We start from the raw sequence: 288,358 nt of genomic DNA, 5'->3' as shown, positions 1-288,358 counted from the left end.
GGAATTAGTTCTCATTGGGGCTAAGGTTCCCCGCCAGCGAGGTTTGAAATTGGCGCCAGCGGGAGAGTTCACAAGGGCGGGAACTTTTCGCGCCACTGCAGAGAAGAAGAAGGTAGGAAGAAGAAGTCCTTAGGCGCCATGTTGGGGTTTTTTCTCTGGGGCATGGCTACCGTTTATACTTTTCCCAACATTCCTCCCTTTTTGTTTTCTTAGGAATTGGGGCGTCGTTAGTCAGATCCGGCTGCTTCCTGCTGTGTGGGGGCGCCATAGGGCCTAGAAAGGGAAGTGGAGGAATGTTCGGGGGGCAGGTCTGGGGATATCATGGCAGCCAGAAATAAAACCCAGTGGCTATAGACAGCTACTTCCGTAGGGGTGAAGTCTATGAAAGTTCCCTGAAGCCACAAGTCGTCGATGGCATCGAACCAGTCCTGGATGGAGGAGATTGTTGGTATCAGCCATTGGTCCTGTAACAGTGACTCTAGGAAATACTGGAAGCGTTGCCTGGACATGTCGTCACCAGCACCTGAAGAAGATCAGAGCGAATAAAAACAGAATGAAGATAAAGATTAAAGCAAAGGTCAATTTTTGGCAGAAGTTCCATGTTGGGGGACTGACAGAGAAGAGGCCAAGGGCCATGAGGAGGCTTAAAAGGACATAAAGACTCATGAATCCAGGATGGCAGATTAAGAAGTTCTCCGAGCTCGTTGTCTCCCGCTGTCTGATGTCCGTTGCATTCCATCGTGCCTGGTAGGGAGCCTCAGCACCGAGTGAACTGTTCTCTTGGAGATGTTGGGGGTTCATCGGTCATCAGAGGCTGGTAGTGCCTAAGCAGAAGCTGGTTGAAAGTTTGATTAGAAATTTTCTGCAATTGGGTTTGAAGGAACTTCATTATGCAGGGCAAGAGAGCACAAAAAAGGAGCATCCCAATAAGGGGCCCCAAGATAGGTAGTAATTACGTGGCAAGAGAGGATTGGAAGAACCCCGTTATGGGATTAGAGGAGGTGGGTTTGAGCATTTGGGTTGATAATTACTGCAATTTAACAACATTTTTTTCTATTAGCCCAGACTCATTAACATAGTAGCAACATTCCTCTCTGAGGAACAGGCATGTACCCCCTTTTTCTGCAGTAAGAAGATCAATCGCTCTTCGGTTCTGTAAAGCCACTTGTGCCAATGAAGTAACCTGCCGCTGCAAGGAGCCCAGAGACTCAGCAGTGGTAGCAAGTGCTTCCTGCAGTTTTTGTTGCAGGTCATTGGATGCCCATAGAGCATGACCTATAGCTCCACCGGAGAGTCCGAGACTCGCCACTGAGGTTGTTAAAGTGAGGCCTACCAGAACCGGCAGAAAGACTGCCCTACGGGTGCGGGAAGGTAGGGCCAACTGTCGGAATTCGGTGGGAGTATACAAAGACAGCTGAGGGACTACAGTAACCAAGAAACAGGTGGCAGAGACATTGATTGTTGAGGTACTTAAAGACCCGTTACACCAGAGGAAATGTCCAAGTTGCATAAACGCAGGGCTCGATGGGGTGCTATAGCTCAAGGAACAAATGGGTAAAGGATTCATTGTTGGCGGGTGGAAACAGATGAAAGGAAATGAAGTATTGGTGGAATAACTTTCCCATAGTGGGATACGTGTCACGTGTAGGGGTTGTCCTTTCTTAGAGAAATTGTAGGTTTTTGCTGAAATATTTCCTGCTGCTAATGGGACCACTGCTAGAAGTGGACGACTAAGTGAAGCACAGAGAAAGCAATGAGAAGTAGGCACAGAAAGAGGGGTGGAACTTGAGGGAGCATGGCCGCCGAGGAGTAAGCAGCGACTCTAATGTCTCCGCACTAACGAGATCAAAAAGACCCTTTGGAACAGCGGCAGTCTTCACACTGAGGAACCTCTAGCAGAATTCCATGAAGAGGGGTCCTGCAGGGATCTGGGAGGTCTACTAGAAGTGTCGGTTTGTGGCCGCCGGGACTCGGGGCCTGGGGACTGCGGTACTTGCCGGAGTCAGGCCGTCGCCTCCCCGGCCCCGGGCGCCGCTGGAGCCGCGAGCCATAAAGACACGGACCGGGCCGCGGTGCGGCTAGAAGCCGGGAACGCCGGGGGCGGAGAGAGCGAACAGGGCAGCGCCTGCTGTAGAAACCGCGGCGGAGAGAGGCGTGGGAGCTCGAGGCAGAGACATACCGGACAGAGCGAGCCAGCACCCCGCCATCATCCCGAAATAGCGAGAGGAGAAAGATGGCGGCGGGAAGTGAGTAAGCCCCTCCATGGTCCGTGCCCCGCACCACCGCGTCTGAAAAGCTGAGACAGACAGCTGCGACTCAGCATTAAGCTATCCAGCTGAGGCGGCTGGTCAGCACTTCTCATTCCCCGGAGGTGGATGCCTGCCGGGCCTTCGTGGGTAGTGGCCGCAGGGTCCAGGCGGGGATTGGGTGACAGTGGGGACCCGCCCGTGGTGTTGGTCGCCCGGCAGGGGGAGGCGAACTGTAACCGTTTGCGGAGAACACCACTGAGGCGGAGGGCTGGCGTGGCAGGACTGCGGCGGAGGAGATAACTTCATTGAAGCCTGCTGCAGCAGGTGTGTGGTCTCCTGGTTCTCCCTCTCCACGCATCAGGGAAACCTTAAGAGCCCCTCCCAGCTCTCCCGAGAGTGCTATAGCCAGCCCGAGGGAGTCAGAGGTGGTGTGGGAGTGCCGCTCCCGCCAGGGCTGGCTGCTGAGGTCTCTTGCACCAGCTACAGGGGTGTGGCTACCGGAGGGCAAGCAAAATTTGCTGAGGATTCTCAGCACCAAGCTCTACAAGCTTAGGGTCTGAGGGAATGGCAATCTGGAGGAGTGAGCCCAGTCGTTCATGAAAACAGGGCTCCCGGGAGCAGCAGACCTGGCCTGTAGCCAGTATTGTGGTGAGAGGGGCCTGGCTAGAGGAAAAGTGGAAGTGTTTGGACACAAGAGGAGGCCCTAGGCACTCAGGATTGGAGACTCGCCCAGTCTGGGAGGAGCTGCTGCACAGTGATTGGTTCCCGCGTACTGATGGGAAAGACTTGACCTGGGGGGCACAGCGCCACCTAGTGGAAGAGAAGTTAATCAAACTCTAAGACGGCATTTATTAGTCTTTTTTATTGTTGTTGTTGTTTTTTTTTTGTTTTTGTTTTTTTGTTTTGTTTCTTTTTTTTTTCTGATTGGTGGTTTTTCTTTCATCTTCATTTTTATACCTTGTTTTTTCTTTCTTTTCTCTTTTTTTTCTTCTTTCTCTTCTAATCTCAATTTTAATTTTTTTAATTATTATTAATATTTTTTTAAATTTTTGTTCTTTTTTAGTTCCTATTTCTTTCTTCTTTTGTCTTTTCATTTTTCTTATCCCCCCTTCCTTGAATTCTACCTGCCTACTCTCATTCTCCTTAGTGACCTCTTCCCTTCCCTTCTAATACCTTTCCTCCCTAGCATCAAATAAATTTATAGGAATAAACAGTAACCCAGCAGTCAACCAGAACAAGAAGCAACATGAGCAGCTTCAAGAAGCGAGGAAGAAGAGGAGTACAAGCAATGCAGGACAGCCTAAATATTCAGGAGGACCTAGAGTCATCAGAAAAATGGTCATATAAAGACCTCAAGGAACACCTTAGACAGATGGAATGGAACCTCAAAGAGGATACAAGACAGCAAATTCAAGCAGCGAAAGAACACATTGAGAATGAGTTACATAAACAGCTAAAAGAAGAAGTCAAGCATCTTTATAAGGAGATAGAGATTATAAAAAATAATCAAACAATAATTCTAGAAATGAAGGAAACGATAAACCAAATTAAAAACTCAATTGAGAGTATCACTAACAGAGTGGAACAAGTAGAAACCAGAACGTCAGATAATGAAGACAAAATATACCATCTTGAAAAGAGTCTAGCCAACTCAGAAAGGCTGGTAAAAAATCACGAGAAAATCATCCAAGAGTTATGCGATAACATAAAGAAACCAAACTTACGAGTCATCGGGATAGAGGAAGGTACAGAGATTCACACCAAGGGAATGAGAAACCTACTGAATGAAATAATTACAGAAAACTTTCCAGAAATAAAAAAGGAAACAGATATACAAATTGAAGATGCATACAGGACACCGAGCACACAAAATCACAGTAGACCAACGCCAAGACACATTGTTATGAAGATATCCAATATACAGAACAAAGAGAAAATATTAAAAGCTACAAGAGAAAGGAGACAGATTACATTTAGGGGTAAACCAATACAGTTAACAACGGACTTTTCATCACAGACACTGAAAGCAAGAAGGTCATGGAACAATGTATTTCAAACACTGAAAGACAATGGATGCCAACCAAGAATTCTGTATCCAGCAAAATTAAGCTTCAGGTATGACAACAAAATAAAGATCTTTCATGATAAACAAAAGTTAAAAGAATTTGCAGCCAGAAAACCTGCATTGCAAAGCATTTTGAGCAAAACACTACACGAGGAAGAAATGAAAAACAATAACCAAAACCATCAGTGGGAAGTGCCTCAGTAAAGACAGAGGGTGAGGGGAAAGATAATCATGGAGAAACAAACTAAATATTAAAAAAAAAAAAAGGATAAGCATTCAAACATGGATGGAAGTTCAAACCATATATCAATAGTAACTCTGAATGTTAACAGCCTAAACTCTCCAATAGAGCGACATAGGCTGGTATCATGGATTAAAAAGACAAATCCAACAATATGCTGCCTCCAGGAGACACATCTGATTGGAAAAGACATACACAGGCTGAAGGTGAAAGGATGGGAAAAAATATACCACGCACACAGTTCTCGTAAGCAAGCAGGAGTGGCCATCCTCATATCGAATAAAATCGACTTCAAGACGAAGTTAATCAAAAGGGATAAAGAAGGTCATTATATACTGTTAAAAGGATCCATTCACCAACAAGACATAACAATTATCAATATTTATGCACCAAACAATGGTGCTGCGACATTCATAAAACAAACTCTCCTCAAGTTCAAGAATCAAATAGACCACAACACAATAATTATGGGTGACTTCAACACTCCTCTTTCACCGTTGCACAGATCCTCCAAACAAAAATTGAATAAAGAAACTATAGAACTCAATATCACAATCAACAACCTAGACTTAACTGACATATATAGAATATATCAACCATCATCAAACGGATATACCTTTTTCTCAGCAGCACATGGATCCTTCTCAAAAATAGACCATATATTATGCCATAGGGCAACCCTCAGTAAATATAAAGGGGTGGAGATAATACCATGCATTTTATCTGATCATAATGGAATGAAACTGGAAATCAATGATAAAAGAAGGAAGGAAAAATCCTACATCACATGGAAAATGAACAATATGTTACTGAATGATCAATGGGTTACAGAAGACATAAAGGAGGAAATTAAAAAATTCTTAGAGATAAATGAAAATACAGACACAACATATCGGAATCTATGGGACACAATTAAAGCAGTTTTAAGAGGAAAATTCATCGCCTGGTGGTCATCCCTCAAAAAAAGAAAAAACCAACAAATAAATGAGCTCACACTTCATCTCAAAGCCCTAGAAAAGGAAGAGCAAAACAACAGCAAATGTAGCAGAAGACTAGAAATAATTAAAATTAGAGCGGAAATCAATGAAATTGAAACAAAAGAAACTATTGAAAAAATTAACAAAACTAAAAGTTGGTTCTTCGAAAAAATAAATAAGATCGACAGACCTTTAGCCATGCTAACGAAGAGAAGAAGAGAGAGAACTCAAATTACTAACATACGGGATGAAAAAGGCAATATTACAACAGATCCTACAGAAATACAGAAGACAATTAGAAATTATTTTGAAAACCTATATTCCAACAAAATAGAAGATAGTGAAGACATCGATAAATTTCTTAAGTCATATGATTTGCCCAGACTGAGTCAGGAGGATACACACAATTTGAATAGACCAATATCAATGGATGAAATTGAAGAAGCCATCAAAAGACTACCAACCAAGAAAAGCCCAGGACCGGATGGATATACAGCGGAGTTTTACAAAACCTTTAAAGAAGAATTAAAACCAATACTTTTCAAGTTATTTCAGGAAATAGAAAAAGAGGGAGCTCTTCCAAATTCATTCTATGAGGCCAACATCACCCTGATTCCGAAACCAGACAAAGACGCCTCAAAGAAAGAAAACTACAGACCAATATCTCTAATGAACCTAGATGCAAAAATCCTCAATAAAATTCTGGCGAATCGAATACAAAAACACATCAAAAAAATTGTGCACCATGACCAAGTAGGATTCATCCCTGGGATGCAAGGATGGTTCAACATACGGAAATCAATAAATATTATTCACCACATCAATAGACTTAAAGATAAGAACCACATGATCATCTCGATAGATGCAGAGAAAGCATTTGACAAAGTACAGCATCCCTTTATGTTCAAAACATTAGAAAAATTAGGGATAACAGGAACCTACCTTGACATTGTAAAAGCTATATATGCTAAGCCTCAGGCTAGCATCATTCTGAATGGACAAAAGTTGAAGGCATTCCCTCTAAAATCCAGAACAAGACAGGGATGCCCTCTATCTCCACTTCTATTCAATATAGTTCTCGAAACACTGGCCAGAGCAATTAGACAGATGAAAGAAATTAAAGGCATAAAAATTGGAAAAGAAGAACTTAAATTATCACTATTTGCAGATGACATGATTCTATACCTAGAAGACCCAAAAGGGTCTACAAAGAAACTACTAGAACTAATAAATGAATTCAGCAAAGTGGCAGGATATAAAATCAACACGCATAAATCAAAGGCATTTCTGTATATCACCAACAAAACTTCTGAAACGGAAATGAGGAAAAACACCCCATTCACAATATCCTCAAAAAAAATAAAATACTTGGGAATCAACCTAACAAAAGAGGTGAAAGATTTATACAATGAAAACTACAGAACCCTAAAGAGAGAGATAGAAGAAGATTTTAGAAGATGGAAAAATATACCCTGTTCATGGATAGGCAGAACTAACATCATCAAAATGGCGATATTACCAAAAGTTCTCTATAGGTTTAATGCAATGCCAATCAAAATCCCAACGGCATATCTTGTAGAAATTGACAAAGCAATCATGAAATTCATATGGAAAAATAAAAGACCCAGAATAGCAAAAGCAATTCTAAACAGGAAGTGTGAATCAGGCGGTATAGCAATACCAGAGTTCAAACTGTACTACAAAGCAATAGTGACAAAAACAGCATGGTACTGGTACCAAAACAGGCGGATAGACCAATGGTTTAGAATAGAGGACACAGAGACTGATCCACAAAGTTACAACTATCTTATATTTGATAAAGGGGCTAAAAGCATGCAATGGAGGAAGGATAGCATCTTCAACAAATGGTGTTGGGAAAACTGGAAATCCGTATGCAACAAAATGAAACTGAACCCCTTTCTCTTGCCATGCACAAAATTTAACTCAAAATGGATCAAGGAACTTGATATCAAACCAGAGACTCTGCGTCTGATAGAAGACAAAGTTGGATCCGATCTACAAATTGTGGGGTCGGGCTCCAAATTCCTCAATAGGACACCCATAGCACAAGAGTTAACAAGAATCAACAAATGGGACTTAATTAAACTTAAAAGTTTTTTCTCAGCAAGAGAAACAATAAGAGAGGTAAACAGGGAGCCTACATCCTGGGAACAAATCTTTACTCCTCACACTTCAGATAGAGCCCTAATATCCAGAGTATACAAAGAACTCAAAAAATTAGACAATAAGATAACAAATAACCCAATCAACAAATGGGCCAAGGACCTGAACAGACACTTCTCAGAGGAGGATATACAATCAATCAATAAGTACATGAAAAAATGCTCACCATCTCTAGCAGTCAGAGAAATGCAAATCAAAACCACCCTAAGATTCCATTTCACTCCAGTAAGATTGGCAGCCACTATGAAGTCAAACAACAACAAGTGCTGGAGAGGTTGTGGAGAAAAGGGTACACTTGTACATTGCTGGTGGGACTGCAAATTGGTGAGGCCAATTTGGAAAGCAGTTTGGAGATTCCTGGGAAAGATGGGAATGGAACCACCATTTGACCCTGCTATTGCCCTTCTTGGACTATTCCCTGAAGACCTTAAAAGAGCATGCTACAGGGATACTGCCACATCGATGTTCATAGCAGCACAATTCACAATTGCTAGACTGTGGAACCAACCCAGATGCCCCTCAGTAGATGAATGGATAAAAAAAAATGTGGCATCTATACACAATGGAGTACTATGCAGCAATAAAAAATGACAAAATCATAGAATTTGCAGGGAAATGGATGGCACTAGAGCAGATTATGCTTAGTGAAGCTAGCCAATCCCTAAAAAACAAATACCAAATGTCTTCTTTGATATAATGAGAGCAACTATGAACAGAGCAGGGAGGAAGAGTAGGAAGAAAAGATTAACATTAAACAGAGACATGAGATGGGAGGGAAAGGGTGAGAAAAGGGAAATTGCATGGAAATGAAGGGAGACCCTCATTGCTATACAAAATTACATACAAGAGGTTGTGAGGGAATGGGAAAATAAACAAGGAGAGAAATGAATTACAGTAGATGGGGTAGAGAGAGAAGTTGGGAGGGGAGGGGAGGGGGGATAGTAGGGGATAGGAAAGGTAGCAGAATACAACAATGACCAATAGGACATTATGTAAAATTGTGGAAGTGTAACCGATGTGACTCTGCAATCTGCATTTGGGGTAAAATTGGGGGTTCATAACCCACTTCAGTCCAATGTATGAAGTATGTTATGTCAAGAGCTTTGTAATGTTGTGAACAACCAAAAAAAAAAAAAATAAAGTTCAGCTCAACTCTCAAAAAAAAAAAAAAAGAGAGGTGGAGTTTAATAATCAAAGAGTTTGGTGTAGCAAATTGAGCCATGTGGGAGGGAGGCCTGAGGGGGCTGAAGGCTCTGAATCCTCTTTGGATGGGCTATGGATAAGATCTTGAAGTTTTGATTCTGACTCCTTGATGTGCTCGACTACCTGGATGGTTGCCTTAGGTGGCGTAATCAGGGTGCGGCCAACAGTCATCCACTCTGTGGGTCTGGCTGAGGTTGTCCGAGCATAGACAGCAAACTCAACATAGTCCCAACGTTTGGCCTTGGGGTCAGGTATATCTAAAGTATACCATCCATGGTTATCGGATGAAGAGCCTTTATGCCATTTTAGGTAACTAGAAGTCCATCCTACAGGGTAACCAAGTGAGTGGTAAGAATAGCTACCACGTTCATCATGGAACCTGCACGACCAATAGGGGCACCCATTATATATCTCAGGCCACCAATGGCAATAGCCTTTGGTTTGATCAAAAAGGAAGCAAATGAAAGGCCAGTTCCAGCTACCAGGGATGAAGGTCCTGGAAGGTGACAATTTTAGGGAAATAGAGGTGCAGTTGTGGATGAAGCAAGTAGTTGCATCCACTTCGCGGACTTTCAGCATGCCATGTTCTGAGTATCGTTCCCGAAGAGTGAGTAGATACATGGTAGGAGAGGAGGGTAAAGACCGGTCCCGACAGAGCACAGAAAAGAAGCAGAGCACAAAAAACAAGCAGAGAGAGAAGACTGAGGTGTTGGGAAAGCTCATTGTGCCTTCTTTAAGAGGAATTGGGCTGCGGGGAACACCGTGTGAGCCGCAACTTAAAGGGGTGAGATGGGTGTGGAGAGCAGGAGTAAAGGGGAGGTTCAGGGGGTGATTCTTGGAGTTCCTCTGGGGTGGTCCTGTCGTCAGCAGGTGGGGCCTCCTGGTGATATGGCTTCAACCTAGAAATGTGAATCCAGGGAGTGAGACGGTTGTCTGGTAAGGAGAGTTTGGCGACGGTGGGGGTACAGAGAATGACAGGATAGGGGCCTTCCCGTTTTGGGGTAAGAGGCCCTTTCTCCTCTGGGGTATTATAGTAGACTAGACTTCCAGGTGTTAAGGGAGGAGTGTTTGGAGAGGAGACTGGGTCCGGAAGAAGCCAGTCTTGATATTTCCAGAGTTCCAAGCAGAGATGAAACAAGAGAGGCAAAGACAAATCTCGGGTGAGAGGTCCTTGTGAAACGACCAACCCAGGGGGTATAAGAGGTCTTCCATACATTATCTCAAAGGGAGACAGTAAAGATGGTTTCTTAGGGAGAGCTCTGATTCGAAGCAAAGCCAAGGGAAGGAGTTTGACCCAGTCTAAGTTTAATTCCATTGTCAATTTGGTAAGGACTTCCTTTAGAGTCTGATTTACCCTTTCCACTTTCCCTGAAGCCTGGGGGCGATATGGACAGTGGAAATGCCACTTGAAGGAGAGGGCTTGAGAGACCTTTTGTGTGATCTTAGAAATAAACTCAGGACCATTGTCAGATTGTAAGGAAGTGGGCATACCAAACCTAGGGATGATGTCTGTCAGTAAGATTGAAGCTACAGTGGAAGCCTTTTTATTGGAAGTGGGAAATGCCTCAACCCAACCAGAGAAGGTGTCCACAAAGACAAGGAGGTATTTAGTGCGCCATACTGTGGGCATGTTGGTGAAGTCTACCTGCCAGTCAGCAGCAGGAGTGTGTCCCCGAGCTTGGTGGGAGGGGAAAGGTTTAGGCCTTAAAGGAGTATGAGGGTTGGTCCGCTGACAGATCTGACAATTAGAGGCTATATTCTGTAGCATGGCTTTGTCAGAGGGGGTGAGGGAAAAGAAGCTTTGTAAAAAGAGGGTCAAAGACTGAGAGTTGGAATGGAATAGAGTATGAAGGAACTCGAAAAGATCCTTGTTCTTACTGGAAGAAGTAGGGGCTTCAGATGAGCTGTCTAAAGTGGCCATTATATGTCCCCCAGGGGGGCCATAATTGGAAGTGGTAGCAGCCATTCGTGCCACCTGGTCAGCCCTGGCGTTGCCCTCAGTGATAAGAGAGCCGTCCTTCTGATGGGACCTACAATGGACAACTCCCAACTGGGTGGGTAAGTGGGAGGCCTCTATCAGATTGGTTATAAGAGCCGAATTAGTGATCGCATTACCTTTGGTGGTAAGTAGGCCTCCCTCCTTCCATATTGCAGCATGGGATAATAGAATATGGAAGACATATTTTGAGTCAGTATAAAGGGTGAGGGATTTGCCTTGAGCTAGAAGGCAGGCACGAGTGGCTGCTATGAGTTCAGCCTGCTGGTTGGTAGTTCCTGAAGGCAGAGCTTTGGCCTCTATAATCTCAGTGGCTGAAACTACAGCGTATCCAGAGTAATGAGTTCCGTTCTGACTAAAGGAACTGCCATCAGTGAACCAGATAAGGTCAGGCTTGGTGAGTGGTCCCTCAGAAATGGAAGGATGACAGGGGAGTGCTAGGAGCCACAAGCAAATAATATGATGCATGGCACTTTCGGTTGTAAGGTGACACCAGCTAGCCACTGAGATGATATGATTATGTTAAGATTTACATTCATATGGAAATTGGACTCCTGCTGTTCACCTTGGCCTGCTACGGGACTCATGTTACGGGACTCCTGGAGAGTTCCCATTAGTTGGGGAAGGATAGTAGGAGGGAATTCCGGGGGAGGTGGGCCCCCCCCCCTTCCGGTAGGCACGCGTGGGTGGACCGGTTTTGGCTTGCTGGCGGCTTTTTCAAAAATAAAGTTTTGTTCCTGCTTGAGTGGCTCGTGATTCTGTGCCCAGCCAAGACATTGGCAGGGCAGGAAATCATCTAAGGTTTCCAAGCAATTATGAGTTGGTGTGTCAGACTTGGGAGTCGTTGGGAGCAGTGAGGCAGGGTTCAGTGGAGCAGGGGAGGAACGTAATATTAGGGTTTTCCAGAAAGGAAGTGAGGAGTGACAGAACTCTGGATGGAGGAAGGGTTTGAAGGCCCTTATAAGCTAAAAGATCCTTCAAGTGATGTGGGGAGTGGATAGTTAAAGGGGCCCCAAAAGTCAGCTTAGAGGCTTCTTTGTGTAAAATTTGTCCAGCAGCCAGAGCTCTTAAGCAAGGGGCCCACCCACAGAGGGTAGGGTCTAGTTGCTTGGACAAATATGCCACAGGTACAAATGTAGGCCCATAGTTTTGACCTAAGACCCCAAGTGCTTGCCCCCTTTTTTCATGGACATATAGATGAAATGGTCTTGAAAGATCAGGAAGGTGAAGGGCAGGTGCCTTTAAGAGGATTTGCTGAAGCCTGCGGGAGTGGTTTTTGGGGGAGGAGGCAAGAGATTCACTAGGGGGTCCCTTTGCTAGGTCATACAGGGGTTTGGCTAGAAGAGAATAATTTGGGATCCAGGCCCTAAAATAACCTGCTAGTCCTAGGAATGATAGTATTTCGGCTTTTGTATGGGGCACTGGAAGATTAGAGAGGAGTTGCCTCCTATCCAGTGTTATTTCCTTTTTCCCGGGTGTAAGGCGAAAACCAAGATAGGTGACAGAAGACTGGGAAACCTGGGCCTTGTGGGGAGACACCCTATATCCCTTGTCTGCTAGGAAATTAAGAAGCTGGGCGGTGTGGGATTGAGAGTGTTCCCAAGAGGGACTACATAGAAGAAGGTCATCGACATATTGAAGGAGAGTAGAGTCAGGACAGGTGGGGTGAAAGGATGTGAGGTCCTGGGCAAGAACTTGGCCAAAGAGATGGGGGCTATCCCTGAATCCCTGTGGGAGGACAGTCCAGGTAAGCTGACGAGAATCGCGGGTGTGAGGGTCAGTCCACGTAAAAGCAAAGATATCCTGAGATTCTGAGGACAAGGGAATAGAAAAGAATGCATCTTTCAAATCTAGGACCGAGAAGTGGGTAGTAGTGGCAGGGATCTGAGAGAGGAGGGTGTAAGGGTTGGGCACTAGTGGGTGGATGGGGACCACAGAGGAGTTGACAAGGCGAAGGTCTTGAACCAGCCTGTAGGACCCGTTAGGTTTTTTAACTGCCAGAATGGGGGTGTTGAAAGGAGAGTGTGTAGGCCTAAGATATCCCTTTCATAATAAATCTTGGATGATGGGTTCTAATCCGAGGAAGGCTGTGGTTGTGAGTGGATATTGTGGTTGACTAATATATCTTGAAGGGTCCCATAAGACAATATGAATAGGACTGCATTTAGCCATAGAGGGTGTAGTTGTGTCCCAAACCTCAGGGTTAACTGGTTTAGATAGTTGTGGAAGAGTGTGTGAAGGAGGTGTATCTGCCCCTAGGAACATCATGAGGAAATGAGAGGTAGGAGAGATGTGGGGTGATATGTGAATGGTGACTTTCAATAGTGAGAGTATGTCCCTTCCCAGAAGGGGAGTGGGGCAATGGCTCATAACGAGAAAGGAGTGTGTGAAGGACAAAAGGGATCCCTGCATATAACATGATAAGGGGGGGGGGTTCGAGGGAAAATCTGTTTATCTCCTACCACGACAATAGGAGTTTTTGAGGGTGTGGTAGGACCCCAATACTCCCTCAAGACCGAAAAAGCGGCACCAGTGTCTAAGAGGAAGGTAATGAAGCGTCCATCCACCAGGAAGGTGACCCTAAGCTCTTGCTTCTTGATGGTAATAGTCGGGAGGGAAGGCCCAGGGCTCCGTCAATCCTCCTCTGCCAAGCCCAGGAGAGGCTGGGGTTGCCGGGCGGCTGACCAACCTCCCTTCTGGGTTGTTGGGCAGTCCACCCCCCAGTGTCCCCTTTGGTGGCATTTTGGGCAGGGGGTGGAGGGTGTCCTCGGCGAAGGACAATCCTTGGCCCAATGTCCCTCCTTACCACATTTGAAGCAAGCTCCAGGGGGTGTCTTATTAGGACGGCGTGGTGATGACCTTCTCTGAATGACCTGGGCCAACATTTGGAACTTGGCATTTTTAGCCCTCTGCCTACGGCGTTCACTTTCATCCTCTCTACCATGAAAAACCTTGAAAGCGACAGCGAGGATTTCGGTCTGAGGAGTAGCAGGGCCCTGTTCAAGCTTTTTAAGCTTGGCTTTAATGTCAGGGTAGCTTTGGGCCAGAAAATATGTCATTAAGACATGACGGCCATCAGGGGTTTTTGGGTCGAGGTTTGTGTACTGTTGAAGGGCCTTGGTTAGTCTATCCAAGAATTCTGAAGGTGTTTCTTCCTTTCTTTGAATGACCTCCTGCGCCTTTTGAAAGTTAACAGCCTTGCGGGTGGCCTTTTTCAGGCCCGCCAAGAGGCAGGATGTAAAAAAGGTCACGAGACTGCAAGCCTTAAGGGGTGTTGTAATCCCATAGGGGATCCTGCTCTGGGACAGCATGAGGGCCCATGGGGTGGTTGGGATTGGTCCTATGATTTTCATCAGCATGGGCTTGGGCTAGCTCCCAGACCCATCGCCTTTCCTCGGGGAGAAGTGTATTGGCCAAGAGCATGTAGATGTCATGACGAGTGAGGCTATATGCTTGCAGGACCCATTGAAACTCCCGAATGTAAGTGGTGGGGTCAGTGGTGAATGAGCCTAGCTTCCTCTCTAGCTGAGTAATGTCCAACATGGAGAAGGGCATGTGGACTCTGATGACACCCTCGGGACCAGCTACCTCACAAAGGGGTGCAATTGTCTTGGGGGTGGGAAGGAGTCCCTTAGACCTGGTAAAAGGAGGACTGAAAGAGGCAGGCGGTGGACAGGAAGGAGAGGGAGGGGAAGGGGGTGTCTCTGCGGAGGAGGAGGTGGAGCAGGCAGAAGAGGGCGGAGGGGAGGGGGATGAAACGGAAGGCTGAGGATCAGTGGAACCAGGTGGAGGAAGAGGAGGGTATAGCGGGAGAGAAGGAGCAGATGGGGCTGGGAATAAGGTGGGGGTTCATCTGCTGGGTCGAATGAGGAAGAATCTGCGAAGTCAGGAGTAGAAGTAGGGGAAGGGAGGGGTTTGCAAGCAAGGAGGACTTGAGAAGGAGAGCAGGAGGAGCAGAGAGCAGGGTGCTGTGCGAGAAGGCTAAAACCTTCAACACAGGGAATCTCCCTTCACTTTTTCAGACACTGGCAGTAGTTAAAAAGATCTCGAAGGAGGTTTGGATCTAAGGAGCCTTCTGGAGGCCAATGATTGCCATTATCCAGTGGATATGTAGGCCAATCTTGGGTACAGAATTTGATTAGAAGTTTGGGCTTGATGTCTGGTGTGAGGGAGAGTGTGGCCAGATTTTTTATTAAACATTTGAGAGGTGAGGCTTCAGGTACAGACGAAGAGGTGCCCATAGTCACAGGGAGAGATGGAAGAGAGAAAGAGAGAATAAGCGTAAGCGAGAGAGACAAAGGGAAAACCCGGGCTGGAACGGCTTCCAGGAAGCCCAGGGCGAACGGGGGTCAGGTGGGCATCCCCAAAATGACCAGCCGTCTCCAGGAACTACAGAGGGCACTACCCGGTCGTCACCAGTGAAGTGCGATCTGTGAGACCAAATGGGGTTGGAGCTATGGGCAACCTGACGTCAGGAAAGTTTTCGACCACAGCAGAAAAAGTCAGTAATGAAAACAGAACTCTGGCTCTGGCGGAAGGTAGTTCTAGGCCGGGAGTTCAGTTTTCCCCGAGTAGAAAGGCAGCTTCAGCCAGACAGAGCAGCCCCGCAGGAAACAGCAACTCTAGCCGGCAGCAGTGGCAGCAGCAGCGGCAGCGGAGGAGGAAAAAAACCATAGAACCTCTCGTGTAAACTCAGAAGCCTCACGCCCCAAAGGGAAACGGATCACCAGAGGGTCCACTGCAACCAGTAAAGGTCTTAGTGGTGTGAATTCCCTCCCCCCACCGGGCGTCTGGAGTGTGCCGGACGATCACAGTCACAGCTCTAGCTTTTAGCCTGAAGGGAGTTGGCGAGCCAGGGTCAAGGGAAGCTTACCTACGGTTGGATCAATGGTGAGTGCAGGGAAGCTGGCGTCTGAAAAGAGCAGACCAGGGCGGAGTGTCTTCAGTGGAGCAGGGGACGGGGCTCTTGTTGGAAAGAGCTCACCCGTTTCCTCACACGGGGCACCAGAATGAAAGAATTCCCCACGCAAAGACACTTACTTCGCCGGGAGAATTCCAATTTTATTGCAAAAAGCTGTGTGCTTATATAGAACTAAAGGGGAGATGGTAGGGCTTAGATAAATGGCAGGCCACCCGTTTATTGGCAAGTTCTCAGAATGAAAGAATTCCCCACGCAAAGACACTTCGCTGGGAGAATTCCAATTTTATTGCAAAAAGCTGTGTGCTTATATAGAACTACAGGGGAGATGGTAGGGCTTAGATAAATGGCAGGCCACCCGTTTATTGGCAAGTTCTTCCAGATATCAGCTCCCGCGCCCAGGAATTAGTTCTCATGGGGACTAAGATTCCCCGCCAGCGAGATTTGAAATTGGCGCCGGCGGGAGAGTTCACAAGGGCGGGAACTTTTCGCACCACTGCAGAGAAGCAGAAGGTAGGAAGAAGAAGTTCTTAGGCGCCATGTTGGGGTTTTTTCTCTGGGGTACCGTTTATACTTTTCCCAACACAGCCCACTCTAAATCTTGTGCCAGTTGACAAAATACCAACCAGTAGTGTACAGGATGTCTGCAGCCTGGGTCCAGTTCAGAAAGAAACATGATAAAATCCTCTGATGCAGAGCTGGGGTTGCTGCTCAGTGGTAGCGTGCTTGCTTCGCATGTGTGAGGTATTGGATTTGATCCTTAGCACCACATAAAAATAATTAAATAAAGATATTGTATCCATCTACAACTAAAAAAAAAAACTTAAAAAATCCTCTGATGCAAAAATCAAGGTTAAGCAGTAGGAAAGTCCTCATGGAATTTCCTGGCAATTGCTTATTTTCTTCTATCAGAACTAATATTCCAACTAGAAGGAATGTTTCAGTAACCTTTTTTGTCTTTACCACAGAGATGCCACCACCTAGATTTCTAATGTTCTAGTTCTTTCTATTCCTTTTTGCTGTTTCACAAATTCCACAAAATTACTGAAATGGTGGAGATGAATTTTCAGGGTGCTCTGTCAGAAGTATTTTTTTTTTCTCTTTCTAAGGAGAAAGTTGCCAGTGAATTGCCTTGGAACTCAGAAAAATTACCCTCTCTCTTCCAAGGTCAAGGGAGAACTTACAGTGTGATCCCTGAAGAGTCTTCCCTAAGTGGCTCCCCAGTACTGAAATCATTAAGACAAATTTCTCATGGAAGGGAAGATTCTGGGGGAAGGGCCCTCTGTTGTTTTCAGAGAAAAGCGGCACTCCCTTGGAGAGAAATTTTTAGAGTAGTGGATAATTGGATTGCTCGGTTTGTTGCTGAACAGAAGTCAATACAAATGGTGAAATTGAAGACAGGAGGAGAGAATTAACAATAGGCAAGGTCAAGGTCTTACATTAGCAGCCAGGAAAAAGAAATTAAAGACATAGTTGGAGAATTAGCCTTTGAGTAGAAAAAGAAGAGTTCTTTCCTTTAAATTGAGGGAAGTGGGGAGAATAGTAGTTAGAAATACTGGGAAACATTAAAGTGACTGGAAAGACTATATTTAAATGCGAATGTCATCTGGTACATAGCCAATCAGCGTAGACAAAGACTGATGAGTGTAGTATTAATCTTCAGATTAGCTACTACGTGCAAAGTATAAGAAAATTGAAAGGCTGTAGCTAAACAACGTTATGAGACCAAAGAAGTTAATTTTCTTCCTGTTCTCACTTCCCCTTTCCTGCTGTAAGTGCATGGTTGTATTAGGGAATACAAATTCTTTTCAAGTAGACATGGACGTGTATGAAAATTGACCATGTATTTGTCCACAGAAAACTTTAAAGTTTTCAAAGAATGAGTACCAAATAGAAAACATTCACTGACATCAATAATTTTAAGTCAGAAATCAATAACAAAAAGCTGCGTTTAAAGTACTATACATTTGGAAATCAATCCACAATTTAAAGAAGAAATCATAATAGAAATTAATGATATTAAAGATTGTACAAGTAAATACTGTAGGAGGCAGCAGGGATACTACACAAGAGTTGTAGAAGGATGCTTGACTGTCATTTCTGGGTAGTATAGAACACATTGGCCAACAACCTGCAAAGCAACATGCCCAAGTTTTACTGTGACTATTGTAAGACCCACCTCACCCATGACTCTCTATCTGGAGAAAGACACCACAGTGGTAGGAAATACAAAAAGAATGTGAAAGACTACTATTAGAAATGGGTGGAAGACCAGGCTCAGAACCTGATGGACAAACAGACAGTGACTGCATTTCAGCAAGGAAAGATAGCTCCCCCTCCTGCTTGGCCAGTGATCCCATCTACCCCCAGTCTCCCAGGTCCTCCTCACCTTGATGATGTCATAACTTTTCCTGATGGCCCCTCCTCCTCCTGGGATGATGCCAGTGGAGCCTGCTCCTGGAATGAGCCACCCTTGGGAGGCCACATGCTAGTGATGCCAGGGCAGGATGAGTCTTGGAGCCTAATCCACAATGATGCCCATTAGACAAGGAATGATTTGAGCAGACAAGAACAGAGAGGAGGTCTCTTTTTTAAAAATTTATTTTATTTTAAATTGACATATAGTAAATGTGTATACAGTATACATATTTATAGGGTATGGTGCCACATTTCAATATGTGTGTACAATGTGTAATGAATGACCAGATTAGGGTAACTGGCCTAACTAGTGGAGAGGTTCTCCTCCTCCACTTCCTCCTCTCCAGTGATGCTGGGAATCAAGGGAGGCTTCCTCATATCAGTTTTATATTACTTATTCTACTTCACCAGGAGATCTAAGTGCTGTGACTCTGGGCATTTTCTAATTGCATGAAAAGGAAAACTTGCGCCTTCTTCCTATCAAAGAAAAAATAATTTTGGAACAGAGAAATGGGACCAAAAGTGTGTAGCTTTCATTTGTATTGTGAAATGTGAAAATAAAACTGTCAACCTTTTAGTTAAATAAAAAAGATTCTTGATCACATCATGGAAATGCAAGTGAAAATCTCAGTGAAATACCATATTACTGTCCCAGAGTTTGGCAAAAACTTTAAATCTGAAGTGTTGGCAAGAAAACAGAAGACTGGAATTCTCACGTACTGTTGGTAGAAATGTAAGTTAGTGTACCACTTTGGAGGGGAAGTTGATATTAATCAGCATACTTGAAGATGTACATATTCTACAATCCAAATGTCCTCTGCTTCAAGTATAACCTTTGGACTCCTGAATATGTGCTTCAAGATGTATATACAAAAATGTTGGGCTGGGGTTGTGGCTCAGAGGTAGAGCACTCGCCTGGCATGTGTGAGGTGCTGGGTTTGATCCTCAGCACCACATAAAGTAAAATAAAAACACTGTGTCCACCTATAATTAAAAATTAAATATTTTAAAAAAGATGTATATACAAGAATGTTTATAGGAATATTATTAGAAATACACTAAAAATTGCAAACAATTCAAATGTGCATAATGAGAAGAATGTCTGAAGAAAAGGTGGTCACTACTACATGAATATATACCAAAACAATTTTGAACTGAGAGGGCAAGTCACAAAGACATAATATACTTCATAAAATTTCAAAATGATAAAAATCTATACACTTAATTAATTAATTAATTAATTTTTAAAGAGAGAGAGAGAGAGAATTTTTTAATGTTTATTTTTTAGTTTTCGGCAGACACAATATCTTTCTTTGTATATGGTGCTGAGGATCGAACCCGGGCCGCAGGCACACCAGGCCAGCGCGCTACCGATTGAGCCAGATCCCCAACCCCCACTTAATTTATTGATTTCAAGATAATGAGGAATCTAACATACAGAAAAGTGATTAGTCTGGCGTGGAGAGAAGGAAGGAAGACAGGAATTTTGAAGAGATCACAAATAGGAAAGGAGGGAAAATAGAATAACATAGGTAGAAATAGTGTTAATTACGACTGTAACAAGCAGAAGAAGAGTGGAAGATGAAGATAGAAACAAAGAACAAGGGAAACAAATAGAAAACAGTAACAAATATGGTAGAAATTAATCCAAAATTATCAATGACTGCTTTTGAGTATCAGTGATCTAAATTCACCCATTAAAAGAAAGATCTAGACCAGGCAGAGATTCACAGCAGAGAGCTTAAAACAGAGAGGCAACTCAGGCTTGAGTTCTGGGGCTTTTATGGGGGAAGCTCAGGGATTAGAGCTAAGTGGGTCCTCAGGTGGGTGATTAAGGGTGGGGTTGATGATGGGGCTGGGGATGTGGCTCAAGCGGTAGCGCGCTCACCTGGCATGCGTGCGGCCCGGGTTCGATCCTCAGCACCACATACCAACAAAGATGTTGTGTCCGCCGAGAACTAAAAAATAAATATTAAAAATTCTAAAAAAAAAAAAAAGGGTGGGGTTGATGCACCCTTGAGTGGGAAAGAATGCAGTGGTTAAAGGTGGGGCTGTATGAGGGAGTGGTAATGTGCCCTTGGGCAGGAAAATGGTGGCTGTGATTTAGGATGGCCATCCAGAGGCTAAGCAAGCGCCTTACACCTTAAAATAGTTTTCACTTCTTACTGATTTCCTTATCAACTAATTGTAAGGTCCTTGCTTAGCATCAGGACGGCCATCTTAAATGATAGCCAGCATTTTAAGAAAAAGTTTTGCTTTCCCCACCCAATGGCCTTTCTGAGAAAGGCTCACCACTCCCTCATAAAAAAAAGTCAGATCTAAATTCACCTGTTAAAAGAGTGAATCAAAACCAATTTCCAGGTATATATTGTCTGCAAGAAACCCAATTATAAATATGAAGACACAGATTGAAAATACATGGATAGAGAAAGATACACCATGCTATTATTAAAAGAAAGCAGGAATAACTACATTAATTTCAGATGGAAGAGACTTCAAAGCAAGGAAAATTATCAGAGAAATAAAGAGGAGCATAATATAATGACAAAGGTGTCATTTATCAAAGACATACAAATGTCTTACATACAAATCCTTAATGTGTATACACCTAAAAACAGAACATTAAAACATGAGCAAAAAATGGGGGAAAAATAGGTTTCCCAAGGGCTGGTACTCATTTCCAAAGTCGTGTTCTATGACTTAAGCTGGGTGGTAGGCAAGGAAATATCCTATTTTATTATACAAAATGCACATGTAATTACTGTATGCCATTTGTATGTGCTACAGTCTGAATGTTGGCATCCCCCCAACAATTCATATGTTGAAACCTAATACCCACTGTGGGCAGAACATTCATGAATGGGTTTAGTGACCTTTTAAAAGAGGTTTGAGGGAAGGTAGTTCATTTTGTCCCACTATCATGAGAGGACAAAAAAGTAACCATCTGTGAGGAAGGGACCCTTACCAGACATTGAATATGATTTGTCCTTTTTCTTGAAAATTTAGCCTCCAGAACTCTGAGCAATACGTTTCTGTTGTTCATAAGTAACCCACCATAATTTGTGTTATAGCAGGCAGAACAGACTAAGACAGTCAGTACACTATATTTATATTATACACATATGCATCATATTTCTTAATATGTTCAACAACAAGAATAGAAAAGATTACTCTGGCAGTTATGTGAAAATGAGAGATTATAGTAGAGTCAGGGAGATAAGCAGATGCTGATACAATATTTAAATGGAAAAGGATAATAGTCACAAGATTTTTCAAATTGAATTTAAGACTTTCGAATTAACTAGATGAGTTAGGTGGAAGGAAAGGAAAACACTGAGGATTATTCAATTTTTTAGCTTGTAACATATTATACATATCTATATATTAATAGAAAATTTCTGGAAGGCTATTTAGAAATTAGCAACAATGTTGCCTTTGGTGGAGAACTGAATAGTCCTGTGTAGGAGAGAAAGGGATACACACTTTTTACAATCTCTTAAATTTTGAACCATATTCATGTATTATTCAAAATATGAAAAAAAAGAATAGAGATTTGTATTAGCTTAGATTGGACTGTTCTGACTTAATAAGGGAAAACGTTTTTAGTAGTATAGGATTGTAGTAATGGCTCCACCTAGTTTGGGATCCTATGCTGAATTGGCTAAATAGCAAATCTTGTGCATGTATCTTAGGCTAGCAAGGAACAGAGGGTTGACTGCCCTCTGGCTGACTGCTAACTCTTGCTGAGAGGAAGTGAGGCTGCTAGGGTTGTCCCTTCTTAAGTACGATATAAGTAGGCAATCACTATGATTGACATGCTGGGTATAACAACACAAAGAAATGATAAAATACTCTCTGGTTGATTTTTGTGGCTGCAGAAGTCTCATTTAAAAATTATATAGTGAGGTTCACCTTGCCAGTTTCTTACCTGCTCTTCCTGTATCTTTTCTTTTTTTTTTATTGATTATTCAAAATGTTACAGAGCTCATGATATATCATCTTTCATACATTAGACTAAATTGGGTTTTGAACTCCCATTTTTACCCCAAACACAGATTGCAGAATCACATCTGTTACATACTCACATTATTGCATAATGGCATATTAGTGACTGTTGTATTCTGCTACCTTTCCTATCCTCTACTATTCCCCCCTCCCCTCCCCTCCCCTCCCATCTTCCCTCTCTACCTCCTCTGTTGTTGTTCAATTCTCTCCCCCTTTTTCCCCCTCCCCCTTGCCCCTCATAACCTCTTATAATTTTGTGTATCATTGAAGGTCTCCTACAATTTCCATATGCTTTCCCTTCTCTCTCCCTTTCTCTCCCCCCATTCGTCTTTGCCATCAGTTTTTCTCCGTTTAGGATGATGCTAGCCTGAGGTTTAGCATATATAGCTTTTACAATGTTGAGGTAAGTTCCTGTTATCCCTAGTTTTTCTAGTGTTTTGAACATAAAGGGATGCTGTACTTTGTCAAATGCTTTTTCTGCATCTATCGAGATGATCATATGGTTCTTGTCTTTAAGTCTATTGATGTGGTGAATAGCATTTATTGATTTCCGTATATTGAACCAGCCTTGCATCCCAGGGATGAATCCTACTTGATCATGGTGCACAAGTTTTTTGATATGTTTTTGTATTCGATTCGCCAGAATTTTATTGAGAATTTTTGCATCCAAGTTCATTAGAGATATTGGTCTGTAGTTTTCTTTCTTTGAAGTGTCTTTGTCTGGTTTTGGGATCAGAGTGATGTTGGCCTCATAGAATGAATTTGGAAGAGCTCCTTCTTTTTCTATTTCTTGAAATAGCTTGAAAAGTATTGCTATTAATTCTTCTTTGAAGGTTTTGTAGAACTCCGCTGTATACCCATCCGGTCCAGGGCTTTTCTTGGCTGGTAGTCTTTTGATGGCTTCTTCTATTTCTTCCTTTGTTATTGGTCTGTTTAAATTGTGTGTGTCTTCCTGTCTCAATCTGGGCAGATCATATGCCTTAAGAAATTTATCAATATCTTCACTATCTTCTATTTTATTGGAATATAGGGTTTCAAAATACTTTCTAATTATCTTCTGTATTTCTGTACTGTCTGTTGTGATATTGCCTTTTTCATCCCGTATGTTGGTAATTTGAGTTCTCTCTCTTCTTCTCTTCGTTAGCATGGCTAAGGGCCTGTCTATCTTATTTATTTTTTCAAAGAACCAACTTTTAGTTTTATCAATTTTTTCAATGTTTTTTTTTTTGTTTCAATTTCGTTGATTTCTGCTCTAATTTTAATTATTTCTTGTCTTCTACTACATTTGCTGTTGTTTTGCTCTTCCTTTTCTAGGTTTTTGAGGTGTAGTGTGAGTTCATTTATTTGTTGGTTTTTCTTTTTTTGAGGAAAGAACTCCAAGAAATGAATTTCCCTCTTAAAACTGCTTTCATTGTGTCCCATAGATTCCGGTATGTTGTGTCTGTATTATCATTTGTCTCTAAGAATTTTTTCATCTCCTCCTTTATGTCTTCTGTAACCCATTGATCATTTAGTAACATATTGTTCATTTTCCATGTGATGTAGGATTTTTCCTTCCTTCTTTTATCATTGATTTCCAATTTTATTCCATTGTGATCAGATATGGTGCATGGTATTATCTCCACGCCTTTATATTTACTAAGAGTTGCCTTATGGCATAATGTATGGTCTATCTTTGAGTAGGATCCATGTGCTGCTGAGAAGAACGTGTATCCACTTGATGATGGTTGATATATTCTATATATGTCAGTTAAGTCTAGGTTATTGATTGTGCTGTTGAGTTCTATAGTTTCTTTATTCAGTTTTTGTCTAGAGGGTCTGTCTAATGGTGAGAGTGGTGTGTTGAAGTCACCCATAATTATTGTGTTGTGGTCTATTTGACTCTTGAACTTGAGGAGAGTTTGTTTCATGAACGTTGCAGCTCCATTGTTTGGTGCATACAAATTGATAATTGTTATGTCTTGTTGGTGGATGGTTCCTTTTAACAGTATATAGTGTCCTTCTTTATCCTTCTTGATTAACTTAGGTTTGAAGTTGATTTTATTCGATATGAGTATGCCACTCCTGCTTGCTTCCGAGGGCCATGTGAGTGGTATGATTTTTCCCAACCTTTTACCTTCAGCCTGTGTATGTCTTTTCCTATCATATGAGTCTCTTGAAGGCAGCATATTGTTGGATTTGTTTTTTGATCCATGTTACTAGCCTATGTCTCTCTTTTTTTTTTTAAAGAGAGAGTGAAAGAGAAGAGAGAGAGAGAATTTTTAAATATTTATTATTTTTTAGTTCTCAGCGGACACAACATCTTTATTGGTATGTGGTGCTGAGGATCGAACCCGGGCCGCACGCATGCCAGGCGAGTGCGCTACTGCTTGAGCCACATCCCCAGCCCTAGCCTATGTCTCTTGATTGGTGAGTTTAGGCCATTAACATTTAAGGTTACAATTGAGATATGATTTGTACTTCCAGTCATGCTTCTTTATTTATCTATTTTAGTTTGGCTGGTTTTACTTTTTGGTTATTTTCCTCCCCCTTTACTGAGATACCTCCTGCTGTTAGTTTTGGGTACTATTTTTCAATTCCTCTTCTTGGAGTATTTTGCTCAAAATGCTTTGCAGTGCTGGTTTTCTTGCTGCAAATTCTTTTAGCTTTTGTTTATTGTGAAAGATTTTAATTTCATTGTCAAATCTGAAGCTTAATTTTGCTGGATACAGTATTCTTGGTTGGAATCCATTATTTTTCAGCGTTTGAAATACATTGTTCCAGGATCTTCTCGCTTTCAAAGTCTGTGATGAGAAATCAGTCGTTAACCTAATTGGTTTACCCCTGAATGTAATCTGCCTCCTTTCTCTTGTAGCTTTTAATATTCTCTCCTTGTTCTGTACATTGGCTATCTTCATAATTATATGTCTTGGAGTTGATCTATTATGGTTTTGAATGTTTGGGGTCCTGTAGGCTTCCAGGATTTGGCAATCCATTTCATCTTTCATCTCTGGGAAGTTTTCTAGAATTATTTCATTTAATATGCTGTCCATCCCTTTGGTTTGATTCTCTGTGCCTTCTTCTATCCCGATGACCCTCAAGTTTGTTTTTTTATGACATCCCATATCTCTTGAATAGATTGCTCATGGGATTTAAGCATCTTTTCTGTGTTGACTATATTGTTTTCAAGTTGATAAACCTTGTCTTCATTATCTGATGTTCTGACTTCTACTTGATCAAGTCTATTTGTAATATTCTCGTTTGAGTTTTTAATTTGGTTTATATTTTCCTGCAATTCTAGGATTATTGTTTGATTTTTTTTAAGATCTCTATCTCCTGGTAGAGCTCGTTCTTTGCCATTTGAATTTGTTTGTTTAATTCATTTTCAAAATATACTTTTATTGCTTGGACTTGCTGTCTCATGTCTTCTCTAATATTCCTTTCCATTCGAGTTAGGTATGCCTTGAGTTCTTTCCCTATCCCTGCTTCTGATGTTTCTATGTCCTCCTGTAGAATTAAGTTGTCCTGCATTGTTTGTACTCCTTTTTTCCCTTGTTTTCTCATGTTGTCCACGTTACTTTCCAGCTCTATTTGATTGCCGTGTTTCTGCTCTCTTCTATAGATTTGTTTTGGTTCTGTATTACTCTGTTGTTTCTTCTTTGTGTTGTTAAACTGTGCCTGCTAACGTGGATTCTGCTGGGAAGGAATTCCGACGGCCGAGCTCCAGTGACGTCACTGCTCTGTTATGACGGGCCCCAGGCTCCTTGCTGGGGTGTCCTAATGGGGCTATGTGACTGGACTGTCTCTGTTTGGTTTCAGCTCCCGGTCGAGGCAGGTGGGCAGTCTCCAGCCGCCCAGTATCTCAGGCAGCGGGCGGGTGATCGGTCGCCGGCGGGGGGCGTGGACTCCAGCCACCCAGTCGCGTGGGCAGCGGTCCGGCTGTTGCCGGTGGGCAGGCGATCTCTAGACACCCAGTCCTGCGGTCGGTAGTCGGCGGGCGGGCGTTCTCCTACCGCCCAGTTATGCGGGCAGTGGGTGAACTGTCCCCGGCGGGCCTGCGGTTTCCAGCCGCCCAGTCGCAAGGGCCTGGCCTCTAGTCCCCTGGTTTCTCCTGCTAGTCTTGGTTTCTCCTGCTAGACCAGATTTCCCCTGAGTGATGGCTCTCGGCAGTTCAAACTGTACTCTGGGCCTGCCGTTTGTTGGGTGTGGAGGGTGTCTATTGGGAACCCCGGCACTCTATTGTTTTGTTTCCGTTGTGGGGGATAGAACTGTATCACTTCCTTCCCCGTCTGAAATCCCGTACTCAGCCCGGGGGTCAGTGCGGGCTCGGCCAGCGGGGTTCCACCGAATGGCAGCCACTTTTCTCCCTGCTTGCTAATTAATCGCTTCTCTGCGGCGCCCTGCCTTCTATGGCCGCGGGGCAGGCTGCGGGAATCAGTCAGCCTGGGTCTCCGGGGTCGCACAATTGCCTATTGGGATCCCCGGCACTCTATCGTTTTGTTTTTTTCTGCTTGCCCCTTCCCAGCACTGGCTAGACAGGTTTTGTTTTGGCTGCTGATGGGAGGGGGAGTTGAAGGTCAGGTGTCTCTAGTTTTCCCCTAGTCTTTATGCAGGCTCACTCTGATACTCCCTCCCCCGGAAAGCCTAGGAGAGATTTTATGCGAATTCCCCGATGTATGGGGGATGAGCTGAGTGACACACACCTGTTTTATTGTTGCAATCTGTCGGAGAGTGGCGGTGGATACTTCAGCTCTCCAAGATGGTGGCCGCTGATTGCCTTGGTGGAGTTTCCGTAGTGGGGGATAGGACTGTATCGCTTCCTTCCCCGTCTGAAATCCCGTACTCAGCCTGGGGGTCAGTGCGGGCTTGGCCAGCGGGGTTCCACCGAATGGCAGCCACTTTTCTCCCTGCTTGCTATATAATTGCTTCTCTGAGGCACCCTGCCTTCTGTGGCCGAGGGGCAGTCCGTGGGAATCAGTCAGCCCAGTGTATCTTTTCTTGATAGTATCCTAAGTGTAAAAATCCTATACATATAAGCTGATCCTTAGTAAGCAGCAAAGTAATAAAGCCTTCAATATTAACCCTCTAAGGGAGAGGAGGCGTTTATTAGAAATTCTCAAAATCAAAAAGGTCTCAAAAATCAAAATAGAAAAAAAAGGGGGGGGGGAGAATGTTATTGTAAACTTTCTAATTCTTATGTCTTTTTTTTTTTTTTTTTTTTTGCATTGAGGAGTGAATCCAGGACCTTGTACATGCTTGCCAAGCTCCCTACCACTGACCTAGACCCCTAGTCCTTGTGTTGTTTTTTTTAATTATACTCTTTGACTATTTCTAAGCTGATCCTGCCTTTTTTTAAAAAAAATCTATATATTTATTTATTTATACTGGGGATTAAACCCAGGGGTGCTTAATCACTGAGCCAAATCCCCAGTCCTTTTTTTTTTTTTTTTTTTTTTTGAGATAAGTTCTCACCAAGTTGCTTAGGACCTTGCTAAGTTGCTGAGTCTGAACCCAAATTTGCAATCCTCCTGCCTTAGCCTCCAGAGTCACTGGGAATAACAATGACACATCACCACGCCTGGCTTGATCACTGTTTTGTTTAATTTTTATTCATATCTTGCTTCATTTCACAAAGTAATTGGGGTGATTTATAATAAACACAGCTTATAAAACAGTAAGCTACAAATAAGGAATTTGGACTAGAGAAATAAAAACTAGAGTAGAAAGTCATGTCCAGGTGTAAAAGTAAAAAATGAACCACTATTGTTGTTTGTATTCTTAATAGCTGCCATTCTGATTGGAGTGAGATGAAATCTTAGAGTAGTTTTGATTTGTATTTCTCTAATTGCTAGAGATGTTGAACATTTTTCATATATTTGTTGATTAATTATATATCTTCTTCTGAGAAGTGTCTATTCAGTTCCTTGGCCCATTTATTGATTGGGTTATTTGTTTTTTGATGTTAAGATTTTTGGGTTCTTTATATATTTTAGAGATTAGTGCTCTATCTGACTTGCATGTGGTAAGAATTTGTTCCCAATTAGTAGGCTCTCTATTCATATCACTGATTGTTTCTTTCACATTGATTCTTGATATTAATTCTTGTGGTGGAGAATCCTTGGAAAACTGGGAATGGAACCACCATTTGACCCAGCTATCCCACTCCTCTGTCTGTATTCAAAGGACTTAAAAATAGCATACTACAGGGACACAGCCACATCAGTGTTTATAGCAGCACAATTCACAATAGCTAAACTGTGGAACCAACCTAGATGCCCTTCAGTAGATGAATGGATAAAGAAAATGTGGTATATATACACAATGGAATATTATTCAGCATTAAAAGAGAATAAAATCATGGCATTTGCAGGTAAATGAATGGAGCTGGAGAATATAATGCTAAGTGGAATTAGCCAATCCCCCCAAACCAAATGCTGAATGATTTCTCTGATTTAAGGATGCTGATCCATAATATGCTGTGGGGGGTGGGAGGGAGGGATGGGGGGATTAAATTAACTCTAGATAGGGCAAAGGGGAAAAGGTGCGGGAGGTAAAGGGAAGGGGCATAGAGTAGGAAAGATGATGGAATACAGTGGTCATCATTACCCTAAGTACATGTATGAAGACACAAAGGATGTGACTCTACTTTGTGTACAACCAGAGATATGCAAAATTGTGCTCTATATGTGTAATATGAATTGTAATGCATCTTGTTGTCATAAAACAAATTAAAAAATTTTAAAAAATAAACCACTAGAATTGAATTTCAAGTTTGGTCTAGGATTCCTGATGAAAGTGAAAAAGGAAGCTGTGGGAACCAGTGCAGGGAGAACTGCACACATGGCATAAGTCAAGGGTGTCTGAGGGGCAGGCCACTCCCTACGTGCTAGGCATGTGAGCCGCAAACCGCTTACCCAGTACACACAGCCCTGGGTGTGAGGCCATGTGTTGCAGTCCCTAAACTTGCTCCTCTGGCCTGCTCCTCGACTGGTTGCTGCAAGAACAGTTTGCTAGAAATTGCACTGGTAGCTGCCTGTAATCTGCTTAGCTACTACCTGAGTATATATACATGGTAACTGCGCAATAAAATCAGACCTGCTTCCTGCTTGGTCTCTGGAGGTCTTGATTTGTGACTCTGCAGCCACACTCTTCTCTACCCTGTTCTGTGGACCCCTTTCGTTGGATGAGAGAGCACACACAGAAAGCATATATTCCTAGTTATTCTCTTTGACTCTTTCATCCTCTAAAAAGCCTTCTTTTTTCTTAGGGAAAGTATATGACTTTTACTAATACCTGGCCAAAGAAGAAATGTCTCTCATATGGCTATAAGCTTTTATTATCACCACAACTCCACTCACTTTTGCAAAATAAATGGCACAAAATTAAAAAAAAGAAAATAATTTTTAATTGAATCAAAATTGAGTAAATGATTAATTTGTACACTGGGTATAAAGGAAACAGTGAATGTAACTGACATGACTTAGATTGCTGTGTATTTGTTTACCAACTTATATCTCAGGAGCAAATAACTAGGGATTTAAGAATCCTCATTTGTGTGCTTTGGAAATATCATGCAATCACCTGGTACAGTTGCATCATTTTTTTGGTTCATATGGAAATAGTAGAAGTGATGTTAACTTGATAATTCTGTTTGCCAAGCTTCCCGACTTGTGTGATATCTTGTAGTATATTTAAATTGTTCTCTACATAAGTAAATACCTTCATTGAATGGGCCATTGCTAAATAATAGTAATTTCTAAGAAAAAGTTTTGTCAGCATGTTTATCATTGACCCAGAGAAAAAGGGAGTATATTTATTAAAAGTAATAATGGACATAAAACTGAAAGGGTTAACTCAAAACAACAGATGACAGAATCTGGCTCTCATTCCCTCTTGACCATATTTTAAGTTGGCAGAAACAGCCAGAATTATATCTGCCTGCCTGTGGGATTTTTCCAGATCATTTCCTATTCTAAACCTCTGGTCCTTGCCCCACTCCACCCAGGTCCTTGTTCTGTTTCCTGGAGATGATCTGTGTGCAGCCTCGGGCTGAATGCCCTGAAGATCTGTGGAAAGGTGCTCTGCCTTCCCTTCCTATTGCAAACTTGATTCAGCTGGGCCAACTTGACATGTTTCCTCATGGTGTGTGAATGGGTTATGATCAGTCTTTATCTCCTTTGTGTTTAGATTGGAGTCAAAGAAAGAGAAAACCTAGGCGGGTGAGTTGGTGCAAGCCTGTAATCCCAGCAACATGGGAGGCTGAAGCAAAAGAAATGCAAGTTGGAGGCCAGCCTCAGTAAGTTAAGACCCTGTCTCAAAATAGAGAAATAAAAAGAACTGGGGATGTAACTTAATGGTTGAGAGCCTGTGAGTTCAATCCCCAGTACTGTGAAACAATGAAGAGGAAGCCTAAATGTTGCTCACAATTGTTTAACAAAATAAAAATGTTCCAAAGTGTATTCGTTCATTCATTCATTGTGTGCCTGGCACTGAGAATATGGAGGGAAACAGGAAAGATTATCTTGACAGAGTTTAATTAAGAACAAGGGAAGAAGTAATTTTAAGGCAGATTTTTTTGAGTGTGTAATTTATTATCATTTACATAGGACAATTAGGTAAGAATGATATAACAAAGATGATAAATCTTTAACAGCAGCTATTGGAACTCCACAATGGTTCTCAAACTGGGGTGATTTTGCCACTCCTTCCCCCGCCATCAGACCTTGGTGTTGATTGTCTACCTTGGCGTTGTCTAAGGAAATTTATGGATATCACATCTATGAAAGTGCTACAAGATGGTTAGATGTCAGGGATGCTGCTGAATGTCCTACAGTGTACAGAAGAATCCCCCATAATGAAGAATTATTGAGTCCAAGATGTCAGTAGAATCAAGGTTGAGAATCTCTGGCTAGAGTGTGTGTCAATCCAAATGCTTCTGAGAGAGCATCTATCAGAAAGGTTTCCTTTAGTACTTATTATTGCTAATAAAAGTATCCTGGCATTCACTGAGCCCTTACTATGTGGCAGACATTATGGTAACATTTTCAGTTGAATATCTCATTATTATTATTAGTTCTAATTTAGAGACCAATTAACAGGTTTGGTGGGGTTAAGAAACTTGTCTAGGGGTTGGGGTTGTGACTCAGTGGTAAAGTGCTTGCCTAGCATATATGAAGCCTGGGTTTAATTCTCAGCACCGCATACAAATAAATAAAATAAAGGTCCACTGACAAATTAAAAATATTTTTTTTAAAAAAAGAAACTTGTCTAGCTGGGTGTGGCAGCACACACCTGTAATCTCAACAGTTTGGGAGGTGGAGGCAGGAGGATTGTGAATTCAAAGCCAGCCTCAGCAACTTAACAAGATCTTGTCTTTATTTATTTATTTTTAGTTTTAATTAGTTATACATGACAATAGAATGCACTTATGCATTTACATCATACTTAGATGGATATAATTTCTCATTTTTCTGATTGTACATGTTGTAGAATCATTGGTCATGTAGTCACATACATACACAGTAATAATGTCTGTTTCATTCTACTATCTTTCCTATCCCCACAACACACACTCTCCCTCCCATCACTTTCCTCTACCTAATGAGATCCTGTCTTTAAATAAAATATTAAAAAAGGGTTGGAGCTGGTTAAATGTCCCTGGGTTCAATCTCTGGTACAAAAAAAAGGAGAAGGAGAAGGAGAAGGAGAAGAATAAGGGAAGAAGGAGAAGGAGAAATGTCCAAAGTCTGGGGATGTAGTTCAGGGACAGAGCACTTGCCTAGCATGTGTCAGGCCCTAGGTTCAATCCCTAGTACTGCAAAACAACAACAACAAAAGTAGTGCCTAAGATCTCATTGCCAATAAGTGGCAGAGCAGGGGTTCCTGTTGAACCCAGGAATTCTGACTCCTCTCTCCTTACCACCACAACCAGCATCCCTAGCTCAGATGTCAGGCCCTCCTTTTAGCTGTTCATTAGCTCATAAGAAATTGCTTATGATTTGTTGTGGGTCACAGGCTTCTGTTGGAAACCTGAAGGAAAAGACAGGTTGACATAATGGTGCACAATTCAACCCAAATTTGGGAAAACAGCATTTTACATTTTTAAAATATTAACATCTAGTTTATGTGATTAATTAATGGTTCTGTCACATAATTGTGCAGCTGGCATGTTAATCTGACCCAATTAAACAGAATCAACCAAAACTGTTAGTCATATCTAATTCAGCTATGGCTGTGTTGACACAAAGGGAACCCCACACAATACTATAAATAGCAGAAGAAAGCTAATAGGCTCGATGAAGTCAGCTTTCATTATTTTACATGTTATTAATTTGGTTTTACTTTTCATTATTTTATACTTCTGCTTTACTAAGAGCTTCTGGGCAGTTTCTGATAAAAAAAATTTTAGGATGTGTTGGCACTTTTCATTAAATTTTGTTTTTTTCTGAAAGCTGTGGTCCAGTGTCATCCATATCTTTACTTGCATTACTGTGCTTGAGACACCCAGACTGTAACTTGATCCAGTTCTTTAACCCCATATTCTAACTGATAGAAGGTAATCAAACACCACGTCTGCCCATGTGATAGGGCAGAATTCTTCTGTCTTCTCACCTGAGTACAACAGGCCTGTGCCACCCAGAAGAATGTACCGATAACTCAGAATATGTGGGGTCCTTACAGCCCAGGAGGATATCCTTACGAAGAAGAGGAAGTATGGGCCCCACAAATCACAGGTCAGTGTGAAGTGAGTGATCCCTGTAAGTTTCTGAAATAACTTGTTCATATATATGTATATTATCTCCAAGATGGGCTGTTTCTTTCTCTCTCTCTCTTTCTTTCTTTCTTTCCTTCTTTCTTTTTTGTTTTAGGTCTTGAGGTATGTGTGGATTTTGGCATTTTAAATGTGCCCCAAGACATTTTATTTCATTTACTTATTTTTGGTACTGGGGATTGGTACTGAGCTTTTTTTATTTCTTATATTGAGACAGGGTCTCACTAAGTTGCCAGGCTGGTCTCAGACTTTCGCTCTTCTTCATCCTCCTGAGTAGCTGGGGTTACAGGTATGAGCCACTGCACTTGGCCCCAAGGCATTTTTTGAAAGAATAATTTATAATATAATATCTAAAATTCATATCTGTTTGGCTGACAGTGAGTGAAGATACCTTTATATACTGGGCCAGTAATAGTTTTAGGAACAGTTGGTTAAATTCAAGGATGTTGATTATTTTTTTCTTTTTTAACTATTATCACCTGAAAGGGGGGGGGCTAGCTGGTAAAGATATTTTTGTGGGTAAGCATTCTTTTTTCTTGCATATTATTGAAATTAGTATATTACTTATTTCTCATATGATTCAGTAAGTTTCACAGACACTATTTCATTCATGATGTCTCTGAATCTTGGAGTGGAATATGGCTGCCTCTGTGTGTGTGTTTCATCTTTTAAAAGTCACAGAGAGGTTAAATATCTCAAAAATTCAAGGTCAGTCAGTAGTTTAGTAGTGTAGCTTTATATTTTAGAATCTTCAGAAAGTCTTGTAGGGGGGGGTCTTCTGTTATTCAATCTGCTTCCAGAAATGTCTTTTCATATTGCCTGCAAACCTTCTTGATAATTGAGGGACTTATAGTCAAACTGAATAAAAACATAGTGATAATAATAGCAGGGATCATTTATTGATTGCAATGTGCCAGATATAGAACTGACTGCATTAAATGCACTTTCACTTCATCTGCATAGCCACTTTGTTATTTTTCCCATTTTACAGAGGAGATAAGTGTATTTTCCATAAAGTTACACAGGTTGTTACATAAAGTTACATAAAGTTTTAGGTCTTGAGGTATGTGTGGGTTTTGGCATTTTAAATGTGCCCCAAGACATTTTATTTCATTTACTTATTTTTGGTACTGGGAGCTGGTACCAAACTACATATACAGCCTTTTTTATTTTCTATATTAAGACAGGGTCTCTCTAAGTTGCCAGGGTGGTCTCAGACTTCTTATCTTCTTCATCCTCCTGAGTAGCTGGGATTACAGGATGAGTCACACAGCTGATAAGAAATCAGCTAAACTGGGTTTGAATGCAGTCAAACTAGTACTCAGGTACATGTGATCAACTGCTCTTTCTCTTTGGTTTCAGGGTTCAGGTGAAAAGCTATGGTTCCTAGAGGCAGTGGAATAAGAAGAAGAGTGGAGGCCAGAGAGTAAAATCTCTTCCAAGAGTCTGGTTGTTTATCAATTTGTTTCTAATTGTTCTTAGTGACATCCTGGTTTTGTATTTCACAACAATTCTAAAAGTGGAAAATCAATGTCACTTTCCACCTATATAATAGAATATGTAGTTCGAATGTTTTTAAATTTATTTTTTAGTTGTAGTTGGACACAATACCTTTATTTTATTCATTTATTTTTATGTGGTGCTGAGGATCAAACTCAGGGTCTTGCATGTACAAGGCAAGCGTTCTACAGATGAGCCACAACCCCAGCCCATGTAGTTCGATTTTTAAGGACACACAGCTGAAAACATTTTCCTAGTGTTGTAGCTCTTAGGTTTATTTCAGATAAAATTTCCTATCCTGCCTTCTTCCCACTAAGATGCAAATAGAGGCTTAATTAAGCTAGTTCCTAATAATTTATTAGAGAGGTAATATGTCAAGTTATAATTTTTATCTGAAATTCTGTATTTCTTTCTTTCTTTCTTTTTTTTTTTTTTTGGTACCGGGATTGACCCCAGGGGTACTTTACCACAGATCTACATCCCCAGCCCTTTTCATTTTTAAAATATTTTTAGTTGTGTATGGATACAATACCTTTATTTTACTTAAGTCATTTTTAAGTGGAGCTGAGGATCGAACCCTGCTCTACAACTGAGCCACAATCCCAGCCTCCTTTTTATTTTTTTTAAGACAGGGTCTTACTAAGTTGCTTAGGGCCTCCCAAAATTGCTGAGACTGAATTTGAACTTGAACGTTCAATCCTTCTATCTCAGCTTCCCAAGTGGCTGGGATTACAAGTATGTACCACGAGGCCTGGCTGAAATTCTGAATTTCTTTAGAAGGGCATTTTATATTATTTAAGGGCATTTTATATTATTTAAGCTTTACAGTTCATACAGACCATAAACCTATAGGGAAAGATAGAAAATGTCACCTTCTTTTGATTCAGCTGTTATATCTGTAAAATTTTTACCTAATTCATCTTCAAAAGAAGGTTGTAGAGATGGTACCTAGATACTTTGTGGTAATGTATAGTTATTTAGCATTCAATTGTCTTGGCCATGTGCAAGATTGGGTATTTTATATTATATTATGTCATTTTAGCATCTCTACCCAATATGTAAAAGTAGTAATATCTCTATTTTGCATATGTTAGAATTGAGGTTTGAAAAGTAGCTTAAATTACAGTTAGTTACAGAGCCTAGACTTAAACAGGTCTGACTGGAAAGTCAGTATTTTAAATCTTGCCCCCAATAGTGTCTGACCTTTGGACAAATCAGGGGAAAATCTCTCTCTCTCTCTCTCTCTCTCTCTATATATATATATATATATATATATATATATATATATATATTTGTTGTTGTTTGTTTGTTTTGTTTTTGTTTTTGTTTTTCCTCTGCCACAAGTCTGAGTGCTCCATTTTTCAACCCCAACAGACTAATAGCTTTATAAAACGCTTTTAGACCTATTTACTACAGATGGAAGATCAGAGTTGGAGGCATAGATTTGTATTGCAACCCTGCAAATGCCTCAGGCTGGTGTGGGAAATGCTGTGAAGTTCCTTGTTTTAAATTCCTTTCTTGCATCCTTTGCTCCAACCGTGCTGGGTTACTCATTCTCCAGATATGTCTCACTTTTTCACTTAAAAAATATGTCAAGGGCTGGAATTATGGCTCAGAGGTAGAGCGCTCATCTAGCATGTGTGAGGCACTGGGTTCGATCCTCAGCACCACATAAAAATAAAATAAAGGTATTGTGTCCACTTACAATTAAAAAATAAAATGTTTAATAAAAAATGTGTCGAGGGTTTCATATGTGCAAGGTGGTGTATTTTGGGAAAATTTTAAAGAATAAACATTGCACAGCTGGTGGGGATGGCAGTCTGAAATGCTCTTATAGATTGCAGTACAATGAACACCAAAAGGGAGAAATACATAAAATTCTGGGTAAACACAGAAGAGGGAAATTTGGGGGGAATTCAGAAGAGGAAGGACCAAATGTGAAAAAAAAAAAGCACCTGAGCTGGGCACGCCTATAATCCCAGTGGCTCAGGAGGCTGAGGCAAGAGGATTGTGAGTTCAAAGCCAGCCTCAGCAAAAGTGAGGCCCTAAGCAACTCAGTGAGATCCTGTCTCTAAATAAAATACAAAATAGGGCTGGGAGTGTGGCTTAGTGGTTGAGTGCCCCTGAGTTCAATCCCCAGTACCAAAAAAAAAAAAAAAAGTAGCACATGAACTACTTGACTAAGAGGATTTTGGCATGAGAGATGGTGGAAAGGGCATTTCAGACTTCCCAGAGCTGTGGCATAGTGGAAGATGTTGAGCTGTAAAGGTCAGGATGTGGGGCTGGGGATGTGGCTCAAGCGGTAGCGAGCTCTCCTGTCATGCATGCGGCCCGCGTTCAATCCTCAGCACCACATACAAACAAAGATGTTGTATCCGCCGATAACTAAAAAATAAATATTAAAAAATTCTCTCTCTCTCTCTCTCTCTCTAAAAAAAAAAAAAAAAAAAGCAAGGCACTAAGCAACTCAGTGAGCTCCTGTCTAAATAAAAAAATACAAAATAGGGCTGGGTATGTGGCTCAGTGGTCGAGTGCCCCTGGGTTCAATCCCCAGTACTCAAAAAATAAACAATTAAAAAAATAAAGGTCAGGATGTGTCCAGGGAAGAAAGAGCCACTTGGTGTAGAAAAGGGCAGACAGGCTTACAAGGTGGTGGGTAGGGAGGCGATGGCCCTTGAGTTCCTGATAAGGAATGTGGATATTGTTGTACAGGTGTGGATACCATTAAAATCCAGAGTTTACCAAAGCCTATATCTTCTCTAAGACCCTACAGGTTCTACCTAGCTGTACTGCTTCCCTGTGCTCATTTCCAACCCTCTCCCCTTCATTTTCTCTGCTCTGTCCACCCTGACATTCTCTGAACACTCCAAGAATGTTCATATAGCACTTGACATTTCCTCTAGTTGGAAAAATCTTTTCCTGCATTCCTTTCTGTTGGTATTTCAGGGCTTGGGAGCTTAACTCATCATTGCACAAAACCCCTACCTAGTCTCATGTCTTCTCTCTTAGCAGAAACACTGACGATAATTTACAAAGAGAAGTAATAAGACAACTGTTCCATTTGTATCACTTGCCCATTCAGTTCACAAACTTAATTACACTGTGCGCCTTACCTCTTCCTGTCATGGATTTGGGGTTGATAAATTATAGCCCATGGGCATGCAACACGTTGTAAGTAAAATTTTACTAGGAAACAGCTATATTCATTTGTTGAAGTATTGACTATGGCTTCTTTTGAAATACAGTGGCAGAGATGAGTGGTCGGAACACAGATTGTGTGGCTTGTAGAGCTGGAAATACTTATTATCTGGACCTTTATGACAAGGTTTACCGATCCCTGACTTAGAACCTGAGGTGATCCTTGTTTTTGATATTGCCCTTTTCATTTTTTCAGGTCATTGGACTTTCTTTCTGCCCTCAGCCTTGAACTTCATTGGCCACCTCTTCTTCAACCCACTAGTGTTTTTAAAGATACCAGCCTTCAAATAAAACATTCCCTTTTTCCTTCAACACTTTCACAACCTGCCTAACTTCTCATCTAAGTATTATTTTTATTTTTCTTTTTTTGTGGTGGTGGGAATTGAACCCAGGCCTTGCTCATGCTATGTAAATGTGTACCATTAACTTACATCCCCAGCCCTCATTTAAGGTTTTTTTTTTTTTTTTTTTTTTTTTTTTTTTTTTTTTTTTTTTTTTTTTTAAGAGAGAGTGAGAGAGGAGGGAGGGAGAGAGAGAGAGAGAGAGAGAGAGAGAGAGAGAGAGAGAGAGAGAGAGAGAGAGAGAGAATTTTTTTAATATTTATTTTTTAGTTCTCGGCGGACACAACATCTTTGTTGGTATGTGGTGCTGAGGATCGAACCCGGGCTGCACGCATGCCAGGCGAGCGCGCTACCGCTTGAGCCACATCCCCAGCCCCCTCATTTAAGGTTCTTAAAAGTTTGCTTTCCCAATCAGTCTCACATTCCTCACCTTCCAGTTACATCCCAAATCACTTCAGTCTTACTTTTGTCCTATTTGCTGCTAGTTAGTTGATGAAATCAATCAGCTCAATTAACCACTAGATGCCACATTCTGTACTTGGCTTTGAGGACACAGCAGTGAACAAAGTCTGGCAGAAATTCTTGCTGAGTAGAACTTACAACCTAGTAGGGGATACAGATAATAAAATAAACAAGTGAAATTCTAATATTTTAGAAAGTGAAAAGAGCTATAGAGAAACATCCATCAAGGAGATTGAGAAAGCGTGTGGCAGAGTGGGGTTCTGAGTTTAGAAGGACAGTAAAGGAAGTCCTCACTGAAGAGGGGACACTTGAGAAAAGACCTACTGGGAGTGAGCCCTGGGCAGGGAGCATTCAGAGTAAGTACCCTGGGGTTCGGAGTGTCTGGAATGTTCAAGGAACCTCAAGGACCAATATGGCTGCAGTGAATAGGAATAAGGGGCGGAGTGATAGGAGGTGGGTTTGGAAGGGTCAAGAGGAACTGTTATTTAAAGCCTTATAAACAGTTCTAAAGATTTTACCTTTTATTCTGAATGATTTGAATACTATTAAGGGGTTTTGAGCTAAGAAAGGATGTGATCTGGCAGCATTCTAAAAGGATCCTTCTGACTGCTCTGAGGGAAGCCAGTTAGGAGATTGTGACAATTTTTCAGAGAATGGTGACTTGAATGTGGTGGTACTTCTTGGAGAACTGTTTCATTTCTGAATACATTTTGAAGTTAGAGGTGACAAGATAGATGTCGTGTGTGACATAAAGAGTGGAGTCAAGAATAAATCTCAGGGCTGGGGATGTGGCTCAAGCAGTAGCGTGCTCGCCTGGCATGCGTGCGCCCGGGTTCGATCCTCAGCACCACATACCAACGAAGATGCTGTGTCCGCCGAGAACTAAAAAATAAATATTAAAAATTCTCTCTCTCTCTCTCTCTCTCTCTCTCTCTCCCCCCCCCTCTCTCACTCTCTCTTAAAAAAAAAAAAAAAGAATAAATCTCAGGGCTGGGGTTTGTGGCACCGTCGAAGAGTGTTTGCCTAGTGTATGTGAGGCACGGGGTTTGATCCTCAGCACCACATAAAAATAAATAGATAAATAAAATAAAGTTTTTTTTAAAAAAAAGAACGAATCTCATGCTTGGGGCTGAAACCACTGTAAAGATGGAATTATCAATTTAGATGAGGAAGATTGTACAAGAAGCAAGTTTTTTTAAAAATATTTTTTAGTTGTAGTTGGACACAATACCTTTATTTTATTTATTTATTTTTATGTGGTGGGTTCTGAGGATTGAACCCAGAGTCTCACATGTACAAGGCAAGTGCTCTAGTGCTAAGCTACAACCTCAGCCTAATAAACAAGTTTTAGGGAAATATCAGGGATTTAGGAGGACACACTAAGTTTGAGATGCCTTTTTTAAAAAATTAGTTTTTTTAGTGGTTGATGGACCTTAATTTATTTATTTATATGCAATGCAGAGAATTGATCCCTGTGCCTCACACATGCCAGGCAAGTGCTGTCCTACTAGGCCACAATCCCAGTCCTTGAAATGCCTTTAGACATTCAAGTGAAAATGTCTAGTGTCAAGTTGGATGTATAAAATATAAATCAGGAAATAAGTGGAAAGACAGATTTGGTGATGAATACTTGTAAGAAGCATATAAATCATAGTTATGACTAAGTGAGGTCATAAAACAAGTGGATGAGATAGAGAAGTATTTAGGCTCTGAGCTCTGGGGCATGCAAATACAGATATATTTATTTATTTATTTATTTATTTTTTGGTACTGAAGATTTAATCCAGGGATGCTTTACCACTGAGCTACATCCCCAGCTCTTTTTGTTTTTTTGAGACAGGGTTTCACTAAGTTGCTTAGGGTCTTGCTAAATTGCTTAGGCTGGCCTTGAACTTGCTCTTGCCACAGCCTCCCAAATTGTGAGATTATAAGAGTGTACCCCTGCACCTGCTTGAGGTACACCAATTTTAAACAGTTGAAAAAATGAGAAGGAGCAGAGCACAAAAGCAGGAGTCAATGAAATAGAAGGGGAACCAGGAGACATAGTGTCATCAAGGCTAAGTGGGAAAAGTGATTAGGAGGAAGCAAACATGGAGTTAAATATCAAGTAAATTGACTATTGAACTTAGCATCTATGGGTCACTGGTGACTTTGAAAAAAACGTTTTGGTAGAATGTGCATACAGAAGCCTGATTGGGAACGTGTTCAAGAGAGAATGAGCTGAGGAGAACAGTGGATAGGGAAGACAAAAATGCCAAGGGGCTTTGCTATCCAAGACAGCAGAGAAACAGTGTTCCATTTAACAAATCCAAAGGCACGTCTCATTTCTGCCTTTATTTCTCTTTTATTTTTGTCACTGTATACTGTCCCTTCTCTTGATTTGTACAAGCTCCATCCATCAATATCTGATTTCTGTGCCTTAGGAGTTTTTTTAGTTTTCATTTTCATCTTGCAGGCACCAAAGAAAAGTGCAGGAAATTGGGTAGAGAGAGAAGATGGGAGGGGAGGGGAGGGGAGGGGGGATAGTAGAGGATAGGAAAGGTAGCAGAATACAACAGACACTAGTACGGCAGTATGTAAAAACATGGATGTGTAACCGATGTGATTCTGCAATCTGTATACGGGGTAAAAATGGGAGTTCATAATCCACTTGAATCAAATGTATGAAATATGATATGTCAAGAGCTTTGTAATGTTTTGAACAACTAATAATAAAAAAACCCCTAGTATCTAAAAAAAAAAAGCGCAGGAAATTAGTATGGAAGCAGCCCACAACCAATGGCTGGTGGGAGTTGGTAAATAAATATCACAGCCCTGAACCCTTTGTTTGTGTGTGCTTGAGGTGGGGGGTGGGTATAGGTACACCTGAGGCTAGTGGTTTTGCACCATTACTCAGTGTACCCATGGGAAAAAGTTTCAGATGCCCAGTGTTCAACAGGCTTGAAGACACATCCTATATTGACCGTCTTCCTTTCTTACCCCATTTCCCCACTCCCCAGATAATGTTCCCTGTATCTCCCCAAAACTTATTCCTTGAAACTTTGTTTCACGGTCTTCTTCTTGGGGAATCTAAACTAAGACACTGCATATTTAGAACATAATCTAAAACTTAATAAAACTCTCATGATCACATGTTACTCAATAAATACCATTTATAGTAAATGTTCTCAGGGCATAAATAAATGGAAAAATAAAGAAAACTTCATTTTGCAAATAATCCCTTGACTTATTTTTCTACCTGTGATAATGAGAAATATATATTTGGTCTTTGTCCCAGGGTCCTGAAACAGAACTTCTAAAACCCTTGGAATTTCCTGAAAGATAGGTGTGATAGCAGCATCTTTTATTTTCCTAAGTGCCTTTAAACCACACCTGAGCTTATGCTACTAAGGGGATTCTTAGTGGGTCCCTATAAAGCTTTGGGATGGTGGCTGGTTGTCAGAAGAACCAACCATGTGAAATTTTTAGCCTTACCCCTGCACCGGTGGAGAGTAGAGAGGGGCTGGAGATTGAGTCCAGTCACCAATGTCTGGTGAGCTATCAACCATGCCTATATACTGGAACTTCCAGAAAAACCCCTGCACAATGGGGTTCTGACAGCTTCCCAGTTGATGAACACATGGAGTTACTGGGAGGCTAATGTGCCCAGAGAGAGCTTGGAAGCTTTGTACTTTTCTTTAAACCTTGGGCTGGGGATGAAGCTCAGAGGTAGGGTGCTTGCTTACCTTGAATGCACATGCCCTGAGGACTGAAAACAAACAAAAACAAACAACAACAACAACAACAAAAAACTGTCTGGAGCATCTTCTCAGTCTCTTTCCAGAGTTCCTCTTTCTTGATTTTCACCTTAAAGTGTTGATAGTCTCCATGGCTGATTGATTCTTTACATTTAAAAAAATATTTTAATCTCTTGTTCCATACACTCTTTCTTGAAGAAAAAAGTTTCTTTTTTCTTTCTTTTTTACAATACTTATTAGTTTTTCATTTACTTAGTTATTTATTTTTTAGCAGTGCTGGGGATTGAACCCAGGGCCTCGTGCATGCGAGGCAAGCACTCTACCAACTGAGCTATATTTCCAGCCCCTTGAAGAAAATTTTTATTTGAAAGATCTGCATATCATGTTGATTATATGCTGTACAGTACTTTACAAGTAAAATGGTTTCATCTGGCTGGGCGTGGTGGTGCATGCCTGTAATACCAGCGGCTCTGGAGGCTGAGGCAGGAGGATCAAAAGTTCAAAGCCAGCCTCAGCAAAAGCAAGGTGTTAAGCAACTCAGTGAGATTCAGTCTCTAAATAAAATACAAAATAGGGTTAGGAATGTAGCTCAGTGTTCTAGTGCCCCTGAGTTCAATCCGAAGTACCCCCTCCCCACCAAAATGGTTTCATCTTCATGATGGAATGAGGTAGGTAACTTACTATTTCAATTTTATGGGTTAGAAAATAGACACAGAAAGGCTAGTAATTTGCTCAAGTTCCAACCAATAGTAAGTGGAGAGGCCAGGATGTAGATGCAGATGTTCTATTTCCAGAAGCCATGTTATTTATCACCTCATGATTTTCTGCAATGTAGACTGTTGTCTATATTTTGAAGAATCTCAAACCTGTCAGTCAAGCCCAACCACCTCTCCTGATATTCTATCGATACAGTTAAGTGCTTACTTAAATGTATTTCCATCTCATTGTCCAGCAAATATTTTATATTAAAGAGAACACAAACTGAGCTCACTTGCCTCCTCCTACCCCTGGGAACATCCTGTACCTCTTAATTTTAGAAAATGGAATCTCCTCATCCAGCCAGTGAAAGAGTCACAATTCTGGGAGTTATCTTTGGCTCCCCATTTTCTTCTCAACTTTTATTAACATTTGTTTTGCATATCCTGCCAATATCTTGCATGATTTTCCTAGTTATCATTTTGATTTTTGCAGAATACTCAATTTATTAAGTAAAAGTCCTTATTATTAAAAGTACCTCTTAACTTTTATTAACATTTGTTTTACGTATCCTACAGATGTCTTGAATTCGGCCCTTTATGCCTCTTGTCATTTACCTATGTCATTTCTTTCCTGAATTACTGAGTACAAGGAGTTCCAGTCTATGTATACACCAAGTCAATGTTTGTGATTCATACATGCTTGGGTATATCTGACAAACTTGTAGGGAGGGCTCCAAAGATCCACTTAGAAAAAGAAAAGTCAATGGAGAAGCCTGGAGAGAAGGAAAGTTCAAATTAAGGGAAAGAGGAAATGATGAGCTTGGCCAAGGAAGAAACCAAGGTTTCAAGTTTTTGAAGGAAATGTATTTGTTCAGCAATAGCATGATGTTTCTCACTTACATCTGTGACTTACCATCTGGTGCATTATACTATCATTGAAACTTTATATTGTTTTATTTATTTATTTTGTTCTAATTAGTTATACATGATAGTAGAATGCACTTGGACACATCATACATAAGTGGAATATAACTTCTCATTCTTCTGGTTGTATACGATGTAGAATCACGTCGGTCAGGCTGGAGATGTGGCCTGCGCAGGGCGCTGGGTTCAATCCTTAGCACCACATAAAAATAAAATAAAGATGCTGTTCCACTGAAAACTAAAAAATAAATATTAAAAAATTTTTCTTTCTCTCTCTAAAAGAAAAAGGGCAGAACACCTCGTTTCTTGGGATACCAGCTATGGCCCCTTTCTCCCTCCCAAAAGAAGTCTATGTTACCCCTTAAAAAAAATAAAGAATCACATCGGTCATGTAGTCATATATGCACATCGGGTAATAATGTCCAAATCATTCTTCTATCCTTCCTACCCCCAGACTCCTTTCCCTCCCTTCACTCCCTTTTGCTTAATCCTGAGTAACTCTATTCTTCCCTAGCCCCACATCCCCTCCATTGTGAATTCGTATCTGCATATCAGAGAAAACATTTGGCCTTTGTTTTTTGGGTTTGGCTTATTTCACTTAGCATGATTTTCTTCAGCTCCATCCATTTACTGGCAAATGCCATAATTTCATTCTTCTTTAAGGCTAAGTAATATTACATTGTGTATATACACCACATTTTCTTTACCCATTTATCTGATGAAGGGCATCTAAGTTGGTTTCATAGTTTAGCTATAGTGAATTGAGCTGCTATAAACATTGATGTGGCTGCATCACTATACTATGCTGATTTTAAGTTTTTGGATATAAACTGAGGTGTGGGATAGCTGGGTTAAATGGTGGTTCCATTCCAAGTTTTATGAGGAATCTCCATACAGCTTTCCAGAGTTTGCAGTGCCACCAGCAATGTATGAGTGTACCTTTTTTCCTACATCCTCGCCAACATTTATTGTTGCTCATGTTCTTTTTTTTTTATTGGTTGTTCAAAACATTACAAAGCTCTTGACATATCATATTTCATACATCAGATTCAAGTGGGTTATGAGCTCCCATTTTTACCCCAAATACAGATTGCAGAATCACATCGGTTACACATCCACATTTTAACATAATGCCCTATTAGTAACTGTTGTATTCTGCTACTTTTCTTATCCTCTACTATCCCCCCTCACCTCCCCTCCCATCTTCTCTCTCTACCCCATCTACTGTAATTCATTTCTCTCCTTGTTTATTTTCTCATTCCCCTCACAACCTCTTATATGTAATTTTGCATAACAATGAGGGTCTCCCTCCATTTCCATGCAATTTCCCTTTTCTCTCCCTTTCCCTCCCACCTCATGTCTCTGGTTAATGTTAATCTTTTCTTCCTACTCTTCCTCCCTGCTCTGTTCTTAGTTGCTTTCATTATATCAAAGAAGACATTTGGTATTTGTTTTTTAGGGATTGGCTAGCTTCACTAAGCATAATCTGCTCTAGTGCCATCCATTTCCCTGCAAATTCCATGATTTTGTCATTTTTTAGTACTGCGTAATACTCCATGGTGTATAAATGCCACATTTTTTTTTATCCATTCATCTATTGAAGGGCATCTGGGTTGATTCCACAGTCTAGCTATTGTGAATTGTGCTGTTATGAACATTGATGTGGCAGTATCCATGTAGTACGCTCTTTTAAGGTCTTCAGGGAATAGTCCAAGAAGGGCAATAGCTGGGTCAAATGGTGGTTCCATTCCCAGCTTTCCCAGGAATCTCCATACTGCTTTCCAAATTGGCCTCACCAATTTGCAGTCCCACCAGCAATGTACAAGTGTACCCTTTTCCCCACATCCTGGCCAGCACTTGTTGTTGTTTGCCTTCATAATGGCTGCCAATCTTACTGGAGTGAGATGGTATCTTAGAGTGGTTTTGATTTGCATTTCTCTGACTGCTAGAGATGGTGAGCATTTTTTCATGTACTTGTTGATTGATTGTATGTCCTCCTCTGAGAAGTGTCTGTTCAGGTCCTTGGCCCATTTGTTGATTGGGTTATTTGTTATCTTATTGTTAATTTTTTGAGTTCTTTGTATACTCTGGATATTAGGGCTCTATCTGAAGTGTGAGGAGTAAAAATTTGTTCCCATGATGTAGGCTCCCTATTTACCTCTCTTATTGTTTCTCTTGCTGAGAAAAAACTTTTTAGTTTAAGTAAGTCCCATTTGTTGATTCTTGTTATTAACTCTTGTGCTATGGGTGTCCTATTAAGGAATTTGGAGCCCGACCCAACAATATGTAGATCGGAGCCTACTTTTTCTTCTATCAGACACAGAGTCTCTGATTTGATATCAAGCTCCTTGATCCATTTTGAGTTAACTTTTGTGCATGGGGAGAGGAGGGGATTCAGTTTCATGTTGTTGCATATGGATTTCCAGTTTTCCCAGCACCATTTGTTGAAGATGCTATCCTTCCTCCATTGCATGCTTTTAGCCCCTTTATCAAATATAAGTTAGATGTAATTTTGTGGATTGGTCTCTGTGTCCTCTATTCTGTACCATTGGTCCACCTGCCTGTTTTGGTACCAGTACCATGCTGTTTTTGTTACTATTGCTCTGTAATATAGTTTGAAATCTGGTATCGCTATACCGCCTGATTCACACTTCCTGCTTAGAGTTGCTTTTGCTATTCTGGGTCTTTTATTTTTCCATATGAATTTCATGATTGCTTTATCTATTTCTACAAGAAATGACGTTGGGATTTTGATTGGCATTGCATTAAACCTATAGAGAACTTTTGGTAATATCGCCATTTTGATGATGTTAGTTCTGCCTATCCATGAACAGGGTATATTTTTCCATCTTCTAAGATCTTCTTCTATTTCTCTCTTTAGGGTTCTGTAGTTTTCATTGTATAGGTCTTTCACCTCTTTTGTTAGGTTGATTCCCAAGTATTTTATTTTTTTTGAGGATATTGTGAATGGGGTGTTTTTCCTCATTTCCGTTTCAGAAGTTTTGTTGGTGATATACAGGAATGCCTTTGATTTATGCGTGTTGATTTTATATCCTGCCACTTTGCTGAATTCATTTATTAGTTCTAATAGTTTTTTTGTAGACCCTTTTGGGTCTTCTAGGTATAGAATCATGTCATCCGCAAATAGTGATAATTTAAGTTCTTCTTTTCCTATTTTTATGCCTTTAATTTCTTTCGTCTAATTGCTCTGGCCAGTGTTTCGAGAACTATATTGAATAGAAGTGGTGATAGAGGGCATCCCTGTCTTGTAACAGATTTTAGAAGGAATGCCTTCAATTTTTCTCCATTCAGAATGATGCTAGCCTGAGGCTTAGCATAGATAGCTTTTACAATGTCAAGGTAAGTTCCTGTTATCCCTAGTTTTTCTAATGTTTTGAACATAAAGGGATGCTGTACTGTCGAATGCTTTTTCTGCGTCTATCGAGATGATCATATGGTTCTTATCTTTAAGTCTATTGATGTGGTGAATAACATTTATTGATTTCCGTATATTGAATCATCCTTGCATCCCAGGGATGAATCCTACTTGATCATGGTGCACAATTTTTTTGATGTGTTTTTGTATCCAATTCGCCAGAATTTTATTGAGGATTTTTGCATCTAGGTTCATTAGAGATATTGGTCTGTAGTTTTCTTTCTTTGAGGTGTCTTTGTCTGGTTTCGGAATCAGGGTGATGTTGGCCTCATAGAATGAATTTGGAAGAGCTCCCTCTTTTTCTATTTCCTGAAATAACTTGAAAATTATTGGTATTAATTCTCTTTTGAAGATTTTGTAAAACTCCGCTGTATACCCATCCATCCGGTCCAGGGCTTTTCTTGGTTGGTAGTCTTTTGATTGCCTCTTCTATTTCATCCATTGTTATTGGTCTGTTCAAATTGTGTGTATCCTCCTGACTCAGTCTGGGCAAATCATATGACTTAAGAAATTTATCGATGTCTTCACTATCTTTTATTTTATTGGAATATACGTTTTCAAAATAATTTCTAATTGTCTTCTGTATTTCTGAAGCGTCTGTTGTAATATTGCCTTTTTCATCCCGTATGTTAGTAATTTGAGTTCTGTCTCTTCTTCTCTTCATTAGCATGGCTAAGGGTCTGTCGATCTTATTTATTTTCTCAAAGAACCAACTTTTAGTTTTGTCAATTTTTTTCAATAGTTTCTTTTGTTTCCATTTCGTTGATTTCCGCTCTGATTTTAATTATTTCTTGCCTTCTGCTACATTTGCTGTTGTTTTGCTCTTCCTTTTCTAGGGCTTTGAGATGAAGTGAGAGCTCATTTATTTGTTGGTTTTTTGTTTTTTTGAGGAATGACCACCAGGCGATGAATTTCCCTCTTAAAACTGCTTTCATTGTGTCCCATAGATTCCTATATGTTGTGTCTGTAATTTCAATTATCTCTAAGAATTTTTTGATTTCCTCCTTTATGTCTTCTGTAACACAATGATCATTCAGTAACATATTGTTCATTTTCCATGTGATGTAGAATTTTTCCTTCCTTCTTTTATCATTGATTTCCAGTTTCATTCCATTATGATCAGATAAAATTCATGGTATTATCTCCACCCCTTTATATTTACTGAGGGTTGCCCTATGGCATAATATATGGTCTATTTTTGAGAAGGATCCATGTGCTGCTGAGAAAAAAGTACATCCACTTGATGATGGTTGATATATTCTATATATGTCAGTTAAGTCTAGGTTATTGATTGTGGTATTCAGTTCTATAGTTTCTTTATTCAACTTTTGTTTGGAGGATCTGTCCAGTGGTGAGAGAGGTGTGTTGAAGTCACCCATAATTATTGTGTTGTGGTCTATTTGATTCTTGAACTTGAGGAGAATTTGTTTTATGAATGTCGCAGCACCATTATTTGGTGCATAAATATTGATAATTGTTATGTCTTGTTGGTGAATGATTCCTTTTAACAGTATATAATGTCCTTCCTTATCCCTTTTGATTAACTTAGTCTTGAAGTCGATTTTATTCAATATGAGGATGGCCACCCCTGCTTGCTTATGAGGATCGTGTGCATGGTATATTTTTTCCCAACCTTTCACCTTGAGCCTGTGTATGTCTTTTCCAATCAGATGTGTCTCCTGGAGGCAGCATATTGTTGGATTTGTTTTTTTAATCCATGTTACCAGTCTATGTCGCTTTATTGGAGAGTTTAAGCCATTAACGTTTAGAATTACTATTGATATATGTTTTGTACTTCCAGCCATGTTTGATTATTTATCTTTTTTTTAAAATTTAGTTTGTTTCTCCATGATTATCTTTCCCCTCGCCCTCTGTCTTTACTGAGGCACTTCTCACTGATGGTTATTGTTTTTCATTTTTTCCTCGTGTAGTGTTTTGCTCAAGATGCTTTGCAATGCTGGTTTTCTGGATGCAAATTCTTTTAACTTTTGTTTATCATGAAAGATTTTTATTTCCTTGTCGTACCTGAAGCTTAGTTTTGCTGGATACAAAATTCTTGGTTGGCATTCATTGTCTTTCAGTGTTTGAAATATGTTGTTCCAGGATCTTCTTGATTTCAGCATCTGTGATGAAAAATCCATTGTTAACCTTATTGGTTTACCCCTGAATGTAATCTGCCTCCTTTCTCTTGTAGCTTTTAATATTTTATCTTTGTTCTGTATATTGGATATCTTCATAACAATTTGTCTTTGCGTTGGTCTACTGTGATTTTGTGTGCTCGGTGTCCTGTATGCATCTACAATTTGTATATCCGTTTCCTTTTTTATTTCTGGAAAGTTTTCTATAATTATTTCATTCAGCAGGTTGCTCATTCCCTTGGTTTGAACCTCTATACCTTCTTCTATCCCGATGACTCGTAAGTTTGGTTTTTTTATGTTATCCCATAACTCTTGGATGTTTTTCTCATGATTTTTTACCAGCCTTTTTGAGTTGGCTAGACTCTTTTCAAGATGATATATTTTGTCTTCATTATCTGACGTTCTGAATTCTACTTGCTCTACTCTGTTAGTGATACTCTCATTTGAGTTTTTAATTTGGTTATAGTTTCCTTCATTTCTAGAATTATTGTTTGATTTTTTATAATCTCTATCTCCTGATAAAGATGCTTAATTTCTTCTTTTATCTGTTTATGTAATTCATTTTCAATGTGTTCTTTCACTGTTTGAATTTGCTGTCTCATATCCTCTTTAAGGTTCCATTCCATCTGTCTAAGGTATTCCTTGAGTTCTTTATTTGACCATTTTTCTGATGCCTCTAGGCTGTCCTGCATTGTTTGTACTCCTTTTCTTCCTTGCTTTTTCATGCTGCTCATGTTACTTCTTTTTCTGTTTGACTGCTGAGTTACTGTTGCTCATGTTCTTGATAATTGCCATTTTGACAGGAGTGAGATGAAACTTAGAGTAGTTTTGATATTCATTTTCAAATTGCTAGAGATGTTGAACATTTTTTCATTTATTTGTTGACTGATGATATTTCTTCTTCTGTGAAGTGTCTGTTGAAATCCTTAGCCCATTTATTAATTGGGTTATTTTTTTTTTGATTGTTTTATAAATCCTGGAGATTAATGCTCTGGCTGAGGTGCATGTGGTAAAGATTTTCTCCCATTCTGTAGGCTCACTCTTTATGTTATTGATTGTTTCCTTTACTGAAAAGAAGCTTTTTAGTTTGACTCATACCATTATTGATTCTTGATTTTACTTCCTGTGCTTTAGGAGTCTTGTTAAGGAAGTCAGATCCTAAACTGACATGGTGAAGATTTGGGCCTACTTTTTCTTCTATTATGCGCATGATCTGTGTTCTAGTGCCTAAGTCTTTGATCCACTTTGAGTTTCATGCCTGGTGAGAAATAGGAGTTTAATTTCATTTGTTGCCTATGGATTTCCTATTTTCCTAGCACCATTTGTTGAATAGGCTATTTTTCTCCAGTGAATGTTTTTGGCACTTTTGTCTAGAGACAACCCCACATAACACCTTTTATTTTTTTAAAGTGATGTTACAAACAACTCTAAATAGAGGTCAAAAAGTAAAATATCCCAAAACTATTTGCCCCCAGAAAACAACCATTTCCATGGCTTGGTTAAATGAATTATTTTCAAGTGAAATGCATGATTTTATTATTATTATATTTAAATTCACAGTTCAGTTTATAAATAAAATGGGCATAAAGTTTATTTTAGTGTGTCATTAATTTTCAAGTTTTCAAGGAGGACCAAAGATAAACTGGATAATGTGCCAAGTTTTCTAAAACAAAGGCAGTGTTTTATAATTTTTTAAAAAAAATCATAAAACAATAAATGTTAAAATAGTGTATAAGTAAATCATCTGTAGTCCAACCCTTCTAATGCTATTGTTTCATTGTATTTTCTTTCAGTCTTCTTCCTGTTTTTGTTTCTTAGACAATAGCATTTTAAATATATGTAATGCTTATGATATCTTTTTCAAAAAAGCTTAACATAGAACTTAATGCAAAAAGCATCATAGGAGGACTGACGGTGCAGCTCAGTGGTAAAACGCTTGTCTAGCATGTGTCCTGGGTGTACGTACACACACACACACACACACAATATTAAACATTATAGTATCATATTAGGGGATGTCACATCTGGATTCCAATTCCAGATACACTACTTATGCAATTTGTGGTTCATTTGAACTTCTCTAAGCTTCAGTATTACCATCTGAAAATGATTATGCATGATTTAATATCAAGATAAGTGACAATGTGTGGGATGGGTTTATCATACTCTCTGGAACACAATAGGTAACAAAATAACATTATTACCAATCATCTTCTTTGCATATTCATTTGCATAATTTTCCTAGTTATCATTTTGACTTTTGCATAATGTTCAATTTATTAGATGACTTCTGACATTAAACAGATAACCATTCCCTTTTTTTGTAATATGATGTATTGAAAACATACCCCATTGTTTCAATTTCCATTTCTTTGATTTCTGAGATTATTTTAGCATGTTTGCTAGCTTAATTTACTCTTTTTTAAGTGGTAGCCTTAATCCAATACTTTATTTGATAGCTGTGATTTCTTATAGATTTCTTTATACTTTTTTACATGGTATGCAACTCATTATTATCTCAGTTCTGGAAAATATTTTCTCTTATTTGCTGCTTACATTTTTGTTTTAGTTTTTACATAGTTGAAACTGTTGATATTTTCTTTGCAATTTCTTCTGTTAGGTTTAAGCTTCCTGTTTCTGAAATGATTAAATAATATTATTTTCTATTATTTAATTTTTTGAATATTTAACTCTTTACTTACGCACCACTCTTTCTAGTATGGGAAAGAATTAATTGTTCCCTTTGCATTTCTAAGAACTCATCCTTATGGCATTTATTGAACAGTCCTCTCTTGTGTTTGAGAATTGCTTTCCATATTTTAAGTTTTCTGTTTGGTCATTTTAAAACCAACAATATTGTTCACTAAAGTCCTGTGATCTACTTTCATTACTATCTTATCTCAGATGTCCTAAATACTATCTTATCCTGTACTCTTTGAAACTCTGATTGTGTAATATACAATCTTTCATGTGAAGAAAATATCAGTGCCCCAAAGGCTTTAAGTTTAAGTAAGCACTTTTAAGTTGTTGAGACTGGCTTTGAGCTCACAATCATCTTGCCTTGGCCTCCTACCTCAGTCCTTGCCTTAGTCCATTGGATTACAGGTGTGCACTGCGGTTGGCTGAAGGAAGAACTTTTAATTTGCCTGCTTATCAATTAACTCCTTTCATTAACTTATTCATTGCTGACAGTCCATGCTTACTAATGAAAGGTAGGGACTTCTCTGAAATCCTTACTTGGAGCTCAGAACTAACAGTAGTTTCTTCTCTATTCCAGAGTTCTTATATCACCCAAATACAGAAAGATGTTCTGAACACACCTAATAATTACAGGTTTGGGCCTTATTACTAATATTTTAATTAACAAAAGTAATTTGGAATGTGTAAGGAGTTGATTTCTGAAGCACATTTAAAAAAATCTTTTAGGGACTGTAGGTGTAGAGTATATGATTGGTAGAGTATATGCCTGGTAGGTATGAATGCCCACAGACTGGGCATCCATACCCATGTTCTTCTTCAGGATTATCATTTTTTCATTTAAAATCTTTTCATCATTTTCTGTGTGTAGTACCAGAAACCATCTAGTTATGTGATTTCTCCTTTTAGAAACTTTCTGTGACTCTCATTACTTGAAGAATAAAAAGACCACATTCTTTTTTAGTGGCTAATAAGGCCATTCACAACCTGGCTCATATCTTGTTAGCAGCCTCAAGTGTACTTTCCTTGCCCAGCTACAGGGAGCTGTGTCCTGACCAAGCATCCCTGTTTGGGTTCACAAGGCTTCATCATACAGAGATGGGGAAGCGAGAGGTAAAGCAGAAGGGGCAGGTGGTCCTGACCATGACCCCATCCCAAAGATCAACTGTAGGCAGTGGACCCCTGGATAACTTCATAGGATTATGAAGGGAAGAGCTGATTAAAATAACCCTCCTCTCCCTCCCCCTCCTCTAAAGGACACAATCATAGAGGAATTTCAGTGGTATCACAGTCCTTGTGTCCTATCTACAGATCAAAGCATAGGTGAAAGTTTTGCAACTTTTGATTGCTGCAAAGATCTAGGGGAAAGAGTGACATTTGCCCTGGAGACACACACGGACGGATTCAGGATTCATTATGAGGGCAAGCAGGCGGGCCACATGCAGCCATTGGCTGAGGGGGTTAACTTAAAGATAACTCTTGTCTTGAGCAGCATGGTAGTATGTCTGGACCTGGGGAATTCTGGAGGAGGAGGAAGTATCAAGGTGGAAAAGTTCTGGCCAAGAGAGTTAAAATGCTGAGATAGCGTTGAAACAGCTTGGTAAATTAGGGGCCTCTGTCAAATTTTGTTTATGCTTGTGTGTGTGATTGCAGTAGGTGCATAAGCTAATACTCAGGCTAAAGATACTTCAGTAACTAAAATCACTTTCGGATGAATGCCATAAAGGCAAGGATGAGGCCAAGTCCTTTGGGAAAACTTGACTGGGCAGACTGTCGGAGAGCACCAAGGAAGGTTTCGCAATGTGTAGACAGGGCATGTGAGATAAGAATTCTGTCTGACAGTGAATGATTTTTCTCTTAAGAGGAGGTGGGGCAAGGATGGATGCTTTGGTTTTATTTTTCTTTTCTTTTCAAATCTTAAGGACAGTCAGCTTGCCCTCTAAGAAATCAAGTAATCATATCATTCATGCTATTATTATTTCTAAAACCTCATTCTTTTTCTTTATTCTTGTGCTAGAGAGTATATCTAGGACCAACACCTGCCAGGCATATACTCTACCAAGCATATACTCTACACCTACAGTCCCCAAAATATTTTATTTTAAAATGTGCTTCAGAAATTAACTCCTTACATATCCCAAATTACTTTTGTTAATTAAAATATTTTAATAAAGTATAATTCCTGTATTTTCTGTTTACCTAGAATCCTTTTATTAAAATTAGTCACAATTTAGAAGGAATGCATGTGGTTTTATGTACTTTTATTTCCTATACATGCAAGTTAAATTTCACAAATGTTAGATAACTCTTTATGCCATTAATTATGTTCTATAAAAATTGGCCAAGTTGTCTTTTGTCATTTTAATGCTCATAGGTAAAAAGAAAGAATGAAAGATCCTATTAAGTAGGTTTAGTCTAAATTCTTGATATAATTCTGCTTCTTTGGGGAATTAATGACTTGGCCTCCAATCCATTTACAAGTTTAAGGGTTCGATTGTAGATCAGTGGTAAAGCAGTTCCCTAGCATTCATGAGACCCCAGGTTCTATCCTCAGTACTATGGAGAGTTTTAACTCCCTACCCGACAAGACGTTTTCCTTTTAATATATTTCATATTGGTGTCCATTGCCCTTTGGTTAAGGTCCAAATTTTTAGCCTAACTCACCAAGATCCTTCTTCGTCTCCTTTCATTTTCTATATGTGCTGGAGTCAAATGGACCTACTTCAGATCCTGAACTAGCTTTTCTACTGTTTCCTAGCCCATGTGCCTAACTGTTTCTTCAGTTTGGACTCCCTCTTTATGTTTCTTTCCTCCCATCCTCCCCTGCCACCTTGCTCACTTAGCAACCTGACTACTTCCATCTGACTAACATCTATTCAACCTTCAAGTCTATACATGGATCCTTGAGGTTACCCTACTCACTCCTGGTACTGCTGAGCCTCACAAAATCTCCTTGATGCTTTGTACTCTACCGTATGGTGGATCTTGCTTCCAGAAACCGACTGCTCATCTGCAGTCCTTTCCAGAATGTAAATTCCTTAAGAACAGGAGCTCTGCCTTATTCTCCATTGTAATCCTTTCACCCAGCACAGTGCCAGGTGAATGGTAGACAAATATTTGCTGAATGAGAGGCGGGGGGTTGTGGCTCATTGGTAGAGCACTTGCCTGGCATGTGTGAGACACTTGGTTGGATCCTCAGCACCTTATAAAAATAAATGAATAAAATAAAGGTATTGTGTCATATACAATAAAAATTTTTAAAAAAATTTGCTGAATGAATGCATTGATGTAAACAAAATGTATATTGATGTTATGTTAAATTAAACAAGTCTGGAGAAATATTTCACCTAAAAATGCACATATAATGTATTTTAAGATAAGCAGAAGTTATTTTTTGCATGTCACATTATTAATTTGGCTGTTATTCTACATCAGCAAATAAAATTATACTTTAGGCATAATTGGAAGAATAACATAGACTTCTTACATGGGAGGCCTTGGTTTCCCAGAATGGGAGGCAAAGGTTTCCCAGAATGGGAATCAATATAATTATTGGTGTTGTTAATAACAAGAACTACCATCAGGAATCTGTTCAATAATAACATAGTATTTTTGATTGGAAAAGTGGAAACCAAAGGTCTCCTGTTAGTTTGTTAAAAATTTTGTTTTCTGTAAAAAGAAAAGAAATGGCAAATTTTTGTTACTATACCAGAAAATATAGTGTTCCAAAGGTGCATCAAGGGTCACCATGGAAACTTCGGGGAATAACATTTGTGTTCCAAGCTTCTGGAACAGAACAAGAGAAGGAACATAGCCAGAACAAGGGAATTTAGGAATCCACTGAGAATGCTTGAATGGGGTTTTTGGCCCCATTATATCTGAAGAACCCGTCAGAGGCAATCAGAAATGAAAGATGACATTAACTTATAACCTGTGGAGTTGTCTTCAGTTGATTAAAAAAACCTTCTCTGTGAGTATATATTATTGGACTTATTTTGTTAGCTAGGAGTAAGTTACTAATACCTAGATCCAAATAGGTGTATTCATTTGAGAATTGTGAAAATTAGATTTTGGAAATAGATTTGCATCTCTTAAATCTATGCTTTAATATTAATAACAAATATCAGTAATACTCTTGCATCTCAGTACCACACTATCATTAAATCCTGCTGTTATTCCTGTGAGTTAGAAATTGTTACAATCCCTATTTAATAACAGAGGAAGCTGAAAACCCCTGAAACTTGGGTTTGCACTTATAAATCCAGTTATCTTTCCCACGGCTCCAGGCTATAAAGGAAGTGATTTATGTATCCAGCTGATTCACATAAATTCAACTGATGTGTGAGAACTGAGATATAAGTTGCTGTGCTTGGTTTAAAAAACAACAACTATTAACTGTTATTATTTTCCTGTTATAAATATATAGAGATATGTATTATGGTGCATTTGGGACTGCATATTCAAACCTTGAGATTGCAATATGTATGTAACTCACTACTGATACTTCTTAGCAAGGTGATGGTGGTGGGGGTTGTCATAGTTGAGGAAATGGTGATGGTGGGTGAGGAGCAGTGCAGGATATTATTTTATATATTTTTGCAGAAAAAATTCCGCTCTTTATTTCTTCTGTAGAGAGAATAGGAAAGGCAAATAAACAGATACATAAATTGTATGGAATAAAAAAAATTCACTGAGTTGCTAGCCTATTTGAAAAAGGTAGCAAACTGGCTAATTATTGACTACTCTGGCCATGGGTGATCTGCTGGGTATGGAACCCAGGGCCTTGTGCATATGATTCAAATTTTTGTAGAAGCCAAATGACAATAATAGCAGTGGCAGATAATGCAGTATCCTCTGTTGTTTCACTTTGAGCTTAAATTATTTCAGTATATTCTCTAAATATTTTGAAGAAATATTTTTAGATATTAGGCTATGTGTTATTGTTTGAAATTTTATAACCTCAAAAATGTAAGAATTTATAGGCTAAATCATGTAATATAGAAAAATTAGGAAAAAAATAAGAAAAGATTGTCAGCAGTGATGTACATGCCCGTAATTCTGGCACTTGGGAGGTAAAGGCAGGTGGATCACTGGAGTCCAGGGGTTTGAGGTCAGCCTGAGCAATGTAGTGACATCCTATCTCAAACCCCCACACCCTATTAAAAAATACCAAAACCAAACCAAAATAACAACAAAAGAGATTGTTGGTATTAGAGCAAATCATAAATTATGGTCTTATTTCTACTATGAACTAGTTATGTGACTTTTTAACATTAATTACCTATTATGGACCTCAGTTTCTCTCCACCCCCCCTGCTTTTTCTTCTATTTTGCTACATAATCTTTCAAAATCCAATATTTCCTAGAAGTCCTGAGCACTCATCCATGGCCCTTCACCCATATGCTCAGGCCCAGCCACTGCTTAATCCCTTGGGTGCCATGGAGTCTGTTGAAATTTTAACCAGCTGATTTCCTGGTTCTGGAATTTTAAAACAGCATTAGTGTGATGTAGAGTTGGCTGGATTAGGTCAAGGTATTAGCATATGGGCAGCTCCTTTTTTAAAAAAATTTTAGATGTAGATAGACACAATACCTTTATTTTGTTTAGTTTTTTTTTTAATGTGCTGGGGATCGAATCCAGTGCCTCAGATGTGCTAGGCAAGTTCTCTACCACTGAGCCACAACCCCAGCCCATGGGCAGCTCTTTTATGACCCACGCAATCCATATATTTTCAGTATTCTGGTTCTACTGTAATAACACACACAGACACACACATATACATACATAAAATTTATGTTTGTGGTGCTGTGGATTGAACATATATCCTTACCCATGCTAAGGCAAGTATTCTATCACTGAGGGATATTCCCAGCCCCTGCCTGTATTTTACTAAAAGCTGCCTTAAATTTAGTTTTTGTATCAGACAAGGAATAAATTATCAAAATATTTAAACAACTTTAATTACACTCTTTCAAATTACTTAGCAGTATGAATTTCTACTGCTTCTTGTCATACTTAATATGAAATTAATCTCTAGAAAGAATTCAAATCACATATTTTGTATTTTCTTTTACTTGCTTAAACTTATCACTACTGAACAAGCATGTTTTAATGATGTATTCTAACAACAAATGATGATAATTTAAAAAGAAGAGAATGTGTAAATCTCCTCGGTGTCTAGGGCTTTGACTGTCCTGAGCTCATTTTTCCTTGCCCTCTTCCAGAAAGAGAGAATACATTTCTTTTTTTTTTCCTTATAGCTAAACTTTTTGTTAAACTTAGTTTATTGCTTTTGCCTCCATTCAAGTCTTCCATCAGTATGTTTTCTGATCTCAAAACTGGTCACACCAGGTCACCAGTGCCCTACATTCTGCTCTGGGACACCCTTTATAAGAAATTGAACAAATTGGAGAAGAGACTGGACTGGGAAGTGAGGAGGCTTGAAGTCATATGACATAAGGAAGGTTGAAGACCATGGGGGAAGTTAATCTGAGTATTTTAATGGAAAGGGTTAGTCAAGGGAGCCACATTGCATTTTTGAAAGGTTGTCTTGTGTAAGAGTAACTAGAACCCTTCAGGACAGCCTCAAGGGGAAGAATTAGGAGTTTGATAATTTGGAGCTGCTTCCTGTAGAGCTTCCTAAGGGGTTTGCAAGCACCCAAACATGGGCTACAGGATGTTCTAGCAGTACTGGAACAATGGTTGCATTAAACTTACATGTTGTTATTTTAAAACTCAAAAAACATTTTCTGTGCTTTCCTGCTAAATTTCTACATGTAACATTTCCTTCTTTTTCTGCAGTTGAGCAACATCTTAAATCTCTTAGTACTTATTTTACAAGTGATACATCTTATTGTAGCTTAAAATGAAACCCAGTTCCTTACATTTACATGAAGTTGGGTGGTTAGAAGTTTCTTCCATTATCTTTCTCCATAAGCTCTAAAAGCATGCCTTTATTATGAAACTACAACCAGTAGGAACTTTGACCTCATGATAATTGAGAGAATAATGTATTTTATGATCTCATTAGAACCTTGGCATGTATGTGTGCTGTGTGTGCACAATCTCATATTTTTCTTGTAGAATTTTTTTTTGTGTGTGTGCCACTTACATTGAGAAGATTTTGGTTTAGAGAGAATCTATCATACTGACATTTATTTTCCTTTAATGTAACATTAAAACAAATATTATTTATAGTGACTTGTTACTTTCAAAAATTTCATTATAATATTCATATTATAAATATGCAAAAGAAAAAAAAAACCCCAAGGATTTCATTTTAGTTTATTTTAAGGACTTCTATCTCATAGGTCTCAATTCATTCCTCATGACCAAAATTTCTAAGCAGGAAAATTATATGGAAGAAAATGCTTTCGGGGCTTGGGATGTGGCTCAAGTGGTAGTGCGCTCCCCTGGCATGCGTGAGGCACTGGGTTCGATCCTCAGCACCACATAAAAATATAAATAAATAAAGATATTGTGTCCACCTAAAACTAAAAAATAAATAAAATTAAAAAAAAAAGAAAGAAAATGCTTTCATAAATTCATTTAAAGAAATACCAAGAGAGTATTCAAACAGAATTGGCTTCTCTGGAAGTGTAGATTTGGCATTCTTTTCATGAGACTATTTATGATATTAAAAATTTATGCACTCAATGAGAACTCCAGCTTTTTTTTTTTTTTTTTTTTTTTTGTGTGTGTGTGTGTGTGTATGGAGTTGAAGATTGAACTTGAACCCAGGGCCTTGTGCGTGCCAGGCAAATGTTCTATCATTGAACTATACCCTGTCCCCAAATTCCATTTGTAATGCACTTTTCCTCAACACTCAGGTGAAAAATTCTTAGACAATTTAAGTGAATTTAGATTCTATAAGAATTTTAAATCAGCAACTTTGGAAATAGATTGCCATCACTGGATTTATTTAACTTTTTAAATAAAAAAAAGTTGTTTGATTCATACACTTTGTTTTTCAAGATTTTCAATTAGAATTTTGTCATTAAAATCATATGACTTGGCCAACATTATTGTTGACACTAAGAATTGAAAGAGTAAACATCAGGCAAAATATAACTAACTATTTGCACAACATGTTTGAGAGATGCTTTGTTCTTTAGAACTCTGGAGCCCGGGCTAGTTGATCGCACTTCAGCAGTCATTGCAAATCATTGCAAATCATCTTTTCAGGCCTTTCACACTTTTAAAAACTTTTGAGATGCTCTGGTGCTCTGGTGATTCTTTGGGTTTACCTGGTTCTGGGCTTAAAGATTTGAATATCAGGGTGGGTTCTGTTTTTATCTTACAAGGATATGTTTGATTAGAATTTCTGAGAGTGTCTGAATATTTTTTCTGAATATCAAAGTGTTTTTGTGCCTGTTTCTCTTTCGCAGACCAGCAAAGCATGGTAAGGGTCTGAGACCAGAGTTGAGCTTCACACTCTGGCCTCAGAGCTCTCCCTGTCAGTTGCTCTTCACTTCTGCGCCCCCTTCCTCTCCAGAGGTAAACAGCCTCTGCGCTGGAAAGGACTGGCACAAATTCCTTTCTGCTTCGGGAGAAAGCACTCAGAGCGCATGCTCTTCTGATAGTGAGTCTGTAGCGCCATTTTCGTATGAAAAGGACTGCCCACTAATTAGGCATGTTCATTGGATACCCAGCATTAAAGTTGTTCAAACAGTTTGAACAGCCTCGCAAGATCAAGTCAAGGGCGTCTTTGGGAGGAACCCTCCCCTCTCCGCAGCGCTTTAGCTGAGAATTTCTTTTGTGTTAATTTCTCTTGTGGACGAGTCCCTTTCCCCTCCTCTTTCTCCGCCCAGACTGGCCAAAGCTGTAATTCCTCTCCCCCTCCCGGACCAGAGCAATACAAAGATTTAGCTTTTGTGATGATTTTGTGCTCATAGTGGCGCCCCAAGTAAGAGGACGTGGAGAACCGGATGGGAATGTTCCCCCCCCCCCAGTGAGAACAAAGCACAAGTTATATCAAAGTCAAGTATGTGTAAAGGAAGCGCTAGGAGATAGGGCTTCTTTTTGATTTGCTTTTTTATAAAGACGCAGACCCCTCAGTGTTGTGGATGGGGGTTGGTCGGAAGGTCAGCTAGAGGTAAGGTGGATGGTAGAGAAGATCTGGGCTTTAAGTGTGTGTGTATGTGTGTGTGTAAGCGCGCGCATGCAGGAGTTTAAAAGAACATGGGCGAGGAAAAGGAGAATGAAAGAAACAGGAAAATCTGCAGTGGAGAAGACAGTAGGTGCAGAAAAGGATAGGAGGCCAAGTCATCCTTGCCTTGAGGCCGCAAAAGCGCCCTTGGTGACATCCACTCTCAAATCCCACCGTTTCATTCATAAGTTTCAGGCCTGGAGGCCCCGCCCTGCTCCCCTGAGCCGAGGGCTCAGTTTCCTGTACAGCAATTGGTGTACGGCAACAAAGCCTTAGCAACCGGCTCCTAGTGACCCGCAAGGCGCCTGGTAACAGGAGCGCAGGGCCGGCTCCAAGTAAGGAGCGGAGCTGTCTCTTTAAGGGATGGCCGCGGAGCCGTGAAAGTGGAGGGGGCTGAAGGAGGGCGGGGAGGAAGGTCTGGGGGCGGGCCGAGGGGGAGGAAGAGTTGCTGCTGAAAGGAGGTGGCAAAGGAGGAGCCGGAGCAGCTGCTGCCAGCCCGCGGGCACCGGAGTCCTGCCCGCTGCCGCACGAGTAGCCACGGGCGCGATCTTGGCCAGACGTCTCCTCCTCCATGATCACTTTGGGAGCCGGGGGAAGACTTTGCCCGGCCGTGAGAGCTGGTCTGCGTTTCCCAGGCGCGGCGGCGGAGCAGCAGCAGGAGCAGGATCCGAATCGGAGCGGCCACAGCCCGGGGCGTGTGCGCCCCGCGCGGAGCGGGCTCGGGTTCCCCACGGAATGTCCCCGGGGCGCCCGGCGCGCTGACCCCGCAGCCACCTCCGCTTTTGGCGCCTGCTGCCTCCCTCGGGCAGGCTCGGTGTTCGGGACTGGGAGCTTCCCGGCTCCTGGGCAGTGGGGAAGCCCCCGGGGGCGGGTGACCTCAGCTGGACACGACCCAGCCCTCCCCCGAGCGTGTCTCGCTTAAGATGGCAGCGGAGTCAGGGGAACTAATCGGGGCTTGCGAGTTCATGAAAGGTGAGGAGCAGCCGTCCCGCATCCTTCAACCCTTCCACCCCCACCCCCCCAACTCTTCACTTCTTGCTCCTTTGTCCCAACCCCTGTCCAGGGCTTCTCCCGGGCCCCTCAGTGCCCTGCAGCTGTTGCGCGCGCTATGGTCCCTGCTTGCTACTCTGCTTTCCCCGAGGACCCCTTGCTTCCGGCTTCTCTTTCTTGCGTCCCTCGTTCCCTCTGCAGCTCCCTGGTAATGGGACAGCGCCGGCTTCTGCCGGGTCTTTTCCACTTAGCAGCTGGTGGGGAACTTGCTCCTGTGAATCCTTTCGGTTGCCTTTACCGGGCCATGGCTGGCCTCCGTTTTCGGGACACCACCAACCACACCCCCGATCTCTCCTGTCTTCCTCTTCTTGAAGTGCAGAACTGCAGGGAAGAGGCTCGCTTCTCTTCCCCTTACGCAGCTGCTGAGGTCTGAAGATTTCGGAACCAAACTTGCATCTCCAGTTTTGCGGGTACCCGCAGCTCCTGTCTACACCCGCAGGCCTGAAATAAGGGGGGTGCGGCGCGCTCTGCCCCTAGCTGAGGTTCTCCATCAGGTCCTCTTCTTCCCTTTCTTAACTATTATGCTATTGGGTCTGTGTCTGCTTTCTGGGAGAGATCAGGTTTCTGCAAGAATCCCACGTGTTAATGGGGTCTTTAAATTATGTGTAGCAGTTGTTATTTTTGAACTTTTGTGTATTATCACCACCCTTCATCTCACTTTCTTACTTCTCATATATTTTCTTCTGTCTTTTAAACTTGTCTTTCAGATCGATTATATTTTGCTACTTTAAGGAATAGACCAAAAAGCACAGTAAATACCCACTATTTCTCCATCGATGAGGAGCTGGTCTATGAAAAGTAAGTTTCTATTGTTTTCCCCCACCTTTACCCCTTTCAACAGTTTAGCTTGTTGGCTCTTAGATAATGAGACACTATGCACATTTATGGCAGTTTTATTCACTTCTTCCCTAATGGTGCAGGTAACAATATCAGGGTTTTTCTTTTCTTTTTTTGGCTCAGGTCTTTGGGAAGAATTACAGGGAAAAGTAACATTATTTGAACTTGTTCACATCTCAGTTCTTTTTAGACTTCTGTGTATATTAATTCTTTCTACCCACACAACAAACAACCACTATAGATTCCTGACACTGCCCAGGTGGGACCAGAAAGTCACATACTCTATCCTTGACAGACTTTGTAATTGGCCTGTGAATCAGTTGCCAAGTATTTATGGGGCACCCACAGGGTACAGGGCAGTTTGCATATTGTGCTTAAGCTTTGCAGTTTACAAGGTTTCTGTGAACTGTAAGTGGTTTTGTTTGTGTAGCTTGTTTTCAGAAAGTGGGACAATATGAGCTGCAGGGAGTTGTATCCCAGTTCTATGAGATTTTACCTGTATGACGGATTACTGATTGAGTTATTTTACTTAGGTTCCCTGAACTTCATGGTATTATTTTCTTTGCCTTTGAGGAAGGTTGTATAGGAGTGTTCTTTTACTTTCTTTGGTTACTTTTCATCCGTGGGTTAGGATTTGAAGAGTATAAGAATAGGAAACTGTCTTCTGTGACCATTGGTCTACAGAAAAAGATATTTTAATGCTTTAGGCTTAGTAAAAAATTAATTGAAAGGAGATAAATATTCAATAAAAGCAGTAGGCAATAAGGAATAAGAAGGCTGAATTGACTTGGTTAGGTACTTTTATTAAAGGTATCAGTATATCATCAGAGGAGCCTATTGTATTCTAATTTAAACACTGAATTTCACTTTTTTGTTATCTTAACTGAATGTGCACTTGAATGAACATAGTTAAATGAGCCATAATAAGCTTCCAAGGACTTGTCTATTAAAAAAGATATTGGCAGTTCTGCCTCAGGATTTTTGGGTACCAGCAGAATGAGTGTTCTGGACCTTCAAGAGCTATCTTTTATTTGAGGGAAAACAGTCTTTAATTGTCACTTTGTCATAGGGGTTCTTGAAACTGATGTCTTCAGGACATTTCTCTTAGTGGTGCTGGGAGGAGGATGCTTCTTGAATGGCTGAAGTGAGAGTGGGAATGAAAGAGCCCTTTGCTATTGCTCATGAATGCCCAGAGTTGCTGAGGCAGAGAGGTCGAATCCCTGGTGTCAAATTACAGCTCTGCTCCTAGACAGCATGGAGTTCTGCACAGCCTTCTCCCTGACCCTGTGTACCTGGATGATGTCACTGCCAGCAATGTTTACTTAGTGGTCACTTTGTTGTTGGGCATTGTATAGCTTTTCTTTTGTGAGTTTAGGGGTTAGGGATCTCTGTGAATCTGAGGGTAGGGACTTTGTATGTTCCACTATGTTCAGTTCTGCAGTGACTAACGTGCCAGAGGTTGTTAATATGTCATTGAACAAGCTCCAGTCATTGAAGTCTGAGTCACTTCTCTTGGGATTGCTAGGCGGTGGATCTAGCAGAAAATTACACTTAGCCAACTAAATGCAATGTAAAATGCTTTTGGATTCTAATGTTGATAGATGAGGACAATTTTTTTTGTGATTTTAATGTTGGTGTTTTATAATAGGGCTAGCTACAAATTATATTCCTTTTTGTACCTATTTTACCTTTTTTTCTGGTATCTTGTAAGGAAAGACTTGCTAGAGAGGCTATTTGGTTTATTTTGTGAGTTTGGATATCATTTGAAATGATGAGGACCCAGTCTGACACAGTGTGTACTTGTCTGGATTTGCTCTCTCTTGTCATAGCAGTGGCTGTGGTTCTGATCATCCACAACCCATCTTTATCATTATCCCAACATATTATACTGTGCAAGGTGGTGCAGAGAGCAAAACAAGGATGAATGCACATGTTACCTTCAAGGAGCTCCAAGTCAAGAGGCGAGTAATAGGACTGCAGTTAGAGGTATAGGAAAGAAAACTGCCCTGAGAGAGATAACCCCCATGCTAGGAGGCACTCACAGGAAGGTGGGTGCATTTTGTGGAGGGGTTCAGAAAAGGCTTTATGGTGGAGTTAAGGCTGGCTTAGAGGACAGACAGTGTTTTAACAGGCAGGAACATGAGAAGAGAAAGAGGAGAGCATGCAAGGATGAGGAGGGAGACTCAGGTCGTGTGCTCTGGGGAACAGTCTGTCCTCCGCTTTGCCTGGTGTGTATACAGGTCACATGGGGAGATGTGGAATATGAAACTGAGAGGTCAATTGGGGACAGCTTGAATGTCTGGGTGAGGAACCCTGGTGGAATACCATGGGACTCTCCTAAGAATTTTGGGCAGGTATGGTGTAACTGGATTCGTAAATAATAGCAAACATTTACTGAGTTTTTAAAAGTGTGCCAGATGCTGTTTTAGGTGCTCCACAACTATTAATTCATTTTGTTTTCACAACAATTTTATGAGGCAGGTGCTGTTGCCATCCTATTGTACATTGATGAGAATAAAGGACAGAGAAGTTAGGTAACTTGCCCAAGGTTACAGAAGTAGCAGAGCTGGTATTTGAATCAAAACCATATAGTTCCAGAGGACACATCTTCTCTCAAACAATTGATATGACAGCATCATTTAAGATAGATTAGAGAGGGAGGAAGAGCCCACAAGGAAAAATTCTGGGATATCCAAGGTGAAGAACCATGTGACTTGGCAATAGATTTGGTGGGCAGATTGGTGGAAAGCTGAGGAAGAAGAGTCAAAGAAGTTTTTAAGAGCCTGGGTGGTGAGCCTGCAGGTGCCACTAACTGAAACAAGAAGTAGGACAGCTTTGGTGAGACAATCAAGCATTCCATCTTGGTCAGATGGAATTGAAGAAATTTTAAGGAATAATCACATCATTATTGAATATGGCGTACATTTGAAGTATTTAAATTTGGGAGTTTCAAACTTGAGATGATAAAATCGTAAGAATGATGCAGTTTCTGGGGAGGGAAGGAAGATATCAAGGTCTGTATTGCACAGGTAGAACAAGGGAAGGAACTGGAAATAAGCAGCCAAGAGAGGTGGAAAACTCTGAAGGAGAGAGGGAGAAAGGAGAGAGGTACCAACGCAGTGGAATCTATCCCTTAAGCTCTTCTCTATGGAAGTGAGGACTGGGAGAGACTGTAAGCCTCTGGAAGGACATGTAGCAACATGGGTTCTGTCTGTGGAGAAAGTTCTGTGGGGGAGAGAGGTCTTGGTGGTCACATCATGATGTGTGTGTCCCTAAGGTAAGGAGTCTGTTTATATGCACTAAAACACAGAGCCTTATATAGTTCTGTAAGTCTGTAATTATTTGCTGAATGTTTCAAGAAAAAAATGCTGCCTTTTTGGCTAAATTATCGTCTTAGAAACTATTAAGTGGGCTCTTTACATATTTAGGCTGCATTTGCTCTGGACATAGCTGTGTTTCCTGCAGATGTTTATTTAGTTATAAAGGAATGATAGCACTCTAATTGACATGGCAACCTTCTAAGAAGCCAGTAGAGTAACTAACAAAGCAGCCTCATGAGGAAAGGCTATTAGAATGAAAGTTTTAATTTTCTGCTTGATTTTAAACAGGATTTACCTCATTATTATAAAAGTTTTAATAGTTTTAATAAAATGTGGATAATAAAAAATCATATTTTGTCCCCAGGTTATGCTTTCACAAGTCAAAGTTAAAACAGTATAGGTTAACAAACTTTGATACAAAAATAGTTCCATAAAAAGAGACTCTTTCAAAGAAGATTTATCTGTGTTTGATTAAGCTACAAAAAATGCACAACTCTTCAGAAAGGCTAAATCTTTGGTGTTGGAATTGGGCCCTGTAATCCAAATACAGGCTTACTTTTAATAATGTGGCTCACTTTATTTTTTATTTTGGCCCAAGAATTATTGAAATTAAATATGTTAATTGTTACAACCTTTGTGTACCCCTCTTAATGGTCATCTCTGGTGTGGGGTAGGTGTTAATGTCATGGAAAGCCAGTTTGCTGTGAGGGTAGGGACTGGGGTCATCATTTTCAGCCTTGTCAATTTCATTTATTCTCTCTCTGGGTTTGCAAAGGAAAGGAATTCAAAGTGCAGAAAAGAACTCTTTATGGAGCTACTCTGGGAACTGGATTTTAATGAGTTTCTAAAGTGACTCCAAGAAATTCACCAAGTATTGTAGCATGTCAAGAATGAACAACTTCTAATGAGGACTAAATAGATAAATGAAAGATTTAAATAATCAGTTTTCATTTAAACTTTATTAAAGCAGTCTGGTATAACTACATCCAGAAATCTTTTTTTTTTTTTTTTGTAACAGTGATTGAACCCAGGGGTGCTTAACCACTGTTCCACATCCCCAGCCCTTTTAATATTTTATTTTGAGACAGGGTCTCTTGCCAAGTTGCTTAGGACCTTACTAAGTTGCTGAGGCTGGCCTTGAACTCGTGATTTTCCTGCTTCAATCTTCTGGGATTATAGGCATGCACCACTGTGCGTGGCCATCCAGAGATTTTGGATGAATAATTAATAAAAGAACAATTTCTTCCTTCCTTTCTTTTTCTTTTCTTTTTACTTTCTTTTCTTTTTGGTACCAGGGATTGAATCCATGGTCAATTAACACTGAGCCACAGTTTCAGCCCTTTTTATTTTTTTTAAATTTTGAGATAGGGTCTTGCGAGTTGCTTAGGGCATTGCTAAGTTGCTGAGGCTGGCTTTGAACTTGTGGTCATGCTACCTCAGCCTCCCGATCTGCTGGGATTATAAATTTGTGCCTCAGCACCTGGCTAAGAATGATTTCTTTTATCTCATCCGTTGCATAGGTTTGAGTTAAAATGTGATTATAAGGCATCTTTAAGTATAGGAAAACTTCTCTTGCCTGGAAATACTCATAGGAGTGAGTATTTAGGTTATATGTAAGTGAGAAGAAAACCGTCTGGTTTTTCCATTTTAATTTAAAGTTTAATAGGTAGCAGGACAATCTAATGGGAAGTAGGATGTCATTGAAGTTCATGCACACATACACATACATGATCTTATAGAGATATAGGATCATCATTTATTATTTCAGTTCTTATTATGAATTGCTGTGATATAGGAAGAAGGGGAGATTTGATTGGATTCAGGACAAATTTCACCATGGGTACTGTTTCAGCCAGGTACTGTTGTCATCGCCTCTTTACAAATGAGCAAACTGAGGCCCAGAGAGACTAAGTCTATTTTCCAATCACTGAGGTAGTAAGTGGCAGAGCTGGAGTTCAATCGACAGGATGACTGCCCTGCAGTTCATGTTCATAGGTTTCCAGCAAGTTCCCAGTTGTCCTGCTACCTTCCTTCCTTCCTTCCTTCCATCCTAACCTTCTAAAATTAACCAGGCTGAGGTAGCATGACTACAAGTTCAAAGCCAGCCTCAGCAACTTAGCAATGCCCTAAGCAATACCCTAGTTTGGGTGATGATAGCTTTAGAGAGAAGTGTCTCCCTGACAGCATGTGCACAAGCTATATCTCAGTCATTCCCAAGATGTATCTTGGTAATTAAAAGTTCTTTTTGTTTGTAATTCCTTTTTTGTACATATAATTTTGTTTATTTCTCCTTTCAGTGCACTGCCAAGAAGAGAGGGGAAAAAATTGAGTTAGTTATTATTGAATATTAGCAGAACATGTGAAAACAAAAGAAGCCCAGTTTTTATAAGCTTGTGAAATCTGCTTTTGTAGGCTGTCTGGTGATCTGTTCTTGCTTCTTAACTGGTGTAACTGAAGATATAAGGATTCCTCCTAAGAGTCTAGAAAACTGGTTTTTAAAAGATGGTAGGTTGTACTATCTTCCTTCCTTCCATCCTTACCTTATAAAATTAACCTAGTATTGTTCAGGCCTACTTTTTGTATCTTCTGTTCTTAACAACTGAGTTTTAGGCATATACCTATTTATATATTATGAGGAAGTAGTTATCTGTATACATCCACAATCATTTTTTCTCTTCATTCTGTTAGGGATCGAACCCAAGGTCTTGTGTATTTTAGGCAAGTACTCTACCACTGAACTATATCCCTAACCCTCAATTCTTTTTTCTTTTTTTTTTTTTTTGAATTTTTAATATTTATTTATTTATTTTTTTAGTTTTCAATGGACACAGCATTTTTTTTTTTTAATGTGGTGTTGAGGATCGAACCCAGTGTCCCACGCATGCCAGGCAAGCATGCTACCACTTGAGCCACACCCCCAGCCCCCCCTTTTTTTTAGTTGTTGATGGACCTTTATTTTATTTATTTTTATGTGGTGATGAGAATCGAAACCAGTGCCTTACACATGCTAGGCTATAACCCCAGCCCTCAATTCTTAATTCTATGATCCACTAGAGAGAAGTTTTGTTTTCTAGATATTGATTCATTTAAATATAATAATATTGATTTATTTTAATACTCTCTGTGTTGACCTCTTGGGCATTCATGATATGTAGCCAGTCTGTAATCTTCATAATGATAAATTGTTCAGTTTTTTCAGCCAGAGAGAGTGATCCAAGTGGGCTGCACCAGCCCAATGGGGAGCTGTCTGCCTCCAAGTGCTTTCTGTGCCAGGTCACCACAGGGCGGCTTCATTATTTTGTTTGAAGTAGATTCCTAAGACATCAGATGTTCTCATTTGTAACTTCATAAACACATTCCTAAGGCCAAAGTAAATGACTTTTACTTAGCCACAGCTCAAAACACCTTTGTGTTAAAAAAGGAAAAAAAGAAAAGACTCAACATATTTTTATGGGACAAATACAGCATTGAAACTTATGATTGAAAATTGGCATACACAAAACTAATATTTAGATGGGATAGATTTTCATGCAGAACAGTGTGCTAATGCTTTGGAGATGTACGTGTAAATAAAGCAGGAAGTAGACATGTAGACTGTAGAGCAATATATGCCCAGAGCTGTAGATATATATATGTTAGGAGTCCAAGAAAGGAAGACCTGGGCATTAAAGATTTCACAGAGTGGTGTTTGAATCAGTGGTTCAAGGGTGTGTAAAAAGCAAAGAGGACATTTTATGATCTCTGTGAGGACCAGTAGGACCAGTTTCTGCTCACTATTGTATCCATTTGCCTAGCACAGTGCTAACCATGAACGATGGTGCTCAAGAAATTCAAGTGAGTGAAGGATTATGAAAGGAAGGAAAGGAAAGAAGAGCTTTCAGGCAGAGTCATGAGAAAAGACATAAGAATGTGTGTTTGGAAATAGCAAGATTCTGTTAGGTGAGGTGTATTATTTAAATAGAGAGAAGTTGCAGGTTAAGGATGGGCTGGATCGAGGGGAAACCCTTTGGGTATCAGTCAGTTCTACTTACATGTGAGTGGCAGGGACTGATCAGGGCTCTGCATGGGACCAGTACTGCCATAGCTGGCAGGTGATTATCAGTGAGGCTGTGGCAGGATTGGAGTTTGGTTGTAGCAATAAGAACAGAAAGGCCACATGGGGAGAGAAGCTAGAAACCATAGATTGATTAGATTTAGGACTGACTAGATGAGGGTGGGAAGGAGGAAGTGGAGGTGAGTGTAAAGTTTCTGGCTTGTGTGCTGGGGAGAAAGTGACAGGTTTAAGTAGGTGAAGTATAAATCAGGAAGAGGAACTATACCTATTTGCTCTTCTGTTTTGTTGGATGGGAAACAGGAAGTCAAAAGTGGGGGTCATTATAATGAAGTCTTTATCTTTTGTAATTTTTTTTAAAGAGTATATTCTTTTTTTTTTATACAGTTTATTTTTTTAAAATATATTTTTATGTGGTGCTGAGGATCGAACCCAGGGCCTCACACGTGCAAGGTGAGTGCTCTGCCACTGAGCCACAACCCCAGCCCCTCTTTTGTGATCTTTAAGTAGCAAATAGACAATGCCTGCCTTGGATATTTAGATATTTACTTATTTAAAATCTGGGGAGGTAGATAGGATAGCTGACCTCAAGTTCCTTTCTGGCTTGTTGATTAATTGGGCTTTCTACACTTAATTGTGGAATCCATTTTTTTAAAAAAATTTTTTTGTAAGTTTTTAGTTTCAATTTACTTAAATAAAAAGTTTTTTTTTCTTTTGTTTAACCAAAACTTTCAGGACCACCAAAGAATTATATGTTGAATAAGATCCATCAAAAATATTGCTCTATTTGTAGAAATTATGTAATATTTCTAATCCTTGAGAATTTAGAAACATCTGTTAAATGTCCATATTTATTTATAAAGGGAATTCCTTTATAAGAAAAGTTTGTGTGAACTGTTTTTTAAATAAAATGGTTCTTTTTTATTAATTTATTAATTTTATCTTAACCATGTTCACATCCTATTGATGAATCAAAGAATTTGCATCCAAGAAATTTGCCAGTTTGGGCTTCTTTGGTTACTAATTTCCTTTTGGAACCAGAAAAGGTGATTTGTTTCAAATTTGGTCTTCTTGATCAATATGATCTAGTAAAACACTTATTTACCTTTGTCTGGAATGTGATTTCAGCAAGCCAACTTCTACAGATGGAATTGATATTACTTTTTTTTTTTTTTTTGGTGGTGTTGGGAATCAAACTTGGAGCCTCAGGAATGCTAAGGCAAGGGCTCTATCACTGAGCTCATACCCAGCCTTGAAAATTACATTTGAAGTTTGAGAGCTTTAGACCTTTCTAAAGTGAATATGTTTTTTTCCCCTTCCATTTAAAAAAAATTTTTTTGTAGTTGTATATGGACAGCAGGGCTTTATTTTATTTGTTTATATTTTTATGTGGTGCTGAGGATCGAACCCAGTGCCTCCTGCATGTTAGGCAAGTGATCTGCCATTGTGCTACAGCCCCAGCCCCTGTTTTATCCTTCTTAAAGAATTTACCTGTCATGATTTAGTTCTTTTCTGTAATATTCAAACTCTATCATTAAGAATACATTGACTGGGGCTGGGGATGTGGCTCAAGTGGTAGCGCGCTCACCTGGCATGCGTGTGGCCCGGGTTCGATCCTCAGCACCACATACCAACAAAGATGTTGTGTCCGCCGAGAACTAAAAAAAAAATAAATAAATATTAAAAAAAATTCTCTCTCTCTCTCTCTCTCTCTCTCTCTCACTCTCTCACTCTCTCTTTAAAAAAAAAAAAAAGAATACATTGACTAACCAATTTCATTGTAATTCAGTTTTAGGGGTTTCAAAGGAATAAAGGGCTCTTTGCTGTTGTGCCAGATGGCTCCAGTTTGCTAAATATCTTGTCTTTCTTAATGGTTTTAATCTATTTGGTCAATTTTTATTGATGATTTACTTTTATGAGTTCAGCACTTTCTTGGTGCTGCTTGCTGTTGAGTTAGATTTTTACATTGGTTTGAACATCCCAGCCACTATCCTCTGTTTCCACTCTGTGATCTGCTGATGATTCTCACACACCATAGGCGTAGAAACCAGATATCATTTTATTAACATTGGGTATGAAATAAGACTAAATACACTGAGACTGGCACTCGCTTAAAAACATAGCTAAAGGGCAAGTATGTTTGGTGTGGCTGGCTTTAGAGAAAACAATCCGACTTTGTTTTTGACCTACTTAGGATTCAAATTCACTTATATTTCAGATTAGTGAGATTTCTAAATTGGGATCCTTGAATAACTGATTTCTTATTTTATACATTTCTCCATGTTTTAAGGTACTATGGAATCAATACAGCATCTTCATTAGTCTCAGTAGTCAAATTATTTATTCTCAGCAGCAGAATTAATCAGAATTGTTAAAAATATTTTTAAGTGTTTTGGTAAGTGTGAGATAAAGAAGGAAGCATACAAGGTCTCTTCTGGGAAGCTGGGTGTGGTGGACTTGTGATGCAGTGCCTTCCCATTCTGCTGGACCCTTTCACTAGGGCCCTGCTGTGCATGTCCCACAGGCCCTACTGGCAGACTGTCTGCATCTCTAGAAAACCCAAAAACAAAGTCTTAAGGTGATTTGAGCTCAGTAAAACTCTTGGACATAATTGAAGGGACTCTTAAGAAAAATAGGAGTTGGGGGTGATGAATCATTGGGATGAGTCTTTCTGGATTGGGTTACTTTACTTTCTGCATCAGACCCCCTTTGGAACAAGCCAGCAATGAAGATGTGACTCCAGGGGGAGGCCTGGGGAGGTATCTAACTTTTCTGCATATGAGAGGGATGGATGATCTCGCTATTCTATTCTCAGCCCTTTACTGCCTCTTCCTGTTTAGGTCTTCTTTGAAGGTCACTTTTGGCTCTTTCATCTAGGTTTGTACCCAAAGTTTATAAAATGTGATATGTAATGCCCTTCCTCACACTAAACTGGTATACAGTTTCTTGCCGCAGTCTGGCTGGGCACAATTCAGGAACCACTTGTCAAAAGAAACTAACTTTATTTTTAGAACTACAAACACCAAACAAAACCGCTCCTCAGGAAAAAACCCTCAGAGCCCAACTGCCACCACCGGCTTCCATAAGCCTCTCACCCACACAAGCCTCACCACCTCCCACAATCCTCCTGCTCTTGAGGCCGATTGGCTGGGTTGTGTGGGCGGAGCCAAAGAAGTCCCTCAATGAGCAGCTCCGTGGTCTGAAAGGGCAGGGAAACAGCCCAATGAGCAGCTCGTGGAGGAGCCAATTAGCTAGATGTTGCTGGGGCCGCTGTGAGCCAATCATCAGCTGGCAGTCTGAAGGGTAGGGAAACAGCCCAATGAACATCACCGCAGAGGAGCCAATCAGCTAGATGTTGCTGGGGCCACTGTGAGCCAATCATCAGCTGGCAGCTGGAAGTTTGCTGGCAGCTGGAAGTTTGCTGGCAGCTGGAAGTTTGCTGGGGCCCCTTTGGCTGTGGCTCTCAACAGTTTCTAGCAATTAGAATGGAAGAAGGAAGTATTTTTACAAATGAACCAACCATGTCACAATCTTTCATTTTATTGACTCAGTCTTCTCTGTGCCAGGTGCTAGGGATAGGATGGTGAGCAAATTTTAACCCAGCCTCTTCTCATGGAGTTTATAAAAGTCCATAGGGAAGACATTAGTAAAATATCCTTCTATTCTTTGAAAGCCCACAACAAGGGACCCTGTGGGGTATGTGTGGAAGGGGAAAGGTCCAGGAGGAAGAGGGGATGGGATGGGGATCAGAAAAGCATTACCTTTTTTTTTTTTTAAAAATTTTTATTGTTGGTTGTTAAAACATTACATAGTTCTTGACATATCATATTTCACACATTTGATTCAAGTGGGTTATGAACTCCCATTTTTACCCTGTATACAGATTGCAGAATCACATCGGTTACACATCTACTGTTTTACATATTGCCAGAAAAATGCAGAAAAGCATTACTTGAGGAAGTGTGTTTGGGGCTGAGATCTGAAGGATGAGTAGGCACTAACTAGGCCAGGCATGTGCTAAAGGCCTGAGGGCAGGAACTAACAAGTAAATTCCCATGACTGAAGCTTACTAGGGACATAGTGTGAATTGAGGCCTCAAAGAGATATGGTAGGGACACCCAGGGGTCTAGAAGGCAAGGTCAAGTGTTTTGGTTTTAATTCCAAGTGCTTAGCGGGTAAGTCATTGCCACAGGTTTTAGAGTCAGTATTTCCCTTTCAGACCTTAACTGCTGTATGAAATGTGGGGATTAGCCTTTTATGTACTGGGGGTCAATCATCACTCTGTTTTCTGCCTGAGCAAAACATATATTGTCTGCAGAGCCCTCTTGCCTTCAGCACCTGCCTTTGAATAATCAGGTTACTTAACTCTGGTTGAGAATGTTCCTGTGGGAGTGAATATTAATCTTGCTGGTACATTCCTGAAGAAGTTCCTTCATTTACATTAATCTGAGTCTTGAAGGGGATTTTTATTAATTAACTTGCTCCAAATAGGGAAGTCACAGAATTACAGACCTGGATGTTGGAAGGTTCCTTGGTACCATCTGTTTTCTTGTTTGACTCCATGGCAGAGTGGCAGCATGCACCCATTTTACAGATGCAGCTGCTGAAGGCTTGCATGATCCTGCTGTGTCTGGGGGTAAGAAGGTGCTAAGTGGAGAGAGCCTCCTTACACTCAGGATCTTGTGCCTGGACCTTCCTAAAAACCTAGGTGGTGCATCAAGGAACAGGAGAGAGAGTCAATAAAGAGGTTCCTCTCCTTCCTTTATAATTTCAACAAATGTCAACATTAAGCAGCTGAGTACATACTGGTGATGTTACATTTCTAATATATAAGACTGCTTTCTATTCGATGGGTTTGTTCTCCCAGCTATCCAGAAAGCATGGTGAATTTCAGGGAGAAAGCTGTGTTCTCCCTTTCCCGGGGAGATATTCTGAGGGAAGTTCCTCCTCTACCCAGACCTAAAATATTGAGAGGGAAGATGGCATCAAATAGGGTGAGTAGCCTTGAGGACCATTGGAACTGTTGCATTTATTTCTCCTGAGTGGTAACTGCAGTGACAGAACCTCTCATACATACTTATACATAAATAAGCTAGAAGTATGATACATGGTATGACTTGAATAGTGGGAAGAGCTTTAGAAGCCATCTAATTCAGTGGTTACTAATTAATCTAATTCATCGATAGATGAGAACGTGGAGTCCCAGCAAGACTGAGACACAGCCAGGCACACAGGTTAACCACTTTGGGACTGGAACCCCGTGGCTCCCAGGGGTCTTTAGTTCTGTGTGCATTGGTGTGGGTGCTGGGAAGTTGGTTAGATGTTCACCCATCTTCCCGGGGTTGGTGGCATCAGTGTGATTGTGGGTGGTTATGCCACAGGACTTGAAAAAAACGCAAACTCAGGTTAGTGCTCACTATGCAACCTAGGACCTTTTCAAGTTGTTATCACTGAGTTTTAGCCACATATAGTAGCTTTATCATCTGACTGGAGAAGTACTGATAATATTCTAGTAATAAGATAGACTTTATTTGGTTTGTATAGCACAGTGGCAGTACTGATTAACTTTACCAAAACAAAATTTCTCTCTCTCTCTGTCTCACACACACACACACACACACACACACACACACACACATGTGATCTCAGTGTATTTTGGGGGATATTACTATTTTAGCAAATATCTCTCTGTAATAACATCTTTAACTTCGCAGTAGATCTTTAACTTTTTCAGTAGATGTTGAATGAGCATATGAATAGACAAAAAATGTCAGTAGTAATGGAAAAAAAATAAAGGATTGACATGGCTTATGATGATATTGTAGAATTTTTCATCCTAATTTTTTTTGATAGTACTATGGATTTGACCTAGGGTCTTACATGTACTAGGCAAGTACTATGTCACTGAGCTACATCCTCAGCCCTTTTAAGTTTATTTTGAGACAGGGTCTGCTAAATTTTCAGACTAGCCTTGAACTTATAATCCTTCTGCCTTAGCTTCCCAAGTGGTCACCCTATTTTTAAAGCAGTTTTTCTTTTTTGGCATCACAAGCATCCTTTGGTTAATGTTAACGTACAGTGTCTTGCTCAGAATAGATGGTCATAAATTTTATTGAATGAAAGGCTAATGCTTGGAATGTAGCTTATCTTTTTGCTGAGAAGTTGAATTTTTTTCACATAAAGCTTCTAATATGTAGAGTGGTATATGTAGCAGTGCTTCTAACAACAATTCCTCTGGGAAAGGGACTCACATAATTTATAGTTTATTAGGAAAAGAAACCAAAGACAAAATAATAATAATCCATAAACTTAACAAATTTTGTGAGAAGAGTTGGATGTGCTGGGCATACAGAGGCTTCTAGACTGAGCCTTTCTTTTCCCCAACAGCAGCAGGACCAGAACTGTGGGCAGTGGGTGAACCTGATAAATATGGGCTCTGGTGCTTGAGCTCCCCTTTCTCTGTCCTCCCCATTAAGAGGTGGCCCTCCTTCCTCTCCTTCTTCCTCCTTTTGCAGGACTCCAGATGTTCCGGTTCTTTGAATATCTTTGCTGTCAAAACAGGAAAGAATTTTATTTTAGTTGTTTATACTTATTAAATAAAAGACAGATTGACTTTCACTTACTACTTTCTGAATTTCATTCTAATTATTGGCTCATAATTTGTCAACCTTGTTGAAGGAAATATAGGTAGTTGAATTAATTTGTTCACTCATTCTTTCATTTGGAGATGAGGGTACCCTGAAATAATAAAACAACATATCCATGTTTTTCCTACCAAATGAGACCAGAATACCCCTCCCTTTCATCAAGACAAAGTAGAGTTCTTGATTGGCTGTGGCTTTTCCTGGGAGTTGGTGGAATGGAGAAGACACCATCTAGTGTCATGAACTAGGTTTATCTCTGCCATTTCTTCTCTGTCTTCACTGTCCCCAGGCTGATAACCTTCTCTGTCTCCTCTCCTACCCTGAATCCAACCTGTTCATTCTCCTGTCTTCATTCCAAGTTGTGTAAATTCTATATTTTTTTTTTGAGAGAGAGAGAGAGATTTTTTAAAATATTTATTTGTCAGTTTTTGGTGGACACAACATCTTTTTATTTTATGTGGTGCTGAGGATCGAACCTAGTGCCCCACGCAAGCCAGGCGAGCGTGCTACTGCTTGAGCCACATTCCTCAGCCCAACCTAAATTCATATTTGATACTCTAACATATTTGAATTATTTTAAATTAATTATCAATTGTTTTTTTTTAAATTTTGGTATTTCCTTCTGCTTAATGGTCTAGATTATCTATGTGTTTCTATTTTTCCCTACTCTGCTGAAGAGGATTCTTACAAAGAAGTATGTTATTGGAAGATGTCTCTTTGTTCATGGCATTTTATTATATTGAAGTTAGTGATAAACTAAGCCTGGTGTGAGCAGCTATCACAAGTTTTGCAATGACCATGGTATTTTCAGATGTGTATTTAGCTCTACAGAATTAATTCATAAAACTATATTATTATAAATACAATTTTTTTTTGTACTGGGGATTTAACCCAGGGGTGCTTTACCACTAAGCCACATCCCTAGCTCTTTATTATTTATTTTGAGACAGGGTCTCATTTAGTTACTTAGGGACTTTCTAGGTTTCTGATTCCAGCTTTGAACTTGCAATCCTCCTGTGTGAGCTTCCCAACATGCTGGGATTATAGGCATGTGCCAGTGTGCCTGGCTAAATATTCTTATGAAGAAAGAATATATCAAATAACCTTAAGATATAGTTTGTTCACTTTATATATTGTCTGTGACAATTCTGACTTTTGAAGACTTTCCTAACTTGCTCTTGGTTTTGCAAAGTTTCTGACTGAATTTCTTAATATGACTTGAAGCTTTTCTCCCTCTTTGTGGGATGTGAGGGCTAGTCCACACTTCTTGGGCTGTGGCCAACAAAGAGCTATGACATCTTTACTGCAGCTATCTTTGGATAACAACCTGTTCTTATATCAGCCTGCTCTTTGAGGGACAGCAGAAAGGGGACTAGATCTTCTCCCTTTTTTTCTATTATCTCCATTCTAGGTCCCAACCTGACTTTTTAGATATATGACATTTTTTGAACAAAAGGTGATAAAAATGACCAAGTCCCAGTCTTACTTTGGGAAGTATGTGAGCCCTTGAAGGGGAAATATATTGTCTTGAAACATTTGACCTATACCTTTTTCCTGGTATGTGGCAATTTCTTTAGTGTTCTGTAGTTATTTTTGTTCTTATCTTATCTTTTCATCTTTGTCAGTGTGATTCATTAGTGTTTCACATTGCCCAGGTCTGTAACCTTTAGCTCCATGTGGCTTTTGAACGCATTTTATTTTTTTCCATATTTTGTATTGGTACTTTATGGTTGTACGTAATGGTGGGATTTGTTGTTACATATTCACACATGTACACAATATAATGATATTGGCCAATATCATTCCCCAATATTTCCCCTTTCCTTCTCCTGGGTCCCTTTCCTGTACTAATTTCTCTTCAGTTTTTATGATATTACACCACACCCACCTTTCTTTTCATTTTTCTCTCCAACTTCCACATGAGAGAGAACATATGACCCTTGACCCTCCAGGTTTGACTTATTTTGCTTAACATAATGGTTTCAAGTTCTATCCATTTTCCTGCAAATGACATCATTTCATTTTTCTTTATGGCTGAATAAAACTCCATTGTGTACCTATACTACATTTTCTTTATTCATTCATCCATTGATGGACGTCTAGGCTGGTTCCATAGTTTGGCTATTGTGAATTGTGCTGCTATAAATATGGGTATGCTTGCATCACTATGGTATGATGACTTTAATTTTGTTTTTGTTTTTGTACCGGGGGTGCTTAATCACTGAGCCACATTCCCAGCCCTTTCTGATTTTTGTTTTGAGACAGGATCTGACTCAGTTGTTTAGGGCCTCCCTAAGGTGCTGAGGCAGACCTTGAATTTTTGATCTTTTGGCCCTAGCCTCCTAAACCACTGGGATTACAAGCATGTACTACTGCACCTGGCATGTCTTTAATTCTTTAGGATAAGTACAAAGGAATGGTATAGCTGAGTTTTTTGAGGAGCCTCCATACTGATTTCATTAGTGGTTATACTAATTCACAATCCCACCAATAGTGTAAAAGTGTTCCTTTCTCTACATCCTCTCCAGCATTTACTGTTTGTATTCTTGATGACTGGTGTGAGGTGAAATCCCAGTGTAGTTTTGCTTTGTTTTTCCCTAATTGTTAATGATGTTGAACATTTTTTTTTTCATATATTTGTTGGCCATTTGTATTTCTCCTTTTGAGAAGTATCTGTTTAGTTTATTGTCCATTTATTAACTGAGTTATTTGAGGGTTTTTTTGTATTATTTTTGAATTCTTCATATATTCTGGATATTAATCCTCTGTCAAGAGAGTAGCTAGTGAAGATTTTCTCCCATTCTGTAGTTTCTCTCTTCACATTCCTAATTGTTCCCTTTGCTGTGCAGAAGCTTTTTAATTTGGTGCCATCCCATTTATTAACTCTTGGCATTATTTCCTGAGCTTTAGAGGTCCTATTGAAAAAGTTGTTGCTTGTGCCTGTGTTGACCCTACATTTTCTTCTGGTCTAATTCCTAGGTCTTTAATCCATCTTGAATTGATTTTTGTGTGGGATGAGACACAGGGCCTAGTTTCATTCTTTCACATATGGATAACCAGTTTTCCCAGCACCATTTTTAAAAAGGCTATCTTTTTTTCCAGTACATGTTTTCAGCATCTTTTTCAAGGATTAGATGACTGTATCTGCGTGGGTTTGTCTCTGTGTCTTTTATTCTGTAGCCTTGGTCTGTGTGTCTGTTTTAATGCCTGTACCATGCAGGTTTTGTTACTATAGCTCTGTAGTATAGTTTGAAGTCAGTTATTGTGATGCTTCCAGCATTGTTGTTTGTTTGTTTGTTTTTGCTTAGAATTGCTTTGGCTATTTTTCAAATGATTTTTAGGACTGTTTTTTCTAATTCTGTGAAGAATGTCATTGGTCTTTTGAGGGGGATTATGTGTAATCTCTGTTTTACTTTTGGTAGTATGACCATTTTAACAATATTGATCTTGCCTGTCTATGAACATGGGAAGTCTTTCCATCTTCTTGTATCTTCTTCATTTTATTTCTTCAGTGTTCTTTAGTTTTCATTGAAGACTTTTTCATGTCCTTAGTTATTTCTACATTTTTTTTTTCCTGGATTTCTTTCTCAGCAGATTCATTATTGGTACATAGGAAAGTTGTTGATTTTGTAACCTTCTACTTTGCTGAGTTTGTTTATTAGCTCTAGCAGTCTTTTGATTGAACTTTTTGGATCTTCTAAGAATAGGATCATGTTATCTGAAAACAGTGATAATTTGATTTCTGCCTTTCCTATTTTTATCCCTTTGTTCCCTTCTCTTGCTGGATTGCTCTGGCTAGAATTCTTAGTACTATATTAAATAGGAGTGGTAAGAGTGAACATCTTTGTCTTATTGAACACATTTCAAGAGATGGCAAAAAAACCCCTGAAATTTTAATTTATTTAGCATTAGTTAATTTAAATTTAAATGACCACATTAGCTACCATGTTGGAGTATGTAGATCAATGTAAGAATGAGGACTGTATTTGATTTATTTTTCCCTTGTTATAAGAGTATATTAATTTATGTTGGCATTTGGTAAAAAATGTCTATTTATTAACCATATTGTTCATAAAAGCACATGCTTTTATGAACAATATGGTTAATATTGTTTATATTGTAATATTGTGTTTGAAATTGAAGTTGCCTTGTAATGGTTAATATGAAACTAGAATTTAGATAACTTGAATTTTTGTGCTTTTCTGAAGCTTGTTAAAAATGAGTTTAAAAAGCTGAAATAACAGAGCTAAAAATTCAAAATTTAATATAAAATTCTACAAGTATCAATATTCATGTTCAAGTAGAAATAAAACAAGGAATGTTAGTCAAAATTGTTGCTTTCAGTAGCCTAAGGACAAGAAAATCTCTGTTATAGAAACAGGGTAGCCTTAATCACTACTGGGCAGGTACATATTTATATATAGTTTTTTTTCTTTTCTTTCTTTCTTTTTTTTTTTTTTTTTTCTGGTGTTGGGATTGAGCCTAGAGCATCATAACACTGAACTTTACCTACAATCCTCATCTTGTTGTTTTTTGGGTGGGCTTTTGTTGACTGGTCTTAGACTTATCAGTGATTAGGCTATAGATCTAGTTCATTTTGGATTCCTTGGGTATTTTGTTTATATTCATAGCCAAGCACTATACTGGGAACTTTAGAAATAAGTTGAGAACTTTTATTTCCAATCTGTAAGTTTCCTTCTGCGTTGCTGTTCTCATGATGCCTGGATACTGAGACAGCTAATTTTGGTGCTACCTGGAATACAAGTTTCAAAATATTACCTACTTGCCTAACACACATAACATAAATACACAAGTTTAGTATTCTTTACTTACCTAAGGCAAATGGCTATTGGCAGTTTTGATATAATATAATGACATACTTATGATAGTGGAATCTGGGTGGCATAAAAACTTAAATGACTCCCCCCAAATAAGGGTGTTTTGGGGATGGAGTTTTGCAAACTTTTTGGAATTTAGTAAATGTGTGGTCTGAGCTAAATTGAATTTAGTGCATTAATAAGCAAACTATTCATTATGAAGACTCCCTTCTTGAAGTTTTGTATCACACGTAGAGCATTCTTCTAAGTATATAAGATAAAAAAGTTCAATCCTTGACAGAAAGTCTTATGTTGCAGTTGATCAGAGAGGGCTTGCATTTAAAATCCTTCACAATATGTGGTATCATGTATACTGGGCTGAAAGGATGAGGGCTTTGAGCAGAGGGTAGTTCATATTTCTTAGGGGAAATTGGAAAGGCTTTGTGAAGAAGGTTGGATTTGAGGGAGCTGGAGGATTGCAGAAAGAGAAAAGGACAGCATTCTAGGCAAGGAAACCAATGTGAACAGAGGCTTATATTAACAATATGCATGGAATATTTAGAAATAAGGAATGGATATGCATATTGAAATAAAGGTTCCATTCTAGAACCTGGAAGCTAGAGGCATGCTCTTTAGGACTTTGATTGGTGGGACAAATGATAATAATTATTATTGTTTTAAATATTTTTTTTGGTTGTAGATGGACACAATACATTTATTTATGTATTTATTGTGGTGCTGAGGATCGAACCCAGTACCTCACACTAGGCAGGCACTCTACTACTGAGCCACAACCTCAGCCCCCAAAGAATTTTTCTTAAGGTGGTAAGGAGTCAGTCAGCATTTTTGAATAGTGGGAGGATATGTGAGAAGTGAAATTTTTATAAAGATTGATTTCTGTGTGAAATACAGGATGATAGAGAGAGGGAGAGAGGATTGCAACAGTACAGTCATTAAGATGATCTGTTCTTCTGTTGCTAAAGTTGTTCTGACTTCTTCTTTCTTTTTGGTACTAGGGATTGAACCCAGGGGTGCTTTACCACTGAGCAACATTCCCCAGTCCTTTTAAAATTTTTTAAGAATTTGAAACAGGTTCTCACTAAGTTGCTGAGACTGTCCTCAAACTTGTCATTCTCCTGCCTCAGCCTCTTGAGTTGCTGAGAATGAATGCCTTGTGCCCAGCTTTATCTGACTTCAGTTATTGTGGGAACTGAAGGGAAGGGAGGAATTAGAGTAGTAACGTTTGCTTGATTCATAAGAATTAAATTAATATTTATTTTCTTGCCTTATGTGTTTGAGAGGTTTCATGCCTGAGTGACTGGGAGAAGCAAAATGTTTTTTAGTCTTCAGGGCTGTTTTAAAGGAAAGACGGGTTTTGGATATTCTGAGATTTAGATATTAGGAGGCCTGTAGATGGTAGGTCCAGCAGGAGGCTGAAGATGGAAAAAGATTGATGATGGAAAAAGATTGATGCTGATCTCAAATGGAAGAGATGCCTCTTTTCCTTTGAGTTACCAGATGGATTCACGATAATGCATAAGAGAAGTTCTACAGATTAAGTACTGTTTCCTGGGGATGTAAGGAGATGGAGAAAGAGAGAGGCGCCAGAGTGTCTTATAATAGAAAATTCAAGAAGAAAATGAAAACAGAAAACCATTGGATTTAAGATAACTGAGAATTGAAAGTGTTTAAATGGAATAGTTGGAATCAGAACCCAGAGTACACAAGCTTTATGGCAAAGTAGGTAATAAAGAAATAAAACCAGTATGTGTGTAGGCTGTGTGCATGTTGGCTATTTCCTTGACTGCATTTTAGTTATTTTACTTAGATGGCATAGCAGGAGGATAAAAGGAAGTGGAACTCAAAACTGTTGTACAAGTTTTCTGTTAAGAGACTTGTTAGAACAACTAGAGTAGGATAAAACCATTAGTTACCTGGATTATCATGAGTTAGATTAGTTACATAATGATCCTTATTCCTGAAGTTAATTGAAATCTGATTTGAAATTTAATAAAATTAAAAGTGAGTATTGATGTTACTGAAAATTATTCTAAATATATATATTTTATATCTCAGTTTCTATGCAGATTTTGGGCCTCTGAACTTGGCAATGGTGTACAGATACTGCTGTAAACTGAACAAGAAACTAAAAGTGAGTATCATAGTGGTAATTTATATTTTGATATTAAAATGTTTGAACCAGGAAATCTACCTGGTGGAATTGCTGCATACACATCATTTAGTTACGTAATTTGGGTCTTTGGAAATTTATGTGAGTAGTTCACCTCAAAGTTGAAATCGATCCTTTTGATTACACCACAAAGGACATGTTAACCTCTTTCATTTTTCAGGATGAGCTGCAATATGAGCTGGATTAAGTCATTGGAATAATGATCCAGGAAAGAAAGCACAAATCCTTTTTAGGTTGTTAATGAGTCTCTATCAAATTCCTTCCTAGGTTAATTTTTCTGAAACCTTTGGATCTGCTTTTGTAGACACTATTACCAGGTGATGAAGGGACTCATCATGATTGGACCTTTGGAACATGACCATTTTCTCTCTTGTTGAGGCTGAAATTTTTGTGTATTTCTGTAGAGTCAAGAGCCAAGTGAGGTGGATGAACTGGTAGTGAGAGAACATTACCTGATATGAGAACTTTACCTGATATGAGAGAATTCAAGCCAGACATTCTGTATTCACCTATAGTGGTTTTTTTTGTTGTTTTTTCAGTGCTGAGGATTGGACCCAGGGCCTCATGCACACTAGGCAAGTGCTCTACTACGGAGCTATATCCCCAGCTGTCATGTATTGTTTTGGTTTTACATGAGGATCTGGTTCATTTTTCTATACTTACATGTATCTGTTAGAAGGTAGCTTTTTGTTTTTTCTTACACTCTGAGCATATAAAGAAAAGTTATATATAATTTATAAGTATATATATATATATACTTATAAATAAATAAATATATATATATATATTTATAAATATAAATTTATATTCCTAGATTTGGTAAAGTTATCACATATAAAGCCATATTTATCTTTTTCTTCCAATTATTAAGTGAACATCTTAAATATTCATTTTGGGAGACAGAATATTACACAGCTTGATCTTAAGATAACCACAAAATTATAGTCCTCAGTCATTTTAGTGTTTCTGTTAGGTAAAATGTTGCTGTTACATGGTGCTGTGTCTTGTACATATTAACTACTCAGTAATTATCTTTCCATTTGTCTTTTTATTGAATTTAGGTATGAAATGCTGTCTGGTAGAGAATATCCTGTAGATTGTGTTCTGTATTTATGAATTCACAAATTTTTGCCATTGATCTTAAGGTGCTAAATGGTCATAGAATGATACCAAAGAGATATTTTTACAAGAAGTTAATAATTACATAACATGAAATCTATTATATGCAGCTCTTTCAGAAATTAACTTGTAAAGTAGTGTCTGACTTGAAAATGTATTTGTAAATGCCTTTAACTAAACTAGATCTGTGCTTTTCAGGAAAGAAGCTACTGTCTTCAGTTTAGAAAATAGAATATCAAATTTAGATTTTTGCAATCATCAAGGAAGTAAATAATATCCTTCTTACATAAAATGAACTTTTAATGGTTGAACCAATAGGGAAAGGGTAATTAATGAATAATTGAAGTTCATGCTTTTCTTTTAAGGACATAGTAATTTCTTGGCTTTCTTGATAAATCATGTTAAAATGTAGTTGGTATGAACCAGGTATTATAATCAACAACCTGGGACCCAAGTACTATCTGGAGATACCAATGAGAAAGAAATAATTGTTATGAAAATAAAACCATTGGTCTGATGTACTGGTCTCCTTATAGTAATTGTACAAGAATAGTGGGACTAAATTAAGTAGAGGGATTGATTATTATTTTTTTTCTACCACATTTATACATAAAGGTTTTTTTTTTTTTTTTTTTTTTTTTTTTTTTTTTTTGCATTGGGAATTGAACCTGGGGTGCTGCACCACTGAGCCATATCTCATTTTTAAAATTTTTTTTTATTTTTCATTTTGAGACAGGATTTCATTCAGTTGCATAGGGCCTCCCTAAATTGCTGAGGTAGACCTCGAACTTGAAATCCTTCTACCTTGGCCTCCCTGGCTTCTGGGATTACAGGTGTTCACCACCAATCCCAGTTTAAAGCTTGGTTTAATTTGCTTTCATTTACAAAGCTTTCTTCCAACACTATGAAAGTTTAGTGAGTCTAGATAGGCCCTTCAGTTCATTTCAGTGATTGGGTCATTGGCTGGTTGCCTGGAATGACATTTTTAGCTTTAGGACAATTAATGGGTAGCCTAGTACTTTCTGAACCAAATATTAGTAAGTCTTGGGTTTTCTCAGTGAACCAAATAGCCAAACAGAATCTTTGTAGTAAGAGAAAAAGATTTAGTTTACCAATCTAAAGTTATTGCTTCAGCCTTATGGAATCTCAGTTTCTTCATTGGTAAAATAGGAATTCTCTCACAGGATTATATTAGAGATACATGTGAAAGAGCTTTGTAAATTTTAAGACCAAGATCCTATACCAAATAAAGTCAGTAATATAACATTTGTGAATTCTTGTAGTAAATGCAATAAGTCGTTTCTTCCATGAAATTTAGGAAGACTCTCCTCTGATCCTTAAAGCCATCATTTCTAAATGGAAAAACTGGCCACTATAATTTTGGGAATTGAAATGACTGTTTAGTCAAGACTCAGAAAGGGAGTCCTAGGAGAGGTGTGTCAACTTGCCCAAAGCTGCAAGGTGAGGTCAGGGCTTGATTTTATGTCTCTTGACTACATACTTCACATTCTTCTTTCTGCCTTTTGGGCAGTCATAGCCTCTGATCTTCAATTTCACGTGCTCATTGGTCTTACTACTTTGCCTTGTGTTCTTCGAGGATCCTCTGTCTTTTCCTGTTTAGTGGCTGTTACTGCCATTCTGGCTGTTTCATTTCCAGGAACCCAGATTCCAGGCTCTCCCATTCGGAATGTACCCTTCTTGTTACATGCCTGGCTGACCTGTCTCTCACCTTGCTGGGAACTCTAGACCCTGTATCCTCTCAGTCCATAGATACCCTGCTGTTGTCTCTTGACAACAGCTCATGGTTCCTCAGTTTGGCAGACTCCAGGCACCTTGCCTCTGTACCTTTTGCCCTGTTTGCCTTTCCAGCTCCACCCTTGATGTCTTCCCAGCAGATGATTTCAGTCACTACATTAGCAATAACTATGGTACTCCTGCCACTCCCAGCTTTGTACTTTTCCTTGTACCACACAGTTGTTCCATGCATTTGTTTATGACGCCCTGTCTGACCAGAGTGCCCTTTCCCTCTGACTTGATAGCTTCTTGCTCCTTAAGACCTTGTTCAGGTGCCACCCTCTAGGAAGCATCTCCTTGCCCTCCTTGATTGGATTGGAGAAAGCTCCCTTGTGTTCCCATACTCCTCTGGGCAGACCTCATGATGTCTTACAATTATCTACCTCCACCTGTCTTTCTCACTAGGCTGTGAGTCCCTAGAAGATGAGGGCATGCCTTATATCTTTGTACCCAGTGCCCAGTATAGAGTTACTGGATTCACAGAAGTTTCTGTTGACTTTGTCATGATTTCCTTCGTTTGCAGAATGCCTGTTATCCTTTGGCCTGCGGAGGTCTCAGAATACCTTGTCCTCCTGTGTGCCTCCTCCCTATGCACTGATTTCTTAATCTTCTGCTATTTAGCTTCTCCCTTCCTACTCTACTGAGACTGCTCTATTTACTTCTTTTTAAAATTTATTTATTCTAATTTGTTATCTATGATAGCAGAATGCATTTCAATTCATATTACACATATAGAGCACAATTTTTCATGTCTCTGGTTGGACACCAAGTAGAGTCATACCATTCGTGTCTTCAGACATGTATTTAGGGTTCTATTTACATCTTAAACACAGAATCTGATGTAAATTGCTTGATCCTCAGACTTCTTTACTAAAATCTGAATAATCTGGCATTTTATTTTAGCCAATAACATTATCTTGGAATTTTTCTCCTATATGATTTTTCTAATTTCTTTTGGCACCTTTTATTTTCTACTTTGCACATTTTTATTCCTTCTGGTAAAACTGCTATGATTTTTCTCTTATTCAATGCCATATATAGGTAGGTATTATTTTGCTGTGAATTCTATTCCAAACTCAACTTTTTCATTTCTTAAATGTCAGAAGGTACGTTTTCGGGTTGAGGATTTGAGGGAGTGATTGTTGACTTTTTTTGAGGGGAGGAGTGTCAATGTGCATTACATTTCCACTGGCCTGAGTTGTAATTGGTTGATTGGAATGGAAAATTATCCATCAAACATCTGCTTAGATTAAAAATCCAAAAACAAAAACCATCATCACCAACAAAAAAATCTTGCTGCTTATTTTAAACTATACTTAAAAAAAATTGTTAGTACTCAGAGTTATGCAATAATAGGTTTCTTTTCTATTTGTAGTCAATAGTTACCATGATGAAGGAAGCAATCAAACGAGAGAAGATTTATTGAAATGAGAACAGTTTGTAAAACTGTTTATGTTATTTAGTGTAAAATGTCATTGATGATTGATAAGCTAGAACTGGAATTGTTAATCTGGTATTTCAAGGGATTCTTAAACCCTGAAATTACATGTACACTTTTGTGTGTGTTTACTTTTTTCTTCTGGGATGATTCATAGCTTTTTATCAGGTTCTCAAAGAAATCCTTGGCACAGACAATGCTAACACTGAGCCAGAATATAAGGGCTTTAAAAAGAGAAGGCTATACCAACAAGATAAAAATTATGGTATTTTAAAAAACAGAATACCTTCTCCACACTTAATCAGTTAAAAACATCTTACAGTTACTAATTTAATAATCTGAAAGTTTTATAACTATGTTACGATTGAACTGGCTTTTCCTAAAATAGTCAATACAATTTTAATTATTGATTTCACTTTTTCTCCGAGAATATAAAATCCCAGCTGAGGGGAAAATTTTTCTGAAAAAAGGGGACATTTTCTGATTGGGGTTTGTAGTTTAGTGTTAGAGCAAAAGTACTGGATTCAATACTCTGCACCACATAAAAATAAATAAATAAATAAAATAAAGTAATTGTGCCTATTTACAACTAAAAAAAATATATTTAAAAGAAAGAGAACATTTCTTAGGACAGTGATTTTTTTTTAATACTTGCTGTTGTGAGTAATCAGGACAATTACAGTAATCTTGACAACTATTTTAAAAAGGATTAAAAGAATATTCACAGAAATATAATTTTGAATTTACAAAACATCCCACATAACCCTTTCAGGGTGAAAAGGAAGGGGAGTGGGCATCATGAAATGAAGGATTGTATTGAAGCATTGAGGTACCCGGCAGATGGCGGGGCTCCAGGAATGTCCTTATTACTGAATGAATCAGTGCAGTAACTCTATCCTGGAAACCAAGCACCTGCCACTGTCTCAAGTGGTTGTACACAAGAACTCTTTTGATACGATTAGACCACCTTCTTTTTGTAACTACAAAAACATGTTGTGATTTCTTTATGCAGTTCTTTTTTGTTTCAGGTTCATGGGCTTTGGGGGAAGAAAAACAAGTTATATTTTTGGAGATATTTCTTATAGTTTAAAGAGATACTGGGACACTAAATCAGGAACTTATATGGGAATGGGTATATGCAGACTTTGCAAGGCCTGGACCTCTTATGCCCAGGCAGGAATCCTTAGTCCAGAAGAACTCTATTATAGAGAATTCTCTCATGCCTTCAACGATATGATCAACAAGCTCAAATAATCCTATGGAAAACTCTTCTGTGACATTTTGACTTCTACTTTAATCAAATGTGCCATTTAATTAATGGAATATGTTGGGTTTGGAACAAAATGGACTGTAGAGAGACATCTTTTTCTTTTTAAATAAACTATTCAACCTATTTTATCTTAGCTCTAAATGAAACCATAAACCATATTTTGTTTTGTGCAGCCAAAGAAAATTTTCAAGAATATCCCTTTCCTGAGAAAGTTGGAGGTAAAACATATAGAGGTCATGGCTGCTCACAGGAAGACCTGTTCATTTTATTGCTTTTGCAGTGAGATGACCACTGATTGCTATGGAGGTGCTGATTGCTGCGGCCATTACTGGGCTAGCCTAGTCACCTGTAAGAGAATGATGCCTGGGTCACCATGGTCCCTGTGCTATGATCTACTTATTGACTACTGTCATTGGCAGAGCTTGCTTGTTTAGAGAAGTGCATGGGCTCTATTTCATATTAAAGAGCATATTAATTATCCTGGCTGCACTAATATCTTCCTTAGCTTGACCAGACTGATTCATTTAGCTTAATTAAACACAGTGTTCTGACCAGATGACTTAAAGATTTTACTTTTAAGCATGGCAAACAACTTTATGGAAAGGCTGCTTAAAATCTGTATTTAAATGGACCATTAACTTTTATTTTTCTTTTGGTTTTGAGCTTAATCGCATCACCTTTTGTTGTTGAATGGTTAAGTAGTTTGTGGTCTCCCGACCCAAGCGGAATAAGTGCATGATTTGTGTATGTTGCACAATCCACGGATAGCCTGGGTGATTTGTTATTTGTGTAGCATGTCATCATTTTGTCTCTGAGTTGCTGTGGCTTATTTTCATTAGGAATGATTTTACAGACTGTGACCTTTTATGCGGCTTTCCTTTCTGAGGTAGAAAACGTGTGTGGGGTGGGGGTCAACACTCTCATCTTAGTTTGTATTATTCTCTGATAGCAGTCACTTTATTTTGGTTTGCAAGTATCATGGTATACCTTACTTACTGTGGTTTTCATAAAAGGGGTAAAACTTTGACACTCAGGTAAGCAATGCAGTTCTGGATATTTCTATAGGTTTGTTTGTTTTAATTGATAGGTATTCAACACTAAATCCCATCTTCTATCTACAATTTTGGACCTTGTTAAATGAGACAATTATTGTACCTACAACTAAGGTCATTTCATTGGGGCTGGTGTGTTGTGAATGTATCCCTATGCAGTTATTCTCTTGTGTTTGTAATAAGCATTGGCCTATATTTTGCATCAAATATTCATTAAATTGTGAGCACATGAGACTAGAGACTGGGGCTCTCCTCCCAGAGGGTTTGATGCACACAGCTGCTCCATTTATGCTGATGGAAACAATAGGACTTTTTCAGCCACGGTATCCTGGCACCCAGGTACAGCAAACTGGTTGCCTATGGTCTGTTTAGTCTGCAGGCATATTTTGTTGGGTATGAATGCTATCTTGAAAAATTAAAATTCATAATCAACATCTGTGACTTAGGAATATTTTCACATAATTCTGGATTTTGTACTTCTTTAAAATTTATAGTATCTGAAAATTGGGTGCTCAAATTCCTCCATGGGAGCAGCAGCGGATCCAAATTCTGGCTCCCTGGGAGCATCTGAGTTTGGATTCTATGGACTAACTCTGTTCAAGTCAGCTTAATTCCAGAATCACTAAGGCACTTGTTCCTAAGGTGTTGTCACCTGCAGTGCAGGGATTTACAAATTGTAATAAAGGTTTTTAAGGAATTTGGGGAAGGATGTTTATTTTAACATTCTTTTTTAAAGTTGTATGATGTGATTTGGAGCTCCTTTATAAGAGAATTTAAAGGTCTTTTGGGGTTCCTTGAGCAGCTAGACAGTGTTTTAGGATCTATAACATTTATGGGGGTGTGGCCATTTGCATTTGTCTGCAGCTATTCTTCAAAATTTTAGCAATATATTAAGAGTAGTGGATTTCAGCGTGCTGTTTCTGCCTCCTCACAGCATCAGCATCACTGGGTGGGGAATTTGTTATAAATGCAAATTCTCAGGGCCTGTTTCACTGAATGAGAAATTCTGGGAGTGGGACTTAGCAATCAGTGCTTTAATAAATTCTCCAGGTGATTGTGAAACAATCATTACCAGGATTAAATATAATACAATAATATAATAATAAATGTATGTTAGATTTAAATTTAGTTTTTCTTCTTCTTTTTTTTTTCCTGAGCTGGAGTCTCACTGTGTTGCCCAGGCTGGCCTTGAGCTCCTGGGCTCAAGCGAGCCTCCAGCCTTAGCCTCCTGAATTGCTGACACTGAAGTGTATGCCACTGCCCCTGACTTATTTTTTTTTTTTAAATTTCTGAAAAACTTTAGTACTGTTGACCAGTTCAACCTGAGAGTTATATAAATTGTGAACCACGGAATTTGTTATGGCCTCATAATTGAGATTTATACAGATTATCAAGCTCAGTGAAAGAGTTCAGAGTTTCTCCCATCTCCCACACATGTGTGAATGTTCACAGCAGGCCCTCTTTGGCTCCTGGTTTATGTTCTAGTAAAAGGCAGTATTCTCATTGTATTTCCACCTTGCCCAGGACCTCTGCCTTGGGCAACCCCCAAGGCAGTGCTCTGGTGAGCACTGTCATTATTGTTGCTGATGTCATTATAGACATTATAGAGGGCTGGCTGTGTCCCCTTAGGTTAAGAAACTTCAGGAAGCTATATACTCTAGTTTCAAGATAGAAATCTAAAATACAGGATGGATGGTGGCTGCAGGTGATGATTTGTAATGTCATGTGCATCTCACTGCCAAGCAGGCCAGAAGGCCAGAGGTCTTAGGATTCCTTCTGTGATATCCTCTCCTTCATATTTAAGATTGAATTCATTTAATTTAATCAGTTCCTAATTTTGCTTTGCTGTAGTATCTAGTGTTTTTTGTAATCTTTGAGCTTCTCATGTAAAGTAAAAACAATCTGTAATACAGGAGGTAGCTCACTAAAAGCTAGAGTTCATGGCATAACTTTGCAGGTGTCCTTCTTGAAGGGTAAGGGTCCTTTGCCAGAATGCAGAGGAGACAGACCACAGTGGGGAAGAGGCAGCTGTCCAGCAGGAGGGTATGATGTTTGCTTGTGATTAAGGCAGAATCTGAGAAAAATCTGTAGGGCCCATTAAGTGGAGGTCTGTTGTCTCCAAACTCTGCCTTCCTTTCCTTGCCCAGGAAGGGTTAATATCCTCTGAAGGCGCTTGGTCATCCAAGTCCCCCTGGATGGTATTGTTTCTCTTAAGGAGCTTTGATTATGTAATAGGTAGTTTTTTTTTTTTTTAAGGGAGGGGCATGTTAAATGCTGAAAAGAAAAAAAATATTGAAGGATTTTTGTTTATTAATTCAATCATGTAAATCATTAGCTAAATAATTTAAGAAATACTTTTTTATCCCTAAAAATTTTCATTGTGTACCAGAATATTTCCTCTGATGAACATGGCTGGTAGAAAGCTGTGGGGCAGGGTGACCTGTAGAGGGAAGCCTGGCTGTGGCAAGTAGGGAAATTAGGACAAGGCCAGCACACACAAGGTTTTTCTCTGTTATTCACTTTGAATTAGTTGTGATTCCTTGAGCCAGAACTCAACCCTCTGTGATCTGACCTAGGAGATACTGGCCAAGCTTCACTAAGCAGAAGATCATTTTTTGGCTGTAGTGCTTTTGAAACTTAGAAAATCTAATTCCAAAAACATTTGAGCAAGGTAAATGTTAGACACTTAAAAGTTTTTTTCCTATAAATCAGGCAGTAAGTTCTCAAAAAAAAAAAAATAGTTGTATTTTTTTCCTTTTGGCAGTAGTTTCCCGTAGGAAATATTTTAAAGTAATTAGAATTTCTAGGTAGTTTTTTATGGAGACCACTTTTTATGTGATGTAATTTTTGAAAGATTGAAAAGGTTAAGAAACTTCTGAAGTTGTAAAACATTTTAATTTGTGTTGTATTTACTTAAAAACTTTGATAGATATACAGTGAAAGGCAAGTCTCCCTCAGAATTCTGTCCTCCAGCTTCATTGTTCCATTCCAAGGTAGTCTCTGTATCCCAAATAATTTAGAACAAGGGAGAGAGAAAACAAACAAACAAGCCAACACAACAAATTCCAAAACAAAAGCTTGAAACAGACATACCCAAGAAATGGTCATTGGTGATAAAAGAGCAGCATTGTGCCCAGGAGATTTGTAAAATAAATAAAATTCCACATTATTAAACAATAACAGTAATTTGGCACAAAACCTAAATTTTTGTAGAAAAGAGCATCATAGCAGACAATCCAGACTTCAAGATAGATTGTTGACATTTTCTTCTCCATAGTGTTTTAGGGAACTAGGAAGTATAATTTGACAGAGGCCAGGAGGCAGAAGAGCTGCTGAGACCCGATGCTCACTCAGGCTGACGCCCGTTCCTGGGCAGCTGTCCTGGGCGAGGCAGTCTTTAGACATTTGCCATTCAGAGACGATAGGAGTACTTACATCTAAAGAACCTTCACTCCCTCTCCTTTTGTAAATCAGACATGACTTATTGATGGAGAATGACAAGTGGCAAAGCTAACCAACCAAGAAACAGTAAAATTAAATAGGAAAAGGAAATGTCCAGGCAGTGAATAGTTTCAAATTGAGAAAGCAAGCAGACAAGTGTTAACGTCATTGCTAGTGACCTTGAAGTCTTTAGGATAAAGTGTTCACCCAACTGAGATGAATTGAATAAAAGATTCTTCTTTTTTCCTCCTTATTTCATAGGAGTATTTTCAGAATCTGTCAGTAAATAAGGGCATTTATAATAGAGACTATCTTTGAGTCAAACATTAATTTTTAAAGTTTCAATTAAAAAAGGGCACTACCATTTTTAGAAAATGTGATTTTTGGTTATCAAAGAAATGCCTGAAGGGGTGATGAGAATTTCTTGTCTTATAGCTGGGATACATGCAGCTACGTTGTTGCATGCAAAAGCCAAAATAATGAAATATAATTCTCTTAGAATAGATTCCAGAGTTTCCTCTCCTTGCAGGAAAGAGCATGGTAAAGAAGTCTGTGGGGTATGTTCAATGTACAAGGAATAAAAAGCCACCTTTATGGTCAATATGAATTTACAGAGAATATTAAAATATATTCATGTACTTATATTTTGAAAACCATTCGTTAAAATACTATGTCTTGAAATATGAGGAAATTGAGTACATTTAATTGAGTTACATCTGTGTTCTCATTGTACTAGATTTATTTGAGTTTTGATTAATAATTTGCTTTTTTTCAACGAATCTTTTTATTCACCACTTCTTTTTATATTTAACATATATACAGCATACCGTGATGTTTATTTTGGGTTTAAATAGTTGAGCATGCAGCATAGTGCCTGACATATAGCAAGTGCTTAATTAATTGTTCGAACTCGTGAATTTAATATTTGGCTGGTGTACTAAGATGTTTGCAGGTATACTTTTGATGATTCACCTTTTCCCATTAACCACTTATTTTCAGTTAATTAAAAGGGAATTATTAGAGTACATCTTTGAGAGAAAATATTAATATTCATCTCTAAAAATAAAAAATTTAGAGAAGACTTCAGACTGGTTGACTCATTTAAAAACAAACTAAAATATGAAAAGTATGATAATTTATCATGGGAGGGACATGTAGGGAGTGAAAAAGAGTACATAGACTGTATGTAAGATCAGGAATAAGTCATCAGAAATGATTCTTATTAATAGAGATCTCCGTGATTTGTTATTTTCCATCACATTAGAGAAATGTTTGCTGTATTTTCAATTTTCACATCATGGTGGCTGCAGAAAAGTGAAATAGGAATCATTGTGATGGTGTTCAAATGCCACAAAAGTTACAATTGAAAGGTGTTAAATTTGTGGGTTGTAACACATCTTGGAAGTTAAGGGATGATGGCTACCTTCTGTATATTTTAACATTGTCTTTATTGTTATGCTAATTTTTAAACATTCCTCTTTCTAGTCATACAGCTTATCGAGAAAGAAAATAGTGCACTACACCTGTTTTGACCAACGGAAAAGAGCAAACGCAGCATTTTTGATAGGTGCTTATGCTGTAAGTACTTTCTTCATGATTATTTTCTATAATCAGGCCAGAGGAAAGCTGTCACTGTCAATAAACCCTAGCCACTTTTCCAGTGGGACTGAGAGAGGGAAGAAGATTATTAGCAGTTTGGGAACTGATCTGAAATGGAAAGTGTGGACTAGCCCTGATGAAGTGTTTTTTCTCTAGATTTTATTTCCTAGTAGCTACTAAGAGAATTTTGTAACCACAATATATAGCTTGGATTTCCACAGTTGTATACATGTTTTAATAGAAAGGAAACCTAGCCAAGGACATTTTCAGGGGAAAAAAAATTAGAGTGTGGGGTGTGTGTGTGTGTGTGTGTGTGTGTGTGTGATGAAATATAATATTAACAAATTTTTTAAAGCCTTTTAAGGTGTTCCTTTTTTATGGGAGAAGAGGAAAACTAGATTGCACAGTGGAGAATTATTATTACTATTATTTTTATCCAACCATTTATTCAGCCATACAAATATTTATAGTAGAAAACTTGAATATAAGTCATGCATATATTATAGCTTCCCTAGACATTTTAACAATAATTTGGAGTAGAAATTCTGTTCTCTGCAAGCACAAAAATATCAATGTGAATTCCATATGAACATACAGTTTCTGGAATTCTCTATGTGTACTGATATTGGGTAAAAACTTAGAAGGCAGGAGTGTTCAGGGTTGAAATGTACTTGCAACTTAGAATGGCTTTTGAGGTATATGTTTGATATCCACTTAGGAATATGTTGGTTTAAAAGCAGGGAGAGAGGTGTCATTTCCCCTCATCCTTGGGTACAGACAGTGCTTCTCTGAAGCCCAACCATACTGCTGCACAACATTTTGAGGGCCTCATCCTGAAGACCTTGACAGAAGGGGCACCAGCTAGTAGACATCAAACTTTGCCAGATCAAATGTAAACCTCTGGGGGACAGAACCCAGAGGTACTGTTGGGAAGGCTGTCAGCTGTTGCAGGGCACAGGATGAGAAGGCAGCAGGCTGACAGCCAGAGTGCTGGGTGCTTCTAGGTGTGAGGTGCCCAGCTCTGGCTGCCCTTCCTCCCAAAGCGGCTGTAGTAAGCCTTGGGCTATCCTTTGTGACCCCTTTTCTTTTTTGTTCTGTAGACAGCATGGTACAATACAAGGAATAGTGGCTAAGAATCAGACAGGCATGAGTTTTTCATGCTGAAGGGGCTTTGGTGATTGGTAAGCCACTTTATCTCTTTTAGCTTTGTTTAGTTTCCTTATCTGTAAAATGAGAGGGTTCGATGTAATGACCTCTAGATTTTCTTTCAATTCTTAGGACACTTAGCGCCAGCTAGGCTATTGCTTTTATTTTAAGAGTATACACAAAAGCTGGCTGATGGCAGGAAAATTCAGTGAAGGGCTGGTGAACTGAATGAAGCAGGCATGCTTATTTTTCAATTTACATTGATAATTACTACTCATTTGAAACTGATGATGGATGCTGTGATTAAAATATGGGGCGCCTGTCCTGATCTCTGGACTGAAGCCATGTAAACAAGTGTGTTTTTCCTGTGGGGTTTTGTGATGCTTTGTGAGCATGTAATTTGTGGCTCCTTTGTCATGAAGGATTGCCATCAAAAGTGGTCATCATCTGCTGATCCTCTTCTTTTTTTTCCCTGCTTTCTCTCCCTTGTCTTTTCTCGCTCTCTTTTTGTCTGTTTTTGTTTTTCTTTTCTTTCTGTTTTGTTCAGTGTGACCCTTCTTTTTAGTAGATACCTCCAGAATTTGGAAATGAAGTCTAGTTATAATAGGTGCATTGAGCTCATGATAAAATATGTCTTCTAATGCAAAAATTTCTGCCACTTTAAAGCAACCCAAAACAGTCACGGTGTGGTGGAGAAGTGCTGAGTACAGTGTGAGCTCATCTTACATGCTAGTTACAGTCCTGAGTGTAAAATGATTATTCTTGTATTGGTCATTTCCCAGTAGATTTTTCTTTCCTAATTTTGGAGCTGCATTCCCTAGAAAGCTGCATCACACAAACCCTTTATAAAAATGAAACTAGGAATTGCAGTCTTCAAAAATGTTTTATGCCTTTCTTCAAATCATCTGAATGCTCTTCATCGTTGACACACATTTTTAAAGAAGATAATAATGTGCATTGTATGTAGGTCTCAATTTTGTGAAACACAAATTTCACATGTTTCAAGTTGCTAGTTGGAGTAGTCTCAATCTTATGAAGGAATCTTCTCTGAATACAACCTTTAGAGCAGCCACAGAGTCTAGGTGTGTGTTTTATCAGAGAGAAGTCCTTAGCAGTGAATGTGTCCTTCTTTTTAAAATGAGGAGTCAGCCTTCTCCCAAGGAGTATTGACTAATAAAAATATTTTGTACTAGGACAAACCTTTTTCTCAGAACCTTAGTTTTTTTTTTTTCTTGGTAAAATTTGGATAATACCAGGGTTTCCCCTGTCTATCTCACAGAATTATTCTGAAGACCAAATATCCAACAGCCTGTTGGATAGTTCTGCATTATATATCTAAAGGATATTTCACAGTTATGATGGCAGAAGAGAACTTTTTATTCCTTCTGTTCCTAAACCTATTTATTTCCTAGTCACCTCCTTTCTAGATGTAGAGTAACTGCCATCACTGGCTAGCTATATCAAAAGATAGTGGTCATTTTGCTTCCTTTTCCCTCATTCTCCTTATGCTTGCTGGTAAGTTTGGTCTGCTGACCCTCCACGGCACGTGTGGAATCAGAACACCTCTTTTCATGGATTGCTGGTCCCAGCCATTGCCATTGTTCACGTGGATTACTACCACAGCTTTATACACTTCTCCTTTTTCATATTTTTATTTCCCTTTAAAGTAGTTGCCGTACAGTTGACAGAGTAGTCTTTAAAAAAATATAAGCTAGATCACATCGTTATCCTGTTTCAAATCCCATTGCTCCCTGTTCTTGGCATAAAATTTGCCCTTCATTAAGGTCCAGTGCAGTAGGATACTTTCTGATCTCAAGGGCTGACCTCTGTCAGGCTGTTCCCATCACATTGGCCTTCTAACCGTGAAGTTCTCATGCTCACTTCCATGAGAAAGTCTTGGTATTTGTGCTGTCTGGAATGTTCTTACTTCATTATAGTAATCATCTTTCTCTTAGCTTTTTGAAGAGCTGGGGATTGAACCCAGGGCATTGCTCATGCTAAGCAAGCTTTCCACCTCTGAGCTATATCCCCAGCCTTGGAACATGCTTACTTCAGACCTTTGCATGCCTGGTTTCTTCTAATGTTATCATTTTAGAGAGACTTGCTCTCAGATTATACCCAGCTCCTCCCTTAGTCACCATTGAGCCTTTACTCTTTTTATTTATTTTTTATAGCACTCTACTATTTGAAATTACCTTGTTTGTTTATTTATGCATTTACTTGTTTATTATCTCTATCCCAAACTAGAGGGTAGGGACCTTATCTGTTTTGTTTATCTCAGGCCCAAAGCAAGGGACCTAGCTGACCTTGTCCTGAAACTTCTGAAAATGAGAGCCAAAATAGATCTTCCTAAGTTGATTTTCTCAAGTATTTGTTACAGTGATTAAAAATAAATACAAACATTGAGTATCAACTTTAGAACTGTGCCAGGTACATAGTAGATGCTCTGTGAATATCTGTCAAATGAACAAATGATGGAGTGACAAAATAGGAAAGAAAAAAGGTAATTCATGGGCAACTCCTCTGAAAATGATCAAGTTGAACTTAAAGTGGTGTTTCAAAATTCTTCAGATGATGACTGAGCCACTTGTGGTCTCTAAAGATGCAGAATCAAAGCAAATTTTAAAAATAAGCTTTTATTTTTTCAGTTTTCTGTTGTGGTAAAATATATATAGCATAACCTTTACTAGCTGAACTATTTTTAATACGAGATTGTTTAGCTTAGAAAGTTAAGTTCCATGGTGTTAAGTATTTTCCTATTGTGTGCACCTATCTCTGCCTCTTGCTTTTGAGTGTGATGTCTTGTGGTGAACATGACGCACCCACAGAGTCAGGACTTTGTATGTGGTTTCTTAGTTGGAGGATGATTTCAGTTATGCCACAGAAGATTCTATGTTTCTATTTCCTTATCTCTAAATGGGCAGAGCCTTTTTATCCCTTCTCTCACAGAGTTATAAGCATCAAAAAGGAGATTGAGGCAAACCTGGGAAATTTAGCAAGACCCTGTCTCAAAATAAAAAGGGCTAAGGATGTGGCTCAGTAGAAGGATCTATAGAGAAGGAAACGAAATATGGGGTTTCTGGAGTGGTGTGGCTAGTGAGGATCACAGCACCACTTAACAAAGGTAGGCTTCCTTTCTCCTCACTTTCTAAGCTGTGATATTGCACTCCTTGAATTGGAGGTCTCTAACTTTAAGAAGAGATCAACTTTGCCAGAAAGATGTTCTCCTTCCAAGGCTAATGCAAGGTTTTCTTTCTTCCTTTCTTCCCTCCCCCACCCTTTCTTTCTTTCTCCACGGATTGAATCCAAGGGCACTTAATCACTCAGCTATGTCCCCAGCCCTTTTTATTTTCCATTTTGAGACAGGATCTCACTATGTTGCTTAGGGTCTCACTATGTTGCTGAGGCTGGCCTTGAACTTGCAATCCTCCTGTTTCAGCCTCCTGAGTCACTGGGAGTACAGATGTGCACCACTGTGCCCTGCTCTGATGTGAGTTTTGAGAAGATGGCTTTTCATCTTCTAGGAATGAATTAATTAGGTAGTTGCCATGTGCTTAAAGAGTAAGACCTTCACTCTATGTTAAAGTATGGTTTTCAGTTCACAGGCCTATGGCAACTAGGACAAGGAGAATTTCAATCAGGTTATAATGACTGAAGAAATGGAAAAACAATATGTATGAGAAGTTAAATGTGATTGTTTAGCTTAGAAAATTAAGTTCAGCATTTAAGAATCACATTTTTTTTTTCAATATGTGGAAGATGCTTAAATAGATGGTACCCACATTGTGCTTTCCTAACTCAGTTGTTAAATCCTAGCATTGCCAAATGAGGGGTCTACATTATGTGTTATCTGAGAATAGCCTGAATCAGATGTCATGTCTGGATTGGAAATGACAGGACTGAGGTTTGCAGACTTCCTAACCATGTCTGTGTCTGCTTTCTATTTTGCAGACTACACATAAGGCCTTACTAGTCAGATTCCACTACTGTGTCTACTGACTGATTTCAGACACTGTTCTCCATCTGGCTTAGTGGTGGGGAGCAAGGACTCTAGCACAGTTATAGACTCAGCTTTGAACCCACTTGTTAGTTTTGTGCCTTGAGCAAGTTATTTCATGTGACCAAACTCCTGTTTTTTTCTTCTTTTTGCATCTTTACAATAGGGACAATAATGTCCTGCTTAATAGAGCTGTGCTAAGGCCTGAAGGAGACGTGTGCACAAAGGTGATATCCATGTAGTTTGCAAGCACTTAAGGATGCTTGGTGGCTCTTGGCAGGGAGCTGTGTGGCCTTCCCAGTGTCCTGTCTTCTAGGACCTGTCATGTGCTGAGACTCTTAGACAAAAAGAGGCAAGTAACACTCAGATCTTCTTAGACTCTCAGCCTTCAAGATCTGATTGTTACTTACCTCTTGTTGTCCTCTTAGCTTCCCAGGATCCCCTGTTTTACACTTACATCCTTCCTTGGCTCAGCAAGACTCAGAGGGTTGTTAATATGATTATTGCTTAGTATAATTCACTGGAATGCGTGAATATGAGGTTTTTTATTCCCCCTTTTAGGATTTTATTTGCATTTTCAATGGAAGAATCTCTAAACCAAACAAATTTCTCATTTGTGAGATGTAGTCAGGTATTCGTTAATTCAGGAAATATTTATTTAGCTCCTATGAACCTTGCCTAGCGCTATGGCAGGCATCAGGTAATAATAATAATAATAATAATAATAATAATAAGACAAAATAAAACAAAGAATACCTATCTGCAATTGGGGACAGATGAGGCAATAAATAATTGTGAAAAGTGGGAATAGGTGCCAAGTTTGGATAAATGTGAATTCATTAAAAAAATGTTTTTGAGTGGTTATCATACAACAGGTGTTGTTCTAGGAATTGAAGGTTACTAAAGTCAGTGAATTCCTGCTTTCTGGTGTGGGTGTATGTGGACCAGGGGTTAAACCTGGAGAAAGGGAAGGATTAGGACGGACATGCCTGTGGGCCAAGTTGGTAAGGAAGGTATCAGACAGAGGGCCCAGCATGAAGGTAAAGATGCTTTTTTTGGGGGACCTGGGAGTAGGGATTAGAAGAAGATTAATTATATTTTGAATATATAGTTTGAAAAGGTGATAATTTAATGAGAAGATGAATTTTTTATGATTTATAAAAACGCTTACAAAATGGCATAACAACATTATAGAAGAAAAAAAGATTCTCCTTCAGTTTCATCAATCTAAACCTGAACTATTTACTTAGGTGCAATTGAAATTTAGTTTTGTGAACCCTTTTTTATTTAGCCTACATATTTTGCCATTTTGTCACTTGGATGACAAGTAACATTCCATTTAGAGGTTATACATTCTTGTTTTTTATATTTTTGATTCCTTCTAAACTTTTTACTAATGTGACAAACATCTTCTCACATTATAAATATTTCTACACTTGATCTTAGCTGATTACTATTTTTAATGGATTTTTATCTTTAAAATGCAGTTGATAGTTTTTTAAAAAATAGCATTTTAAGCTTCTTGAAGCATATTATTGTATTTAAGCCAGTTTTCACTAAATTTGGTATTTGGAATCTTTAGTTTTATGCATATTAGATATGAACTTTTAGAAGTTAAATTGGTGAGATTTACAATTTTAGAACTTTAATTGTTGGAAAATATTACCTTATTACTTTACTAATCATTTCTTAGATTATTAATGAGTCTTACTAACATGTGGTTTTAATTATAGTCCTATTCACTTTTTAAATTCTTTGTGTTTTTAAATTGTTTCATGTGTTTGAACCATTTAAAAGTTGGAAAGTGGCTATCAGTCTTTGAGGAAAGAAGTGTTTTCTTGTGTCTAAGTCGCATCAGGGCAAGAAACCACACCCATCAGTCCAAATATCTAAGAAATTAGGAAGTCCCTAGACCCTAAGTTCTATTACTCATCAAAATGTTGTATTAGTTAGTTCTTTTGTATGTGTACCTGAATACAAATGTGGTTAATTGGAATTGCAGATAATGGATCTATTGATTATTCAGCACTAAGCTATCTTTTGAATATATGCAGAAAATTATACTCAGAACAGTATTTGTTAAAAGTGATTAGAGAATATCCATGTTTACATCAGTGGAAGTAGATACTACCTGGCCAGTTAACTACGAACTGGTTTTTATTTTTAGTATTTGAATCAAGTGTGTTAGTTTCCTGAATCTCTAGCTCATAATTCATTTGTAAATTGTGGTTTCAGAGCTGCTTTAAATTGTCATAAAAAGTTATAAATTAAACAAAAATCAGGTAAAATATCCAGAAAAATGTTGGTTCAAATTAATAAAGGCAGACGAGATCGGGCGCCTTCAGGGTGGTATGGCCATAGACAAGGGAAATTGCATGGAAATGGAAGGAGACCCTCATGGTTATACAAAATTACATACAAGAGGAAGTGAGGGGAAAGGGGGAAAAAACAATGGGGAGAAATGAATTACAGCAGATGGGGTAGAGAGAGAAGATGGGAGGGGAGGGGATGGGGGGATAGTAGAGGATAGGAAAGGCAGCAGAATACAACAGACACTAGTATGGCAATATGTAAAACAGTGGATGTGTAACCGATGTGAGGCTGCAATCTGTATACGGGGTAAAAATGGGAGTTCATAATCCGCTTGAATCAAAGTGTGAAATATATGTCAAGAACTATGTAATGTTTTGAACAACCAACAATAGAAAAAAAAAAGAAAACAACTATAAAAAAAGCTGGGAAGGATAGGGTATAGGAGGATAAGAGAGGTAACATGACAAGTATTTAAGATGCAGTTAAACTGAAGGATTAATTGTGGTGTTCTATAACACAGTAGAATAACTATAGTCTACAGCAACTTATGATATATTACAAAATAACTCAGAGTTACCAACACATAGAAATGATGAATGTCTGAGGAAGTAGAAATGCTGATCCCTTTGATTTGATCATTATATATATGTGTATGTAGTGAAATATTGTTATGGATCCCATAAGCTTGTACAAATATTATGTGTCAATAAAACAAAAATAAAATTGTAAAAAAAATAATAAAGGCATTTACTTTAAATATTTATTAAAATAGTAATATAACAGATGTCAGCTACATGAGTTCTGTTATACTTTGTGGCTTTTTGGTCACTCTAACGGATAGCATCATGCTTTTGCTTACTGAAATTCATAGAGAGGAAGGGAGGGGTGGCACATGGCTGGGGCAGGGCGATTTCCTGTTTGCAGTTCCTTCCTTTTATAGATTGATAGGCAAGAACCCCTTTGTGATATTGCCTGGAAGTGGGCCAGACAATCTTTTATTTCTGTAAGCTTATATTTTTTGGTGGCTTTTAAACAAGTCAGGCTCCGGAAAATTATACAACATTTTAATTTCAGACTACTTGAGACTGGGAGTTCTGCTAGTTTTCTGTACCCAGGTAGTGCAATGCTATCTTAGCCAACTCTCCCTGTCGTTTTAACTATGGGCTGGAAAAATTAGCTGTTTGCTTTTCATTTATGGAAGGTTTGTTTCTCAAAAAGACACTGCATATATCATTTTAGTACCCTTTCCTTTTTTTCTTTTGGCATCCTGATGACAAGGGTTCTGTATGCTTAAAAGTAAGTTCTCAAATTTATATACACATGCACAGCTATACACCCACACACAAGCATGCACCCGTATTAAGCACTATATATTTAATATTCACATATTGTATGTGCTTATAGTAATTTACTCACACATTTATGAATTTTAGTAGCCTTGGAATGACATGCATTTTTTATGTGAAAAAGTTATGTCCATTTGTTTCATTTAATACTGAATCGAGAGGGTATACCTTTTTAGTGCTTGAAATTGCTTATTATCTTATTTATTTTCTCTCTAAGGGAAGGAACTTTGTCTTATTCTCCACCATAGCTGCAGCATCTGGAAAAGTGTCAGACACATCCTAAGTACTCAATAAGTGTTTGAAGAACAAATAACTAAATGTTTAATGGATAAATAAATCTTAGTTGGTTATCTTCCACTGTGTTAGAAGTTTAATATAGAGTGATTTAAAAGCTGGAATGCTTAATGATAAATTATGAAGTCAGTACTAATTGTAAAAATAACAGAATCATTGTGTTTGAGGCATTTATTTTTTTAGAAATTACTGAGTAAAATCTTATATAGAACTTAACTGGATTTGTTGATAATGCAACATTTGAGATTAGTATGACAAATGATAGTCTTTAAATTTTAGCCTCAGCATTGTTGTTTCTCAATAGGTGAAAATCCTTTTTCATACATATAAATAGTTGCTAACAAATCTCAGTAATTTTTTGAAGCTGTCTTTGAAACCTTAAGATAATTTTCAGTAAGAAGTAATTTAAATGTTCAAAAGTGGAATACTAGAAAAATTTTAATCAGAGTCAAGTCTTCAAAAATTTAACAGCATGCATTCATTATGGGGGAAAAAAAGGAAGGAAAGAGGTACTCGAGGCCCTGAAGTCATTTTCCATTATCAGAATGTGACTTTAAATGTATTTGCCATGCCTCAGATGAAATCATATCCTGTACATGTCTACCTGGTTTTCACCTGGCATTCACCTGTGTGTGAGCCTCTGCTGTTCAGTCTTATACGGAAACCTGGATGGAGCAGGCTCAGATTCTCTGCAGAGTTTCAGCATTCCTAATCAAGGAGATGTTCTACAATATATACAGATGTTGGAGATACTTTTTCCCAGTTTTATGCAAAATGAGGTTATTGACTGCCCAGTGATTATATATTGGTAAAATTTGTTACTGAATGCATTTGATTGTGCTTATTCTTTTAATTTACAGATAAATTTATGAGAATTGAATAAAATAGACCTACTTTTACAGAACTACTGAAATATCTCCACAGGAAACTCAGTAGGAAGAACCTTGCTCCAGTTTTGCTTTCTTGTGTTTCAGTTGGTGAATTTGTTCAAGGTCAAATCCAGTTAGTGATGAGAAAGAGTAGAACCCAGTTCCCAGGTTCATCCAGTAAAAGCACATAACTGAGCAAGGGCAATCTTGGGATAATACTCTGTGTTCAAACCATTAATAGTCTACAGAAGATTAAAAATAGAATGTAACATAGAAGGGTTGACTTTTCCAGTTTTAAAGCAGTACTGTAGTGTTTCAGATACCCTAGTGACAAAGTTTCTTTTCCAGGTAACATTGGAGCTTTGATTCTGGTTAGTGGGGCTCATACCCCAAATACCTTTGTGTATCAACTAGGTGCAATGGTAGCTCTTTTTGTGTTTGCTTTGGGGATGTTGGTAGATGTCTTAGGGTAGGTCTAAGTATAAGGAGTGATGGAGAAATAGGAGAATTAAGGACTGCCATGGAGTGGTTTGGGCTAGTAGTGTCTCAGGATAACTTTTTCCAAGATTTTTTCCCTTTATAATCTACCACGGGAAACATTTTGCATCACACCTCTGTACGCATGCCCTTTTCACATGTATAATTAAAAAAAAAAGGTTATAAGAAATTTTTTTCCTTTACAGTGTGTAAAGCATACTCATAATTCATCTTCTGTTGTATTTTATTTTTAAGTTGTCTTTATCCATTAAATTAATTTGGCTACTCACTAATGGATTATGACCTACACGTTACAAAACATAGTCATTGGATAATCTACTTACTGTGCTTAGATCTGAAAAGTATTTACATGTTATTTTTTGGCATTGATTTGAAAGGGTAAAGTTTCTAAGCTGCAAAGTCTGAGTTAAAATGTAAAGGACTAGGTATTGTAAAGTTTCTGAACTGCACACAGAACCTGAAATTCCTGAGGCAGTTAAGACAATGCCCGGTACTGACCATTTAGTTGTTAAATAACCTGGACCCTGTGTAGCTTGGCACGTAGGCATTCAGGGCCTAAACCAATCAGTTTGAATGTACCCCCCTCCTTAGGACTGACCTATCACTCCCGCCCGACCTGTTCCCGCCAATGAATGTACTAATCATGTTTAAGAATTGTTGTTTGATTTTCCCGCGGTGTATGGTGATTTGTTAAAGGGGACTGTGATGTATGTAAAGTCCCTGCCCTCCCTAAAAAAGTGTACTTAAGCACTGCTCAACCCCTGCTCGGGGCTCTGGGCTGCTCTCCCTTATTGAGTGAGCACGGAGCCCCAGCATGTTGGATCTGCAATAAACCCCTTTTACTGTTGCATGAGTCGGTCTCTTGGTGGTCTCTTCCTCCGACGTTCGCCGGACCCTTACAGATTTTGGTCCAGAATACTCAGGCAATTGTGTGACCCATCTAGGTTAGTCTATGATTAGTGCGATTAAGAAAAACTGAAACTGTTCTGAACTCCTCTGAGGCTCCTATCGCCAAATGTCAAAATGTGTAAATGGCTCCAGATGGTTTTTATTCAGTTGAGACTTGATTTTAAGGGCTCAAATAGTAGTATTTATCTTTTCATATCTCACTCTCATTTGAATCACTATGTTACACTAAAACTCTCATTGTTCTTCCCTTCTTCCTGACAGCCAAAAAAATCTGCATTTATTCAGTTGGGGAGAGACTTGAATTTTTAGATGAGAAAAACCTGTACATGGGTTAGCACTGAGTTCCTGAGGAGGCAGCCTGCGTCCGACTTACTGGGTCTCTCCTATTAGTGCCTCATTGGGCTCAATTTCTAAGTTTGTGCTAATAAATTACATAATACCCTATTCACTTTGCAACATCTCATTTTATACCTTAAGGTTTAAAAGTGGTTTTTGATTGCATAATTTGAATCTATGTCAATTTTATTTCAAGAAAGGTTTTTTTTTTCTGTTTGATATGGTGAGTAAAATCATATCTTTTCTCTCACTGTGGGAAGTGAACTAAATCATTAAAAAACCCCTCCAATGTACTTTCTGAAATTTTAAATAAAGGAGAAACAAATTGCAAATTCTGTTGACGTTGAAAATAGCATGTAGCATGGAAGGGTTGAGTTATGAACATGGAAGACATGTGTTCAGTTATTCCTAAGATTTGTAGTGTTCAAAATATGGTTGTCATGCTAATAAACTCACCCTGTGTGTCCATGTAAACTACTAGGCTCCCCTGCTAATGCCACTCTGTCTCTGAGTCTTTCTTAATTTTCTTTCTCATTGTGCCTCTGCCTTTGCTTTGCTTGCCTTGTGCCTATCTTCCCCAGGACCCCATGACAAATGCTGGTAGGGCTTTTGAATTTTCATTAAGGAAAAAGCCAGGGTTGTGGTTAGACTGCAAAGTCATGGTTAATAAAAGTAAATAGCAGGGCTGGGAAGGTATAACCTTGAAGAAATATTTAAGAGTCACTGCGTACCTCACAGAATTATTTAATAGGGAGTAACATTTGTGGTTATGGTTTCAAACTAATGAGCAGCTAGGCAAGGCTTTCCATGTGAATATACATACTGTAGGATGAATCAGGCATAATTTTTTTGAGAGTGGGTGTATGAGTCATTTAGTGGGCTGGCTTTGGGAAGTTTTATTCAATTAAGAAAAGTTATCCTCCTTTCAGGTAAACTTTTCTTGGTGTTTTCTATTTGCCTCACTTCTCCCCTCCAGATAGTCACTTTGTCATTTCCTTACTCCCTGACCCAGAACAAGGCTTGATTATAGCTTTTCTCACTTTGTCTTACAATTTACTGTGCATACTAGAATGCACTACAATGAACTCCTTGCAGTTACTTGCTTTGCAGTCTCTCCCCTACTAGAATAAGCTCCTTGAATAAAGATGACTCTTACTCATATTTGTATCCGTAGTCCCCAACATAGCATCTACCTCTGCTGTTTTAATGAATAAAGGAATGAATGAGATAGGAAATCTCCTTGGAGAGAATTTGGATTCGCAGTGATGACTGATCTTGTATTAATAGCATGTAAGAAGTGATGCATATGGACTCCAAGTTCAAAATCTTCATCATGCATGATTTTATCCATAATTTCTGAAGTTTAGTTACCCCCAGTTAATTGTGGTCTGAAACTATTAAGTGAAAAAATTCCAGAGATACAACATTCATAAGCTTTAAATTGCATTCCGTGCTAAGTAGTGTCATGAAATTTTGTACCAACTGGCTCCATCCCACCAGAGATGTGACTCATGCCTTTATATGGTGTATACACAGTGTATATGCTACTCTCCTGGTTGTTACTCATTAGCTGTCTTGGTTGTCAGATCCACTGTTGCTGTATCTCTGTGATTTTGTTTGTTTATGTAACCCTTACCTAGAAGCTTAATGCTGTGGCACAGTGTCTATACCATTCACCTCACTTCATCAATCACATAGGCTTTGTATGTTATGTAATCATAATAAGAAGGGTGGGTACAGTGTAATATTTTGAGAGGGAGGGAGTGTAGGAAAGAAAGAGAGAGAAAGTAAGGGGATACAGTCACATAAACTTTATTACAATATATAGTTATAATTATTCTATTTTATTATTGTTTTTTGTTATTAATCTTTTAAAAATTCTTTTTACCTTTATTTTATTTGTTTAGTTTTATGTGGTGCTGAGGATTGAACCCAGTACCTCATGCGTGCTAGGCGAGCACTCTACCACTGAGCTATTAAGCTATTAAGTTATGAATCTTATTGTATCTAATTCATAAATGCAACTTTTACCATAAGTATGTATAGGAAAAAAACAGTGTATGTAGTGTTCAATCCTGTCCATGGTTTCAGGCATCCCCTAGATGTCATAGAAAGTATTTCCTGTGTATAAGAGGGGACCTCTACTTTTATCCCAAGGTCTTGCCCTTGACCACTATCACCCAATCTTAGCTGCAATACTTTTGATTTGAAATCAGCTGCTTGATAAGCATGTGGGAATGCATCCATCCTGTATGCAGAATTTAGGCGTATGTTAATCGCATTGCAGGGTGTTGTCTGTTTTAGAATTGGGATACTTAAATCCCATTAGTTTGAATATGGAAAAGTATTTATGTCCCCTTCAGAAATGAATGAGTTTTTGAGAAAATTCCCAGTATCTGTAAGTGAGTTGTAGTTTTGGCAGCTACATGTTTTATCCACAGCCAACTTTTAAGTTTGTGGTTTTTTGTTTTTCCTAAAGACACATCTGTAAAATATAATGGAAACAGTGATGAAATGGGTTTAAAAATTTGAAAGCTTCTAAAATCACTCTCCCTCCTCATCTCAAAGCTGGATGTATAAATTTAAAAAAAAAGCTTTTAAGATATTGGTATTGGACTGGTGCCATGATTAGCACATAGTTAAAAAAATTAGATATTTACTGATGAAAATATCTTACTTATGAATTTAAGGAAGAGGAAACCAGATTTAACTTGTTTTAAGATCTATTACCATTAAAATTTTGAGATTTTTACCAAGAACATGGACTACAGGATTCCCTTTATTAACTCCATGTTATTCCTCACCCCTTTAAAAAAAAAAAAGCATTTGTCTACTTAGATCTGAGGTAAAGTACAATAACGAAGCTTTTGGAGCTTTGTCCCCTCTAGTATTCATATGTGGACCTATGAAAGTTATGTATAATTCATTCTACTGTCTTTCCTATTCCCATTTCCCCTCCCTTCCCTTCATTTCCCTTTGTCTAACCCAATGAACTTCTATTCTTCCTCCCCCGCCCTTTTTGTCTGTAGCATCTGCATACCAGAAAGAACATTTGGCCTTTGTTTTTATGGGATTGGCTTATTTCACTTAGCATGATAGTTTCCATTTCCATCCATTTACTGGCAAATGCCATGATTTCATTATTCTTTATGACTATTATGGCTGAGTAATATTCCATTGTGTATATATACCACATTTTCTTTATCCATTCATATGTTGAAGGGTATCTAGATTGGTTCCATAGCTTAACTATTGTGAATTGAGCTACTGTAAACATTGATGTGACTGTGTCACTGTTGCATGCTGATTTTTAAGTCCTTTGAGTATAAACCAAGGAGTAGGATAACTGGGTCAAATGGTGGTTTCAGAGGAATCTCCATACTGCTTTCCAGAGTGATTGCATCAATTTGCAGTCCCACCAGCAATGTATGAATGTACCCTTCCCTCCACATCTAATATTTATTATTATTTGTATTCTTGGTAACTATCATTCTGATTAGAGTGAGATGGAATCTCAGTGTAGTTTTGATTTGCATTTCTCTAATTGCTAGAGATGTTGAACATTTTTTCATATATTTGTTGACTGATTGTAATTCTTCTTCTGCAAAGTGCCTGTTCAGTTTCTTTGCTCATTTATTGATTGGGTTATTTGTGTTTTGGGTGTTAAGTTTTTTGAGTTCTTTAGATATCCTGCAGATTAATGCTCTATCTGAGGTGCAGGTGGCAAAGATAATTTTTCCCATTCTGTAGGCTCTCTCTTCACATTCTTGATTGTTTCCTTTGCTGTGAAGAAGCTTTTTAGTTTGATATTATCCATTTATTGATTCTTGATTTTACTTCTTGTGCTTTAGAAGTCTTGTTGAAAAAATTGATTCCAAAACCAACATGATAGAAAGTTGGACATACCTTTTTTTCTAATAGGCACAGGGTCTCTGGTCTAATGCATACATAGGTCCTTGGTCCACTTTGAATTGAGTTTTGTGCAGGGTGAGAGATAGGGGTTTAATTTCATTTTGCTACATATGGATTTCCAGTTTTTCCAGCACCATTTGTTGAAGAGGTTATCTTTTCTTCAATGTATGTTTATGGATCCTTTGTCTAATATGAGAAAACTGTATTTATGTGGGTTTGTCTCTGTGTCTTCTGTTCTCTTTCATTGGTCTTCATGTCTGTTTTGGTGTCAATAGCATGCCATTTTTTTTACTATAGCTTTGTAGTATAACTTAACGTCTGGTATTGTGATGCCTCCTGCTTCACTTTTCTTCCTAAGGATTCTTTGGCTATTTTTTTCCCAAACAAATTTTGTGACTGTTTTTTTCATGAAAAAAAAATCTATGATTTCTATGAAGAACATCATCATCACTAAAACTTAATAAGGAATTTCCCTAGGACCAGGAGACTCAGAATTTAAAACACTTGTCATAGGAGGCAGCACTGGGAGAGATAAACAGCCTGTATTGTTGGCATTCCTCTCCTTCTCACCCGCTGCCATAGCAGCCTTCAGCTTACTTACACACCCATGGTCCAAGCAAACACTGTGGTGTGAAATGACCATCACCTCTCTTCTCATCTGCCACTCCTTGTCATCTCTGTGTACCCCTCCCTCTCCGTTTGTGCCTACTGCTTCCTTCCACCACTTTTCTCCTCCTTCTCTTCTGACCACTTCTCCTATCGTCTTGTTTTTTTCTTTCTTCTTCCTCCTTCTTCATTAGATAACACATAGAATAACAGTATTATGATAACTGGAGTATTTTAATGGCTTGTAACTGTCTCTGAGTTACTCAAGCTTAAAATTTAATAGTGAGTTTTCTGATTAAGGTGGCTTAATCAGAAGGGAGAAGTAGGTGCTATAGCCTTCCCTCTTTCATGAAGCTCTTCATTCATTTTAGTGGGAAATTACCCTTCTCCTCTCCTGTCCGGTGTTCATTTGTTCATCCTTTCTTTGAATAAATATTTATTGAGCATCTGTGCCAGACACTCTTTGGGGCTTTAAGTATATAGCAGTGACCAAGAAAGGTAAAATCCCTGTCCTCTCAGAGTTTTGTAATTTGCTGGAAGCAAGCGAAGAAAGTAAGGGATGGTGACAGTGGCTAGTTGAGCTGTGCTGGTGACTGGTTGGCTACTGCAGATTCAGGGAAAAGGCCTCTTTGAGGTTTTGACAGGTAAGATGATAAAGAGGAACAAGGCTTTAGGGTACAATGAGTAGAGTGACTAAGGAACCAAGGTGAAGCCCAGGTAGCTGGAGCACAGAGTCAGAGGGTGGTGCAGGGAATGAGGGTTGAGGTGTCTGCTGGGCAGGTATGTGAGAGTTATTTAGATTCTATTCTCCATAACCCAGCAAGCCATTAGGGTTGGAATGACCTGACTTGTACTTAGAAAGACTTGTTAAACTTAACTTTTAGACCCCTGCTTAAGGCTGTCCATGATACAGTTACCTCCATGATTCATTTTTTTTTTTCTTGTGGTGTACTACAAAGTCTTGATGGTTTGATGATTATGTATTTATTTTATTGGGTGAGGTCTGGGAATTTCTTTCTTTCTTTCTTCCTTCCTTCCTTCCTTCCTTCCTTCCTTCCTTCCTTCCTTCCTTCCTTCCTTCCTTCCTTCCTTCCTTCCTCCCCCCCCCCCCTCCTGGAGATTAAACTCAGGGCCTTGTGCATGCAAGGCAAGCAAGCACTCTACCAACTGAGCTATATCCCCAGGCCTGTATTTATTTTATTGGTGGTTCGATTATTTAGATGGTCTGTTTTCCCTGTTGTCCTCATTTTTATGTCCCTAAAATATAACTCAATGTCTCTAAGTTGACACTTAACACAACTGGGGTTATAAAGGATGTCAGCAAAGCCTGTTTGACATTCTATTGGAATTTAATCAAGAGTATAGACCTTCCTTATATCAATTCTCTCTCTCCTTCTCTTATTTATTTATTTATTTTTCTGGTACTGGGGATTGAACCCAGGTCCACTTTACCACTGAGCTACATTCCCAGCTCTTTTTATTTTTATTTTTAGACAGAGTCTCACTAAGTTGCTGAGGCTGGCTTTGAACTTGTCATCCTCTTTCTTCAACCTGAGCTGCTGGGATTACAGGCTCGTACCACTGTGCCTGGCTCAACTTTCTCTCTCTCTCTCTCTCTCTCTTTTTGAACATTCAACACAACCATTATTCAACTGTTTCCTAAAGTTAAGGGAAGAATATTTCTTTATAGTTTTGTGATATTATTTAGCCTTCTCATTTATATAAGGATACACTGGTCCTCTACTATAATTATATTTCAGAAATATGCATAGACCAGACCTCATATTTGGTAAATTAGAATCTTAGGGAGGAGAGGTTAGGATATCTATATCTTAAAATGGGTTCAAAGGCTTTTCTGGAGAGTGCTTAGAATCAGGACCCCTGGGACGTTAAGAACATAATGATGTTGTTCTTGGTTTTATCCATGGTGTCTGGTATCAATAACTCTTTCAATGGAGAAATGAATTTTCTACACTAGAACTGTGGAAATTTCCCTGCTTTTCTTCTTCTGCTTTCTCCTTACCCTTCCTCATTTTCCTTGCTGCTAGTGAGCCTGCTGTACAAGACTTGCTGCTGATCAGAGGTGCAGGTGAGAAACTGCTGACCAGAGTCAAAGGGGTTTTGTTTTCTGGAAGGAGGGACGGTTACTCACAGTAGTGAACCAGAAGGGGAAGGAAATTCCTGGTGGCTGCAGGGGAGGGCATGGATGTTGTGTATGCAGTAGATCTGTTGGTGGGTTAAAGTGATTTCTATCTGAGTTGGAGTTGCTATCACTTGCTTCAGTTCTATTGTTTGTGGGAATTAGTAAGCTAAGGTATTCAGGGAACATGGTTACTTAAAAAAAATCTGCACATTTAAGAATGATTAATTCTGTTATCTTTCTGAAGGACAATCTTGTCAGATGGCATTTGTTTGAACAGTTCAGGCTAATGCACAGAAAAACCACCACAGAATACTTTCAGCAAATACCTGAACTGCTGGACAAAGCTCTTGTTTCTCCCGTATCCTCTAAGCAACAATTCTTTTGTAAATACTAGAAGAGAACAGCCAGTTCCTGTTTGTGCTTATTGCTAGTTTTCTGTTCTTGAGTAAGTTCAAAGAATAGGAGCTTACAAGTTACTTTGAGATTCCAGATCTGAGAGTTAGTTCACATGCTGTGTGGCTTGTTGAAGTTTGTGTAATATCTAACCTACGAACTTATAAATATTTCAGAAATCTTAAATAAGAAATATATTTGAAAGATTTTTTTTAAAAAAATCTTAATTTTTAAACAATTTTACTTAAAATCCCTCAGGGCATGCTCTCGTTAGTAGAATGAAAACATGAGGTTGCCTGGCCTGCCTCTGTCCCTCCACAAAGGACATTGCAGGGTGCCCTTAGTTGCCGTAGGTGAAGGGGACACAATCTGCCCTTGCTGGGTCCATCCCTGTTCAATAGTCTTCCTCTTCATAGGCCCAGAAAACTTTTCACCTTTCTCGTTCTCTCTCTCTCTTTTTTTTAATCATTATTTTCCTTAGGGCAAGAAAATCTTCTTTCTCCTATGTTTGGTTTGCCTCCCACTGCCTCAGATTTGAGATCATTCCTAATCATAATACCAAAAATTGAGGAAATTTTTGCATTTTGAAGTGGGATTAGCAATAATAAAGTATTTATCAAAGCATTTGAAATAGGGTCATTGAAAGCATATTCATTGATTTTCCCCCTGTTTTTCTACTCTAATCTTTCTTCAAGTATTAGCACTGAGGGGAGAGGTTTAAAAAAGACAACATACTTTAATTTTTTTAGTTTTAGTGTATAGTTTTAAAAATAATGTTTTCCACTGCATTTTATTTTAGATGACTAGCCTAGGAAATTAACAATCTTAAAATTTTCTGTTTTGGTAAAATATTTCCAGATTTTGAAATGATAACCCTACTAATATATGTTCCAACTACAATTCATTTGCAGGTTAAGGACTTTCATAATTGATAATAGATGTTAAGGAAATTTAAACATTATCTCCTGATTATAGTGGATCTCCACAGTTGTCATAAATAAAGTTATGTTTTTTTTTCTTTTTAAACGTGATTTAAATGTGATCAATTTCAAGTCTTGGTTTAAAAAACACATTTTTTTCTCACTTAAAGGAAGAACCTGAGGGGCTGGGGTTGTAGCTTAGTTGTGGAGCACTTGCGTAGCACATGTGAGGCACTGAGTTTGATCCTTAGCACCACATAAAAATAAATAAAGGCATTGTGTCCATCTACAACTAAAAAAAAAAAGAAAGAAAGAAAGAAAGAAAGAAAGAAAGAAAGAAAGAAAGAAAGAACGAACTTGATTTGAAAGTTTTTATGAACCAGAACTTCTACTTTTTCTAGAAGGAAACAGTGAAACTCAGCTGCAGGAGTTTTTAACATGAAGCGATCGAGTTTGAGAGTGTGTATTATTCAAGTGATATTCTAGAGCGAGTCCGTTTTTGTGTTTTATACAGAGACTACCTTCTGATGTTGAATGATAGGCTTCTGTTTACCTCCGTCTTTTAACATAGTAGCTTTGTGCTCACCTGTGTGAGATTAAGGACTCAGGTCTTGAGACCTTTTCTCCTTTGCCCTTTTAAGGGGTCCTTGTAGACTTCTGGGTGTTGAGACTACTGGCTTGTGTGTCTTTGATCTGCTTAATGAGGAGTTGACATGAAGCAGTCAGTCAGTGATATCTGTTGAACCTAAGCTCAACTCAGGCAGACGGAGGCCACAGTGTCACTGTGTCAACTAACAAGTGGTATGTATTTGTCTCATCTGTATGTGTCAGTTCTAGAAACACGTCTTTTCAGGTTTATTATGAAAATTCTAGTTCCCATCAATTAGATGGGAAGAGTCACATGGCTAATGTTTTCTGCAGTCCTTCTAACTTGCCCATCAAAGAGCTCCCACTGGTGTCACTCTGATTACGCTCAGGAGAGGCTGGAGAGCGTATTTCTATTCCCAATGAATTCTCAAACAGATAGAATAAAGTCAGGTGCTTGTCTGTTTATCAAATTACATCTTAAAATGTAAAGAGATGTCACATAAGAGTATTTCAGAGCAAACATTACCACAAACAAAAAGCATAGTCATTTCTAGACCTTGTTTTCAGAAGGATGACAGATTAAGTATTTTTAGCATAGAAATAAGTGATGGGTGAAGCTGAGGTCAGATTCTGTTGTACTTCTGTAACTAACCTTGCCACCATATTTGCTGAGCAGATACATTGGTTGCCTTATACTTTGCTGACCTCATAACTTGTGATTTATTACAGACTTGAAGGACAGGAAGAATGACTGACTTTCTTTTATAGTGTGTTCAACCAGAGTCTGTAAGGGACAAGAAATATTCATTCTTCTTTTTTTTTTAACTTTTTAATTTTTTTTTAGTTGTAGATGGACCCAATACCCTTATTTTATTTGTTTATTTTTATGTGGTGCTGAGTATTGAACCCAGTGCCTCACATGTGCTAGGCAAGTGCTCTGCCACTGAGCTACAACTCCAGCCCTCTTATTCTGTTTTTTTTCTTTTTTAATATTTTTTTTTAGTTGTAGATGGACAAAATACCTTTATTTATTTATTTCTATGTGGTGTTGAGGATCAAACCCAGTGCCTCACATGTGCTAGGTGAGCGCTCTACCACTGAGTCACAACCCCAGACCCTCTTATTCTATTTTAATGAAACTATTTAACATGGTTGATTTAAAGTAGACCGACTGGAATACAGTTGCATTTCTGATTTGTAACCAGATGAATTTGTAAGTGACTGTTCAACATTGAGTATTTCTGTTATGTAAGCAATTAGAACAAAAGTTGAATTGCTTGTACATTTCAGAAAGGTATGACTTTTCCCTATACTTTAAATTATAAAGTTGAATGCAGATATTGTTTTCTTAGTTACTGAATATAATGGGAGGAAGTGACTAAGAAGAAAATGTTGCTAAACATAAAAATATTAAACATTTTGTTTGTGCTTGTGTATGACAATTAAGACTTAATGCCATCCTCAGGAAGAAGCAGTTTATAAATTAAATGCCCTGACATTTAAGAAGTCTGAGAACCAAATCTTGGGAGCCAAGGAAGAGACTTTAGAAGCTTTGTTTTTCAGCTTCTTTGCAGGGTTTCTGCCTTACAGTATGTTTCCATGGACTTCTGTGGTTCATTCTTTGCAGGTAACTGGTAATTACTTTCCACTCTGAGCTTGGTAATCTTATTCTTTTGTTCATGAGAAGTTCAAATATGGAAAAAAAATGAGTACAGTTCTAGTAATATCAGCTCTCCACTGTTTACATGTACTTTACTGGGGAGACAAGGGCCACCTCAGGGATCTTCTGATATTTTGACAGTGGATTTGATAAGGCAAGGGCCAGTGCATTTATTTTATAGTTGTTGATACTAAGGCACCAAGAGACTTGAAGGCTGTTTGAAGAGGTGAAACTGAGAGTAGGATTAATGTCTGTACTTCAAAAATCAGAGGTTTTACAAAATGATGGTCTCTATATTTTGATTTTGCTATATAACAATCACGAGGGAAGTTTATCACCTCCCATTTCAATGGTGTGACAGTCTTTAGGGCTTAGGTGTGAGAAATATGTAAATCTAGATTCACATGGCTATAAGTGGTGAAAAGAAGAAAAAAATATTTTGGCACCAAAGTTTATCTCCTTTCTGTGTTCCGTTGCTGTAGAAGAGCAGGATACAGTTCTGAGGACTTGACATGTACAGTTGATTTATTTACTCTTCCCAATAAATGACCTTATGATGTAGTTGGTTTTAGTCCCACTTCACACATAAGGAAACGGACACATACAGAATTAACATCATGCCACTCAGAAGTAAAAAAGCTGCATTTGAATCCAGGCAGGTTGGCTTTAGACCTGGGTACCTAACCTTCACACTCTGCTGCCTCAGTCTTTGGATAGTTCATTAGTGTTCTCTGGACTATGTCAGGATTCTTCTCATAGAAGTGCCCCGCCACCCCAACCAACTATTTGAGCTATCACTTTTGAGTATATGTTGTGTCAGGTAGAGTGTTGAGTCCTTCAGATCTAGAGGAGATAGATTTAGCCTGGAGAGAGACTAAATCAAATAACCATAGAAACAAATAAGTAAGAATTTGAAGAGTGGCAGAGAGCTCTGAGAACATAGTACAGGGACCAATCTGCCTGCATCAGAGCCCTGGCTTCCTTTTGGGGTAGCCCAAGGAAGAGGAAGAGGTAACCATCTAAATGCTACCATGATACAAGGCAGGCTGAGGTCTAGTCTGGTCACTTCATGGCCCATTCCCAACGCCCCTGTAGAGCTCTTGCTGCCAATTTCTTTAACCTCCTTAATCAGGCTGCAAATTCTCCCTATGTTCTCTTATAGGTCTAGGTTCCTGTGCAAATAAGCATTAAGTAAATCAAATACATGTTGATTGAATTACTGTCATCTCTGGTGATTTGGTTCTGTTCTATTTCTTTTTGAATGCCTGTTGTCAGGTGTTGGGAGTGACCAAGGTTAGCTTTAGAACAGACACAAGAGGGAGAGTAAATAGCTGGATCAGAGACTATGCCTTGACTCTCTAAATACGACCTGTAAGCAAATACAAATCACATGAGCTAGAGCTTTCATTTTTTTATCAGTCTTTTATTGCTTTCTTTTTTAGCACACATCATTGGAGAATTGACTACCTAGTCTGATGCTCTCATACAACCGGACTCACAAAGTTAATTTTACTAAGTCCCTTGGGCAGTACCACTGAAGTGGCAGTGACACATTTTTAAAAATCTCATTCACTACCTATTAATTAAGCTGAATTGTCCCTCCTTAGTGGATACATTCTCAGTACCTTATAAGTGTAAAGCACTCATTCCCAAAACATGTATTTACTGAGCATGTCTTTGACAGGAAGTATTGAAAAAGCTTATCAAGGTGTGGGGAACTTGGTTACCAACTCCAGGGGCTTTTTAAGAATAAAGGACAATAATAACAACTGAGCTGAGGGGCTCATCAGGAAATAGTTATGAGAGTCTGTGAGGGAGAAAAACAGACACCACCATGGTCAATTGTGTGATCTTGAGCAGCTGATTCTTATGTGGTGCCTGGCACATAATATTTGCTGTTTAACTTTCTATTTTTATTATTGTCATTATTATTTCTGTTATCACTCTTATGGATGAGAGTCGTCTTCTCGAGTCTGAGGAATAAGGGCAGGGTTTCTGGGAAAGGAAAGGCCTTGTGGAGGTGGTAGTATTTGAGTTAGTGAACTAATAAAATGAAAACTAGAGAACTAGCTAATGAAATGGGAAGAATTTGAATAGGCAGAGATGGTAAGGAGAGTGTTCTAGGAAGAAGGCCTCAGATGCCAGAGGTATCAAGTATGTTTAGGGAGCGGTGACACATTCAGACTAGCAGGTAAGGTTCATTTAGGGAAAAACAACAAACTGACCTGGAAAGGTAGACTGAGGTGATGACTTGGCCAAGGGCTGGTGGTCTGGGTTGGGCTTTTTGAGCAGGACTGAGACTTGGAGAGCCCTCCTCTGGAATTGTATGCATCCCCTGGTATCCTCAGGGAATTAGTTCCAGTCCCAACCCCATATCAAAATCTTTGGATGCTCTTGTCTCATATATAAAATAGTGTAGTATGTGCATATAACCTAGGTGCATCCTCTCATATGCCATAAATCATCTCTACATTACTTATAATACATTTAATGTAAATGCTATGTAAATAGTTGTAGTGTTTTAAATTAAAAAAATTTATTATATATATTTTTTACTATTGTGCTACTATGTTGTACTGTTATTATTTCTTTTTTGAATGTGCTTGATCTACAGTAGCACAGGTGGATGCAGGGGGCTGATTGTACTGGAGTGGGCATGGGGAGGAGGCAGAGACTGGCGTTAGTCCTTGAGCCTGGAGATATGAGTTTGAAATAAAGAGTGGATAGTCATGAAAGAAGGGCCAGGTGGAAATTCACCTTGGAGCTCATGAAACCTATGAGTCAGGGACTTCACTAGCTCAGGCCCTCTCTTTGGAGGGTCCAGTGGCATTTTTGTAAAAATTGAAAAGATATTTGTATCTTCCTTCTCTCCTCAAATGGTATGTTTCAGGGTCCCAAACTTGGATCTCCTCCATAGTTAAAAGAGACTGAGGAGAGAGAACCCATCCTTTGAGTATTGATTTGATGTGTGTGTGTGGTACAGTGAAGGAGAGGCTGGAGTCAAAGATAAGGCTTGAAAGTTTGGGTCTGGCTGATTGGGAGGAATTACAGATGGGAAAGGGGATTTCAGATCAAGTGAGTGCGCTATACTGTTTCAGACAGGGAAAAAAAATGTTTTCTTCTTGTGTTTGCCCACTCCATCCTCAAGTGCCATCTTGAAGTATGATGATTTTAAGTTATATGGGCTAGCAATAGGGTGCAAATGTGACTGCTGATTAATGGACTAAAGCCCAAGGCACATGTCATAGTGCCATCTTGGTGATGCCCAATTTTAGTATTCTGTGTGTGCCAAACCTACTCTGAAAGTTTTAAAGAAAGGTTCTCCTTTTTGGTGTGTCCTCTATATTTGGAAAGTTCTACTTAGTTCTTCTCGACATCAAGTTGTAATATCTGTTTTCTGGAAACCTCCATTTGGAAGAACTTGACTCAGAAATGGTTAGGCTCTCATGTGGATTTCCAGTGGCAGTACCTAACCAGGAAGGACTTTTCTCAGCATTTGTTTCCTCTTTTTAAAACAAGTGTAATGTTAAGCAAATCACAGGAAATCAACTGTGAAAATTGAAGAATACTCACTCAGAAGGCCAAGTTGGACCTTTAAGAGTATTTTTATTTTCACAAAATATAAACATAATTAACACGGAGTGGGGGAGTAGATTTCTTTTTAAAATGTATTTAAGATATCAGTGTGTGTGTGTGTGTGTGTGTGTGTGTGTGTGTGTGTGTGTACACTTTGCTGTAAAGCTTTTTTTTTTGTGTGTGTGTGGGGGAATAATAGCAACTAAAAACAAAGTTAAAAGCATGGTAAAGTTTAAGGCACATGTCCCTAGGGAAAGACCACTAGTGAATTTATGACTAGAGTCTGATTTCAACTTCTATATTAAGCCATTTATATAAATTGTTGTTTTAAGAATCACTGCTTGCAGATCAGTGAGATTAAATTAGCTGAGTAAAGAAGTATAGTTGTCAATTCTAAGATGTCTCTGAAAATCTCATATATTATTTTTTAAAGGCTTTAAGGATTCAGTAGTGACCATAGGAGTTAGTTTTCAAAATGATTTAGAATTGCCAGGCGCAGTGGCATACACCTGTAATTCCAGGGGCTTGGGAGGCTGAGACAGAAGGATTGCCAGTTCAAAGCCAGCCTCAGCAACTTAGTGAGACCCTAAGCAACATAGTGAGACCCTGTTTCTAAATAAAATACAAAAATACAGGAAAAAAAGGGGGAAGGGAGTGGCTGGGGATGTGGCTTATTGCTAAGTCCCCCTGAGTTTGATCCCCGCTACCAAATGAATAAAGTTTATTTTTTAAAGTGGGAAAAATGATTTAGAAGTATTTGCAGATTAATTATTGGAAGATTTTATTTAATTTGCCATGTTGGTCTGATATTCCTTTATAAAATTAGTACAAGCTTGATATTTGATATATTGTTTCTCAGTGTGTGCTATATATACACAAACATTTAAAATTTTAAGTGTTATGTATTTGAGTATTCATTTATGTGTAGATTCAGTGACAGGTTTTCACTTATTGCAATGATATAAAACCCTTCATTAAATTGATTAAGTTAAAAGAGCATGTCTGTTTAGAGAGAAATGGTAGTACACGGTGGTATAGGTGATAGAAGCTGGGAAAGTTAATACATAATTAATTGAAGTTTGGGCAACATTAACTTATTGGTAAACAATCTAAATTATTCTGGCTTGAAGTACTGTAATTGTTTTTATGTTGTTAAATAAAAACTTTATATTGTTGATGATCCTGGCTCTTAGGAATCTTGTGTTTATGAAATGGAGTTATTTGCATCCTTGGTACCTGGCAGTAAAGTCTATTAAAAAGAAAAAAAAAAAACATTCACTTTAATTGGCTGACTCATGTTTAGTTAAAGATAAAAAAAATGTCTATGTTAAATGTTATTTTATGGAGGAGGTTTCTAGCCTTTCCTAACCAGGTAGATAGATTTTATAGAAGTGATGCATGTACTGCTTACTAACTTGGTGTGGCAAATCAAGCACTAGTTAGCTGTGCAGGTGGCTTTTGTCAAGTTGTATTGATCGAAAGTTTGGAAAAATTCTTCTCATTGGATTTATTTTTATTTTGTGGTACTGGAGATTGAATCTAAGGATGCTCTACTACTGAGTTACATCCTCAACCCTTTTTAATTTTTATTTTGGGACAGTCTTGCCAAGTTGCTCAGGCTGGACTTGAATTTGTGATTCTCCTGCATCAGCCTTCCAAGTATCTTGAATGATAGGTGTGTGTCACCACGCCTGGCTCTCCCACTGGGTTTATGTATACTAAGAGCAAGTGAGAGGAGTAGACAGTCTTACATAATTTCCCCCTTAGAAGGAGAAAAAGAAAAATCAGAATATTTAGAAGATACTTTGAAAATAGTATTATTCAGAAAATATTTTTAGAAATATTAGAATATCTAGTGACAACTTTTAAAGTATTAAATATAGATCTTATTTTTAGAAAAAGGGTATACTTAGCAGTTCATAATGGATTGAGTTGCTTTGCATTAAAAAACAAATTTGAACCTATCTGTACAAAATACAGTGATAGAGAATACAAAATAGAAAGTTTCCCTTTCTGGTACACTTGTACATTGCTGGTGGGACTGCAAATTGGTGCGGCCAATTTGGAAAGCAGTATGGAGATTCCTGAGAAAGCTGGGAATGGAACCACGTTTGACCCAGCTATTCCCGTTCTCGGACTATTCCCTAAAGACCTTAAAAGAGCGTACTATAGGGATACTGCTACATCGATGTTCATAGCAGTACAATTCACAATAGCTAGAATGTGGAACCAACCTAGATGCCCTTCAATAGATGAATGGATAAAAAAAATGTGGCATTTATACACAATGGAGAATTACTCAGCACTAAAAAATGACAAAATCATGGCGTTTGCAGGGAAATGGAAGGCATTAGAGCAGATTATGCTAAGTGAAGCTAGCCAATCCCTAAAAAACAAATGCAAAATGTCTTCTTTGATATAAGGAGAGCAACTGAGAACAGAGCAGGGAGGAAGAGCATGAGAAAAAGATTAACATTAAACAGAGACATGAGGTGGGAGGGAAAGGGAGAGAGAAGAGAAATTGCATGGAAATGGAAGGAGACCCTCATTATTATACAAAATTACATATAAGAGGAAGTGAGGGGAAAGGGAAAAAAAACAAGGGAGAGAAATGAATTACAGTAGATGGGGTAGAGAGAGAAGATGGGAGGGGAGGGAGGGGAAGGGGGATAGTAGAGGATAGGAAAGGCAGCAGAATACAACAGACACTAGTATGGAAGTATGTAAAAACGTGGATGTGTAACCAATGTGATCTGCAATCTGTATACAGGGTAAAAATGGGAGTTCATAACCCACTTGAGTCAAATGTATGAAATATGATATGTCAAGAGCTTTGTAATGTTTTGAACAACCAATAATAATAAAAAAAATAAAGTTAGAGCTCAGGAAAAAAAAAAGTTTTCCTTTCTACCTCAAACGCTTCCCTAGTCCTATTCCTCAGAGACAACAGTTAATAGTTTGAAGTCACCTAATTGTACAAATCAAGTGTAATGGCATTTAGGAACTTGGAAGCGTTCATTTTTCTTTCTTTTGAGTCAGATACATGTTCAAAAATTCTAACTCCACCATAGAGCAGCAGTGCAAGTTTGGAAAGGTAAACCTTTCTGAGCCCCAGATTCTCTGAATCTGGTAAATGTTACTTTCCTTTTGAGCTTTAATCAGGCCTGTGTTTGTTCTCTTTCTCTCTCTCCTTTCCTCCCTCTCTCTCCCCCTCCTTCTCTTTCTCCTAGAAGACATGTGTAAGAAGAGCTGGCATAGGAATACATGCCATATTTTCTTATGGAAAAATGGGAGTCTGTATTCTAATGACTAAGCATGCATTCATTCGGTAATGCCCTTGTGTATCAGGAAAACATTTTCCCACTCTCCCTAAGTACCTACATTCAGGCTGTAAAAGGTCAACCTGTAACAGATGCCCCGGGATTCTTCCTGGAATTTAAATGGCCTCCTTTGGGTTTCATTTTGCACTTATTAATAATTTAGCACCGGGATAAAAATAAAAACAAAGGCTCTCATCTTACAGTGTGAGAACATGGGTCATGTGTGCTAAGTCATGCAGGTAAGACGAGGAGCGAAACCCTGTGGGGTCACCAATGTAGGGGAAGCATTTCATGTGGGCCGGTGACTGCAGAACCTGCGGAACCACTGCCTCAAAATTAAAGGGAATTAACGTAATTGCTCCCGAGGAGGGAAATGTATTTTTGCTTTTCAAAGGTTGATGTATAAGCTTTAATTATCTAATCCAAACACAGAAGGTTTTCTACAAGCAGCTTTCCCTTCTAGCAGCCTAGTCAACTTTCAATTGCTGTAGCACTGCCTTACGACCAACACTGTTACATAACCTACCCGTTAGGGTGCAGTGAAATTATGTTGTAACATTGGTTCCTGCAAATGGTCGTGGAAGCTAGGGTTGACTGAAATGGATTTATAATTATTTGAGCTGGAACTAGAGTCGTGATTCTCTATTTGTGGAATCTGTGCCACTTGTCTAGATCAGTACTTTTAAGGTTAACTCATTTTCAGTGCTGTTTTTGTTTCATCCTCAATTCACTTAGGTTGGTGTATGGAGAAAGTCTAATAGACTTTCTCTTTATTTGCCAAATGAATATGGATCCTTGTTATTAAAGTTAGATGTACTTCTTTTTATCATTTATTTTAATTTTCTTTAGAGAATTCAGAATTAGAGTGCTTCCTATTCCTGAAATTGTTAATAAGTAAATACATGTGATATATTGTTAGTAGAGTAGCTTAAAGCTCAAAGAAGCTTATAAGTACAGAGAAAAAAACCCTACTTTTTAAGTAACTGGGACTCTGCCATTCTTGTAATAGAAATGCATACTGTTTTGATGTTGGGACACATTAAAGAAATAATGCCATTAATTTTTGGTAGAGAGGATTTGGGGAATTAAATTCAAACTATAAATGAGAAGGACCTATGCCCTTGGCCCAACATTAAGACATTAAATTACACTTGGAATAAAACCAAATCCCTCCATGGTTTGTGGTGTTTTTCACATTCTGGTCATTGCTTGGCTTGTCCTACAGGCCACCCCAGCCCTCCCAAGCTCACAAGCTCTTTCCCACCTCCATCAGCCTTGTCCTTGTCCTTTTCACTGCCTGGGAGATCCTTCCTCCTATCCCTTAGCTCTCCCCAAACCCTCTAGAGCTCCACCTGAGCGCCAGAGACCTCTCCCTGACCGCCATCCATCAACCCCCTCTTTTCTGTTCTCTCTCCAGAAACCTGCTTGCTTCTTTTTCAGCACTTAGATTGTTTTTATTTTTGTTAATTATTGTCTTTGCTCCACAATAATGTAAATTCTACTAATGGAAGAACCAGCGGCCAACACAGTGCCTGCATATGCTATGTAGGCGTACGTCAACTGGGTGGAGGTTGTTTACTGGTTGAAAGAGCTCCTTTTTGTTCCTCTCTTTGTTTAAGATTAATTTTCATGCTGTACAGAGGGATTAAGTATCCCTGGGATAAAGGGCCAAGCCACTAAGTTTTCTAACATGCTTAACAAATACCCCCCCCCCCATTTTATTGTGATGTTATTGAACATTTAGAGAGCAACACTGGCTTTCCTCAGAGCAGATAAGAGAACTCAGTAGATGTCTTATGGGTATAGTGCTCACTGTGAGATGTATTTCAAAATTTGCCAATCACTGAGTTAACTCATGAGAGATCTTCTATGGGAGACGCTAGAGGCCTGTTTTTGTCGTTGTTGAGCCCACGGTGTAACAATGGAGGTGTGGGTGTCCCCTACTATTGTGCCTTCTGGGTGTGCAGAGGTGAACTACCTCTTCCAGAATCTGCTCTCTGCAAAAAGGTCATTAATACGAAGAAGTAGGAATTTTAAATGCATCTCTCAAGAGGACAGATTAGATACCCTTTTCAGATTTGTACTCTATTCAGATTAATACTTTGTGTTTTCTCCTATCCATTTAATATGATAAAGATGTATGAAATACTAATTCCTGGGTGGTCCATACCACATCTCAAAATAATTAATTTTCTGAATCATTAAAAAAAAAAAAAGCCGGGAGCAGTGGCACATGCCTGTAATCCCCCGGGCTTGGGAGGCTGAGGCAGGAGGATCACCAGTTCAAAGCTAGCCTCAGAAATTTAGTGAGGCTGTAAGCAACTTAGTGAGACCTTGCATTAAAAAAATAAATAAATAAAGGGCTGAGGATGTGGCTCAGTGGTTAAGAGCCCCTGAGTTCAATCCCCAGTACCAAAACAAACCAACAAAAATAATCTGCCCTCTGTCTCTAACCTTTTACCCATCTTTGAGCCTCAGCTTCAAGCTGAAAAGGAAACTTGGGCACTTTGGTTGCTGTCTAAAGATCAACATATCATCATGAGGTTTTTCACTTTAAGTGGAAGAAGTGAAATGCAAATTTGGTGAGTAACTAGTTTTGTGTCATTCTTTGGTGTGGTATTCTAAATGTCACTATTTCTCTGTCTTAGGTGATCTATTTAAAGAAGACACCTGAAGAAGCCTACAGAGCACTGCTGTCTGGCTCAAATCCCCCCTATCTTCCATTCAGGTATGACCGCTCACAAGACTTGGCTAGACCTGACTAGGGAGCCGGCTGCTCTACAGTTAAATTGTCTAAGACTGACCAGGATGCTATATGGAAGGAAATGAGGTTGATGGTTGTTTTTTGTTTTTTTTTTTTCTCCCTCCTCTCTGAGGTCAGATGGTATTTTTATTATTTCTTTTTGCATAATTCCCACCCCCCTGTAGCTAGTAAGAATAAAATGGCTTGTTCCTTTTAGGAGTTTATCTTTTATTTTAATTTTTTTTCCTAGAACGCTCTCTATATTCTGACAGTTTTCTTGAAGCACAAAGAGAGCCTAATTTAGGAACTAATAACTGTGTCGAGCTTTGTTTGCTTTTAATAATCTACATCATTGATTCCTCCATTCTTTAATTCCATGAGCATCGATTGAGCTGTGACTCATGTCAGGTCCTGAGGATATGGAACAAGGACCTTCCAGGAGCATGGGTTTAGTGGGGACCCTAGATGCCCTGTTTAGTACACACATGGAGTTTACATCCTCCGGAAGTGTGTCTCTTGTTACAGTGTTGGAAAAGAAAGTTATGTAAGTATCACCTGAAGAAAATTAAAAAAAAATTTAGGGTAAACTTGACCTTGCTTAAAAAGTAGAAGGGGACTATGGGTATAGCTCAGTGGTAGACCTTGGCTCCCCAGGTCTGGGGTTGAATCTCTAGCATTGATTAAAAAAAACCCCAAAACCCAAATTTAACCAAAATACTACCAAAACAGCAATCTCTGATAGAACTGTGAATTTTAAAAATAATTTTCCCTTTTTGCTTATTTGTGTATTGAAACCTATAAGCATATGTACTGCTTTTTATTGTTACTGTTATCATAAGGAGGTATATTTGGGTACCCCAGGGGCCTCTGTGCTGTCTTCCCACTCTGCTGTACATTCAGAGGGTTCTTCTTGGTAAAGGTTTGAGAGAATAAGACACAATCCTTTAAGACCCAAGAGATTCCCACCCGTTTCTGAGACCACAGGAGAGAGAGGGACACAGTTGGGTATGAAGGCAGGAAGGGGGCACCTGGGAGGCAGCCGCAGAGTGCTGTAGGGAGGTCAAGGATGGGGTGCTGAGAGGAGCACACCCTCCAGCCTTTGGGAGAATGAGCCCTTAGCCATTGAAGGGAGTCAGGGTCACTCCAGTGAATTGGGCTGGCACGAACAAATCCTACAGGCATAGAAAGTACCTTTTTCTTGGGGTTCAGTGACGGCTCCTCTGCCCCAGCTCCCATGAGGGAGGCAAGAGAGGCTGGCAAAAGAAAGAGCACACCTGAAACCCTATTTATTGAGGGGAAGACACTCGAGAAAGTTCCACCCAAATGAAGCAAGGGATTGGGCTTCAGGGCAGTGTAGCCCAGTCCCATTGGGGGACACACACTCTCAGAGCTGTAATTCCTTGCCTAGTGAAGGTGAGGTCCACCTGCTTTCAGGCTGCAAGTGGACGCCAGTTCCACACCTCCATCACCCAAGGCTAAGGGTACCATGCTCAGCTCCTGTTCATGGCGACTCCTGACAGAAGGGCAGAGAAACCCGTGATGGCTTATGTACAGGAGAGTGTTAAGGAAACTTAGAGATTTTTTTCCCTCCTGTCATTTGAAAGCACTTTATGAAATAAAGTTCTATTTTGTCAGAAAAGAAAATAATGATAATACTAATAATTCTACTTCAGTTCTAAGCAAAGTAGTTAAGAATATATGCTTTGGAGGTAGGGAGGCTGGGTTTGAAGCTTCAGTTTACTTCTCATTATTTATAGTAAGTGTAAGTGGCTTGGGCAAATTGTCTTCTCTGAGACTTAGTTTCCTGATCTGTAAAATGGCTACTAGGCTATTCTAGGATTAAATGAACTAATGCATTATCCCTGTGCCTAGTGTAATACTCTGTGTGTGTGTGTGGGGGGGGTACTGGGGACTGAACCCAGGATATTTTACCACTGAACTACACCCCCAGTCCTCTTTATTTTTCATTTTGAGACAGGATCTTGCTAAGTTGCTGAGGCTGGCCTTAGTCTTATGATCCTCCTGTCTCAGCCTCCCAAGTCACTGTGATTACAGGCACCACACCTTGCTATTGCTTAAAATTGTTTAAAAAAGGGGATCTGAAGGCTTTTGAAGGTGTGGTTGGTATGTTCAGATGTACTATTTACTGCAATGCCTATGTACCCATTTGTGCTATAATTTTAGAGTCTTTTGATAAAGGCTATCATCAATATAAACAATGCTCTTCTTCAAGATTTATTTATTTCTCAGACATTTATTTGAGTAGTCACTTCTGTAAAGCCTTTCCTCATTTATCTGAAGAAGCTTGGCCGGTCCTTTACCTATAATTTCGTTTTATGTTTTATGTATTACAATACTACACATAATATTAAAGCCTACATTTTGTATCATAATTATTTGTTTGCATGGCTGACTCTACTCTCAATAGCTGGAATTGAGTTCTTTTCCATTTGTGTCCAAAGAGAATAAAATAAGTACATTATTCCTTCTATGCCAGCCACTGTGTTACTCCTATGGATCTAAAGATGACTAGGATACCTTCATACTTACTGCAGGGGAAGTCTGTATAGTTCGTAGAAAGTACGAGTATGCAAAACAATTACAGGGTTTTACTAGGGTTAGGAGATAGGTGTGATGGGTATACTGAAAAGTAAGGTGTAACTTTGGATCTGGGGGTTAGGACCCACAGAACACTTTCATGGAAATAAGCATAACCATTAGGTGCTATAACTTTTTGTTCATGTGGCATATGCTTTGCATAACCATCCAAGTGCTGATTTTGGGTGCTATAACTTTTTGTTCATAGGCATCATTTTTTTGTGGCATAGGCTTTTAAAAAATTAACGGTACACTAGATAGGATAGTAATAATGTGGTGCTTGTAGTATAGGTCCATCATTATAACCAAAAAGATGACCTGATTTTTTTTTCTATTTGGGTTTATATTTAAAATTTTTAAATTATAGCCTTCTATTAACCTAGTTAAAAATTCACTAGAAATGAGACAGATTTAGAAAAAGATTTGTGTAGCTTTACTGACTTCTTGATTAAATTAAGTACAAGTTGACTATAGAGATAGTTGAATTTCTGTCTCGTTGCGACACTCAGGAGTGTTGCAGTGTTACCGTTTGCGAGTCAGTCTTAGGGTGTTCCACTGAATTGTAAGGTGTTTGTGTCAAACTGTGCTTTTCTTTTGTAGTAAGAACAGTCAATGTGTTTATCAAGAGTGATTCTAGCTGAAAATTAGAGGGAGAGAGTATTTCCATCTCCTTGAATTCTTTTTTGTCCGCCCATCTCAGTGTGGGCCTGGCAGCCGGCCTTCAAGGATACAAGGGGCCTTTCAGTCCTGGGGGCAGAGTCAGCAGAGTTTAAATTGGCAAGCCTGAGATGAGTCTTTTAGAGGTTCCCTCCCTTCGGTATACTACCAGACTTAGTGTATATTCTGTGAGGTCATATTAATTGCCTCTTGTCTAAAGTTCCACAAGACCACGGGCCCCTAGTGGAGTCACACCTTGTTTTCATGGAGGTAATGGTGATGGCTTTCAGGTGTAGGCTCTTGGGCACTCATAAAACAGTGCTTGTGGGAGTTTCAAGTTTCACAAAACATTGAAAGTTAACTAATCTAAGTGGCACAACTCTTCTTTGAGGTATATATATTTTTCTGTGTTAAAATTCATTTGATACTAACTTCTTGGTTTATCGGTTTGTATGTATCAGCTTGACAAGTTTTTTGATGTTGGTGATGATTCCTAAACCTGCAAAATACCACAAATTTTCTATGGCATACAGACTCAAAGGGGAATAAAATTATGCTAACAATAAATTATGTCCAGGGACCCAGTTTTGAAGACCTATCTAGAAAGAATGGCATGAAAAATAATGATGAGGTGTGGAGGTGACGGAGGTGTCAGAGGTAGGGTGTTGTGCTAATGTCTAGTGGAATAAAGCTGGTTGAAGTAGGATGGCCTAACTCTAGTCATTAGTTTTTCTTTGTTTGTAATTTTGTGCAGCTTTTTTAAAAATTTTTTATTTTTTTTAGCTTGAAGAAGAGAATAGAATGTATAGTTCAGTTTTTTCCCAAAGATATGTTGGTTCTCAAGTTGGTTCTACAGATTTGAAACACTCTAAGGCATTTTTCCTGATCCACGTTTGTGCACACGGGGGAAGCTATAAAAACTATTGATGCCAGGGTTCCACCCCTAGAAATTCTAATGAGTTGACCTGGGGTGAAGTCTGGGTATTAGAGTTTTTAAAATATGCGGCTGATGTGAAAAACTGATCTTTAAGATATACCATGGCCCAAACAAAACAAAACAAAACAAATTCAATGATCAAATAAGTTTAGACTGCTCCATCTTGGAGACTTATAAAGTACGCTCCCATTTTAAAGATTCTGACTGGTTCTGAGTAATTTAACCCACAGCTTTCCAAAGTACTGATCCCCCCACCCCTGCGCCCATTTCTATGAACATCTGGCAGAGCTACAGATTTGAAACACTCTGAGGCATTTTTCCTGATCCACGTTTGTGTGGAACAAAAAAAATATCTCTTGGGATCAGATCTTGGAAATAGGTGGCTTATCCCAAATAGTGGTATTTCATCTAAGGTGAACAGGAATATTTAAGTTTTCTCTCAAAGCAGATGTGAGGCCACACCATCTTCCTTGACCTGAGGATCCACAAATCTCCCACTGGCAATCCTTTAATGACATTTATCATGAAAAATGGACTCATGCTGTTTGTGTTAAGGGAGGTGTTTGTTGTGTTTTGGGGATGACTCCTAGTGATACCATAGTTGCTGAGCTATGTAACTGAGTCTTAATGGGAAATCTCAAAAGCAATTATTCTAGATCTTCTGGGCATGCCAGCACTTGCAGGTCTTTTAACAAAGGCTCAGAAGGGTCAAACACTTAAATCTTGGCAGGAGGCTGCTTTCTTTCTTCTAAAGAAAAGTAAACATGAGCTGGTGTTATTTGTAATTATAAAATATGTCTCTTCACATAAAATATTGAACCAGATATTTCTTAGTTCAAATATAGCATTGTGATTTTTGTCAAAATGTGTTTAGTAATTGACTTTGTACTTTGAAGGATAAATTTTCCTTACCATGTTTTCTTTGAGTTTCAAAAATGTGGAAACTTTTTAAAGATATTTCTTTAATTCTCAACTACTTTTGCTACTTCTCAGTACTAATCTTTGGGGTCAGTTCTGCCCCATGGGTCTTATCTTAAACCCTTTTTGTTTTTTATTTTAAGACAGGGTCTCACTAAGTTGCTTAGGGCCTTGCTAAATTGTAGAGGCTGGCCTTGAACTTGTGATTCTCCTACCTTAGCCTCCCTGGTTGCTGGGATTATAGGCATACCGTATTTGGCAAACCTTTGATTTTGATGTGTGGTGTGATGGAAAAATTGACATTAGTTTTGAATAGTGAGGGTGTGCCAGTTTCCTGAGTGTTGAAAATAGATGGCTTATTCAGTCCAAACTGTTGAATCTATTCTCAGTGGCTGGGGTTTATTTTGAGTAACTTGGATCACAGTAAAAAACAGATTCTTTATCAGATTTTTTCTTGTTAAATTGGCAAATAAGCACCATTCTCCAGTGAAAACAGAAACAATTGTCAGGGTTTCTGTGACCCATTAAATACACATGTAGGTGAGTTACATCCATTCTTTTGTCACCTGGAACAAGACAGTGTAATGTGTCAGTGATTTGCACTGTAAGAATTGTCTCAAAGTCCTTTTTCAGTTATTCCTGAAAGCTTAGTGTTACCAAAGTTTCTGCGTAGGGTTAGTGCAGTTAGGGTTTTGGATACTTTATGTTATATTTCCATTGCCAATCTTAGTTGATAAAGAGTTTTGAACATGATTGCAAATGTTTATTTACCTTTATGACAATTTAAAGACAATTTGTCACTATTTTTATTTTTAAAGAAAAATTAATGCAGTTAAATAGGTGTCAGTCAGATATTGATCGAAGGCTCAGAGCACATCTTTTGGTATATTTTTTTTTATGGTTTTATTGCTAGTTCTATACAGATTCTATCCTGCTGAGTTTATGTGACCTTTTAAAGTAACGATTTAGAATTGAATTTTCACCTATTTCTTTAGAAAAGTGGTTAACATATAGCCCGAGGTTAAATATGAGAAGCAGGGAATTCTGTAACTTTTTTTTTTTTTTTGTTAGGTACTGGTTATGGTCAGCGTTTGGCCCTGCACTATGCAACCATTTGGTTTTGTTCTTTCCACTAGTTCTTATAAAAATACATTTTCATCTTATAGACCTAAAAGTTATAAACATTCAACTCTTTTTCTTGTGGCTAGTACATGCATACAAGGGATTTGTACAGAGGCTGGAAACTGGGGTATATTTTAGACAGTTGTGTCACTTGGGGGGCATTGTCTAGTTCTAATATAATTTCAGATAGTCTAGGGCTGAACTTACTAGTGTGATAGCTACTAGCTAACATGCTATTGAGCACCTGAAATCTGTCAAGTCCAACCTGAGATGGATTATAAATACTAAGTATAAATTGGGTTTCAAAGATTTAGTTTAAAAGAAGAATGTAAAAATACTTAAAATTATGTTGATTACATGCTCAAATGATAATATTCTGGGTATATTGGTTTAAACAAAATATATTATTAAAATGAATTATTTCTTTTTATTTTATTTTAGTGTGGCTTTGAAAAAATTATAATTGTATGCAGCTTTCTTTTGTGACTGGCATTATATTTCTATTAGATAGCAATGATTTAGAGCATGTTTTGTTACTTTACATAGTTTATAGTTAAAAATTTTTTAGCAGTGGCACATATTTGTAATCTTAGCTACTTGGGAGGCTAAGTCAGGAGGATTGCAAGTCTGAGGTTAGCCTGGGCTACCTGGTGAGACCTTGTCTCAGGGAAAAAAATAGAAAGGGCTGGGGGGTGTAGTTCAGTGGTAGTGTACCCTTAGGTTCAATCCCTAGTATCAGAAAAAATTTTTTTTTGAAAAATAAATTTTACTTTGAAAGATCAATAGTTCTCAGCCACTAGAGGTGTTCAACAAAGATAAATGAACTCCTGGTAATGATCATTTATTCATTCATCAGCAACTACAACATATTCATGCACCCAACACTGTATTATTCTCTGGGCACACAGACATAAAGAACACACATTTTCTATCTTCAGAAATTCACATTCTCGGAGTGAGTGTGAGGATGGGATTCAGTTCAGTGCTTTACAGGGTTCTGAGATGACTTTTGAGATCTTTTTCAACCCATTGCTCTGCAAATATTTGCATATCTCCTAGTTACTTGTTATTCTGAGAATTTATGAAGAATCATGACCCAAGACATTTAGGTCATAGTCATTCCCAGTATTTGTTATTCCATTTACCATCAGTTTTTTTTTTTTTTTTATTCTATAGTGTAGTCTCCACACTGTGGATACTGTGCCTTTTCTCCATTCTTCATTTCAAACAACTTCATTACCAGAAATACTTTCTTATTGTGCAGTGTAAATATGTTCTTTCATCTCTGATTTCATCTCCCCATTAGAAACATTTACAAGGTTGCTTCATTATGAGTGATTTCTTAGATTCGTAGATTATAAGCGGAGGTATATTGGTAAAGCATCTCAGTGAGTATAAAATGTTTGCTGGTTCTTGTGGTGCAAATATTACTATGACTGCTGACTTGGGCTCAGAAAGTTTCTATTTAACAACTGACTCTGAGAGGGCTATACAAGACAGCTCTAGGGCACCAGTGAATTAAGCCCTTTTGTTTAGTATCTCACTGTGGTTGTTGATTTTAGGTTTTTTAAATTTAATTTTTCTTTTGCTTTTCTGCAAAGTAAATGCTAAAACATAAACTAATGAAAAATCCAGTTGCTGCTTCTGTTCAAATATTCATTGATTTACTTTCATATTCAACAAGTATTTATTACACTTATTATAGTTCTATGGATTGTTATAATTGTTTAATCGTGGCTATGTGGTTTAGTTCACTGTTTTGCCAGAAGTCACATTTAGAAAGGTAGAATTGCTGGAATAGATGAAGGTTAGATGGTTAAGCATAAGGCTGAGCTAAATTTGCATCTGGATGTCTCTAGACAGTGGTTGACTGTAACATTAGTCTTCTGTATTGGGTTTAGAGACACATGATTTATTCTTCAGCTGAGATGAATGATAGAAGCCTTGGATGTTTAAGTATTACCATATCTCCTGAATGAAGAGTAGCCTTGTGTTGATGAGTTTAACAGAGTAATGCAATACATGGTCAAACTATTATGACAAATAAGGGAAAGAGTTGTAGTTTTCCTGAGCCACAGGGGTGTGCATACTTTCCTCTGTTTTATGGGGAGGTGGAAAAATACATGAGCTCTCATTCTTCTTAATAAATATTTGGTTCAACAAATATGAATGAATGAGTGTATATATGCATGAATGAATGAATGAATGAAAAAAGCAGATCAATAGTTAAGTAAACAGTTGGGAACTATAACTGCCAAAAAAACCCCTGTGAGAGTTGAAACTGTTTGGCACATTGGTACAGTGGTTTAAATCCTCAAAGCTCTTTCTGCCTCTCTGAAGCATGGGTTATTTATAAAGCCAGTGTGTTTAATACCACCTGACAAAGGAAGAGCAAACTACCTGGAGCATCACTGCTTTTAACTTTCTTTAATTAAATACTCTTTGGCAGAGAGAACAGAAGGAAATGACTTTAAATGGACAGAGGGATTTAAATGCAAGGAAAGTTCTTGCTACTGAGAATTAAGGCATTAGGCTACTTAAGTTAACAAAGTAATCATGAAATATTATAGAAAATTTTCTTGGGATGAGTCCTCAAGCTCCTTTACTTAATTTATACATTTATTTATAGACATTTACTGTCTTATTTTGTGCCAGGTACTGAGGAATCAGTGGTGAATGATAAACGTATAGATCTTACTTTCTCTGAAACTATCATAGAGCTAGAGGCAGAGCATCAAAATTAGTACACCAGGATATAATTTCAAATTGAGGTTAAAGCCAAAGAAGAAGAAAAAAAAATCTGGGAGACTTGATCTAGTCAGGATGGGGCTGGAGGGTCCTCCCTAAGTTTGGTGTAGTGTTTGAGCTGAGATCTGAAGGGTGGGGAAGGCAACCTAGGTGCCTAAGGGAGAGTCAGGAAGAACATGTGACTAGCAGAGGCAAAGGTCCTGTGGGAGAGCCAAGTGCTCAGAGCTTAGGGAGGTTCTCTGAAATTGGGACCAGAGAATTAGGTGAGCAGGAAGGAGGAAGCATGTGAGGCAGGCAGGACCAGCCACAGGGCCTTTCATCCCTGTTGAGGATTTGAACTTTACCTTGAAAGCATTGGGAACTTAGTGAAGAGTTACAGGTGAAGGGTGACCAGATCAGATTTGCTTCTTAAAAATACCACTTTGGTTCCAATGAAGAAAACTGATTAAAGACAGAGAGTAGATATAGAAAGACAGTGGTAGTGGAGTTGGAGGGTAAAATGCATTAAAAGGTACATATGAGGGAAAAGCATAGGAAGGATAGGACAAGGGGAAGAGAAAAAAGGAGAGGCTTCTGGAAGGGCTTCCAGCCTGGATGACTGTGGAAGCTGTATCATTTGTGTAGACCAGGAGGGCTAGAGGGCCAGATAGTTGTCACTGTTGGTTTCTGGGGAGGAGGAGGGATTTGAGAAATATTTCCTACACAATGAGTTTTAGGCACCCAAATGGAAATGTCACATAGGTGATTATTGGCTATACTATTTTGGAGTTCTAAGAAGGAGTTTGTGATCAAAACTACTGTAAGATTTCATCTCACTCCAGTCAGAATGGCAATTATCAAGAATACAAGCAACAATAAATATTGGTGAGGATGTGGGGGGAAAGGCACACTCGTACATTGCTGGTGGCACTGCAAATTGGCACAACCGCTCTGGAAAGCAGTCTGGAGATTCCTTAGAAAACTGGGAATGGAACCACCATTTGACCCAGCTACCCCACTTCTCCGTCTATACCCCAAAGATTTAAAATCAGCATACTGGAATAATAAAAGACCCAGAATAGCAAAAACAATGCTAAGCAGGAAGTGTGAATCAGGCGGTATAGCGATACCAGACTTCAAACTATACTACAGAGCAATAGTAACAAAAACATCATGGTACTGGTACCAAAACAGGCGAGTGGACCAATGGTACAGAATAGAAGACACAGTAACCAATCCGCAAAACTACAACTATCTTATATTTGATAAAGGGGCTAAAAGCATGCAATGGAGGAAGGATAGCATCTTCAACAAATGGTGCTGGGAAAACTGGAAATCCATTTGCATCAAAATGAAACTGAATCCCTTTCTCTCGCCATGCACAAAAGTTAACTCAAAATGGATCAAGGAGCTCGATATTAAATCAGAGACACGGCGTCTGATAGAAGAAAAAGTCGGCTATGATCTACATACTGTGGGGTCAGACCCCAAATTCCTCAATAGGACACCCATAGCGCAAGAGTTAACAACCAGAATCAACAAATGGGACTTACTCAAACTAAGAAGTTTTCTCTCAACAAAAGAAACAATAAGAGAGATAAACAGGGAGCCTACATCCTGGGAACAAATCTTTACCCCACACACTTCAGATAGAGCCCTAATATCCAGAGTATACAAAGAACTCAAAAAATTAGATAATAAGATAACAAATAACCCAATCAACAAATGGGCCAAGGACCTGAACAGACACTTCTCAGAGGAGGACATACAATCAATCAACAAGTACATGAAAAAATGCTCACCATCTCTAGCAGTCAGAGAAATGCAAATCAAAACCACCCTAAGATACCATCTCACTCCAGTAAGATTGGCAGCCATTAAGAAATCCAACAACAACAAGTGCTGGCGAGGATGCGGGGAAATGGGTACACTTGTTCATTGTTGGTGGGACTGCAAAATGGTGCAGCCAATTTGGAAAGCAGTATGGAGATTTCTTGGAAAGTTGGGAATGGAACCACCATTTGACCCAGCTATTCCCCTCCTCGGTCTATTCCCTAAAGACCTAACAAGAGCATGCTACAGGGACACTGCTATATCGATGTTCATAGCAGCACAATTCACGATAGCAAGATTGTGGAACCAACCTAGAAGCCCTTCAATAGATGAATGGATTAAAAAAATGTGGCATTTATACACAATGGAGTATTACTCTGCAATAAGAAATGACAAAATCATAGAATTTGGAGGAAAATGGATGGCATTAGAGCAGATTATGCTAAGTGAAGCTAGCCAATCCTTAAAAAACAAATGTCAAATGTCTTCTTTGATATAAGGGGAGTAACCAAGGACAGGGTAGAGACGAAGAGCTGGAGAAGAAGAATAACATTAAACAGGGATGATAGGCGGGAGGGAAAGTGAGAGTTAAGGGAAATTGCATGGAACTGGAAGGTGAGCCTCAGGGTTATACACAATTACATATAAGAGGAAAGGAGGAGTAGGAGAAAAATTATATAAGTGGAAGAAACGATTTATAGTAGAGGGGATGGAGAGAGAGTAGGGGAGGGGAGGGGAGGGGAGGGGTGAGGGGACAGTGGAGAATGGGATAGACAGCAGAATACATCAGTCACTAGAAAGGCAATTTGTAAATCAATGGAAATGTAACTGATGTGACACAGCAATCTGTATACGGGGTAAAAATGGGAGTTCATAACCCACTTGAATCAATCTGTGAAATATGGTATAATAAGAACTATGTAATGTTTTGAACAACCAACAATAAAATAATTAAAAAAAAATAAAATCAGCATACTATAGTAACAAAGCCACATCAATGTTTATAGCAGCTCCATTCACAATAGCTAAACTGTGGAACCAACCTAGATGCCCTTCAATAGATGGATGGATAAAGAAAGTGATCTATCTATCTATCTATCTACACACACACACACACACACACACACACATGAATATTACTCAGCATTAAAAGAGAATAAAATTATGGCATTTACAGGTAAATGAATGGAGTTGGAGAATATCATGCTACGCAAAGTAAGCCGATTCCAAAAAAGCAAAGGCTGAACATTTTCTCTGATGAGTGGATGCTGATCCACAATTGCCGGAGGGGACCTGGGAAGAATGGAGGAACTTTGGATTGGGCATGGGGGAGGGGTATAGGGGAGGGGACACGGGGGTAGGAAAGATGGTGGAATGAGAAGGACATCATTACCCTAGGTACATGTAATGATTGCACAAATGGTACCATTCTACAGCATATACAACCAGAGAAATGAAAAATTGTGCTCCCTTTGTGTACAGTGATACAAAATGCATTCAGCCATCATGTCTAACTAATTAGAAAAAATAAAATGTTAAAAAAAGGAGTTTGTGCTAGAGAGATGTATTTGAGTGTCATTGTAGATAGATAAGTAGATGAGATTGTCTAGGGCAAATGGTTTTCCAAATGTGTTTCCTCCTACTAGGAGCATCTGCACCACCTGGGAGCTTGTTAGAAATGCAAATTTTAGGCCCTGTCTTAGACCTGAGTCAGAAACTTGGGGTAGGCCCAGAAATCTATGTTTCAAGGAACTATCCAGGTGATGATGGTGCACACTGAAGTTTGAGAGCTCCTGGTCTAGGGAGAGAGAATGGAGTGAGAAGAATTTGGGCTGAAATTGCACCTTGTAGAGGTCTAACTTCTAAGGAGAAGGAAGTGAAGGGTAACTTTGCAAAGGAGATGGGAAGTAGTGATTGGACAGGTAGAAGGAAAATCCAGGGACCAAGAGAAAATAGTATTCAAAGAAGGAAGATACTCATGGTGACATGTTGAGTAAGATGGTGCTTGCCAAAGGGTCCTCAGACTAGATGAGAGATTGCAGGAGCCTGGGAGAAGGGAGAATGAGGAGTGACTGCAAATGATCATATAGTTTCTTTTTGGGGTGATAAAAGTGTTTGGGAATTAATGATGATGGGGTTGTAAAACATTCCTAGCATACTAAACCCCACCAAACTGTGCGTTTCAAGGAGGAAGTTGAGTAATTCTTTACAGGTGTATTCTGTTTTTGTTTATTTATTTATTAATTCATTTTGGTTGTGTTGTGGATCGAACTCAAGGCCTTGAACATGCTCAACAAGTGCTCTACCACTGAGCCAGGCCCTACCTTCCCCTAGAGAGTCTTCTTTTAAAGAGGGGGCACAAAAGAAGCTGATATCTGAAGCAAAATGGGGAGTCAACAGAGTTTGGATGACTTGTTCTTTTTAAAAAATGGTAGAGACCTAAAAGTGTTTAAATTCTTTTTGGAAGAATCCAGGAGAGAGCTATGGATCTGAAAAATAATATTGATAGTGTTAAATAATGATATAATTTCAGCAGAGGAAAGAACTTTTGAGACTAATAGAGCCTATTGTTTTCCTAACCCCTGAGATCCATTTCATGTTATAACATGGATGAGAAAAATTCCTACTCAAGTTTGAACATTGGGTGGGGCAGGTACCTCAATACCTTTCAGGACCAATCCATTTTATTTTCAAATGATTCTGAGGAGTCGATGAAAATCAACAAGGAGGACTGATTGATAAAATGAGTGATAATATTACTTTTATAGAATAAAATCTCTCAACTTTAATGGGCTTTCAAATCTTACTGATGGAATGTGCTTTACTCTGACTTCTAGAAGAACCCTGTCCTGTTGGTTACCCAGCCTTTGAGAATTATCTGGTATTAATTGTGTTAGTTCTGTTTTTGTTTCCCCATTGTCAGCTTGGTATTCAGTTTTCTTAGCCTTCAACTTTATTTACCACTTATTCATCTGATCTCCAGCTTTCAAAACTCTCTCTCTCTCTCTTTTTCCTTATTCTCCCTGTCCACATTGGATTGATTACACTAGGGTTGAAAAAGTATTTTGAAAGAGTTTCTGGGTTGGTGGTAGATTCCTGGGCTTAATTTTCCTCCTTGACTTTCTGCCCTGGGCCCCAGGGAATATATAACATGTTTTTGTGTCCTTTCACTGTATATTTACTCTCTTGTGTCTGTAAATGAGCCAGATGTTACTAATAAACCATTTCTCTCTTCCCTGGTGTGGGGGCAAGTTTGGAATCTGTTCCTTTCTGTTGCTGTCATGATGTATCTAAATTAGCTGGCATCCTAGGTGCTCAAAAGAGATGTGTCATCTCCTTCCTTCAGTCAGGAGGGTATTACTGAATTTCATGGCATTCCTTCTTATATATTTCAGTTTGTAAACTTTCGTGTTTCCAGTTTGCTGAGACTGCTCTGTATCCTTATTCTGTCCCGTGGCATATGAACTCATCTCTCCCAGCTTTGCCTCTGTGCAGATTTGACCACGAAGTCATCAGAGTGCATGCTCTCTTTCTTTGAAAACAATTTTATTTTATTTATATTATTTATTTAGAGTCTTGCTGTGTTACCTAGGCTAGCCTTGAGCTCCTGGGCTTAAGTGATCCTGCTTTAGCCTCCTGAGTAGCTGGCTCTACAGGTGTGCACCACTGTGCCCAGCTCAGAGCTGTCTTTTCAGTCCTTGGGAACAGTTATGGCTGTGACAGGACAAGAGATAGCAGGATAGTCTCAGCATAGTTTGCAGACATTAGGTCTATTTGTGAAATCATTTAGTCGAGGCTAGGGGTAGGAAGATATATTTAAAGGAATAGGAAGTACCTCCAATTCTTATAAATTTGTTTTTTACTCTTTTTGAATATAAAGGAATTTTCTTTGTAAAAAATTAAAGCAGTAGTTTTTGATCTACTTGAGTGCTAGTGAATTTAGGTGAGAAAAGAAAATTATCTTTATTTTCACTAAACTTATAATTTATAGTATTAAATTTAATTATAAAATTTAGAAGTGAACTATAGTGGCTTTAGCAACATATTTGACTTTGTCACTAGAAATCACAGGCATTTTTATATCACATTGCAGTTGTTAAATCTTAAAATATTATTTCTGGGGGCTGAGGCTGTAGCTCAGTGGTAAAGTGCTTGCCTCCTATGTGTGAGGCACTGGGTTCAATCCTCAGCACCACATAAAATAAATAAAGATATTGCGTGTTCATCTACAACTAAATAAACATTTTTAAAAAATCTAGAGACTAGTATCAACATTATAAAAAATATTATTTCTGCTCATTTCTTGCTGAAAAGTACAGTGGTTATCAGATCTGTCACTAGATTTTGTCATATATTAACTTAAAAAGTGTATTTTGAGGTATTATAAATTTTTTCTTTAATGTTTTGATAACCTTGTTTAAATTGGTTTTTCATTAATATTATATATTTTATTTTATTCATTTGAAAACATTAGATCATTAAAAAATGGGTCCATGGAACCTAGATTCTGAATCCTTGCCCCAAAGAGACAAGTATTTGCAAAGGAATGTGTAATTGTTTATAAAAACTAGTATTTAATCTTAGATCTCCAGCTATTCCTTTCTCTGGTATCAGTCATTAAAATTTGCTTCTTAGCAAGTGATTTATAGCTTTTAAAGATAGTTGAAAAGACATTTTATTTTTACTGAAATAAATTCAGATGGTATTTGAAAACAATAACAAAACAACAAAACTCCTCTTGAAATCAATTTAAATATCTGAACTGATCCTTCTAGTTACATAGGTTACTTTTGAAGTTTCAGGATTTAAGCACCATTTCTGTTAACCTTGGCTAACTCACTAGATTTGTATCAGGCTATCAGGACCCGAAACTCACTAAATTTCGGGTTACATTTTAATTCATGGCTTAGCAGCCACAGATTCTAAGTACGTTGGATGGCTAGTGATATAAAGCTTTGTTTTATGTTAATTATGTTGAAAGCCCTTAAAAATTGTGTTCTCCCATTGGACATCTTCTGGCTCTCTCCCAGGAGCTATCCTTATACTGGTGTTGCTTGGGTGGGACTTGACTTTGTCAGGGCAGGTGCCTGGCATGGGCTCCCTCCTTGGGTCAGCAGTGGGGGCTGGGCAGAGACCAAGAGACTTGAGGTCAAGTTTCTTGCCTCAGACACCTTGGAACATTGCTAGTGTTAAAGCTCCAGTGCCAGTTCTTGTTTAACTGACCTGAACTTGATACTTCAGTTTTATGTTGCCTGAAGTAGATCTGCTGAGTTGCTCTAAAAACTTAAATAAAGCATGAAGCCCTCAATTTTTGGTGCAGTAAGTTCCCACTCTTTGGACGGAGCACCCCAGGGTGCATAAGTAGCCATCATGGATCCCAGGAGGTTGTCTGTTGGGAAGTGTGACTGTATTTTCCTCAGCCCTCTCCCTGCTCCCTGTAGGGAGGAGAGATGGCTTTTAATTCATGAAAGTAACTACTAGGTTCTATTGACCTACATACAGTGTCCCCCTTACCTTTCTAATGCTGTGTTTATCACACTCCTGACAAGATTGGTCCCCTGCCAAAAGGCCTATTGTAATGATGAATGTTTTACTTAACCAAACAGCTCAATTCACTGTTAATAAGAGTGGTAATAACATTTAAGTGTTTTCTTTGTGCAAGGCACATTTGAAGGACTTTACCTATTTTTTTTAATGTAATCCAATATCAATCCTTATGAATGCTAGCTGCTGTCATTAACTTTGCTTCAACAGATGAAGAAACCAGGACTCCTAGAGGTAAAGTAACTTGCTCAAGTTCTTACCCAGTACATGGCAGAGTGGGAATTTGAACCAAAGCAGTCTGACTCTGGAGTTCAGACTTGAATCTGCTTTCTTATTAATTCTGCTTGTTGAATTAGAGCAATTTCAGAAGTGCTTCTGTGAAGTTACAGGAATAGTTAACCAGTAGGTTCTGACATGCTACGTAAGTTTTGTCATATTGACAACATGAAACTGAGCAAGCGCATCTCAAACTGCTTTAGGTATTTTACTTGAAAATTCTGAATGCAAGTTTTTAATGTTAAGTTTATTTATGTTTGTAGGGATGCTTCCTTTGGAAATTGCACTTACAATCTCACCATCCTCGACTGTTTACAGGGAATCAGAAAGGTAATAACAATTTTTTTTTTTTTGCTGTAGTTTGTACAGTAGTTTAAAAAAACAGAAAAGGAATAATTCCAACACTCTTGTTTGCCATTGGAGAAGAGAGAGGGGAGCTAGTGAGCTCTGAAGGGTTTTCGATTCCTGAATGATGATTGATTTGAAAAGTACAGCTGGCCCTCAGTATCTGTGGGTTCCTCCTCGATGATTCAGCCAACCTCAGATGGAAAATATTTGGGGAGTGTAAAAAAACCAGAACAAAAACAAAAAACCCGGCTTCTCTACTCTACATTATAGACTTCTCCTCCTTGCCATTATTTCTTAAACAATACAATATTATCTAGCATTTACATTGTATTTGGTATTATAAGTCATTTAGAGATGATTTAAAGTACATGGGAGGATGCATGTAGGTTATATGCAAATATTGCACCATTTAATAATAGGGGATTTGAGCATTTGCAGAATTTGGTTTCTGTGAAGGATACTGGAACCAACCCCTTTGGATATGGAGGGAGACTGCACAGACAATAGGTGTTCTGGACCAAATTGATCACTTCTACCTTGAAGCTGTGCCAGTGACATTTCTTTGTTACCCACTGAGCTTCATTATCAAGCTAAATCTTGGTGGGAGAGAGACAGGAAGTTATCTAAGCCACTGTTCTGTTAATTCACCCCTGCCCATGACTGACTGAGTCATAAACTCTGGGGGTGGGGCCCTTTGGTCTGTGTTTGAACAGCCCCTCCAGATAATTTGATACACTCTGAAGTTAGTTAGTTGTGTTTTATATTTTTATGATATGTTTAATTTATAATCTGAGAAGACATGCAAGCTATCCTGTGATTACTCTTAACGAGTTCTGAAAGTACACAATTCCATCTTGGACGTAAAGTTGTGATTTGTTATCAGTCAGAAATGTATGTGTTATGTAACCCATTGGTTATATAGTGTCAGTATATATATAGTGTCAATAGGATGCTAGCACAAGTTTCTTTTTTGTAATATAAAATTGGTTTTGATATGTTTGAATTGAGATAAACAGTATTATTATTATTATGCTGCTTGTTTTATGTATGCTTGTTTCTGACTTTGATATTTTATTTATTTTTTTCTGTGGTGCTGGGCATCAAGTTCAGGGTCTTGTGCATGCTAGATTAGTGCTCCATGACTGAGCTACCCTGTCCCCAGTCCTGATATTTTGTTTAAAAAATGATTTTAAAGCCTCTAAGATTTGAAAATAGTTTTCATAAATTTTTCTTCTCATAAAAGCTATAAGGATGCTTTATCCCACCCTTGCCAACAGTATAATGGAAATACACTTCCAGAAATACTAGTTAAAAGATTTTATGGAGATATTACCCAACACATAACCCATAATTATAGCATTTAGAGAAAATGCCTGAGAGGAAAAAGTGATTTACTTATTGTCATTATTATTGTTATTTAGCCTATCCTTCCATCTGGTAGGTGCTGCTTCTTTTACAACACAAAATTCAGAAAGAGTTCTCACTGGAATATCCCTGGCCGTTATTATGGTAACTGGTGTCTCAATATAGAAATTCATGACATGCTTCCTGTTGTACAGGAAAGGTGGACTTTAGTCATGAATACAGCCTTCTCTAAACTTATTGTTTTCTCAGATGGTGGGGTCTTCCCAAATATAGATGAGATTTTAAAGGATCTGATAGATGTTCTACACATCTTTAAGCAAGGGAGAAGTCTTGGCCTGTATATACTACCTTACGTGATGTGCCATGTTCTGGGCTGTTTTTATGGTGGGGAGAACCCTTGTGATAATGGGCACTCAAAGTGTGGCCACATTTTTGCCTTTTTAGGGAAGATATTTTTCTGGCTTTGATGTCTTAACATTGTCATAAGTGTAGGTCATGTGTTATGTGAACATACAGACACATCTGCAAGCATACACTTTAAAAATAAGGAGAAAGGAAGAAAAGTAGATTGTTTAGAACATATTTTTCTCACTGTTTTCTCTGGAATGGTGAGTATAAATGAATGAAGTTGCTTTTTAAAAGGTTTAACTTGTTCTTCTTTTTGGGAAGGAATTGTCTAAACCAGTATTATCAGAATTTAGAATTTATAAGAATCACCTAGGAAAGCATGTTAAAGTGCTGATTCTGTGCCCCATCTAGCAGTTCTGGGAAGGGGCCCAAGAATCTGTCTTTTTTTAAAAAAAAATATTTATTTAGTTGTAGATGAACACACAGTATCTTTATTTATTTTTATGTGATGCTGAGGATTGAACCCAGTCCCTCACACATGCAAGGCAAGCACTTTACCACTGAGCTACAGCCTCAGCCCAATAATCTGTCTTTTAACATAAACTACCTTAAGTGTTTTGATGCTGATGACCTGTGGCCTGTATTTTGAAAAAATACTCTAAAGGTTTTTCAAAGCTGGAAGTACTGGAGCTTAGCTTGTTAGTTTCTTTTTCTATTTTTAATGACTTGACCATATAATTTTTAAAGTACCTGTGGGTTTGTAATCTGTATCACTTCAGGTTTTATAAAATAGAAGACTATTTGTCTTCCTGAAAATATTAGATCTGAACAAGCTAAATAATTTTTAAAAGTTCTAAGTCATTAGTTAGAAAAATAAGTATGAAGCTTTTTTTTTGTTTTGTTAAAAATATCAGGTTTTTTTCCTTCTAACATTAGACTAACATCAGAAAACAGAATGTCTCAAAATAGAATTTTAGAAGTAAATTAGAAATTAAAAATTCCCTTTTTTGGTTAAATATTATTAAAGAAAACAAAACTTTCTAAGAATAACTGATTATTTTTCTATCTGGTAAGTTAATCACTCTAATATTTATTCTGTCATAGGTATAGTTCTCAGTAAGCTTTAATCATAAATTTGCTAATTTGTCCCATTTTATATGCATTATTAAGTAAAATTAATATAAATTAGCACCCAAGAGACATCCTGTGTGGGACCACTGTTATGAAATGATTTCTAGAGATGCATAAAATTAAGTTTCAAGCTCTTATTTTACTTTTTTTTTATTGGGAATTTCAGAAATGATGAGTGTATTCCATCAATTAAGTATAAAAACTAACTGAAATTCTTCTTCTTTTAGGGATTACAACATGGATTTTTTGACTTTGAGACATTTGATGTGGAGGAATATGAACATTATGAGGTTTGTATATTTAATATTTTTGCAAAATATAATTTCATATTGATTATTTTTTTCCCATATAACTGCTAAATAAAAGCATTCTTGAATCCCCCCACCAATTGTTTTGTTTTTTCAGCTTTGTTTATTATCGTTGAACCAAGGATCACCAAAATTTTAATTTAGGAAAACGTCATGTATCTCTATATATTCTCTTATCAAACTTTATTGACAATCACTTTGTACCTTTGGAAGAAAAAATAATTTTGAAGTATAGTTTGGTAAAATTATAAGCTACTTTTATTTGAAAATTCAGTTTTATTTAAAACAAAACTGGATGTATACCTTACAGTGCTCTTGAGGGTATGTATTCTATGTTGAAGCAGTGTTGAATGCACTTAGTTCTAAGAGTTCATTGAACTTTTTCTCATGTTATGAGGCTTTCAGGTGATGTCTTGTCTGTGCATTTGGGCAGTGGCTGTCCAGGCTGGGTCAGACCATAGCAGATGTTGAAGAAGGGCACTCTGTGAGCAGTGTAAGGAGTCCAGAAGTTTTTAACTTTTTCTGAAAGATGATAAGCCTGTGGAGTGTGAGGAGGCTTGACATTCTCTGAACGTGAGCTCATCTGCTTGGTGCCCGCAGGGAAGTAGGAAAATGTATCACTATTCTTTGAAAGACCAGGATGGCCTTCATGTTTTGGGCTCTAGTCCAGGCTATGTCTACTTGAATATCCTGCCTGCATGTTACATTTAACGATTCTAAACAAATCTTTCATCCAAACACCGTCTTTTGCTTTGTTCATCTGTGTTGATGGTGTCACCATCAACACAGGTTCAAGACTAGAAGCATCCGTATTTTCCCCTCCCTAATCTAGTGTTTGAATTCCTGTCACTGGTGCCACAGGATGTGTTCCTCTCTTCCTTCCTCTCTCTTCCCTCCCAGCCTAGGTCTCATATGGTCTCCTGTGGACTACTATTGCTGCTCTCTGCCTGAGTGCCGGCCTTCTCCTCCCAGGCTGCCTGAGTAATCCTAAAACTGAGCTCTCATCTTATTTTCTTCTTGGCCCCAAACTGGCTGTGGGTCCCATTGCCCTGCTGAAGGAGGATGCACTCTTCTGTCTGGAATTCTTGGCTCTGTTGAGCTCCACCTACCTCATGGCCTCATCTCCTGGTTCTGTACCATCTGCACTTTCTGTTCCAGCCCCTCTGAGCTGCAACCTTGCTGTTTCTCAAATCTCTGTGTCCCAGCTGAGCTTGCTTTCTCCTAGCTTTTCCCCTCCCTTAACTCTCCTCTTCTGACTGTACCTCTAGAGTATTCCCTTCCCATTACTTTCATGTTTTATAATTCGTGTTTTCCTTTTTTCTCACATCATGGCTATGTGCCCACAAGCTTTATTTTCTTTATTGGATCATAAATACCCTGTGGATGGGATTTGTCCAAGTGGAAAAACATACTGTTTTCTTCTTTAGAACATCTCAACATAATGAAATTGCTACTTCTCCCAAAATTAATAAATTTAGTGCAATCTATTAAAAGTTCACAGTTTCTAAAAAACTATAGAAGTATTTTTGTGGCATTTGTATAGTAGTGAAAGAATCCTTTCTTCAAAACAGACAGACTAGAAATGGAGGGATGTACACCTAATAAGGGAGATGGCTGGATTATTTGTGGTACATGTACATCATGGATGTGATATGAACATTTAAAAAAATGAATTCAATGATACTACCTAGGATGATTTCTATATTGTATTGTTGAAAAGACACAGAAGGGTGTTTATAATCCTTTTAAAATAAATAAAATATAACAAGACACTCCCATCTCATACATATTATATGTATGATGCTACATAATACATATTACATAGGCACAGAGCTGATATATTTTGAAGTTAATGAAGTTTAAATGTTGAGACCTCTTATTTGCATGGGTGCCTGTTAATGTTCTATACCAATTCTATGATAGTAATTTTTTTTTTTTGGTATTAGGGATTAACCCAGGGGTGTCTTTTTATTTTTTATTTGGAATTGATGAGGGCCTTGCTAGTTTGCTGAATCTGGCCTTAAACTTGTGATCCTCTTGTCTCAGCCTTCCAAGTCCCTGTGTGTGTGCCACCTGTAGGAATATGGAATAAAAATTCTGGATTTTTAAAGTGAGTCTCCAAATTAGATAAATTTTAGGTCCTCCTCCCCAGAATAATTCAGATCTGTACTCCATATATGTAAGCATGGAGAAAAACAGATGGCCAAACACTAAAGCAATTTTAATAAAAAGAGAGGTTGGTGAGGGATGCAGAAGGAAAGGAAGGAACAAACACTACAATAAAGAGGACAAGCTCACTGATGTTTTACTTATTCCTTCATCCACCTCTTCCTTTCTTTCACTCTGTCTTTTAACTTTGATGTCAATGTTCAAGGTGACTTGAAAGCACTGTTGAAAAACCTTAAGCACATAGTGCAATTCAGTTCTTACAACCAACCAAGCAACCAAGCAACCAACCAAACATCTGGTGGGAGTGAGCTTCATCCTCTGAGCTAACAACCACCATCCAGGGATTGGGAGGGAAGTAGTCGGTTTTGGTGAACATTTGAAAAGTTTACTGTCAAACATCTTCCGTTTTGAGAATGATGTATCTATTCCATCATAAAGCCCATAAAAGAGGAAAATCACAAATTGAAGTGTTTGGCATTTCATAAATGTTTGCTTTATGAATAAATGAGTAAAGAAAGGACTGTCTTTGCCAACACTTTGGGGCCCAGTCACTTCCTGCCAGAGCTTGGTGTCTTGCTGTCTGCCCTGCTCCGAGGGTGAGTCTGGACATTTGGCGAACTTATGAGGAGGAGCTGAATTTCTATACTTCATTAACTCCAGCAGAGTCAGCATTCCAATGAAGGCATTGTAATTTTCAAAGTAAAATTTTATCACCAACAGCAATTTGTGAGAATATCACCTTGATGACTAGGGGATATTCAGGATGAGACCTTTCAAAGACACTTCCTCACTAAAGTACATCCAATATATAATATGGCTCAAGAAAAAGCCTAAACCAACAAGACTTTGTCTCTGGGTGATATTAAAGGGGACTTTTATGATCAGAATGCTACTTACAAATGTAAACATTGAGGACAGCCGAACATGGGAGATATCTGTTGAATACAGTCTATATATAAACCTCTGCTCATTCTGCCAAAGGTTGTATCTGTCTTTATCCTGTAATTCAAAGATCTACAGCAGCACTGTCTACTAGAAATATTATGAGAGTCATATGTATTTTAAATATTCTAGTAGCTGCATTTAGAAAGGGTAAAAAAGAAAGAAAATTAATTTCAATTATAGATTTTACTTAATGTAATATATTTAAAATGTCATTTCAATGTGTAGCCAATACAAAATCATTAATGAGATATTTTACATTTTAAAAAAATTTGTTCTTTTTAGTTATTCATGACAGTATATTTTGATATATTTATACAAACATGGAGTATATTTTATTTTAATTAGGATCTCTGTCTTGTGGTTGTATATGATGTGGAGATTCACTGTGGTATATTCATATATGTACATAGGAAAGTTATGTCAGAGTGATTCAACTGTCTTTCCCGTTCTCATCCACACTCCATTCCCTTCATCTAATCAAATGAACTTCTATTCTTCCCCCTCCCTAGTTTGTTAGCATCCACATATCATTTGGCATTTGGTTTTTTGAGATAGGCTTATTTTGCTTAGTATTTTAGTCTCCAGATCCATCTATCCATTTACTAGCAAAAGACATAAAGTCATTTTTTATGTCTGAGTAATATTCCATTGTGTATATATACCACATTTTCTTTATCCATTCATCTGTTGAAGGGCACCTAGGTTGGTTCTATAGTTTAGCTATTGTGAATTGAGCTCCTTTAAACATTGATGTGTTACTAGAGTATGCTGATTTTAAGTCCTTAGTGAGAAAAGTGAAGCAGGAGGCATCACAATACCAGACCTTATACTGCAGAGCTATAGTAACAAAAACAGCATGGTATTGGCACCAAAACAGACATGAAGACCAACAGAACAGAATAGGAGATGCAGAGACAAACCCACATAAATATAGTTATCTCCTACTAAACAAAAGCACTAAAAATATACATTGGAGAAAGATACCTTCTTCAACAAATGGTGCTGGCAAAACTGGAAATCCATAGAGAGCAGAATGAAATTGAAGCCCTATCTCTCACTCTGCACAAAACTCAACTCAAAGTGGATCAAAGACCTAGGCATTAGTCATTTTACAGTTTTTAGGTGCTTTGAGATCTAGTGTGTGCTTTACACTGTGGCATACCTTAATTTGGTGTGGAAACATTAGTACATAGAAGCCACATGTAGCTAGAGTGCAGACTCTGCAAGAATGGCAGGCTGGCTAGGGTGCTAGCATAGTCCATCAGTGTGACAGGAAGCCTAGCAGAAGCAGAACAGGTTATATTTCTTGCTTTTTGTGATCTAATTGTTCACTGGAGAGTTCATTTCAAGGCCTTGTCATGTTCAGAAAGCTTGGGGTAAGATATCTCAGGCTCTTGCTTTATTTCCATGTGACTTGCAAATGGCGCATCACATTAAGTATTGATATAAGCAAGAGGGTTGGTTTCCATTTTGTGAAAGTCTTTCAAAACCTGGTCTTTCCAGGTCCTTTGCCAACCTCTTGTGGAATTCTGCAGTTCCTCACGTTTGCACTAATCAAACAGATACATTTCTGGCAGCTACGCAGGGAAAGTCCAGAAAAGGAACTGCAACTTTTGGTAATCCAAAGTTTCCTGTAGGAATCAGTGTCAGACATTCCTACCTTTTCCTACAGGCTTCTTAAGGTATTCTAAGGGAACTTGAAGACTAAGAGAGCAACCACGGCTTTGACGTCTAGCCATAGACCAGTTCAGAAATTAAAAAAAAAAAAACAAAAACCTTTTGTCCTAGGCAAAAACAATGAGGATGAAAGAGTTTGCATATTCTTCTAAATAATATATCTGTAGGTGTGTGAGAAACTCTACGCTCTCCAGTAGCAAAGTTAGAGGTTAATGCTTAGAAGACCTTCAGTGTGCCTTCAGTCAGCTTTCTTTTTGGGGGGAGGTTACTGTCCTTACCCAACATGCCTATGCCTGTATTCCACTGAACAGTCCTACACTTAAGCAGTCATTATTCATCAGAGAGAACCTGATGTCTTTGTGTGTTGTCCTAGTTGTCCTTAAAGAGGCATTTCAATGTTTACCAGAGACTTGCTGTTTTTGATGATGTCCTTATGTTATCCATACACAGAGGAACTCACAGAAAACCACAGAGGAAGTGTCATGCATGCTGTAGCAGTTCCCTGTCCTTAGTTGTGGGTGTGGGAAGAAATGCAGAGAAGCCGTGCTCCCATGACAGCCCATGGGGGGGTGGGGCTCCTCTGTAGCTTGCACTTATTATTTCCATCCAACATTTGGCCCCTGCAGTCTCCACGAGCTGCCTTTTGGAAATTAGATGGAGACTGAAGTTCAAGAACTACTACAAAGCTGAGAAATTATGTTGACGTCTTTCTTTGAGCTTTTGGTATCTGCCATTGTCCTCCTCCCACTACACACAAATCATTCTTTTTTTTTTTTTTTTTTTGGTAAAAATATTAAAAGCACTTCCTGTGAAGTAGTTCTGTCAGTACGAAAATATTGTCTAGAACATCAGGCTGTTTTCGACTTGATCCTGTGCTTCACACACTGACAAGCCCAGGCCACATCTTTACATTGGCTACTTCATGCAAGAGAGAGCTGCACTTGGCTACTGCTTCTCTGATGACAGAGGCACCAGTTACCGCTTACCTGGGAGTGGAGTCACTCACAGGGATTCCTTTTGTTTCTCATGATGCCACACAGAGAAAATGATAACACTTGCTCAATACCCTGGGACCATAACTCAGCTGTTGGCAACTGGCCTGGGTACTCTGGCTGTCCCAGTCCTTGCCCAAGCAACTCCATGGTGGTCACTCTGGTTAGGAAACTTTGTTTTACAAAAATAACAATGTACAAATAAACATTTGTTATAAGAGAGTCAAGAAGCCACCTTACTCTCTTCATGGCCTCAATCTAACAACTTTTCAGTTTGTTTATTGAACAGATATTAAGTGCCTCCTATTAGCTCACTATATTTGCTAGGTGAGCAAATATCACCTTAAGTCACAGCATCCGCCTTGCTCTGCAGAAGTTATCCTGTTTGATTCTGGCCACCAGCTGTCATCTCTGCTTCTCAAGTTAGTTGTCATGCAGAGTTTCTCACTGATCCAGAACAGGCTGAATGTGTAATGTTTGACTCCCGAGACATTTCAGCGATTCACAAGTCATCTGTATTGCCATCTTCCCTGGTAGGGTGCTCTTTGGGGGAGAAGAGCATTGCTGTTCTAGAGAGTAATGTCAGGTTATCTGGAGACTATTTGGGAGAAAGCACTGGTCTGTTTTAGAGGTCTGCTGTAGGTGTCTTTACCCTTGGGCCTTTGGGGCAACTCTTCACATTAGTATCAGAGTCGATGTTTTAAAAACAAAATCTGATTATATCATTCCCCTATTTTAAGTCCTTCATGGGTTCCGCACTGACAAACATCAGGGAAGAAATGTAAACTTTTTACTGTGGCACAAAAGCCTGCCTTGGCCTGGGCCTCCTTCCTCTCCACTCTTTCCTTTTCCATCCATGCAGCTGCCCAGATGCGCACTGCTTCACGCTCTTGTCCCTGTGGACATGCTTTTGCTTCCTACTCACGCCTGCGATCCCTTCTTTTCTCCCACGATCTTTACGTGGCTGACTGTGAAGTCATTCTCAGCCTGTGGAGTCTCATTCAAGCAGTGTTTTGTGATTGTTCTTCCACAGCTGCGTCTCCCCTGCACTGTGGGTGCTTGTGGGCAGGAACTAGGACCTATTTTTCTTTGTATGAATAAGTAACCTAGTAGCACGGTACATGCGTAGTGGGCAGTCTTTAAATGTTTCTGAAAAGAAAGAACTAAAGCGGTGAGTGAATGAATACTTAGAAAGGAGTACAGCACCATTTCAAGATATTTTGTGTGATCTATTTTCAGTAGAAAGTGACTAAGTGTTATTAATTAAAGATCCATTCTGATTTTATAGTAACATTCCAAGGAACAGATTTTACTCTGGTAGACAACTTCTTGAAATAGTGTTTCTTTCTTTCATTATCAACCAATCTGTGCTGCAATCTCTTCTTTAAAAAAAAAATCAGTTATTTCCAGCATCGAGTATTAGTTATTGCAATCTAAGATCAGGTCTGCATGTAATGTGCTGTTAGTTTTCTACATGACCAGGCACTGTCCCCAGACTGACTGTATCCTTCATGGACCAGGAGGTGTAGACTCCTCATTTTGTCCTTTATCATATCCCCTGGGAATGAGTAAAGTTTGTTAGATCTCCCATGTCAACAAGTCACCTCAGGTCAACAGCAAGAGTCAGTGCTGTTGAACACTTGAAAGGATGATGTTCAAAGCTTTGCTTTGGATTAAGAAGTTGTAAACTGGAAGTAATCTGGATGATGCTTGGTCTGCCATCTTCAGTTGTTCATAGATTGTGGATTGGGAAAAGGAGCTTTCCTGTCATAGGAACTGGGGTCAAGCAAGCCTCAGAGTGCAGGCATGTGGGCATGTCCTCACCACCAGGAGCAATTATAGAGGTGTTCCTCCCATGGTGATCGAACCATTAGAAGAACTATTAGAAGCATCCCCCTGGAGCCATCCTAGAGGATTGATTTCGTCACCCAAAGGCCACAAGATTACAGAACAAAAATTTCTTTCTGACTGTTGAATCTGTTGAAGTGGAGGTACCTGGTGTTTCCTCATCTGCTCATAAATCACACCCATTGCTAGTTAAAAATCATGTTGGTCAAGTCTATAAAATGTTTAGAGGCCTACCCTGTCCTAAGCAATTTCCCATGTTTTTTTTTTTTTCCCTTTCTCTTTAATTACTGGTCTTTGTCTTTTCTGTTACCTCCAAACTTCTTGAGAGAGCAGTCTGTATTCTACAACTAATTATGGTCTGGCTTATACCCTCATAACTCCACTACAACTGTTGCAACACAGAAGCGAGAAAAACAAATGGCGGCGCTTGGGTCTTCTTCCTGTTTGATTTGCCCTGTGGCCACTCTCTAATTCTGGAAACTTACCTTCCTACTCTAACTTCTGAGGTGCTGTCTCTTGCATTTCTCCCTCTGGTCTTCTTTCTTAACCTGTCTTGCCAGCCCTTTCTCTGCATTTGGTCACTCCAGTACTTTGCTCTCCTGGGGGCCTCATGATTTCTGGTGTACACACATTTCATGATTGAAAGAACCTGCGTTTGAGCTTCAGCAACCATATATATGTGTGCTGCTGTCCCCAGACCTTCATGTCTTGACAATGGCATCAGCAAACGTGCCCTGCAGTTTTGCTGCTGTTTTATCAGCGGAGGTGTTCACTGGTCTGGACTGTTGGAGCAACCCGCCAGCCCTGAAGCTGTCTCCCTCCTCCTGCCATGGCTAGCAGAGATGAAGTAATCATCCACACGGGACACTCCTCTTTCCCTCCACCACACCGTCTCTCTCAAAGTCAGATCTAAATTAATAAACTAAAGTTTATCACTTAAAGCCAAAGTGCATGGAAACTTAATTTAAACCAAACAACTCAAATATTTACTTGGCTTTAAGCTCATAAAGGGCCCATCTCGACAGCATATTCACCTTTATGTAGTACAACTACACTGTCAACACGAATTAATTGTTTTAGAAATTAGGTAAATATAAAGGGTGCACTTTCAAAATGAGTTTGAAAACAGACTTTGTAGTTCTCTCTTGATTTTTAAAAAGAGTCTTTGTGCCAACCTTATACCTCTTGTGTATTTCTGTGGTGACATTTATCAAAATTTAGTACAACTCTTCTTTAAAGGATAAAATGGTGGTGGTAATGCTATCTGCCTCATAGTGTTGCTGTGTAGAGTAAGTGAGTGGCACAGAGTCAGGTCTGTATGTGTTTGCTGCTGTTACTGTTACTTCCATTTGTCTTTGGACTCCTTAAAAGAACAGAGAAAATGCTTTTTATTAGACACTAAGTTGTAGTCCTTGATATTTAATAAAGACTCAGCAAACACTTTTTTATTATTATTTTTTAAATACACGACAGCAGTGGAAAGCATTACAATTCTTATTGCACATATAGGGCATAATTTTTCATATCTTTGTAATAAAGTATATTCACATCAATTTATGCCTTTATACACATACTTTGTTGTTTTTTTTTGCATTACAATTCTTAATATACATATATACCACAATTTTTGAATCTCTGTATATAAAGTATGTTGATACCCAATTCAAGTCTTCATACATGTACTTTGTATAATGATGTCTATTACATTCCACCATCCTTGCTAATCCCCTGCCCCCTTCCTTTCCCTCCCACCTATCTTCCCTATCTAGAATTCATCTATTCCTCCCATGCTTCCCCTCCCTACCCCACTATGAGTCAGCCTCCTTATATCAGAGAAAACATTCGGCATTTGTTTTTTTGGGATTGGCTAACTTCACTTAGCATTATCTTCTCCAACACCATCCATTTACCTGCAAATGCCATGATTTTGTTCTTTTTTAATGCTGAGTAAAATTCCACTGTGTATATATGCCACATTTTTTAATCCATTCATCCACCGAAGGACATCTAGTTTGGCTCCATAGTTTGGCTATTGTGAATTGTAGTGCTATAGACATTGATGTGGCTGTGTCCCTGTAGTATGCTGTTTTTAAGTCCTTTGGGAATAGCTGGGTCAAATGGTGGTTCCACTCCCAGATTTCCAAGGAATCCCCATACTGCTTTCCAAATTGGCTGCACCAATTTGCAATCCCATCAGCAATGTATGAGTGTACCTTTTTCCCCACATCCTCGCCAACACTTATTGTTGTTTGTCTTCATAATTGCTGTCATTCTGACTGGAGTGAGCTGATATCTTAGAGTAGTTTTGACTTGCATTTCTCTGATTGCTAGAGATGATTAGTATTTTTTCATATATTTGTTGATTGATTGTATATCCTCTTCTGAGAAGTATCTGTTCAGGTCCTTGGCTCATTTGTTGATTGTGTTATTGTTTTTTCAGTGTTTAGCTTTTTGAGTTCTTTATATACCCTAGAGATTAGTTCAGTAAATATTTGAGTGAATGTTTAATTGTGCTCAAAATTATTTATGTTTTCTGAGAAATCACATCAATAAAAGGAATCAGTCTCTTATTTGTCAACTTCAGGACTATTTTTTTTAAACTGCAGGCTTATAACAATGGCAAATAAGCCAAATCTTTTTAAATATTTAAGGGGAAAATATTTGTGACTGTTACAACAGAGGCACAGATGTATTTCTGAGAAGTTGTAAAAATCTGTGCTTTCAAAGCAAATTATATTTTAAGTGCACCAGGAGAGTTAGCTATTCAAAAGAAATCTGTTGAATCTTTTGTGGACTGAAAGCTCCTACAGTAAAGTTAATAATAGCACCTAAATGTATCAGTTTCAGGAATTCACATCGTGTTTTGGGGTTTTCTCATAGTGTAGAACATCTATAGATTTTCTACATAGTATTTGATAGGTGGTGACTTTATATTAGAAAAGGCTAAATCCTACTCTTACCTCATCCTTGCTTCAAAGTTTCTTTATAAAATGTGGTAGTGTTGGAAAGTACCTTGAGTTCCTGTCTGATCTAGGTTTCTTTGAAGTGGGTATGTGTGTTTGCTTGAAAAACCAACTTATATTATTTTAAACGTTCTATTATTGATACATATTAGCATTTGTATAATTCACTGTGAAAGGAGACACATATATTAATTTTGGAAGGTTACCCAGGTAAGCTTATGTTAGGTTAGCTAAAAGTTGTATCTTTCTTATTAATTTTTTTTAAGATCTAAAATCTTAATCTGTTACTTATTCTATCAACTTCATCCAGGCTGCTAAATATAGCCCAATATTATCTAATGTTTATCTTTTTGGATAGGAAAATTTGCAAACATAGTCTTTTGATTCTGAGAGGTTATGGCCTGTCTCCAATATGATTGATTATAAAAGGTTACTGTTTAACCAAACAGATGTCTGTAGTCCAAATAAACAGATATAGCACAATTTATTTATCTGCCTAGTTGGTGGCCAAGGACACAGAAATAGTGAATGTGGAAACTGGATTTCTTCTACTGTTCCTGAGAGCTAAGTTTAGACTTTTGATTAGAACATACCCTTACTCTTGAATTTTTAAAGTATGCTTTAGCCTTAATAATTGCTCAAAATGGATATTGGATCATTAATTTGAGACTTTTATTTAAACAAGAATTAATGTTTAATTATCATAAGAGTTGTATGTTTGATTCTTTATTCAAATGATTATAAATAGATAGCCATGCATATGTATTGTGACATTCATGGTGTTGCTAAGCTTTTACTTAGGGCATTAGAGAGATATTATGTTATTACAATTAGATTACTACAATGCTGACATAGCAGGATATCATGTAAAGGTTCATTTGTAACTTTGTATAATTGAAAAGGTACATCCTCATTTTAAAAATGAAAATGTATAGCCAACTTTTGATTTTCATGGAAGTGGTAATGTAATAGGTAATATAAGTAGTGGCACCAGATCTCCTTGATGATATTATTCTAATTTAGTTAACAAATATTTATTGAGTTTTTACAGTAGCATGCAGACTCTTACTTAGCCCAGGTTCCTATTACTGAGGTCATCTTCTCCAGCCTTTTATATAGATAGACACAGATGTGTGCCCCTTGAAGAGAACCATGCTATTTCCCTGTCCTGAGATTGGAGACTAGGGAGGTGGGGTGGGAGTGGAATGTAGAGAAGACAGCGAAGAGGCAGTACGATGGATTTCACAGTGTCTCCCAATTGCCTGCACTGTCCTGGGTAACCTTAGCCCTGTCCTGGTGTCCACGGGTTCAGAGGGAAGAAAAGAAAATGGAGGGGCTGATGGTATGGTAGAGGGTGGTTGGCCTCTCTCTTGGTCTTAACCTTTTCTGAGTATTCCTTAGAGTGTACAGCCTAGAGGATGCAACTGATGATCAGTCAGCCCATAGTATTTAAAAACCTAATTTAAAATAATCAACATTTTCCAGAGATCTGGGAGGTGAAGGCAGGAGGATCCAAGTTCAAGGGCAGTCTTGGCAATGTAGCAAGAGACCCTGTCTCAAAATTAAAAAAAATTAAAAAAGGTCTGGGGATGTAGCTCAGTGGTAGAGTGTCCCTAGGTTCAGTTACCAGTACTGCAAATATATAAAATAAAACGAAAATAAAAGTTACTATTTCAAAGGCAGATCTCACTTAAAAATAGGTTGGAAGGTTAGCCACACTCAAATTTCCTGCAGGGTGACTAATTAGGTTGAGTGGAGGAGCAGCCACTTTTATTGCTAACCCTTGTTTGGATTTGCAGCCCCTGCAAGAAACCTTGACTGACCCTGGCTTGTGGTGTACCTCTAGGATTTAATGAGTTTCTGTCCCTCCCTTCTGCCTCCTGCCATTTCATGGTCTTCAAATTAGAATCAACAACAGACATCAGCCCATAAAAATGTGTTCATCATAAACCTGACATTCATATTTTTTTCATTGTTTAAAGTCCGTTTATCATGTTCATGGAAATGCTTGTATCTCTCATTTTTTTTCTTACTTCTTTAATTTATTGCTAGGATAACAATGTTATTTTCATTTCATTTTATTTCAGAGTGACTAGGAGACAAACTTATTTAAAGCAAAGTACCACACCTTAAATAAACTAACTTTCCATACAGCCTAAACTGTTCATAGTCTAGATAGAAGAATTCCTCAAGTGAATGAAATTCATAAATAACATTTTGAGAATCAGATGTATGTTTTTAAATTTTATTACTTTGTTTTCATGTATGTCCAATTGGTCTAATACTAATAGTAGGAAAAGCAGTTTTATTTGTAAGGGTTTCCTAAATTGTATAAGAATTATAAAATATTTTTCTTCTCTTTTCTCACAAAATTCTGCCAGCGAGTTGAAAATGGTGACTTCAACTGGATTGTTCCAGGAAAATTTTTAGCATTTAGTGGACCACATCCTAAAAGCAAAATTGAAAATGGTAGGTTTTTCTTCCTTTTACCCTCCAAACATTTATTTTAATTACTCTTCTTTAATTTTTCAATTTCCTCAGATAACACTTTCTCTTGGTAATATTCTGCAGACTATTCAGGATGTATAAAATTGAATAGCAACCAGTGTGTTGAAGGTTAAACTTCCAGTAGGTGGAGCTATATCCACTCTTTTAAAACAAGCATGTTTTTTTAGGTTGCCATAAATAGAATGTTTTCTTTATCCAGTCATTAAAGAAGAATTTGAGAAACAAACTGGTTACACCACTAAACAGATTGCTGAATTCTATAAATGTTTTTTCATATTCATCTGGCTGTAGAGAATCCCCAAGGTATTCTTGGGGAGTGTCATGTTGGGTGATGATGGCGATTTTGTTTAGTGCTTACTGCATGATAGTTTCTAGCATCATCTCAGTTAATATCCAATAATTCTTAGATGTAGATTCTGTGATCCACACCTAAGGAGGAAGAAATAGCATCTTCTTGGTGGGGATTTGCCCAGGGTCACCTAGAAGTATGCAGAACTGGTACTCCAACTCAGAACTGGGCTCCTGAATATCACCACTGTACTATCTACTTAGTTTCTTTGAGACAAAGAGTACAGATTTTCTGATAGTAATTAAACTACTTATTTACAGCACTGGGCATATGTATTCAGTAAAATGAAAACAAAACAAAACATACCTCTTGAATGCAACATGATTAGCTATGTGAAATTTGCCATTAATACTTGTTTTCTACTTATATTTTTCCATGTCTTAACATCACTTAGGTGATATGTAATGATAGACACCAATGGTTTAAGATTAGTTCATAAGAGAAGTACATAAAATTGAAGGAAAAAATGTTATCCATGAACACAATAACTCCTATTTACTTTCTGGTCATAGGGGTAGAGTGTATCAGTTTTCCTTGGGAACCTAATTTGAAACCTCTTATCTAGATTTACTCTTCTTACATCATCATCATCATCATCATCATCATCATCATCACCACTTCTGAAATCTAGTTTCATTATTATTCATGTATTTAGATTTGATAGTAGTTTTTGATTCTACAAAGTATGTTCATCATTTCATATCTGTTACTACCTTGCAGGAAGTCCTGCGTGATTCATGGTTTTCCCCCCACTCTGTGGATAAGTAATCCAGGTTTAGAGTTAAACTAACAGGGATCTCTATAGAGAAGCCAAAATTAGATCTTCTGAGTCATGAATTGACTAAGGATTTTCATTTGGCTCTGTACATTGATTAATTAGCCAATGTCATGTTGGGTTGTTAGGAATAACACATGGAGTACCTGAGGAAAGTGCTTTATAACAACAGTTGGTTGTTCAAGACAGGGCTGATTAAACCTACTTCTGTGAAAAAGTATTAGATTCAGGCCCAGGAAACCTCAGTAGATGTTCTGTTTGAGTAGTGGCTTTGTTGTTGGGTATTTGGCAAAGTTGAAAGAATTTTGCCATTTGGGATTCATGTGTTTCAGTTTTTCTTACAGAGGAGTTGGGAGGTATAATTTAAAAAGTTCTTTTAAAGTATTTTTATAGAGCTAATACATGCTTATTTTAAAAAGAGTGGAGAAAATGCAGATTGACTAATAAGCATAAAAGTGACCTGTAATTCTACCCATGTTTACTAGTTTTACTAATTGGTAGTTGGAATTACAGTTGCTTTTTAATTTCTTCCATCTGCTTCTCTTAACTTACTTTCTCAGTGTAGATATACTTTGTATATGTCTATGCATAAACACACATTTATATTTTTTTTTTACCAAAATAGGATCATAATATAATTATCATCTCATAGCTAGCTTTTTTTCACTTAACAATCATGAATGTTTTCCATGGCAGTGTATATAGATCTGTGCTATCATTTTGGATGACTGCATTGTCTATTATTCCAGTCTATGACTGGGTCATAATTTTGTTAATTTATTTTAAATGAGATAAAAGTTGTTTAAAAAACTGTTATGGGGCTGGGGATATAGCTCAGTTGGTAGAGTGCTTGCCTAGCATGCACAAGGCTGTGGGTTCAATCCCCAGCACCTCCCCCCCAATAAAACAAAACAAAAACAAACAAAAAAACCCCAAAACCTGCTATGGTTGGTGTACCTATTCTTTCATATTTTATAGTTCTAGTTTCCCCTCTGAATTCTTAGAAATAGAACCACTGAATAAAAGAAGATGTATATTTTATGTAATTTTTTTGGTGCTGGGGATTGAGTATAATTCTTAATTTAAAAAATCTTAAAAAAACTTTTTTTTTGGTTCCATATTGTAATATGGGGAAAGAATAATGGCTGCCACTTGGTTATATGCCAGGAATGGTGCTAAGCCTCTTGTGCACATCATCTGTTCAGTGACCTACCATCTGTAGCAGGTGATGGTTAGTTTACGGAAGACAAGGAAACTTAAGAGAGTTACATATTGTCCGGGTTCATGCAGCCAATATCAGGCTGTGGGACGACTCAAATATAGGTCTTTTTAATTACAAATTCTGTGCTCTTTTAAATTTTATTACAGAGAATGTACATGTTTACTATACAATAGTTTAGCAATACAGATAAAGACTAAAACTCTTAAAACTATATAAGCAAGAAATAACTATTGTTAAGATATTGCTCTGTATACACCTTTTTTCCATATGTACCTGAGGAAAGTGCTTTATAGCAGTTGTGTCCTCTCATTGAGAAAAAGGTCTGACAGTGTTACTTTAATTTGTTGGTTTTTAAGATGCCTAGAACAATTTCATTTAAGATTGTCTTTGGTAAAATGCTGATATTTCACTGAAATCCCCATTTTAACATCTGGTGTTCATTAGAAGCTTCAACATTTTTTTGGTGAAGGATTTTAACTTTGTAAACACTTTTGAATTTAAAATAAGTCTGTGTGGGAATTAATAAAATTGATCCGATTACAGTTAGATCTTGGTACATTCCTTAGATTTTTTTTTCAATTAAAATTTTGAGAAACTCTGTATTTCTGAAGGTCATTTTAGGAGTTTGTTAGTAGAAAAGCTGAGATTTTTGAGGAATTAACAATCAAATAGCTGTTGCTAGGATGTAGCAAAAGGAAGCTCTAAGCTCTAGGGAAGGGCCAGAATGCATTTTAGGAGTGTTCAGGGTGTTTGTGTCAACAGAGGGAACTAGCAGGCTCACTCAGCCATCTTGGTTCACATTGTTTTCATAGTGGGGAAAGAAGAACGCTATTTTTTTTCTATTTAACAATTTTGAATTGATGAATGATAGCAGGAGAATGAAACAGATATTTTAGATTTCAGATTTACAAAGTCTTTTAAGTGGTAATGTCATTTAAATACACACCACACACACACACACACACACACACTCAGGGATGGGTAAGTGGTGTAGAGGTGGAATAAGAAGCAGAATCCGAGCAATCTGAAGTATCAGCTTGCTCTTTTAATGAGAGCAGACTGGTGTAAAGACCCTGGGCAGGTTGAAGCGTGGCTCCTTGATCCCTTATTGGCTGTGTGAACTTCAGTGAGATCCACAACTTCTGGAACCATCAGTTTCCTTATACATCACAATGAGTGAAGTTTGATCACATTCAGGGTGTTTGGTGAGGATTGGGAATATTATTTGAATGGTTTGACCATGTCAGGTACGCATTATGCTCTTATTAGTGCATTTCCATCTTTAACTCTTTTTTCCCATCATCCTGGATGTAGAATACTAATGAACACTTAAATTGAACCACAAATATACCACTCATGGGAATTATGAAATAATTATTGTTTTCAGAGGTCTATTCTTTTGAGAAAAGTAATGGGTGAATGATGAGAGCATTTGAAAAAAAATTCTATATACATATGAAAATATATAAAAGATATGTAAGCTCTATATTATACTTTCCAACCTGTTTTATGCACCTGTGTCAATTTTGTTGAAATATTTGCAGAATTGAACATTTGGGACTTCACTGGTTAATGAACCTCATCAGCATTTTATATTTTCTGACATCACCTTGTTCCTTTTGAAGTTTTTACTTTTAATAATGACTAGGTGGGCTGACTAGTCCACATTTGACTCTGCTGTTCTTAGTTTCACAACTTTAAAATGAGTGGCTGGAAAGAGGTGAATTTTAAAATCATCTTCAGCTCTGAAGTTGTTTCTGTGTTGTGTCAGCACCACTGCTGGGCTGAGCCTGTGCCTCACTGATGCCAGGGCACCACCTAGTGGCCAGATGCAGCCAGGGTTGGATGAACGCTCTAGCTTTCTGGGTGGGCTGCAGGACTCCCAGGGAGCATTTCACATTAAACATCCAAATACATTGATCACTCACACACCATTGCTGAGAGGTCATGGGATATCTTCATTATTAGTTGTCTGTAAGTAATTTGAAGCAGTTTTAAGAATTAAACAAAACCAAAACCAAAATCCTGCTCACCAACTCTAGGAAGTACAGCTCCTAATACTCATGTCATGTTCTCTGGTTTGGAGGTCTTACAGATAGAGTCAAGTTGAGTCTTACAAAAAAACCAGCTTCAGGACAGATGTTGAAATCTGTCTGCCAGGGTCCAAAATGCTATCTCTTACAACCTGTGTATGCATGGACCCAGTTAGCTTTCCAGGCACCAGTAATCTGAGTAATTGTAGGGTTTAGTGTGATAATTCACATGGAACACTCAGCATAGTGCCTGGCACATTATAAGTGCTCAATAAATAATAGGTGTGATTATGATTAGTATTTAAATGTCTGTTGTCATTTTTTATAGTTGCGTTTTGTGTCCATTTCTCAAAAGATATCCATCATTTCTTTTTCATAGTGTGTTTTTGATGTATTAGCTAAACCTTCATTTACTCCTGATAGAAATTCATGTAAGAAAAGAGATTCTTACATCTTGATTGTTCAGAGGAAGGGATGGGCATCAAGCCAGGAGGTTCCATCACAGAGGTAAAAGGAATTCCAGGAATAAGACAGGCTCCCATTGGCTTACCATACCTAGGAAAAACTCCCCAGGTGTTTGGAGTCCCTCTACTTCTCATTCCCTGCATGATAGAAAAGCTCTTGTTTCCTCATGCCAACCAGGGTTCTTCTCCCACTTAGTCTGTAAACTTGTTGCTAGGAAATAATTTGAGTAAATAAACCAACTAGGAAAACAGACTTGATTTTCCAAGTAGAAGAGCACGTGTTTTCTCTTCATGTGTGTGTGTACAAGTTGCTGTTTCTACACAGAAGATATTAAATGATCTCTGTTTCCTCTTTGTTCAATAACAGCATGGCCTATGAGAATCACGCATTTGAGTTAGGATTAGTTAGGCCTGGATTCCAATTCTGCCTCCATTTTTTGTGACCTTGGCAAAGTCTTCCAATTAGGGAACTTGGTTACAGACAGTAGAGTCAACTATGGTAAATTAAACTAAAAAGGCATTTATGGGTATATGTTGGGTAGCTCACTGACTCCAAGAGAAAGCTGGGAACTAAGTTTAGAAAATGCACAAGATCCTTGGGAGACGGTGTATCTGCAGGGTCTATGTAGGAAATGGGAACCACACTGGGTACTCCAAACAGAAGGAATTTAACTCCTGGAGTCTGTTACAAAGTAGTCTAAACAATAAAATAGGCAACATTGTAGAATCTAGATATTATGCAAAAGGCAGCTAGTACCTTGAAGGTTGGGACTGGGGGGAGAAAGTGGAACTACCGGAGCCTGGGAGCATTGAGGGAGGAGTCAGGTGACTGGAATTCAGACCCGTGGAGGTCCTGCTCCACAGTACTGTTTGGACTGGAGACTGAGGAGTAGAGACCAGAAGGCTGGGCTCTGGTCCTGAGGAGAGTGCAGCAGGCTAGTCCTGGGAGTGCCACAGTGGGTTGGGAGCTCTGGCTGCTCTCTTCTTTGGTTGCTGATGTGATGCTGATGGGAGAACGGGAAGAAGGCCCTTTCCTGGTTGCCCTTTAGTGCCTCCTATTTTTAGAATCAACAGAAGGCCATCTAGATAGGTAGTCTGGGAAAGACAATATGTGGGCCTGAGCCCCTGCCTCATGGTGCAGGGTATTAAAGGGTTGGCTTGGAGCTGAGAGAAAATGAAAAGGACAAGCACAAGATCCAAGGCAGCAGAAAATACAGCCAAAGAAACAGTGCAGAAGCCATCTGGCTTTGCAGGCTGCTCCTGCTGCTGCCTTGGAGCCCCATTTACAATGAAGTCATTTCACTTAGCTGGTGTGCCATGTGTCAGTGGGTCCTTGATGGGTTACAGATGTGGGAATCAGTGTGCTGGGGATTAGCCCTCTTAACCCTTAGGGCTGCTAGGCAAGGCCTGCAGTGGCCAAAGCCTTCACTGGTCACCTCGGCTGATTGGCCTTGACTAGGTCTGGTCTGTGACTCAGTTGCTTCTGTGGCTCCCAGGAATGCTTACATGGTGGTGAACATTGCCAGGGAGTTTGGAAATTTAGTATCTCAGGTGGCCCCCTCCCCAAACAGAAAATGTTCACCAAAGAGTTCCTCTTTTAGCTTCTTTTTTCAAGGTAAAAATTATTTATATTTTAAACTGACAAAATTTTGTGTATTTGTGATATGTAATATGATGTTTTAAAATAGTGTACATCAGCTAAGTCAAGTTTAATGTGTACATTGCCGCACGTATTTATCATTTTTTTGTGTGGCAATAACTCTTAAAATCTACCCTTAGTGACTTTAAAGTGTCCAGTACCTTGTTATTAACTATAGATACCATGTTGTACAATAGATCTCTTGGACTTATTCCTCCTGTTTAACTGAATTTTTGTATCCTCAGCTTTTAGTGTCTTAATCTGTTAAATGGGGTTAACCATCCTTTACAGGTTGTTTTTAGAATTAAAAGAGAAATTATATACAACTGTGGCTTGTATGTGGAAGGTGCTTTCTGATCACAGATCTATTCTGTGGAGGACTGTGCTCTATAGATTAAAGCTATACATCTGGCAAAAAAAAAGTTTTAGCTTGGGCTGGGGATGTGGCTCAAGTGGTAGCGTGCTGGCCTGGCATGCTGCGAGGCACTGGGTTTGATCCTCAGCACCACATAAAAATAAGTAAAGCTATTGTGTCCACCTAAAACTAAAAGATAAATATGTTTTAAAAAAGTTTTAGCGGAAGCTGAAATGGATTTGTTAAGTGAAAAATAACGTTTGAGGGGAAATAAAATCACCAAGAATCAACCCATCTCTTTTGTGCACATTTGAGTACTTCAAGAATGCCTTTGCTTTGGGGATGGGAGGAGTACATGTGTTCCCAGGATTGGAATCCTACTAGAGGTTGAGATTTTGAACTTTAATGAGTTGTCTCAATACTTAGAGAGGGTTTTTGTTTTAACCTCCTCTGATGTTTACAGTTACGCAGACGGCTTTTACGAGCTTCTGGAACCTTTTACACTCTCATGAAACATGCTTTCTTCTGTGCTCTATTGAGATTTCTGCACTTTGTTGTTGAGGGTGTGTGTCTGGGTTATGTAAGATGAAGTGCGTGCCTTCTGCTTACGGCTCCTTTTCCCTTTAGGTTACCCTCTTCATGCTCCTGAAGCCTACTTCCCTTATTTCAAAAAGCATAACGTAACTGCAGTTGTGAGGCTGAACAAAAAGATTTATGAGGCGAAGCGCTTCACAGACGCTGGCTTCGAGCACTATGACCTCTTCTTCATAGACGGCAGCACACCCAGCGACAACATCGTGAGAAGGTTCCTGAACATCTGTGAGAACACCGAAGGAGCGATTGCGGTTCACTGCAAAGGTGTGTGCGAGGGCTCCGTAGTCTTGGAGCTCATGGGAGCCGCTGACCGAAACCCAGAAAATAACGTAAAACAATTACCTAATGAGTAAGAAAACAATGGTTTTTAATTTTAGAAAACTGCATCATGAACCCATTTTAATAACCCCTTCCTAAAGAAAGAAAGGATTGCTTGGGCCTGGACAGTTGATGGTGGTGTGGCTTCTTGACAATGAAGGTTTTCTGACCTTAACCTTTCCAAGCCCCAGCTCATTGACACTGTATGTCTCAGGGGGAAATATCAGCAGTGATGTCCTTAGACTGGCAGGAACAGCTTTGACTAGAACAAATGGCCAAGAAGCAAGTGTCATTAGTTCTCCTTTCTCCTTTTCTTTTAGAATTGCTCATCTCTTCTCCATCTTTTTCTACCCATCTGACATTTGGCGTTTGTGCCTCCCTTTTGTTTTTGTTCCTTGTGCCTCCCTTTCCCTGTTTGTCTTTTGCATCATGGAGCTGAGTGTCTTCCTTGCCCCTTGCCAGGGGTAATCACCCTGCTCACTTGCCAATGATGGGGATTGCCTCTTAGAAAGAATGTGTAAATCAATCTCTGGTCTCTGGGGTGGCTACTTTGGGGGTAGGGATTGTTCAGAGTATAGGAGGCATAGGGTTGTCACATTTAGCAAATAAGAATACAGGATGCCCAATTTAATTTTAATATTATATAAACAGTGAATTTTTTTTTTTTTTTTTTAGTAAAAGTACATCCTAAATATTGCATGGAGTGCATATTGTTTTTTATTTGGCAACCTTATGTCATTTACCTAGAAAATATGAATGACATTTGATTATCTAAGCTTGGTTGTTAGACTCCTAGGAGGTCAACTTCTAGTTTAGAATTTTCAGTCTGGTGGAAGATATTTTACTGGGATCTTTGATTTTAAGGATGAGAAATCACGTTGGCCGCCTTGAGATGAGCCTCCAGTTTCTCACAAGCAGCGCTTCATTGTGCCGCTAGGTGGTGCTGTTCTCGTGGTTTTGAGTCTGCAAATAGGTTTGGCTAGTAGGAGTTGGGGATGGTACTGTTCTTTTCCTGTGCCTAGTGCTGCTGTAACTGCCTTATTCAGACGAGAGTGGCTTTGGTTCTGACAGAAATTAAAATACCATTTTGTAGGCCCTTGTTTCTATGTTTAAGATTTGAGTAGGTGGAGGTACTTCGCTGAATATGTGAGCAGCAACGGGAAGCTGCACTTTACCAGAGACTGGAAGAGATGGAAATGCACGTGGTCCCTGATTTAGATGAGGGCTCCTGAAGCAGGCTTCATCCTCCTGGACTAGCCCTACCTCCGCTGTCCCTATCAACACAGGACCCCTGATTGACAGGAGGTCCCCTCTGCCCGTGCGTTGCTGGGAAGGTGTTCCTTGCTCACTCCTTTGTAAGCACTGCTTCCTGGTTATAGCTGGATGGCTTGACCTGGGTGTTTTTCATTTACCCGTTAAGTTTGCCTTTCCATCCCTTTTTGTTAAAAGATTGTCCATGTCCAAGAAAATGCCTGCATTTCACATATTTCAAATATCAGCAGAACTGATAGGAATATAGCTGCAATCAACATTTAATAGGAGGTATTCATATCTTCTCTTCCAAACTCTAGTTTTTTGGGTGTGTTGATGCACGCCTGTAATCCCAGTGGGTTAGGAGGCCAAGACAGGAGGATTGCAAATTCATAGCCAGCCTCAGCAATTTAGCAAAGGCCATGTCTCAAAATGAAAAATAAAGAGGGCTGGGGATGTGGCTCAGTAGTTGAGTGCTCCAGGGTTCAATCCCTGGTACCAAACAAATGAACAAGCAAACAACAAAAAACCCCAAAACAAAAAAACACCAAAGTTTAGTTTTTATATTATTAAAAAAAATTAGTATTTTTTCTGAGATTAATTTGGCCTTTTTTTTTTCCTAGTCAGTTTTGTGACTGCTGGGTCATAGAATTTATTTGTGGGTTAACAATCCATATCTTGGATTGACAAATCTGAAAGAGAAGAAATGCAGAACTTTCATTAAAACTCAGCATCTTTCTTTATTGTATTCCTCATCCAAGAAACATGAAAATGAAACTCTCTGGTGTTAAAACATTGTTACAGGTATATTCTCTGTATAACCTTGACCTGTGAATGTTTACTTTTAAGATATATATGTATGATTTTATATATATATGCAGATATACATGCCATATATATATATATATATATATATATATATATATATATATATAATGTATCTACTTATAGCAGAGATTTTTTTTTAAAGAGAGAGAGAGAATTTTAATATTTATTATTTTTTAGTTTTCAGAGGACACAACAACTTTCTTTGTATATGGTGCTGAGGATCGAACCCGGGCCGCACACATGCCAGGCGAGTGCGCTACCGCTTGAGCCACATCCCCAGCCCTAGCAGAGATTTTTTAATTTTAATGTCTGAATCTTTAGGGGCTAGGGTTGTAGCTCAGTGGTAGAGTGCTTGCCTGGCATGTGTGAGGTGCTGGGTTTGACCCTCAGCACCACATAAAAATAAATAATTAAAATAAAGATATTGAGGGCTGGGGTTGTAGCTCAGTGGCTGAGTGTTTGCCTCGAATGTGGAAGGCACTGGGTTTCATCCTCAGCCCCACATAAAAATAAAAATTAAGGTATTGTGTCCATCTACAACTAAAAAAAATAAATATATTGTGTCATCTACAACTAAAAATATTTTTAAAAATGTGAAACTTTTAGCATTGAGGTGAGTTCTTATACAGAAAGTCAAGGTTATACTGGTGACACCTTTTTGACAGTGTTATTTCATTTACGTCTACTTGTACACACATGAAGAGTACTTTTATAAGGATTACATTTTCAGTTTAATTACAACTGTATTGCTTTTAATAGCACACTTATCTACTATAGGCCTGTTAATTATTTTGACATCTGCCCTAATTAAGTCAGCTTAATTTTTTGGGAATTCAAGCAGCACTCAGTATTTTAATTGAACTAAAAGGAAGAAGGGAGAGAGACTCTTATGTCAAATGAACTTTGGTAGCTACTAGAAAGGGAATGAAAATGTTATGCCTCACCATATAAAGCCTTGTATACAGAGACAAACTAGAAACGAATTTGCTGGGAATGTGTGAAACTTTACCTCGACTTAATATCTGCAGTTCACTCTGATGAAAGGAATGATGAAAGGAATGCTATGAATTCTTCAAATTTTCTAGCACAAATAATCATCGAACATACAGCAACATTGTGATATTCTAGTATGTGATTCTTGATGTTCTATAGGGATTTCAGAAAATGGCTGGAACTATAAAGCAATTGGAGTTTGACTTTGGTATAAATAGAACACTTTCAACCTCTTGTCATGCTGTGCCAGGGAGCCCTTTAATTATGAACGCTTTAAAATTTTTGTTAAAAGTTTTTATAGAAACTTAGTGAAGTGTTCCTATTCTGTTCACTTGTGGTAAGAGCTCCCAACTATTGAGTGCTAAGTAGGTTCTTTTTATAGATCTAAATTATAGACTCTTTTTAAAAGGGGGAAGCAACTTTAGTTTCAGAGAAATTTGAAAATTCTTTGTACCACCTTTTTGATTGTGAGTAGGACTAGGAGCCTAACTGAGGGCATCAGGCAGCTCCTTGCACAAAGCAGGGCACAGTCAGAGAGTGTGTCTCCATGAAGAGGCCACCGCTCTCCAGGCAGAGACCTGGCATGATGACCCTGGCAACTAGTGCTGACCCCCTGCTGCTGCTCCAGGACATTCAGCTGTGTTTTATCTGAGCAGTTGCCCAGTCAATTGTAGTCTTGTCTGATATCTAGGGAATTATCAGGTATGGGCTCCATCCGGGTGAAGCAGAAGGAAAGGCAAATGATTCTTACCTCTTACTATTAAAGAAAGAGCCCTTGGAGACCATAATCACACTTTAATTTTTTCTGAGGAATGTTGATGTTTGATCTGGGGCAAAAGGCACTTCAGTTAAAAACAGGATGTATTACACTTCATCTAATAAAACGGTGTATATATCCTTTAATATTTTTTTTTAAAGGAAGGGACTTCCAGACATCTATAGACATGAACTTGGATGTCATTTTATTTTCACTCTTGATGTGTATTCTCGACCCAGGCATTACAAGGCAAAACTGCTTTTTGGGGTGGGTGAAAAACCTTTTTCTGTATAAAGCACAGATGTATACATAATACATATATAGATATGTAGTGTACCTGTGTGGTAGTACAATTTTATGGGGAAAGATAAGGAAAAAAAACAAAATAAAATGTAAAGAGGCTTCTGGAGGAACAGTACATGTAAAAAAGTCATGAAATGCTGATTTAGAGACACGCTTTTTCACACCTTAACATTTCTGAAATTAGGATGGAGTTTTAAATTGATAGCATGTCGTGGTTTCATGTTTTATTGGTCAAACTTAAATAATAGTGTGTATTGCACAATGAAGATGGTATGGTGGTGTCTAAGATTTGCTGAAACACTGTGAATTTCTCAAACTACTGGGGAAGATTGGAGAAGAGTCTACAGTTTGATCAAGGGAAACAGTCAAAAGGATTCCTCAAAATCAAACAAATAAATAAGCAACCCCCACTCCCTGAAGATTTCTAAACATCAGCAACAGCCATTAACTTTTCCCTATTTCCTTTTTCTAACTAAAAGTTTTCATGGATGAAATCAACATTGTACCAGTTTCCTAGGTCAGAAACATCAGTCATTTTTAACTTTCCTTGTGACCCAATCAGAATTCTGATTCAGCTCTTGGTCCTTATTGCCACATCCCAGCCCCTCTCAAGCACGCTTCTCTTCTGCCCCACCCTTCCAATCTTGTCTCTCTGGCCCCTGTCTCTGTCCCTTCCTGTTCTAGCTGGTCCTTGGCTGCCAGATCCTTTTGCTTTCATCACTTTCTCCACCACCCCCATGTGACATTTTCACTTTGCCCTTTCCACTGGGTAGAGAGAAATACAGATTTCTACATGATAGCAAATTTGCATGTGTATCAGCTGCTAATGTTATCATTTACACTTGGGCCAGTGTGGTTTCTGATAGGGGTTTAATTTCAGTGTCTATGTGGATGCATTTGCTGTACTTTGTATTTCATCTGTGTTCCTCTCTTACAGCTGGCCTTGGAAGGACAGGGACATTGATAGCCTGTTATGTAATGAAGCACTACAGGTTTACACACGCTGAAATCATCGCTTGGATAAGAATTTGCCGGCCAGGTTCCATTATTGGGCCCCAGCAGCACTTCCTGGAAGAGTAAGTGTACCCCTCTGTGTTTTCATGGTACATCTTTGTTCCTGACCCTTTCTACTTCTTCTTCCCCAGGTTCTGGACAGTGTCAGGCTCACAGTTATAAAATGGCTGCATTGTTAGAGAAGTCTGTGCCTCTAATAGAATATTGTTGATTTGACAGCTGATGCATTCTCACTTTGTACCTTTTATATCTCTTAGATCAGGTGAGAGTGAGAAGAAAATCACAGAGCCATCTCTGCCTACCCCTTTTCTGTCATTTTTCTATGTGTGATCTGGCTACAGTGCAATTTTCTTATGTCATCCCACTTGGCACTTTTCATTCTTCTCTTTTGTTTGCATGTCTAAAAGCAGAATGAAGTAAAAAACACAACTAAGGTCAGTCAGTGATTTCACTAAGTTTGCTGCTCTCCTGACAACTAACTGAACTGCTGATGAGGCTGCACCTTCTGAATACACCCAAGAAGTTACCAAGGAAAGAAAACGGAGAACTGGGTTTTAGCCCTGGCCCCGCTACTTACCAGCTTTATGACCATCATTTAGACGAATGCTTATAAATTTTACGTTTATTCATTCACATATTCATTTGTTAACTTTTGGTGCAACCTCAGCCTACTGGGTAGAAAGATTTAACCTGTAAGGGGACAACCCTTTCTGGACCACCAGGCTTCTCCTTAAAATGCTACAGGTTACCTTCAATTTACCCATTAATACAGTGAGTAGATGAAATTAGTGCTAGTTGACCTAGGTCCAGCTGTAAGATGTTATCAGTTAATGACATACTGAAACTGCATTTTTTTCTTTTATGTTGGGAATGGCATTCTTTTCCATGTAATTATTTCTTTCTGATTTAAATCATTTTAGGTTGGTGAGAAACAAATGATCATGAATTTCATAGAAAGGTGCTGTAAATAAGCTCTTAGTGTCTGAAGTGATTAAGAAGATTTGAGCCTGCTGAGGAATGACTTCAGTTGGCAGTACTATAGGGAATAACTTATAAGAAAAAAATAAAATCTTAAAAAATGAGCAGTTATACCTTAGCTTAAGAGCAAGGCAAAAGGGTAATCACTTTTTAAGAAAAAATGTGCAAGAAGACAGAAACTTCAAGGGTTTTACCTGTGGGGTACAAATAAAATAATTCTGTTGTTAAAGTGCTTTGTTCTTGATCGTATTTCTTGGCCAGTGACTTCTTCTGTTTCCTCTCTTGTGCATTCTGTGCTCCTACAGTGTGGAGCTTTGTAGAATGAATCTTAAAGTGCTCATTCTACTAGTTACTTACCAAAGTTGAATAAATGGCCTAAGGGTTAAAAAACAAAATCCAAAATACTCCTCAGCCTAGTTCTTTGAGCCATTTAATCCATCTTAAAATTATAGGTTGGAAGAAGGTTCATTCAGTCGGTAGAACACTTGCACCAGGCCCCCGCACTGTGCAGCTCACGAGGCAGGGAGATGCAGTGGAGAATGCCCCTGGCCCAGGGTACCTGGTTTTCAGGTGTCAGATAGCACAGCCTGTGAACATCTTCACACCTCCCTATTGTGCCTCTGCTCTGCCACATCACAAGGTGATAGCAGAAGAAATTTGGGTTATAAGACACAGGCTCTTTAGGTTGAAGAAAGGTTTATTCCTTTGTGAGTACATAAGCTGTACAACTCTGGAAGTTTCCTAGGTTGTGAGTCATACTATAGTTTTCCAAGTATTTGTGAAAACTGAGGTGCAGGAATGATTCTCTTGTCTAACTCCCATATGAAAAAAAGCCATTGCAATCCCTAGGGTAGAGCCTCCTGAAGGCAGACATCTTTTTGTCTTAGGCAATGTATCTTTTATATCTTTTATATTTTGCAATGTTTCTTACAGAACTTGCATGGAAAAGTGCCTGTGGGGCTCATGGGCTCTCCCCCAGGCATTATTATATCTCTTCCCTCAGGGCTCTGGTCTCTGGCCTACTCTGCTAAATATTTGAGCTTGATTTTTACTCTTTTATTCTTTCCTCCTCTCATAGCTGCCTCCCCCCACGCCTGTGTCTTGACATACCCCAGGCACTGTTTAGTGTGCGAGTGGCATTCTTCGGTCCAGCAGATGGTAGTTGTGTGCACACCCTGAGTTGGGCAATGCTTTCTCCCAGATAAGGGAGAGTGAACGAGGCAGCCAGGGTTCTTGCTCTAGGGTGCATGCTTTTCTAATGGAAGGAACATGGAGTAAGCAAAAGTGTATTGTATGCAGGGTGATGGCTGGTGGTAAGTGCTCTGAAGAGGTGACAGAATTGGGGGAGGGGTGGCACACAGGAGTAGAGAGCTCTTGGAAAGCATGGAGGAATGCTGAGACCAAAAGGCAAGAAAGAGCAAGTCCTGTCAAAATTGAATTGTGTTCCATGCAGGGAGCCTGTGTGGTCCTGAGATGGCAGCAAGCTTAGTGTTTTAAAACTGAGAGAGCAGGTTCATGAGGATGGAATATAATAAGCTGGGTATGCCCAGTGAGTTTTGACAAAGCTGATCAACTGTGGAACCTTTCCAAGATCAAGAAGCAGAACATCACTAGCCTCCAGAGGCACCTCTTGGGTCTTTTTTATTCACTACCCAGTTCTTCCATCAAAAGAACAATTCCTGAGTTTTGCCTGTTTCTGAACCTTCTGTAGGGGGGAACCCCTGCAGTGTGTGTAGACATCTAGCTATTTTTCCTCCACATCATCTTTGCTGCTGTAGGTGGACACAGCTTGTTCATTTTCATTGCTATGATACCTTTAGTATATGACATTTTAGTTCTCTGTTGATGGATATTCAGTCTGTTCCCAGTTGTTGGCTGTTTTGTGTCTTTGGTGTGTGGTCTGGTGGATGTACACCTGTGGGTGGGCCAGTTGGGTGTGTGCATTCAGCTTTAGAAGATAGTAAACAGTTTCCCAAAGTAGTATGCCTGTTTATATTCTCATCAGCAGTGGCTTGTCTGTCTTAAATTTGTAGCCAATGGATTTTGTTACTTGTGGTTATTCACTTTGTAGTATTAATTTGCTTTTCTGTGATAACTAATGAAGTTGAACATGTTTTCATATTTATTGGCCATTCATATTTTCTCTTCTGTGAAGTATCTTTGTAAGTTTCTTGAATATTTTCTGTTAGATTGATTGTTTTTTTCTTGATTTGTAGGGATATTCTGAATACAAATACAGCCCATTAGATGTAATGGAATGCATTCTCCTACCTTGTGGTGCGTGTGCATTTCATTCCCACTTAGTGTGGTGTCTTTTGAAGAACAGAATTTTAAAGTATCAGTGCAGTCTAGTTTCACAATTTTTTTCCCCCTGTAGGTAATGCTTTCTGTGTACTATTTCAGATATCTTTGTTGCTGGGCATCCTGGCATATGCTTGTAGTTCAGTTACTTGGGAGGCTGAGGCTTGGAGGATCACTTGAGCTCAGAATTTTTTAAAAATTAATTTATTTTTTCTAATTTGTTATACATGACAGTGCAATGCATTTCAATCCATATTACTCATATATGGGGCTGGAGAATATTATGCTGAGCCCAGAAGTTTGAGATGAGCCTGGGCACCATACTGAGACCATGTCTAAAGGAAAAAAAAAAAAGATATCTTTGTCAACTACAGAGTATGAATATATTATGTTACCTTCCAAAAGCTTTACTGATTTTTTCCCCATTGCATTTAGTTCAACAGTTCATCAGGAATTGCTTTAAAGCATATATCATGAGATAAGAGTCAATGTTGTTTTCCCCCATATCAACATTCATGTGAACCAATACAATTTATTGAAAAGAACACTCTTTTCCCTTTGCTCTAAAGTCATCTTATCATAAATCAAGTGTCTTCATATGTCTGTTTCTGGACACTGTGTTTCATTCTGTTAGTTTGTATATCTTGACACCAATACCTTAGTTCAGAATCACTGCACTTTAAATGAGTCAATGTCTAGGAGTGTAAGTCCTTTGATCTTATTCAAGAATATCTTGATACTTTCATTTATTTAGATCTTTTTAAATCTTAATAATATAAAAAATGTCTTTAGTTTTCTGTGTAGAGGGGTTGGATATCTTTTACTTGAATTTATTGAATGTATTGTAGAGGCATCATGTTTTAGGTTTTATTTTCTAATTGTTTAAGGCTGGAGTATAGAATTAGAATTGATATAAAAATCTCACAATTGTACTTCTATATAACCACAAACCAAGACAAGATGTAGAACTTCCTGGAAAATCCTATCATGCCTCTTCTCAGTTTGCCCTGATACACCGAAAAAACATTTTCTTTTGGTTTCTGTCACTATAGACCAGTTTTGTCTATTCCTGGGCTATATTGACACACCATGTATTGTTTTGTGGCTGACTTTCTTTCCTTTCTTGCTTAAAATAATGTTTTTGAGATTGATTCATGCTGAGTATGTATGTAGTTTATTCTTTTTTTTTAATTGCCGAGTAGTTTTCCACTGTATATATTATGGTGTATTTATCCATATAATTGTTAATGGACATTTGGATGATTTCTAATTTTAAATTATTATGAATAGCCTGGTGTGGTGGTACATTCCTAAATCTGAGTGGCTGGGGAGGCTGACAGGAAGATCTCAAGTTCAAAGCCAGCTTTAATAAAAGTGAGGCGCTAAGCAACTCAGTGAGACCCTGTCTCTCAGTAAAATACAAAATAAGGCTGGGGATGTGGCTCAGTGGTTGAGTCCCTGAGTTCAATCCCCAGTATCTCTGCCTCAAATTATTATGAATAAAGCTGCCATGAATATTTTTGTCTGAGTCTATTTATTTCCTTTATTTAAAAAAACAGGGGTGAAATTTCTGGGTCATAAGGCTAGCTACAATTTAACTTTATGAAAAACCACCAATTTTTCCAAAAGGTTGCATTTTATGAACTACTGGTAATGAATGAGGGTTCTAGCTATGCCACATCAGTGTGAACATTTTATTTCATATATATTTTTTTCCCTCATTCTGGTTGGTTTGAAATAGTATCTCATTGTGATTTCTTTTTGTGTTTCTCTGATGACTAATGATGTTGAATACTTTTTCATTTTTCATATACATATATTATCTTTTGTGAGGTGTCTGACCAAATCTCTTGCCCATTTAAAAATATTGTTTTCTTTTAAAATCATTGCTTTGTAATATATATGTATAGATAAATGTTTTATTTGTCTACTGCATATATACTTCATATATTTTACATACAAGCTTTCATCAGGTACATGTACTCTGTCTTTTAGTGAGCAGAATCTTAAAATTTTGCTGAAATTGAGTTTTGAAAATTGACCTTACAACTTACAAACCTCGCTGATTTCACTTATTAGTTCTAGTAGTTCTCTTCTTTTTTCCTTATTGCTCTGGCTCCTTTGGAAGTGATGGTAAAAGTAGACATCTGTATTTTGTTCCTAATCTAAGAGAAAATATATCATTAAATATGATGTTGGCCATGGAATTTTAAAGACAACTTTTATCTGAATGAGGAAACTTCTATCTAGTTTGTTTTGAGTTTTTAATCTAAAAATGGTAGTAAACTTTGTCAGTTTTCCTGCATTTATTTAGATAATCATGCAATTTTTCTCTTTTTGATAATGAATTACACTGATTTTCAAATGTTGAGCCATAATAGTCATGATTTTTTTAAAATAAGACTGGATTTGATATGCTAATGTTTGTTGAGGATCTCTGTGTCTATGTTCATAAGTGATTTGATGTATACTTTTCTTGTACAGGTTGAGTATTCCTTATCTGAAATGCTTGAGACCTAAGGTATTTCAAATATTGGAGTTTTTGGCTTTAGGAATATCTGCAGAGACTTTACCAGTTGAACATCCCTCATCTGACATTCTGAAATCTGAACTATCCAAAATTCAAAACTTTGTTAGTTCTCAAAAAGTTTCAGGTTTGTGGACATTTTGATTTTGAATTTTTTAATTGGGGATGCTCAACCTATAAAGCTTTGTTAAGTTTTGTTGACAAGGTTGTGCTGACCTCATAAGATCTGTGTTCTGAAAAGAAGGTGTTATAAGATGCTATTGTGAGAATTTAAGAGTGAGATGGGAAACAAGGGGATGAAAAGTGTTGTGGAGATAGAGTTCGAGTTGGTATCAGATAACCTGGAAGAGCTGGTTGTATGGTGTGACAGTGGTAAACCAGGATGTGAGCCATGATGAGCTTGGGTCTGAAAGTCTCTCAGAGCCAGGCAGGTCATTTTCATGGAGGCTGAAGAATTTGGGTCAGTGGTAGTTTTCTATCCAGCAACTTTTGGGATAGGGTGGCTAAGGGGATGAGCAAGTCTCCTCTGTTTTGTCTTATTTTGCATGTGGTACTTGGTATTGAACCTAGGGCCTTGTGCTTACTAGGTAAGTACTTTACCCTGAGATGCATCCCCAGCCCCTCAAATCTCCTCTGATGCCATGTATTTTGGGAGTTGGGTTAGGGAGTGGAGTGTGAGGTATCCAGGTAATCTCGGCTCTACTGCAGGGTAGTACTGGGCCCTGTGGGGGAAGTATCAGATCAGAGGGGCCTGTATGCTGTGGTGGCTGAACACTTCTGTTCATTTCTTTCCCTGGCAATTTATAACCATTCTTCTGAGAAAATTAATTTTATATGCCTTACTCTAGCCATTTTAACCACAGTCACAAGCCTTCTCTTAAGCTATATTATATGCTAATAATGGTTTTCTTTTGCCCAGCCTATATTGCTATTGTGAGTTGATAAAAGTTTACTTTCTCTATTAAATGTAAACCACTTAGAAGGAAATTGTTTATTTCTTGTCTATTCTCCTTTCAACATGTATCTCTAAGCTACTAATGAAACAACTGTTAACAGTAACAAAATAACAATAATTATTTTCTGTCTCTGTTAGCTTTCTGTCATTGTAACAAATTCCTGAGATAAAGAAACTTCAAAAGAGGGAAGGTTTATTTTGGTTCAGGATTTCGGAAGTTTTACTCCATGGCTGGTTGGCCCTGTTACCTTTGGGCCTGTGGTTAGGAAGTACATCTTGTTGGAGAGTGCATGGTGGAGCTCACCTCAGAAACAAAGAGAAAAAGAGGAAGAGACAGAAGGAACCAGAATCCCAATATCTCCTTCAAAGGGTATGCCCCTAATGACCTATCTTCCTTCTACCAGACCCCTAAAGGTTTTACCACCTTCTAGTAGTACCATAGGCTAGGGATCAAACCTTCAACACTCATAGTCCAACTGTAGCATTTTCCATGTTGAATTTTTTTTAAAGTTTTTTTTTTTTTTTTTTTTAGTTGTGGATGGACACAACACTTTTATTTTATTTATTCATCTTTATGTGGTGCTGAGGATCGAATTCAGGGCCTTAGATGTGCTAGGCAAGCACTCTACCCTTGGGCTACAACCTCAGCCCTCCTTGTTGAATTTTATTGTTATAATGGTAGATTTCAGATCATTCCCAATGGCCTTTAATCCTGTCCATATCATTCTTGTGTACCTTTGATATCATCTCACAGGTGGCAGAGATTCCTTCTTTCCTTCCTACAAATATTTGTTGAAAGTTCCTAGGCATGAAACTGGGAAGTCACAGTAGAATTTAAAAGTTAATTTTTAACACTAGAGCTCATTTATTGGGCCAGGGCAGAAGCATTAATAGAAAAATGTATAAATTATGTAGTTTCTCTAATGGTGACAGGTGCTACCTAGAAAAACGGTAGAATAGAATAGAATAATGGAGTAGAAGGCAGTTTTAAATAAGTGGTGCAAAGGGAGCTCATTGAAAAGCATTTAAGGGCTGGGGATGTGGCTCAAGCGGTAGCGCGCTCGCCTGGTATGCGTGCGGCCTGGGTTCGATCCTCAGCACCACATACCAACAAAGATGTTGTGTCCGCCGAGAACTAAAAAATAAATATTAAAAATTCTTAAAAAAAAAAAAAGAAAAGAAAAGCATTTAAACAAAGTTCTTGAAGCAAGTGAGAGTATAAATTACAAGGATAATTACATTTTTTAAAAAGTACTTTTTCCTTTTGATTTAGTTTTTAAACTGACAAATAAAGATTGTATAAGTTTAAGGTATATAACATGATATTTTGAAATTTGTATATATTATTAGCATTCATTGCCTCACATACTTATCTGTTTCTGGTAAAAAAAAATAACTTGAAATCTACCCTTTTAGCTATTTTCAAGTATATAATACATTGTTTTTTAAAAACTATTTTTCATTGTTTTCTTAAAAAATATATTTTTATATTTATTTATTGTTATGTGGTGCTGAGGATCGAACCTAGTGCCTCACATGTGCTAGGCAAGTGCTTTACCACTGAGCCACAACCCCAGCCTGCCTATAATAATTGTTATTAACTATATTCACCATGTTGTACAGAAGATCTCTAGATTTCTGGAACTTATGTCTCTTAACTAAAATTTTGTATCTTTTGACCAATCTCTCTCCCCTACCCCCACTTCAACTCTTTGCTTTTACAAGTTTGACTTTTTTTGATTCACCATATGAATGAAATTATATGGTATTTACCTTTCTGTTCTTGACTTATTTCACTTAGTATAATATCCTCCAGGTTTACCTATGTTGATGAAAATGATGGGATTTCCCCCATTTTCTGTATCTGTACATTTATTGATGGACACTTGGGTTAATTTCATATCTTCATTATTGAGAATTATGCTGCAATGAACACAGAAATGCAGATATCTCTTAATTGGAGATTTTTGGTTGACCTTCTTTATCAAGAAATCTTTGAATTTCTATGCATACAATTATGTCATCCACAAATTGGGCAGTATTATTTCCTTTTCTTTTTTTAATATTTATTTTTTAATTGTATTTGGACATAATACCTTTATTTATTTATTTTTATGTGGTGCTGAGGATTGAACCCAGGGCCTTGCGCACGTGCTAGGCAGGTGCTCTGCTGCTGAGAAACAACCCTAGCCTGTTCCTTTTCAATCTATACTTTTTGTTTCTTTCCTTATTGAATAGGCTAACACTTCTAGCCTTGTGATGAGTAGGAGGGATTGGAGCGCATATCCTTGTCTTGCTCCTGGTCTTGAGGGGAAGGCATCCAGATAGTCATAGCTGATTTTTGAGGCAGTCTCCCTCCCCATTCTTGTGAATTGATGTTGAGTTTTGTCAAAGGCTTTTCCTGCATTGGTTGAGACAATCATGTGATTTTTCTTCTTTACCTTTTATTATGATAGATTCCATTGATTGTTTTTCATGTATTATCCTGGGAGAAGAGGTGTCCCTGGAAGAGAATCTTGAGTAATTCCTGGAGAAGGGGGAAACTTGAGTCCAGGACAGTTGGGGTCCTTGACAGACATGACAGAAAAGAATTTCAGCATGTGTCAGTAGAGGCACAGAGATTTATTTAGGAAAACAAAGAATACTCATTTAAGGGTGAATATGGCTCATCTCAAGAGTAAGAGATATATTTTGGGGTACCCTGCTCTCTTTTAAAGGAAATGTGGTGAGGGGCTGGGTTTGGGAAGGAGCCTGAGCATGACTTCAGTCAGGTCTTCACAAGATGGTTCACGGTGGTCTGGTTGTTCTCAGGATCCTCAGGCTGGTGTGGTCTCCCTTATCTGATCAATAATGCTGAAAAGTCCTCTAAATTATAGGGAACTGAAAATATATCTCTCTTTGCTTAATCTATTTATTGATGAGCTAATTAGCAGCACACAGGGGAGTTCTCATAAGTGAATGAGTTTATGGTTAATTTTAAGATTTACTGATTTTCCAGAAGTTTGGGAGTGGGAGGCCTGAGAGAGAAACTGGCTTAGGCAGTGACAGACCAAGAAAAGGATGTGGAGCCTCTGAGTAAAATTATGTTTCCTTGTCTTTCCTTTGTCATCTGTTTTATTTTATTTTATTCTCCCTCAGAATGAGTTTTTATCCCTGGAATAATCCCACCTGGTCATGGTATAGAATTCTTTTTATATAGTGCTGAATTCTGTTTGCTAATATTTTTGTTCAAGAGTTTTATGTCTGCATTCATAAATGGTATGATATTATAGGTCTTTTTTTTTTGGACTTCCTTTGTCTGGTTTTTGTATGAAAGTAATGTTAGCTTCATAAAATGAATTGGGAATTGTTCTCTCTCCTATTCCAGCAAAATATTGTGCAGATCTGGTGTTAATTCTTTAAATGCTTAGTAGAATTCTCCACTCTTTCAGATTTCAGATTTTGGAATATTTGTATAGACTGTACCAATTAAACATCCCTAATACTTCAATATCTAATGTGACAATCAAAAAGCTTCAGATTTTGGATTTCGGAGTTTTGGATTAGGAATGTAATTTCTGATATTTATAATTTGTGTCTTTTTTTCTTTTACACAAGTTTGTCAGTTTTATTGACTTTTTCAAAGAACCAGCTCTATATTTGATTGGTTTTCTCTCGATGCATTATATTTGTTTTTAATTTCATTGATCTATGTTTTTATCTTTATTAGTTCCTTCTGCTTATTTTGGGTTTAGTTTGCTCTTTTTCTAGATTCTTGAGGTGGGAGCTTAAATTATTGATATTTCAGTTCTTTACTAACATATGTGTTTGCACTATAAGCTTTTCTCTCTTAGCTTTGTTATATGAATTTTGACATGTATTTTTATTTTATTTTATCATATATTATGTAGCATTTTAATCAATTTGAGTGACATATAGAAATATTAACCCTGTTTATATTCTTTTATTCTTCCCATTTACAGTACAGTTTTCTCAAATATTTCATCACTTAGAAACCACAGCAGTATTATAATTTCGCCTCAATCATGGAACATTTAGAAACTTTAGAGGAGGAGAGACATTTATTTTGTTCCCCCCCCCTGCTGTTGCTTACTGTGATCTGTCTTCCTTCCTAATGTTCCTTCTAGCGTCATTTCCTTTCTGTGTAGGGAACTTCCTGTAGTGATTCTTCTAGATAGATCTACCAGCAACACATTTTCTTAGTTTTCTTTCATCTGAGAATATTTTGATTTCCTTTTCATTCTCGAGAGATAGTTTCTTTCATTGTTTGAAAACTGTTGTACCCCTTCTGTCTCTCTTCCATGGTTTCTGTTGAGAAAAATGCTGTCATTTGAAATATTTTCCCTGTATGGGTATGGTGTCATTTCTTTTTTTGCTGCTTTCAAGATTTTTATTTCTTTGTCTTTAGTTTTTAGGGTTTTTAAATTTTTTTTCAAGTATTTTTAGTTGTAGATGGACACCATAGCTTTATTTATTTATTTATTTATTTTGAGAGAGAGAGAGAGAGAGAGAGAGAGAGAGAGAGAGAGAGAGAGAGAGAATTTTAATATTTATTTTTAAATTATTGGCGGACACAACATTTTTGTTGGTATGTGGTGCTGAGGATCGAACCCGGGCCGCAGGCATGCCAGGCGAGCGCGCTACTGCTTGAGCCACATCCCCAGCCCCCTAGGGTTTTTATTGTTTATATCTTGGTGTGGATTTCTTTGGAGTTGTCCTTTTTGTAGGTCTGCTCAACTTCTTCAATGTTTTGATTTATTCCTTGTCAAATTTGAAAGATTTTCAGCTGTTATTTCTTCACTCTTTCAATCCTGTTCTCTTTTTCTTCTTCTGTTGACATCAGTGTTAAACCTTTTGTCATGGCCATCATTTTATTTTCTGATTGATATTCAGATTGGATGATTTCTATTGTTCTGTCTTCCAATTCACTAATTCTTCTTTTTTCTGCATTTTGCAGTTTAGCTTGACTACTGAGTTTTAAATTTTGGTTGTATGTTTTTCCCACTCTAAAATTTCCATTTGATTCTTCTTTATATTTTCTGTTTCTTTGCTGAGACTTTCTCTTTTTCATTTGGGTCTTGTGTCTTCGCAATAATTTTTTGAAGCAATTTTGTTATGGCTACTTTACAGCCTTTGTCAGAAAATTCTAACACCTTTGTCATTTGGTTCTTGGTATTTACTGATTATCTGTTTCTAGTCAGTCAACATCAATGTCTGAAAATGTCCACTTGAACATTTTCCTAGTATGTTAGAAGACCCTGGGTTTTACTTAAAGCCTCTGTTTTACCTGACCTCTTATACTGTTCCAGTAGAAAAAGTGATTTTCTGTCTTGCTATACTATCAGAGGCAGAATCCTGGAGTCCCAAGGGTATCAAGCCTCTCTTGATACTTAGTTTTGGGGGGTTTCTTGTTAATGCTGGGTGGATGTGGAAGTTCTAACTTCCCCATGTGGTCTTTTTCTGACACCATGATGGGATAGCTTGTTACTGAAGGGTGTAATTAAAGTCTTCCCTCTCCATTAGGCCTTCTCTAACACCATTCTGGCTGACATGGAAGGAGTGCCTATAACTGCCTGATTAGGGTGGGAGACAGACACTCCTGATAATAGGAGTGGGGCTTGGGGCGGGAGACCTCGTTACCTGCCCTTCTTTGATACCTCTCTGACCAGGGGAGGAGGGGCCTGGCATGTCTCTTGACAGCCTGGTAGGGATGAAAATCCCCTTTCAGCCTTTCCTGATTAGATGGGAAAGGACCAGAATTTTTTCCTGTGGTGTTTGACGAGATTGAGCAGTCATTGTCAAACATTTTTCTACCTTACCCAGGATGCTACTTTCCTGGTGTTGAACTATCGAGGGCAGGATTTTGTTGCTATTCTGTTGACATTTAAGGATTGCTCCTTTCTTTAGCTCCAAGACTGGGGTGTATATGACAAAAAGAAAACCCTGGGAACTTACGACATGTTATTACTTGGGCCTCAAGGTTCCTAACCAGTTTACATTCTTCTATTTTTTCAGGGTCTTCTTAGGTTTGTTTTATCTGTCATACAAAATAAATTTTATTTAATGGAAAGAATAGGAGAAAGAATGTCTACATGTCTTCTTGAAAGTGGTGTTATACCAAATGTTTTAATAGATAATTAAATAATGCTCAGCATAGAGTCTGCTATCGTAGGCTGCATGATGTTCCCCAGATATGTGCATGTTGTAATCCCTGGTACCTATAAAATTTACTTTATATGGAGAAAGAGACTTTGAAGAAGTGATTAAGTTAATAATCTTGAGAAGATTATCCTGTATTATTCAGGTGTGTCCTTAAACAGGGGCCACAGGAAGAGTCATTTAGAGGACACAGGAATGTGATGACAGAAGCAGAGACTGTACCAATGCACTTTGAAGCTGGAGGAAGGAGCCATGAGCCAAGGAACATGGCAGCCACCAGAAGCTGTTAAAGGCAAGAAAACAGATTCTCTCCTCAGAGACTCCAGAAGGAACCAACCCTGCCTATGCCTTGACTTTATCACAGCACAACTGATTTTAGATATTCAAACTCCAGAATTCTAAGAGATGTTGAATGTTTTTCATATGTTTGTTGATTGATTGTATGTCCTCTTCTGAGAAGTGTCTGTTCAGGTCCTTGGCCCATTTGTTGATTGTTTCTTTTGCTGAGAAGAAGTTTTTTAGTTTGAATCCATCCCATTTATTGATTCTTGGTTTTAATTTTTGCGCTACAGAAGTTTTATTAAGAAAGTTTGGGCCTAAACCGACATGATGGAGATTTGGACCTACTTTTTATTCCACTAGGTGCAACATCTCTGGCTTAATTCCTAGGTCCTTGATCCACTTTGAGTTGAGTTTTGCACATGGTGAGAGATAGAAGTTTAATTTCATTTTGTTACATGTGGATTTTCAGTTTCCCCAGCACCATTTGTTGAAGAGGCTATCTTTTCTCCAATGTACATTTTTGGCACCTTTGTCTAATATAAGGTAACTGAAGTTATGTGGGTTAGACTCTGTGTCCTCTATTCTGTACCATTGGTCTACAGGTCTATTTTGGTGCCAATACCATGCTGTTTTATTTATTAATGCTCTGCAGTGTTGTTTTAGGTCTGAAATAGAAATTCTACCAGCTTCTGTCTTATTGCTAAGGATTGCTTTGGCTATTCTGGGTCTCTTATTTTTCCAGATGAATTTCATGATTGCTTTTTCTATTTCTATAAGGAATGCCATTGGGATTTTGATTGGGATTGCATTTAGACATTCAAACTCTAGAATTCTAAGAAAGTAAATCTGTGTTTTTTTAAACCACTATGTTTGTGGTAGTCTTTTTGCAGTGGCCATAGGAAACTAATATGTCTTTGTTTCATCAGTAAATATGTAGAGCAGCATGTATAGATCCTAATGATGAACTGGGATATTCTAAACTTCTCTTTTTCATTGTACCTTCTATTTTGGAGTACTTGACGTATGGGAAGTCGTGTGACCCAAGTAATATTTAAGGAAGATTGGGCTGTAACTGTGTGAGATGAATCAGATGATGGGTGTCAAAATCAGAGAAGCTAAAAAGGAGACCACTGCCATCTGTCAGGGAGACAGGGCCTTTTCAAAAGGGCTAGACATTGCACCAAAGAGTTGGAGATGGGCTCCAAAAACATTTCAAGGAAAAAGAATACCAAGCTTTGAAGACTGACTAATGACAGAGGGACGATGAGGGTGAAGTCAGTGATGACGCAGAAGCATGAATAATTAACGTGTCCATTAAGACAGAAATAAGAAGGTGAAAAAGCTTTCATTAGGTTCTCATCTGTCACAAGTGACTGAACAAGTTAAAGGGGTTGTATTCTTTCTCTCAGAGGTGAAAAGCCAATCAGTGCTTTTTAGATAACTTTAATTCCAAATCTATGTCTGTAGAAGAGCTCATTTGTCATATCCTGCTCATCCTTGAAGATTAAAAATATGTCCAGGTGTTTCTGTGTCTCAAGTGAACATTCCCCTTATGTCACTGGCCGTGAGAGATGTTTGTTACTGTTCTTGCAAGTCACTGATAAATTTATGTATGGGTAGCTTCAGAACTATTCCTTTGTTATACAAAGTTTGTCAGTTTTATACAAGTTTTTTTTTTTTCCCTAGGATATAGAGGTCACGTTTACAAAAGCAACCATAGGTGTTTCTTTCTCCTACTTAAACCTGAAATTCTTAAGCTAGAATACCATTTTAAAATCCAAATGTTTTTTCTTCTAAACAACCTCAATTTTCTTAATGTTCTTCTCAAGATGTACTTTACAGCTCTTTTGTTATTGAGCCTTCTCATTACTCATCCTTCTCAGAGACAACCTGTAAAAGTATGAAGGTGGAGCCAGGCAGTGGTAAAATTTGGTTGATTCTATTTATTGAATTATGTTGACCTCTAGATCACAATCCATTAACACTTTCATCCAAGGATGCTTCAAGGGATCATTGAGGGACAGGTGCTGGGCTTTCATGGGGGATGTTTAGCAAAACTCATGTAATGAGTCGAAATCTGGACCCCGTGGAGAGTTCTCTCAGTGAAGCAGAGCTGCCCTTTTGAATTAAGTCATCTTTAAAAGGGAGCAGTTTTGTGGTTGAACCCTTTTTCATTCCTAAATCTAAAAGTATTTTTTTAGCATTTAGGTAGCTGTAAGGGTTTCCATTGTCTTTTGTGCTTCTCAGACTTTAGGGTAAGAGTCACTTAGGGGTCTTGTTAAGTACAGTGTCCAATCCAGCAGGTCTGGGTGGGGCTTGAGAATCTGCATTTCTGACAAGCTCCAAGGTAATGTGATGATGGGGTCCTTGAGCCAAATCCACAGCACATGTTTTTGGCTCATTCTTACTCTGTAGGTGTCAATTTGCACCACATCTCATTATGGTGCTTTGAACATTCGGTCAATTTCACAATTGAATTGAGCTGGATCAGAAATTAATAGTTTAGATATTGCTTTTGATTTTAGAAATTACCAAAAATGACATGAAGAAAACCTGTTTAGCAAATGGAAAAATGCTAGAAAAGTCTAATGGTGATGGTTTGAGTTTTAGTTGGGATTGACCCCTGCCATTTCCTGATAGGCTTTTCTTTTAGATATGTGCAATTAGGTCAAGTATTTAATAATAAATGTAAGGATTTAACATTTTGTTCTTAAATAAAGAAATTAAAATCTTAAATATAAAAAAATCAGAACTTAACAACAGAAGATAAGTTTGGTTCCTTTATTAGAATAAGGCATATCACAAAAGTTTTAGTTTGCACTATTTGTTAAAAGTGACCTTTTTTGCAATAATACTATTATAGGAGCTTCTGATTTTCTTTTCAGTATTTACTATTGTATTTTCTTTCCCTTTATTGACTGTTAATTGACATTGAAACTTTGCTATGCAAAAATAAAATACTAATATGAATTCAAGTTTTAATAATTGTCTATATCAGAATTTTATTTAGTTGTAGTGTCTGAAATTTATCTTGAAATATTCATTCCAATTGTTCCAGATAGAAAATTTAATTTTTAAATTAAATATTTGTGGTAAAACATGTACAACATAAAATTTTTTTCCATCTGAGTATAAATTCAATTAAAGTTTTATTTATTTATTTATTTATTTTTATTGGTTGTTCACAACATTACAAAGCTCTTGACATATCATATTTCATACATTAGAATCAAGTGGGTTATGAACTCCCATTTTTACCCCAAATACAGATTGCAGAATCACATCGGTTACACATCACATTTTTACATACTGCCATATTAGTGACTGTTGTATTCTGCTATCTTTCCTAACCTCTACTATCCCCCTTCCCCTCCCCTCCCATCTTCTCTCTCTACCCCATCTACTGTAATTCATTTCCCTCCATGTTTGTTATCCCATTCCCCCCATAACCTCTTATATGTAATTTTGTATAACAATGAGGGGCTCCCTCCATTTCCATGTGATTTCCCTTTTTTTCTCCCTTTCCCTCCCACCTCATGACTCTGTTTAATGTTAATCTTTTCTTCCTGCTCTTCCTCCCTGTTCTGTTCTTAGTTGCTCTCATTATATCAAAGAAGATATTTGGTATTTGTTTTTTAGGGATTGGCTAGCTTCACTAAGCATAATCTGCTCTAGTGCCATCCATTTTCCTGCAAATTCCGTGATTTTGTCATTTTTTAGTGCTGTGTAATACTCCATGGTGTATAAATGCCACTTTTTTTAATCCATTCATCTATTGAAGGGCATCTGGGTTGATTCCACAGTCTAGCAATTGTGAATTGTGCTGCTATGAACATCGATGTGGCAGTATCCCTGTAGTATGCTCTTTTAAGGTCTTCAGGAAATAGTCCGAGAAGGGCAATAGCTGGGTCAAATGGTGGTTCCATTCCCAGTTTTCCCAGGAATCTCCATACTGCTTTCCAAATTGGCCGCACCCATTTGCAGTCCCACCAGCAGTGTACAAGAGTACCCTTTTCCCCACATCCTCGCCAGCACTCGTTGTTTGACTTCATCATGGCTGCCAATCTTACTGGGGTGAGGTGGTATCTTAGGGTGGTTTTGATTTGCATTTCCTTGACTGCTAGAGATGGTGAGCATTTTTTCATGTACTTGTTGATTGATTGTATGTCCTCCTCTGTGAAGTGTTTGTTCATGTCCTTGGCCCATTTGTTGATTGGGTTATTTGTTTTCTTATTGTCTAATTTTTTGAGTTCTTTGTATACAATGGATATTAGGGCTGTATCTGAAGTGTGAGGAGTAAAAATATGTTCCCAGGATGTAGGCTCCCTATTTACCTCTCTTATTGTTTCTCTTGCTGAGAAAAAACTTTTCAGTTTAAGAAAGTCCCATTTGTTGATTCTTGTTATTAACTCTTGTGCTATGGGTGTCCTATTAAGGAATTTTGAGCCCGACCCCACAATCTGTAGATCGGAGCCAACTTATTCTTCTATCAGACGGAGAGTCTCTGATTTGATATCTAGCTCCTTGATCCACTTTGAGTTGACTTTTGTGCATGGCGAGAGGAGGGGATTCAGTTTCATTTTGTTGCATATGGATTTCCAGTTTTCCCAACACCATTTGTTGAAGATGCTATCCTTTCTCCATTGCATGTTTTTAGCTCCTTTATCAAATATAAGATAGCTGTAGCTTTGTGGATTAGTCTCTGTGTCTTCTATTCTGTACCATTGGTCCACCCGCCTGTTCTGGTACCAGTACCATGCTATTTTTATTACTATTGCTCTGTAATATAGTTTGACATCTGGTATCGCTATACCACCTGATTCACACTTCCTGCTTAGAATTGTTTTTGTCTTTTATTTTTCCATATGAATTTCACGATTGCTTTATCTATTTCTACAAGAAATGCCATTGGGATTTTGATTGGCATTGCATTAAACCTATAGAGAACTTTTGGTAATATCGCCATTTTGATGATGTTAGTTCTGCCTATCCATGAACAAGGTATATTTTTCCATCTTCTAAGATCCTCTTCTATTTCTCTCTTTAGGGTTCTGTAGTTTTCATTGTATAAATCTTTCACCTCTTTTGTTAGGTTGATTCCCAAGTATTTTAATTTTTTTGAGGATATTGTGAATGGAGTGTTTTTCCTCATTTCCGTTTCAGAAGTTTTGTCGCTGATATACAGAAATGCTTTGATTTATGTGTGTTGATTTTATATCCTGCCACTTTGCTGAATTCATTTGTTAGTTCTAGTAGTTTTTTTGTAGACCCTTTTGGGTCTTCTAGGTATAGAATCATGTCATCCGCAAATAGTGATAATTTAAGTTCTTCTTTTCCTATTTTTCTGCCTTTAATTTATTTCGTCTGTCTAATTGCTCTGGCCAGTGTTTCGAGAACTATATTGAATAGAAGTGGTGATAGGGGCCATCCCTGTCTTGTTCCAGATTTTAGAGGGAATGCCTTCAATTTTTCTCCATTCAGAATGATGCTAGCCTGAGGCTTAGCATAGATAGTTTTTACAATGTCGAGGTAAGTTCCTGTTATCCCTAGTTTTTCTAATGTTTTGAACATAAAGGGATGCTGTACTTTGTCAAATGCTTTTTCTGTGTCTATCGAGATGATCATATGGTTCTTATCTTTAAGTCTATTGATGTGGTGAATAACATTTATTGATTTCCATATATTGAACCATCCTTGCATCCCAGGGATGAATCCTACTTGATCATGGTGCACAATTTTTTTGATGTTCCTTTGTATCCGATTTGCCAGAATTTTATTGAGGATTTTTGCATCTAGGTTCATCAGAGATATTGGTCTGTAGTTTTCTTTCTTTGAGGTGTCTTTGTCTGGTTTGGGAATCAGGGTGATGTTGGCCTCATAGAATGAATTTGGAAGAGCTCCCTCTTTTTCTATTTCCTGAAATAACTTGAAAAGTATTGGTATTAATTCTTCTTTAAAGGTTTTGTAAAACTCCGCTGTATACCCATCCGGTCCTGGGCTTTTCTTGGTTGGAAGTCTTTTGATTGCTTCTTCTATTTCATCTATTGATATTGGTCTGTTTAAGTTGTGAGTATCCTCCTGACTCAGTCTGGGCAAATCATATGACTTAAGGAATTTATCGATGTCTTCACTATCTTCTATTTTATTGGAATATAGGTTTTCAAAATAATTTCTAATTGTCTTCTGTATTTCTGAAGCGTCTGTTGTAATATTGCCTTTTTCATCCCATATGTTAGTAATTTGAGTTCTCTCTCTTCTTCTCTTCGTTAACATGGCTAGGGGTCTGTCGATCTTATTTATTTTTACAAAGAACCAACTTTTTGTTTTGTTAATTTTTTCAATAGTTTCTTTTGTTTCAATTTCATTGATTTCCGCTCTGATTTTAATTAATTCTTGCCTTCTGCTACATTTGCTGTTGTTTTGCTCTTCCTTTTCTAGGGCTTTGAGATGAAGTGTGAGCTCATTTATTTGTTGGTTTTTCCTTTTTTTGAGGAATGACCACCAGGCGATGAATTTCCCTCTTAAAACTGCTTTCATTGTGTCCCATAGAGTCCGATATGTTGTGTCCGTATTTTCATTTATCTCTAAGAATTTTTTGATTTCCTCCTTTATGTCTTCTGTAACCCATTGATCATTCAGTAACGTTTTGTTCATTGTCCATGTGATGTAGGATTTTTCCTTCCTTCTTTTATCATTGATTTCCAGTTTCATTCCATTATGATCTGATAAAGTGCATGGTATTATCTCTACCCCTTTATATTTACTGAGGGTTGCCCTATGGCATAATATATGATCTATTTTTGAGAAGGTTCCATGTGCTGCTGAGAAAAAAGTATATCCACTTGATGATGGTTGATATATTCTATATATGTCAGTTAAGTCTAGGTTATTGATTGTGATATTGAGGTCAATAGTTTCTTTATTCAACTCTTGTTTGGAGGATCTGTCCAATGGTGAGAGAGGTGTGTTGAAGTCACCCATGATTATTGTGTTGTGGTCTATTTGATTCTTGAACTTGAGGAGAGTTTGTTTTATGAACGTCGCAGTGCCATTATTTGGTGCATAAATATTGATAATTGTTATGTCTTGTTGGTGAATGGTTCCTTTTAACAGTATATAATGTCCTTCCTTATCCCTTTTGATTAACTTAGTCTTGAAGTCGATTTTATTCAATATGAGAATGGCCACCCCTGCTTTCTTACAAGGACCGTGTGCGTGGTATATTTTTTCCCAACCTTTTACCTTGAGCCTGTGTATGTCTTTTCCAATCAAATGTGTCTCCTGGAGGCAGCATATTGTTGGATTTGTTTTTTTAATCCATGTTACCAGCCTATGTCGCTTTATTGGAGAGTTTAAGCCATTAACGTTTAGAGTTACTATTGATATATGGTTTGTACTTCCTGCCATGTTTGATTATTTATCTCTTGTTTTTTCTAATTTAGTTTGTTTCTCCATGATTAGCTTCCCCCCGTCCTCTGTCTTTACCGAGGCACTTCCCGCTGATGGTTTTGGTTACTGTTTTTCATTTCTTCCTCGTGTAGAGTTTTGCTCAAGATGCTTTGCAATGCTGGTTTTCTGGCTACAAATTCTTTTAGCTTTTGTTTATCATGAAAGATTTTTATTTCGTTGTCATATCTGAAGCTTAATTTTACTGGATACAGAATTCTTGGTTGGCATCCATTGTCTTTCAGTGTTTGAAATACGTTGTTCCAGGATCTTCTCGCTTTCAGCGTCTGTGATGAAAAATCTGTTGTTAACCTTATTGATTTACCCCTAAATGTAATCTGCCTCTTTTCTCTTGTAGCTTTTAATATTTTCTCTTTGTTCTGTATATTGGATATCTTCAGAACAATGTGTCTTGGCGTTGGTCTACTGTGATTTTGTGTGCTCGGTGTCCTGTATGCATCTACAATTTGTATATCTGTTTCCTTTTTTATTTCTGGAAAGTTTTCTGTAATTATTTCATTCAGCAAGTTACTCATTCCCTTGGCATGAATCTCTGTGACTTCCTCTATCCTGATGACTCGTAAGTTTGGTTTTTTTAAGTTATCCCAAATCTCTTGGATGTTTTTCTTGTGATTTTTTTACCAGCCTATCTGAGTTGGCTAGACTCTTTTCAAGATGATATATTTTGTCTTCATTATCTGACGTTCTGGCTTCTACTTGCTCCACTCTGTTAGAGATACTCTCGATTGAGTTTTTAATTTGGTTTATCGTTTCCTTCATTTCTAGAATTATTGTTTGATTTTTTTTATAATCTCTATCTCCTGATAAAGATGCTTAACTTCTTCTTTTATCTGTTTATGTAATTCATTTTCAATGTGATCTTTAAGGTTCCTTTCCATCTGTCTAAGGTGTTCCTTGAGTTCTTTATATGGCCATTTTTCTGATGACTCCAGGTCCTCCTGAATATTTAGGCTGTCCTGCATTGTTTGTACTCCTTTTCTTCCTTGGTTTTTTATGCTCATGATACTTCTTCTTCTGTTTGACTGCTGAGTTACTGTTTACTTTTATAAATTTATTTGATGCTTGGGAGGAGAGGTATTAGAAGGGAAGGGAAGAAGTCACTAAAGAGAGTGAGTGTAGGCAGGTAGAATTCAAGAGAGGGGGAATAAGAAAAATGAAAAGACAAAAGAAAAAAAGTGAAAGGAAAGAAAGAAAAAACGAAAAAATAAAAATTTAAAACCAAGAAAAAAAATTATAATGATAATAAACAAATGGAAATTAAAGTTTAAAAAATAATAGTAATAATAATAGAATAAACAGAATTAAAAAAAAATTGAAACCATTAATAAGAAAGTTGAAGAGCAGCAACAACATCAACAACAAAAAGTGAAAATAAAATAAAAAAATACCAATAATAATCATTAAAAAATAATAATAATAATAATATTAAATGCAGTCATAGAGCTCAATTAACTTCTCTTCCAGTAGGTGGGAACTGGGCCAGGCTTCTCTTCTTGATGGGTGGGAACCAATCACTGTTCCTCAGCTCTTCTTCCCAGACTGTGCGGGTCTCCAATCCTGAGTGCCTAGGGCCTTCTCTTGTGGTTCCTCAAGCCAGGCCCCGCTTACCTGTGAAGCTCGCCACAATACTGGCTACACGCGGGTCTGCTGCTCCTGGGAGCCCTGTTTCCATGGATGCCTGGGCACAACCTTTCTGTTTGCCTCCCTCAGACCCTACGTTTGTAGGGCTTGGGGCTGAGGACCCCCAGCGAATTTGTTTGCCCTCAGGTAGCAACTCCCCTGGTAGCTGGTGCAAGGGACCTCTGTTGTCAGCAGAGGGATACCCCCTGGGTCTGACTATCGTGCTCAGTTGGCTTTTACCTCTGTGAGTTCAGGTGGGCCGACTAGTTATTTCAGCGGGATCATTAGTGCTGAGTCACTAGAAGCAGGCGAACCAGAACTAGAATGCAGCCCAATCCGAGCTCGGTGTGTTCTGAGAGGGGCAGACTGTTCGCCCGGGATCCCCTTCAGCTCAACAGTGCCTAGTGGTCCTGAGCGAACAGTATTTTGACAGTTTACTTCTCCCTATGCTCGCGCAGCTGAAGGGGTTAGAGACTTGATCTCTCCGCGTCCGCCGCCATGTTGTTTCACTTAGATTTTAAATTGTCACTCATCTTATCAGCTGTTTCATTTAACTCAGCAGCTCACTCGCGCGGTGAAGAGTCTGCTCTATGGTGCTCCGCGGGAGGCGGCGGCGGCGTGGTGCCGGCTCAGCTGTGGCCTTCGGGACCCCCGGGGAGGGGGTGTGGGCTGGGGGAGGGGAGGCAGCGCCTCGGGCCGCGCGGGCCGGGTACCGGACATGCGGGAGAGCGGGCGGGGTGGGGGAAAGAAATTGAGATCTAGATTTAGGGACTGAGCGTGGGAGGAGAGACAGCTGGGGAGAAGCAAAGCAGAAAGGTGGAGAGGAGAAGGAGAAGGGGCCGAGGGAGCCGGGCAGCTCGGGCTGCAGCCTTACTGCTCTCGCTGAAGTCGTGATGGACTCCCTCCACCTTGGCTGGAGTCGTGGCGGGTTCACTCCACCTAGGCCCCTTTCTTGACACGGTGCTGGGTCTTTGTCGACAGATCTCCTTTAATGATCTTTACCTCATCTTTTCAGACGCGGCGGCGCGGAGCACGGAGCAGCTTACTCACTTCCCGCCGCCATCTTCCAAAGTTTTTTTTTTTTTTAATGTGGTAGTGGTTTTTCATTTCTGCTGCTAGTTGTTTCCAGGCAACCTGGGTCCAAGGTAGAAAAATCATGGAGAAGGGCATGGCAGAGGGAAACTCACCTCATGGCTGCCTTTCCATGTGCAAGAAGATATGGCCAAAGACTCATTCCCAAGCTGAGGACTATGGATGAGAGCCACCTCCTCCGCCTACAACATAAAATTTACCATTTTAACCCATTTTAGGTATACAATTCAGTGGTTTTAAGTACATTTATAATGTCATGCAGCCATTGCCACTATTTCCAGAACTTTTTCATCATCCCAAACAGAAACTAATAAATTTACCAATAAATCCTCATTATCCGGTCCCTCAGCTCCTGAGAAGCTATATTCTATCTACTGTTCCTTGAACTTGTCTATTCTAGGTACCTCATATAAGTCAAATCTTACAATATTTGTTCTTTGTATCTGGCTTATTTCACTTGGCATAACATTTTCAAGGTTCATTCATGTTGTAATTGATTGCACATGTCATAATTGTAGCATGTTGATTCTTGTAGTGTGTATCAGAATTTTATTCCTTTTGAAGGCTGAATAATTTTTCATTGGATATATGTACCATCTTTTGTTTATCCATTTGTTTGTTGACAGCTGTTTAGTTTTTCCTACTTCTTGGTCCTTGTGATTAATGCTGCATGAGCATTTGTTTAAGGTCTACTTTCAATTCTTTTGGGCATAGACCCAGAAGTGAACTTGCTGGATGGTGTGAAAATTCTGTTTAATTTTTTGAGGTATTGCCAAGCTCTTTTCCATAGCAGCTGTATCATTTTACATTTCTACCAAAAATGCAAGAGGGGTCCAGTTTCTCTATATCCTCCCTTTGAATGGTTTTGTTTTGTTGCCTGTGTTCTACATAAAAATATATGAAAAGGGCTAGAGATAGGAAGAAAAAATATTGAAAGCAGTAAAATGGTAGGTTTAGGTATAAAGTTTGTGTTTGGCCTCACATTCCAATGATCTAATACCTGATTGTGGGGGTTATACCTAAGCTAGATCTAGCTAGTTGAATATATCCAAGAATTCCCTATTCCTTTTTTTTTTTTTGCCTTCTAACATTGTTTCCTTATACTTTTCAAAATTAAGAGCATTCTCTTATGCCTTCAGAAATTCTCTTTCAAAATATCTTCCATTTATGGCTCAGTGTTTTTGTAGGACCCCTTCAATACCTGTCTCCTCATCTGCTGCCCATTGGTTGTAGCCTTTCATCTGTCTTCCTCTGACATCAAGCTAGAGCATTCATCAGCCCACTTCTTTAGCTGGGAACTACCTCTGTGTCTATAACAGCCCTGGGATGGTAGAGTGGGAGGTACAGATTATGATCTTAGTCACTGCTAGAGTAGGCCCAGGCCAAGCTAGAAAGTGCTAGGAAGTCTACATAAAATGACCAGATAGTGACTTTGAATGGACTTTGGAATCAGGATTGGGTCATCCTGGAAAAAATGTGTTCAGGATTGAAGGTGTACTGAAGATGAGGAGTTAGGATGGTGTAAAGGTAGGATCACCTTGATTTAAGGAAATGAGGGAGAAGAGTCAGCCACAAACAGGAATAGCTACTAAATGACATACATTGTTCTCTGGACTCAAAAAAACAGAAATATTTATAGCAGCACAACTGACTTGAGTTTCACTATAGGATTATAAAATGAGATATTTATTAAGAAATATGAAGTCTCTATGTCAGAATCAATTATAAATTGGCTCATAATGAAGCCAAGTTGTTTAGTTATTTTCTTAGTCCCTTTCTTGGCTAGGCTAAGTCTGACTAACCAAGGGGCAGGACACAGCCAAAAGCAATTACCCCAGCCTGTTACATCTCTCAACGTGTTCAGATCAAGACCAATCTCTTCCTATCATTGCAAAGCATGGATTCTGGTAGCAAGGACCAGTGGTTTCAAACTCTATGCACTGCATAATTGGAGGGTTTACTTCCAGCAGATGTGTTAGCTTCATAAAATTTGATTTTTAAATGTTAAATACAAAAATACATGTTTTACTTCTTTTGTTGGAGATGAGGCTTTTAAGGAGTAACAGACACCACAATAAAAGCTTGCGTGGTTTTCATTGTCAATAAAAAGGTATTTTCGTGAGCACTGCTTTTTTTTTTTTTCCAAGAAGCACTTGCGTACAGCATCGCTTAGCAACACTCAAATCATCTCTGACACCTTATTCATCTTTAATATTCAGGTTCAAATCAAGTCTTTCCAGAGATGGGACAGATTGAATCTTTTAAACCAAGCATGTGAAAGTTGTCACTTTGTAATTTTCATCTCTAGCAGCAGTATCAGATTTTCATTTTATAACTCATTTTAGAATTGGAGTTTTTTCCCCCCCAACTTAGCCTCTTAGGTTTTGTTCCTCTGCCTCTATACCCACTTTATGGTTTTTATTCCTAAAGACTGTTACAGGTCTTTGATTTATTTGCAGATTTATTTGATTTATTATGTCTTAGCATAGCATGCAGGACCCATCCTGAGCTGCTTCTCACCTACTTCTCTCATATCCTTAGCTTCAGCCAAATTAAACAACTCTGTTCCCCAAATATGCCGTGTTCTCTGATATCACTATTTCTGCAGCTTACACATTGTTTTCTTTGCTTTGGGGATGCTTTCTGCTGGCCAAGTCCTGCTTATGTATTTCCAGATAGAGTTGTGCATTGCCTTAGGACAGGGAGTTCTCAGATTTTTTTTTCCCCCTAAGGACAGTTGATTTTGTCATCCTGTGAATATGATAGTTGGACTTACACAAGCCTAGATGGTATAGGTCAATTGCTTCACCTGGCCTCTTGATGCAATGAAGAAATAGTAGCAAAAACAAGATGTGTGAGGCTGCTGCCTGTGACAAAGCATGGTGTTATATAGTAGACTTTATTTTTTTTAAACAAGTAGAAGGAGAACACTCTAAAATAATAATTAAAGTATAGTATAGTAAGTACATAGGTCCATAACAGTCATTTATTATCACTTCACTGTTGGGCATTATGTAGGATACATAATTGTATGTACTGTTCTTTTATATGACTGGCAGCACTGTGGATTTGCTTATACCAGCATCACCCTGAACATGTGAGGAGCGTGTCGCATGATGGCCTTGTTATGACTTTGATGTCACTAGGCAATAGGAAGTTTTCAGCTCCATTGTAATCTCATGGGACCACCTACATATACATGATCCACAGTTGATGGAAACATCCATTGTGCACCACAATGATGTACGTCTTGATTCTTTGGTAATTTCTCTCTGAGTCCCTCAGATTGTGTTGGGTCCCCTTCTCCTAGGGTTCTGTGTGAATCTTGGTCATAGAGCTTATAATACTGGTTTTCAGTTGCTTACTTTTCTCGTCCTAAACCAAGAACTTCTTAAGGCACAGGATTTGTTTTTTTATACTTAGGCTTATTCTTTTTTGGGTGTGTGTGTGTGTGTGTATTTAGTTGTAGGTGGACAGGATTTATTTATTTATTTATTTATTTATTTATTTATTTATTTATTTATGTGATGCTGAGGATTGAACCCAGTGCCTCACATAGGCTTTGGCGAGTGCTCTACTGCTGAGCCTCAATCCCAGCCTTTATGTTCTTATTCATTTGGTATTTTGTTGATCTGAATTTGTCATATTTGTGATAAAGCTGAATTCTGTCTCCCTTATTATAGTGGGAGTTTTAACCAGATACCCCAAACACTTTAATGAATTTAACAGTCATCTTTTGAACCATTCTTTCTCTGTCAAGAACTCTACTGTTTGTGCACTACTGTGTGGAGGTCATAAGGTTCAAGGATTGGATCAGAGGTTATGCTAGCTATTGGCATGCAGTAGTGAATTAGGAGGTAGAAAAAAAAGAAAGCAAGATTTTTTTTTTTAAGATGTGAAATGTGAGAGGTTATTCCCTGATTTTATTAAGATTTGAACTAAGGAAAGAAATGTTGACTTTGTTTTGAATCCATATTTTTACAGTTGATATATAGGATAAATTAACTGTGGTGCAGTGGTATGTTAATCTCATCAATGTACATATCCTAAGCTCAGAAAAGACATCTCAGAGGTTTGCTTCCAAAAATCAAGTTCCACCATGATAGAAGGCAGATCTTGCCTCATTCTCTAGTAAATTAATGTATGTAGATTTTTTGAATTTTAATTTTATTCCTATTTTTAAAAAACTCAGCAGTCTTTTAAAATACATTTGATCTATTCAGAAGTATACTAAACTTTGCTAAGACAATTCAAACTAGTTTTCAATTTGAGAACAATATAAGAAATGGTAGGTTAGTCCTATATGTGGACAACATATTTTATATCTATAACCTGTATATTTGCTATCTCAGAAATCAGATGTAAAGGTATTTCTTCCCCCTTTGTTTTACTTGGAATATATATATATATATATATATATATATATATATATATATAATTTTTTTTAAATAGGGAGGAAAAAGGAAAAATTACCTCATATTTGAAAGTAGGGTAGGATATTCTACTAAAAATAAAGTCCTCCACTCATCCAGTCCTACCCCATGCTGTTAACCTTTTTGCAGTTATTCTGCTAACTTCTAAAGGACCTTGTAAGTCGTGTTGTTAAGAATATACAGTGACGTGTTGTCTGTCATCTCTTATAACAACCTCAAAGATTCCTTTCCGTACTTATCTAGCTTTGTTCTGCTTTCATCGTTATTTTTATTTGGTTTTTTAGATCACTTTTTTCCCCCCAAAGTGATTGAGCCATATTGTTAAAAAGAAGTCAAGTAGTGTCGACATGATGTAGTAGAAAGTGAAAGTTTCCCTTATCACCCTTCTCAGGGTAACTGGTGAATATTTTGTGAGATTTTTTTTTTTAGGTAACTGAACTTTTCGTTAACATTACAACTTTTTTATTACCTTTAACACAAAAGGGACCTCACTTTCCATACTCTGCCACTTGTACTTTTTACTTATTAATACTTCATTTCATGGCCATTCTTTCCTGTTACCTCATGTGGGTCCATCACAGGCTTTATGCATCCATGAAATACTGCATAAAATGGGGCTAATGCAATCTAATGAGCTGGTTTTCCACCAGGGTGTTCCCAACAATTTTTTCTATTGCAAATAATACTTCAGTAATTTTTTTAATGTTATACACAGTGTTTATTTTGTAAGATAATATCTAAATGTGTGTTGGGGGATTACACATGTGCACTATAGCTGTGATCTACAGGTTAACCTATTCTTCCTGACATTCAATGGTGTTTGACCAAAAACAACAATAAAGAGAATAAACTTTATTTATAAGGGGAGATGGATTCTTTTGCAAGGGCCCACTGTAACATTGCTTTACTTCTTTTGTTAATAAACCTGAATTATGTGATATGTAGAAACTGTGAGAGAAAGGATTGCTTTCTTTGCCTGTTGCTTAAAAAAAAATCTGTTCTTATTGGTAGCATCACCCTGATAATGCTGTTATTCATTGACTGCTAATGTTCCTCATGATTAATTCCTCCCTGTAGAATGTGATATAGGATAAAATAAAACTATTCTATGGAATAACTTATCTTAAAATAAATGTATGAAGGTGACCTCACCAATAAAAATAGAAGCCCGTGATGATTATTTTGCTCATGTATTTAAGTTCTCTTCTGATAACCTTGAAAACAGTTGCATTTGTGCCTTCTGAATAAAAGAAAGCTTATGAATGAACCTCACATTTTCTTTTCCCAAAGGAAAAACTGATTGGGATTTTTAGGACTTGCTTTTAGATTTTAAGAGTGGGGTTTTAAAAGTTATGTGTTGAGGGTCCACAAAAGGAGGTGCTTAGTGCTTTGGGGGGTATAATCTCCACGTAACTTGAGTTCTTGCATCTGTTGTCAATCCAATTCATTCTGGTTGTTTTTATAACAGACAAATCAAACTACTACTTGAAAGATATCTTACAAACTTCGAGTTCATATTTGAAAGGCCAGAAACTTCTCAAGTCTTTATAATGAGGGCCTCAATAGTCAACCCATGCATAGTTACATGGACAAATGTTTGTGTTTAATATAGAATTTAAATTTATTTTGACTTTTGAAAGATATTTTATTTTTCTTTGTTCAAAATTTCATAATATGAATATCTTATTTCACAATCTGATTTTCATAGTCTGATTTGTAAATGTTGTCCTGCTAATATTTTCTCTTTTTAATTTTTAGGAAGAGATGGTAGTAGTTTATTTTAAAGATTGTTTTTGATTGCTCTCTTACAGAAAACAAGCATCATTGTGGGTACAAGGAGACATTTTCCGATCCAAACTGAAAAATAGACCATCCAGTGAAGGAAGTATTAATAAAATTCTTTCTAGCTTGGATGATATGTCTATTAGTGGAAGCTTATCAAAAATACAAAACATGGAAAGATTTGGAGAGGTGAGTTTCCCCCAGGAAGATTCTATCTCAATTAGATTAATTTTTATTTGTTTTCCAGTTGAACAGGTATGACATAGCAGTATCTTTTCTCTGAGATGCTGAGAGGACCAAATGTTTAGGTGTGGAGTTAACCACATGCAGGCAAGGAGCAGAGCAAAGAAACCAATTGCCCTTGAAAAGAAAGAAAAAAAAAGCTATAATTGAAGGAGTATAATTAGAAAGGAGGCTATTCAGATATGCAGAATATTCATAGGAAGGAGGTAGAAAAGCAAACTATTTGGAAATAGAAATTTTAATGTTACAATTGAATAAGTAGTCCATGTCAGAAGTGGTACTTTGAAAGACTTCAATTCATGTTGATTTGTAAAGTAAGTGCAGAGTGGAAAACACAATTAGGGAATACATTTTCTGAGGCTCTATTCAAAGCAAACATCTTTAATAGATGTTGTGTGTCATCTTGTTTAATCTTCATAACCACTTGGTGAGTTAGGTAATATTATTTCTTCTATAGTAAGGAAATTGTGTATCAGAGATGTTCTAACCTCAGTGTTAAAACCCATGCGTGTCAGATCCCAATCTGGTATTTTTCCCATTATTCCCTGCTAACTTTGATATGGCAGGAAGTGACTTAGTAAGAATTAGGATCATGAGCATTTTTTGAACTAGAAGCAACCTTACAATCAATTTTTCTAGTTCTTGTATGCATAATAAACCAGGGTCCCAGAAAATTTGTGACTTGCCCAAGGTCCCAGAATTATTTAAGAGTGGGACGGCTTTGAGATTGGACTTCTAGTTCCTAGTTTAGCTCCTTTCCATCATTATGCCTGAAGTGAAGTTAAGTACTTGGTTTATATTTTTATATCCCTAAAGAAGAAAAAAAATGTTTAAAAATATTTAAAGCATTCTATTGGAGGGCAATCCATTAGCCCCAGACCAGGGCCTTGATAAAACCCTGCAACTTAACACCTTTGAGCAACCCAAAATGGAAGGAGTGAATGATAGCTCTTTTAGGTCAACATTTGGCATCTTCTGAACATTTATTTTGGCAAGAAAGAGAACCAGAGTGCTTGGAGGTGGTGAGAGTGAGTTTTTTTTTTTGTTTTGTTTTGTTTTGTTTTTTAAGGACAAAGGATGGAGACTCCTAAAGGAACTGATTTTTTAAGCTCTGTGTATGTTCGGCAAGACAGCCACTGATGGAATGGCTAAGTTTACTTGTTTGAGTCATCTGTCCTGGTGGAATGCAAATGTTAGCCAAGGTCATGTTGATGTTCAGAGCCTTTGTTGATTTTTTCTTGTCTCTGGGTTGCAGTCTGGCCTATTAAAAACAAACAGAAAGGATGTGAAGGAGCATTTTAATGTGACAGTATTGCTAAGCAAGAACACTTTTCTTGCTCTGGTCAGCATTTCCTTCCTAGGTTGAATTCAAGTAAATAGGGCTTTGAGTTATGACCTTTGAAAAGACAAAAGACATTTATCCCTTTATCTGAGGAACACATTTAACTTCCAATAACAATTCTTTTTGTAGGATGCTATATTAAATTAATGTCCGGTACTTTGGACACTTGATTCTCATTTTTTAGATCCCATTTTGTTGAACTTAAAAATAATTAACGCTTATCACTAGAATAGCAAGGAATGCCATATGATTGAAATTTAAAATATGCTAGTTTTAAATATGGACTTATTTTTAGTTGCTGGCTGTTTCTATGACCCCTGCTGTGCCCCATTATATAGGTGGCTACAAGAAAATACCATAAACTGGGTGGCTAATAAATAATAGGAATTCATTTCTTATGATTCTGGAGGCTGTGGAGTCCATGTTTAAGTAGCTGGGAGATTCTGTGTCTGGTAGGGGCCTGCTTTCTGGGCCATAGCTGGTGCATTCTCCTGTGTTTTCACACAGAGGCTCCTTGGGGCCTCTTTTATAAGGGTAGTAATCCCATTTATGAGGGCTCTAATCACCTCTCAAAGGACCCACCTCTTCCTGCATCACCTGAGGGATTAGGATTTCAACATGTGAATCTTGGGGGTGGGGCACAAATTATGAATTGTGGTGGATATTATTGTATCCCACCAACTAATTATTTTAGCTTTAACCATTCATGAGTGCTGTTGTTTCTGCAGTTATAGGGTGCAAAAATAAAAGAATTCAGAAGTGCCAGAGGATGATGGTATGCTTAGTATTTTACACAGTGAACTCTTTTTTTTTCCCCCTACTTACCTAATGCCAGTCATGGAACACTAATAGGGGAATTGGTTTACTCAAAAATGGACTTAATAGAGAGTAGTATCTTTGTTCTTGTTAATTGAAAGTAGGGGAAAAAAGTCAAGAACACTAAGGATTTTGATGATTTCAAGTTTCAGGTTCAGGGTAGAAGCCTATGCAAGTTCTGGATTTATGTAGTTAGTTCTTTAGAGATTACCATTTAAATAATTAATAAAAGATTGAAAGGAGAGATTCTAAATTATTTTTGTTTTCTATGCCTACAAGAATTTTCTTGTGACTGGTTATTAGGATGCTCTGTAATGTCCTAATCTAGACAATTTACATATAGTTTTTTAGTGGTTAGTGGGTGGGAAAAAATACTAACCAGAGTGATGCAGATTATACTAATGGACAAGGCTGGGGCTTTAATAAATTTCTTAGTCCACTGAGAATTATTAGGAATCTTGAAAAATAGAGGCTTTACCTTTATTGAACCTGGTCTTTATTTCTGGGCTAAGCGCTCTGAAATACATACTGCCTGCTGATCTAATTTAGGGTCCTGCTCCATGCTCCTGGCTTGCTCTGTGCTTCTCCTCCAGGGCCTTTCTCTGTGCTGCCCTGCCAGGTGGTACATTTTATAACGGTAGGTTTTTTATCTCATCATGGTTCTATTCCTGGTCCACAGAGCCTTAATAGATGTTACTCAAGTGAATGAAGAAGGCTTACCGTTTCAGAGAAAAGAAAGAACAAGGACACAGATGTGGAATTGGCAATAATCCAACCTATATACAGACAATATATGCTCAAATACAAAAGTCCCAGCAATAAGTGTAAATTTTGACATTTAAGGGGTTGTAAGTGTTCATTATGGGTTGGGTTTAAAAAAAACAAAAGGCCTGGGTGTTGCTGGTTGGTAGAGCACTTGCCTAGCATGTGCCAGACCCTGGGTTTAATCCCCACCATTACGGAAAACATAAAAAAAAAAAAAAAAAAAAAAAAACAGAAAAAAGTAACCCGAAGAAGATGGAATTTAAAACACTTTATTTAAAAATTTAAAGTGTAGGGCTGGGGATGTGGCTCAAGCGGTAACGCGCTCACCTGGCATGCGTGCGGCCCGGGTTCGATCCTCAGCACCACATACCAACAAAGATGTTGTGTCCGCCGAGAACTAAAAAATAAATATTAAAAAATTCTCTCTCTCTCTCTCTCCTCTCTCACTCTCTCTTTAAAAAAAAAAATAAAAAAAAAATAAAAATTTAAAGTGTAAATATTTGAGTTAAACAAGGAACTTAGTATGACAACAGCCACCTAAAGAGCACCCAGTACATGACAGGGAACTCTTCTAAGCACTTTACGTTGGATTAACTCTTTAATCCTTACAGTAGCCCTATGTCATAACCATCAGCATGAGGCCCATTACAGAATACAGAACTGAAGTGAAGAAAGGTGAGGCACCTGTCCAAGATCACAAAGCATATGGTGGAGCTCTCATTAGAACCCAGGAATGCTGGCCCCATCTGTGTACTCAGTCACCTTACTGCGAGGTCACTCCATGAGGTTATCACTGTGGTTTTAGTACATTAATAAAGTAATTTTGAACAAAACCTTAGCTGCTTTTTAATAAATTTCTCTCAGAATCATAATATATAGAAATACGTTTCTAGTGAGTACCCCCACCCAATCCTATACATACTGGCTCTTTTGACGTGGTATATATTTAGGATCAATTCCCTTAAAAACATAGGACTTGAGTATATGCATGTTTCGTGTATTTTATTCAGTATTCCACAGGTCCAAAATCTTTTCCCCTTCAAGTTTTTAGTTTCTTTACTCTGTAAATTAATGTAAATGTGTTTTGAATAACATTGTGTAGTACTTGGGTTAAAGAGTTTGAAGGCAAATAATCAATTACTGACAATTTTGTAGTTTGTATGTTCTATATCTTTTAGTCCTAAAAATACCCTAAACTACATCCAGTAGCCACAGAAATAAATTGAGGGAAGATCACTTTAGACAAACGAACATAATTTGAATTTTAGTATGTTTTTTCAGATCTATATAATCTTGATCATTTCCCCCTCTTTTTCCCTCTTCCTCAAGTACAGACTTATAAGCAGTTTCTTTTTTTTTTAAGAGAGAGTGAGAGAGAGAGAGAGAGAGAGAGAGAGAATTTTTTTTTAAAGAGAGAGTGAGAGAGGAGAGAGGGAGAGAGAGAGAGAGAGAATTTTTTTAATATTTATTTTTTAGTTCTTGGCGGACACAACATCTTTGTTTGTATGTGGTGCTGAGGATCGAACCCGGGCCGCACGCACACCAGGCGAGCACGCTACCGCTTGAGCCACATCCCCAGCCCGAGAGAGAATTTTTTAATCTTTATTTTTTAGTTCTTGGCGGACACAACATCTTTGTTTGTAATGTGGTGCTGAGGATCGAACCCGGGCCGCACGCATGCCAGGCGAGCGCGCTACCACTTGAGCCACATCCCCAGCCCTATAAGCAGTTTCTTATAACCTAGTCCAACCCATCACCTCTCACCACACCCTGCAGTAGCCATTTAGCTGTCCTCTCCACGCCCAGACTTTGCTTTCTCCCCCTCATTCTCTTCAAAGTAGCAATTAGGAGGAAACTGAAAGATATAAAAATGAGAATGTTGTGTGTGTGTGTGTGTGTGTGTGTGTATCAATGTGAAGACACCATGCACCCAAATAAAGCAATATGGAAACCATCATAGCTGCTAAACATAAGAGATGTTCTGTTTCCCTAAAAATGAAAGAAGCATAAATTTAAATGAGATGCTGATTATACCTTTCAAACATTAAAGAAATCTATACAGTATTGGCAAGGGTTTAAGGGAATAATAAGGCTCTTAAACTTTGCTAGATGAAGTTTAAATGGTATGGCTGTGGTGGAGGGCAATTTGATAACATGTAGAAGACAACTTTAAAATGAACTTGGTGATTCCACTTCTATGAGTTTGTCTTATGGCAATAATAAGACAGTGCTAAATAACCATGTGTGTATAGGGGAATATTTGTGGAGTCTATTTATAGTGCAGAAAGACAGAGAACAGTGTATTCCAGGGTTTTTGTTAAATAATACAATTTGGCATTTCTAGACAATGGAATTGTATGGGACTATAAGATGATAATGTAGAGATCTTTTTTTATTTGTCCTGATAGCTTCCACAAAATGTATTTTTAATAGAAAAAACAAGTTACAAAGTAGTGTTTAAAACATAACCTCTTTTGATAAGGAAGAAGTATATCATGGGGATGTGTGTAGTACAGGAAAAATTGTGTGCCAAAATGTTAATGTGTTTAGATTTTGATGGTGAATATAAAGGTGGTTTCAATATTTTTTCATGCTTATTGTGCTTTATTTCTTGTGCCAAACAAATACAATATGATAATTCTTCTTTTTTTAAAAAAATATTTTTTAGTTGTTGATGGACCTTTATTTTTTTAATTTATTTATACATAGTGCTGAGAATCGAATCCAGTGCCTCACCCATGCTAGGCAAGTGCTCTACCACTGAGCCACAACCCCAGCCCTGATAATTCTTCTTAAAGAAGAGACATTATTTTCCTCTCTGGAGGTTGAGAGCTGGAACCATATATGTATTATAGTTTTCTTTCTTTTGGAAAGTGATGGTACTTAAGTAAACTTAAGAAAGTAAAAAATATGTTCAATCTAGTTAGTTAGGTAGATGCCAGTGTGCTTACATTTTTGTTGTTTTCTGTTTTTGAAATGTGGTATTATTTACAAAAAAGAATGAGAGAATAAAAATGTGTAATTATAATTTTAAATATATAGCTAATTTATAACTATATATTCTTTAAAATTAGCTTTTCTTTTTTAAAATATTTTTCTAGTTATTGACAGACCTTTATTTTATGTATTTATATGTGGTGCTGAGAATCCAACCCAGTTCCTCACACATGCCAGGCAAGTGCGCTACCACTCATCCCCAGCCCCAGCCCCAGCCTCAGCTTTTTTTTTTTTCAAGTGAGATATGACCACAGCTTTAAAAATATCAAAAGTATTGGGTTCTAACAATTAAAATACAGTTCCCTATCTCACCTTTCCATATCCGCAGACTGCTGAGCAAATTATACTAGTATTTTCACTGCCATATTTCCAACTACCTTGTTTATTGCTGTTTTTCTAAATAAATCTTAGATCTTTTCCTGTTGCCTCCTGCTGTGGTAGATAGGATTTACTTCTTTTATCTCATTATCACCTCTACTCCCCTTGAACTGGCATGTGAAAATACTAACATGGTACTTCTGTTTTTCAAACTACAAAACTTACTCAGAAGGAAACGTGCTTTCCCAGCTTAAGTGACACTGGTCCTTAAACTCCCGGAAAGGGCTGGAGTGCTTTTACTAGTGTTAAGTGATGTTAATGAGTTACTGTGCAGATATCTTCAGTTATTTTATCTTGCATTTTTGTAAACAAGCTATGGAATTTGCATTGATGGCTTCTGGTAGTATCTGAAAATATATTTGTTCTGTATCTCTTGAGTCAGACGGTATTAGGCTATTTTCCAAAGTATGATTGTGTTTGCATGAGGGATTCTTTGGTCCATTAAAACAAATAGCTCCTTTTCAATTCTACCACATCCATAACCAAAATTCTTTCATTTGGAATTTTACCAGTTATTTAAATGGCAAATAGTTAACCATTCTTTAGTGTATACTTGCATAATGATGAATTGAGAGTACATTCAACCTATATAATAATTTATATAGGAAGTATTTGTAAATACAGATAATCTATACTCTGTTACGAAATCTGCATAAAGTAAAATTGTTGATAATGACCTTTCTATGGAACATAATTTTTTCCAGAATAATTTAGAAGAGGATGAAGATGTGGAAATGAAAAATAATATAACCCAGGGAGACAAACTACGTGCCTTAAAAAGTCAGAGACAGCCACGCTCCTCACCGACCTGTGCATTTAGGTAGATATGCTTTAAACTTTAAAATTCCTGGTGTGCTTTCATTCATGGTTAAAAAACATTTAATCTTCTTTTTTGAATATCATCCCACAAATACCAAGTTTGGGTCAGGTGTTTTGATTTATTACAACTATATGTTGTCTATTTACTATGTATTTTATCACTGTTTGGTAGTAGCTAAATTTTCAAAGCTTATTGAAAGCAATTGCTACATCTCCGTCTCTGGAATTCTACGTGAAGCTGCTAAGTAGTTAGTTGTCTCTCGTACTCTGACCCAAATTCTATTTGGAATTCTACCTTTCTCCCATGTGTGTTTTCTATCTTATGGCAAATCCTTACTGGTGTGTCAAGGCTTTATTATTGAAGCCAGGTGTGCAGAAACGAATTTATGCAAGCTTTGGCTACTAATCCCTTGGCTTTACTTTATGTTGGTAAGAATTTAATAAGTGATTCTTATGTGTGCCTATAAAATTAAAAACATGTTGATTTTGAAGTCTGAAATTAATCATCAAAATCAATGGTGGAACTTGACTTCTGACTGCAGCATCTGAAACCTGCTTATAATTCAGAGTAGATAAAAAATTTACAATTAAAATAAAAGGTTTCAGACTCAATGTTGGTGCAAAATCTGAAAATATAGTCAAGATTCTTTGCAGCAATATGTAGGGTGACAAGGTCCCAGTCCACAAATGAAATGAATGTTGTGGGAAATGTCTTCTTTAATTTACAAGTGAAAGACAGGCATAGCAGGAAGAATTTTTTTTTGTCACTATGATAAATATCAAATGGATTGATGGGATTTAGTTTCATTGTTATAATGCTTAATTTATATTGAATCTTGGAGTACTGGTCTACTGATCTAAGAAATAAAGGTTCATGTTGAGGTTATGATTTTTCTATAGGATTTTCTATAGGATGGTGAGAAAATGGGGTAGCAAGCCTTGTTTTTAGGAACCACCAATGACCAGTAGCAGGTGGAGGAGAGGAGTTCCATTTACTGAGCATCTATTATGGACAAGGGGCCAGGTTAGGTCTTAGTTCAAATAAGAGGCTTAACAGAGTTAACACAAAGGTCTGCTCCATCATCCATGTTTGGATGGATCCACGTTAGGTCAAGTTGCTTCCCAGGGGATGGAGTTAGGAAGGAGCTAACATTCCAACCCAGGACTCTTCAAATCCCTGCTCTTTTCACTCTGTGTTTTCTTTCTAAGTCAGTGGAAGGTTCTTCAAGATCAGTGTACATTGTTGGCCTTTTTTATTCACCATCTTTGCTTGGAACTATAAGAAATAGCTTTATATTGATAAAAATAAATTTCAAAAAGCTTTATGTTTGATTTTTAGGACATCTTAAGGGAAAATGTACTTCCTGCTGGTTCTGGGATTTATTTTATAAAGTAGATGAATATTAATATTCACTCAAGGTTTTTCCCTCCAGACAGTTTAATATTTTTTACTGATCCAGTTCCATCCATATGGTGTGCCTTTTGGTCTTTGCCCACATGTATGAACATAGTAATGCTGGAGCATGTGTCTTTGATTTCTGCAGGTCTGATGATGCAAAAGGGCTCCCGAGAGCAGTAGTGTCCCAGCCTTTCAGGTACTGTTAACAGAATTTCTGGTAGCTTATAAATACATGCTATCTTTTAGATTTATTTTCTAACACTCAAACTGATGAAAGTAAACTGCACAGTTTTTTGTTTTTTAAAATTTTTCCCTGTCTGTCCTGGATTGTTACAAGTATTTTTTTTATTATTATTTGTTCTTTTTAGATATACAATCACAGTGGAGTGTATTTTGACATATTATAAATGAATAGGATCCCATTCTTTGTGGTTGTATATGATGTGGAGTTTCACTGGTGGTGCATTCCTATACCCCTCCTTCCCTTTGTTCCCTTTGTCTAATCCACTGAACTTCCACCCCTGCCCCCCTCACTTATTGTGGGTTAGCCTCCACATATCCAAGAAAACATTCTCTGCCATCAGCGTGGGCCCAGGTGGTCACAGGGGTGTACCCAGGGCTGGAGGCAGACTCCCTGTGGTGAGGGCATGACCACATCTTAAGAAGAGCTTGCAGGCTAGAAGGCCTTTCTATGGGTGCCTTTGGAAAATGGGGGATTTGAGGGAGATTGGCTTATTTCATTTGCCATGACAGTCTCCAGTTCCATACATTTACAGGCAAAAACCATAATTTTATTCTTTTTTCTTATTGAGTATTATTAGTCCAGTGTGTGTGTGTGTGTGTGTGTGTGTGTGTGTGTGTGTGTGTGTGTCACATTTTCTTTATTTATTCTTCTGTTCAAGGGCACTTAGGTTGGCTCCATAGCTTAGCTAGTATGAATTGTGCTGTTATGAACATTGATGACAGTACACTTTATTTATTTATTTTTTTATTGGTTGTTCACAACATTACAAAGCTCTTGACATATCATATTTCATACATTAGATTGAATACACTTTATTTTTAATGTTTGCTGTGAAAAGGAATTTTCCCTTCCAGATGTACCCCAGGGCTGTGTGGCCATCATGGTGGCCACAGTATATTTTGTGCTCCCAGCCCATTGTGGGGTCTCTCGTAAATACAGGTGCTCTACCATTGTCCTTTCAAGCAGTGGAAAGGGCAATTTTCATAAGAGAGTGAATTTTTAGTGGCTTTAAGATTGTGAGTGAAGATTTATAGACTTCACAGAAATTTAGGAGTGACAGGCCTGGGGGAGAGAAACTTTCGCATAAGGCTTTGAGTTAAAGGTATAGTCTCTTTCCTGTTTCCATTCTCTTCTTACCTAATTTTTTTATGGTACTGGACACTCGACCACTGAGCCTCATCCCCAGCCCTATTGTGTATTTTATTTGGAGATGGGGTTCTCACTGAGTCATTTAGAGCCTCGCCTTTGCTGAGGCTGGCTTTGAACTCTCAATCCTCCTGCCTCAGACTCCCAAGCCGCTGGGATTACAGGCATGCACCACTGAGTCCAGCTTCCTTCTTACCTATTTTTTTTTAATTTACCTATTCTCCCTCACTAACAATTGAGGCTAAGAGATAATGAGGGCTTACCTTGGCAGTTGTGGGCTGGAAAGGGAGGGATGGATCTGAGTGGGACCAAGGATCTGCTGCTGTATGAATGCAGTGGGAAGGTAGGGAAGTGACAGGGACAGCAGGATCATGAATTTGAATCCCAGCGTGGCACTTTGCCAACTGGGTGACTTGGAGGAAGAACCTTTCCTTTGGGCTCTGTCTCCTTTCTTGGTGGTGGGTAGTATAATCAGCTGCCTCCTGGGGTGGTGGTGAGCATGACATAATTAAGGTTCTTTAATTTATTGTCCTAGATCATTAGTGCATATTTAACATAAACATAAAACAGCTTTAGTGTGACACTCTGTCCATTTGTTTCCCACAAAGATTAAGTTCTTCCCCACAAGGATCTGTGTCTACTTTGAAGTCTTCAAAAGTGGCTTTGGCCCCTTCAGCAACGGCCAAAAGGATAAGCAGAGGTTCATCTTCAGGCACCAGCGTGAGAAGGTAATTTTTTCTGTCCCTTTCCGAGGTACTGGCTTGAGGTAAAAGGAGGTCTACAGCAGGTGATGGGTTTCCCTGTAGTTTTGCTAGAGGAGGGGACAAGGGAGAATGGGAGAACCCCCCAAAGACTCTGATCTCCTGGGGCTTCTGTTTCTATCTTGCTTGCAGGGTACAAGGTGATGGAGGGAATACTGTAGAGGGTCCCATCCATCTAGGGAATGTCAGTGAATGTCCAGCTTGCTTAGTATGATCTAGAAAATGGAGTTCAGTTGCACATACAGATGAGAAGTGGTATTATCATTTCTCACCTGATATATGTAAGCAGGTGAGAACGGACTAAAAGGGTTGGGGAGTTTGATGTAGCTGAGGGCTTAAGTATGCATGAGTTAAATAATATTCTAAGTCTGCTCTTAAATCTCCCCTTATATTTACTTTTCATTTATTTCCTGTGTCAGGACAAATAGAACCCCCAGTTGTATTCCAGGATCTCTAGTCAAAGTGTTAGCCCAGCTTCTTGGGTCTTAGTTAATAACTTTTAACCAAGGAACTTGACATGTGTAAGTGAAGGGCACATATTTTCATGTCCCTGAGGGGAATAAAAGAGGCCATGTGTCATCATTTGTACTGACCAGAATCCTCTCCATCATTTTCCCCTAATGTTCTGAACGTGTCCTAGAAGCACAAGCTCAGCGTGAGTACACATCGCTGCCTGAGTTTTTTTTCCCTCCTCATCATCTTTGTTTTCTATCCAGCTTTTCCATAAACTCCCGGCTAGCCAGTTCTCTAGGAAACTTGAATGCTGCAACAGATGATCCCGAGAACAAAAAGACCTCCTCATCCTCTAAGGCAGGTTTCACAGCCAGCCCGTTCACCAGCCTCTTGAATGGCACCTCCCAGCCACCTGCCAGAAATTACCCTGAGCTCAACAATAACCAGTACAACAGAAGCAACAGCAGCAGCAGCAGCAGTGGGGGCAACCTCAACAGCCACCTGGGTCCCCACAGCGCCAAGACCGAGGAGCATGCCACCATCCTCCGGCCCTCCTACACCGGGCTTTCTTCCTCTTCAGCGAGATTCTTGAGCCGTTCTATCCCTGTAAGTTTACAGACATCACCTCTTGGTCCTCAGAACCCTGAATGCAACTTTTGTGCCTTGCCTTCCCAGCCAAGGTTGCCATCAAAGAAATTTAATAGTGCCAATGAAGCCTTCTGATCATCGCCTGCCCTCTGTGCTTTGAAACCCTATGCACCACTTCTGCTGGCTCCTCTTCAAGTAAATGCCATGTTTCAACTGGGTTTTCTTCTTTCATTTTTCTCCCCCTTCCTCCTTTTTAAGTGCTTTCTTTTAAAGGGCAAACAGCTTTTATTCCATTCATCACGGATGCTATTGACTTAACTTGCTTTTCAGTTCAGTTTTCAAATCACTCTGAATATATGATAGAGAGGCTAGAGCTGAGCAATGCCATTGACGGCATTTGCTCGGGTTGTGGTGGTATTAGGAATTATGACTTGGAATATTGAAATGTGGAAAGTCCTGAACATACAGTGTTTTCTCAGAACTAAGCCTCAGGCCCTTGACTGGAACTGACCCAGAATTAATTGATTGCAAATGGAAGGTGTTTTATAAGAAAGGCTCATAGGTAGGTAGGTGATCAGTAAGCCCTGTTAGGACTAAGATGGAAGGAGTGCTAGATCCCACATTTCAAGGAAACGTGAAGCCTGGTGGGCACGACTGCACTCCGGGCCAGAGCAAACCTATAGCCTCACACCCCTGCACAGCTACCGAGGTTCCTCAGCCATCATTCAGGGAGAGGCTGCTTTCTACAGGACAAACAAAGGAGAAGGAGAAGTGCTGGTGGCTCTGCTGCTTGTGACCCATTCAGCAAAGCAGTAGTCCTGTGGCCAGTCCTTACTGGGACCCACTTCCATTTGCTGGTGTGTGTGTGTGTGTGTGTGTGTGTGTGTGTGTGAGTGTGTGTGTGTGTGTGTGTGTGTGTGTGTGTGAGAGAGAGAGAGAGAGAGAGAGAGAGAGAGAGAGAGAGAGAGAGAGATGTGTTGGACTCATTTCCACTCCCATCTCTACCTCAGGCCTCTTTTCAAAAATTTGTCCCCCACTCTCCACACTCACTCCTTTCCCTAAGAGAAGTGCCCGCATATAGAACTTTCCTCATCTGATTCTATTCCCAATGATGTTTTTCACCAATATTTTAGATTACTTGATAAACTAGAGCCCCTGGTAATGCCAGCCCATCTACTCCTTAATTTGCTTCTAATCCCGCTGTGTAATTAGTAGATATCTATCATTAAGACAGAAATCTATGAAACTGGGAATTAGGTGTAAAAGGATATTGTATTTAATTTTTCATAAAAATGTTTATAGATCACATACTTCATAGCAAGAATTGAGGTCCATTGGTAGTTTCATGTACTGATTAAGGGTCAGCCTCTTTTTTAGACCAGAATCAGATCTTTATATTTTCAGAAAAAAATGTTATAATTATACAGATACTTTGTGGATTTCAGAGCTAAAGGTTTTATGTCCCCTACATTTATAGCCCAAAGCCAGAAGCATTGGCATTTTTTTAAAAATATATTTTTAGTTGTTGATGGACTTTTACTTTATTCATTTATTTATATGCAGTGCTGAGAATCTAACCTAGTGCCTCACACATGTGAGGCAAGCATTCTACCACTGAGCCACAACCCCAGCCCCAGCATTGCCATCTCCATTTCCCCCTGGCTGATGAAAGTGTGGGGGCATTCTTAAAGTATTGACCTCCCATGTTTTTATAACTTTATTCTTATTACATATTTTGTGACTTCTTTTCTGCTTTCCTCCTCCTCCACATCCCTTTTGGCTGGAATGGGGTGATTTTCCAATAATTGAATATATAGTTATAATATGTGGGAGAAGTTGCTGCCCCCACCCTCCTGTCTCCTAAATATGTCATGTTACTGTAAAGAAAAGCACTGGTAAATTTAATTGCAAGCATCCCTCTCACTCTTCCCAGGAAGTAAGAAGCAGCAGCAGGTCTCTGTGGTAGACCCTTTCCATAGGGCAACTGCTGACTTCTGGTGGGAAGTCCAGAGTAACACGGAAATTCCCACTTGAGATGGAATAAAGGAGGAGGTTATGAGTTGTTTTTGTTTATGGTCCAGTGCAGCTTTTCTAATAGTTGTGGGTTTGTTGTCTAAATATGGCTGGTATTCTTTCCAGCGCTGCTGAATGTTTGAGACTTAGGGTCCTTGAGGAGCTAGGAATGAGTCACTCACCAAAAATGTTCTAAAATCCTTAGTTAAGAAAATGAAGTCTACATGGCAAATCCTCCCAGTACTTGAAGAAAGACCCAGAAACTCTTAGGGGAGAGGGTGACGGGTGTTTAGAGGGAGTCTAATATTTTAAAAGCTACAATTAGCATCTCTTTTGAAAGCTGCAATTGCTCTCACATTGTGCAGCAGTTCAGCCCCCAGAAAAATGTAAAAATGATTTCCTTGTTCTGTCATTAAATGCTCTAACACAGAAAACAGGAATAAATATAAAGGAATTCTTGTCGTTGTGACAGTATATTAAGAAACTGTTGGGTTTTATTTTTATTAATTTGGCCTCTTCCATTAGTCTTGTGGTCTCAATTGCCCAGTACAGTGCAAAAAGATTTCATTTTTGTTGACCCACTTACTGTAAAAGAAAAAAAAAAAACCACCAAAAAAAAACCAGTTTCATCCCTGACAGAGGAATTTTCAAATGCGTAAGAAATGAGGGCCATGTGATCAGGTGTGGGTGGGGTGGAAGTATTTTATTAAGTTGAAATTACTTGTGGTATCTGTCTTGAACATTTGCTATGTTATATTTTTATGACACTTTTCAGTGAATTGCTATTCATCTACATTGTCCTTATCTGACCCTCAAGTTCTGCACCCCACCTTGGTCCAATCACAATACTCTTCTCACTCTGGAGACTTGTTGTCCACTAGAATCTGAGCTCTGTGAGGGCAGAAATGTTGCCTGTGGGTTCCCATGGTTTTGTCTGCCTTGCACCTGGAGTGTAGTAGGCATTCAGTAAGTATTTGTGGATTGAATAAAAAGGATGGATGGATGTTTAAATGTCTGATTGTGGTAAGAATCATTACTTCGGTTTTAAAGATCAAAATGTTCAGTGTCAGAGAGGTTAAAGGTTTTGCCTAAAATTGTATAGCAAATATTTAGCCAGACCCATAATTTGATCCTAGGTCAGTTTGACTCCAAAGATATATTCTTTTGATGACATTATACCATATATGAACTATTATAAGTAGTTAAAAATAGAGGGATATCTAAGGATGTCTCAGTTTTGTCAAGAAAGATCGGTGAAAGCTGGGAAGACAGAGGCATGTTTTAGCTGGGCTTTGGAGGAGGAGTAGCAGCCTGCTAGGGATCTGGTGATGAAAGCAGGAAGGGGAGGAATGGCTATTCTTTGCAGTGCGAATAGCATGAACAGAGATACAGCCTTAGCACTCTGATTAAAGTTCTTAGCTTCTGAAGACAGGTAGACCTGGGTTTAAATGATACCTCTGCTACTTCCTTTGCAAGAGGAATTTGTTGATTTATTTAACTTCCATGATTATTACAAAATGGGAATTTTAATAACCAGAGGCCGATCTAGGGTTTCCTTTGTGTGCACCTTGACACTTATGCAAATTTGTAGGACCTGTTTAGCATAAAGAATACAAACTATTTATTTATTTATTTTTGTAAACTTTATACAAATATATGACCATGTACTTTGAAAGGCGTTGGTGCCCTATGGAGTGTTAAAGCCAATGTGATAACAACAGCAATGCTAATATCTATAGAATAAAATGGTTCCAAGGTTTGAGATCGTGTGAAGTATTTTGCACAGCACTCATTGATAGTGCTCAGTAATTGTTAGCTATTGTTGTTTCAAGAGTAATGAGTATTCCAGTGTATCTGAAGCCTGGGGTTACCTGAAGATGAGGCTGGAAAGTTAAGCTGAAGCCAGACTGGGAAGTACAGTGTGAGCCGGAAGAACCTCGTAGACAGAAGTGACTTGATAGACCTGATTGGAGGAAGCTAGTTCTGTTAGGCTGTGGATGGCAGCTCTTGGTGGAATTCCCTGAAAGCAGGGAGACTAGTTTGGATTCTCTTTACTGTCTTCAACCTCTACGTCAGCTGGTGTCATTGAATAAATGCTATGCTTAGGCAATGATTATTCTGGGTTTCAGCACACATTGTAGCATTGATACCCTTAAAAATCATGTATGACCAATAGCTCTAGCATAGTTTTATTATGAACTTAAATATTTATTTTATAAATGAAAACCTAACTGCCCTAAGAAAACTTAGAATTTGTAAATATATGTAATGATTAGCTCTCCTTTAATTAGACTCCTGTAGAAGCTGCTTTGGATATCACCTGTTCAAATCTTTTCTTGTGATTTTTAAAAAATTGTTAAGTACTAGTTATACATTAAACTTCTTTATTCAATCTCACAGCTTAATCTTCAAACACTTCCTGGAATATTTTCATGGTGAAGATTGGAGGTTGTGTCAATGATGTCAGTCCTTATTTCTTAGAACAGTCCCTTTCTGCTGCTGCTTCATCCCCTTTGGTTGCATTTTTGATAATTTTCCTAACTCGGTCTCTTCTTACATTTAATTCATATTATAAAGTTGGTGAACTTTTCTGCAAAGCGCAATATAGTAAATATTTTTGGCTTTGTGTCCCAATTGTTTAACTCAATCCATAAATGAATGTGTGGCTGTGTTCTTTAAAACTTCGTTAGCAAAAATATATGGTGGACTAAATTTGGACCCTTGGGCTACAGTTTGCTGGCCCTTGCTTTAAAGCATTGCTGATGTCCATGTTTTAGTCACCTGTTCACAGTGGCCAGGGATGACCTTACACTAGAGCAGTAGTCTTGCAGCAGAGGTTTGAGGCAACGCATCTGTCTATGCATGTGCATTTCCCTACTTGTCCCCAGACACTGTTTCCCTCATTCTCTTCCTGCATTGGTCTCACCTGCTCCTGGCCTTAGGAAGACCTTTCTTGGGAGGCCTCTGACCTCTTCACCAGTTTCTCATCTTTCATGACCTTCATTGCCTGTGTCTCCTCTGTGAAGCTCTTCCTGAAATTTAACCCACCCAATGTTTTCTTTTTTATCCTCTGTTGCTTTCCATGATGGATATTTAATATTATTGTTATCAGTATGTAGTAGTAATATTACATACATGAACGTGAATATCAATATTATTTATGTATTATCTATATACCAGATTGTCTACAAATTTTAAACCTCCGTTGTATAGACATTTCTTTAAGTTCTTTTGTATTTCATGGTTTCTGAATAAAAACTTAAAATATTTATTCAGTTCAAAGTTGAAAGGGAAATTGAAATTAAGTATCATGTACTTCCTGCTTTTCCTGCATCTTCTTGTACTGTGGTTGAATTTGGCTTCCACATAGTTCCCTTTGCCAGGGTAGTAGGCATTCTTACACTCAGTTCTTTAGGACTGTTCTTTGTGAGGACTCTGGTTGAGTTCTCTATCTCACATTCCACCAGTGTAGCAGCAATCTTGGTAACCTGCGAATAGGGTAATTTTTTCTGTGTATTAACATCAGGTAGAATATAGACATATTATTAGGGAATTTTTAGTGCTTGACATAGAACTTTGAAAAAGATGAAAATGTTGAATTCAAGCTTTGTAAAATAAACAGTTTGATGAAAATCTACCAAGGGATTGGCGTGTGCATTAAAGCATGCTTCACTGTTCCTTTGGAATAATGTCAGTGGTGACAATGATGAACTGTTATTGATTGTTTAAACATCTGTCCCCAATAAAATGCTACTGCTTGCTGGTAGCATGTAATACCATTTTCTAATTGAAACTTGATGCCTTTTCCCTCTGCCTATTTTTGGTTTTTAAAAACCGTCATCCTATCCTGATTTTAAATATGATATTTATTCATGTTTATTTATCAAATATTTGTGAATAAACAGTATTTGCTAAAATAATTTATTTTAAAATAAAATTTATTAAATCTTTGTGAATTAATATATTTGATGTTTGAATATTCAATATTACATTTAACAGTGAGGATTAGTGCTAGCTTTCTAACCTTTTGTTGTATATTTAATTTGCTGTTTTTCATCTTTTTGGTGACCTTGCCTTGGTTCTGGTTCAATTTTTCAGCTAGGGATATTAATAGAGTCAAGAACATGAGTTCAGTCTCAGTATTGAATCACATTTTTGTTCCCTTTTCAAGGGACCTGAAATTTTTACTTTACAATTAAAGCAAAAAATTATTTTGAGGTCATCATGGTTCAGATGATAGCTTTAAATTTGCATATAAGCTCCTTATGTGCACATAGAATGTGCAGATATAACTAACTATAATTTAAGATTCCAGTGTTAAAAAATGGTTCATGTGAGTTTTCTGTATCAAGCCTTTCATCTCTTTTTGTCTCTCTATTTGAAAAGACTCTCCAAACCCAAACTTGCTTTAAGTGGCAAGGTTGATCAAAAATACGTAATGGGGAAAAATTGGTTTATAGTCTCAAATGCTTTGTAGTTATTAATTGCCTTTATTATTCATCATAATTTTATACCTTCTTTCTTATGTAATATCAGTAATACTGCCCATTGTCATTTCATGATTTCTTGTTTTATGAGTAGTTTTCATTTTTCACCTTGAAGAGCATCAGTGATAAGTGATTTTGATATTGCTTTATTTTTTACAGCTTAGGCTGTTTGCCTCAGGGATGGAGGCTTTGTCAGTGTTCTCCGTGTTCCTCTTCCTTGGACGTAATGCCATTTTAGTTGACAGATTCACCCTGGATAGGAGTTAGTTTGTTTCTCTCTGTATTTTCCTCCATCTAACTTTCTTCAATTTTTACTTTATTTTTGACTGACACATAATAATTACACATATTTATAGAGTGCAGTGTGATGTTTTGATATATGTATAATCGCATAATGATCAAATCAGGGTAATTAGCAAATCCATCACCTTAAGTGTTTGTCATTTCTCATTGGCTCTACCTGATCCTGTATGTCTTTAGTCTAGAAACAGGTCTTAGTGACCCAGGCTTCTATCTCTTGGTGGCCTGGAACCAGGCTGGCTTCTCAGGCAGGGAAACAGCTCTGCAGAGGCCCTGTCCTGGGGGCCACGGTCATGGCTTCTCTCTGCCTCCTTCCACAGCTGGGAGGACCCAGTCCCAGCCTTGATGTCAGGCCAGGGACTTTAGGCCTATGTATCCACAGGAGTGGAACACTGCTGCCAGTTTCCAGCTCTGTAGTTGGTGGCCTGCCACTGTGTCTCAGCTTGTTTCTCGGTTACAAAGATGTCCATCTTGCTTTTGAGTCCTGCTGTGCCTTTTCTTTCTTCTTCATCTTTTAAAAACATGTAATTTAAACACTGAGGGGGAGTTTGGAGCATAACTTCCAGTTCTGTCTTGACATGAAGTAGGGCCAGGTTCTTCAGCTTGCCCTTTTAGGGCCCCTCTGAGTCCTCCCAACCAGCTTTTCAAGCTCATCTCCCCTGCTCCTCAGCGTGAACCTTCTGCTTCTGCCAGGCTCAGTTTCTCATGTCCTTGACCATGTCCTGCTCTTCCTGCCTGTGTCATTTTCTTACATGCTGTGTTCCCGACCTGGCCTACCTGACTCTTTCCCTTTGCTTCTCAGACTCCTCCCCAGCAGGAGTTGACTGAAGTCTTGCCTCCTCCTCCCACAAACTCCAGCAGTCACGACTTTTTTGAAGTTGTCCTGTCCATTTTGGTCATTTGGTTTCATCTTCCTTCTTTTGTCTTGAGCGTCACCTGTCTCATAGATGTAGGTCTTAGGCCCCTGCTGAATTGGGTAGTAACCTTGAGGCTAGAAACATCAGGTTAAATACATGACCTTATGTTTTCCTCATAGCACCTATACTGGACTCTGCTTACCTCTTGGTTGTTGATAAGTTTTTATTCCATGCTTTTGTCTTCTCTACTATTGAGTAGGTCATTTATTGCTTCCAAAAATTTGAAATTTTGTGCGTGAGTGTGCATGTGTAAGACCTTTAACCCAGGAAGGCATTTTTTTTTTTTTGCAATCCCCCCTTGCACTAACATGGGAGTTCCTGTGGGTGTGCATCCATGTGCAAACAAGCACAGACCCCACGTACACATAGTGTGTGAAGGCTTTGGATTTGCCCCAACAGCTGCCTCTGCTTGGCGACACAGGCTCTCCTTGATAGTAAAGTCTGAACTGCTCAGTGGCTGAGGTGTGGGGGTAAGAACCATTGTACTTGTGTAAGCAGATGTTTCCTCCTCTTAGGGAGACTGTTATGAGCCCCTCAGCTTCCTCTTGAGGAAACCCAGTGAGAAAAGAAGTCTTCATTTGAAAGTGAGCAAATAAGATTGGCCATTCCAACCTGATTCCCCTCTCTCAAGTACAAATTTCTTACTCTCTAATTCTGATCCCAAATCTTTACAGTTAAGAAACATGGGCTGTGTCCTAACTCATTAGGTCCCAGTTTCTATACCCTCCTCCCTTTTGATCACACCTTGCGCTCTGAGGCTCCTTTTCCCTCATCACTGTCAGCTGCTGCCCTTCATTCTTTCAGGGCTTTTGCATATACTTTTTAGCTACCATCCTAATGCAGGGTGACTGTAACATTTTTCTAATCATCATTATTGTTGTTTTTGTTGTCTTCATCGTCGTCATCATCATCATCATCATCATCACCATTTATTGAGTGCTTCTGATGTGCCAGGTACCCTTTTAGGTCCTTTATATACATTATCTTATTTCTCTAACTTGAAATTTACAGATAAGGAAATCAAAACACAAGAAGCAATAACTTGCCCAAGGCCTCACAGTGACTGTATTTTAAACTTCCTTAACTCTAGTGGTCTTTTTATTTTTCTTTCTTTCTTTCTTTTAAATTCACTTGGAAATCCATTGAACAGACCTAATTGTTAGGAGCATTGCTTCTCATTTCTTTAATCCTGCAAGATTCCTTTCCAGCATTCGCCTCCCCTCCTACCGCTGCTCGGTGACCTCTCTCTGACCCCTCCTCACTTTATTTCTTTCCTTTTGTAGGCTGCTTAGTCATTTCTGCCTCCCTTCCCCAACATTCTCAGTTCCACTTGGAACTTCTGTAGTCACTTTGTTATTGGCCTTTAAAATTAGATCAATTTCACCATTTCTTGTTTCTGTCCCTTGTTTCTCTCTGCTAAGTACTTTTGGAGAAGATTTTGATAACTTTGCCAATTGGCTCTATTTAAAAATGTATTTCTAATTTACTTGACCTTTCAGTGCTCACAATGAGTTTACTTATCCCTTGTGGGTTCTCTGTCCTTTTCCTGCACTAACTATTCCAAAAGTTTTTAACATTTTTTTTTTTTAACCAGTAAACCCCCCTCCTAACCTCCAAGGTCAGTCGGCCTTGTCTCAAGATCATCTTGGGATCTGCTGAGAATGTAGAATTTACTGGAAGGAATTTCCTTCAACTGTTTTCTCTCTCAAAGTTTAACTGGGTGTGCTCATTTTTCTTTCCTCCCCTTTTTAAACCAAAGAGACCCTGCCATTTCTCAGTGGTAGCTCCATTTGCTTGTACTGTTTTTTTCAAACTCTCTCAGGAAGTTGCCTCATCTACTTCCTTCCCCTCAAATCTCTTCAGTCTCTTCCTCTCCATCTGCCTACTGGTTTCCTTACCTGTTAACATGTGCACCCACATTGGTAGGGCTGGTACAGTATAGGCAGGAGTCCTCCCTCCTCCCTTTGTGATTTCTCCTTAATGGCCAAACTTGGGGAGAGAGAAGCCCATGTTGCTGCCTCTCCCATCCTGTTCTGGTGGTCTGGTCTGTAGCTGGAGGTGGCCCTCCATTCTGCTGAAAGTCTGCCACTTGGCTCCCTTAAGGTCAGGATCTGATGGCCTAAGTGGTCCTCATTCTTCTTAGTCTTTCTGCAGCATTTGAACAATATTGACCACCCTTATCCTTGTGATTTTTCTTCTCCTTTGATTTTTGGAATATTATTTCCCGGTATTCCCACCCTCTCTACCCTGATCCCCTTAGGTTGTTATGTTTCTGTCTTATCTTCCTCTGTCTGGTCCTTAGTGACTTGTCCCAAGGCATTGATCTTGGCCCTTTTCTCTCCCTGGGTAGTCTCCTCAGCATTTACTATACTCCCAGCTTCCTGTGGGCATTTCCTGGGATGGAGAGAGTATGTATTCCTTCAGCTGCCTGCTCCTCTCTGGTTTCTTGGCTCAACGATTCCATTTTTACTCACCTAATCATGCAAGTTAGACATGTGGAATCATCTTTGACACTACTTATGTCTTTCCCTCTGCTACATCCTGTCACTAAGTCCTGTCAGTTCTCCCTCTGAAATGTCTGTTTTTTGGAAAGTCCCTCCATTCTTACCTCTGCTGCCCTAATTGAGATGAACTATTGTATAACCCTTTGCATTTTCTCTTTTTTAAGTGTCCTCACCTTTAAAGTCCCCTAGACTGCTCTGAGTATTACATTTCTAAGATATATCGCTGCTCAAATCATTCTCTTATTTGGCATCATTCTGTGGTTCTATTCTGTCTGGATCTCTTGGCTTGCTGGTCAGGGCTCTTCTGTATCAGACCACGTCCCTCTCTCTGGCTCTGCTCCAGCAACTCTTCTCAATCCTGACTGGCATTCTGCAAGAATGCTTCAGTCTGCCCTGAGAGATCACTAGCATGTGTGGTTTCCTCTGCATTTCCCACTTTCCACTTGTTTTTGTTTGTTTGTTTGTTTCCTGGCCTGGCTCAGTAATTGCCTTTTTGATGAAGCATTAGCATCCCATCCAGGTAGAACACCTCTTGCTTCTCAACTCTCATGGGACTTTGTTCACACCCCTGTCCCTCTCATCTTATAGTCAGGTGTATAAGAGTCTCCGTCTCTCTCCTTTGCTAGTTTTAAGCTTCTCAGAAGCATCTTTGTGTCCTGAGGTTCTATAGTGTAATAGGTGCCTAATAAATACTTATTGAACTGAAAGTTGGATAATGTATCTGCATTCACGAATTGTTAAGCTAGGGTGCTTAGGAGCCCATATGTCATTATTAGCAGCCAAATCACCAACAGAAAGCAAACCCAGTGTTCAGCTTTAGCTCCAATATACTGCAATCTGGAAGTTGTCTATTATTTTTTTCTAGAAACTTGGCTTTACTAAAATAAGAGAAAATACATTTAAATCAAGTTTGCATCAATATAATTTTGGTGTTCAGATGAACTGAAAACACTCATGTAATGGTTGGCTGAGTCAAGCTGGGTGTCAACAATCTGTCATCTAACAATTGAGCTCTTTGTGATTGTTGAAAAGCATATATTAAATTCCCCCAGAAAAAGGAATCTATTAAAAACCATGTAGGAAGGTGAAGGAATATTTTATATAGCATTTTAATTAACCCAAATTGGCTTGTTAAATCTTGGGGCACCTAAAATGCTTACAGAACACTGTAGAAAAATGTACACATCTCTTTCAAAGCTGATTTTTATTACTGACCTTAGCCTTTTTTGTGTTCACATGATACCCATAAAACCTTATCCACTTATGTTTTTGTTCATTGTTTTTATATTAGCAGAAGCAAGTGCTTACAGGACGGAGAAAATATATTTGTAGACATCCATATCAATGTACACATTTTGCATGTTAAATTCTTAAGCAAAATAAAAACTGAAAACAATCTCAAAGCCATAAAGAGACCTAGGAGTGGAGGTGGTTATAGATAAATTTTCTCAGTGATGTGCTTCTTCATTAAAACTTTAAATACTGGAGCTATATATAAAATCCTATATTGCCAAATGTATATTTTTTTCTCTTAATTAATCTGTCACATTAAAACAAACCATTTTTGGTTGGATGCTTTTTGCCTCTGTTAGGACGCACACCAGGCATAACCAGCAGACAGTTTTTTTCATCCTTTTGGGATTTGGGAAGATGGAGAGATCGTAGCAAAGAAAAAAAGTCAATGTGGCAAAAGTCCATGAAAATTTTGAGACTGGATTTTGACCTAGTAGGTCTCTAACTTCCAGACTACTGTTTCCTTTTATTCTAGGGATTTGAACAATAAGATATTGACCTTCATTCATTTGCTGCCAAGGATCTTAATCTTTCATTCCCCTTTATAATTTGCTGCATTTGATATCCCACTTACAGTTTTATTAATTAACCATATGTATAGTTTTTATGTCTGTAATTATTAGACATTTTTCTATCATGATTAGGTAACTGGGCTGTTTAAAAAAGAAACACCTCCAGAATAGCTAAATTTTTAAAGTTAATACCTACATCTGCCACAACAGATTAGTAGTGAATTTCCAGAACAGAACAAATTGTCTTGATCTCCTTACCTAACACTTTGTTTTATGTCAAATCTTACTGCTTTCAGGGAACAAGACTTTTTGATGTAAGTTTATATTTTGATTTAGAAATTTGAGGCTGCAAGTATAGGGCAAATTTATTCCTATTTTGGGGGTTGAATATTGTTGCATTATAGTTTTAATAGTATTTATACTATAATAATACCATATATTCATAATAAACTTGATCCTAGTATTAACTCATTATAACCTTGTTGAACTCACTGACCAAATGAGCTTGAATGTTGAGAAGTGAAGCTCTCTTTGGTTATATAAATAAGTGCTAACTTACAAGTAACATTTACACTTCAGATCTCAGTTTGTTCTCCTCCTTCATCAACATCCCCAGCCCTAATATTCCATTCCTCTTATAGTTTAATATTTCTTTATTCACTCAGGATTATACCCTGCTTAAGAGTCTGCTTGTCTTACCTTTTTGTCAGGGTGAGAGACAATGTTGTTGGATGGGCAGTGGAGTGATCACAGAACAAATGCTAGGAGTTGTCTTAAGGCATACACTGTGGTGGCTATGCTTTAGAGCCACAATGTTGAGGTTAAAATCCAACTCTGCCACTTCCTAGCTATGTGATCTTGGGCAAAATACTTCACCACTGTTTTCTCATCTATGAAATGGGTTGTCTAGAGCATTTAATGAGTGAATATATATGAAATGTTTAGAAGTGTGTCCAGCATATAGATAGTACTCAATATATATCTATCTCAGAATAGTTAAACTGCCAATAAGTATATCTGATTTATTAAGAACTCAAGATAGTTTTACCTTAAAATATATTTTAATAAAATTAACTATAATAATGATACTTGCTTTTTGGATACAAATACATTTGCATTTTATCTTTTCTAGGATATTAGTACAAGTGGTTATTAATTAACCATATGTATAGTTTTTATGTCTGTAATTATTAGACATTTTTCTATCATGATTAGGTAACTGGGCTATTTAAAAAAGAAACACCACCAGAATAGCTAAAGTTTTAAAGTTAATACCTACATCTGCCAAAACAGATTAGTAGTGAATATATTTTTTATCCAAAATGTTGGGACCAGAAGTGTTTTGGTGTTAGAGTCTGTAAACAAGTCTGGATGGCGCCTGGCATTTTGCCAGAGGGAGTGGTTTGTGAAGTAACTCCAGGGAGCCATTAAGTGTGGAGATTTCTTATTGGTTGACTGCTGTATCTAGTTTATGTTAATTAAGATAAGCTGTGTGGAATGTATAAATACCTCTGTTGTCCTACAATAAATGGCTCCCACTCCTGCTGTATCAATCTACACAAGTTGTTCATCACCCCCCCCCCCCCCCCCCCCGCTAGTTTGCTGCAGCCGGACTGTGGCATTTTGGATTTCAGATTTCTTTGCATTTTGGAATATTTTCATATTATGATAGACCTAAGATTAAACATGAAATTAATTTGTTTCATATGTACTTGATAAACATAGCCTGAAGATAATTTTATGAAATATTTTCAATGTGCCTGTATGTTGACCATGACCTATCACATGAGGTCAAATGTGGAATTTCCTACTTGTGGTGCCATGTCAGCACTCAAATATTTTAGATTTTGGAGCATTTTAGATTTCAGACTTTTGGATTAGGGATGCCCAATTTGTAATGTTTTGGTACAGGGACACTTGGAGAGCATTTTTATATTTAGTAGTCCCATGCAAAGGAAGCATGGAATTATGCTTTTGTTATATATATATATATATAGATAGATAGATAGATAGATAGATATAGATATTGGGTCAATTGAGGGACTAAGATGGCTTATCCATCTGTGGTCTGTCTTCTGTGCTAAGACTTCATGTGGAGAGTACTGGTGTTTTCCTCAAATTTTTATTGGTTGTAGCTGAGTACATACTGACCCGTGACACAGTCCCCTGTCTGAGCATGTAGCACTTAAAATCTGAGTGCTCTGGGCCTCCCACACTGCCGCTCCCCAGGGAAAAGGCTTTGAAGGATTACTTGTGATTTGTTAAAATGAGTAGATCTTGTACACTCTTAACAATTCTCTTCGTCTCTTAGTTCATTTCCATTAAGATTTTTATTGTAGGTTAGATGAAAAGGAAGTTAATTTATAAATACTGAAGTCAGAATAATTTTCTAAACATTTTATTGATCTTTTATTTCTTTTAACTTTCATTATAGCACATTAAAAAATCATGGTGTATAATTTGCTTTGAGAACTTTGGTATTACATTTTCATCCCTCGCTGCCCAGTATATATAATTGTTGAATGAACTGGCATTTCAGAAGGCCCATTCTTTGGCCAAATTGTCTTCATTTGTTTGCAGAGGCCTGCTGTGCCGTTTCAGGCATTCGAGAGAGTAAATTGGATGTGTGAAAAAGGAAGCAGTAGGAACAGTGCTGAACTGTTTTTGAGGCTGAATTAAACACCATCTAGAGTCTGTGAGCTTTGCTAAGTAAAGCAAAGGCTTTGGCCAGAAGACTAATGAATATATAATTTATATGAGTAACCGAAACCCTTAAGGTATTCTAGATGTTTTATGCTTTCCAGATCAGTGAGTGCCATGATTCATAAAGTAAATAAACATAAGCACACACACCCTTATTCACTCCCTATACCCTGATGAACATAAGTGCCCTAGAGGACAGTTCGTTTTGATAAAGGTCACTTGTCTAGTGTCTATTTGCTGTATCTTTATTCATTGGGAATTGATGGAGCTTTAGAGGTGCTTATAAATACAGTTTTGTTCTAAATTTATAAGCAATTTGAGTTTTCTAATTCTATTAGTGATAGCATATACAAATGTTGTAATTGGAACAAAAGCAAAAGTTACGTATGCCCAAGGAAGCCCTGCGTGCACGTGTTAAATTCTTGTAGCTGGGGAGATTCACCTGGCTCTACCTCTGATTACTTGTCAGAAATGAGGAGAAACTAGGGAAAAGCAGCAAGAAAAATGACAGATCATTTTAAAGCTGAAATGTTAATATGGTAACTGGTATCCTGTAAGTTAAAAGTATGTGTGCTTCAAGGTGTTTGATAAACTTTACTGAATTTTCTCAGGTGCCTAGCTTTTTTATTCCCTCTGGGGACTCAGATAGTGCCCTTGTTCCTGATTGCCTCACTCCTGTTCTGAAGCCTTAGCATAAACCATGTCTGATATCAAGAAAGTCAATTTACCCAAACTTTCCCCTTCTTCCTAGCAGCTGTTGACATTTTCTTCCTTAACACCTGTAGCCTGGGGAACCACCCCTCCTTCCCTTTCCACCCCGTCCTAACCCTTTCTGGTGCACAATGCTCATTTTACACTGTGTACATTACTATTTGCTGTTGACATCTCTGTCTTTTCATTTCATTTCTATTATGATAATGTGGTCTTTTACTCTTTGAGATTAGGGACTGTAACCTCTTTGGCTCACTGTGTTAATCAGTATTTAATAAATGTCTATTGGTAGGATATAAAAATCACTGGAACTTTGAAGCTGAACAAAGGAAGTTTGAATCCATTTATGCATTTGGAAAATGGATAGATTCTTTTGTTGCTGACACCTATAACATCACCAAAATGGCCCAGTTTCAAATTGATAAGACCCTTTAATTAAATGCTGCAAATCAATTTAGTAAATTATTTCTGGGTGAGAGAAAGAAGGTATTTGGGAGAAAATCAAGATTAGAAGACTGTGCAAAAAAGTTTGCTATTGTTTATATTGATTTATGTCAGTATATTTTTGCTGCTCAAAATAACTATTTGGAAAACTTTCTTCATCTCTCTTTATCTTTACTGGTTTATATCTATTATCCATGCTTTCTAATTACATATTCCATCCATGTTGTTTTTACATGTTGGTATCTAATATGATATGAGAGTAACTTGTTTGTTTACATGAACTTTGCCTGCTGTTTGTTAAGTTATGACTTCGATGCTCATCTGCATATGTGCCTTTAGGTCTTAAGATCAGATTTCAAAGCTGGGAGTACTTTGTATCTCTAGAAAGGATTTGTAAGATATTTATTAAATCCAGACCTTCTTTAAGGAATTTATTTAAATGGCTGCTAATTATATACATTGATATATATAATAAAAAAGCATATGTTTTCTCAAGGTTTATTCTAATCATCTTCAATAAGTTTTATATATATATATATATATATATATATATATAATTTAATATTTTTTGTATCAGTATTTTGCACAGAAGTCTAAGAACTAAATTTAGGCAACCTTTTCATTTTCAGTTAATATGTAATTTTAATCACTATTAATAAATTAGAAAGCCTTTTTAAAAAAGTTTTCTTGCAATCACTTTACATAGCTGAATATCTCTTTATTTCCCATCTCTATTTTTTCTCAGTTTGTTTCATTTATCTTTTATATAATAGACCCAAACTGCCCTGTGTTGAAGGAGGAAGCTGCCTGATTTGCAGGCAGTTTAAATGTGATGAAATTTAACCTCAGCTTATGTCTCTCCCCGCACAGTCCCTTCAGTCTGAATATGTTCATTACTAAGGCCTTGCCGCTCGGTGGAAGCTGTTCCTTCTTAGACATCTGGACAAGCCATGCGGAGGAGGGCACCAGCTTGCTGGAAGGATTTCTCTGCCTTCTTACCTTAAATTAGAGAGAGCATTAAGATAACACCTTCAAGAGACTTGAAACCAGACAGCTGGTTAATGACTACTGAAAATGCACTGAAACTATGTTTATGGAGATTTCAACACTTTTTAATGACAGTTTTAATGTTGAATTTGGTATTTTGAAAGTTATTTTTAATGTATTTCAGTAATACGTTTGTTATTACATTTACATGTACAGTGTTACATTATGTATGTATTGTGAACTTCAAAAGACTATTTTGATAAATTTATAAATATATGAAATTTATGTAAAAACTAGACTATATTTTGATTTAGATTTTCCTGTTGTTTGCTACCAAAAATTTGTATTTTAAACTTATTTAGTTTTAGTATGGCCTTTGTCTTTAATGATTCCTCTTTATTAAGAAAAAGAAAGGGAGAAAGTTTTTAGGAAGTGGTTTTTATGTTCCCACTGTGAATATGACAGATCAGTGTGTTCTTTGGTGATGTCAGTCTAATTTAAAGAGTTCCTCCAAGTTTACTTCTACCAAGAGTAGACTTGTTTGATATGGTTTATTTAGGACAAAACCCTTCTCCTTCATTTTTGTTTCTTGAACCATTGAAATTAGCTTTGTATCCTTGGAAACTTAAAAAAAAACACAAAAAAACTTACATCCAGTTGAAGATTTTAGAGTCTCCTGGTTGTTTCTCCTGAAAGCCTGCTTTTTCTCTATGAAATAACTGAACATTCCAATTGCTTTTCTTTTTTTTCTCCTCTCAAAAGAGTGCTTTAAAAAAATGCCTTAAACCATTTATTTTGCCTCTGTTTTCTCTTTTGTACATATGCAGAAGAAGGATACATATTTTAAAATCCACATCTAAGGTCTCTGATCGCTCTGCCTCTTATCATACAATGATGATTTTAACGAAAAGCACTTCAAAAGAGTTATTAACTCGATTAGAATATTCTGCTTTTGGTACGAGGTGGTTGTTGCCTTGTAAATCACATGTGGTCTGACACCAGTTTAAATTAATGAGGGAAAACCTGAAAAAGATGCTGCTAAGTAGTTCTTTATATCCGGGAGTTATTTTTTAAACGAACAGAGTACAACTCCCTGACACACACGCAGGTGTATCTGGAACTAAGATGAAAATGAAAGGACCCTCTTATGGGTACTCATAGCCCTTTCATGTGAGTCTAATCTTTTATTTAGGTCTCCAGAATCCTGTTGGCTTCATTTCCAGGGAGCTGGAGGGCCTTACATCTGGTTCTCTTCTGGCTGCTTAAGAATGGACTCATGCCCACCCTGCAAGTGCTGGGTCAGGGGATTCATGTGTAGGGCTTGACTCTGAGCAGTTGAGTTATTTATAATGTATTTATTAGGAAGGGGTACCTTGAGACTATTATTATGTGCTTCAGCAAGACATCTTGTTCATGTTTTATGCTTTTAAAGAGACGTTTGAATGAATGTTTGACTCAGGTTTGTTAACATAACCTTCAATAACTGCAGTACCAAAAAGTTGTGCTCAATTGATGAAAAAAAAAAAAAACCAAAAAACAACAAAAAAAAGAATTGTATGTTTTAGGAGTCAAAACTTAAAACAAGTGGAATTCAATGGTATATATTTTTTCTAAAGCTGAAAAAGTATTTTATTAAGAGTTATTGTAAAAAAAAGATTGGTTACTTATATAGGAAGATGATTGTATTTTTTCAAATGATCGTTGAAAAGTAATTCAGATGATGTTTGTGAAGTGTAGGGGAAAGGGAACCGTATTGATGTTTTTAGTTCTGTGAACACTAATTTGTGTGCAGCTATTAAAATGATTGTAAAGTTGACTACTGTAAAATTTCCATAATTATGTGTGTACATAAATTATATGTATTTACATGTGTATGTCTTAAAATTATTTGTACACATGTGCTTACATAGATACACCAAGAAGGGGATGTATATAATATAGAAAGTATATAGCAAAGTAATTCTACTCCAGTAATAAAAATTGTTTGACATGTATTTTGTTATGAATAGTTTATCTTCCAAAATATATTTTGTTCTATTTTAAAGTATAGAAGAATACACTGCTAATAAATAATAAAAGTCTTATGAAATTTGCTTCTTGACTTTTATAACTTGGATTTGGAGTTTTCAATATGCCAAAGTTCATCATTTTATTTTTGACTCAGTGTGGTTGGTTCCTTTTGGGTTTCTCAAGATCTTCCTTCTGGATTCTTAGTTTATCTCTTATTGACCCTCTAGGTTGTGGCCATTGCTGGAAATACATGAGTTCAGAGAAACCTTGTGTTTTGAATTTTACAGAAGCCAGATAATGCTAGTTTCTCCCTCCATTCCTCCTACTCCCCAGTTTCCTTTCTGTTAGTAAAATACTGATCACGACCAGTGTTTGGGTCCTGCTAGGTCATTTATGACTATCAGTGACTGTTGGGTGACATAATACTAGTCATCAATTCCTTTTCAGAAAGGCTGACCCTTTTTCTTAATGGAGAAATTCTAGAAACTCATCAGATGGAACAAACTTCACATCTGGTGGATGTATGCCGTGAAGTTTCAGCTTGGGAGGAAGAGGCTGCGATATTTATTGGAGATATTTTATGTATTAAACTGGATCTTTTTGGGTTGGGATATTTCTGAGTTTTTTTTTCTTCTTCTTTTCCTTTTCAGAATGCAAAGGAAAGATTAAGGGTGGGAAGGTGGTTTCATTTATGGACTTAGGAATCTGCAAGTAGCTATCCTCCTAACACTGCCTGAGACCATATCTTAGATAAGAGATTTGTGAATCCACAAACCTGTCAAGAAGGGCAGAAAAATCTCTTTTCCTATAAATTGAATTATTGTGGAAAAGAAAATGGAAAAAAAAAAGAACAATTAGTTTTAACAAATTTCTTACTTCTTACCTATTAGTTCACATGGGTTTGTTATTCTTATATGCAAGATGGTTGATAAACCTCCAAACACATCTGGAAAGATTACTCAATATATAATGCATATTCATCTGTGATTCCCATATAGCAGGAACATGAATTTGTTAACTATTAGGTACACAAATGTATTTTCAAAATTGTTTTAATTTACATGCTTTCTTAGGTGACATGTTAAACCATTATGTTAAGTGTCTCTGTAAACAACTGTTGCTGTATGAACAGAACAGTACTCTATGTAAGAGGTCTGTGTTCTTAGAGTACTGTCATCCAGCAGAGTTAATGATGCCTGCAAAGTCTTTCACTGCTCTTTGCAAGAATTTGGTCACTGTGTGTCTTCTAAGAAGATCAATCAGAGATAATTCCAGTTATAGCAGGCTATAACTTAAAGCAGAAGATAAAAGTATTTACACATTGGTTGCATAGGGGTGGCAACTATGGCATATGAAAGAAAGTAAAAAAAATAATCAAGTTATTTTGAGCTGAATTGAAATGTTAATATATTCCTACCCAGTTCCTCCTCTATGGATTGAATTATGATAATCATATCAAGAAGGAGAACAATAGCTTTTCTAGAGAATTTGAAACTCTTTTTGGTATGTGCCAAATATAAGCTTATGTTAAAAATGTCTTAAGGCAAAATATATTTGGGGGACCAGGTTTAAATGGACAAACAAAAATTAGCTGGGCTCTTAACTTCTCATGTGTCATTTTAGACCTGCATACCATCAAAATTGAAGTGAATCCCATTACCACTTGATATTTTCTCCTTTGGTTTGAATCAAGTTTACTATAAAACACTTTTGAGAAATTGGACTCTATATGAGAAAGGTACATGGTAGTAACTGTAGACATGACTGCAGCTTCAGTGTTGACATTCAAACATCAGATTTGGGGAGTAATACTCTATCGGATGTATTTTGCTTATTATGAATCTTTTCCAAAAGTATCTGAAGTGGCTTCAAAAAAATAGCAAATGTGGTTCAGGAGGCTGAGGCAGGAGGCTGAGGCAGGAGGATCGAAAGTTCAAAGCCAGCCTCAGCAATTTAGTGAGGTCCTAAGCAACTTAGTGAGACCCTGTCTCAGAAAAAAAGGCTGGTGGGAGATGTCTGGGGGCATTGCTTAGTGGTTAAGTGCCTCTGGATTCAATCCCCTGTACCCTATATAAACAGCAGGTGTACCACATGGGAGAGGCTTTGGACACTGAATTTTGAGGCAACAGATGGTGAGACTTAATGCGGAGATAAGTAGGCCTCTCAAATGTCATAGGATATCTGTTCTCTTCCTGGGTTAGGCAACTCCAGGACTTCTTATTGGGATGAATTGCACCCAAAAATTTAAGAAGAGATTATCTCCATGTGAAATTGTCAGTCTCTACTTTCAGATCCCCCCAAATCATTATGTCACGTACATGGAATAGAAATTTCAAAAAACAATTTGAAAGTGGAGATCAAAACAGAATAATGACAGTCCATTATCTGTCATCTATCTGTCTATCATCTATCACATATCTGGCCTTTACCAGAGCTAAACTAACTTTACTATAGTTTATGTAAATATCTCTGTGTATTGGGGAGTTTAATAAAACTTGGAAGAAACAGAGGGCCCAGAGAGTTGAGATTAAAGTAGCTGGTTTACCCTTGTATTTGTTAAAAACAAACAAACAAACAAACAAGCAAACAAAAAAACTTTGGAAGAGAGGGAACCATATCCTAAAATCTAGGTTTCTTTCAAGCAGAGACGCATTTCACACTATTCTACACACTTCAGAGAGATACCATCCGAAGTGGCATGTTACAAGCAACTGTCAATGTTAGAAAGATGTAACCAGTTAACCATTCAAGCACTTGGCATTGTCATATGCTATCTGCTGTGTGACCAGCAGGGATTGGATGGGCCCAGGATTTCCTGATGTGAGGAAATGAATAGTACTCACTTCCTCTTTCTCCCTTGACTACTCTTCATACCTATCTGATTCACAAGTGTGACTGGCCAATGCTAGACTTTTCCTGCTACTTTTGGTGTGGTCAGTAGCTTGCTTTACCATTTAGACCACATACCTGCAATGACTGGGTCAGTCCTCTTTCCATCACCATAACAAACACCTGAGATAGAGTTGTGCTCTCTGTGGTTCAGAGTTCTAGTTTCTGGTTTCAGAGTTTTGGGTTTTTAATGGATAAATGTGGTTTCTGAGGTTTCAGCTCATGGTCTGTTGGCTCCATGGAAGAAGGCTTATGTCTGGGAGCACATGGTGAAGTAACGCTGCTCACCTCATGGTGGCTGGGAAGCAGAAAGCTCGATTTTTATAAAAATTCCTCCCCCAAACCCATTAGAGCTATAAATCTGTTAATGGATTAATCCATTCATGAGATTGGAGCCCTCATGATCCAATGACCCCCTAAAACCCCACCTCTGAACACTGCTGCTTTGGGGATCAACACATGAACTTTTGGGAGATGTTCCAAATTCAAACCATAACACTGACCAAGGAATAAATGGCAAGGAGCCACATCCAATGGCAATTATGCCTAAAGAGCTGTGATGTGTTAGTAGAAACACTGATGGCAGAATCACTAATCATGTCACATCATGTGAATCTCATGTCACATCACCACAGAGCCCCACCTGGGAGTTCTCTTCCTCTGCAATTGCACCAGAGGCTCAATGAGGGACACTGCCTTGTCACGACAAGAGGTGGGATCGCTGAATGCAACCTTGAAAATCAACGAAACTGACAAACGGAAGACTTTCAAATAGCTTGATCTATTTTAAAGTCAAATCTGTTGGGAAAATTATCCTTAATTAAAGATTACTGTTTAAGTGACAGGTAGTTAAATTGTTAATTTTAAGGTAAACCAAAAGAGCAAAAGTTCAACCATATGGTCTGGAGAAGACATAAAAGTCAATTATTAAGTCAGGATCTCTGAGAGATAGGAAAGCCCTGTGTGTTGGGGGTCCCCAAGACCACTCCCAGTTTTTGTGATTCTCTAGAAATACGGGACTCAGCATAAAGCTGCACACACCGCTAAAATTTATTACAGAGAAAGAATACAAAGCAAAATCAATAAAAGGAAGAGACACAGGGGCTGAGGTGGGAAGGAAACCAGGTGTGGTCTCCTGTATTTTCCAGTGGAGTCACACAACACACTGATTTCCCCAGCAGTGATGTGACGATGCGTGAAGTGTTGTCCCCCCGGAAACTCATTAGAGACTAAGCACCCAAGGTTTTTACTGGGGCAAGCCATGGAGACCTTCTACCTAGCGCAGACCCAAATCCCACATGCCAGGGGAAAGCAGGTGTTCAGCATAGACCATATTGCACAGTCCAGGCAGTGAGCCACCCGTGTCATTTAGAGGAAGTTTTATCAGCATGGGGAACTATTTACCAGTCAGGTTTCCAGGCACAAGCCAAGGTCAACCTTGCAAGCAGGCGGTTCTAAGGCATCAGTGGTGGGCTGCTGTTTAAACACTTTTCTGTACAGTCTGTATCATAGCCAGCTAACGTTCATGTGCAGTTTTACCATGTGAAGTTGATCCAAAACTTGTTTTCAGAAGCCTTCTTGAGGTGAAGAAGAGTTGTGCTCTATGTGGTACAGAGTTCTGGTTTCTGGTTTCAGAGTTCTGGGTTTTTAATGGATAAATGTGGAAGTGGTATAGCTTCCCCTTCTAAATGCTTTTTTGGCCATAATGAATGCTATCCAATATCTGTAACCTCCCAATCATTTTCAGGCCAAACTAGAGTAGGAAAAACTCACCCAATCTTTGCTTTAAAAAAAAAAAAGAAATATATATGGAGTACAGGTGTGTGAATAGAGCACTTGCTTAACGTGTGAGGCTCTGATTTTGATCCCCAGCACCCCAAACAACAAACCAACCAACAAAAAAGCTCTGAAACTAATTTTAATACTAATACATCTAAAATATCCTATGGTATAATGAGTTTTACATACACACACATGAACAGAATATCAAATGGCATTTTTTCCCCTTTTCCTTTAAAAAATGTTCATAATAGCAGGGTGCAGTTGAGGCAAGGAAAATAGCAAGTTTGAGGCCAGCAAGGGCAACTTAGTGAGACCCTGTCTTAAAACAAAAAATAAAAAGGGCTGGGGGTGTAGTTCAATAATAGAGAGTACTTGGGTTTAAGCCCCACTATTGCAAAAGAAAAAAACTTGTATAAATGGAGATGGAAAAAGAGATTTATGCTACTGCCAAGTAACAGTGAGAATGCCAGTAGACCCACATAATCAATTAGTTGCAATACCAATAAAAATTCCAGAGAGTTAAAAAAAATAGTGGTGCCCAGGCTTTATTCTAGACCAATTAAACTAGAAATTGGGGTATGTGGCCCAAGGTTTGGAAAAACAATTTTTAAAGCTTTCCAAGTAATTCCTGATATGCAATAGGTTTCAGAGCCCACTGATAAAGAAAGAGGAGGAGGCATGCTCAAAACTATTTCAGTATTTTTTTTGACAGTCTAAAGTGCTTTTATATCATTTAATAAAGAGGACAAAAGTCAAACTTCTTAAGCATTTAACATTGTGTTTTTAATATAATATTTTTATTACTTCAGAGTGGCTTTTAAAATTGAGATTTAGGTTGAGAAATAATAGATTAAGTAGTTCCTTGTATCTATTGGCTAATGTCTTGCTCATGTACCAGGAACTGTGGGAAGTATGAAGATGTGGCATGAGGATGGGAAGGTGTGTCATTTATGCCTTCATGTCCTCAAGGAGGTCACAATCCAGTTGAGGAAACAGCATAATCATGTATTGGTTGGTCTTTTTGATTATGAGAGAACCTCAAGTTTGGTTTTAGCAACAGGAGTCTTGCTGAATTCAAGAAATGGACCCAAGTGCCCTGACCTGAGGTGCTGTTCGAATTGGGAGCCTCACACCAGCAGAGAAAGAGAGCACATCCTCTCTTTCTCTCTCCGTGGTGGAAAGCATAGCTGCTTACAGTGGCTACACATTACAACTTAAGCTTCAGTCTCCTAGCGAGAATCTGGCCTGAGTCTTGGGATTGCCCTAGGTCAATGCCCCTGAGAAGTGACTCATATTTACCTCTTAACCAGTAAAATGTGGCCTGGAGGATTGGGGAGGGGGCTGGGATCACAAAAGAGTAGAACCCCCTTTGAAATCAACCGAAAGATAATAGTTTTCTGAATGACAGTTTCTCACTCCAAAAAGGTATGTGGATGGAGATGTTTGCTGGGCAGACACAAGTGTCTACTATGCATGTGGCATCCAGCAAGACAAAGCTGCCCCTGGACAGCACTGGAAAACGGTGTGGTACAGAAGCAATGTCAGAATGAATGGTACAGAATATTGTTTTATCCCACTTGAAAAAGAATTTTCTAGTCCTTCAGAGAAGCTTCTCAGAGATGGGTCTGTGTACACACACTTTGACTTCCCAATGCCTGGGGGACCTTCCTGCAGGGTGTGTGTGTGTGTGTGTGTGTGTGTGTGTGTGTGTGTGCGCGTGCGCGCGGGGTGGGGGGTGGGGGGGTGGGGGTGTTAGGATGAAATGAGGTGCTGCAGACAGAGTGCTTAGTATACAGAGAATCATTGCTACCCCACGAACAGCCCAACAAGTTGCAAGCTCAGGAGAGTTTAGTTTGATCTGTGTTGTTTGAGGAACATCTCAGTGGGGATGTCTTAACAAGTAGCAGAAATACGGCCATTTCCACAACTCCTAAATTATCTAATGGAGCCAGTCTTCTAACATGTATTTGGCAACTGTTTTCATGGAAGCTCAGTGCTGTACCCAGCATCCAGACAAAGGTTTTTGAGGATTATTAAATAAAGGGCTACACTGAGGGAATGGCTTCTGGAAATACAGAGTATTAATTCGCTTCTCACACAAAGAACAGATACTCTATTTGTTTTAAAATTTAATTTTATTAGTGCATTATAATTATTCATAACTCTAACTCACATAATAATAATTGTGTCCAAGTATCTTAAAGTGATCATTTTCTCATCAGCATTATATGTGAGAGAAAATACACACATACACACACACACACAGTTCTTTTAAACTAATTTGATCTCTTCACTTAAATTACCTAAAATAAGTCTTAAATACTTGAAAACACTCTCTCCATCTACTTCCTAACTCAATAAGGTGGAAAAATTTTAAAGCACATTTAAAAAAAATAAACTATATAAACCCCTTACTGGAAAAAAAAAAAAAAGTCACTTTTGGACGGAGACCAAGCCAAGTAATTTTAGCTCAAATTGGTTTTCCTGGAAAAGCTGAAAATGTAGTTCAGAAAAGAAATGCTTTGGCTACTTTACAACTCACTCAAAAACTAACAAGCTTAGTTTAAATAACCTTTACTTCAGTGATTCTCAAATAGCCAACTGGAAAAAAAAAATTTTTTAACATCAGGGCTTGTTTAACATCAGGGCTTGTTAAAATGCAGATTTGGAGGCCCAGCCAATAGATAGGAGCTGGACATGAGTGGTTACGGTAAAGAAGATCTCAACTTAGCTAACTCACAAAAGACAAAGGTAGAGACTCACAAGTCAATAGGACTAAAACCAGGAATCGTGCCTGAGAAATGATCTCCTAGCCCATTTCAAAAGAGCCACCTGTCTTATGCTGTGGGACAACCTGGTACATGGCACAGCTCTATCATTATGTGTGTGTCTTTGGGTAAATCATTCACTGCCTTTGAGTTTCAATTTTCTTTCCTATAAAAGGAGACTAGATGATGTCTTAGTGCATTCAGACTGCTGTAGAAAAATATCAAAAACTGGTTAGCTTGTAAGCGACAGAAATGTATTCCTCACAGTCCTGGAAGGTGAAAAATGTCCAAGATGAAGGCACCTGCAGCAGATCTGTTGTCTTGTAAGGGTTGGCTTCCTGGTTCATAGATGGCACCTTCTCACTATGTCCTCACATGACAGAAAGGACAAGCTAGCTCTCTGGATTCTCTTTGATGCAGGGACTAATCCACAATGAGGGCTCTGTCCTCATGACTCAATCACCTCCCAAACACCCTGCCTCCTTATAGCATACCCTCATGCATGAGGATTTAAGTTAAGCATTTTGGAGTTAAAACATTTTGGAGTTAAGCATTTTGGAGTTAAACATTTTGGAGTTCTAACTTGAGATTTGTGATTGCAAACTCCTCTGAGAAGTCAATGAAATTCTTTAATCTTTTTTTTTCCCCAGAAAAAAGCACATTTTTGCACTCACATGTAGGAGCAGTCATTGTTCCTTTAAAATGCCTACATGGACTTCCAATGGCAATGACTCTGCGGGGGTTGGGGGTGGATTTACTTGAGTATGTGTTTTATATCCTGCCCCTTATTCAGATTTGTTCCTGTTGTGGAGTAGTGTCACTGTCTTCCAGGCTCTGTCCCATGCTGGGAATCAGCCACTGTCACTAAGAGGTGTGGCATGCATAGCAAGGGCTGACCCTTCATCAGCTGTTGGCACGAATTTAACCACTAAGACCTCTTAGAGGGAGGTGATGTCTCCATTTCAAAAATAACAAAACTAAGGTTTGGAAAGGTGAGATAATTTGCTAAACGTTACATAGCTAATAGCAAATAGACCATGGGTCTGACCCTGACCTCTTAACCTGTATGGCAGGGTTTCTTGATCTTGGCACTGTTGACATATTGGGCTGCATGATTCTTTACTGTGGAAGAACTGCCCTGTCCATTGTGAGATGTTTATCAGCATCCCTGGCCTCTCCTCATTGGATGCAGTCTCCTCAACCAAATCCTAAAGGAAAAAAAAATGTTTCCAGAAGGTGCCAAATGCCACCTGGGGGTGGGAAATCACTCCTGGTATAGAGACACTTCTATATGGTTCACTCCTCTGATATCACTACCATATGAGCTGCTGCTGAAGTCTGACAGGGCAGGAGAAAAGGGAAGAGCTGTCATTATCAGGTTTTATGTGCTCTGGGTGAAACATTTCATGGAACAACTGCAAATCATTTCCAAGTTCATGATTATATAAATTTATAACTTCTAAACACTTTCTTGTGATGGTGAGTACTCATATGCAATTGAATCACTCCCAAATCTGGCTAAAAATAACATAAAGATGTTGTTCTTTGAAAAAATCCAGTGTCTAAACAGTCCCTTACCAATGCAATTCTCAGCTGCTTGGTATCTGAGAGCCCACAAATCTGAGGAAATAGAGCTGGGATTTGACATGGGTTTTAGACAGTCTCAGTGTTGTGTTGAGTGAGGTTGACCTGTGGCTTGGCTAACACAAGAGAGAGAGGGCAGCAGGAAATGGGCAATTTTTCACTGCAACTACTTACTGTTTGGTTCCAAAGTATGTGACTGATGCTATATCATGTTTTGGTGGATCATGAAATTTAGTACTGGGAAAGTTCACATTAGATCCCATCAGAAGTGAATGTGGGGACCTATGAGAGCATTGTTTTCAGAAAAAAAAAATCTGTTTAAAAATAAGCCAGTGGCATAAGCCACAGGGCTGTGGTTACATGAAGCTTTTAAAGTAAATAATAACAATGCTCTGCTGCATAATTCCAATACTATTTTCTCTCTTGAGAAAGATAAATGAGATTGAAATCTTGATCCCACATATGAAAGGCTCCCAAGGGAATCTATGCAGTGCATGTTTAAGTATTTTTAGTACATTAGATATTCTGGTTAAACAGAGGGCCTGTCCTCAGCTAGCTTATCATTTACAGAGGGAATGCCCAAAACCCAAGAAGCAACAACACACTGGTGCTTTGGTAGTATGTAGGCTGATTATCTGTACCTTCCAGGTACCACCCTTGGCCTGAGATGCTGCCAAGGGGTCCTCATGTGAGAGGGGTGTGGATGGGACCCAGATGAGCAGGCCGCAGGGTACTACATTAAACATGTGGCCTTTCTGGCAAGTGACAGAAGAATAGAGGGTGGGGAGAAAGCAGGTAGGACTTTGGGTCAAAGCAAGCTAAGTTGTCATATTCCAGTCTCATGGACAATTTACGAGTCTGAGAATTCTAAACCTGAGTGTGGCTTTCCAGTTATTACAAAGGTATATTTATCAAGTTAGGAGAATAGAAGACATTCTATTTAATAGTTCCATATTTTGACATGTGAGTTCAAAGTATGAGCATGTATGGTATTCAGACTTCCATCTGGACTTCTACCCTGGCCTGTAGATTTAGGAGTGGGACCTGGCAACTTTGTAGGCTGAATTTTGTAAAATGACACAAGTGAAAAATATTCAGAACAGTACTGTGCAGGGGGCATGTCCTCAATAACATTGGCAATGATGATGTTCAGGTCCTCCTGAGGGCAACAAGGCCTCACTGAAGGGCTTTAAGCAGGACAGTGTCATTTGCTCATTACTTTTTTTCTACAAATAGGAATTAAGAGTTTATTCTGTGCCCATCATTATCTGGGAATTCTCAATAATAGTAGTGAAAAAAAAAAAAAAAAAGAAAACAAGTTTCCAAGGAACGTATATTGGAGTGTGGGGAGGCAGATGAAAACAATTATTTAACATGTCCAGTGATGTCTTTTGGGTTTCCAAAGGTCATTTTAGATGGAGGGAGACAAGATTATGAGTAGAGATCAGTTAAGAGTTTATTGGGAAAATCCATAGAAGACAGAATGGTCGTGTGGTGCCAGGTAGTGGCCCAGTATAGAAATCAGTAAGCAGATTTAACTAACATTAGCATTGTTAGAATGCTCACTCTTGGTGTTTGATGAGTAAGAGAGACAAGAAGAATCTATAATGTCAGCGAGGATTCTAACTATCGCCCCATGATAAAGGTAAGGCGGTGAGATTTCTTACGGTGGAACATAAGAAAGGGAGGGATTGCTTAGGAAAGAAAATGAAGGGATCAATTTTTGGCATATTGTGGGTTTGGAGTGTCCGCAGAACACTCAAATGGAGATGATTTTATCTATGGGCTAATCTTTGGTCACTTGTCAAGGAAATATCTACGTTTTCTTAAGTCTTGTTCTCTTGGATTTGCATTTAAGGAATGTAGATATTTTGGGGGAGACACATGGAAGCAGGAGTTAGGCTGGGAGATATTTTCATCATGGATAAGAAGTCATAAAGCAGTTCATCTGATTTCACATCACTCTGTTTATTCCTCTTTCTTCCTTTGGCATTTAGTAAAGTTGCTTTTAGACATTCCAGCTTTTCCAGTCACATACAGCAGAGAAAAGATGACATGTTCATTCTTGGGTCCTAGTGTTGGGAGCAGTGGACCCCATCACCCTCTAAGGCTAGTGTGTGAGTGCAGTGGAAGTTAGAGAAAGAGCCCCAAGATGAAGAAGAATCTCCTGGACAAATCCAGGGCTATGAACTTTAGTGATGGGTATCATTCTTCCTTTGCCATCCTTGGGAAATTTGGGGTTTTATCTCATGAAAGAAAGAAAGCAGAGGTTACTTTGCAGAGGCCTCAGAATGTAATGATGCCACACTCTTGAATGCCCTCTTTCATTTAGACTCTAGATGCCTTTCCAAAGCTAAGCCCAACACCATCTTCTCTGAGAAATTGCTTTGCCCTATCCTTCTTTCACCATAGATAATTGCTACAGCTTCTGTACTTCTATGACACTCTTGAGACATTATTCTCTTGTAAAATTATGTTGTATTGGAAAGAAATAATCTCTGATTCCTCTAAAGTTATATCCTCTGCCTTCTCTACATCTTGTACTCTTTATGCAATAAAAATGGAGAGGCTGCATGCTTATCTTAGGCCTGCAGGCCTCTAACTCCAGGGCTAGTGTGATGGTGGCAATGATCATTAGTAAAAATTCTAAGGGCTCAGCCTTCAGGATTCAGCTCCATTATCACTTCATCTCCACACAAAGCATTTCCTGACTTCTAGGCATAGTGATATATTTCTTCTGTGGCTAGTCTCATGGTGTCTTGCTTATGTCTCCATTATAGCATTTACTACATTATCTTATGATAGTTTTGCTTAGCTATAGGCTTACCCCTCTGGACTGAGCTATTGAGGGCCACGAATGGATCTTGCTTATTTTTATACTTTTAATTCTCTGCACATAGTAGGAGCTTAACAATTTTTTTTTTGTGTGTGTGTGAGTATATGCACTAATGTGTTTGGGTAAATAGGTGGATATGCATTTTATTTATACCACACTTACTCTTAGAACATATTATAAGAAACTTAGAGTTAGAAAATATAAATATAGCTGGGCACAGTGGCACATGCCTATAGTCCTAGCAGCTTGGGAGGCTATGGCAGGAGGATCTCAAGTTCAAAGCCAGCCTCAGCAAAAGTGATGTGCTAAGCAATTCAGTGAGACCCTGTCTCTAAATAAAATACAAAATAGTCTGGGAATGTGGCTAAGTGACCCAGTGCCCCTGAGTTCAATCCCTGGCACCCACCCCTCAAATACACAATATAGCAATGATAAAATGTCAATGGAAACAGAAAATCAGACAGTTTTCTAGAAAAATATACATAACTAGTATTTCTGAAGAAAAAGTTGAAACCAAATAACCAATAACTTTAAGAGAAATTAAAATGATAAAGATCTTTAAGAAATTGATCAACCCCAATATATACACAAGTTCCACAAAACCTATAAATTTTTCCAAAAAAAGACAAAAGCCAACCTTCACCTTATGATTTTTATCATAATACTGATACCAAGCAAAGATAAGACAGCACAAAATTAAATTAAGTAGTTTTCACTTATGATGCAATCATATTAAATAAAATATCAGCAAATAGAATCCCAGTATTAAAAAGGATAACACCACCAATAAAAAAAAGGATAACACCATGGCCAAATACAGCTTTCATATGAATAAAAATGACTCAACTTTTAAAAATACATCAAATGTATATAATCCTGAATTGGTTATAATTATATTTAACAACTAAAGGGAAAAACAATTCATTTCATATAAAAAGCCTTGCAGGATTGGATAGACTTGTTCCTAACTCATAGGCAACTTATCAGAAAATGAGAATATACACCATATTTGCCGCAGTCTTGGCTGGGCACAGAATCACGAGCCACCACACAGCTTTGTAGATTCAAACAGCAAATCTTTATTCCCGAACTCACACCGGCCTCCACACACGTACTGGGGCAATCCCAGTTCTGCTGCCACCCAATTCACCTCCTCCACGAGGCTTTCTTCCCAAAATGCTCTCTGAATCTCACGAGAACTCAATGGGAGCTCAGGCAGCAGGAACGCCCTAATTCCAGCAGCAATAATCCTCAACATCGAACTTCCCTAAAATCCAAGGTCTTAAACTGGGAACGCCCTTAACCCAAGGACCGGGATACTTCCTCAAACCTGATCAGCTCTAAACCCGGATCCGCCTTGGTCTTTGAGCAAGGTCACCTTACATGCAATGTCAACAGCGAAATCATTAACATGGGGTACGCTAGCAAGGAAATTTTGATGTGTCATTTCTACTTGGTAATGGCCCTCAGCACATATTTGTGATGACTTGTTAAAAATATTAGAGGGTATGGTTAACCAAAGCAGTGGCCATAGGACAAACAGGATGAAAAGGGAGACAGGTTAGTTTGATGGAGAGTTGTAAACACCTGCCACTCAGGGTGGACATAAGGGTGGTAGGAATAAAATCCTAGCAGTTGGGAGGATTGGGATCCTGTAGGCAAGAGTGAAAGGCATGGAATAGGAGGAGAGTAATTAAGAAGACAGATGGGGTGAGAAGAGAACCAAGAACAGAGCACCAGGAACATCAAAAATAAGGGACCAGAGAAGAGTGTGGGAAGGATGAGCCAGAGGAACAGTGGGAGAATACAGAGAAGCCTAGGGGGACACACCACTGAAGAGGAGTGGGTTATTAGAGTCAAAGTAGAGACGAAGGATTTGGGAGTCACTGGGTTTGCTAATTAGAGGCTGCCAGTTGACCTCAGTCAAAGGTGTGGTGAGAATCAAAGGCAGTGTGGGTGGGCAATAAAGGAGTAGGAAGGAGAAGCAGAAAATAAGCACTTCCCCCAGGAGAGAGAAGTAAGCTATGCGTAGCCACCTTGAGATAGAGTTGAAGTTCTGGGGAAGCATTATTAGGTTGTGGTGAAATCGCTATTTTTGTAAGACCCACCGGAAGCAGCCAGTGGAGAGCAGAGACTGAGGATACATTAGAAAGGAGACCATGGATGATGAGCAAGCTCCTGCTGGAAGCTGGAGGAAAGAGATGCTCATAAAAATAGCCAGATATTTTACCACAGGACAAAAAAAAAAAAAAAAAAAAAAGACATGAAACCATTTATAATGTCACCCATCCATTAAACTCAATAAGTGTTGGTGGATTACTACCATGTGCTGGTGCTGGAAATAAGGGGAAAGAAATCCCTACCCTGTAAACTCAGTAACTTAAGGCAAAAATGAAACTAAATAAAAAACAGATAAAAGTTTGGCCCCAGTTAGGCCAGGATTCAAGGAGCCATGGTTTTAGCAGAAGTTAGTGTGAGAGAATAATTTTATGTCAATGACACGTTTTAACTATGAATGATTAGAGGCATCTCCAGCAGGTGTACACACTCAATGCTTTTTAATAAAGACAAGTAATTACAGGTCAAACACAATGGTGAAGTCTCCTTAATATCAATAAACTTGATATCTGAACCTTCAACCCTCTGAATAGCAAACCACTGCTTCTTTTGCCTCTCCCTCATCTCAACCAATTCCACTAGATGCAGCCTAACCAGACTGAATCCATCAAGCCAGGCTTGGTGCTAATCCCATCACAGCCCTTAACAGTTATGAATTAAAATCACCTGTCATGTGTATCTAAAAAGAACAACAACAACAACAAAACATCACTGGTTTTATTGGTTTTGAAAAAGAAAAAGAATAGTAGAGGAGATGTGTTCTGACCTTCATCCTGAAACAAAGGAGAAATGCTAAATTCATGAATAGGGATTCAGAGACTGTTTGAACAGAAAGGGCCTTCAAAGTCATTGAGTGGGCATTTCTTATTTGACAATACAAAACTGTCCATCATGAGGCAAGTTGATGGATACGACCCAGCTGTTTTGAAACCTCTCCAGCATATTTTTTTCTCATTATATCTTGTTACCACAGTTCTCAGTGAGTTAAATTTGCAAATAAATGATGTTTGTAGTGACACTTGTTTATTTGGGAAGATACAATTTGTACGAATATCCCATGGGGAATGAATAAATGAGTGCTGTACCAAAGCAGATTTAAATATGTGGCTACAAATCTTTTTTAAAAATTTATTTTTTTATTCTAATTAGTTATATATGACAGCAGAATGCAATTCTTTTACACAAATGGAGCCTAATTTTTCATGTCTCTGGTTGAATACAGAGTAGAGTAACACTATTTGTGTTTTCATACATGTTTAGGGAAATGATGTCCATCTCATTCCACTGTCTTTCCTACCTCCATGTCCCTCCTCCTCTCCTTCCCCTTTGCCCTATCTAAAATTCATCTATTCTTTCCATGCTCCCCCCATCCCCATTATGAATCAGCATCCTTATATCAGAGAAGACATTTGGCATTTGTCTTTTTGGGATTGGCTAGCTTCACTTAGCATTATATTCTCCAACTCCATGCATTTACCTGCAAATGCCATAATTTTATTCTCTCTTAATGCTGAGTAATAATTCCATTGTGTATATATACCACATTTTCTTTATCCATTCATCTACTAAAGGGTATTTAGGTTGGATCCACAATTTAGCTATTGTGAATTGTGCTGCTATAAATGTGGCGGTGTCCCTGTAGTATGCTGTTTTTAAATCCTTTGAGTATAAACCAAAGAGTAGAATAGCTGGGTCAAATGGTGGTTCCATTCCCAGTTTTCCAAGGAATCTCCATACTGCTTTCCAGACGGGTTGCACCAATTTGCGGTCCCACCAGCAATGTAAGAGTGTGCCTTTCCCCCCATGTCCTCACCAACCCTTATTGTTGTTTGTATTCTTAATAGCTGCCATTCTGAGTGGGGTGAGATGAAATCTTAGAGTAGTTTTGATTTGCATCTCTTTAATTGCTAGAAATGTTGGACATTTTTTCATATATTTGTTGATTGTGTATCATCTTCTGATATACCTTAAAGTAAAAAGTTCTGAAAAGTCACCTTTGTTGTTTGCACTATGGATTAATCAGCTTCCCCCTGCCAACATCCACTTTTTTTTTAGTTGTTGATGGATCTTTATTTTATTTGCTTATTTATATGTGGTGCTGGGAATCAAATACAGTGCCTCACACGAACGAGGCAAGCGCTCTACCTCTGAGCTACAACTCCAGGCCCCCAACATCCACTTTTAAAAAATAGTTTTGAATTCACAGCAAATTTGAGCAAAAGGCACAAAGATTTTGCATATAATCCCTATCCCAAGCATGCTTAGCCTTTTCAGTTATCAAAATCTTCCACTAGAGTGGTTCATTTATTATGATTGATGATGTACATTGACATATCATCACCTAGAGACCATAGCTATCATCAGGGTTCACTCTTAATGTTTTACAGTCTGTAGATTTGGACAAATTTATGATGTGTCTCCACCATTATAGTATTGCATAGCATAGTTTCAATGCCTTAAAAAAATCGGTGTTCTGCCTATCCATCATTCCCTCCCCCCTAAACCCTGGCAACAACTGATCTTTTTTTTTTTTTTTTTTTTTTTTTTTTTTTTTTTTTTTTTTTTTACTGTCTCCATAGTTTTGCCTTTTCCAGGATGGCATATAGATGGAATCATGTAGTATGTAGACTTTTTAGATTGTCCTCTCTTAGTAATATGCATTTTAAGGTTTCTCCACATCTTTTCCTGGTTTGATAGATCATTTCTTTTTATTGCCAAATAATGTTTCATTGTCTAGATGTTTCACAAATAGCTACTGACCATTCTGTTTTTACCCTCTATCCCTTTCACACTGGTGATTAGAGGGAAAAAAAACCCCTGAAATTACACTTAAATTAAGGTTTGTATATTTTCTGCACCATGGATTAATTAGCTTCCCATGGATAATTACCCATGTTTCACTTTACCAAAGAAAAAATGAACTTCAATTAGAATATAAAGTAATTCTCCCTAAAAAATATGGGAATGAAGAGATCAGTCCTAGGTATTGTGACTATATTTATCTCTGAGCAAAATCTTTCCATTAGGATGCCTGAGACTCAGATGAAATAAACCGGGGGTATATTAAGTTTTATTCTAGCATCGCGGGGAAGAAAGAAAGGAAGGAAAGAAATATGAGGCAGAGTGATTGAAAGAGAGAAGACTGAGAAACTATAGACTCTCTGAGCAAGATATTTTTCTTCCCTTTACAAGTTAGAAGCTACTGAATAATTCATGCCAAGCATGGAAAGGCTGTCTTTTCACTGGGTGATGTATAACTGAGCAGGAGAGAGCTTCGAGTGGGTTCACCACATCAGTCACCACTCTTGCTTCTAAGCACAGGGTGCTCTCCTCTTGAGCACAGCTTCTGCTTTTGCAGGCAAGCATCCTAGCTGCTGCTGTTCTGCCTGCTTGCCCACCCGTCTGGGCTTGCAGCCTGCCACTTCACTTTCGCCAGCCCTGCTGCCAGATGAGAAATCTCGCTGCTGGTTCCAGGACCATGTGTGTAGATGCTGCTTGGGAGAACTGGGGCACTTACTCCTGGCACTGATCTCAGCTGAGTTTCTCCTGTTGATTTCTGGACCACAGATGCTGCTGAGGAGGTATTTTGGGGCATCCCTCTCTCTGCTATCGCCAGTTAAGGACCAGCCCCAAAGCAAGGTACCCTCCACCCTTCCCTCTGGCATTTTTTCCCAGCTGGAATATCTTTGCTCTCTCCCTAACAAGGGGCTCCAGCTGACAATATGCCAAGTGTGTGTGTGTGTGTGTGTGTGTGTGTGTGTGTGTGTGTGTGTGTGTTGGGTGAGAAGAGCAGACTGCTCTGTCCTAGAACAGAGCAATGTAAAGTCTGTAGCAGGTAAAGCGGCCTTTCCCCTGGCACTGGAGACATTTCCAAGGCAGGCACCTGTCATCTGCCACCCCCGTTCTCCTCCAGCTCCCTCTCTCCCCCTCCCCCAGCCCATTATTCTGCTTCAGCCTTTTGTGTCTGTGGCAGAGGGCTGAAGAGATGTCTTTGCCCTCCCGGCAGGCAAGTGTCAAGATGGGCCGCGCTGCAAGAAGCCGACGCTAGGGCGCGAGGTGTGAAGAGTTGGCCAGAATGACCAACTCCTCCTCTACGTCCACCTCCTCCACCACCGGGGGATCCTTGCTGCTGCTCTGCGAGGAAGAGGAGTCGTGGGCTGGCCGGCGTATCCCCGTGTCCCTCCTGTACTCTGGCCTGGCCATCGGGGGCACGCTGGCCAACGGCATGGTTATCTATCTCGTGTCGTCCTTCCGAAAGCTGCAGACCACCAGCAACGCCTTCATTGTGAACGGCTGCGCCGCCGACCTCAGTGTCTGCGCCCTCTGGATGCCACAGGAGGCGGTGCTGGGGCTTCTGCCCGCAGGCTCTGCGGAGCCCCCCGGGGACTGGGACGCCGCAGGGGGTAGTTACCGCCTACTGCGGGGCGGGCTGCTAGGCCTCGGGCTCACGGTGTCCCTTCTGTCCCATTGTCTCGTGGCCCTGAACCGCTACCTGCTCATCACCAGGGCGCCTGCCACCTACCAGGTGCTGTACCAGCGGCGCCACACGGCGGGAATGCTGGCGCTGTCCTGGGCGCTCGCCCTGGGCCTCGTGCTGCTGCTCCCGCCCTGGGCGCCGCGGCCGGGAGCCGAGCCACCGCAAGTCCACTACCCAGCGCTGCTGGCCGCCGCGGCACTGCTGGCGCAGACGGCGCTGCTGCTGCACTGCTACCTGGGCATCGTGCGCCGAGTACGCGTCAGCGTCAAGCGGGTCAGTGTGCTTAACTTCCACCTGCTGCATCAGCTGCCCGGGTGCGCTGCAGCCGCTGCCGCCTTCCCGGCCGCCCCGCACGCGCCGGGTCCGGGCGGCACCGCACACCCCGCACAGGCCCAACCCTTGCCTCCTGCGCTGCAGCCGCGGCGGGCGCAGCGGCGTCTCAGCGGCCTGTCGGTGCTGCTGCTCTGCTGCGTCTTCCTGCTGGCCACACAGCCGCTGGTGTGGGTGAGCCTGGCCAGCGGCTTCTCACTGCCAGTGCCCTGGGGGGTGCAGGCGGCCAGCTGGCTCCTGTGCTGCGCCCTGTCGGCGCTCAACCCGCTGCTCTACACGTGGAGGAACGAGGAGTTCCGCCGCTCGGTGCGCTCTGTGCTGCCGGGTGTTGGTGACGCGGCTGCGGCCGCCGCTGCTGCCACAGCTGTGCCTGCCATGTCCCAGGCACAACTGGGCACCCGCGCGGCCGGCCAGCACTGGTGACCCGGCCAGGGCACGAGGGAGCGAAGTTGTGGGCTTCCAACATCATTGGCCACCATCGTCTCCTTCCCTTGTAAGGTATCCCCTGCCCCAGCAAAGACTCCCACTGGGAAGCCCAATAAACCCGTGCGAAGATTTCTCCACCACCCTGGTGCGCTGATACCTGAACCAAGGTCTTCCTTAAATGGGGTCCCGAAGTCATTGTGGACGGCCACCTTATTTTTACCCTTTGTTTCTGTGTTTTAGAGAATCCTTCAGTCAACACACTGGAGACTGCAAGAACTTGCAAGACTGACGTTTAAAAAGAACCTATTAATTTATTTCAACAGTTTGTTTTTGAAAAAGAGCTGTCATAACATATAACCCTTCCTACCTTCATTGTCTTATAATATATATGAAGCGCCACAAGTGTGCATGAGCCAAAGGAAGTAATAATGAGGAAGGAATAATATGCACAAAGTATTTGAGAAAGTAACCTGTCTCTGATAATGCTTCCTTCTGTTAAAGTTTAGTCTTTGTATATTAATCTGGACGAGCGAAGCTACAGATGTGCACACCGGCATGAGTTGCCATTAAGACCTCAAGCCCTTTATTCTTAAAAGGGCTTTTATAAAGTCATTCTTGAATGAGAGTCTAAGCCAGTGAAGAAAAACTACTAAAGTTATTATTTTACACTTCTTTTTTTTTTCACCTCTAAGATTGAAAATCAGCATTGATAGTTAAAGTGAAAAATTTCGGGTTTGTTACTAGTTGGTCTGAGCCAGAAATGGAATTTTGAAAACAAACAAGAGGATTATCTATTTTAGGTACCAGTTTCACATTTTCTAAAGCATGCACACTTGTTGTTACCCTCATTTTGTAACCGATTTATTTGCCTTATGAGTGTGATTGCAGCTTTGAACATTCTGTACTATAATGGTTGCTAAGGAGAATAAGTCCTTCTGTTTTCTCTTTAACATTTAAAATATCTCAATGCACATGATATAATGAAACACTAATAATATCATAATTGCATAGCTAATATTAGCTGCTATTGCATGCTCCTAGATGCTAGAACTCATTGGGCATGTGGTATACTAAAGCAATACCCATTAGACAAGGACATTTTACTTCTTCCAGACACCAGAAGAAATGACCTTCAATTATTTGAAAAGAGACACAGAGACACCTCTGGCTACCTAGAGTTCTTCTTGTCTTGACCTAATTTTTGAGAAAACTCCCAAAGGGACTTTATCTCACAAACAGAACCACAGTCAAGATGGATTAATAATATGGTTTGACTCTGCAAAGCCATCTGTGCTCTTTTAGAGTTTAAACAAGCCACACATTAGAAAGTAACACTGTTTTATGTAGTTCATATATATTTTCATGACATTTAAAATTAATATCATATCTGTTGAAAGAGGTGTAACAAACTCAGTTATATATAATGAACAGTTCGTATGGGACTGTGTTCTCAAATTTATTATTTGAGGGTCATCATTTTCATCATTGGTTTACTAAATTTATTTAGAAATGTTAGAAATGCAAAATCATGTGAAATTACCTTATAAAATTAAAATGGGGAGAAAGTGATTTTAATAATCTTAGACTGTTAACTACATCAAATCTGGGACCATACAGCCTCAAGTAACAGCGTAATTCAGGAACAAAACCAGTTTGCTTGTTGCACTCTCGTACATTTGAATAATTGTGGGGGTCCTAGGAAACTTTGACATGTTCATAGTAGAACAAAATAAAACAATTATGTTCACCACCAGTAATAAATCAGCAGTCATTTTATTGATCTGTCCCTTGTGCATGCACCATTTCTTTCTTACTAAAGTTTTATCTGTTCCCATTTTCCTTGATTCAGATATTTCATTAAAGTTCAAACAACTATTCTTTGGAGTTTTTTTCCTCTTCGGTCTCTCCTTTTCTTGTCCCCCACTCCCAGACCCTATAATAGAGAATAACTTACATTTTATGTTATTCCAAAGCATTAATGATGAAAGTAAATTAAATTCTTTTAATGGGCTGCAATTTTTATTTTTGCCTTCTTAAAATATTTCTACTTAAATAAGTCCCGTATACCAGATTTAAAAAGAAATAGACATAATTTCCCTTCTGTAAGTATTGGGGAAAAGGCTGTCATAACAGAGAGCTGAGGATTTTACATTTGGAGGGCCTGGGGGACACTTTCTTTACTCTCTGTCAAAAAAGGTCTTCTTTTAATTAGGACTTTATCCTTGTGATACAAACAATTTTTCCTGCTGTTCCTGTAAATGTTTGCCACACATATAAAGTCTATACCCGGTAGCTTGTGTTGCTTCAGGCTAGCGCTGAGAATCTCTTCTTCTGGCTCCATGCCACGTGGGAGACCTACTTTAGATTAATTTACTAGTAATTAACTCCACAGGACTGATTCGCTTTTAATTTCAAAATAGCAATAATGTGTCTAAAAATGCCTTAGTAGAGCACTAGCTGTGAATATTGGAGTTATTGCTTTGACAAATTAAGTTAATGGAGATTGTGTTCTTATTTAAATGAAACCACATATTATCCACTCAGGAATTAAAAAAAAAAATCCTACTTGCTGTTGTGAGCTGCCCTACTTAGTCTTTTCTATTTTTTTTTTCTTTTATGTGCCTGTTAAGACATATACCAACCGACTTCTTTCCTGTGCATTTTAATGGTAAATTCTAGGATGCAATTGGTATTATTCCTAGCACATCCCTCTTTCCAAAAAGAAGTATGTAAATTAGCAAAATTCTGTTTTGTACAGAGTGGTCTTTGCTTTGCAAGCTACAAGGTAAGCTCCAGTTTAGACAAGGCTCCCTTGGTGTCAGAATCAGGAGAAAAGGTTTCTTCAGTGGGGAAATAGTTCTTTTCAGGAGGATACCTGGGAGGATAGGATGGAGTCGAGGAAGGTAGAAGGAGCTTACTTTAACCCTCTGACAGAGAAAGATCTTGAAAAGATATGTGCAGTAATAGAACTAAGGATGCAGTGCAAATTCAGTGTTTCATCGGTGGCCTTTATTTCAGTGTTCAGGATTCAGACAATGCTTGCCTGGCTCTGGCAGTCCTACCAGCTGACTTGACAAAGGGCATCAGTGACATGCATTTAAATTTAAGAACACCCAGAAAAAGCATAGTGTCCCTTACTTTTGAAGCCAGTCCTTAGGGTGGATGGGTTATGGGATGAGAATAGAGCTCCAGATGGAGCTCTTGGTCTGTAGGAAAAAGGAAGGAACTTTTCTTCCCTCCTACTTTCCCTTTTAATGTCACAAGGGCCCTCATGCATATGTGTGTCACTCGGCCCACAGGTCCAAGCTCCACGCTCATTTCCCTCTTTGCCAGCCACCTTACCCATCTTTAGGACCTAGTGATGCATACACAGGGCCATCCTGGAAGTGGCCTTGAGCCAGTAGGGTGAGAGATTCCAGGGTTTCAAGCACCAGCACCTGTTGAGTGAAACACAGGCTCTGGGGTGGCACATTTCCTTGGAATTCCTTTCCTGTGGGAAGGGTGGTTCAAGGAAAGTGGAGGCAGGCCTTTTAAATTATGAGACTCAAGTTGGGACCCCAGTTTCTTTAAGGGCAGTACTGTGTGTACATAGGCCTTCTCCAGGGACTTCTTAGACAAGTACCCCACACAGGGTTTCTGCAGATACTTATCATATCAGACCTAATGCAATAGGTAAGGATGATGGGGATAAGAGAGTAGGAAGAGTGCAGATGAGACATTGATTGTTGTTGAAGGACAGTGATGGGTATGTGGGGATACAGTGCATGGTTTTCTCTACTTCTGTGTATTGTTGCAAATTTTTATAATGGAAATTTTTAAAATGTCAAGCAAAAACAAAAAAAAAAAAAAAAAAGAAAGAGAGAAAGAAAGAAATGGAAAAGAGAGGAAAAGAAAGAATAAAGGAAGAAAAGTAACTAGTGCGGGGGTTGGGGTTGTGGCTCAGTGGTTAGAGTGCTCACCTAGCACAGACAGGGTGCTGGGTTCGATCCTCAGTACCACATTAAAAAAAATAATAAAGGTATTGTGTCCAACTTACAACTAAAACAAAATATTAAAAAAAAGAAAAGTAACCTGTGCCTTAGGTTATGTAAAAATTAAATGGAGAAGCTGGAATTCAAACCTTTGACTCCAAAGCATGAGGTTGTAGCTACCCCAATGTGGGATAAAAATCAGAATTTTTAAAGTTAATGTGGAATTCCCTTCATCATGAAGCTATTCCCTAAATTCCCGAATCTACCTCTTCCTTACTTACATGCATGGCTACAGTCTAGTTGGTGTAGGTGCTGCCTTCTGAGTTTGGCTCATTCAAGGGCCTTCTAGGGTTGTATCATCTTCTCACAGTGTACCCCCTCCATTCTCCCGTCCATAGAGGCTCCTTAAGTTTCTACCTCCTCATTGGAACTCCCCACCAGCCATAAATAACTTCTTCCTCCATAGAACCCTTGCACCACTTGGATCTTACCACATATTTCCTCTTTGTGTTATCTGTTTCTTAATGTGTGTGTCTTGTCTTCAAAACTAGATAGGAAAGGCTTTGTTTCTTCTAGGTTTATTTTTCATCCCTTTGAATTTTTTAACATCAAATACTCTTTCATATTTTTGTAATAATTTATCTGAAATACACTATATATTTAATATGTGTTTGTAATTGATGGCAGTATTTTTTTTCTTTTTTTGCTACCAAGAATTGAACCCAGGGATGCTTAACCACTGAACAACATCCCCAGCCATTTTTATTTTTTATTTGGAGACAGGTTCTCACTAAATTGCTTAGGTCTCTGCTAAATTGCTGAGGCTGGCTTTGAACTTGCAATCCTCCTGCTTCGGCCTCCTGAGCCACTGGGATTATAGGCATGTGCCACCTGCCCCTGACTGATAGCAATAATTTTTTTAAGAAAAAAGGATTTGGTTTTCTTTCCCTTGCACATTAATTTTTCTCTTAATGAAGTAGACCCAGGAATAAACCCTTGTTTCCAACTTATATCTTGCCAAAGGATATTTTAGGTATCCCATAATAATGTATGGGATGATGAGCCAGGTGTATATATTACATGTTGTGAGGGTGATACTTCTGCCCTATCCAAGCTCTGTTCATCCTGACTAGAGTGACAATAAAAGTTTCAGTCCTAATTACTATTTTAAATTCAAGGTTGAATTACTCAAGATGTGCAATTATAAAAAAGAATGTACAATTATTTCTCAGGGCCATACACAGAGAAGTAGTGTATTTTTTGTTTTGTAAAAGCTTAAACATTGCTAATCAATAGCTATGAACTTTTGCTGGAACCCTGGGATACATAACTATGGGAATATCTTTACCTCTCCTTGTCAGTTCACCAGAAGATGGACCTGGAAAAAGTGCTAACGATCATTCAGGCTGACTCTTTGCTATTTTTACTAGATAGAAGATGCTTTAATTTTTAATCTTTCCTGGGATAAATTAGGCCCATTTACCATTTTTCTATTTTCAGTGAGTAGCAAAGTATGTAGCATCCTTTGTGTGGTAATTCTGTAACAGATACTTCACCTTTAGCCAGCCAAGTGACAGTTTTGTGAAATCCTCATTACTACAACATTTGCTCTGTGAAAGTTTTGTTTCTTTAAAATAAAATTTAGTTTTTCTATCCAAAGACATGTCTGTTTTCACAGAAAATTTGTAGAACACAGAAGCACAGAAGAAATTATATCATCTATAGTTACAAATTTCCCCCAAATTACCATCCTTAACATTTTTCTGTACTCATCTACCTGTTTTTTTCTCTTTTGCCTGTATGTATACTTGATTGCACATAATTGCAGTCAGAAAGTATATATTGACATATATATGTGTCTAATAACCTATATGAAAAAAAGTGTGTGCTGGTGAGAGATGTTATAAGGAGGAGGCCTGGTGACACATAGTATTTGTCAGGTGTGCTTGTAGCAGAATATGATCAACTATAAGAAAAAGATTATCCCAAAGTGGCTAGAACAAGGAACACATCTGATCATCTCACAAAACAGAAGTCTGAAGGTAGATGCTTCTGGAATTTCTCTGTTAGCAGAAGGATGTCATTAAGGACGCAGGTACTTTCATTCTTCTGCTCCACAGACTCCAATGCAGTTGCTTCATAGTTCCAAGACAGCTGCTGTGACTCCAAGTGGTGATGATCCCAAAACAGCACCCCAAACAGAAGGAAGCAAAAAGTCTCTTATTGTCTCTCTTTCCTAAAAGAGGAAATTCTAGAAAACTCCCTTTAAGGACCTCCTACATCTCATGGGCCAGAAGTAGTTTGCATGACCATCCTGAAGGATATTGGGCTGAGAAAACTTGGCATTAAGGAAAAATTATCTGAAAAAATACATGCAGTGCTGATCCACACAGATGATATGTGGTTTTTCACTGTGCTGCTCTCTACTGACTTGGTAGATTTTCTCTCATAACACACAGCTAGCTGAACTGCAGGTTAAAATGAATAGGTCCTTGTGTAATTTCCAATATTTAGAAGACATGTGTCTATTGTTCAGAAATGGGATTTTGTCTGGCCCCTACTACTTGGATTTCTCACAGTCTGAACAGGTGAACATGTAAAAAACTATAACCTACCAGTCCTCTTTCTGTTCCAATCCCTCCCATGGTTGCTTTCTGCTGGGATGGAGCTCCTGCTGGATCTCCATCAGAGACGAGATTTTGCTTCTCACAGCAGCACCCATGCAGTAGGATTGTTTCTAGATTATGGTGCGAACATACTGGGGTCTGGTGATGCCCAAGATCAACACCCTCTTTACGGTCTGAGTTTCGAAACATGTGACAAATAAGAACAGAAAGTGTGCAGATGGTGAATCAAAATATTATCTCTACTACTGATAAAGTTGAGGTCAAAGAATTCAACTTAATGTGAGTGCCAGAATAGGTTCTAACTCCCTCCCCACCAGTCAGATCATGGTTATAAGCATGTTGACCTGCTGTCACTGGTTCATGGAGAGGAGAAGGAAAGAAACCACATCTCTTTTACTCAAGACCTTCTTAAATTAGCTCCACCTCATTGAGGAATTTGAACAAGTATCTATTTCCTGACTACCAGGTAACTCATGCTACCTCTAAGGAGTGCTCTGAAAGATAGAGTAAGATTTTAGGAGCATATAGCAAAAATCCCTTCTTCTATAGGTCAGTCAAGAGAGAAAATGGCATGTTCCTTTCAAAGAACACAGCCTGTGATTTTTGAACTGGGTCAAGCATGCTTATGGTAAAGTCACTCAGATGAGCCATGGAACTTTGTTTCTTTCCAGTTTCATCAATTAGAAGAAATTCCTCCTCATTACTGGCCACAGATAAATTACCAGTTGTATCAGGGAGCATTAGCCAGGGGTCATTTAATCTAGACCCTAACTGCAGAGTTAAGCAGTAAACAAGTATACTCTCCAAATCTGGGACAGAATAGTTTTTACCATATTATGAAGTATGACTGAAGAAGGAGATAATCATTGTGGAGAGGAGAGGACTACATGGAAAAGTAAGGTTGTTTTCAAATATCTGAAAGGCTGTCAAGCATAATAATAGTGCTAGCTTCCATTTATTGATAATGTACTATGAGTCAGACATTGCACTATGCACTGTATATATTTTGCCTCATGTAATTTTCACAGCCTTATAAGACAAAGATTATGATTTCAGTTTTATAGTTGAGACTCCTGATTACTTGAGAGGCGGGCTTGCTTAAGGTCACTGGCAAGGGAGGGAGCTCCCTGTCAAACTGGAGTCTAGCTGACTCCAAAACCTAGGTATGTAAACACAATACCAAACTGCACAAGAAGGAGCAAAGGTTTGGTGTGAGGTTCTAGAAGCAGAATTTGATTCAGTGGGTGGGAGATAGATTTCAGGTTAATATGAGTAAAAACTTTATCTCAATTATACATGCTCAAAATAGTCTGGGCTGTCTCAGGAAATTGTGACTTCCCCAACACCTGAGGAATTCAAATAGGGTACGAAGTATCAACTCTGGAGAGGATGTCTGTGTAGTGCAGGAAGCTTTACCATATCAACTCGGAGATGCCTTTCAAGTCTAATTTCTATCATTACATAATATCTCTTCTGCTTATGGGTGACAAAAATCTTTCTTGGCCTCAGCCTGTGATGTTTCAGTTAACCAGTCAAGGGGTGAGCTTGGCAAAGCTTTACCCATAACAACCAACAGAGAAGCAAGCCTAGTTACCTAGGGGTGTCCCTCCCTGCACACAGGGACATGAATACAACATAATTTAAATGACTTTGCCCTCTTACTGCTTTTCCCTGTTATCTCCTTTGTTCCTACCTCATCCCAAACACTTTTTATGCAATTTAAGCTGAAAGAAGTATGGTTTACTTAAGTGTTCTCAGGCTAAATACTGAGGCCTAATGTACTACCCAATTTCCTTAAAAACTTTTCACAAGTACAATCATTTTGGTTCCTTTCTTTTTTTGGGGAACTGAAAAGATTTCAGAGAAGACTATTCAGATGAGAAGTAAACTATGGTTGACTTTCATTTTAACTCTACCTTCAAAAAAAAAATTGTTCCTGGCTGTGTTTTGCTCATCTGATAGTCTGAATCAGATCTTAGCCAAAGTCTGCTTATTTGAATACTTAGAATTGACAGCCCAGTGACATTCAGGGTCCTTCCAGTGATTTGACAAAATGAAAGATAGATATACTAAAAGTTACCAATATAAAAGCTCAGCACAAAGTTCTTTTGGATTTGATGAAAATCAATAATAGAGTCTGGTGTATATATATAAACAACCTAAAATCTTTAGACTCTGCTTTCCAATTAACTTGAACAAAAGTTTTGAAAGTCCTTAACTTATATGTTCTGAATTGTCTTGGCATTTAGATATGGAAATAATGCCACTGATCTGCTTGTTTTGCTAGCTGTTAGTATACTGTATCATTGTTGTAATTATCATCATCATCAAAAATTGTTCATCAGTAGCTCAGTGTAGAACATCAAGTTATATGTAATTTGGCTTTTGTAATTTAACAAACTGTGCCCAAACAGTGATTTTAAAGTAGCCATCATTGATTAGCTCATTAGTCTATGGGTTAGCACTTTGGATGCAGACTTCTGGTTGGGTTTTCCGCTGGTCTCATCTGAATCCATTCATGAGTCTGTAGTGAGATGGTGGTCCATGGTCCACACAACTGCCTGGCACTTGATTGGTGGCTGGACTATCACTTGAAGGGCTGAGCTCGCCTAGGTTTGTTCACATGATGGTGATCTTGGAGTCAAGTTTCTACTTCTGCTACGTTTGCTAATGTGCACTGGTCAAAGCACAACACAGGGCCAACCCAATGTCAAGGGGCAGAGGAATATATTTCACCTTTTGATGAGAATCTCTTCAAAGCCACATTGCAAGAGTGTGGATATAGGGAGAGAAAGGATTTGTGACCATTTTTGCAAGGGACCACAGCTATGAATATACCATCCTTATTCTTAAGGTCTTGCAATCTCATTATGGAGCTAGAAAAGAGGTATGAAGAAATAAATAGCTGACTTAAATTTACCTGCTAATAAAATACAGAGTAGGGGAGATCAGTGAAGTCAGGATTTCTTCACATAGGATGTGGGATTAAGAAGAATGGGGAAGAGGTTAAGAAGATGGCGGCGATGGGAGAGCTGCACCCCAGTGCGCTGCGTCACTGTGCGGGAGAAAGACGAGGTAAAACGGCTGACGGCTACCTTGGTGGGAATTTCCAGTGAAATTGAGGTGCTCCAGAATCTAGAGGACAGATTTCCAGCGCGCGGGATTCGGCTGCAGGGGCTTGGTCGCGGGCGATTTCTCCGCACGGAGGGTAGCAGTACCTGGTCGGCGGACCGCCCCGCGGATGAAGTCTGGGGCGCGCGCTAGTTAGTTAGCGGCGAGGTACCAGAGCGGGATTACAGCGAAGCGGATTCTGGAGGCTCCTGCCAGCGGCGCACTGGCCGCGCTGAGTGCTGAGGTCCGGCCTTGAGACAGAGGAGAGAACCGGTCCAGTTCGATTCCCGACACTGGTCGGAACACGGAGGAGGACAGCAGCCGCCATCTTGGAGAGCTGATGCAATCATCCCTGTTTTCTACTGATCTCAGCTCATTCAACTACAGAACAGGTGATTCCAGGCTGGTATTTGCCTGCGTCTCGCAGACAGATCGCTCAGGCTCGGGACTAGAGAACCTGAGGAGAATACTCTTCGGGGCTCACCCCTGGCAAGGCGGGCACCGGACTTTGAGCGGCCAGATTCTAGCTCCCCGGGTTGCTTTGGCCCAGGGCGGGGGATCCTTCGGGGATTCCGGGCTGAGGCCAGTTACAAGTGGATTGTGCGCTGAGGGGTGGCGTGGCTCGGACTCCCGGAACAGTTTTGGCCCAGGGCTAGGGAGCCCGCGGGGACTGCGTCTTTGACCCTGCCCCTGGTGGAGCGTACACTGAGCTGGGAGAGGTTGGAGCGGCCAGGCTCGGGCTCCCGGGGCTGCTGGGGCCTGAGGCTGGGGTACCTCTGTGGAGCCTGCTCCCAGCAGAGTGTGGCAGGGATCGGAGAGGCTGGGTTCTGGCTCCCGTAGCTGCTTGAGCCCAGGGCCGGGGAACCTGCGGGGACCGCGAGCTGAGGTCAGCTACAAGTGAAACTTGCGACGAGGGGCAGCGGGACTCTGACTCCCGGAACAGTTTTGGCCCAGGGCTGGGGAGCCCGCGGGAACTGCGTCTTTGACTCTGCTCCCAGCAGAGCGTGCACCGAGCAGGGAGAGTCTGGTGCGGCCAGGCTTGGGCACTGAGCAGGGAGAGTCTGGTGCGGCCAGGCTTGGGCACTGAGCAGGGAGAGTCTGGTGCGGCCAGGCTTGGGCTCCCGGGGCTGCTTTGGCCTGGGGTTGGAGAACCCGCGGCGGTTGCTCTGTGGAGCCTGCTCCTAGCAGAACGTGGCGGGGATCGGAGAGGCCGGCTCCTGAATCCCGAAGCTGCTCTGGCTCAGGGTTGGGGATCCTACAGGGACTGCTTCTTGGTCCGGGTCCTGCTGGGTGCTACGGGGGCCTGGGGGGCAGAGTGGAGCTGCCACCTGCGCCCAGAGCAGGCTAAGGGACCCGCCAGTGTGGTATCACGACACCCCAACTGCAGCTGGGGCCGAGGAGAGTAGCCGCCCACGCCTGGAACAGGACCAGCGACCCGACGGCAGGGTAGCCAAGTCACCCCACTTGGAGTGGAGGCCGTGAAGAGCCGCCGTCTAATCCTGCAAGGTAGGCAGACCTGCGTCCCACTGGCAGGACAGGCTCGGCAGCCTGCCAGTGTGGTGGACAAGTAGCATCGAGGCAGTCACGTCACACTGGTTGGAGTGGGGGTTGAACAGAGCTGCCGCCAGTGTCCGGAAAAGGCCCAGCGACCCATTGGAGAGGCAGTTAGGTACCCCCACTGGGAGTGGGGGCTGAGCAGAACTGCCGCCCAAGCCCGCAAGGTAGGCAGATCTGAGACCCACCGGCGGAACAGGCTTAGAGGCCGACCAGCGTGGTAGACACGTCACACCAATTGGAGTAGGGGTGGAGCAGAGCTGCTGCCCACATCCTGATCAGGACCAACGATCCGAGGACGTGGTAGGAACGTCACCACAATTGGAATGGGGGCAGAGTAGAGCAGCCACCCGTGCCCACAGGGTGGGCAGACATACGACCAACCAGCGTGGTAGATAGATCACTCTAATTAGAGGAGGAGCACAGCCACTACCCGCCCTACAAGAGAGATATCCCAACTATACAAGAGCAATATAAATAAATAGGGGGAAAATTTCAAAAACACAACAGTTTCACCAAGCAGAAAGAAACGCAAGCAATATGAAAAGACAAGGAAAGAAAGGTCCACAAGCAATGCAGGTCAACTCAACTCTAGAAGAGGTAATAGCTGCAACAGATGGAATGTCAGATAAAGAGTTCAGGATATACATGCTTCAGATGATCTGGAGTCTCAAGGAAGACATGAGACAGCAAAATCAGACAATGAAAGATCACATTGACAAGGAACTACAGAAACAAATCCAGGAAGTAAAAGACCAATTTCACAGGGAGATAGAGGTAATAAAAAACAAACAAATAGAAATCCTAGAAGTGCAGGAAGCAATAAACCAACTTAAAACCTCAATTGACAATACTACCAGCAGAATAGATCACCTAGAAGATAGAACATCAGACAATGAAGACAAAGTATTTCAACTTGAAAAGAACATAGACAGCTCAGCAAGACTGCTAAGAAACCATGAACAGAACATTCAAGAATTATGGGATAACATTAAAAGACCAAACTTAAGAGTCATTGGGATACAGGAAGGCACAGAGCTCCAAACCAAAGGAATAAACAATCTATTCAATGAAATAATACGAGAAAACTTCCCAGACTTGAAGAATGAAACAGAATCCCATATCCTAGAAGCCTACAGGACGCCGAAAGTGCAAAATCATAAGAGATCCACACCTAGACACATTATAATGAAGATGCCCAACATACAGAATAAGGAGAGGATTTTAAAAGCTACAAGAGAAAGAAAGCAGATTACATTTAGGGGCAAACCAATCAGGATAACAGCTGATCTCTCAACACAGACTCTGAAAGCTAGAAGATCCTGGAATAACATTTTTCAAACACTGAAAGAAAATGGGTTCCAACCAAGAATCGTGTATCCGGCGAAATTAATCTTCAGGATGGAAGATGAAATTAAAACCTTTCACGATAAACAAAAGTTAAAAGAATTCGCAGCTAGAAAACCATCTCTTCAAAAAATCCTTGGCAAAACATTACAGGAAGAGGAAACTGAAAATAACATTGAAAACCATCAGTGGGAGGTAGGACAGTAAAGGGGGGAAAGTAATCAAAGAGGAAAACTAATCAGGTTTAGTAACATAAATAAACAAATATGACTGGAGGAACAAACCAAATCTCAATAATAACCCTAAATGTTAATGGCTTAAACTCACCAATTAAGAGACACAGGCTAGTCGAATGGATCACAAAACAAGATCCAACAATATGTTGCCTACAGGAGACGCATTTGATAGGAAAAGATATACATAGACTGAAGGTGAAAGGCTGGGAAAAATCATTCCACTCATATGGACTGCGGAAACAAGCAGGAGTGTCCATACTCATATCAAACAAAATAGATTTCAAGCCAAAGTTAATCAAAAAGGATAAAGAGGGACACTGCATACTGCTCAAGGGAACCATACACCAACAAGACATAACAATCATAAATATATATGCCCCAAACAATGGTGCAGCTACGTTCATCAAGCAAACTCTTCTCAAGTACAAGAGTCTAATAGACCACCATACAATAATCATGGGAGACTTCAACACACCTCTCTCACCAATGGACAGATCTTCCAAACAAAAGTTAAATAAGGAAACTATAGAACTCAATAACACAATTAACAACCTAGACTTAATCGACATATATAGAATATACCACCCAACATCAAGTAGTTACACTTTTTTCTCAGCAGCACATGGATCCTTCACAAAAATAGATCATATATTATGTCACAGGGCAACTCTTAGACAATATAAAGGAGTAGAAATAATACCATGCATCTTATCTGATCATAATGGAATGAAACTGAAAATCAACGATAAAAGAAGGAAGGAAAAATCATGCATCACTTGGAGAATGAACAATAGGTTACTGAATGATCAATGGGTTATAGAAGACATTAAGGAGGAAATTAAAAACTTCTTAGAGTTAAATGAAATCACAGACACAACATATCAAAATCTATGGGACACATTGAAAGCAGTTTTAAGAGGAAAATTCATTGCTTGGAGCGCATTCCTTAAAAAAAGAAAAAACCAACAAATAAACGATCTCATATATCATCTCAAAATCCTAGAAAAAGAAGAGCAAAACAACAGCAAAAGAAGTAGAAGGCAAGAAATAATTAAAATCAGAGCTGAAATTAATGAAATCGAAACAAAAGAAACAATTGAAAAAATTGACAAAACCAAAAGTTGGTTCTTTGAAAAAATAAATAAAATCGACAGACCCTTAGCCATGCTAATGAAGAGAAGAAGAGAGAGAACCCAAATTACTAGCATACAGGATGAAAAAGGCAATATCACAACAGACTCTTCAGAAATACAGAAGATAATCAGAAATTACTTTGAATCCTTATACTCCAATAAAATAGAAGAGAGTGAAGGCATCGATAAATTTCTTAAGTCATATGATCTGCCCAGATTGAGTCAGGAAGATATAGACAGCCTAAACAGACCAATAACAATAGAGGAAATAGAAGAAACCATCAAAATACTACCAACTAAGAAAAGCCCAGGACCGGACGGGTATACAGCAGAGTTTTACAAAACCTTTAAAGAGGAACTAACACCAATACTTTTCAAGCTATTTCAGGAAATAGAAAAAGAGGGAGAACTTCCAAAGACATTCTACGAGGCTAACATCACCCTGATGCCTAAACCTGACAGAGACACTTCAAAGAAAGAAAACTACAGACCAATATCTCTAATGAACCTAGATGCAAAAATCCTCAATAAAATTCTGGTGAATCGGATTCAAAATCATATCAAAAAAATTATACACCATGATCAAGTAGGATTCATCCCTGGGATGCAAGGCTGGTTCAATATACGGAAATCAATAAATGTTATTCACCACATCAATAGACTTAAAAATAAGAACCATATGATCATCTCGATAGATGCAGAAAAAGCATTCGACAAAGTACAGCATCCCTTTATGTTCAAAACTCTAGAAAAATTAGGGATAACAGGATCATACCTCAACATTGTAAAAGCAATCTATGATAAGCCACAGGCTAGCATCATTCTGAATGGAGAAAAATTGAAGGCATTCCCTCTAAAATCTGGAACAAGACAGGGATGCCCTCTCTCACCACTCCTGTTCAACATAGTCCTCGAAACACTGGCCAGAGCAATTAGACAGATGAAAGAAATTAAAGGCATAAAAATAGGAAAAGAAGAACTCAAATTATCACTATTTGCAGATGATATGATTCTATACCTAACAGACCCAAAAGGGTCTACAAAGAAACTATTAGAGTTAATAAATGAATTCAGCAAAGTGGCAGGATATAAAATCAACACGCATAAATCAAATGCATTCCTGTATATCAGCGACAAATCCTCTGAAATGGAAATGAGGACAACTACTCCATTCACAATATCCCCCCCAAAAATAAAATACTTGGGAATCAACCTAACAAAAGAGGTGAAAGACCTATACAATGAAAACTACAGAACCCTAAAGAGAGATATAGAAGAAGACCTCAGAAGATGGAAAAATATACCCTGTTCATGGATAGGCAGAACTAACATCATCAAAATGGCGATATTACCAAAAGTTCTCTATAAGTTCAATGCTATCCCAATCAAAATCCCAACAGCATTTCTTGTAGAAATAGATAAAACAATCAGGAAATTCATATGGAATAATAAAAGACCCAGAATAGCAAAAACAATGGTAAGCAGGAAGTGTGAATCAGGCGGTATAGCGATACCAGACTTCAAACTATACTACAGAGCAATAGTAACAAAAACAGCATGGTACTGGTACCAAAACAGGCAGGTGGACCAACGGTACAGAATAGAAGACACAGTAACCAATCCACAAAACTACAACTATCTTATATTTGATAAAGGGGCTAAAAGCATGCAATGGAGGAAGGATAGCATCTTCAACAAATGGTGCTGGGAAAACTGGAAATCCATTTGCATCAAAATGAAACTAAATCCCTTTCTCTCACCATGCACAAAAGTTAACTCAAAATGGATCAAGGAGCTCGATATTAAATCAGAGACACGGCGTCTGATAGAAGAAAAAGTCGGCTATGATCTACATACTGTGGGGTCGGGCTCCAAATTCCTCAATAGGACACCCATAGCGCAAGAGTTAACAACTAGAATCAACAAATGGGACTTACTCAAACTAAAAAGTTTTCTCTCAACAAAAGAAACAATAAGAGAGATAAACAGGGAGCCTACATCCTGGGAACAAATCTTTACTCCACACACTTCAGATAGAGCCCTAATATCCAGAGTATACAAAGAACTCAAAAAATTAGATAATAAGATAACAAATAACCCAATCAACAAATGGGCCAAGGACCTGAACAGACACTTCTCAGAGGAGGACATACAATCAATCAACAAGTACATGAAAAAATGCTCACCATCACTAGCAGTCAGAGAAATGCAAATCAAAACCACCCTAAGATACCATCTCACTCCAGTAAGATTGGCAGCCATTAAGAAGTCCAATGACAACAAGTGCTGGCGAGGATGCGGGGAAATGGGTACACTTGTTCATTGTTGGTGGTACTGTAAAATGGTGCAGCCAATTTGGAAAGCAGTATGGAGATTTCTTGGAAAGCTGTGAATGGAACCACCATTTGACCCAGCTATTCCCCTTCTCGGTCTGTTCCCTAAAGACCTAACAAGAGCATGCTACAGGGACACTGCTACATCGATGTTCATAGCAGCAGAATTCACGATAGCAAGATTGTGGAACCAACCTAGAAGCCCTTCAATAGATGAATGGATTAAAAAAATGTGGCATTTATACACAATGGAGTATTACTCTGCAATAAGAAATGACAAAATCATAGAATTTGGAGGGAAATGGATGGCATTAGAGCAGATTATGCTAAGCGAAGCTAGCCAATCCTTAAAAAACAAATGCCAAATGTCTTCTTTGATATAAGGGGAGTAACCAAGGACAGGGTAGAGACGAAGAGCTTGAGAAGAAGATTAACATTAAACAGGGATGATAGATGGGAGGGAAAGGGAGAGAGAAGGGAAATTGCATGGAATTGGAAGGTGAGCCTCAGGGTTATACACAATTACATATAAGAGGAAAGGAGGGGTAGGAGAAAAATTATATAAGTGGAAGAAGTGATTTATAGTAGAGGGGGTGGAGAGAGAGAAGGGGAGGGGAGGGGAGGGGAGGGGAGGGGGGATAGTGGAGAATGGGATAGACAGCAGAATACATCAGTCACTTGAAAGGCAATTTGTAAATCAATGGAAATGTAACTGATGTGACACAGCAATCTGTATACGGGGTAAAAATGGGAGTTCATAACCCACTTGAATCAATCTGTGAAATATGGTATATTAAGAACTATGTAATGTTTTGAACAACCAACAATAAAATAAAAAAAAAAAAGAAGAATGGGGAAGAGGAAAGAACATTGCAAACACAGAAAAAGTTAGGAGCAAAGACATTGTATTAGTTTTCTGTTGCTACCATAACTGATCGCTGTAAACTGAGTGGTTTAAAATAACATGAACTCACTATTTTATCGTTCTGTAGGTCAGAGCTTCATCATGGTCTCATCATGCTGAAACAGCATGTGGGGAAGCTTAATCCTTCTTGGAGCTTATAGGAGAGAATTTATTCTTATTTTGAGTTGTTGGCCGAATTCAACTCCTTTCAATTGCAGAACCCAAGTCCATTTCCAGCTTCTAGAGTCTGCTGCTTTCCTTGGCTAATGGCCTGTCCCCTCCATCTTCAAAAATGATGGGTCTTGTCACTGTCATGTTACCTCTTTCTGACTTATCTCCCTCTGCCTTCTTGCATTTTCTAAGAATTAAAGAGATTTGATTGCCTCCCCTCCAGATGATCCGAGATAATCTTACCATTTCAAAGTTTTTAAACCCTTATGTTATAGTTTGAATATGTCCTCTAAAAGTCCCATGTTGGAAAGTTAATCTCCAATGCAACAGTGCTGAGAAGTAGAACTTTTAAGAGGTGATTGTATCATGAGGGCTGCACCCTCATGAATGAATTGATGCTCTCATTTCATAAGTGGGTTAGTTAATGTGGGAGTGTATTCCTGATAAAAGCATGTTGGCTCCTTTTCTTCTTGATTATGTATACTTTATTGTCCTTCTGCCTTCCACCATGAAATGATGCAGCAATAAGGCCCTTCCTAGAGGTGGGCCTCTAAATCTTGGACTTCCTAGTCTCCAGAACTATAAAAGATTTGTATGTGATACTTTTGGGGAGCCACTATTCTGCCTACCATAGACATAGAACCAGGACTGTGTAAATTGTGCTTGACTGCAAAGAAAAAAGTTAAATAGGGAAAAAGAGATGAAAGGTAAGAGTGCACCAATTCAGCCATGTTCCTTGTACTTATCTTACTTTGGGGCCAATTTAATGAATGGCCCTTTTTAATTTTTTTTTTTTTAGGACTATGCCTTCTTTGACTAACTATCAAAATCTTAGCCTTCTTTTGTAATTCTGAAACATTTTTTGTATTATTATTAATCAAGATGTATATATCAAGTTTTAATTTTTTGTGTTTGCATTATAGAATTTTAAAATATATTTATATAAAATTGTATTTAAAATATTTTTAAAAAGATAGATGTTCCTTCCTAAGCTCCAGTCTATTTGTTCCTTGTGGATGCTGATATACAGGTCCTATGCCACCTTTCTAGTCCCCACCTCTCCCCTTCCATGAAACTGGATTCTCTATGAAACTCATCATCTCTGCTGACAGGTTTCAGCTGACTACATGGTTGACACACTCTTGGTTAACCCAGGAAGCTGGGTTTGTCTTTGATCTCCCATCACCTTCAAGAAGTGATATAAATTGTATTGATTTGGGAGAGTGTGCAGTTCATTTTTATATAAATGATTGATCATATTTATAAATTTTAGGAAAAAACCTATAATTATGAAGGGTTAGTTTCTTATTTACTGTACCATTGTAGAACATCATGTCCCTGACTAATCTTTCAGTCAAATATTTTGTTCTCTTTAGACTGGTTTCTCTTATCCAAGTTTGAGTCTGCAGTGTCATTACAGAATTTTGGAAGACCATTCTTATCCTGAGGAAAAACAACAAACAGTCCAGTAAGGGCTCTTTGAACCTCCGAGCTGGGGTGGAGATAAAAGGAGAAATACTCTTTGTCTTAAAGATATCTACTTTCTTCATAAGGAAAAAAAATCAATCTCACTTTACTCTGAAAAATGTTTGAGAAAAGAGAACTCATTTGCAGAGATGAAAATCTGAAAGCATAAAGGAACAGTAATTTGCTATATCTAAAAATATACCCTGTCTTGATGCATTTCCATCACGTGGCTGTTAGCAGCATGTCCAGGCTTCATCTGCAAAGAAAGATACCTCATCCGAGATCACATTCAAGAATCAGATACAGTTGGTTTTAATGTGCTTTCCTCTAAGTTGAGCACATTGTAATGATTCCTCCATTAGACTACCCCACAGAGACAGGAAGAGGCATAATTATTATATTTTTGGTTCTTGTCATTTGTAGCAAGCTTACCATCTACCTGTGTAAATGATACAGTCACAGTCCTTGCCTTCAAGGGACTTAGATCTAGCGAGGGAATGAAAATAAAACAAACAGTTGCATATGTAGTTTTTTTTTCTTTTTTCATTACAATTGGGATAAGTGACAAAAGGTAAAATTATGAAGTGCTATGAAAATTTACAAAAGGGAAGACTAAATTAGTTTGAGCTTCCAGAAAAGCTTTTCTAAGTGCCAAAAATAAACTCAGATGAATTTAGGAAAAAATTGTATTGTACAATAAAAGGAAATATAGATCGTGACCTGAGAGACCTCAAATCAAAAAATGGTAAGAAGCTCAGAGACATATCATCACAGATGGCTTATAAAGTGAGAATAAGGATGTCATTTAACCTTTGCAATGATTGGTTCTTATAACAGGATTTTGCAGGTATCCAGGGGATTGGTTAAAAGTGATAATGTATACCATTTTTGGAAGGCTACTCAAGTTCAAAATTATGGGCTACTCCAAAAGTGTATCTGAATCAGTATATACATTTATGTTTATCTTTGGCTAATTCACAGATTGGAGTGAGGACAATAATTCATAGGTTGAGCTGAAAAATTGAGGAAATTCTCTTTCTAGTAATTCATGTTGGGTTAAATAGAGAATTTTTAGCATAGAATTCATCAACATTGATTACCAGTCCTGGATTAGTTAATGGTCAAATGGTAACTGGATTACAATGGGAATTCAATCTAGGAGTAAATTTTGGGAAACCAGTTTGACACAATGGTGAATATCTCTTTGTTAGGCATTGGTAAAAGGATAGCAGACTCCTGAGAGTTATAGCAAGGAATATGTAGTACTGAAAAAAAAAATAGAAACAGAATCTTCTCTCAGCCTGCTAGCTGAAGAATGTTGTGCATATTATCTATTTAATAAACTCTTTATAGCATAAGAAGCTTGCAGACACATATCATATTCTTGATCAAGCTCTGAAGAGAATTCTACAATTTCAGTGGCTGCAGCTACTACTTTTAGACAATTTGGATATGCCCTGCCCTGGGATTCAACTGTAGGCTGTATTAAGTTATAGGTCTTCTTTTTTGTTCATGCTCTTGAGTGAAGATGCACAAAGCCAATTGTCAAGGACAAACAGTGTGAAGAGTTTTGAGTAATTGGAAAGTGCTAATGTAGGAGGATTTTGTAAAACCTGCTCAAGTTCAGTAAGGGCCTTTCATGTTTTGTTTCCTAAGAAAGAGATTCTTCAGTGCTATTTTTGATCAATTCATAGAGAGGAGAGGACAATAAGAAAAATTTGGGAACCCAGGGCCTGCAATATCCTGCGACTTTAGCAATACTTTGTCTTTTTAGTTTACCAATTTCTGATAATTTTGGATAGTTTTTATTTTATTTTCTTTTTGGAGACAGAAAGATTCCTTTTGCAGCTAAATCGTGACCTGGGTAACGTTTCACTTCTCATAAAAAGAGTTAAGGTTTGAAAGGCTTTATGACCTTTAAAACCAACTGTGGCAGCAAATGCATTGAACCATTTTCTGAGTTCTCTTTGAATGAAGAGAAAAGGAGCAAATCATGAACAAACTCAGAGTTGAATTTCTAAAAAAATTATCAGATTTTTAAAATCTTGATGTAAAATTTGTAAAGAGTATGAAAGAGTAATAGCAAATCCCTGAGATTACTGTTCAAGTCTGTTGTTTTTTCCAAGTGAAAGTAAACAAATACTGGTTTTCTTTGTCTACAAGAATATCATGAAAGAACAAAAGAAAGAAAAGAAGAAAAAAAGAAATGGGGGTAGAGAAAGAGGGAGGGAGGAAGAAAAAGTAAAGCATAATTCCATTATTATGAACCACTTGGATTCAGTGGGTACATCCAAAGGGGAATTTGGGTTAGGCAATACTAAAAATCTTGGAATAACAATTTTATTTGTAGTTCTAATTATATAAGTTCTAAGACCTTGTGTAATTCTCCATCACTATCCATGGGATAGGTATAATGGGAGAACTACAAGGACCAGTATTCCTGGAATCATATTCCTCTGTTTCAACTATTATTCAGTGTTAGGAGTGAGCCTGTGTATGAGTTCAGATTTCAAAGGGTACTGAGACAATTTAAGAAGTGAGTTTAAAGGATTAGTCTGAAAATTTTTGTTACCTTTTAATTTGTTCTAATTAGTTGTACCTGACAATAGAATGAATTTTGACACATTATACATAAATAGAGTATAACTTCTCATTTGTTTAAGGATTAGTCTGAATTTTAATAGATTCAGCATCTCTTATTTTTCTCACATCTGGTGAAGAGGACCATAGAATGTCAAGCTTAGACAAACAGAATAACCCTTTTATGTAAACAAAGAGGTAAGATTTAAAAGATACTTATTTAAGAACTCTTGAGTGGGCAAGAAACTGCAATTAACTCTGTAGGTTCCAGCACCCAATTACTCATCAGCCTTGGGGCTCATTAGAGAATTTTGTTGGATCCCACTTCTGATACCATACAATGTCAAAAATAAAATCAGATGAAATTAGACAATTTAAATAGTTTATTTTCATAAAGTAAAAGGAAGTATTCAGAAAGTCTCAGAAATATTCAAAAAGTCTCAGACTGAAAGTGGTAAGAAGTTCAAAGGCATATAATTGCAGGATGGCTTATAAAACAAAAAATTAGATGTTTTTTATCCTTTAAAATAATTGGTTATATACTGTTTTCATATATTAAGGCATTTTTCTTTGATATCAGATAATTAATTAAATTGATTATTGTACAGTTTTAGAAGATTAAGTTTTGTTTGTGATTATTAGAAATAATTTCAAGACATTTAGCCAAGTTTCACTTAACATTAATGAAAAACAAGCAAGGTTAATTTTTGCTTCTATAGCTTAACTTTTTTTGTCAGACCAGGGAAATATTAGGCCTGGTCTTTATTTTATTTTAGTATAATAAAGTGATATTTAAAAGATCTGATCAACTAGTTAAGAGTTCATCAGATGATACTATGTTGGGAGCTGGGGGAGGAGAAGTACATGGATTCCAAGCAACAATGTCTGCAATATTTGATATTTCCACATTTCACTTCCATGCTTGACCTGAAAACTGTAGACTGAGGAGATTCAAAGTGTCTTACATTATCTCTACTTTTTGAAGAATAGTTTCACTTTAAGTTAAGAAGTGATGCTTCAAAAGGTCAGTTAACATTTCCCATCTTAATATCTCTTCTTCTTTTGTTTTAATCTTCAAATCATGTTTTGGTATGATTTCTTACCTAGCCTCATACTCTATTTCCAATCCCCAAACCGACATTGGCTACACATTTATCTGCCTGAATTCCAAACAACTTAGCATGGCTAGCAAGGTTCTTCATGATCTAGCCCCTTTTCTAGCAACTTATCACCTTTCAACATGCTTCTTACCCACCATGACTTAGTTTCATTAAGTTTATGGTATTTCCTAGAATAATCAATGCTCTTCTTAGAGCATTAATTTTTTATAAAACTATAGCCTTTACTTAGAAATCAGATAATCCTCTCATACTCCTCTACATATTCTGGTAGGAAGTGCCTCTAATCCTCTAAAACGAGATAGGTATTCCTTCTATGTTTCCATGACTAACCTATGGTTCACATCATGCTATGTGGAATTTTTTTTTTGTTTATTAGTCTATATGCTTTTCTAGACCACAATTTCCTCAAAGACAAGGGCTGAGTCTTGTTCAGTGCCATATTTCCTAGGATGTAATAGGCTCTAAATAAGTGCTAAGTGTTATTAAGGACAGTCAGTTAACACAGTGAAGCCATCTCCCTCAGTTCATCTTTGATCTCAAGGTAGTTTTGAAATTAATCTAACAATGGCTCTTCTGAAATCCAAAAGAAATAGAAGAATCATGATCAAGGAAGAATAAAAAAACAAGGAGGTAAGATAAGAACACACTGGAGCTCACTAAATGTCTTCAGACATCTATTGAAGAAAGATGGTCGTAGATCCCAGGTGCACAGAGTTATCAGTGCCCAAGGTCACCTAGAAGGGAAAGAAGCTAGTGCTGGTGACAGGGAATCATTTCTGAGACTTGTTTTTTTCTCACATTGCATGCTCAATCCTGTAACAAATTCTAGTAACTTGACCTTCAAAACACATCCAGAATCCTCTTGCTTTTATCTAGTTTGAGATATTCTCATTTGGCACCTGAATTATTGCAAGAGCCTCTTAAATGGGTCCCTTGCTATTGCCATTGACCTCTTTACAATCTATTATAAATATGGCAGCTAAGATGCTTCTTTTAACCACAAGTTAGATGACACCATGCCTTATCTTAAAATCCTCTAATGGAGTCCCATCTAACTTTCAAAGCCAATGTTGTCTCTAGGCCCTGCACAAAATGGTGTGATGTGGAGTCACCTTTAATCTTGCTGATCTCATCTCGTTATTCTCCTTTGTCTCTCCACTTCAGTCATACTGGCTTCTTTACTGTTCTTTTGACTTTTATGTGTATGTACTTTTATGAGTATCTGTACAACTTTTTTGCCTTTTTGTTACAAATATGGACTCATCTAATTCTTATTTTCCTTTCTTTCTACAAATGTACCTACCGTATACTTGGTACTGTATCTTGCTCTTTTACACTTACCTAGCTGAGACATTTTTTCATATTAGTAGACAAAGAATTTCAGTCATTGTACAGCTGCCTGTTGTTCCACTAAGCAAATAAATACCCCATGGTCTATAATATCAGTTCCCTATTGGTGAACACTTGAGTGTTCCAAACATGTTCTAATATAAGCACTGCTGTAATAAATAACTTTGTACAGATATCTTTTCATATGTGTGCAATTATACTTGTAACATACATATGGGAATTGTCTGGCTAAGGGGCAAATGCATTTGTAATTTAGATAAATATTGCCTGATTGTTCTTCTCACTAGCAATGCATGCAGCAATCTGTTTTCCCACCTATATCAACAATAAAGCATATAGTTACTCTTGGATTTTGTCTATCTCAATGATAACATACTGATTGTTAATATAGCTTTATTTGCATTTCTACTTTGATGATAGTGAAGATATTACACTTAGATGTTTAGGGACCATTTTTTTTCTTTTTTAAAAATTTTTATTGTTGGTTGTTCAAAACATTACATAGTTCTTGACATATCATATTTCACACTTTGATTCAAGTGGGTTATGAACTCCCATTTTTACCCCGTATACAGATTGCAGAATCACATCAGTTACACATCCACTGGTTTACATATTGCCATACTAGTGTCTGTTGTATTCTGTTGCCTTTCCTATCCTCTACTATCCCCCTCCCTTCCCCTCCCCTCCCATCTTCTCTCTCTACCCCATCTACTGTAATTCATTTCTCCCCCTTGTTTTTTTTCCCTTTCCCCTCACTTCCTCTTGTATGTAATTTTGTATAACCATGAGGGTCTCCTTCCATTTCCATGCAATTTCCCTTCTCTCTCCCTTTCCCTCCCACCTCTCATCCCTGTTTAATGTTAATCTTCTTCTCATGCTCTTCCTCCCTACTCTGTTCTTAGTTACTCTCCTTATATCAAAGAAGACATTTGGCATTTGTTTTTTAGGGATTGGCTAGCTTCACTTAGCATAATGTGCTCTAATGCCATCCATTTCCCTGCAAGTTCCATGATTTTGTCATTTTTTAATGCAGAGTAATACTCCATTGTGTATAAATGCCACATTTTTAAAAATCCATTCATCTATTGAAGGGCATCTAGGTTGGTTCCACAGTCTTGCTATTGTGAATTGTGCTGCTATGAACATCAATGTAGCAGTGTCCCTGTAGCATGCTCTTTTTAGGTCTTTAGGGAACAGACCGAGAAGGGGAATAGCTGGGTCGAATGGTGGTTCCATTCCCAGCTTTCCAAGAAATCTCCATACTGCTTTCCAAATTGGCCGCACCAATTTGCAGTCCCACCAGCAATGTACAAGTCTACCCTTTTCCCCACATCCTCACCAGCACTTGTTGTTGTTTGACTTCATAATGGCTGCCAATCTTACTGGAGTGAGATGGTATCTTAGGGTGGTTTTGATTTGCATTTCTCTGACTGCTAGAGATGGTGAGCATTTTTTCATGTACTTGTTGATTGATTGTATGTCCTCCTCTGAGAAGTGTCTGTTCAGGTCCTTGGCCCATTTGTTGATTGGGTGATTTGTTATCTTATTGTCTAATTTTTTGAGTTCTTTGTATACTCTGGATATTAGGGCTCTATCTGAAGTGTGAGGAGTAAAGATTTGTTCCCATGATGTAGGCTCCCTATTTACCTCTCTTATTGTTTCTCATGCTGAGAAAAAACTTTTTAGTTTGAGTAAGTCCCATTTGTTGATTCTTGTTATTAACTCTTGTGCTATGGGTGTCCTATTAAGGAATTTGGAGCCCGACCCAACAACATGTAGATCGGAGCCTACTTTTTCTTCTATCAGGCGCAGAGTCTCTGATTTGCTATCAAGCTCTTTGATCCATTTTGAGTTTTGTGCATGGCGAGAGAAAGGGGTTCAGCTTCATTTTGTTGCATATGAATTTCCAGTTTTCCCAGCACCATTTGTTGAAGATGCTATCCTTCCTCCATTGCATGCTTTAGCCCCTTTATCAAATATAAGAAAGTTGTAATTTTGTGGATTGGTCTCTGTGTCCTCTATTCTGTACCGTTGGTCCACCTGCCTGTTTTGGTACCAGTACCATGCTGTTTTTGTTACTACTGCTCTGTAGTACAGTTTGAAGTCTGGTATCGCTATACCTCCAGATTCACACTTCCTGCTTAGAATTGCTTTTGCTATTCTGGGTCTTTTGTTTTCCCATATGAATTTCATGATTGCTTTATCTATTTCTACAAGAAATGCCGTTGGGATTTTAATTGGCATCGCATTAAACCTGTAAAGAACTTTGGGTATTATCGCCATTTTGATGATGTTAGTTCTTCCTATCCATGAACAGGGTATATTTTTCCATCTTCTAAGATCTTCTTCTATTTCTCTCTTTAAGGTTCTGTAGTTTTCATTGTATAAATCTTTCACCTCTTTTGTTAGGTTGATTCCCAAGTATTTTTTTTTTTTTGAGGATATTGTGAATGGGGTGGTTGTCCTCATTTCCATTTCAGAAGATTTGTTGCTGATATACAGGAATGCCTTTGATTTATGCATGTTGATTTTATATCCTGCCACTTTGCTGAATTCATTTATTAACTCTAGTAGTTTCTTTGTAGACCCTTTTGGGTCTGTTAGATATGGTATCATATCATCCGCAAATAGCGATAATTTAAGTTCTTCTTTTCCTATTTTTATGCCTTTAATTTCTTTTGTCTGTCTAATTGCTCTGGCTAGTATTTCAAGAACTAAATTGAATAGAAGTGGTGAGAGAGGGCATCCCTGTCTTGTTCCAGATTTTAGAGGGAATGCCTTCAGTTTTTCTCCATTCAGAATGATGCTAGCCTGAGGCTTAGCATATATAGCTTTTACAATGTTGAGGTAAGTTCCTGTTATCCCTAGTTTTTCTAGTGTTTTGAACATAAAGGGATGTTTTACTTTGTCGAATGCTTTTTCTACATCTATTGAGATGATCATGTGGTTCTTATTGTTAAGTCTATTGATGTGGTGAATAACATTTATTGATTTCCGTATATTGAACCATCCTTGCATCCCAGGGATGAATCCTACTTGATCATGGTGCACAATTTTTTTGATATGCTTTTGTATTCGATTAGCCAGGATTTTATTGAGGATTTTTGCATCTAAGTTCATTAGAGATATTGGTCTATAGTTTTCTTTCTTTGAAGTGTCTTTGTCTGGTTTCGGGATCAGGGTGATGTTGGCCTTATAGAATGAATTTGGAAGAGCTCCTTCTTTTTCTATTTCTTGAAGTAACTTGAAAAGTATTGGTTTTAATTCTTCTTTGAAGGTTTTGTAAAACTCTGCTGTATATCCATCTGGTCCAGGGCTTTTCTTGGTTGGTAGTCTTTTGATGGTTTCTTCTATTTCCTCTATTGTTATTGGTCTGTTTAGGCTGTCTATATCTTCCTGACTCAATCTGGGCAGATCATATGACTTAAGAAATTTATCGATGCCTTCACTCTCTTCTATTTTATTGGAGTATAAGGATTCAAAGTAATTTCTGATTATCTTCTGTATTTCTGAAGTGTCTGTTGTGATATTGCCTTTTTCATCCTGTATGTTAGTAATTTGAGTTCTCTCTCTTCTTCTCTTCATTAGCATGGCTAAGGGCCTGTCGATCCTATTTATTTTTTTGAAGAACCAACTTTTAGTTTTATTAATTTTTTCAATTTTTTTTTGTTTCAATGTCATTGATTTCCCCTCTGATTTTAATTATTTCTTGTCTTCTACTACATTTGCTGTTGTTTTGCTCTTCCTTTTCTAGGGTTTTGAGATGAAGTGTGAGTTCATTTATTTGTTGGTTTTTTCTTTTATTGAGGAATGAACTCCAGGCAATGAATTTCCCTCTTAAAACTGCTTTCATTGTATCCCATAGATTCCGATATGTTGTGTCTGTATTTTCATTTATCTCTAAGAATTTTTTGATTTCCTCCTTTATGTCTTCTGTAACCCATTGATCACTCAGTAACATATTGTTCATTTTCCAGGTGATGTAGGATTTTTCCTTCCTTCTTTTATCATTGATTTTCAGTTTCATTCCATTATGATCAGATAAGATGCATGGTATTATCTCCACACCTTTATATTTACTAAGAGTTTCCCTATGGCACAATATATGGTCTATCTTTGAAAAGGATCCATGTGCTGCTGAGAAGAACGTGATGTGTATCCACTTGATGATGGTTGATATATTCTATATATGTCGGTTAAGTCTAGGTTATTGATTGTGATATTGAGTTCTATAGTTTCTTTATTCAGCTTTTGTCTGGTGGATCTGTCCAATGGAGAGAGTGGTGTGTTGAAGTCACCCATAATTATTGTGTTGTGGTCTATTTGACTCTTGAACTTGAGGAGAGTTTGTTTTATGAATGTCGCAGTACCATTGTTTGGTGCATACATATTGATAATTGTTATGTCTTATTGGTGGATGGTTCCTTTTAACAGTATATAGTGTCCTTCTTTATCCCTTTTGATTAACTTAGGTTTGAAGTTGATTTTATTCGATATGAGTATGGCCACTCCTGCTTGCTTCCGAGGACCATGTGAGTGGTATGATTTTTCCCAACCTTTCACTTTCAACCTGTGTATGTCTTTTCCTATCATATGAGTCCTGGAGGTCAATTTGGCTGGATATAACAAAGAGGCTTATAAATTCTTTGCTTGAGAATCTTGTAGATTTTGTTCCTCTGTTTTCTGGTGATGATCTTGTTAGGGAGAAGTATATATATGGTCCCCAATGGTTCAATGTATGGTATTTTGGCTTGAGGTTGATGTGAAAGTTGTACGCATTCAGCAGAAACCATACTTTGAATTTCGAATTTTGATCTTTTCCTGGACTAGTGACCAGATCCAATACCCCCTTGTGATGCTGGGCAGTGGCAGTGAATGGGAGCTGTCAGTCAGCCACATGATCACCAGAGTTAACAACTGAAGCTCTGCACTATACTGAGTTGCTAAGCTGTAATGTCTGGTAAGTGAGGCACATTAAATGTATTTTGACTTATGATATTTTCAATTTATCACAGTTTATCAGAATGCAACTCCATTGCTAGTAGAGGGACATCTGTAATGTCAATTGGATTTTCTAGTTATTATAAGTGACTTGACTTTTCTTCTCTTTTTTTTTTGCCTGACATCCCAAAGGATATTTTTCCTTTTCTTCCTTCCTACCTTTCTTTCTTCCATCTTTCCTTTCGTCTTTCCTTCTTTCTTCCTTCCCTCTTTCCTTCTTATTTTGCTCTTTCTCTCTCTTTTATTCTTTCATAGTGGGAACTGAATTCAGAGGCTCTCTACCACTAAGCCATGTCCCAGCTAAATCTTGCCAAAATACAAAGATTGGTCTCAAACGTGTAATCCTCCTGATGTGGCCTTCAGAATTGCTGGGATTACAGGCATGGCTCTTTTTCATTTTATTTATTTATTTTTAAGGTGTAATAATTTTATTAGGGTATCAGCTTTGACTATTCTTGGACTGTTTTCCAACAATGTGCTCTTTTATTATATGAATTTGAGTTTTCTATTTTAGACAAAGTTTTCTTGAATTATATTTGAAAACATTTGCTTCACTATTGGAGTTTTCTCTTCTTTGGGAAGAAAAGTTATGAGCAGGTTGAATCTCTTTGCCTGTCTTTTATATATGTATATTTTTATAATATAATTTACCTTATTATTTGTTTTATTCTGTATACTTTTAAAAAATTTCCACCACCTGTGGCGCTTATTGTGGTGTTTATTCTTCTTTGTGCTTCTTTTATTCTACTTTTGATTTCTGAATATCTTCTCCCCCCCCCTTCTATTTTGCTCTTTCATGTTGACAATTTCTATTTTATATCCTTCTAATATTTGGTCATGTCTTCCCTAAGTTCTTGTACTTTTGCTTTGTGGTCTATTCTCAGAGTTGTGATTGTTTTATCAAGATTTAAATTTACATTTTTGTCTGTTTTGTGTTAATATTTTCCAGGTGAATTTAAATTTTCTGTGGGAGAGTTGAACAGCTATTTTCTACCTGGGTTTCCTGGTGTGTGGTGAGCATATTCCTTTTCTTTTTTTCTCTTACTGTGATGAATTCAAGTTTCCTTGGAGGTTCAGGAAATTCCTGTGGATAGGACATGTGGAGGTTCCTCTCCAGGATTCACTATTCAAAGAATTCCTTTTTTCTTTGTCAACAAACTCTGGAGTGCTCCTGTATGGTGCTTCTATGGTCATACCTTCTCTTCCTCTCTGATCCTAACCTGGTTCAGGAGGGCATTTATACTTGGCCCTGGGCTTCCCTGATTTTTTTGTAGACTACTCTTACCAAGAGACACAACCTTTGTCTACACAGGTGATGCTCCCATTTTTAGCAGGTGTTTTTTGCCAAAGCTTGAAACCAGGGGCGTCCAACCACTGAGCCACATCCCCAACCCTTTCTAAAATATTTTATTTAGATACAGAGTCTCATTGAGTTGCTTAGTGTGTCCTTTTTGCTGAGGCTGGCTTTGAACTTGTGATCCTCCTGTCTCAGCCTTCTGAGCTGCTGGGATTACAGGCGTATGCCACCAACCCTGGCTTGCTCACAGGCTTTTTGAGATGTCCCTTCTGTGGGTCCCTACAGTCACTTTGTATGTCTCATATTTCATCTATTCCAATTCATACTTAATCATCTCTCTTTTAAGACCTTCCATTGGGAATACATGCCTCAGAGTTCTTAGTTTTGATATTTATTACTAGGCCCTTCTCATTCTTTGCCTTTCTCCATAATTTCTTATACATTGTTTACAAACAATTTAGTCTTCAGCTTTTGTCTGTTTCTTTAAATGAAAGTTTATAGGGTCCATTTTTCTGTTCTTACCATTGTTTTATGTATTTTACAGAAGGAAAATATACAAAAGTGAGAAGACCTATCATTGAGCAGCTACTATGTTCCTTAGGGGCATTATTTCTAACCTCGAGGAATTATGCAGTAGCATTTCAAGGGGACAAAACCAAACCAAAACAAAACACAAGTGAGATTGCACAAAACAGGATAAGTCATTTGAGGTCTCTCTTTTCTATTGGTGTATATAGCTGTGAAGGATGATCAGAGTTAATTAGAGGATTTAATTTTGGAAGACATATGGCAACAAAATATCCCTTTGTAAGTAAAATAGTTATGGTTTAAAGATATTTGTGAAGATTACAAATTTTTTTATATTTTATAAAATATGAATTTTTAAATTTTTTATATTCTCCAAGTATCTCTGAATACAGAAACTTCACTTTACCTTAGAGGTAAACCTTTCTATTTGCAGTTGAAATTTTAATGATTTTTATTTGAAGCTGGTTAAATTTGTAAAATCACCAAATGGATTATTTGTTTTTTTTATTATTAGTTGTTCAAAACATTACATAGCTCTTGACATATCATATTTCATACATTTGATTCAAGTGGGTTATGAACTTCCATTTTTACCCCATATAATTATCTACCTAATGAGCCCCAATTATGCTGTACAACAATGTACCCACATTTGTTTAAATGTGAATTTGATGGGGCTAAGGATGAAACTGATAATGCAGGATTTGCCTTGCATACTCAAGGCCCTGGCTTCAATTTCCAGCATCACTAAAAAGGGGAGAACAAAAAGAAAAAGAAAAAGAAAAGTGTTTTATATAATAAAATGCAATATTTTCATCACCTGGAAAACCATGGCTCTCACCTTAATTTGGTGAGAAGTCCTTCTCCTTTTTCTAATCTAAGCATAACCCTGTTCCTCATTGCCATGTACAGTGGATATATTTTTAAATGTAACCAGATGAAACAAAGGTTATTTAAGACTTAAACTGATCTCTCTCTGCTTCCTGGCTGCCATGAATTGAACCACTTTCTTCCTCTCTGCTCTTCTACCTTGCTGTTCTGCCCAATCTTGGATGTAAAGTGATAGAGACTGCCAACCATGGACTGAACCTCTGAAACTGTATAAGCCACTCACTGAAAGGAATAAATAACATATTTTTGAGTACGAGTCATGCTGGAAAATACATTTATTTAAGGAGAAGAAAGGGAAGATTATGATAGCAAACCTTTCTTTGAAATTTGAGATTGGGGATTTTTAAAAATTATTTATTTATTTATAAATATTTTTATTAGTTGTTAATGGACATTGATTTTATTTATTTATTTATATGTGGTTCTGAGACTCAAACCCAGTGCCTCACACATGCTAGGCAAGCGCTCTACCACTGAGCCACAACCCCAGCTCCTATTTATTTATTTTTTGATACATGTAACAAAGTGACCACTGAAAAATTTCAAGACAAGAAAAATAATGTGAAAAACAAATGTAGAATGGCAAAAATCTAAAACAATGGCAAAGATGTAGACAGACAGAAACTCTCATCTATATAGTTGGTGGGCGTACAAAATGGTACAGCCACTTGGAAAAGTTTGTGGTCTCTCATAAAACCAAAGATGTTCTTATCACACAATTCAGCAATCACATTCCTTGCCATGTATTTACCCAAGTGATTTTAAAATCTATGTCCACATAAAAACATATGTGAATGTTTATAACAGACATGTTTGTAACTGCTAAAAAAACCCAAAAACCCTAAACCCTGAAAGCAATCAAGATATCATCATCCTTTAGTAGGTGAATGGATACATAAACCATACATACATAGTTCATCCAGATAATGACATATTATTCAGCACTAGAAAAAGATGAGCTATTAAGCCATGGAAAGACATGGAAAAACTTTAAAAGCATACTGATAAGAGAAAGAAGCCAATCTGAAACGTCTACAAACTGTTTGATTTCAACTATAAGACATTCTAAAAAATACAAAACTAGATAAAAATGAAAAGATCAGTGTTTGCTAGGGATTGGTGGTTAGGGAGGGAAGGATGAATTGGTAGAACACATGGGCTTTTGAGGGCAGTGAAACTATTCTGTATTAACAGTAAGATCAACACATGTCATTACCCGTAAGGTGCACAAAACAAAGAGTGAGTCCTAATGCCAGCTATGGATTTCTGTTAATAATAATGTATCAATATTGATTCCTCAATTATAGCAAATTTATCATGCTAGTACAAGGTACTAATAATAGGGGAAATTGTGCCTGTGAGTTAGGGGGCAAAATCTGTGAAATATGGTACATTTTTTTTTTGTAAATCTAAAACTTCTTAAAAATAAGTAATTTAACAACAACAACAACAACAACAACAACAACAAATTCATGAATTGTCAGTTCTGTCCTTGGAGCTTAAAGCATAGTAGTTATTAGTGGGAAAATGAATCTCTGCGCTATTTCCTTTACTTACAGAGACTGTTAAGGAATGGGCAAGGGAAAGAAAAAATAATATATCATAGCTTCTACCAACCCTCTGCGATTCCAAGTGAAAGGCTCTCTGCTCATTCAAACACAAGAACGTCTTTCTGGAAATGCCAAAGAAGTCTTAGGGCCAAGTGAGTAGAGAGAGAAATCTCTGTAAATAAGGTGAGGAGACTCTTGTAGGAATATGGGAGAGAAAAGGTTCTGGGATATAGGAGGAAGGCCGAAGCTTTTGGAGAAAGGTGAGCAGCAAGATGTTTTTAAGCTTGAGATGCTTAATATTAGTATGTTCAGTTGCTTTTGCTGCTGTGATGTAGAATCCATCCACATCCTCAAGTCTGCCACTCACACAAAGGTTTACATGAGTTTTCTTTAAAAAAGAATTCTACAAATGGGGGTGGGGCTGGGGTGAGTTTCACTTGGAGAAGGGTGAGAGAAAGGCACATGGGCCTCAAGCGAACTTGGAAGTGAGCAGAAACATGGGCCTGAAGCCAGAAGTGTCCATGAGATCCTGAGGTTTTTTGCAGAATTCATAGATAGAACATTGAACTTCCCTCCAAGTGAAGGCAGGGCTCAATAAAATTTCTTATTGATCTCAGAGCACAGAGTGATTTCAGTTTCTGTCTGGATTATATGTCTCAAAGTCATTTGGTTTCCAAATTATACTCCTCCTTCTCTTCAGGCAATGTCTTGTACAGGGCTGTGGGTCAGTGGAAAGCAGCTCTGGTTCAGCGACTCTGTAAGTTTGATCATTGAGAGAACTGACCGGTGATGTTAAACAGTGACACACAGTGGGGAGAAAGCCATTGCTGAATGGATCCTATGCCAGGCAGTACACAGTACTCACCATGCACTGGTGGGTTTCTGCCAGATATAAATGCACAGAGAATCATTTAATCCTCATAAACAATCTATCTTAAAAGCTAAGAAACTGAATCTCAGAGACATTGCCATGAAACCAGTTAAGTTCAAATTCAGATTCAACTGGCACCAAATTCTGCTCTTAACCTTGGATAAAATAGCAATGAGAGGTTTGTCGAGTTTTTTTCACTCTTGCTTCATTTTTTTGAGAGCATGTTAGTCCATTTCTGTGAACCGATTGTCTTCTCAGCAAATAACTAAGGGCTTCACGGAAGTTCTTATAGGCCTAAACTGGGTAACAAAAACAACTCTGAGATTTGAACTGCCCATGAACTTCACATATTTTCAGCAAGCCCTTGTGGATATTTAGTGGAATCTCTTACTGGTTTTGATCAAGATTGGAATTTCAACTGCCTTTCAGATTTTCAAAATGTGCTATTATAATATTCTCCTCCCCTTCCCTGCTTCCAACCAGCTCCCTAATGCTGGCACAGTAACCCTTTTAGGTAGAGGGTAAGGGTTACTTGGCCCAGGTCACATATCTGTTAGAGACCATTGTATCAGCAACTGTAGCAGCAATGTGCCACTGGCTGGCCATCTCTCCAACACCTCTACCTACACACACATTTGTTTCAGATGTAGTAGTGTAAGTTTGGGTTCTGGTTAGAAGGAAGTTGTCAATAACAGTGACAGCTTATAATTTCCACATCCCTTTTGTTTTGAAATGCTCTGGCAGATTATTTGAGCCAACAGTAGGACTCCTGCTCTATCCTTTTGAGGTAGAATTACAGTTTACTTCCCTTTTTCTGGTTTCCAGAGTAGCTGTACCCTCCTTAATGATCACATGCAGTTTTCAACTGTGCAGTTTATCACAAGTTCTGACTTGCATAGCGTCTTAGTGATTCTATTAGTTTCTATTTAGTTTTTGATTGTTGCCTGTGGACCTGTGATATTTCATTCATATGAACACAATTTTGGTAAATTATGCCATCTAAGTTAAAGTTTATTTTTCTGTTTTTAAAGGGAAGTTTATTTTTCTGTTTTTAAAGGAATTTTTACCTACATAATTTATTGTTTGG

At 38.5% G+C, this 288,358-nt stretch overlaps 2 protein-coding genes across 5 annotated transcripts; both read left to right on the top strand.

Moving 5' to 3' along the window:
* The first annotated feature begins 61,693 nt into the window (after positions 1 to 61,693).
* CDC14A (cell division cycle 14A) lies at positions 61,694 to 234,098 on the top strand. Of its 4 annotated transcripts, XM_081307643.1 has the most exons (17): positions 61,696 to 62,258; positions 63,044 to 63,134; positions 84,082 to 84,157; positions 89,991 to 90,035; positions 95,796 to 95,888; positions 127,384 to 127,463; positions 144,354 to 144,420; positions 147,510 to 147,572; positions 160,566 to 160,653; positions 168,157 to 168,387; positions 173,511 to 173,649; positions 203,213 to 203,372; positions 210,429 to 210,544; positions 212,088 to 212,138; positions 213,941 to 214,060; positions 214,810 to 215,152; positions 231,889 to 234,098. In XM_081307643.1, exons 1-17 carry the CDS (start codon positions 62,210 to 62,212, stop codon positions 231,916 to 231,918), a joined length of 1,842 nt encoding a protein of 613 aa, XP_081163769.1. In that variant the 5' UTR covers positions 61,696 to 62,209; the 3' UTR covers positions 231,919 to 234,098. The 4 variants fall into 4 exon arrangements, with proteins under 4 accessions (XP_081163768.1, XP_081163767.1, XP_081163770.1 ...); XM_081307641.1 differs by lacking the exon at positions 231,889 to 234,098 and having other exon boundaries at positions 61,695 to 62,258; positions 214,810 to 215,664; XM_081307642.1 differs by lacking the exons at positions 89,991 to 90,035; positions 231,889 to 234,098 and having other exon boundaries at positions 61,694 to 62,258; positions 214,810 to 215,666.
* A 16,968-nt stretch (positions 234,099 to 251,066) lies between these two features.
* GPR88 (G protein-coupled receptor 88) lies at positions 251,067 to 254,946 on the top strand. Its single transcript, XM_081308785.1, has 2 exons — positions 251,067 to 251,631; positions 251,999 to 254,946. Exon 2 carries the CDS (start codon positions 252,068 to 252,070, stop codon positions 253,220 to 253,222), a length of 1,155 nt encoding a protein of 384 aa, XP_081164911.1. The 5' UTR covers positions 251,067 to 251,631; positions 251,999 to 252,067; the 3' UTR covers positions 253,223 to 254,946.
* The last annotated feature ends 33,412 nt before the right edge of the window (positions 254,947 to 288,358 follow it).

This window comes from Spermophilus citellus (assembly GCF_964194105.1).
Source record: "Spermophilus citellus genome assembly, chromosome: 9".
In the NCBI taxonomy this organism is placed as follows: domain Eukaryota; kingdom Metazoa; phylum Chordata; class Mammalia; order Rodentia; family Sciuridae; genus Spermophilus; species Spermophilus citellus.
This window is presented reverse-complemented; position numbering and strand designations above follow the sequence as displayed.

What these genes read in the sequence shown, in the direction of transcription:
- CDC14A (XM_081307641.1), top strand. Translation starts at nt 62,210, where the DNA reads ATGGCAGCGGAGTCAGGGGAACTAATCGGGGCTTGCGAGTTCATGAAA. An exon ending in GTTTACAGGGAATCAGAAAG is followed by an intron (nt 144,421 to 147,509) that starts GTAATAACAATT and finishes TTCTTCTTTTAG; the next exon opens with GGATTACAACATGGATTTTT. An exon ending in TCAGGCACCAGCGTGAGAAG is followed by an intron (nt 214,061 to 214,809) that starts GTAATTTTTTCT and finishes TTTTCTATCCAG; the next exon opens with CTTTTCCATAAACTCCCGGC.
- GPR88 (XM_081308785.1), top strand. Translation starts at nt 252,068, where the DNA reads ATGACCAACTCCTCCTCTACGTCCACCTCCTCCACCACCGGGGGATCC.